This window comes from Lissotriton vulgaris, chromosome 8 (genome assembly GCF_964263255.1).
Source record: "Lissotriton vulgaris chromosome 8, aLisVul1.2, whole genome shotgun sequence".
Lineage (NCBI taxonomy): Eukaryota > Metazoa > Chordata > Amphibia > Caudata > Salamandridae > Lissotriton > Lissotriton vulgaris.
In genome coordinates, this window is record NC_141696.1 from 1,487,592,719 (window position 1) to 1,487,812,819 (window position 220,101).

The 220,101-nt window shown below is 47.3% G+C and overlaps 1 protein-coding gene across 1 annotated transcript; it reads right to left on the reverse strand.

The window, feature by feature from the left end:
• Window positions 1-18,221: 18,221 nt before the first annotated feature.
• Window positions 18,222-210,273, reverse strand: CREG1 (cellular repressor of E1A stimulated genes 1). The gene is made up of 4 exons (XM_086935570.1): window positions 209,795-210,273; window positions 139,883-140,002; window positions 67,982-68,172; window positions 18,222-18,754 (listed from the first exon to the last, which is right to left on the reverse strand). The coding sequence occupies exons 1-3, from the start codon at window positions 210,080-210,082 to the stop codon at window positions 67,987-67,989; spliced, it is 594 nt and encodes a 197-aa protein (XP_086791696.1). The 5' UTR covers window positions 210,083-210,273; the 3' UTR covers window positions 18,222-18,754; window positions 67,982-67,986.
• Window positions 210,274-220,101: the final 9,828 nt, after the last annotated feature.

The following is a 220,101-nucleotide window of genomic DNA, read 5'->3' on the forward strand; positions in this document are numbered from 1 at the left end:
ATTTACATTGCCAATAGCTTAATCGTTAAATAAATGGCATTGTCATTTACAATGCCAATAGCTTAATCGCTCGCAAATGCATGACCTATTGCAATCACACCCACACAGAGCCACACACACAAAGTCACCCACACACATATACAGAGCCACCCACACAGAGTCATTCACATAGAGCCACCCACACATAGAGCCACCTACAAAAAAACCAATCCACACACAGCCACACACACACACAGCCACACACACAGAGCCACCCACACAAAGAGCCCCCCCACACACACAGAGCCCCCCACACACAGAGCCCTCCCCCCCACACACAGAGCCCTCCCCTCACACACACAGAGGCCCCACACATACAGAGAGCCCCCCACACACACACAGAGCCCCCCACACACACAGAGCCCCACACACACACACAGAGCCCCACACACACACACACAGAGCCCCACACACACGCACACAGAGCCCCACACACACACACACACACAGCCCCACACACACACAAGCTTGACAAGAAGTACCACCTAAATGACAACACAATAAGCAATAACAATGTTCCCATGTGTCACAATTCACCCACACTATGAACCACAAATGCGCAGATCCAATTAGCAACTAGGGTGCAATTACAATGGTCCATTAGTGTGGCGATACACAGAGTCCGGAAAAAGGCGACGCATTCAGCAGTGAACAATCATATACAAGACAATAATAAGCAGTTCATTATTTTTTTTAGAGGGCAGGCCATGCCAAATACGTATCAAAAGTAAGATCCAAGAATGTCCCGGTATATTTAAAGGGGCCATTACAGCTCAGTTATGCCGATAGGGTAGAGTATTGCCCCGGTTTAAGCCATACATTTTAATTTACGAGGCACCCTACATGCACTTTTTCTAAGCGCCAAGAACGATCTTACACGGGAAGTGTATGAATTACACAAAAACCCATTATCCAGCGAGCGAGGTGCTTGGGCTCCCCTGCAAGATGGGCAGGAAATGCCATAGCGGCCGCTGTCTCTGCATCGGAAGAATACGTCACTTATATCCAGAACTTCAATAGGATAACTGACTACGCAACTGTACAGGGTGGAAGGGAATGCTGCTTCCCATAAAGCCTGGAGTACAAAACAAACTCCACATCCTGCGAACATCAGCATTGGCCCAGTGCACTGCCGTCTTTAGCAGAAACTCGGGTCGCTCCAGGTTCCAGAGGCTTTGACTTTAAGAATTTCAGTGCTTATTCTCCAAACAAAGAGGCAATAGACCGGTGCAGATGGCTTACCTTTTACCGGCGGCGGCGTGCTAGCTAGGCCTGCAGCGGGCCTCCTCCTGATTTCCTACGCCTCCTGCTTCCTCCTCCTCACCTTTGGGAATGACTAGTGGTTGGTCAAGAGGCTTGCGAGACGGTCAAAATCCACGCAATAGTTGATCACGCACGGGTCACGTAAAGTTCAAGCATAGACAGGGTAGATTTTTTTGCTGTCAGTGAAGTTCCATCAGCGGCAACACAGGCTCTTATTGGCCCTGTATATGTTTGTTCTAGTTTGCTTGTTCCCGTCCGAAACCTAGTTCAATAAAGATGTTTTTGATTTATAAAAAAAAACCAAGCACTCACTGGAAGACTCGGCGGCGGACGGGCAACAATGGCGGCCGCAAACATCCGAAAATTTTGGATTCGGGGGCGTGTTTTTGGCGTTCTGAGCGACGGATGACGCCACAGTCGAAAGAACGCAAATAAACACGCCCCCGAATCCGAAAGAGAGTGATGCCCCTGTCATCTAATGGCTGGCCCCCGTTTAGGGAGCCAGCCAATGGAAGAGAGAGGCGGGTTCAAGCCCCATACTCCAAATCAATAAATCTCCCACCGGAGACTGCGCAAGCGCAGCCTTCGGTCCTCGACCTAAAAAGCTGTTCACTGTCCACTCAGCCATCCACAGACACTCAGGTTGGGGCCTGTTGAAAAAGATACTTACCTTAGATAACACCTTATCTGGTAGAGACTCCATCTAGCGGCAGATTCCTTAACTTCGAATTAAACCCAGGTGTCGGACTTGATTTGGACATTTTTTTGAGCAGTCCTGTTGTACGCCAGTACGTGGCGTCTTTCAGCTCTGCACGGCGGCCTCCAAATCCTAAGTGATGTGTGCAGCGCCTATATTGGTGCCACTTCTGCCTGCTGATCTGAGTTTTGAAACTATTTTTTCATGCCAGAAGCAAGGAGCCATACTGAGGTACTGACAAGAAGTTTGCCAGAGTGAGGTCCTCTTCAGATGCACTTGTCAGACTGCAGAGCAGGGACATTGATAAAGAATCAGCGGCTAGAGCCAAGGCATTACCAAAAGTAACTTGTTCAGCCCTCCCATGAAAATAAAATCACAGCTGAAACCCAAGAACACAGCAATCCAATAACCAGTCCTATCATGCAGCTGGAATCAGTTCAAAGCACAGTTTAAAGTGTATCCCATGAGAGAAGTTGGCCTGGTATATGGTGTTCACTATTCTAGTGATCACCTTGCACCAGTCCAAACAACCCTTATGGTGATGGTTGTAAAGCCAACCTTATAGACCAGCTATCCTAGAGGTATCGTGGACAGAACAGTTTTAGGCTAAAAGACTCTTGAGGGCGTGTAAAGCCAGCTGTTTTACCATATGTAACCCCTTGAATACCAAATGAGAGGACACCACACAGGATATATATAAAATATATATGTATTTATTCACTAACACACTCCTCTGAACTCTTTGTGAGGTCAGAGGCAAAAGCACATAACAAGTTACACTCAGAAATACTTTAAATAGCACAATTTACAGTCAGGCCCAAGGGGCGCGTAAACCCATATACTAAGTAAGTGGTATAAGAACCACGACTCGGGAAAGGAGAAGGCCTAGGGAATCGCTGGGGCTACACTATCTGACCCTTAGGTTAGGAGTAGGAGGTCCACAGGCGGCGTGTGCAGAGTCAGTACTCTCACGCGAGAGTCAATAGGAACGTAAAAGGTAAGTAAATGGAGATTTAGGACACTTCCGATCTAACTAGAAGGAAACAACTAAACACCTAGACACTTGGATAGTCAATACCCTCGAGAGCACCGGAGTACTCGCGTTACCTCACCCACAGGAAGCGGGTGCATAGGTGTGAAGATGTGTCGGGTTTCGCTGTTGAAGTCTATTCAATTCAATTCAATTAATTTATTTAGCGCGCTACATACCCAGAGGGTCTCAAGGCGCTTGGAGAAGGGGGGGGGAAATTACTTGTCGAATATCCAGGTTTTAAGTTGCTTTCTGAATGCTAGGTGGTTCTGAGTGAGGCGAAGGTGAATGGGAAGTGAGTTCCAGGTTTTAGCCGCCAGGTAGGAGAAGGATCTTCCTCCCATGGTGGTTTTGTTGATGCGAGGTACAGCAGCAAGGGCTTGGTGGGAGGAGCGTAGCTGGCGGGAGGGGGTGTAGAAGGAAAGTCGTGTGTTGAGGCATTCGGGCCCAAGTTCGTAAAGTGCTTTGTGTGCGTGAGTTAGGAGGCGGAATGTTATCCTCTTATTGACGGGGAGCCAGTGGAGGTTTTTCAGGTGACCAGAAATGTGGTCTTTACGCGGAATGTTTAGTATGAGTCTGGCTGATGCGTTCTGGATGTGTTGGAGTTTTTTCTGAAGTTTTGCGGTGGTACCGGCGTATAGGATGTTTCCGTAGTCCAGGCGGCTTGTAATCAGTGCGTGGGTGACCGTTTTTCTAGTTTCAGTGGGGATCCAGCAAAATGTTCTTTTGAGCATGCGAAGAATGTTGAAGCAAGATGATGAAACGGTGTTGACTTGTCTGGTCATCGAGAGTGAGGAGTCCAGAATGACGCCCAGGTTCCGTGCGTGGTCTGTCGGGATGGGTGCTTTTCCAAGGGACTCTGGCCACCACGAGTCGTCCCAGGCGGAGGGGGAGGTACCTAAGATAAGGACTTCTGTTTTGTCGGAATTCAGTTTCAGACGGCTGTGCTTCATCCACTCGGCTACTTCTCTCATTCCTTTATGTAGGTTGGTTTTGGCGGTGTTAGGGTCTTTGGTGAGAGAGAGGATCAGTTGAGTGTCATCAGCGTAGGAGATGATGTTGAGGTTGTGTTGGCGTGCGATGGCCGCGAGGGGGCTCATGTATACGTTGAAGAGGGTGGGACTGAGTGAGGATCCTTGTGGCACGCCGCAAATGACTTCAGTGGCCTCTGATTTGAATGGTGGGAGGCGGACTCTCTGGGTTCTTCCGGCAAGGAACAAGGTGATCCACTCCAGTGCTTTTCCTTGGATTCCGATGTTTCTGAGGCGTTGTAACAGGGTGCTATGACAGACTGTGTCGAAGGCTGCAGAGAGGTCGAGGAGGATGAGGGCGACTGTGTCTCCATTGTCCAGTAGAGTACGAATGTCGTCTGTTGCTGCGATGAGTGCGGTCTCAGTGCTGTGTTTGGCACGGAAGCAGGACTGTGAGGAGTCGAGGGATTTGTTGGTTTCGAGGAAGGCGGGGAGCTGGTTGTTGACAGCTTTCTCGATGACTTTGGCCGGGAATGGAAGGAGCGATATGGGGCGGTAGTTTTTGAGTTCGGTGGGGTCGGCTGTGGGTTTTTTCAGAAGGGCGCTGAGTTCGGCGTGTTTCCAGCTTTCTGGGAAGGTGGCGGAGTTGAGGGAGCAGTTGATGACGTTTCGGAGGTGTGGTGCAATGATGGAATCTGCTTTGTTGAAGATGTGGTGAGGGCATGCGTCTGTGGGGGATCCTGAGTGGATGGAGTTCATCAGGCATATGGTGTCCTCAGTAGAGATTGGGTTCCAGTTATTAAGGATGTTCAAGGGGGGTGAAGGTACGGCAGAAGGTTGGGTGGGTTGGTCTCCGTGTTGGTTGTCAAAGCTGTTGTGGATGTCTGCGATTTTGTTGTGGAAGAATGAAGCTAGGGAGTCGCAAAGGGCTTGAGAGGGAGTGATGTCGTTGGAGTTGGCAGTGGGGTTGGTGAACTCTTTGACGATGTTGAATAATTCCTTGCTGTTGTGGGCGTTGTTGTCAAGTCGGTCTTTGAAAGCGGCTTTCTTGGCAGTCCGGATCAATTGGTGGTGTATGCGGGTGGCGTTTTTGAAGGCGTCCCTGATGCTGGTGTTGGGGTCTTTTTTCCATGCCTTCTCAAGGGAGCGGCAGAGTTTCTTGGATTTCTTAAGCTCATCATTGAACCAGGGGGCGTTTTTGCTACCTAGTTTTATTTGACGTTTTTTCAGGGGAGCTAGGTTGTCGGCGCTGTTGGTTAGCCATTGAGTGAGGTTAATGGCTGCTTGGTTGGGGTTCGAAGAGTGGGCAGGGGGGTTTTGAAGAAGCGATGAGATCTGGTCGGTGGTGATTTTGTTCCAGTTTATTCGCAGAGCAGGTTGAGGATGGTTGTGGGTTGTGGTCTTTTTGTAGATAAAGTGAACGCAGCTGTGGTCCGTCCAATGGAGAGCTGTTGTGTGGCTGAAGGAGATATGTTTGCTGGAGGTGAAGATAGGGTCGAGTGTGTGACCTGCGTAGTGTGTGGGGGAATTAACAAGTTGTTTGAGTCCGAGGTTGGCGAGATTGTCCATAAGGGTGGAGGTGTTGCTGTTGTTGCTTTTTTCCAGGTGAAAATTGATGTCTCCCAATAGAATGTAGTCCTCGGAGGGGAGGGCGTGTGGGGTGATAAAGTCAGTGATGTCTTCACTGAATTGTGCACGGGGTCCAGGTGGTCTGTAGAGGAGGGTGCCTCTGAGTGTGGTCTTGGGGTTGGTGTGGATCTGGAAGTGAAGGTGCTCGGCGCTAGCGAGGTTGACGTCTGAGCTGGTTGATATGCGGATGGAGTTCTTATGAACGATAGCGATGCCTCCACCTGTTTGTTTGGTGCGGTCTTTCCGGATGTTCTTGTAGCCTTCGGGGATGGCAATGGTGATGTCTGGGGCTGAGGAGGCGTTCATCCATGTTTCTGTTAGGAAGGCGACGTCCGGAGAGATGGTGTCTAGTAGATTCCAAAGGTCGATGGCGTGTCTATGGACTGAGCGGGTGTTGAGCAGGATGCATTTAAGGTGGTTGGTGTCAGGTCTCTGTTTGTTGTTAGTGGATGAGGAGTTGGTCTTGGTGCCGTCATACTTGCAGGAGTTGCATGTGAAGGGTCCATGGGTGTGTCCAGGAGCGGCTTGGGCGCAGTAGGGGAGTCGACCGGGGTTTAGGGCTAAGAGGGTGGAGGCGGCGTATGTAATGCGGGTGGGGTGGGTGGTACGGGGGCCAGGGGGTCTGGCGCTGGGCGCGGGCTTGGCGCGGACGGGCGTAGACGGGCTTACCTTTGGAGCACCTTCGGCGCGCATAGGGCGCGATCGCTGCTCGTAACCGCTGCGCGTAAATGCATCTGTCATATGTGGATAGTGGAAGGGGAGGGGCGAGGGAGGGTCAGCTGGGAAGGCGGGAGCGGGGCGGAGACTCGGGCAGGGCGAGACAACAACAAAATCAACAACAAAATGGCCGGTAGCGCGGGACGGAGCAAGCAGCCAAAGTAATGCAAAGTGTGCAGAAAACACTAAAAGAAATGTCAGTCAAGGCAACACAGCGATGGCACAATAATATCAGCAGCTACTTAGCAGGCGAGGTGGTTCAGCGCTGTAAGGCACACTAATTAAACAAGTAAAAAGAAAACGATCCTGCAATGTGAGTAGACTAAATGAATAACAGCGATCTTTGCAATTAAAGCGGTCGTGCAGTGCGAGATGATTACATAAATTGCAGTGATGTATGCAGTAAAAGCGGTCCTGCAATGCGGGATAATTAAATTGCTAGCAGCGGTGTATACAAATAAAGCGCTCCTACAATGCGAGATGATTACATAAATAGCAGCGATGTATGCAAATTAAGCGGTCCTGCAAAGCGAGATGAGTTAATTATAGTGATGAGTACAAGCAGCTGGGGAGAGCAACGATACCAGGCTGTTAGGGGAGGCAGGTCGGGGAGCAGCGTGGAGGAGCGGCCGTGTCTGTGGTAAGCAGGACGGTCACAGTGCGATCTTCACAACGCGAGCCTGATAGTCTCAGTGGGATGGAGGGTCAGCTGGGAAGGCGAGAGCGGGGCGGAGACTCGGGCAGGGCGAGACAACAACAATATCAACAACAAAATGGCCGGCAGCGCGGGACGGAGCAAGCAGCCAAAGTAATGCAAAGTGTGCAGAAAACACTAAAAGAAATGTCTGTCAAGGCAACACAGCGATGGCACAATAATATCAGCAGCTACTTAGCAGGCGAGGTGGTTCAGCGCTGTAAGGCACACTAATTAAACAAGTAAAAAGAAAACTATCCTGCAATGTGAGTAGACTAAATGAATAACAGCGATCTTTGCAATTAAAGCGGTCGTGCAGTGCGAGATGATTACATAAATTGCAGTGATGTATGCAGTAAAAGCGGTCCTGCAATGCGGGATAATTAAATTGCTAGCAGCGGTGTATACAAATAAAGCGCTCCTAAAATGCGAGATGATTACATAAATAGCAGCAATGTATGCAAATTAAGCGGTCCTGCAAAGCGAGATGAGTTAATTATAGCGATGAGTACAAGCAGCTGGGGAGAGCAACGATACCAGGCTGTTAGGGGAGGCAGGTCGGGGAGCAGCGTGGAGGAGCGGCCGTGTCTGTGGTAAGCAGGACGGAGCCTGTGAAGAAAGATGCTGCAGGCGACCAGGAGAAAGGTGTCCGGGTGGATCCAAGGGTGGTTCGGAGTTGAAAAAGACCTGAAAGCAGAGGAGAGAGACTCTAGGTCACTAGCCATTGACCGGGTGGAACCAGGAAGAAACCAGACGTCGTCGAGGAGCAATCAGGTGCAGGGGTGAAGCTTGTCGTTGCAGCCACGCGGACCAGGAGGAGTCGAGGATGACCAGGTGCTGGGGAGGAGCTGTCCCACGAAGGTTCTCGCAGATGGAGGGGTGGGCTTCAAGATGAGAGCCAACAAGCCTAAGCAAAGGCAACCCACGCAGGATACACAAAGAGCTTCTGGTGCAGACCAGGAGGGTCTGAGGTACTTCACCTTTTCAGGGAAGCAAGTGCCAGTCTGGAGCAACCAGACCAGCAGTGGATTTTCAAAAGGATCATCGTCAGAGGGCTACTAGCCAACGGGCCAGCAACCGGACAATGCGCAGAGCAGAACACAAGCAGAAGGGCCCCACGCAGATCTCATGGAGTGTGGAGGGCTGGTCTTCGGTGCAGGTGGAGCTCGGTGTCGGGGTGTCTCAGTCCCCAGTGCACAGCGCCGAGGAGGCCGCAGGAGCTGCGCTGTAAGCAAGTTGAAGACTTTCCAAGTTACCTGCTTCCACGGGTCCTGAAGCCGTCCACGGGGCTCAGCTGTGCTGGAGTCGTGCAGTGGGGTCAGAGGGATCCAGGAGTCGAGGTGTTGTCAGGCTCTGTGCTCGGGTTCCGGCGGGAACGGGGACAAAGCAAGCCGTAGAGTTGCTGGATGGTGCCTGGTTGCCTAGGGTGGTCACTCCTTGGCCACAAGGGAGATTCTTCAGTCTTCAGCTTGGTTGAATGTCGAAGGGTCAAGAGTTTAGTTTTCAGTTCGATTCCAGGATTAATCTAAAGTCTCCTGGGTCAGCTCCTACCTTTATACAACTAAAGGGGGCTACTTTGCTCACTAGGTCCCTCCTATGGGTGGGACCAGGAAGGGGGGTGGATACTCCCCCTTTCCTTTGTCCAGTTTCTCGCCAGAGCTGAGGCTGGAGTGCCCCAGCAACCGGTTTGAACTGGGGTATGCATGAAGCATCTAGTGTGCCTCAGGCAGTGTCTCAATCTATTCAACCCTCCCTGTCCCAATACACATCCGCCTGTCTGGGGCGGTGCTCGCACCTCCCCAAGCAGCAAACCTATTATCCAAACCTCCATGACTGGAAGGACTTCCAGCAGCAGGAGGTCAGACTTTTGTCTGTGGCAGCAGCATCCATTTTGTGATGTTGGGGCTCTGGTTAACTTTAACCGGGATTGTTGGACTTAACATGTCTTCTCCCTCTAGAAGGGTGGAATGCTACCCCCGTCGCCAGAATTGGCGAGGGGGTAGTATTCCAAAATGTATGACACCTTACACGAAATGTTTTGATAAAGCCAAATTAAAGTTAGCATCTAACCGCGAGGTGCACTTGAGTATATGGTATGGCAATATCATAGAACAGCTATAAAGACATGGTTCTGAAAGCTGCAGACAGGCTCAGCTCAGGCTAGAGCACCATCTCACACATAACCACACACTCTGCCTTCAGGATTGTTAAGGCCTGCCATAGGAGTGACTTATAGGTTACTGTGTGTCTATATGTAAGTAGTTATAGGAATACTACACCTAAGCAAGGGTGATTACACGACCTTGCCCCAGCTGAGTGATCAGCCAGTTGTGTCTATTTGAGTGGCCAGCCAGGGGTGGCATAATACATGCTGCAGCCCCTGGTAGGCCTTGGTTACACCTATGCCCTGAGTACCTAGGGTACACTTCTACAGGGGCTGATAAGGTGAACCAATTCCCAATTGGATGTACCTAGAGTACATGGTGTGAATTTAGAGAGAGTGCCTCTGGGCTGTGGGTCTGATTAGCAGGCCCACAGCCACATCTAAGTCGAAAACCAGTAAAGCAAAAGCAAAAAGTGGGGTTGACCATAGGAAGCAGACCCTAATCTCCTACATCCCACACGTTACCTCCTGGATCGAAGAGAAGCCATCTGTAGCTGATGAAATGGAATTCACAAAAAATGGGGTCATCAGACTGCCAGTTCCATAGATGCAAAAGCGTTTTCAAAGAACCAAAGGGACAGTCTAAAGTCGTTCAGTTCTGATACAAATGAATGAAACTAACAATCCATTACCTGGACATTAGTGTAGGAAAAATTATTTTCTGGTGGTTGGATTACTTTTTAACTTGACACAAGTAGTTCCAGTTCGTTTGCTCTATATATTCCTTTTCTTAGTGCCTAATCAACGTATTTTATAGATAGAGAAGCTATTTTTAGGCTAGCATATTAATCACTCAATGACAATATTGCACTTGCTCTGCTTTGAGAATGTAAGGGTTGGTAAAAGGAAAGTAACATGCCTAATTGATAATCTGTATTTGATTTTGTGCTAGATGATCACACTGCATTTTGACAAAAGCCTCACATTTATTTAGGAGGTGGCGCTGGCAAGCCACATTTTAGGGGCGCTAAATGCACCATCTCACCTTTTCAGTGCCTCCTGTTCGACGACTGCATTGTAAACATAACACGTTCAGCTTTTTGTTTTTCTTTCAAGTGTTTTTTTTTTCTCGATCCATTTGTTTAAGCAATTTCACGCTTGTTCAAAGGAGTTCTGGATGTATTGAACTTGGCGTTATCCTCTTCCATGCTGTCCTCTAGTGGTTAAAGTGTAAAATGCAGGAAACGGAACTGAAGAAGACATTAAGTATTCTTGAAGTTTAAGCACATCTGTAGGATTGTAGACTGCCACATTTCCAGTGCACTACACTGGAATGAATGTGAGCCTGGCTTTTCGACAAAGCCCTGGCACCATTAGCGCCCAGATACCCATAGGGGTGACAGCCCTGCGCTATACAAATACTGATTCATCTCATTAGAGAGGTTTAACACCCATTGTCACAAACACGCACAAGGTGAGGAACACTTGCAGGCAGGCTAAATCAATGGAAATAGCTTTTGGTAGCATCCAAACTAATCGTTCCACTCCAGCCAGAGGCTCACTTAATGCAAATCAGTACTGACCCTGCTCCTTATGGGAACAGCCCATCCCGAACTGCCCGGATTGGTCCCCTCCAGAAGGGAACACAAGCAACCACAGGCTGGTTTTGCCCTCGTTAGGCCTGATCAGCGAGGTAACCATTGGATCCTACGGCACAGAAAGCAAGGAACATACGTCTAAGAATTGCCTTGGCAATTTAGGGTGTGAAATCACAAACAACGTGATAGGAGGAATTGCAGGAAATAGTATACACCACTGGCAATTGCCCCAGTTAGCTCCCAGCCCTTCGTTTTTCACACACTGTGCTACTGTAGACACAACCCACCCCCTCATGCAAATCAGTGCTCATGGGAAGTCCATTTCGATCTGCCAGGCACAGCAACCTCCAGAAGGGAACAGGTTTCAGCTTTGTTAAGCCTTGTCACTGAGCTTGGATCCTAAACGCAGGGGATGAACGTCTGGGCAAACACTTGTTTAGAGGGGACCTGCCCTGGCAGTTCAAGCTGGACCTTTCCTATTGGAGCAGGGCCAATATAGATTTGAATATGGCTGGTTCCGGGCGGAGGTAATGTGGTGGGTAAAAGAATGATGAACAGGAATGCAACCCACAGTAATTACCAGTGGCTGGAATTAATTCAAACATTAAATTTATACTTGTATAGCGCACTACTCACCCGCAAGGGTCTCAAGGCGCTTGTACGAATACCGCTGTGGAACCCACTCCTGGGCACCCCCAAGGTGGAGGCCAGGCATCCTTAGCGTTGTGGGGGCCGTTGTGGAGATTAAGCAAGCTATTGCCCAGTTGCCGAGTGGGACTCCATGATTGGAATAGGCACAGAGGCGAGAATGATCAGGTCCGTGGAATTTTGAGCCCAAGACCCACCGAGGCAGGGAATTGAACCCTGGTCCCAGGCTAGACCTCTGCATCAGGGTCTGCCGCTCTAATCATTGAGCCACACTTCTCCAACATTCCACCCATCGCATTTTCTATTCCTCAGTGTGGCACCCTAAGTGTGCCCGGTGGGTGTGGGTCCCAGGCTCACTGCCATTGGAACCAACCTACACTGTACGGATGAGCCCCAAATAGGGTGAAAACAGTTTGGGGCTGCCTCTGTTTCTGCTCAGAGGAACCTAGGCAGGTATTTGGTCTGAATGATTCCTAGTGGATCAGGGTCAGGACTGAGTTGCATGTGGCTGGTTCCTGTCGGAGGTGGCATGGTTGGTGTGAGAAGTTGGCCCGATATGCAGTGTTCACTATTCTAGTGACCACTATGTATCGTTCCAAACGACCCTTATGGTGATTGGTTGTAAGTCAACCTTAGACCAGCTATCCTAGTAGCGTGGATACGAGCAGTCTTCGGGCTAAACTCTAGAGGGCGTGTTAAGCCAGCTGTTATACCATCACATACCCCTTGAACACCAAGTGAAAGGACACCACACAAGTGTTATGAAACTAAACAGGATATTTATTAGAATCACAACAGCCCTGTACTCTTTATGAGGACAGGGTACTAAGCACAGAACAAAACTCTTAGGAAAATACTTCAAGTGCACAATCAATACAAGTGCCCGAGGGCACGGAAAGTTTAGTGGTCTCGGGCGGACCCGATAAGGCAAGTCGGAAGCGAGGGACTCAGGACCCTTAAGTAAGGAGGCTATGCGGGCACCGAAATGCCGGAGTTACCTAGCCACAAGGGCTGCGGCCGCACAAGTCTTACAGGCGTCGGGGGTCTTCGCTGACGAGCCAGGAGCCGGAAGGAAGGAGTTGCTGGCCGGCGACCAGTGAAGAATAGTTCGTAGAGATCCAAGCCTGGATCAGAGATCGATGACACCTGAACGCAGAGGGGACCAAGTTCGTACTACTAGCCAGTAGTCAGAGGGTACCAGGAAGGCACCGGATGGCCGTCACCTCGACTAGGTGAGTGGGCGACGCTAGGCTCTGCAGTCTCACGGACCAGGAGGTATTGTCGGCGACCAGGATGGAGGTGCGAGCTGTCCCACGAAGGTTGATGCTGTCGGCGTCGCTGGGCCCAGGATTGGGGCAACAAGCCTTGGCAGATTTCAGGGCCACGTGGTGGGCCTAAAATGGCGTCTTGGGTGGACCAGGAGGGTCCGGGGTGCTCCTCTCGGAAAAGGGGAGCAAAGGCCGGTCTGGAGCAACCAGACCAGCAGCGTTGGTTGTCGGATGTCGTCAAGGAGATCACAAGCCAGCGGCTAGTGATCGGACAACGTGCTGAGCGGCGAGCAGAAGGGCCCCACGCAGATTGTGGAGATGCTGGGAGGCTGCACTTCGGTGCTGGAGCTGCTCAGGATCGGGGCTTCTCGGACCCCGGAGCACTCACCAGAGGATTCCTTCGGTGGTCGTGCTGGATTAAGAAAGCGTGCAGGTTTTGATGATGGCCGGTCCCTCGAGGTCTCGTCGCACCCACAGATCTCAGCTGAGCTGACGATGTGGGTAGAGGTCAGAGGTGCCAGGGAAGCCGGTTCTCGTCGAGCTGGGTCGTCGGATTCCTGAGGAAGGACTTGCAGCAAACCGCAGAGTTCTTAGATGGTGCCTGCAGATGCAGGGTGACTACTCCTTAGCCACAAGGGAGAAATCTTGAGAAGAGTCTCGAATGTCCTTTTGAAGAAAGTAGTTCTTGATTCAAAGATGATCTAATTTGGAAGGGTCCCCGCTCCGGCCTTTATCCTAAAGAAAGGGGTGGGTACATGACTAGGTCCTGCCCTAGGGGTGGGACCAGGAAGGGGGGTAGTTACACCCCTCTCCCCGTGCTGGACTTTCCCCAGGTCAGGGGCTGCGCGCCCCTGGAACTGGTTCTAGCCGGCAGATGCGTAGTGAGCACCGGGGTGCCACTCCGCAGTCACCTTCTTGCAAAGCCCTACTTACCCAGAATACACAAACCCTGTCTGGGACGGTGCGAACACCGCCCCTGACAGGAAACCCTTTGTCCAAGCTCTCCTCGCTGGAAGGACTCCCAGCAGCAGGAGGTCAGACTCGTGTCTGTGGTGGCAGCGTCCATTTTGTGGAGCTGAGGCTTCAGTTACCTTTAACCGGGATTCACAGTTACGTACATGTCGTGTCCCTCTAGAAGGGCGGAATGCTAACCTCGTCGCCAGAGTTGGTGAGGGGGCAGCATCCCGATTCGTATGACACCTTACTCGACATGTCTTGATAACGCAATACCGAAGTTACCGATGTGATACGCGTTATCATGGAACAGCCATTGGGTCTTGGTTCCGCAAGCTGCAACCGGGCTCGGCTCGTGCCAGAGCCCAATTCACACGGTTCCATGCACTCTGCCTTCAGGATTGTCAAGGCCTGCCATAGGAGTGACTGATAGGAACTCGGGTGTCCATTTTAAGGTTAGGTATAGGGATACTATACCTACAGCAACGGGCGGGTACGCCACGTTGCCCCAGCTGTCGTGCAGCCAGTTGTGTCAGATTTAGATGGCCATCCAGGGGTGGCATAATACATGCTTCAGCCCCTGGTAGGCCCTGGGTACACCGATGCCCTGAGTTACAGGGTCTGACAGGGTGGCCCAGTTCCAATTGGGTAATGCACCTAGGGTACACACAGCAATTTAGCGAGAGAACAGCTAGGCTGTGGGTCTGATTAGCAGGCCCACAGCCCGAGAAAGTCGTAAACCAGTGAAACAAAAGCAAAAAGTCCGGGTGATCATAGGATTGCAGACCCTACTCTCCTACAGTTGGCAAAAGAAGGATGGACTGGAATGCGGACCAGAATAGTTACCATTGGTCGAAATTAAGTCAAGTATTCAAACAACCTTTATTTGTATCCCTGAGCACCCACTATAAGGTACCTCCTTCTTGCATATTAATGTTGGGGAAAATACTGAGGCAGGAAGCAAAAAGCATAACAAAAAACAGACATTTGATGCTGAACATTACTCCTATGTTTGGAGGACATTTAAGGGAGTTGTAACAATTGCAGGAGAAACCCTAGACACTTTTGTTTGATCACAAGTTAAATACTTTTCCTGTGAAGGAATCCCTTTCCTTACCTCGAGGGTTCCTATATGACTTCATGTCACCAGGACACACGTTTTCCAGTTCAAGTGCGTTCGTTGAATTTGTTCAATTGAGCTGAACTTAGAATACCACCCAGTTAATGCACCAAGGGAAGCCTCACAAGCCACAATTTCCTTTGCGCTCGTCAGGTCAAACTGGGTACCTTTAATAGGTCCTGTAATGGGTTATCATGAACTAAAAGGAGCTAGCACATAGCAATTCCCTTAAACTGGCTAAATAGTTATTAAATGATCTCTATGAATCCTGGTCTCTGGAAGAGAAACTTGAGTCTTGTTCTTCTTTGGGGCACTGTGTTCCTTCGACAGTTGCTTGGCCTTCCGGTCATACGCTTTGCAATTCTCTTATCATTCTAGCTACATTAAATTTCTCGACACTCAAGGACCAATTCAAAACAGTCTGTCCTTTTATTAACGGTACTTGTAAATATCTGATCCAGTGCTGGAAAACTGGAAGATACAGGGATGTGTGAGTGCATCCGAGGATAGGGAACCATTTATTTGAAGGCGCCATTCATACACACCATGCTTGGACAAATGCTTTTCTGTCAAAGATGGAGTCTCCTTCTTCTTTCACGAGAGAGGATCCAAAAGGATGAGTCAGGGCTTCAGGAGGAGCCTTAAATTAGCAGAAGGATCAACACAAATACCACATGCAACCCTCAGCCGCTCTGGATCTCAACTGCCTACAAACCTTAGACAGGGGTACACAATGGGTCGAACGACGAGTGGGTTTGAACTAGGTCAGGGTTCTCCAAAGTCGGTATTGGAGGACGGGATCCATGCCAGAGTTTTAGCATATACCCATTTAGATAAATGTAGTTATCTTCAAAATCTGGCATGGATCTGGCCCTCCAGGACCGACCTTGGAGAACCTGAACTGGGTAACTGCAGTCGGCGTGACTGCAAGAACTATGCAGCTTTTAAACAAAGACACACACGGCCACGATTCATGAGACCAAGTCAGTGATAAAGCAACATGGGTAGATGCAATTGAGAAATGCTAAACTAGGTCGTCTTTTGCAGGCAAAGAAACCAAACACCGGACCACTAAAATAATTTAAACTGCATAGGAGAACAGGCAAGATTTTGGAGCCTTAGCATTTCTTCCGAGGGCCTTGAGAATCATGATTTGGCACAACATAGTGAGGAGGGAGTGACTACATGCGCTACTAAAGTTGCACTACTATAGCACGACAGAAAAACGTATGGAATGCAACTGTTTTGCCACCATCAACGAACCGCTGACTTCATCCCATGCCAGACTTTGTGCGCATGCGTCACTCCTGTTCATGCTACCAAGATGCCAACACTCATATTTCCGGAAGAGGGGGGCACATCCATCAAAAAATAGATAAAATGAGTGGCACATGTATAGCTGGGTGCTGCCATAACAAATTTTACAAAATACGAGCGGGGTCACAATGGAGGTAGCAGAAGTCCAACACAGCTCCATTTCCAGGTGGCTGCCCACCTTCCCTCTACACCACTACACTCTGCCACGATTGCCGACCACTCATCCTCGAGGAAACGAGAATGATAAGTAATGGTGGCAGGCATGCCCAAAAAAGAGGAGTGATGCCTCTTACATTTTCTTTAAAACCTCTTAAAGTGGCAATTCACCACACGGAACACACAGCTGTGTGTGTCTGCGAGTTCCCAACTGCGAAAACTCCAGGAACCTAAATGTATGTGTAGATCTATAGAGAAACCTTATAGAAGGCTAAAGCAACTCACAGGGTGGCATGCGCAGATACATTTGAAACTACTGCAGAGAGTAAGACATTTGGGGCACATGTAAACAGCTAATTGGGGGTGGAGGGTATCTTCCCTCAGTCTCAATACAGAGTTCTCAGAAAGTAGTGAACTTTAGGATTAGATAACGCAAGAAGAACAGATTGCAAGTTAAACCTATAAAACAAGCATAAAAACACACAAATTTGATATAAATTAAAAGGTGTTCGAATAATTCTATGCTGGTTTTATTTACAGATATCAAACAGCAATCAAACTACAACTGTGAGCAAAAGCAACAAAGCTGGTTCATGAAAGAAATAAAATCCACGAATGCACTTTTATAAGTACTTTATCTCTTTAAGGTGATGTTACCTGAATGCTGAAGGTGGGTGTTTCTATGAGAAGACATACTCTAAAATGTAGAGAAGAGTGCTTTTGACAAAACCAAAACAATTTTGGCATTAAGGACTGCAAAATCATAGTTGGGAGGGATAAATAAAAACTAGAAGACGTGTTTTGTTCACTTTTTTAAAACTACTTTATTGCACATCCCATATTTGCTTTAATTGTATAAAATATATATATCTTAATACATATAGATACATATATATCTATATGATATATATATATATGTATATATATATATATATATTATATATATATGTACTCTTTATGTAAAGTTAAACTGCAGCTGAATATTTAGTTCAGAAATCCGATATTTGAGTAATCGCTTGACAGCGTCTGAACTATCTAGCTACGAGATTAAGGATACACATCGACATAGGTATGGACTTCTTTTTTTGGACTAAAAATATTAATGTCTGGTTTGTATAAAATCGCAATTTATATTTTTTGTTAAACAGTGGCTTATTTCTTTTAATCAACAACAAACTGTTGGAAGTCACCCATGAATGTGTGAGACTAAGCTGTACCGTGGCATGTTTGTACAAGTGGGAGAAGAGGGTAATGACAATTTGTAGACTTACAAGTCTGATGTGAAGATCAACATTTGCATAGGCAATTAAAAAAACAATTGTAGCTATCATTCCTGCTTTCAAAAAAAGTCCACAGTTGTTAATGTTGTTCTGCATGATGCTACTTTAATAGCAAACGAAAAGCAGACTAGAATGTATCCCAAATGAAAAACAAGACTTTCCGGCACATTTATCAGATCTCCTTATGGCTACATCTGAAGTCTAGTCCTAAGGTAGTTCTTCTGACATGCCAGGGTTCAGATTTCTTTAAATCATACTCCCTGACTTCTGTGCACAATTTATTCATCCATTAATTTTCCCAACATGAAGACACTAGAAGAATTCAGTAACTTGTTGACAAGTATTGTGAACACTGCATTGCACAGCTATCCTCTAACCAAGTGGTTTCAAGATGTTTGCATTAAGATGCAACTCTACTGTGAAGAGTTTTGAACTCAAAAAAATGCTTATATCACTAGATCGTCTGAACTATTTACACATTCAGCTTTGTAATGCACTGGTCATGTCACATTGCATATAACATCTTCACAGGGGTTCTTTTAGTACCACGCAAACACCTAGGAAAATCATTTGTCGAAGCCTAACAGCATATTTCTTATCACCTGGATGCTGCACCTTCACCTTCACCTTCACCTCCACCTCCACCTCCACCTCAGACAGCCCACAGAAAAAAACACAGTACACACCAGATAAAAGAGAGTCTCACAATACAAAGACACAAAAAAGGGCATTTATAAAAGGAGCTTCAGCGTAAGGTTTATGTATATTCCAGCAAGTATTAGGCCTTAGCCTACATTGTATCACAGTGAAACATGTCTCTGGGTAATCTCCCTATATTTCACATTCTCTTATTTTGGCTGCATATATGATCTCTGAAAAACAGATATATTGATCAGTGCTCAGTTCAGGTGCCATGAATTCATATCAGCTGCCAATAAATGGCAACGTGCGGAATCCACAATGTGGATAAGAAACGCACAATTCCAAAACAAAAGTGTACACCAGAGAGAACAAAGCAGGATACATGTCTATCCTCGCAACAGGCGGATTCATTTTTGAAGCTTCTGCAGGTGCTACAAGATGGTCACCAAAAGCCACACATTATTATTTTCTTAAGAAACATTTGAACATGTTGAAGTAGATAGTGCTCATTGAAAAAGGAATCTAATTCCATATAAGGCACATAGGTTCACTAATTGGTTTTAAAATCAACAGAAATACAATCATCCATTCGTAGTATCTTGCAGCCTCTTCAAGCATATATCGCACCTGAAAAATAAAGAAATGGTCTTGTTAAAAAGGTTTCATAGATTTAAAAATATTTTTAACAATCTAAAACTTAGTTCCAAATGCTTTAGGAGTAATACATCATTGAACTAGTAAGTTAAAAATCAGATTCCTTAGAGTCAATTGACTGATGAGAGCAGTTGTTGTGTAGTTCCCACTAATTCATAGGACCTGAGCGGTTGTGGACAACATAAAATGTGGGCAAGGTGCCTAGACTGATTCTAAGCACCCCTGCAGGCTATAGTGGCCTAGAGACCAGCTAGCTCACATTGTCATCACAAGACCCCCCTAGCCTGAACAGGGAGCAAATGGTTTCTGGCAAACACCGAACATGACAACCGGGACCCCTCAGGGATTGTGGTAACAGCTCAGTCACTTGTGCACTCCTGTTCTGAGAGAAACATGAAGAGAATACACAATGGCACATTTTCAATATATTTATGAATAACTAGCAACCCGTCCCATCGTTGTCTGGGTATGAATTGCTGCCGGCCAGTAGTATATTGTTTTGTAGGATTTTGTTTTGATAACATTTCTTATCTGTGACAGGCCTGTGAAACGCTCCGATTCACAGTGCACTGCTGATGCACTTAAGAGTGCGCGTTCAGTAGTGTGTGAACTCGAGTTTCCCTACTTTCTTTTTCCTTGCAATATTATATAGCGCGAACTCGACAACATGGCATGAGCACAATTTACATTACAGAAGAACACATTCATTTGTGGTAGGCACGGGGAGACAACCCGATTTGCCTGGAATCACAGGATGTTGAGCTGATGCCGAGATTCGAACGTAGCTCCCCAGCTCTAAAGTTCGCAATTCTAGAACTTGTGGCGGGAGGTGTGTCTAAAAGTTTATGTCGGTGATGGCCATCAATGAGAGAGACCTGTGCATTTTTCAAATGGGTGGTGAAAAAATATGAGTATGTTGCTGGAGATGTGGGCCGCCATGACACCAATGTACTTACCGGGGGAGGGTAAACGCCCATTATTATGCAACTTTCTTTCGGCATACCATCACTCCGCATTCGTTCATCACGAAAGTACCATGACTCCGCAATGCCATTATAACCCATGGCATTACATTTTATATGCTTTTACCACGCATACATTTACAACAAAATTTGTTGTAAATGCATGAATGGTAAAAGCAGGTTTTTTAAAAAAATGTTTGGATATGGTAAATAAGGGTATAGGGGTATATGTTTTGGGGTACTGAGGTATATGTTTTGGGGTGTTTGGGTATTTTAAAGGTTCAGATATAGTTTTGGGTTATGGGGTACAGGGGTAGTTTTAGGGTTTAGGGATAGGTATGGGTTTTGGGGTACAGGGTATTTTTAGGGTTCAGGGCTAGGATTGGGTTTTGGGGTACAGGGGTATTATTAGGGTTCAGGGCTAGTTTTGGGGTACAGGGGTATTTTAGGGTTCAGGGGTAGGTTTGGGTTTTGGGGTACAGGGTTATTTTTAGGGTTCAGGGCTAGGTTTGGGTTTTGGGGTACAGGGGTATTTTAAGGGTTCAGGGCAAGGTTTGGGTTTTGTGGTACAGGGGTATTTTAGGGTTCAGGGGTAGGTTTGGGGTACAGTGGTATTTTAAGGGTTCAGGGCTAGTTTTGGGGTACAGGGTTATTTTTAGGGTTCAGGGGTAGGTTTGGGTTTTGGGGTACAGGGGTATTTTAAGGGTTTAGAGATAGGTTTTGGGGTACAGGGTATATTCATAGGATTAAGATGGGTTAGTGTTTAATGGTGGTGGGGTATTTTAAGGAGTAAGGGTGGGTTATGATTATGGGGTGCAGGGGTATTTAAAGGGAGCAGGGTGGGATTAGCACACAATATGAGACATGGCATGAAGGGCGGAACGTACCACACGCCCCCAGCGTTTGTCACGCCCCCAGCACCCGCCCACAGCACAACGCAGACACGCCCACAAGGGACTACTTTGCTGGCACGGTTCTTTTACCTTTTAAATGTATATGGTGGGCGTCTGCATAGCCTATGTCCTTCTGCTGCAACTGCCCATTCCAACGCTGTATTGGGTGTTGTGATTGGTGCTGTGGTTCCTGGGATTACCCGCCTCAAAGGTTTGGGCTCTCTCTTTATTATATTAGTATGGATCAGTAGACAGAAGCAGGTGAAAATGATCACAAACGCCAACAGAGTGAATAGCAGACATAATTCCATGATGGTGTGAAGACTGTGTATACATGCAGGCATATATTACAAGGTAGTGATCAGGTGTACTTCTACTACGCAATTCCTACTCTGTGTATGTCTGAGCCAAGAATTCTCCCCATTGGGATGATCCAACCCCATTACCTGGCAGGAAAGAGTGTAGGAACCCGTCTTGGTCCCAAATAGGACACCCCTCGCAGAGATGTAAAATAGCTGCTTGGCAAAGCCTCCGCATGCAGAGACCCTCGGTCTCAGATGAAGTGTCTTATCTGCTAACACCGGAAATGCCTCTTTATAATAAAAAGTACCCTTGCGATGTACATTCAGATTAGCATTGTTGTGGCTACGTAGATAGCCCTGTCGCCCCAAGGATGAAGATAGAATGACATTTTTACATCACACGTAGAGGCCTTGGACTCAGCGTTCGAGTCATCATGATAATGTTGCGCGGAGTCTAATGTGTAGGCAAAGCAGTTTCAGAGAAACAAATCCACTATTGTTTCATATGTGAAAAAGTTACAGCAACTAGGTTATTGTGCAGAAAAGAGGACAATGTAAGAAAATGTGCAGCGTGGCTAGATGGGCCTAACTCATGCACACAACACAGTGGATAATAAAATTACAAGCCAACATGAACCTTGGAATCAATAATCATGCTGGCTTTATTTTCAGGAGTTGCTTTTAACATAGAGTACCAAACAAGAAACCTCATGGTCAGGAGTGCCCACGCAGATGTTGAGGTTCAGAGATAGCATTCTACTTTGTATTGATGATCTAAAGTAAGCTTATTTATTTATTTTTTAATCAGGCTCAACTTTTAGGCTTTGTTTAGGTCAGGGGTTCCCAAACTTTTGACTCCTGAGGACCCCCATTGACTCACCACTGGAAGCCGGGGACCCCCAGCAATTTGTATGATTTAAATTTCAAACTCAATTTGTATGATTTAAATTTCAAACATTAAAAGAGTAATTCGAAAAAAATAGACATGTGCACACAAAACAAACATTCAAATTACTAAGGATTTTAGTATTTTATATTGAAAGAGTTTGCAAAAAACGGAAAAATGTAATAGGAAGGTTGGTGCTGCATCTCAGTGATTAACTTTAAAATGGTTAGTTTTATTTCACAGTACAAGGCTCCTGCTCTTGCCAAGGCCAGAGTGGAAACCCAAAGCAGTCCTGGCAAATGTTTTCAGACCAGTTCCCATACATTGCACACAAAGTGCAGTGAGTGAGCCTGACCACTACCAAAGGGGGCTTTGGGAGGTTCTCCCCTCAAGAAAATTTAGGATACAATGGTGCATTCTAAAACACCTTTATCATTATATATTAAATTGTATTAGCGTTTAAAGAATAGTAAATGATGACCTTACTATGCACCATGTTACAACAATCTTTGTTGGGGTTCTTCAATGATTCCCTTATTATCACCCTTCAGCAGTGCCTCTCATTTCTCCATAGCACATGTCACGTGTATTTCATTTGTTTTATAGCATCTCTCATACAATTGTAGGATATCAGAGCACTTTACATCACACACATATAGAGACAATGAATCATACGTGTTAATCAGTGTAGAGAAAATGTTACATAAAGCAAAGGGGACTACAAGGTGTAGGATTCACATGTCATTCAAACTGGTAGGAATTTTTAAAGAGTGCTTGGTCTGGAAAAGCACAAACTCAGGATTCAGAACATAACACAGTGGTTAGCATTGACTTTAACAATAAAAATATTTTTCCACCCAAATAAACCCCTTTAGCAGCATTACGATAATGAAAGACTAGGAAAAAACATGTTACTAACTTGTACCATGCAGTGTGTAAGCAGCTCTTTGATGACAGTTTATAGGTCACTGTGCTAGATTATGGTTGCCTCTTATGAGCTTCAGAGTAGCACAAGAATATCCGTGACAAAAGCACTAACCCACTGACCTATGCACATAAAATACTGTTTTTTAAAATGCATGGTACACGTTCTTTGCAGCAGGCATATTAACCCCCTGCGCTACCTCAGATAAGTCAAACCTGCCACTGGACAACACTCATCTCTCTCCAGCAGGAACATTAATCACTGGTGTTATCTTGACACTTTTATTGTTGCCCGAAAACTGCTAATTCTACAAGGAACTTTGCAGTGCTTTTAAAACTGCTGCCGGAGGACCCCCTGGGAATGTATCACGGACCCCTGGGGGTCCACGGACCCCAGTTTGGGCAACACTAGTTTAGGTTAAAGAAGAATTAATTCTGTGCTCTTTTAAATCGGTCCTAGAAAAAATACACACTCTCTTGCCAGCCTACTGAAATCTAATGCACCATATTTTTGTAAAAATACATACATTTATTAGCATGTCAATCAGTTATTGCTTAAACTCACAGGACAGCACACATACGGTGGTCAACTGGTTAGGTCCTTTTAGCCAGTGGCTCTATAGCCACCATCATTCTTTTTTTGAGCCAACATAGAGGATAGCCATTGGACAGCATTCCACATTTGGAAAGGTAATCGTCTAGATTCGTGCCTTTCTCTGCCCACCAGCACAACACTAGTGGTGGGACGGCAGCAGCATTGTTTTATTACATTAGGCATTCTTTAATGGAGCTTTACGTTATGAGCAGTAAATGACAACATAACTTCAATGTAGAGGAACAACAAAGTGCCCAATCCAAGATGGCTGCCTTAGATTCACAAGTTGTTAGCAAGACTATGGCATCCCAGCATCAGGAAAAATGCTGCAAACACTTCTCTCTCCACACTTTGTGTCTCCTTTGGGCAGTAGGACTCCAACTCCTGCTGCTTTTAACTTGCACTTTCCCACTGGTTTTTAGCAGCATTCAGACATGAATGGCTGAGGTGCCTGCCGCTTCTCTGCTTACTGCAACAGCTGAAGGGGCTGGCACACCCAACATCCAATTAAAGTACCTGGGCTCTGATCAAAAGACATCAATAGTAATGATTATACAGTGTAGGCGAAACCTACTGATCATTCTGGCTCACACTCCAGCCAATGCATTACCAGGCTTTGGTCTAACTACTATATCTACGACTACTATGCACCTTAAAAAATTCATGAAAGCCATGCACTCTAGGCAGTTTGTCTTCCTCACAGTTGCAACGGTAAACAATTATATCTATTGCTTTTTTTATAATTTGAGTAACAATATGTACATTTTAAAAAATTGACTACTCTTTTAGAAATATGTTTTAAAATACTGTTAATATACTCTTATACTGTTTATATTTTTTTATTGTGCATTAAAGTAAGGCTATTTAAAATGCTCTTTCACACATCCCTCCAACTGCTGTCAAATTCAAAGTCACACAAACACACACACACAAAAAAATTCAATGAAGCACTTTCGCTTAAAAAATGTCCAATCCTATTGGCTTTGCTAAGGCTCACTGCTTCATATGTGAGGTACTGGAAATGGATAAAAGAATAAGTAACTATGAACTGGTCGAATTTACAATACCAATCTGAATTCAAACATCATTTGAGGGCCTGAACTCATGAACGTTATAAAGAACGTCGCCAGGTGATGTCAACCTGGAAATTATTCCACAAATTCTTTGTCATCCTTGTTCTTGTATATCGCATTCAAAACATGGAACGACCTCCCACAACACATCAGAGCCCCCTTCTCACTTTTTGAGTTCTGAAAGAGGCTGAAGACCTGGCTCTTTTAATAACTCTGTGAGGACCACACTCCTACACAACTGCGCAAGCACAAGGATACCCTTGCAGTTAAGTAATACGCTCTATAAATCTACATAACATTAACAGTAGGGGGTGCCAGAGTGCCCATGAGAAAGATGGCCGTACCGAGGTGAGACTCCTGCAGATGAGGGGCACAATCAGTCAGCATCTGTATTAATACGCCACTGTAAAACGTCACACTAGTCAGAACTCTACACTATATGAGGCACCAAGCGGGGCTGTGGGCAGATCTGGCAACAGGGAGGCTAAAAAAACAAAACTGAGAGCAGGGCCATTGTCAGATAATCAAGGTGGTGTTGAGGAAGGCGGAGTCGAAGCCTTGCAGGTTAGAAGAGAACCGTCTGCTCGCTGGGACCCACACCAGAGGCCTGCAGTGGAATGCCCCGGATGCTGCCGCTGGACTGAGCGGAGAGCTGGCCAGAGTACGAGGCACTGTTGGGGTGCGCGGTCGATGATGCACTGCACCACTGGCTGTCGACGCATCTCAGGACTGGCTGGGGAGCAACTGAAATCAGACTGTGCAGGGCCATGAGCATTACCTAAAGAACAGCGGGGGAAAAGAGGAGGCCGCATGTGCCGGCCTGTGACCCAGTGAGCTGCACAGCAGGGTGAGTTACAGCCCCCCCCCCACCAAAAAAAGTCTCTACTCTAGGTCTGCTCAAGCCAACCTTCTGACACATGTACATCAAGTGAGGGTGACGGCGGGATTTCTGGAGAGCTCGTCTGGGGTTGCCTTGACATCTGAGATCTGCTTTGTGTCCCACCCGCTACACATACCTTAAGTGGGGGTGAAGGCAGCATCTCTGGAGCATACGCCTGGGGTTTCCCAAGCATCTGACACTCCCTAGTGAGCAAAATCAGGCAGGCCATCTGGAATTACAGAACACCACACACCCACGCTGAGCAACCCTACCCGACGTGCACAAAATACCAAGGTTGCCTTCCTCCAAAATGCCCTGAATATCGCTCAGTCAACAGCGGTGGGCCCAACTCATGCCCGGGACTAGTGCATCGATAGCGGAAGGGGGTTGGAGATTGTGGCACCGAGGAGTCTAATGGTGGGAAAAACAGACAACAGGCAAACAAAGCTGCCATTTGAATCGAGATGAGAGGCCAGGATGTCGATACAGGAGCCACAGCCCACCACTGAAGGGGAACCGTTCCCTGTAACGGAGACAACAGGGTTGACATTAATTCATTATTAAAAGCCATGCAAGAGAGATCCACCTTCTTTGACTCCAAGATGGACATTCTGAAATCACACATGGATTCTATGGCAGGCAACTTAGATAAACATGAAGATGTCTTACAGAGGCCAAACATGGAACATCCACAACAGTGGACACCCTTACGTCAAAGAGCAAAACACTACAGAACATGGAAAAAATCCTCTGAGTGATCGCCGCCAAGAAAGATCTGGAGGTATGATCACATCAGAATAATATCTGCATGCTGGGAGTTCAAGAAGCAACCAAAATTGGGTTGGGCGAATGGAACAATATGTGGAAAGACTCCTCGTGGGACTTCTTGAGACTTACAGTTGAGAGAGACATATATCCCTGCCCGCACAACCTACGTAAAACACCCTGGCGCAACCCATTATAGCACGCCTGTTCAATTTCTATAACAGGTACAGGATGCTCCGGCTCGCAAGGGAAAAAGGAAATCTAACCTTTGAGGACAACAACATTTCCATATATCCAGACATCACCCTTGCAGGTCAGCTGTTTGTCAAACACCAATTGATTAAGGCTACATACAGTACACAATGCTCTACCACACCTGCCTGAAAATAATGCATGAAGGCCAAAAGCATATCTTCCCAACACCTCAACATGCAGTGGACTTCATAAAAACTCTCATGAGAAGGACAAGGAGAGGAAGATCCAGTCAAGAGCGAGATGATTCAGTGCTACAGCAGACAGACTGAGACTAATCCAATTGTTCTGAAGGACAGCTGACAGGTATACTGTAGTCACCAGTGCCCCCTTCTCACTTTTTAGAACGACAGCGAGAGTCCCATCCAAGAATCGCATCAGTGCTGGTATTAGTGAATTAGCGGTCATATAAGCGTTGAGCATCTGCTATGCGCGAGACATTGATATAGACAATATCAACCCTTGGCACCTGTATGGTTCAATACACGGAGGACATCCGCAGACAACCATGGAGACCAGTGGCGTAACAAAAGTCGTAGGGGCCCCGCTGCAAGGTACACAGAGGGGCCCGCTCTGGATTTAATCCAGAGCTCTCTGGCGTGGGTACAGTGCTGAGGGGGGCCCCTGTAGCACCTGGGCCCCCCCGCACTGCGGGGGATGCGGGGGCCTGTGTTACGCCCCTGATGGAGACACCGAACAGGTACTACCCACTCACACAAGCTGGAGCTATTGTTTGTATATTTAGGTAGAGGTCTATTACTTTATTTAACCATGTATGAGTTTGAACGTATGGGGCAGGAGATGGAGACTGTCCTGATGGGTTAGGGCCATCAGGGTTAGGGTGGATGTGGGAATTGTTTGATACACTTGTCATATACTAGGTATACTATGTGCAGGCTCCGCAACACGTGCTAACATTACAACACTGATAACACCCGATCCTATATGGCCTCACCACCAACAACTTGCTCCCCTGACAGGACTACTGTAGAACCCATTCATAATCAGATGGTGGTGTGCATGACGTGGAATGTGTGCGGATTGGGAAATACTTTTTAAAACGGCATTTACTAGCAGTCTTAGAAAGGCACAAGGTTTCGATAGTCCTATTTCAGGAAACCCATTTTTACCCACAGACTGTGCCAGTATTCACAAAGAAATGGGCATTACATGTCTACCGGTCCTCCTATGCTAGGAGCGTGGCCATTTTTATAAGGAAGGGAACGGCCTTTAGGGTGGATGCTTCACACTCGGACAGCCAGAGGTGTTATGCCATGATAAGGGGTAGATGGAAGAAAACGCCACTTAAGATCGCTAACTGCTATGGCCCCTACATGGATGACCCTGGCTTCTCTGATGCATTATGGAATGTGGTGGTGGCCACAGACCCTGAATCGCTATTTTGGGCCAGGGACTTAAATTGTGTCCTCTTCGACTCCCAGGATATGTCCTGGATTCCTACTTAGGGTGGTGCACTGGTGCCAGCACGATTATGGGACATCATGTTGGATCACATGCCGGTGGATATCTGGTGACAAGAGAAACCTGGAGAGACTAGAGGGTACCTTTTACTCCACTGTCCACAGTGTGGTTGAGGTTGGATTGCTGGCTGACTTCCAGGGATGTGAGCCCCTGAGTTAGGCATTTAAACACCTCGTTCGCACACTATCTGACCACCCACTGGTGGTGCTGCATCTGAGGCATGGTTAGGGTAAGGGGGGGGGGGGAGATATTTGGAGACTGTACGCAGAGGCCCTTCCGGATGACGTGTTGCCGTTGTAAACTACTGTGACCTCAATACATGATCGGTGGATGGATTTATGACCACCATTTGAGGGGTTTGTATTGCTAAGCATAATGGAATCCAAAATACTTTGCAGGCCCATCTTTCATGACTGGAATTGAGGGAACTGGAGAGGGAACCTGACATGGTGGCCACAATTCAAGCTAGACTTAAGAGGTAAACTCACAGAATATGCAGAAATATTTGATAGGGAAGCTAACTAACATTCAAACATGTACAAACAAGGAAGTATGGCGAGGGGGGGGGGGATCTCCAGTAGATCTCTGGTGGACCAGATTGAACACCCCTGGGCAGCAAACTATCACTTAAATCATAGATGAGTAGGACAACACACAACACAATCCTACACACCTTTCACATGCACTATAATACCCTTGATTCATCTAGAGGACCGTCCCGATACTTGCAGACTGAAGAACATTTTATTGACACAGCACTAGGCTGGCTTACCCCAGGGTAGAGGCGACAATTCCTGGCCAAGCTGTTCACAATGGATAAGACTATTGAATCTGTCTCGGGCCATAAAACCCTGGGATTCGATGCCTTTCCCACCGAATTTATAAGCGCTACCGAGACATACTGGTTCACCAAATCTTAAAGCTATTTGAGGAGTCGCAGGAGACCTTCAAACTCCCCAGTCACTACGCAAAGTTATCCTAGTAGCCCTCCCAAAAATGAGGAAGTCACCACACTATTGTGATTCATACAATCCCCTATCCTTACTAAACTGTGATAATAGATTTCTTGCTAAACTTATAGTGAAGCTCCTAAACCTCCTGTTACTGGACCTCACCCGTCCTGATCAATCTGGATTTGTGCCCGGGCGATCCACAGCTTACAACTGCAAGACCTTGTTTGCCCTCAAACAGACTTAGACCTGGATGGGGTCCAGTCTTCTTATTCACCACTAAGTCTTTTGACTCCCTGGAATGGGACTATTTATTTACCATTCTAGAAAGGATGGGACTACTGAATACCTTCCTGGCACGGGCAAAGTTGCTCTACTCCACGCCAACAATCGGGATACGCATCAACAAAAGTCTCTTGGCCCCCCTCATTATGTATAGGGGCACCTGATCGGGTGCTCTCTCTCTCCAAGTGTGTCCACCCATGCCCATGACCCCTTAGCAGCTAAACTATGACAACACTACAAGAAATATGCTATTAGATACGCCCAAAGAAATATTCTCATTTTTCTTTATGTGAATGACAGGACGCTGTACTTAAGAAATCCTGGAGACGGCCTAAATGAGAAACTTCTGGAGTACTTACGCTTTGGGATGCTCTCTGAAATTAACATCAACTGGAGCAAGTCACAGATGTTTCCACTGACGCACAGCATGCTCCTTTTCACCAGACTTCCCCTTGGAATGGAGTGAGGGCTCCGTGAAGTATTTAGGGATCGGAGTGAGCAAAGACATAGGCACCGCATAGAGGGAGAATTATGGCCAAACACTTAGTGAAATAACAGAGCAGGTAACGCGCTCGACCTTCCTTCCTTTATCAGTGGCTGGAAGAATCGGCCTCATCAATATTGTAGTACTCTCTAATCTCCTCAACCTGTTCATCAATATCCCCTTGCCACTCACCCAATGCCTTCTAAGATGCTTGTGCACCCAATTTATAAAACTAGCTTGAACTAACAAACAACCTTGCATCAAGTAGGAAGTCCTCAAGTTGCTATTTCACTTTGGGGGCTTTGTGGCCCCAGACCCAGAATTATACTACCTCTGCGCAAGCACACTTCGCTCACCACTGGTTCCATTTAGACACTGTTCTCCCACATGTTGTGGTTAAAACCGACACAGTAGTACCACTTGGGGCCCTCTCCCTCCTTATTCAGTGTATGAGCATTGCGAGGTGCACCTTCAGAGCCTGGAACATACTTGGCGAGTGACTTTGCTCAGCACCGATCTACACGCCCTCGCTTCCACTGAAGCACCAAACACAGAATCCAACCACCCATGAACCAAAAACTCTCACACAATGAACACTTGAAAGGCTCTCTCAATCGGGTGACCTTCATACTGAATAATGATTCAAACTGCTAGAAGAGTTCCTGGGCAATGCTGTGTACACCCCCCTGGTATTTTCTTTACTATTGAATAGGAAGCACGCAAAATAAAGCACACCCCAAGCTTCTGGCGGGAACCAGAGGCCTGCCGGTCGCTGGAGTCGCTCCTCGTATTCACATCCATGCAGGGCTTTAAGTGGGATGAAAAAACTAGGGGGTCTCTATAAGGGGCGTGGCCAATGTAATTAAGGTTGAGAGTAGGGGGTCCCAGTGAGCAAGAACATACAATTATACATATAATAGAAAAACTAGTAAACAAAGAATCATTACCACTACAATGTTTTAATCACATTATAGGGAAGTTACGTGACTGTATATTCAACAAAGCGTATACAATTATCAATGTATTGGTGCCCCTAAGGGTTAAGGGGGGGGGGGGGGGAAGGAACGTGATGTCGTGGAGGTAAAGTGAAGGGAAGGATAAGTGACAATAAAAACGAGATATTGATCAGATGATAAAACCGGAAAATCAAATGTTCAGTAATAAACAAACTAGACCATAAATCATCATTGTAATTCCAACATAGCACATGCCCCAATGTCCATTTAATGCGAAATTGGTGGGTTGATTGGGGCTGTTGGGGGGTAGGGGTGGGTGTCGACGTTTCGACCCTGGAAAGCAGGATAAGTTACACTCCTTGCACTCGGGTCTTCTTCAGGACGGGCAGTACATAGGGGCAGCCAACCTAATATTTAAAAGGGGATTTATTTAGTTACTTTGTAAATTGGAAATTTATCCAGATATCACTGTGTGGGTAGGGTATGCAGATATACCTGAGTATGTCCAGTAGGGTGAAGGAGTTGATCCAAAGGAAGGTCCTTAATATTATTTCAAAGGCCTAGGACAAATTAAACATAGGCTTATTAAAATTAATTGTATATTTCATTATGCCAAAAACAATTAAGGAAAAAGCCAGTAGACTTACTAAAGTAAAAGGTAGGAGTTCAAGTTCCTTTGCAGGTCAAAAAATTGCTGGATGGAGGACCACTCGAACCATCTATCAATAGGAGAAATACCACATGGGATTGGACACTCGATATTTGAATTATCGAAAAGGGGGGGTAAAAACATGAGTTAGAATTGCAGCGGAGCTTACCAATTGGCATGTCAATCCGCTTGTCTTGGGTAAAGGCACAATTGCTGAGTAGATCCAATCGCGGTGTCTAAAAGATATAAAGTACCGCAATCGATTGTCAAAGTCTTAAAGGATAGAGCGGGAGAATCGAACTAAGTGATGCGAGCAACCAGAAGGTTTTGTGAGCTTACCGGTCGGCTTCACGCTCGGCGTCTGACTCCGGTTTCTCGTGTAGGGAGAACTTCCTGATAGTCAGGTTGTTATGGTGACCTGATCACATGGGATAGGCAGGGAAGAAAGACTACGAGGAAAGCCCGTTACCATAGTAGCGTGATCGGGTTTCGTAGTTGTATGTTACATACGATAATAAGTAAGTCACCTGGAAGGATCGACATTATGCGCAATGACAGCCTAAACGAGGGTAATTATGGAATTATTTTCAGTATAGTATTGGCGAGTCACTCAATAATTAGTGTGGTGACCATTCACATGCTTGCAATATGTATTCGATAAGACTCATCAGTATTAGCCACTAACTGCGTACCTATACCATGATGGTAAAGCAGTATTGTATACATTTCAACCGATATTGGTGTCAAAACAACAACAATTATTAACCACTAACTGCGTACCTATGCCATGATGGTAAAGCAGTATTGTATACATTTCAACCAATATTAGTGTCAAAAAACAGCCATACTTCATAATCTGGCACTGTAGCGTACTTCATAAGTTATGAGATGCATTGTATTGTGGGCAAAACAGTATTGGATTGAGGTGGGTATCAGTTGACATAAAGAACCTAATTGAGGATGGTCTCATCATTCTTAACCCCTAACTGCGTACCTGTCACATGATGGTAAAGTAGTGTTAATCACTAGAGGAGTAAACATTGTGTCAGTCTCAAACAAGATAATATCAGCCCGTAGGCAGCAGATAGCCCATACTCATGTTCTGCGTACCTGTCACATGACGGTATAGGCAGTGGTGATAGAACACATTGGACAGTTATATTAGAGTAGTACTGTATTTTCATATAGAAATCAGTAGCATATTTTACGCTAAGGTAGCAAGTTGCGAAAAGGAGCTATCATGTTCATTGAGACCAGTATTTATAGAGTCAAAAAAGAACATCCATTTCAGTTCCCTTATGTTAAGTATGTTAGATATGTTGCCACCCCTGGGGCCAAGGTTGATTTTCTCAATTACAAGCCATTTAAGACTGTCAGGTGGGTGTTGTGCTGATCTGAAATGGTCTACTAAAGGAGCACCGGGTACCTCGCATCTGATGCGGCTCATATGTTGCAAGACTCTTTGTTTGATTTTCTGTTGGGTTTGTCCAATATAGATGAGTTTGCAAGGGCATACAATGGCATAAATCACTGTCGAAGTATTACAATTGCTGAGGGATTTCAGTTGGACTTTCTTTTGATTGTGTATGAATTCTTTGGTTTGTATGCAGTTGTCACAGGCTTTACATTGGCCACATTTGAAATGGCCAATCGTAGGTTGGAGATTCCACAAAGATCTGATGGTAGGATCAGTCTTGGAGGGAAGAAGCGAGCGTACTACATAGTCTTTGACACTTCTAGATTTTTTGAAAGCGTGTAGTGGGGTGTCGGGATGTTGTATGTCGTCAGCAACCAGTTGCCAATGGTGATTTACAATCTTCTTGATTGCGTTGCTCTTGGTAGAAAAGGTCGTCACACAGACAATTCTATCCTGTTGGTTCTCCATAGGGTCTTTAGTCTTTAAAAGTTCATCTCGAGGGTAGAACCACGCACGTTTCTTGGCTCTAGTTACCAGCCGTTTTGGGTAGCCCCGGGTTATCAAACGTTCTACTAGTTCCTCCGACTGTTGGAAGTAATGTTCTTTGGAGGAACAGTTTCTTCGGACCCGTAAAAATTGACCAAATGGGAGGTTGTCTCGGAGGGCACGTGGGTGGTGGCTACTGTATTGAAGTAGAGAGTTTCTCTCCGCCGGTTTCCTGTATAAGGTGGTTTGCAGTTGGCCCTGATGGTGATATATGGTGATGTCCAAAAAGTCAATATTTTGATTACTGGATTGTATGGTAAATTTAAGATAAGGTGACTGCTGATTAAGCCATACATAAAACTCATTCAGGGTGGTCAAATCGCCATTCCAAAGTATTAAAATATCGTCTATATAACGAACCCAGATACTGAGATGGTTGTTGAAAGGATTATGGGCATCAAGTATGTTGTTTACTTCGAAAGCTGCCATATACAAAATGGCTACATCCGGGGCAAATGGAGCCCCCATAGCCACACCCTGTATTTGAAGAAAGAATTCGTTTTTAAAGGTGAAAAAGTTCTTAGTCATTGCGATCCGAAGTAAGGAAATGATGAATTCAGAAGGAACCTGCTTGGGTGCAGGTCTGGATTCAAGGTACCTCATGATGACTGTTAATGCTTCCTCTTGGGGGATGGAAGTATACAGAGATACCACGTCACAAGTAACTAGTAACTGCTGGGTAGGATCAAAGGGTAACCCTTCAATTAGGTTGATGGTTTGGGGAGTATCTCTAAGGTACGTCTGGGTCGCCTCCGCCAACGGTTTTAAGAAAAAGTCAATGTACCTTCCCAATGGTTCTAGAATAGTAATGTAATTAAGGGCATGGCTTAAAAACAGGTAAGCTAAAGATCTGCACTTAGCATAGTGTGGTGCAAGACTTGTATTTTGCTGTTTCTTTCATTGCATCAAGAGATATAATACATCAAGTAACATTTAACCTACAACAAGTCAGGACTTTCCACTTTGTCAATGGTTGTTAGTTGCATAGGATAAATAAGCAGCAAACTTGACTTGTATATAATATTGAAAAAGCTTTCACTTAAAGCCCTGGTGACACCACAACAATGTTGCTGCTCCTGAATTAAAAAAAAAAAAAAGGGAAATCCCACCACAACTATGTTGCTTATAAAGGATTTCCCTTCCCCTACAACGTTCACCTGGCAGGACGTTATGCCGTAACTTTTCCAGTAGTGAGAAGCAGTGCTTAATTTGTGCAAGTGCTTTCAGGTGCTCAGCACCAGCACTTCTTTCACAGGGCCGGGGCTACGAGTTCTGGTCCTGCAGGTGGTGGTCTCAATATAAATTGCCCAACTTAAAATAAAAAGAACCACATACCTTGCATGGTGACGGGCTGGTATGTTGTCATAGGCAGGCATACATCAGTTCAGGCAGGCATAATTGTGTATCATCACTTTAGTAATGATGTTGTCACGCCTGTCATGAATCCAAGAAGTCATTAATAACGAATGGCTTGCATTCTATTCCCAGAGTCTGCTGCACCCTGCCACTGCAGAGCCTAACCCTCCCATTGGATAATTGTAGTGGGGTCCTGCAGCCCCGCATTGCTACTATCCTCAACGTGCTTGATGTGGCTGGGGCCCACCGCAACTTTTCTGCGCTATGGAGTTACCCGCAGTTTCTGTGCGCTGCCTCCAAGCATGCTAATTGCTGAGTGTGCTTGAGCCCAGTAGGTGCAACAGCTATACTCACGTCTCACAGGCATTGAAGCATTGCGGCTGGGGTCAGTGCTGGGGTCAGTGCTTGTGCTGTAGCAGGCAGGGTCAAAGCAAGCTGAGCAGTGGATGCTGATGCCATCGTCATAAGTTGTGCTAAGACGATGTTAAGGCACCAAGAAGGAGGAGAGCGCCAAACTGGTGAGAATTCGCGGAACAATCCTTTGAAAAATTGACGTATTATCCTAGAAGAACAAAGTGAAGTGGAACCATCCTGGCGGAAACGGGAAATTGCCGCCAGAAAAACTTTCAAAGTTGAATGAGACAGTCCGGATTGAGCCAGTTGCAGAAAGAACGGGAGGAGTTGCACAGGCGTGGAACGAATGGGATGGACACCAGCCGCTGCGCACCAATGGCAGAACCTTCTTCATTTAAGCTTGTAGGTTTTAACAGTTGACGGAGCTCTGGCCTGAGCGAGAATGTCTCTGCAGTCTGGCGGAATGGTTAAATGGGCAAATTCAAGGTGCTCAGGTTCCAGGCTGACAAACTCAGAGAGGAGGGGTCCGGATAGCAAATCTGACCCTTGTCCAGAAGAATAGGGACATGGAAGTAGGCATCTTGGAGATAGATAGTTGCCATGAAATCTCCCATTAAGATCAAGCATAAGATCTCTGACAACGTTAGCATGCGGAAGGACTGGCATTTGAGATACTTGTGGTTGGCTCGCAAGTCCAATATTGGTCGCCAATCTCTGTTTTTCTTGATGATAAGGAAAAAACGGGAATAAAATCCCTTCCCCCTTTGAGACTTGGGCACCACCTCGACTGCCCCCTTCTATATCATAAGGCGAACTTGATGGAGTAGTTCTAGGATGTGGGCTGGAGGTGGGCTGGAAAGTGGAGTAGGAGGAGGATGTTTGATGAACTCTAGAGCGTGGCCTTTCTCTACAATGTCCAGAACCCAACGGTCCGAAGTGATGGAGGACCATTGAGAACAAAACAGGGAGATTCGACCTCCAACTCTTTGGAGCAATGGCAAGTCATTGTCTCTTGGGAGCATATCCTCTGTAGGAAGATTTTCCCCTATAGGTTTTAGAAGAGTGCTGACGGGAAGACTGTTGTTGGTTATTGGAATAGCGTTGGTTGCCTTGGTTGTAGGAACGATATTGGTTGCTTCCTCCTCGAAAATTTGAAGAGGTGCCACGTCCACGTGCACCACGAAAAGGCTGCTTCCGATATTGTAAATTTCCCAAAGAGCGGGCAGTGTCGGTATCTTTTTTGATAGATTGTAATGCCTCATCAACATGTGCCCCAAAAAGTGACTCGCCATCATACGGCCTATCCAGTATTTTCACCTGCACTTTCTGCCGAAAGGATGTGGAGAGTAACCAACCTTGTCTGCGTAGAACAGCCGCTCCAGCGAGCTGTCGGAAACCTGTACAGGCAATATCGACGGCACAGTCAATAATCTCCTCCGACGTTCTCTCACCTTCTTGGAGAAGTTACAAAGATTCCGCCTTTGAAGCGTCTGGAACTAAAGCCACGAAAGCCGTCATGTCTGCCCACATTTGGCGGTCGTACCGCCCCAAAATAGCCAAAGCATTGGCCGCTGTCACTGTGACGGAGGCCATCGTTGAAAATTTTCGGCCTAAAGCATCCAGACGACGACCATCGCGATCTGGTGGAGCAGTCACAGTAGACGCAGGATTCCGAGAACGGCGCTGAGCTGCCTGCGTAACCACCGAATCTGGTTTCGGCTGTCCAATAAGGCACGCTGGACTACCAACAGGCGCCAAATATTTCTTCTACAACCGGGGCATCTGTGCCGGCAGCGAATTTGGGGTTCGCATCAACTTCACCCCCTCAGCCCAGATAAAGTCAATAATAGGCACAGTATGGACTTGCTTAAACAGTTGGTTCTTGAAATCATAGAGGAAGCAATCCTCTTCCCTCTGTACTCTTGGCAATTTAAAACGTTGAGCCGCCCTATCCATCAGCTGATGGAAACTTGAAATATCCACCGGGGGAGAATCACATGGCGTTACCGGAGAGGGAGATGGTGTCTGAACTTGATAATTATCCCACTCCGCCATATCCTCATCATCATCATCTCGAACCTCACCATCTTCTCGGTCCGGAGTAACGTCACCTTCATCGTCATCATACACAGTCGTGTGTATCCGAACTGACGTTTGTATCGGAGGAGCAGAGGTTGGTTGGGGTGGCAGAGGAGCCGCAGCAGGCATTGCAACAGGCGTTAAAACAGAAGGAACCGTAGGTACCTGTGGAGAAGGCGGGAAACGCCTATTATAATCGTCCAACATATGCTGGAGATTAGAGATAAGCGACAAAGGTACTGTCGCAGTAGGAACTTGAACTGTTGTTTCCTCTTGTTGGTAATATTGGTCCTCATCATCATTGCTATAGTCCTGGCACTTGATGACCAAATCAGGTGGACTACGTGCTGCCCTAAAAGATTTGTGCACATCTTCCTCAGAATCCTGATCCGAATCCGTGGCAAACAAAGGTGAGGGAGGTTGTGGATCACTGGAGATGGAAATTTGGTCAATAGGCACTTTGCGGCGTTGGTGAAGCGTGTTGATGGTGGCAGATCCCGTGGACGAGAGTGGCAGCAAAGGCAGAGAGGCAAACGCAGAAGAAGTTGTCGGTGGAGGCTTCTTAGACGACGAAGCAATAGGAATAACAGATGGTACAGTCTTGCAACTGAGAGTTACCTTCGTCGACGACGATGACGTCGACAAAACAGTCGTCGACGATCCTGATGCAGACGTCGTTGTCGACGAGCCGGAGACGGCAGATTTCGTCGTCGGGACGACCGTCGACGATGAAGAATGTTTTTTAACAGAAACATGAGTGAAAGATGCAGCAGATGCCTGAGAGCCAGGTCTTGTGGACGTAGCAGGTTCAAGTTCAAGTTTAAAATTTGTATAGCGCACTACTCACCCAGAGGGTCTCAAGGCGCTTGAGGAAGGGGGGGTACTTTACTTATCGAATATCCAAGTTTTTAGTTGTTTTCTGAAGGAGAGGTGGTTCTGTGTAAGGCGGAGGTAGTTGGGGAGGGAATTCCAGGTCTTGGCCGCTAAGTAGGAGAAGGATCTTCCTCCCATGGTGGATCTTTGGATGCGTGGAATTGCGGTGAGGGCTTGATTGGACGATCGTAGTTGGCGGGTGGGGGTGTAAAAGGACAGGCGCGTGTTGAGGTATTCGGGTCCTAGGTCGTAGAGGTAAATACACTTACTGTGAGGATATTATGAATAAAGGTGCAGCTTTCCACAAGAAGAGCAAGGTCTAAAGAGAGACTTCTTACTAGAAGACATGCTGAGAACACAAGAAAACCTGAAGTAGAAGAGAAACTGAGCAGAGCTCAGGGAGACTCCCTTTCACACGACTTGCGGTAGAAAATCTGAGGTACTGAGCCCTGAGGAGAAGGTTCTGGAGGGCTGCTGGCGTCTGATTGGCTACAGTTTGGACCAACATAATGACAGGAATAGACTACAAGTGTCTTTTCTCTCTTCATGTATTCCTATGTGGAATTATGTCTAGGCTTTTCTGCCTTTTTTCTTATGTGTATTTCATGTGTTATGTTTTTACATACACATATTATGAGTATATTATTGCTATTTTATTTACTGTGGGACTCCCACTTCGACGACGAGGAATATTCAAGCATGCGAATCTATGAAAGACACCCTAATACTGGAGAACTTGCAGTGCCTGGTAGCAGGGTTGTCTTCCTTATTGTTCAAAAAGTCGGGACTCAGAATTATATGAACAGAATTAATTATGGAGGTCGAGAGAGGTTAACATACAATAATATTTTGGAGTATATTCCCAGTATTGCTGCTTTAATCGTATTGGAATTAAATAAGATAATTCCACTAAACCTAAAATTTTCAGTTTTCAAATTGCCCCTGTGCTACATCAGAACACATTTAAAGAAACAAAGAAAATATATTTTTTTAAAGTTAGATTGATGCAGGTTTGGAGTTTTCTGAAAAGGATGAAAACAAGTTACTTACCTGTAACTTTGGTTCCTCAGTATTGGTAACTTTCATAGATTCCCATGATTTGTATCATTCCCCGTCGCCGGAATGGGAGCCTCAGTAGTACAAAAACCATAGAAACAAAAGAGAAAAACAGGCCTAGGCCTCATCTCATTTTGTATCCTATCACTCTCTTTGTGTAAAAGAGACCAAACTTTTGCCAGGACCAATCAGAGCAGCCTCACCCGCTAGAACAGAGGTCTTCAAACTTTTTGATGCCGAGCCCCCCTTGTAAAACCTTTTTAGGCGTAAGGACCCCCTTCCGAGAAAAGTTTCTAGAAACTGGTACTCCTCATCATCAACTTTTGACAACCATAAATGCGCCTGTTAGACCTCATCACATCCCTCCATCATTCATCCACCCAAACTTTCACACATCCATCCATCCACCCTTTCATCCTTCCATCCATACATCCATCCTTCATCCATCCACCCTTCCATCCATACATCCATCCTTTACTCATCCACCCTTCCTTCCATCCACCCATCATTCATCCACCCACCTTTTCACACATCCATCCATCATTCATCCACGCAACCTTTTATCCATTCATACATCCATCCACCCTTTCATCTTCCCATCCATACATCCATCCTTCATCCATCCACTCTTTCATTCTCCCATCCATCATCCATCCACCCTTTCATCCATACATCCACCCACCCGCCCTTTCATCCATCCATCTACCCATCATTCATCCCCCCACCTTTTTACACATCCATCCATACATCCTTCATCCATCCACCCTTTCATCCTTCCATCCATACATCTATCCTTCACCAATCTATCCTTCATCCATCCACCCTTTCATCCTTCCATCCATCCATCATTCATCCATCCACCCTTTCATCCATCCATTCACCTATCATTCATCCACCCATCTTTTTACACATCCATCCATCCTTCATCCATCCACCCTTTCATCCATCCATCCTTCATCGGTCCACCCTTTCATTCTTCCATCCATACATCTATCCTTCACCAATCTATTCTTCATCCATCCACCCTTTCATCCTTCCATCCATCATTCATCCATCCACCCTTCATTCATCCATTCACTCATCATTCATCCACCCACCTTTTCACTCATCATTCATCCACCCACCTTTTCACACATCCATCCATCCATACATCCATCATTCATCCATCCACCCTTTCATCCATCCATTCACCCATCCTTTATCCATCCACCCTTCCTTCCATCCACCATTCATCCACCCACCTTTTCACACATCCATCCATCATTAATCCATGCAACCTTTTATCCATTCATACATTCATCCACCCTTCCATCCTCCGATCCATACATCCATCATTTATCCATCCACCCTTTCATCCATCCATCCATCCATCCTTCATCCGTCCACCCATTCATTCTTCCATCCATACATCTATCCTTCACCAATCTATCCTTCATCCATCCACCCTTTCATCCTTCCATCCATACATCCATACATCCATCAATGCACCCTTTCATCCATCCATTCACCCTTCATTCATCCACCCATCTTTTTACACATCTATTCATCCATCCATCATTCATCCATCCATCCACCCTTCCATCCATCCACCCTTTCATCCATCCATCCTTCATCCGTCCACCCTTTCATTCTTCCATCCATACATCTATCCTTCACCAATCTATCCTTCATCCATCCACCCTTTCATCCTCCCATCCATGCATCCATCATTCATCCACCCACCCTTTCATTCATCCATCCACTCATCATTCATCCACCCACCTTTTCACACATCCATCCATCCTTCAGCCTTACATCCATCCATCCACCCACCCAGCATTCATCCACCCACCTTTTCACAGATCCATCCATCCTTCAGCCTTTCATCCATCCACATCCATCCATCCTTCAGCCTTACATCCATCCACATCCATCCATCCTTCAGCCTTACATCCATCCATTCATCCACCCATCATGCATCCACCCACCTTTTCTGTGCCTCTCTCATGGGGGGGGGGGGGCAGTATCCCTCTGTGTCGTCGTCCTTCTTCTTTCCCGTTCACAGGAGGGCATCTCTGTGCCTCCTTGCTGGGGGCGGGGGACGTGTCATGGGACCCACAGCTCCAGGTGCGCAACATCCATTGAACTCAAAGGGCTAAACTACAGCCACTCCCCCAGCCAGCCTCCCCCACCCCCCCAGCTCCCCCCAGCTCCCCCCAGCTCGTGTATGTGAGCCAGGCTGAAACAGCTTCAGGGACACACACACAGTCACACCCAAGTACTTGAAAGGTCTTTAAAAGACCTTTTACTTGTTAATGAGGCGTTGATGTTTTTCACACCTCGGTGTGAATTAGGCCTCCGCCATGAGCACCCTCAGCCCAATGCCAGGAACTGCACTCTGCAGAATCTGCAACCCCCTTCCCAGGACTCCGCGACCCCCCTGGGGGTCGCGCCCCACAGATTGAAGACTGCTGCCCTAGAACCTTCTTGAGAGAGCTCAGAGCCTCAGATTTTCGTAGCCGTTGTGCAAACCGCCATTATCTCATGTGAAAAGACTGAGCTTTCCCAGGGGAGGCGGGTGGGCGCATGGGAATCTATGAAAGTTACCAATACTGGGGGAACCAAAGTTACAGGTAAGTAACTTTTCTTGCCCCAGTATTTTTCATAGATTCCCATGCTTTGTATCAGAGTAGCTAGCAGTAAATCACCAAGACACATTTTGCAAAAACTTGGCATCACATAACCATATAGTAATACTTATAGTAAAGTAAGAAAAATAAGCAAAATGTGCTCACCAGGATGGAGGGATTGTAGGGAAAGCTCACCTCTCAATGAAAAAGATTCCGCAGAACTGCTTGACCAACAGCCGCGTCGTCTCGTCCTGCAGACTCTATGCAGTAATGTTTCGTGAAGGTATGAGTACTGCTCCACGTTGCTGCCCTGCATATATCTTTAATGGCGACTCCAGAGAAAAGAGCCACAGACTATGCCACAGACCTTGTAGAATGGGCACGAACTGTACTGTTCAATGGCTTGCCCGCCTCCTGATGGCAAAATTGAATCGCACTGGAGATCCAGCGGGAAATGCCACTCTTTGCCAAAGGAAATCCCTTCCGTGGTGCGCAGTAGGACACAAACAACTGGGATGATTTCCGAAAGGGTCGTGTTCGCTCTAAGTAGAATTTCAAGCATCTCTGAACGTCCAAAGAATGTAAAGTGCGTTCCGCAGGTGTAGAAGGGCGCGGAAAGAAAGACTTTAAAATCAAAGGTTCATTCAAGTGGAACTCAGACGGCACCTTCGGAATGAACTTCGGATTGGTGCGAAGAACAAGAACATCCTTTTTGAATTGAAGGAATGGATGCACTATGGAGAGGGCTTGAAGCTCACTAACTCTTCTCACTGAAGTAAGAGCTAAGAGGAGGGCAAGTTTCCAAGAGAGGAACTTCAAGTACGCCTTGTGCTCAGGCTCAAACGGAGGTTTCATGAGTTGAGCCAGGACAAGATTGAGCTGCCAAACTGGTGGAGGAGGTCGAACTGGAGGGTATATCCGGAACAAACCCTTCAAGAACTGCTTAGCGATCCGAGAGGAACATAAGGAAGGGCCTGAAGAAGTACGCTGAAACCTTGAAATGGCTGCAAGATGGACCTTCACAGACGAATGTGCCAACCCAGACCTAGCCAATGATAGTATATATGGCAAGAGTTGGTGAGGCAGAGATTTGTAAGGATGGAGACCTTGTCTTTGACACCGTAGGCAGAACCTTCTCCATTTTGCCTTGTAAGTTTTATTTGTGCTCGGTGCTCGAGCCTGTGACAAAACATCTCGACATTCCTGGGAAAGATTCAGATGACGGAACTCTCTGTGTTCAGGAGCCCCGCTGTCAAGTGGAGCGATTTCGGACCCGGATGGTAAACCTGCCCCTGATTCCTGGACAACAGGGACGGAACTGATTGTAAACGAATTGGAGGAGCCTGGGAGCGCCGCAGGAGCTCCGTGTACCAAAATTGCCAGGGCCACGCTGGTGCAATGAGAATTATCTTGCACGGTTCCGCCTTCATTTTCTTGAGTACTCGAGGAATGAGGGGAATTGGAGGAAAAGCGTAAAAGAATGCGCTGTACCAAGCCATCGAAAGGGCGTTCCCCAGGGACCCCTGATGGTGAACCTTGCTTGCGTAAAACCGGCATTTGGCGTTCACTGGAGAGGCAAAAAGGTCGATGGTAGGTGTCCCCCAAATCGAGAACACTCTCTCCAGAATGGAATGATTCAATTCCCATTCATGCGTCACCTCCGTCTGTCGACTCAGGGCGTCCGCCTTCACATTGAGCGAGCCTGCCAGGTGTTCGGCTCTCAGACTGATGTTGTGAAGGATTGCATAATCCCAGATTCTCTGAGCTTCTGTGGACAGAGTTTGCGACCTCGTTCCCCCTTGCTTGTTGACGTAGTGCATGGCCGTCGTATTGTCCGTCCGGACCAGCACTGAATGATTGCGAACTCTGGGAAGGAAAGCCTGCAAAGCCAACCGAATGGCAGTCGGCTCCAAAAGATTGATATGGCACTGGCGCTGATCCGGGCTCCAGTGTCCGCTGACTTGAAGTTCGCGGAGCACCGCTCCCCAGCCTTCCAAAGAGGCATCCGTGGTTATGATGAGGGGGGGATGGTGAAATTCTGAACGTCAGACCTTGTGCGATATTTTCTTGTACCAGCCACCATTCGCATGCCTTTCTCATTGCTGAAGTCACCAACACCTTGTCGTTGAATGATCCGTCTGCTTGGCGCCATTGTTTGTCTAGTTCTTCCTGCAGAGGGCGCATTCGCAGCCTGCAATGCGGTAATAATGGTATGCAGGATGACATCGACCCTAGAAGGGACTTGTATTGACGGACTGACAGGCATGTCTTGTGTAACAGTTGGCGAGCTGATACGATCAACTTCCGTTGACGGTCCTCCGAAGGACGAGCCGTGCACTGTGTGGTGTCCAAAATGGCCCCCAGAAATCGTGTGGTTTTGGAGGGTTGCAGAACTGACTTGCGTTTGTTTAATTGAAGGCCTAGATGTCTGAACAACTGAATGCAAGTCAAAACAGCCTGAGAGGTTTCCTCGAAAGATGAAGCCTTGACTAGCCAGTCGTCCAAGTAAGGGAACACCTCCAGGGAATGTGTTCTTAGAAAAGCTGCCACTGGTGCCAACACCTTGGTGAACACCCGAGGTGCAGACCGAAGGCCAAACGGAAGCACCTTGAATTGGAAATGGCTCTTGCCCACTGTGAACCGCAGATATTGTCTGTGAGCTGGGTGTATCGGAATGTGGAAATACGCATCTTCTAAATCCAGGGAAGCCAAGTAGTCGCCTGGGTTCAAAAGAGGAAGAATTTCCTGGAGAGTGACCATCCTGAACGAGAGTTTAATGAGATAAGTGTTGAGCTCTCGTAGGTCTAGAATGGGGCGCCAAAACTCTGTTGTCTTCCGCACCAGGAAGAACCTGGAATAAAAACCTCTGCCCCTCTGAGAGAGAGGTACCGGTTCTATTGCCCCCTTGAGGAACAATTGATGGGCTTCTAGATGGAGCAGTCCCAGATGTTTTGTGCGGATGGCGCCCGGAGCTCTTGTTGGAGGAAATTCTTGGAATTCCAACGTATGGCCACTCTGTACAATATTCAGGACCCACTGGTCCGATGTTATACCCCTCCAGCTGTTCAGACAAAAAGATATCCTGCCCCCCACCGATGTGACTGGGAGGGAAGGAACAGCAGGTAGAGCCAGGAGGCCGCTATTGCCGCTTGGCGCTGGCACGTCCTTGACGGTTCTGATGCCCTTGCGGTGTTTGGCGAGAGTAAGACGCCGATTGTCCCTGCTGTTGATTGGAGTACTGGGTCTTAAAAGACTGGGACGATTGTGAAGAATATCTCTGTTGGGCGTTGCCTCTATACGAAGAGAAACCTCTGCCACGAACGCCCTTAAACGGGACCTTACGGTAGTTGAGAGATCCCAGTGACTTCGCCGTGTTGGTATCTTTCTTAATATTCTGCAGGGCATCATCAACATGCTTACCGAGAAGCATTTCTGCATCAAATGGGAGGTCCAGGATCTTATTTTGGACCTCTTGACGAAACCAGGTGGCTCTCAACCAGCCCTGGCGACGCAGCACTGCTGACACCGCTAAGGCCCGAAAAGCAGTGGAAGCAATATCCATTGCGCAGTCGATAATGTCGGAGGAGGATTTTTCTCCCTCCATCAGCACTCTCTTGGCCTCATCCCTTGACGCTTCTGGCAATTGTTCCACAAACCGTGCCATGTCACACCACATCTGGCGATCGTATCTGCCTAGAATGTCGAGAGAATTCGCTGCTCTAACCAGCAAGCTGGCCATGGAAGAAAACCTCTTCCCCACGTTATCCAGACGTCTACCGTCCTTGTCCGGAGGCGTAGTCAAAGGTGTCGTTGGATATTTTGACTTGCTTTGGGCGGCCTGAGAGATCACCGAATCAGGATTCGGCTGTCCAAGACGACAAGCTGGACTGCCTTCCGGAGCCTTATACTTTTTTTCCAGTCTGGGAAGCACCGGAATAACAGTGGCTGGATTCTGCATGATCTTCATGCCTTCCTCCCACACATGTTCGATTATCGGAATGAACTTGACAGATCTCCTGTATTGCTCCTTGAAGTCATAGAGGAAGCACTCAGACTCCTCTCTCATAACCGGCAGTCCAAACCTCTGTGAAGCCCTCTCCATCAGGTTATGGAACCCCCCTATGTCCACAGGAGGGGATATAGAAGTATCAGGACCAGTGGCGTCTGGGTCTTGTAGCCCACTGTCACCCTGATCCAGATCTGGGTCCTGCAATGGATCAGTCAAGGGATCCACTTGAACAGCATCATCGTCCGAAGAGGTATCCTGCTGGACAGGACTGGTTGGTTCTGGATCCGGTGTCTGAGATTGGACCAGAGGTATAACCTGAGGTGGGAAGTGGGGCACCACCTGCGAAGGAGGCGGACCAGGAACTGACTGTGCTTGTGGCTGTAGGAGAGTAGGGTCTGCAATCCTATGATCATCCCAGATTTTTGCTTTTTGCTTCACTGGTTTACGACTTCCCTGGCTGTGGGCCTGCTAATCAGACCCACAGCCTAGCTGTTCTCTCACTAAATTGACACGTGTACCTTAGGTGCATTTACCAATTGGTACTGGGCCACCTTATCAGTCCCTGTACCGAGGGCATAGGTGTACCCAGGGCCTACCAGGGGCTGCAGCATGTATTATGCCACCCCTGGCTGGCCACCTAAATCTGACACAACTGGCTGCACGACAGCCGGGGCAAGGTGGTGTAATCACCCTTTGCTTTAGATATAGTATACCTATATCTAACCCTAAAATGGACACATGGATTCCTATCAGTCACTCCTATGGCAGGCCTTAACAATCCTGAAGGCAGAGTGCTTGGAATCATGTGAGATGGTGGTCTGGCATGAGCTGAGCCCGTTTGCAGCTTGCGGAACCAAGTCCTTATAGCTGTTCCATGATAACGCGTACCATATACTCTTAAGTGCATTATAATCCTCGCGGTTATTTGCCAACTCTGGCATCGCTTTATCAAAACATGTCGAGTAAGGTGTCATACGAATTGTAATACTAACCCCTCGCCAATTCTCGCGACGGGGTTAGCATTCCACCCTTCTAGAGGGACACGACATGTGTGTAACTGTGAACCCCGGTTAAAGTTAACTCGAGCCTCAGCATCACAAAATGGATGCTGCCACCACAGACACAAGTCTGACCTCCTGCTGCTGGGAGTCCTTCCAGCGAGGAGAGCTTGGACAAAGGGTTTCCTGTCAGGGGCGGTGCTAGCACCATCCCAGACAGGGTTTTGTGTATCCTAGGTAGGCAGGGCTGAATAGGAAGGTGACTGCAAGTGGCACCCCGGTGCTCACTGTGCATATGCCGGCTTGAACCAGTTCCAGGGGCACACCAGCCCCTGAGCTGGGGAAAGTCCGGACAGGGGAGAGGGGTGTAACCACTCCCCTTCCTGGTCCCACCCATGGGCAGGACCTAGTCGTGTACCAGCCCCTTTCTTTAGAATAAAGGTAGGAGCGGGGACCCTTCCAAATTAGATAATCTTTGAATCCTGAAACTAATTTCTACGAAAGGAACTCTCGACTTCTTCTCAAGATTTCTCCCTTGTGACTAAGGAGTAGTCACCCTGCATCAGCAGGCACCAACTAAGTAACTTGCGGTTCGCTGCACGTCCTTCCTCCGGAACCAGACCGACCAGCACGACGAGACCCGGCTTCCCTGGCACCTCTGACCTCTACCTGCATCATCAGCCACGCTGAGATTCGTGGGTGTGAAGAGACCTCGAGGGACCGGCCATCTTCAGAACTGCATGATGCTTATCCAGCACGACCGCCGAGGGATCCTCGAGTGAGTGCTTTGGGGTTTGAGAAGCCCTAACCCTGAGCAGCTCCAGCACCGAAGTCCAGCCCCCCAGCATCCACGAGATCTGCGTGGGGCCCTTCTGCTCTTTGCTGCTCACCACGTTGTCCGGCCACTTGCCTGCTGGCTTGTAGCCCTCCTGACGACGAACTACGACACTTCCATCGCTGGTCTGGTTGCTCCAGACTGGCCTTTGCTCCCCTCCAACAGAGGAGCACCCCGGACCCTCCTGGTCCACTCCAGACGCCATCTTGAGTCCACCGCGTGGGCTTGCATTTGCCAAGAGTTGTTGCCCCAATCCTGGGTCCAGCATCGCCGACAGCAGATACCTCCGTGGGACAGCTGGCACCTCCATCCTGGTCGCCGACAACGCCTCCTGGTCCGAGAGACTGCAGAGTCCAGCGTCGCCCACTCACCTGGTCGAGGTGACTTCATCCGGTGCCATCCTGGTGCCCATCTGATCACTGGCTAGTGATTAAGAACTGAGTCCCCTCTGCTTTCAGGTCGTCTCCATCTTCTGTCCAGGCTTGGATCACTCCGGAACATCTTCACTGGTCGCCTGCCAGCAACTTCTTCTTTCAGGCTCCTGGTTCGTCAACGAGGATTCCCGACGACACTTGAACCCTATGCAGCCGCAGCCCCATGGCTAGGTAAACCGAGTACCACGGTGCTCCAGCGTAGAACCACTCTCTAAGTGTCTAGATCCACTTTCGTTTTTGACCTACCTAGTCGGGTTCGCCCGAGAACACTAACTTTGCATTTACTAGCCTCCATAGACTTTGTCCCGCATTACGCGTGAGAGTTTCCACTCTGCACACGGCGCCACTAGGCCTCCTGCTTCTAATCTAAGGATTCAGCATTGTAGGCCTAGCGATTCTAAAGTCTCTGAGAATAGTTACTTACCTGCTAGTAATTCGCATTCCACTTCCATAGTATATGGTTTTTCGTGCCCCTCGGGCATTTGTGTAAATTGTGCGACTTTCAGTATTTCTTTAAGAGTTTTGTATTGTGCTTAGCTCCCTGTCCTCATAAAGAGTCCAGGGTTGTTGTGTTATAAATAAATATCCTTTTTTTTCATAACAACTTGTGTGGTGTCCTTTCACTTGGTGTTCAAGGGGTATATGTGATGGTATAACAGCTGGCTTAACACGCCCTCTAGAGTTTAGCCTAAAGACTGCTCTTGTCCATGCTACTGGGATAGCTGGTCTATAAGGTTGACTTACAACCAATCATCAATAAGGGTCGTTTGGAATGATACATAGTGATCACTAGAATAGTGAGCACTGCATATCAGGCCAACTTCTCACAGTGGCAACACCTGAGGCGGAGGTTGCGCAGACTGCGTTGAAGGTTCCGAAGGAAACCTGTTCCTATAGTCCTGCAACATCAGCTGAAGATCAGAGAGCAGAGAGGCGGGCATGGCCACCATGTCCTGTCCTAAACCAGTGGGACGTCGCTCTTGTGAAACATAGTGCAACTGTTGCTCTCCTGCATGCTCGAAATATTCCTCCGTGTCAGTGTCCTGCAGTTTTACATGCAAGTCTGAGGGACTGTAGGCGTCTCCATAATGGCCAAACTCATTCTCCTCTTCCTCCGACTCATCATCCAGGAGCATATTCGGTGGATGCGACGACACTCGTCGTGGACACGTCATATCCAGCGTAATTTTCATCCTCTTCAGTGGAAAATGCATCTTTTGACCCGTCGACGGACTCGTCGTCGGAGCCGTCGTCGACGGAGCAGCAGTCGTCGACGGTATAGCCGTCTTTGTCGACGAAGTCTTGGTCGTCGACGGGACAATCGTCGATGGTACAGCCGCTGTTGTCGACGAAGTCTTGGTCGTCGACGAGATGATCGTCGACGGCTTCGTAGACTAACCCGTCGTCAGAATCATCAGCGTCAACGTCGAAGTTGTCATGGTCGTCGACGTAGTTTTCATCGTCGACGAGCCCTTCGACAGCACCTTACCGGAGCTCATCATCGTCGACGTGGAAGAAGCAATCGTCAACGAACCTGGAATCTTGAATGACGATGAAGACGTCGACGTGGAGATCGCTACCGACGACGAGCCCGTCGACGGAGCCAAGAAAACAGCGGGAACTTTCCCAGAAGTAATCGTCGTCGACGTACCTGATGACTTTGTCGTCGACGGACGCTGTTTTTTCTCCGGACAGGTTCCAGGAGCGACAGAAGAGTGTTTGTCACCGGTCTTTTCTTTTTTTGGACGGAGGAGAAGTAATGGAAACCTCCTTTCTGTCCTTTGAGGCTGTAGCCAATCCAGTAGCCTGTCCCTGCCTCTCCTTTTCACTTCCGTGAGGCGATTGAAGGGGACCAGCCCTCTCAGACCTATCAGAGATCTTGTGAGGGGCATTAAGAGGGGGCTCAACTGAAGAAGAAGAACCAGGGGGAGACCTACCCCTCTTCCTGGACTTGTGAGAGGACGCTAGAGATGTAGAATCCTCTTCATCTGAAGAAAGCAGCTCCTTACGAGTCTTCATCTTTGGAAGCCAGGTCAAAAGGCGACCCTCTCTGTCACGGAGAGTCTTGGTAGAGAAGGTTCTACAAATTTTGCAGTCGGTGGCCTTGTGGTCCGGGTATAAGCAATAAATACAGTTGTCATGCTTATCTTCCACAAAAAGTCGTTTTTTCCCACAAGAGGCACAGGACCTGAATAGGACCTTCTTCTCCTTGTCAGACATCTTGATAGCAGTTGAAAAAAATTGAAGTAATCCAAAATCCAAAGATTGTAGAAAACAAACTGAGCAGAGCTCAGTGGAGACTCCCTAGCACAACGTGCGGTAGAAAAATCTGAGGCTCTGAGCTCTCTCAGGAAGGTTCTAGGGGGTGAGGCTGCTCTGATTGGTCCTGGCAAAAGTTTGGTCTCTTTTACACAGTGAGAGTGATAGGATACAAAATGAGATGAGGCCTAGGCCTTTTTTTCTCTTTTGTTTCTATGGTTTTTGTACTACCGAGGCTCCCATTCCGACGACGGGGAATGATACAAAGCATGGGAATCTATGAAAGTTCCAATACTGGGGCAACTACCTGACTACATAAATGTAAATAAATATGGAAAAAAAGTAAACAAATCAAGGATATTGCTGAGTTCACAAGTGTGACTTTGACTTGACTCTTCGCCATCACGAGAGATACAGGGCAAAATGGAGTCCCACAGAAATTTCCTTTGAAAACCTGTGCTGGTACCCCTACCTCACTGCCTTTCCAGAATGTTGTAACTCTACAGCTTTACTGTTCACCTGCTGAACTCTTGAGAAACATCTAGAAGTGCATAATGAAAAAGGAACAATGCAAGAAGTTGTGGGCTATTTGGATCTATATAAAAGATATATTTGCTAACCTGTTGGCTCGGTAGCTGGAGGACATATTGTCTCAGATCGTTTCAGATGAATAATAGTGTTTATAGTAGCGCATGACCTATTCAGACTCACCTGGAAGCAACTTTAGTTGATGAGCTGCTAGCAAGGGGCTCTCAATTAACCGGATTATTATGGATTTAAAAAAAGCCTTCCACAGGTGAGAGTGCGTCTTTCTATGGGCAAGACTGAATTCTGTACGAGTTTCACTAATGTCAACAAGGACTTTTTAACAGCCCTGCCAAGCATCACTCATGAGGGGTTAGAGTAACACATGCTGGCACAGTTATCCCGCATTACCGCACACAATGTCAAAGATCCTGTGAGTGCAGCCTGCTGTGCAGTGTGATGCTCCAGCCCAAGCAACTGGCCAGATCCAGGAACGCAGATCCAATGCTGCTGCCTCTGTAGCTTGTTTGGGGTCCAAGAGAGGTGTTATCTGGTGTTATTACCCCTGTGCAAGTGCCACCTTCCACCGTGTCTTGAAGCAGCCCACCAGCTGCAGTCAGTATGAGCGGTCACCCCCTCAATGCTGGGGAGCGGCTAGAGGCACCATACATACATACATTTTGCGGTGACAGCCGAGATGGAGAGTATAAGGAAAGAAAGTAACCTGCCCTACACTCCTGGCCTGCTCAATCTGGGGAATTAGGTTTTAGTTTGCAGAAGGTGAGATGAAGCTAGGTGTCCTTGAGTCAATATTTGAGATATGAGAACTGCTTTATTTTTTAATACTCACTTTATTCTCCAGGATGCCTTCTCCTAACGTTCAGAAACATATCGAAATACTCCTGTGAGTTTTTCTAGCAGGTACTGATACATTTCTTAAATTATTGATAGGATATTAGTCCTCACGGATCTCGGACCTGCGGCTGACCGGTGCCCTGCACAGAGACCCGCCAGGCAGCGTCTGTGCTCTGTTGGTGCAAGTTGGAGGACAAACAGAGCTCACCATAGCACATGGTTGCCAGTAGTTAGAGAAAGATCAGGCCCTCTTGTGTGTCTCTTCTTTTGTTCACAAGTAGGAAAACAGACTGTATAGCAAACCAATTATTGTTATACCGCCCTAATAATAAATATACTCACAGTATTGTGCGACCTTAAATGATTATTGGCTGAAACAAAATGATATATAAAAATTCAGAGACCATTTTATTTATATTTGTTTCTCTTCTATTTGTTATACATATTATTTATCATTTTTAAGTGTTTTTTTCAGTTAATTACACAAATTACATTCAAATACATACATTACATATAATCACATAACAACACAAGAAAAAAGGAGAGGGACGGTGCTATACGATATATTCGGTCGGTGGAGAATTTGAAGGAGGCAATGCGGTGAAATAGAACTACAAGCGTTTCGGCCAGTAGCCTTCGTCAGGTGACCGTCACTCGCAAGTTAAAGACATGATAATGTGCAACATAGATAGACGTGGTATCTAGTGGTGCTTCACTTTAGTATTCCCAATAGTTATTATTCCTGGAGACAGCGTTTCATTTGTACTTGTGGGGATCTTTTACAGGTCCCTGTAGTTAGTGGACATCTGCGTACTGGACAGGATTTTTTATCCTTCGAGAAGAAATACCAAGGATGTTTCCTAATTTAAGTACTGTGTATCGACCTTTCACAGTGTCTTGATTTAGCTGCAGAGGACTCGCTCGTTTATGTCAACATTCTTATTTCGAATTCTAAGCCAAAGACATCCGTCTAATTGTTTCTCATTCTGATATGGGTCTGATAATAGAGTAATCTTTGTCTGTAATCTGTCGGTCGGATTGTCTTTACTTTTATGTGGCTTTACGGAACACGGGCGTTCTCGTCTGGCATCTGCTTGTCTTTACAGCCAAATGTCTTTTGTTCACTCAACCAATGTCCCATCTTTCCTGAGCATTTCCCAAGCTCTTGAGGAAACTCCCTCTGATGATTCTGGACTCAAAGACTAAAGTCATTCTTTGTAAACTCGTCACACTGTCCACATAATCTGGCAAATGTGCAGTTGCACAATAATCTCAGCAGCAGCTGCTTCACCCCTCTGATCTAGAGTACCATCCTATTACACGGTCTTCAAACAAAGATGGAAAACTTATATCCAGGATGTGGAAGCAAGCTCTGTTTTAAGTTCATTTCTAGACCCTAATATTGCACATGAGATGGTAATTTCTAAATTTTCCATTATTTGCATTGCCACTTTCTTTTACCCACAATAAAAGGCTACAACACTTCTCATTAAAGGAACTGAAATGCCACACACAAGCATAGTGAAAACGTGGAAACGTCATATATAGCCAAATTGGAAACTTGGAACCTATAGTTTAAATACAGACAGTTTCCCTTTCAGATTCAATCCGGTCTGGTGGAAAAAAGGGCTCTTGTTCGAAGCACTTACAGTAGATTTCTCAAAGCATATCACGAACAGTGGTTAACATTGAAAGGGCAGTGTAAAATACTGGAACAAACAGGTGGGTTTACATCCTGTTATACAAAAAAATGTTAGTCAAAGTAGAGATTTATTTGACGTATTAATGGCATCTTATAAAATGACTTTAGTGAAGAATTCTTCATATGAGTTCAAGTTCAAGTTCAAGAATTTGTATAGCGCACTACTCACCCATAGGGTCTCAAGGCGCTTGTGGGAGGGGGTGCATCATTTATCGAATAGCCAGGTTTTAAGTTCCTTTCTGAAGGAAATGTGGTTCTGTGTGAGGCGGAGGTGGGTGGGGAGAGAGTTCCAGGTCTTGGCCGCCAGGTAGGAGAAGGATCTTCCTCCCATGGTGGATCTGTGGATGCGCGGAACTGTGGCAAGCGCTTGGTTGGAGGATCTTAGTTGGCGGGAGGGTGTGTAGAAGGATAGTCGTGTGTTGAGGCATTCGGGTCCTAGTTTGTAGAGGGCCTTGTGAGCGTGGGAGAGGAGGCGGAACGTTATTCTCTTGATGACGGGAAGCCAGTGTAGGTCTTTTAAGTGGCCGGTAACGTGAGCTTGGCGAGGGATGTCCAATATGAGTCTGGCAGATGCATTTTGGATGCGTTGGAGTTTTTCTGTAATTTGGCTGTGGTTCCGGCGTAGAGGGTGTTTCCATAGTCCAGTCGGCTAGTGACTAGTGCGTGGGAGACAGTCTTTCTTGTTTCGGTGGGGATCCAACGGAAGATTTTTTTGAGCATACCTAGTACGTTGAAGCAGGAGGATGAGACGGCGTTAACTTGTCTGGTCATCGAGAGGGAGGAGTCTAGGATGAAGCCCAGGTTGCGTGCGTGGTCTATGGGTACTGGTGCTGTACCCAGGGCCGGAGGCCACCATGAGTCGTCCTAGGCAGAGGGGGATGATCCTAGGATGAGGACTTCCGTTTTGTCGGAGTTAAGTTTTAGGCGGCTGTTTTTCATCCATTCGGCTACTTCTGTCATGCCTTCATGAAGATTGGTTTTGGCGGTGTTAGGGTCCTTGGTGAGGGAAAGGATCAGCTGGGTGTCGTCCGCGTAGGAGATGATGTTGAGGTTGTGTTGTCGCGCGATGGATGCAAGGGGACTCATGTAAACATTGAAGAGGGTGGGACTAAGTGATGATCCTTGTGGGACTCCACAGATGACTTCGGTGGCCTCTGATTTGAATGGGGGGAGTCGGACTCTCTGGGTTCTGCCGGCGAGGAACGAGATGATCCAGTCCAAGGCTTTTCCTTGTATTCCGACGTTGCTGAGTCGTTGTATGAGGGTGCTATGACAGACTGTGTCGAAGGCGGCGGAGAGGTCGAGTAGGATTAGGGCAACTGTTTCTCCGTTGTCTAGCAGCGTTCGGATGTCGTCTGTTGCTGCAATGAGGGCGGTCTCGGTGCTGTGTTTGGCTCGAAAGCCGGACTGTGAAGAGTCGAGGGAGTTATTGGATTCAAGGAAGGCGGCGAGCTGGCTATTGACGGCTTTCTCGATGACCTTGGCAGGGAATGGGAGGAGGGAAATGGGGGTTTCTTCAGGAGGGCACTGAGTTCGGCGTGTTTCCAGCTCTCCGGGAAGGTAGCGGAGTTGAAGGAGCAGTTGATGACATCACGGAGATGGGGTGCGATGATGGAGTCTGCTTTGTTGAAGATGTGGTGGGGACAGGGGTCCGTTGGCGAACCTGAATGGATGGAGTTCATTAGGCGGGTGGTGTCTTCAGTGGTGATTGGGTTCCAGGCGCTAAGGTTGTTAGAGAGCGTTTCGGTTTTGGGAGTGGGTGGGGTGGGGTGGGCTGTTCTTTCGAACTGTTGTTAAAGCTGTTATGTATGTCGGCGATTTTGTTGTAGAAGAAAGAGGATAACGAGTTGCAGAGGTCTTGGGAGGGAGTAATGTCGTTTGAGGCTGCGGTGGGGTTGGTAAATTCTTTGACGATGTTGAATAGTTCCTTGCTGTTGTGGGCGTTGTTGTCGAGTCGATCCTTGAATGCTGATTTCTTGGTGGATCGGATCAATTGGTGGTGTTTGCGGGTGGCTTCCTTGAAGGTGGTCAGGTTGTCAGTGGTTGGGTTTTTTCTCCATGTTTTTTCGAGAGTGCGGAATAGTTTCTTTGAATTCTTAAGGTCATCGTTGAACCAGGGTGCCTTTTTGCTGCTTTGTTTGATCTGGTGTTTTTTTAGGGGCGCTAATTCGTCAACGCTGTGAGTGATCCATTGTTTGAGTTTGGTGGCAGCTACGTTTGGATCCGATGAGAGGGCTGGAGGATTTTGGTTGAGCGATGTGAGGAGTTGGTCAGTGGTGATTTTGTTCCATTTTCTTCGAGGACTGGGTTGTGGGGGGTTGTGAGTTGTGGTTGTTTTGTAGCTGAAGTGAACACAGCTGTGGTCCGTCCAATGGAGAGTTGTGGTGTGATTGAAGGAGATGTGTTTGCTGGAGGTGAAGATAGGGTCAAGCGTGTGTCCGGCTAAGTGGGTGGGGGTGTCAACAAGTTGTTTGAGTCCGAGATTGGCCAGGTTGTCCATGAGGGTGGTGGTGTTGCTGTCGTTTTTCTTTTCTAGGTGGAAGTTGAAATCTCCCAATAGAATGTAGTTCTCGGAGGGGAGGGCATGTGGGCTGATGAAGTCAGTGATGTCTTCGCTGAATTGTTTACGGGTTCCTGGTGGTCTGTAGATGAGGGTGCCTCTAAGTGTGGTCCTGGGGTCGTGTGGATCTGGAAGTGGAGGTGTTCGGCGGTTGCCAGGTTATCGTCGGAGCAGGTCGTGATTCTATTGGTGTTCTTATGGACGATGGCGATGCCGCCTCCTGTTTGGTTGGTGCGGTCTTTTCGGATGATCTTGTAAGCGTCCGGGATGGCTATGGCGATGTCGGGTGCTGATGATGTGTTCATCCAGGTTTCTGTAAGGAAGGCGATGTCCGGTGACACAGTGTCGAGTAGATCCCAGAGTTCGGTGGCGTGTTTGTGGATCGAGCGGGTGTTTAGTAGGATGCATTTTAGGTGGTTGGAGTCGGAGCTGTGTTTGGAGGTCGTGGATTTGGTGTGGGTCTTGATGCAGGCGAATTTGCAGGAGTGGCAGGCGAAGGGACCGTGGGTACTTCCTGGGGCAGCTTCGTAGCATTGTGGCGTGCGTCCGGGGTTAAGGGCTAAGAGGGTGGGTGCATCATATGATATGCGAGAGGAATGCGGTTTGCGGGGGCCAGTGGGTCTGGCGCTGGGCGCGGTCCAGGCTCGGACGGGCGTAGACGGGCTTACCTTTGGCGCACCTTCGGCGCGACTGGGGCGCGACCGCTGCGTGCAAAAGCATCTGTCATATATGGATGGTGGAGGGGAGGGGCGAGGGAGGGTCAGCTGGGAGGCGGGGCGGGCTTTGGGGGACGGGCTCTGAGGCACCACAACAATAAGTAAAATGGCGGCAGCGAAATAAAACGAAACTGGAGGTAGGCTGGGGCACAGACAATCAATAAGAAAACAAGTTACTTACCTGTAACTTCAGTTATCCAGTATTGGTATCTTTCATAGATTCACATGCCTGAATCATTCCCCGTCGTCGAGGCGGGAGTCCCACGGTAAATAAAAAAGCAGTGCCAAAAGCACTTTGTAGTAGTAGGCCCTAGAAAAGGCCTGAGGCCTATATTATAGTAGCCTATCTACATCATTATGCTAAAAGGACCAAAGTCTTTGCTCCAACCAATCAGCTCACAGCACCCTCTAGAACCTTCCCTGCAGAGCCAGCTCTCCTCAGATTTTCGTAGCACAAGTGGGAACAAGTATCCCAAACTTAGAGAACTGACTCGCCGGGGAGGAGGGTGGGTGCATGTGAATCTATGGAAGATACCAATACTGGATAACTTAAGTTAGAGGTAAGTAACTTGTTTTCTTATCCAGTATTGGGGTATCTTTCATAGATTCACATGCCTGAATCAGAATAGCAAGCAGTAAGCCAGGCAAAGTCGGTTGCGGATGGTGGGAGACTTATTGCAGTGCACCCCCATGAATGTATCGTCAACAACCAACAAACGCCTAGAGATTGATCTATTAATAAATCATGTTCAAGTTCAACATTGAAATTATGCATTTTCTTTCTGGAAAGAAATCTTAAGCATCATACAAAAATACACAACATGTTTGCATATGTCTGCATATTCAAAACAATCTAATGAATTGCATGTACTTTATATAAAATAAGTGAACATCAGTACCTGAACATACTCCTTATGGAAACAGGTGACGTAAAACAGCTTGGCCCACTGCTGCATCATCCTGATTTGCTGATTGCAGGCAGTAATGTCTTGTAAACGCGTGGACATTCTTCCATGTCGCAGCACGGCAAATGTTCTCAAGCGTCACTCCTGCAAACAAAGCCGCAGACGCTGCCACAGCTCTTGTGGAGTGAGATCGAACAGATCTTGTCAATGGTCGATTAGCCTTGACGTGGCAGAATTGAATAGCGGATGCGATCCATCTTGAAATCGTGGCTTTAGTAACCGCTTTTCCCAATGTAGTCTGGCCATAAGCTACAAACAGTTGATCTGACTTTCTCAAAGCCTTGGTTCTCTGAAGATAGAATTTTAAGCATCGTTTGATGTCCAAAGAATGCAATGTTTTTTCAGCCGGGGTTGACGGGTTTGGAAAGAAAACTTTCAGCTTGACAGGTTCATTTAGATGAAACTGGGAAGGCACTTTCGGTATGAACGTTGGATTCGTTCGCAAAGTGACATAGTCCTGGGAGAAATGTAAAAAGGGCTCCTTTATGGAGAAAGCTTGAATTTCTCCCACTCTTCTTGCGGAAGTTAGCGCCAGTAATAAAGCAACCTTCCACGTCAAGAACTTTAGGTCGGCTCTATGGATAGGCTCGAACGGATGCTTCATCAGCTGTGATAGAACCGTGTTGAGCTCCCATTCCGGTGGTGAGGGCTTCACTGGGGGATAAGCCCGGAACAGACCCCTCATAAATTGCTTGATTAGCGATGAAGAGCAGAATGATTGAGTGTTAGTCATCTTTCTGTACCTGGATAAGGCCGCTAAGTGGACCTTTATTGACGAAAAAGAAAGACAAGATTGCGCTAAATGCAATAAATAGGGTAATATCTTTTCTGCCGGCGTCTCTATAGGGTGTAAAGCACTAGAGATGCACCATGTGCAAAAACGCTTCCACTTGAGACAATAAGTTTTTAATGTACTCTGGGCTCTTGTTTTCTCTAAAATGTCTCGGCAGTCCTGAGGAATTTGGAGATGTTCGAATTCTAGGAAATTAGGAGCCATGCGTGCAATTTCAGCGATTGAGGATCTGGGTGAAGTACCTGACCCTCGTTGCGTGACAGTAACTTCTGAGTTACACGCAGTTTGATCGGTGGTTCCTGTGAAAGTAGCATGAGTTCCTGAAACCAATACTGGCGAGGCCACTTGGGAGCAATGAGGAGAAGGCGACAACTCTCCATTTTCATTTTGCGCACCACTCTTGGAATCAGAGGGATCGGAGGAAAAGCGTATGCATAGGTCCCTGACCATCGCATCGAAAGGGCATTCCCCCTTGACCCCTGTTGAGGATATCTGCTGGCGTAGTACCGGCATTTCTTGTTCTGTTGGGTTGCAAATAGGTCCAACTTGGGTTTGCCCCATCTCTGAAACACATAGTTCAACTGGTCGTTGTCCAGTTCCCACTCGTGGCAATCTGACAATGTTCTGCTCAGTTTGTCTGCCAAGGTGTTGTAGAGGCCTCTGACGTGCTCCACCTTGAGAGTTATGTTGTGAACTGTTAACCATTTCCATAACTCTTGGGCTTGTTTGGATAACGTTGCTGATCTCGTTCCTCCCTGCTTGTTGATATAAAACATGCTTGTGGTGTTGTCCGTTCTGACCAGAACCGAGGATCCTACTATCCTGGGGAGGAACGCTTGAAGAGACAGGCAAATGGCTTTCAACTCTAGACTGTTGATGTGGCATTTCTTGTGTTGCTGAGACCATTTTCCTTGCACTTGCAGGTCCTGGAGATGACCACCCCATCCCTCCATGGATGCATCCGTCGTCAGAATAAAATCCGGAGGATTCTGCAAGAATGAGAGCCCCTGTTCCAGATTGCTGATCTGAGACCACCATTGGAGTGCATGCACCATCCTGTTGGTGATTGTGATGGTGTCCTCGAATGAACCTGTCGCTTGATGCCATTGACAGTTTAGCTCCTCTTGCAGTGGCCGCATCTTTAGACGCGCCAATGGAATGAGGTTGATGTCTGAAGAACACATCCCCAGAAGTGATGCAAATAGGCGAACTGAAAGTGACCTTCTTCTTGCCAGTTTTTTGGCCAACGCCTGCAGTCGGAGCTGTCTCTCTCGAGATAAGAATGCCTTGCATTCCACTGTGTCCAGGCAAGCTCCTAGGAACAACAGGTTTTGTTTTGGATCCATTTGAGATTTGGTTTTGTTGATTGTGAGGCCTAGCGATGCGAAGAGATTGCGGCATATTGTAATGTCGGATCTTACTTTGGCCTCTGATGGACCTTTGACTAGCCAGTCGTCTAAATACGGGAAGACCTGCACTTTTGCTGCCCGAAGAGCTGCTGCCACAGGGGCCAGGCACTTCGTGAAAATCCTTGGGGTCGACTTGAGGCCAAATGGGAGAACTTTGAATTGATAATGGGCGCCGGCCACCGTGAAACGGAGGTACTTCCGATGGTTTGGGTGGATTGGGATGTGGAAGTATGCATCTTCCATGTCCAAGGAAGCCATGTAATCTCCCTCGTTGAGGCAACTGAGAATGTCCGAGAGGGTGACCATTCGAAATCCCTGCTTCTTGAGATATTTGTTCAGATTGCGTAGGTCTAGGATCGGTCGCCATTCCCCTGTTTTCTTTTTTATGAGGAAAAAACGGGAATAAAAACCTGCCCCTCTCTGATGATTTGGAACTTTCTCGATTGCGTTTTTGAGAAGCATAGCTTGCACTTCCTTGAACAATAAGTGAAGACGAGGGGGAGGGGGACCCCTGGGCGGAGTTGTTGGAGGTTTGGTGATGAACTCTAGGGTGTGACCATGTCGGATCAAGTCTAACACCCACCGATCCGTTGTTATATTCTGCCATTGCTGTTGGAATGCAGATATCTTCGCGCCCACGGGAAGGTAAGGGATTGGAGGTGGCGCCCAATTGCTCTCACTGTTTCTTGTGACTGTCTCGTCCTTGGTTGTTTGCGCGCCTTCTTCCTCCTTGGCGAGAGAAACCAGCCGATCCAGATTGTCTATAAGAGGACTGATAGTTTTGGCGGTATTGTTGTTGATATTGCCTGCCTTGCTGGTAATAACTTCCTCTGGACGAATAACCTTGTCCTCTAGCTCCTCTGAACGATCCTCTTTTATATTGCAATGATCCTAGTGACTTTGCAGTATCTGTGTCAGTTTTAATCTTTTGGAGAGCCTCATCGACATGCTTCCCAAAGAGGGACTCTCCGTCATATGCCATGTCCAGTATTTTCAATTGAACTTCCGGACGAAATGTAGTGGCTTTTAACCACCCTTGACGTCTCAGGACAGCTGCCCCAGCCAACTGTCTGATATTCGTATTTGCCATATCTAGAGCGCAGTCGATGGATTCTTCCGCTGCCCGCTCTCCTTCCATTAGAACTTTCCTGGCTTCTTGTCTTTTGTCCTCTGGCAACAGCTCTATGAAGCTAGCCATCTCTGACCACATTTGGCGATCGTAGCGCCCAATAATCGCCATTGAATTTGCTATCGTGATGGATGCTGCAGCCATAGTGGAAAACTTCTTCCCAATAAGGTCTAATCGTCGCCCCTCTTTATCTGGTGGAGTAGAAATAGGGGTAGCTGGGTTCTTTGACCTTTGTTGCGCCGCCTGAGAGATTACCGAATCCGGGCGTGGATGACCAATAAGGCACGCCGGACTAGAGAGCGGAGCACGATATTTCTTTTCTATTCTGGGCAACACAGCAGGCACAGATGCAGGGTTTTTCATTATTTTTATGCCTTCCTTCCAAATATACTCAATAATGGGAATGGCTCTAGATATCTTTCTTGTTTCCTCTTTAAAGTCATGGAGAAAACACTCCGTTTGCTCCACTATAACCAGGAGCTTAAACCTGGTTGATGCCCTCTGCATCAGGTTGTGAAAACCACCTACATCTTCAGGTGGTGAATCTGAAGGTTGTGGAGTTGGAGTGGATGGCATGGGTATAACGTATTCATCCCATGGGTCTGATGAAGGTATGTTAGGCAACTCTCCATCTTCTACCTCCTCTTCCGATGACGTATCCGGAGTTTGTGGAGGCAAGACCGGTTGCAGAGTTTCCACAATTGGAGAAACCGGTGGATGTTGCTGAGGAGGAACTGCAGTATCGGATTGAGGTACTTGCGGTGGAAAACGCTGCTTGTAATCCGCCAGCATAGCCTGTAAGTCTTGTATCAAATTAGGCGGCAACTGAGTGACTTCCGGGACCCTAGGCCATCTCTGATGTTCCAATGTATGAGGCACTATGATATCCTCCTGGTAGTAGTGTTCAGCGTAGGAATCGTCTTCATCATCATCTTGGCACTTGATGACAAGCTCGGATGGGTGACGTGCCACACCAAAAGCACCCTCATCATCATCGTCTTCAAAGTCATCTTCTTCATCATCAGCATAAGTTTCTAGAAGATGAGAAGGCATAAGTGGTGATATATATGAACCTTGTTGTCTCTTATAAGACACGAGTTGAAAGTTTTTTGTCGCTATTGGCGTACAAAAGGCCTGATTCCCAGTGGTAGGTCTTAGTAAAGCTGATCCCATCGATCTTGATGGCCCCGGTGACCAAGGTGCATCCACCTGCTGAAAAGATGCCGTTGTCGACGGGTTTATCGTCGACGAGATAGACGATGAGGGCATCGTCGACGATAGACTTGCCGTCTACGGGACCGTCGTCGATGGGCTCGACGTCGACGGGACAGTCGTCGATGGACTCGACGTCGATGGAGCCACCGTCGACGGGACGGTCGTCGACGGGGCAACCGAAGACGGGCTCGTCGTCGACGGGATAGACGTCGATGCTTTCTTCGTCGACGAGACAGTCGTCGACGGCGGCGTCGACGACTTAGTCGACGGGCTCTTCTTGGATGACGAATTTTTCGATGATGATGGCGTCTTCGTCGACGAGTCGTCCACGAGAGTTCTTTTTGTCACAATACAAATCCTTGTAGACACAATCGGAGTAGTAACAGATGTAGTGGATATCATATCCATAGAAGAAGAGGTTGAAGTAGAGACAGTGGTCACTGGAGAAGAGACAGTAGAAGTCTTACTCACAGTTTTCTTTGCCGGATCGTTGGTGGCTGAGGCTCCAGAGACAGAATGTTTGGATCTCTGTGAAGAGCCTGAAGTAGAGTGGGAGGTCTTAGCATGCTTTCTCCCCTCACATGTCTTATCCTCTTGAGACCTCGCCCTCTTGCTAGAGGTAGAGGCTCTGTCGTCATCATCCGTGGAAGAGGATTTAAGCCACAAAAGGACTCTGGCCTCCCTATCCCTTAAGGTCTTGGAAGGGAAGGTAAGGCAGATCTTACAGCTTTTTGCCTCATGCTTGGGATACAGGCAATAAATGCAGTCCTTATGCTGGTCACCCACATGGACCCTCTTCTTCTCACATGTTCTGCAAGGTCTAAACAAGGCCTTCTTGTCAGACATCTTGAAGCTCTGAAGAAAAAACTGAGTCAAGACTCAGGGAGACTCCCTTCCACACGACGTGCAGTGAAAATCTGAGGAGAGCTGGCTCTGCAGGGAAGGTTCTATAGGGTGCTGTGAGCTGATTGGTTGGAGCAAAGACTTTGGTCCTTTTAGCATAATGATGTAGATAGGCTACTATAATATAGGCCTCAGGCCTTTTCTAGGGCCTACTACTACAAAGTGCTTTTGGCACTGCTTTTTTATTTACCGTGGGACTCCCGCCTCGACGACGGGGAATGATTCAGGCATGTGAATCTATGAAAGATACCCCAATACTGGATAATGGCTGCTCCAATGTGTCTTGCTAGCGTGGAATTAATCTAGTTTAAAGCAGGCAATGCACAGTCAACCTAGCGGTACAAATCCCGCTACAGCTATGAAAGCGCGACTTAAAGCGCCGTCTAAAATTACCCCAAAAGCGCTACAAATGTCTTAGATGTTTTATAAAGGCACTCGCACTACAGCGCTATGCTGTGTAGGAGGCAGCAGAAATGCGATTACAAATTGTGCAAGGGCGCAGTTAACAATACCAATCAGGAGCTGGGGTGAAGGGAGCGACCGCCTTCAGCAAGCGTCAGGACGCTTGCTGAAGGCGTTTAAGAATTATTGACAGAATAAACTGAATTTAAGAATTATTGACAGAATAAACTGCTAAGCAAGACATTTTAAAAAGGTACAGAATTGTCAAACTATTTTCATTTAAAGGAGGTATTTCACTGCTGTGATTTCAAAATTGGAACTGAATATGCATTTAGACCATCTCGTCTCTGAATACAAAAACAGTGCTTTTCTTACCAAGACTTTATTTGAAAGACTTTTATATAAACCAGCATTTTAATAAATGAGAACACATCTTAAATGTTAATTTCAAGCACTACTGACAAGACCCCCAGCTACTTGTTTGGTAAGATTCAATATTGTTCATTTAGTTTATTTGGCATCAGAAAACTCCAGTACTACAAAACAGGAAGACAGTCTCCAAATCTGAAGGGATGAAGATGGTTTCCATATGTAGATTTATAGTTCTGGGCAACAGTCTGCAAAAGATTTAGATGACTTTTAGGGCCAGTGTTTGTTATATTCTTTTATTTGACTTTTAGAGCATACAATCATCTTCATCTCCAGAGGTGACTTCTAGTAATAAACGGAAGTGGCAAACATCAGTTACTGTAATTCCATGGGCACTTTGGCTAGACATGGCCAGATGGGACGTTTAGTTTTGGAATAAGAACATTTTCAAATCTTTATTGAAAACTAGCTGATCTTTGACTGCCGTAATCTCTACTGGGAAAGAATTCCGCTCCATTACTGATCTGCATCAGGAATGCTCTTCCTCCCACTTTGACAGGGAATTTTTACATTAAAAAAATATATTGCAAGCTTTTAATGAACAATATATAGAACATACATGAAGATGTTTTCAGTCATTTGGGTATGAGTTCACATGTTGCAATTCGGATAAGCTATCTTCTACAATGACTTCAAAGAGTTATCAGCAGGATAATCAAGTCATCAAATTGTGTCCGTGTTAATTTGCACATTATTATCAACCTTGATGGTAACAATGCAGAGAAAATAGAAAGTTCAAAAACTAAAGGACGGGTATGATGAGTCAGGTGAATAATTTTGTTGAGGGCGACATCGAGAAAGTGCGTGTAAATTCAAATGGGGGCATCTGTCTGATGAACCTCTAGCTCCTGATCTCAATGTAATGTTAGGGCTCCTTATGGTCTACCTGGACCGGTGTGGAGCACCAGGAGGGTGGAGGAGGGAGTGAGAAGTCTAGCGGGCGGAGTCCTGTATACCCCAATGCATAGAACGAGGAAGAGAACCAATCTATTTAATTATGTGGCATCCCGGTCGTTTAAGAGAGTCTACTGTCATCTAGTGTGTTCTTGGAAGGCAAGGCTCACTTCATCCCACTGTGCTGCGATGGGGAGTTTCCAGAGTCCTCTGGCCTCCTCCGTGTGGAGAGCCTCAGCCTCCGTCTTAGCACTCTGGAGTACTAGTGCGAGTCAGTGAGAAACATGCATGAGAGAAGGAGATTGCCATTTCATGGTAATAGGGCACAGAGCTAATGAAGGTGTGAGGTCTAGGAACCCGCTAGTCACCCCTTCTGTCTTAGGGCACATGACTAGGCCGAAAAAGGCAACTCTACAGGGAAAAAAGGTCTGGTCGGTCTGGCTCTGAAGTCAATGTGGTACAGACTTCTCTCCAGCAGGAGGATATAACAGGGCAGGCCCAGAATGTGTGCCATGTTTGCAGTGGGAGCAAAGCAGCAGAGGCAGTCGGAATTAGCCATATCGTATATTGTTTGGCGACGTGCAGGTGTCAAGTATGCTCCATTGTGTATGTTGAACTGCATGCATTGGAACCTAGCATTCCGTGAAACTTTGTGTGGGAGAGAGATGGCTATGGCCCATTCTTTCAGGGTGAGAGACCACCCAAGGTATTTGTCCCATGTGGATTGGAGGTTTGATAACAGATTTGGGTTTTTTTCGATTTGGAATCGCTCCAACAGCCAGGAGAATAGCTTACTGCTTGCCTATAGTGAAACGTGCTTGTGGTAGTGGGAGGGAGGGTGGTAAGGTGTCAGTGATGTCCCATCTGGAGGTCAGTGCCACCAGGATGCACCGATGTGTTAAGAATTGGCCTACAGGCAAGTCATACTGATCAGTTAATGTGTCTCAGGGATTCAGGCTCCATCTTGAAAGAGGACAGGGAATTTTCCCGTTTGTACAGGATTTTCAGCGGAATATTACTCTTTGTGGGATATTACTGCGCTTTTTCCTGTGAAAAAAGTCGAGCACCTCAAAAGTAATTCTCGGTCTAATAAGCAACTACAAAGTTGTTCTACATGCAGGGGTTTAAGGAACCATTTGTCCATTCTTACAGCAGTAAGTAAGCTGCAGTCATGTGTGAGTACAGAGAGACTCGTGGCTTCATAGGTTGGCTCCATTTGAATAACCAGTTTGAAGAGCACCATGTTGGAAACTCCAAAGCAGAAAATGATCCCGAATCAATCTTGGAGAAAAACATGCTGCTTTCATCCCACTGAATTTGTGGGTCCAAGGAAGATTCAGTCCCTGTGTCACTATTTTATATGGTTCCCAACTCCCTCCCTGAATGACTCTTCATATGTCCATGTCAGCCAGCGCTTCCGACTTCATTCTCTTGCCGAATCTTGCATGTAAAGTATTTCAAGAAATAAAAAGTTTAGACCCTTGATATGATGTACAGCTCTATTTCTGAAGAGTCAGACTCTGTTAGGAGGTAATCTATTCTGAAACAAGACCCACATCCAAAACTTCCCCTTACCATGACTTCGAAACATAAATACATGTTCCAATCTCCAGTTTCCATTGTTGAAATGAAACGAAATAAGTATTTGTAAAGCGCACAATGATCCGAGAGTGTCAAGACGCTGGGGGCAGTCGGGAACATTAAGCAAGCTATTGCCCACAGTCACGTGATGTTGGGCTAACCCGCCGCCAGTGCCGGGGATCAAACTGTGAACCCTGTGGTCCGGAGTCAGGCACCCTGGCCGCTGTGCCACACCTCTTCTTCTATTCTCGTGTTCCATTTAGCAACCGGGAAGCCAGTGATCATGGCCTAAATATTTAGAACAATCTACGTAAGTTTTGTCGATGATGTTGTTCAAATTCCCACCCTAGATAATCTGTTAACCTGGAGATCATGGCGCCTCCTAATTTTAGGGATATAGATTGGTCTTCAGTTTTACAATTATACTAAGATAATGAACCTGTTATTCAACTTGCTTCTCGCTCATACAAACCTCTCCACATCTTCTGTTCCGACTTTTCCAAAGCTACAAAGACCTCCTGCCATTCGCCACACTGTCAACCCACTTGCCTGCCTCTCCACCACTTGCACAATATGCTATATTATTGCTCTGACGTGCATCGCTTGTAGACACACAATCTGCACCGTAATTTTGCATCAAATGTCTTTTGGCTGGATTGTTTGGTATCCTTATATCTATGATCAAATCGATTCTCTTTGGTTCCCTAAATTAATTGTGGGTTTGCACTTATCTGGCTTTAAATTACACTTAACTCTTCCCTACTGCATTCCCTATCCTTCATAATCTTCCCAAGATACAAGACAGTTCGAATAAAGATATGCTCCCCCAACTCATGTTCTGCTTGTGACACCCTTGCAGGAAAAGTATCATAGCTGGCTTACTCACGACTGTTTAACTGTGTGACTTGTATGATCCACTTGACGCTTCATCACATGCCAGAGTTTAAAGCCAAAGAGCCCGCACCTTAGATGAATAGTGAGTTTTAAATGCAACTCTCACTGGTGTTTGCTTCCTGAGTCACTGTCCTACCACCAGCACCCTAAAAACCGTCAATAGTGGGCAGCAACACGTTCTCGGGATCAGTTGGGGATATTTGCCATAAGAGGTGTTATGGAGGCCTCCCAGTTTATCAATACATGTGCGACGGGGCCCACTGACTCTTCGAGTTACCTTATTTGCTTCTGCATTTATGGCGGTCACTCTGCCCTCGAATTTCTGCCACAGACCCCACTCTGATCCTATTTCTTTCTTTCCCAATGGCTTCAGCTAGTTGTGCCCATATACTATGCATCCATCGGTACCCTAGAAAATATGATTAGGTCTGCTCCTCTCCCTCCCAGACAGGAGGTTGAGGTGTTTTGAGATGGTTTGGCTAAACTACTTTCCTTGTGGCTGCTTGTCTTTCACCACTGCAGGTGCCAGAGGTCCCCAAACTTGATTCCACTGCTTTCGGCAGAGGCAAACAGAGTCTTCAGATTGGCTCTTGTCAGGACCTACTCTGGCTATATGATGGACTCCGTTTCCATGGCACTTCCTACCACCATCTAACAGTCACCAAGTTACCCGAGCACATATGGCTACGTTGAGGAGAACAGAGACCCTGCTTCAGGCATTACATTTGAGGTCGTTTAGGTGGAAATACTCCGGTTTGGTGGGAAAGGTGTTTGCCAAATCACTTGAATCACAGCCCTGTTTTAGAAGTGGATGGGAATTTTGTATAGAGTGAACAGCGTCTCCCCTCACATCCTACCTAAGATTGCTAGACCCTCCATCATCTCCTGAAGGAGGCACCTGAATGTGAAACTTACAAGAAATACAAAATGGCAGGCTACAACATGACAAAATGAGAAATCAAAGTGGAAGTATCAAAAGAGAATCAAACTGATCTCCAATAAGTGCAGTGAGGCTAGTCCCAATAACACAAAATGAATTAAAAAGAAAAGAAAAGAAATACTTGCATTCATTAAGGCTTCACATTGAAGTAGTCGTCTATCGTGACGTTTTTCATGCCGCCAAAGTAGTCCAAGACCCAGATGTTGGTTATATTCAGCTTGGCAAAGAACCACTCGTGGTCTTTAGGCCAGCTGGCCATCTCCGGATGTCGACTGAACAACGCCTCCTTTGCAGTGTCCACTTCTGTTTCCTCCACCTATCAAATGTTAGCAAACATTAAAATGAGTAAGTGAAACCAAAACAAACATGACGAGCCTAATCTGACTCGATATGAGTAGGGAACGTCCTGTGACCCTCCCGACTGTGCTACATTACAGGGTCTAGCCAAACAGGGTTCAATAGTGGATTATTTCGAGTTGTATCTCCATACACTTGCACCTTTAGCCCAAGTTCGAGAATGGAAGCATTCTTGTGACACTACAGAAATCAATGAAGTCTGGCGTGCTTTCAAACGCCATAGAGGCAAATAAAATGCGAAAAATTGCTAGGCTGCCTTTTACGTGCAAAAATAGACCCAGGGCAGAAAAAGAAACACCATTAAAAGGCCATCATGCCTGGCTTTTTTCCTTTTAGTGAACATGCTTCCTCATAGGCTGGGTAATTTGTGTGTATGTTTGTGAGGCTGGGCTAAATTAATGCAATTCAGTGGAATGAACTATGATTGTGTAGTGTAGTTCCTATTTTCCCTATAGGCCCTGCGCATTGGAATAGCATAAACAGCAGTGTAGACGTAGGACTGCGGTCTTCTAGGTCTCTACTGACTATGTTAGACTTAATTTAGGTTTGCGCCAGCTAGCTCAGAGGTCACTGGAAACTTTCTTGACTGAATAGGAAGTGATCAGCTTCCTTGGCTCAGACAAGAAGTGATTCAGCTTCCGACAACCGCATTAACATGACAACTTTGCTCCTCAGAATAAGAGTCAATCTCTAGAGTCGTGTGAAACAATAGACAGCTATTTCACTCAGTCAGTTGTGCAGATTTACTTTCACCAGGATGCAGAGAATAGAGAGACGGGCGTTTTCAATAAAAGATATTATTTATTGAGCAGTCTTCCTTCTCATGCAAGAGAAATGAATTGCCACAATTGCAAGACTTGATATTAAGAAAAGTGCGTACAGTAAAAGGAGTATTACGAAATAATACTGTAAAAGCATTGATATGATTTCTTAGCCATAAGATAGTTAAAATGAATAAAATATATACATTTATATATATGTTAGCTAACAACCTCAACTGGTGCTTCTAACTACTCCTACCCCGGTGTACCTGACCTAAGCCTAATACAAGGGAGGGAGTAAGTGGCAGTTTAAGTTAAGTTGTTTTTGCCAAGAGTTTGTTTCAAGAATTCTCTCTAAGGGTTTAGTCAGCACCGTACCTCTGGAATAGAATGCAGGAGGTCTGGTATCTCCTCTCAGGACCCGATATCCCAGTTACCCGCAAGGGTAGGCTGGAAACGCCGGAGCTGGATTTTCTCGGCAGGAGAAAAGACAGCGTCTTTCTCAGCGCGTCAAGGAGGAGGGGCAGCGTCCGTGGGCTTCTCACATCTGCTGGGCTCTGCAAGGGGACAGCTGATCTGTTCCAGTATACACCACCACAGTGTGCTTGCTTAAGGCAACGTTGGTATATTTATACCTGAAAGGTGGCGAGTTTGACGTACGTTTTTGGACATAAGACGTCAATAAAGATGTCACTAAGAACTGGTCGTTCTTACAGTGCTCGCAGGAGTTCTATTACTAATCAAAACAAAGCAAGCGGGGCTTTCTCAGGTTGCTGGGGGTTTGAGATGTCGAAAGAACTCGGTGTGCTATCTAGGAATCTAAGGAAGTGGCTTCTGCAGTGTCATGGACTGTCATGAGCTGCAGAGACGAGTTACTGAAATATGGCTCTGATCGTTATGCCATTACAGGGGATATGTATTGATTATAGCCGTATAGGGGCATGAGGTCACAATATTGATCGGGGTCCTAGATAAAACACAACACCCACTCCACGAATTTATGTCCATCAAATTACAAAAAACTAAAGCAATAAGAAGCACGTGTATTCATACCCACCCCAAAATACATTTTGCATTTGAAATGGTGTACTTGAAATACATGGAAATGAATTGGTACTGTACGTTATCAAGCATATCAATAATTCAAAAAAATATTGCATATGTATTCAGTTGAACGACTTTGCGATTAATTACACATGAAAAAGACTCTAAATACAGTATAGAAGGGCGAGACTATTTCATCACAGATAAATGCAATTGCTGTAAAATGTGCTAGAGGCTAAGGTAACATTTTGTCTCTAGATCTACTAAAAATAGAAGCTCTGTTCTTTATGAATAGTTCTACTTTAAGCAAAGGACGTGTGCCAGAAAAAAAAAACAGTAAATATTTTGGAAAAATTAATTTCATGGTGAGCGGGGAAAAGTAGTTCAAAAACGCTTTTCAGTAGCTTTTGTTTATCAAAGCTGAAGGCCGAATTCAGAGTTCATGGGAACGCTGTGTGCCGGATTATTTTCCAAAAAGTTATTGTTTCTGTTCAGGAGAGAACATCATTTCAGACAGGCTCGCAAAGAATTGGTCTATGTATTCAGGTGATAGTGTGACCAAGTTCGATAATGCTGTAACTTGGCAGTTGTGAGAGTGATTCCTATCATCGATTTCAGGATCAGCAATGCTCACAGAAGGTCGTACCTGGGTGATGCTGCTTTCATTTCTCGCTTCACTGCCACCACCTAGTCGTAGTGCAGGAGTCTCAACGAATGCCGTCATCAGGATTGGTAACCGCTGGGGACAACACGATGCGTGAGCCGTTGCTGGACTTTAGCAAAGTATCGACGTCCATTGGTATGGCTGATGGTAGTACAAGACAGGTGTCTAACACGCATTCCTCTCCGCATAGCATACATCGAAGCACAGGTAAGATGCAGGTGTGCCATATAGGTCTGGATGAAAGAAACCAGGTCATATTCAGATCTCGTAGCCGAGCTATCCCAAGGACTTTAGTTATGCGGTCCCGGTAGCGTATTGCTAGGATCGTTTCTTCCATCCGTGCCGGAGTCATGTCTGCGTTTTGGTTTGCCATATCGGAGCAGGAGAGTCAAAAATAGAATACCTGCTACGATGCATAAAAATAGTGGTACGCCGCCAAAAATCGAATGTACAAAATTTGGAAAGATACCCAGGACCGCTTCAAATGGTATTAACAGTCCCGAAAAAACTGTCTTAAATACATTTGAGATACCACTGGCATTCGACATATTTAGTATTTGGCTGAGCATTTCTTTGAAATGCACCGGGCAATTTGTTGATGAAAGTGCATGTATCTCTGCCGCCGTCCTTGCAACTTGGAGATCATACGTCTCTTTTGATGACGTGATGGGCACTGTTGTCTGTAAAAGTACAGACTTCATTCTGCTTAAAGTATCAATTCGTATAGAAGAGACTTTCAAATTAGGCCAAATCGGAGTCACTGAGTCTCCAGGGCCGTTTGGATACAATGCTTGCATACAGCAAGTGACCATGGAACTCACGCTTAAGAGATATGCTTTCCCTGGCACCAAGCCACAACAGCTGTGATCCGTTATTAGAACGTAACTCCCGTTAGAAAGTTGCCTAAAGAATGGCTCTCTCTGTGTTGCAGGTGTGCCATGCTGGTGGCATGAAAGGTTATTCGAAGTACCCTCACAGGCCCCATGCAAGTTAATACCTTCGCACAAAAGTATACCGCTTAGTGATTGTTTACACTTATCACCACTAAGAAATACATTTCTGTTGTTTTCACTATAACATGTATGTGTATAAGGTAATTTCCATGATGACTTAATATATCCTTTACCCAACTTTTCATACTGGCCTGCCGGTATATACTCAAGGCAATTTTTAAATTGGAAAGTTGTTATCGGAATTTTGATAATCCTGTGTATTATCCATTCAATGACAGGTCTTTCTGACATTGTCAATGGCAATCTCTCAAGTTTTTCGATGCTCAGGATTGTATAGTCTGCTCCTTTCTGTGCCAAACTGATTTGTTTATCAGTAAGGTTAAAGATGGAAAACAATGACGTTGTGTTGATTAGACGCCATGGCACATAGCCCGAACGGAGATTTTGCAACGTCCATCCTAGCTGTACAATAGAACGTAATTGGGACTGGCCATGTTGTAACATTAGCAAGTCTTTGTCTATTATATCTATGGCAGGTGATACAATACTGTCCAGTGAATATATTCTGGAGGACAGAGTCATTAACCCATTGTCCATAACAGAAAGTGATTTTTCCAAATTAATACGATCAATTTCTCGTATTTTCTCGGCTGTTTCAATTTGAGTTTCTTTCCAAGCCTCGTTGTATGCAGCATATATGCTGGCCACTATGAAATGTTTTTGACGCTGTTTGAGTGGTCCCATAATGAAATCGCGCAAGTCAGCACCATCTTTAAGTAACGACAAGTGTTGCTTAATTTGTGCCAGTGTGGATGTTTGTAGCCATTCAAGGCAGAGTTTCCCTACACTGTATGTAGTTACTATCCCTGGATGTTGTCTCTGGGAGTATCTAGGGTCTGGTCTGGGCATTTTTAACCCCTGTAATTTGTTCAGGAATCTATCTTGACAGTTATTTGTGTCTGTAGGCCAGATTAACCACTTTTTCCAATCAGGATGTGTTCTGTTTTCATTTAAAATTTGGGATACGTCTATTTCAATATCTGTGGTTGCATTATCAGGTATTGGCTTTGGAATAGACGGTTTGTTAAGGTCTTTAATCTTAGCTAGGCCAAGACAGGTTGTTTGTTGAATTGTGTCATTCAGGAACATTATTTGTTCTGGGATCATGCAGGCTGGAAATAATGCTTCTTGGCCTTGCACCTGCCAATCTTTTGTACCCCAGATGGTTTTTGTTTCAATGTTATTTTTCCAGAAATCAAAACCAAATGTAATCATTTTTTCATAAAATGCTTCGGAATATATCAATTTAGTATTTGTCAGCATGGTTTTCGTCCCTGTTTTATCCAACAGTTTATAGTAAAATGTTTCTGCATTACTCGTGTTAAACCCTGAGAAGTATTGGAATTTCTCATAGAATGTTTTTGAACTGCTTTTAGGTGGAGTAGCACAATGTTCCCATTGGTTATATTTAAAAACATTTCTAGGTTGGGCAGATTTATGTAAATAGTGGTCTGCGTAATGTGAAAAACAGTACATCTGTTCATAATTAGATGAACCTTGTAAATAATCATGTTCTGTGAATTTTGCTGACAACACCAAATCTGACATCATATAATTTATACTTTTAAAGTCCCAATCATCAGAGAATGTACTTGGTTTTACAAAATCACTTACTGAAACCTTAAACTGGTGAGGATATTTCAAGATCTCGACCGGGCCATATATTTCATAGTCCGTTTTGTCCCAAACTACTCCTGCGGGTATTGGAATGGCTGTGACATTTACTGATGCTAGTTCTCTTTTCTCCACGTGAGATTATCTGTGTGGTTTCAGAACTAAGTTGATGTTCTGACTTGCCGTGTCCATTGAACTGTTATACATTTTCCTAAAATTAAAACTAAAATCAGGCATAGTAGGAGTATACGTACCCCTGATACAATCCAATGCTCAATCAATGGTGCATTCAAATATGCTTCCTTGATTTGATGAAAGAGTTCTGTTGCTTTTTCTTTAAAAGTCTTTGTTTCTGGCGTCACTTCTGGTTCACTTTGATCTTCAGAAAAGTTGTCGAAGTTGATAAAGTAGCCAGATGCAGTTCTGTCGATTGTTGGAATTGTTTTTTCAATTTGCCTTTCATTAGCTCATTCTGATGCTACATCATTGTAGACTGGTGTTTCATGACAAACTGTTTCAATTTGTGTTTCAAGAGGCACAAGTTCCATTGCATTTCTGCGTAGTCCTTTTTTATTCACTGCAGGTTTATCAAATGTGATTAGTCTTTCAGTTTGAACCTCTTGGATACTTGCAAATTTGGGTATTCTGTTACTTCTTGGGAGTCCACTTGGCCTGCTATTGATTATAGGCCACATGATTGTGGTTTTACCAGGTCGATTGATACAACTCGGTTCTCCTTTTTACCAGCAAGGGGCGGTAGTACTACTGATCTTGTTCCGTTGATTGCTAAGACAGGTACTGCTTTTCTGCAAGAAGGCCCAAATTCCTTCTTCACCGCTATTTTCTCTCTGACCAGATCCCCAATCTTTGGAATCCAGACAGGTCTTGCTGGGACAGGTGGTGTGTCTTCAGTGGTCGTTGGCTGCTGTTTTAACTTTATGTTGCTCAGGGCTTTTCTTGTTTCATTTAAGTCCTGTAAAACAGCCAAACGATCTTTGATATCAAAGTCTTTATTCTTATCTTCTACCACTGAAGAAAGACTATCTAAGTCCTGAACATGCATTCTAGTTCCGAACAATAGTTTGTACGGGCTGAAACCTTTTAGAGAATTTCTTGGCAGGTTGTTAAGACTACGTTGGACACTTATTAAATGTTTGACCCACCCATCACCCGAACCGAATACCCTAGCCGTTGTAGATTGCTTTATGTCTTGGTTTTTTCTTTCCACTACGCTATTTCCCTCAGGATGAAATGGACAAGAGAATCGCAATCCAATGCCCATGCTGGTCATGGCCTCCTTATAAGCTTGAGAGCTAAAAGCAGGACCCTGGTCAGAATGAAGCATGGCAATAGCGTATGTGCCGATAAAGACTCGCAGATCTTTTATAACAGTTTTGGCGTCAGCTGAGCCCTGGGGCCACATCCATAAGAATCTCGTACAGGAATCCACTGCGACCATGATATATTTATAGTTGCCATCCCTTTGTAGGGGACCACAGTGGTCCAGGTAAACACATGCTAATGGTTTATCTGAGATGAGAAGGGGTGTCTGCGCTGGTCGTTTCACTGTTGATACTTTAATTTTTTGGCATATTTCGCATTCTAATACATATTTCTTAGTTTGTATTCTCATACGAGGCCACCAATATCTTTGTTTTAATAATGATATTGTTGCGGAAACGCCAGCGTGTGCAGAAGCAAGCCCTTTGTGTGCCGCTGTAATTAGTCCTAACCTGTGTTCCATGTTTGGAATTACCCTATCCCCCACTCCAGGGATTCGAGCAAAAGGAACATTATTCGTATCCGTTAAATATAAATATTTTTCTGGAAAGCCTTTTGAGAGTGTTGTTGTATCATTTTTTACTGACGCACTGACAGCTTGTAGTATATCGCTGTCTATTTTTGTTTTTGACCGAGTGATAGCAGCTACGGAAGCCGTTTGAACAGCTGCCTTCGCGGCTTCATCAGCCAATGAATTCCCTGCAACGTGAACGCCATCACGTTGATGACTCAGAGTGTGTATCACGTGAGTCTTTTGTAGTTCCTTCTGTAAAAGAACTACTTGTTTCCAAAGCATCTTATGCTTGATTGTGGCACCTGTGTCATCTTTGTAATCATTTTGAACCCAGTTCTGCAAATCATTATTGTAGGAGTTGACGCAAAAATGTGAATCGCACACGATTAGTGTCGGGAATTCACGTTCGGCATTTTCAAGCGCCATCTTTAAAGATCGGCTCAGCGAGCTGAAATCAGAACATTTTCTCAGTGATTCAGTTTTTGTTATTTTCGGTCTGAATTTACCGCAGAGCCAGCGACCTTTACCAATCGCGCAGGCTGCATCGTAGGATTTATCTTCTACGTTGTAATGCTGTACAAATCTGTCTGTATAGATTATACAGGAGTACTGTTCAAGAGGAAGAATTTCGATTGGCAGAGGATATTCTTTTTCATATTTTAAATCATTCAGTTTTTTCATGTGCAGGGTGAAATAGTATTTCACGTCTTCTGCAGCAAGAGAATTTTCCCACTGTATCCATTTCGGATCCAGTGATACTGTAGGCAGGTTTACTGGGCTGAATAGTGCCTCGAAGGCGGATTCTGCTGTGAGAACAGTGATCCTTTTGCCTTGTGCTAGTGCTCGTTCTTTCGCTATAGCTGTTTGCACTGCCTTCACAGTATTTTCTGTGAGACTGAATGTTTTTTCTGCTTGTGTGTACAAATGTGATTTGTAAGCTATTGGTACCGTTTCTCCCTCATTAGAGGTCAGGTACGTGAATCCGCATCTTCCTGGGATGACTTGGATTACAAGGTTGCGTGTATTGTCACGTGTTTCTAATTTTGTTTTTGCTAACATGTCTGTTTGCAGTGATCTCAAAATTTCCGTGTGTTTTTGAGTCCAGTTGATTGGTTTAAAATCAAGTTTTATTAATTCGTAGAGAGGTTTAATTCTCTCTGCATAGTTTAGAATGTAAGTTCTTCCGAAATTCAGGAAGCCTAGAATCGACTGTAAGTTCTTCAGCGTTTTCGGTGCTTGGAGTACAGCGCACTTCTATAAGAAGTTGTCCGCTAGGCTTTTTCCTTCACTTGATAATTCGTATCCTAAAAATAATACTGTCAGATGGGCAATTCTTTACTTTTTAAAGTTGAATTTGTAACCCTCTGCTGTGAACCCAAGTATTATGGTGTTCACCCTTTTCAAGTGAGTATCCAAGTCGTCGTCTGTGAGATAGATGTCATCGACATAAGATAATGCCTCATCATCATACATTTGTAGTAACTCTGTTACTCTGGCTGAGAATAGTCCTGGGCTGTCCTTGAATCCCTGTGGGAGCCTACAGAAATTTTTCTGTGACCCCATTATTGAGAAAGCGGTCAAGTATCTGCTTTCTGGTGCAATATTTTGGCAAAAGAACCCATTAGATATGTCTAATGTCGTTTTGTAGTTTTTGCGAACTATGTTATTCATTAGTGCAGCACTATGCGAATTTTGTACTGCAAATGTTTTACAACATGAGTTAAGGTGTCTGTAGTCCAAGACTAGACGATACGAATCGTCCGGTTTGGACACAGGAAACAAAGGATTGTTCATTTGAGAGGTGCATGTTTCAATTACCCCTTGGTATTCAAGTTGATCTAAAATCTCCCTGACCTGTTTCTTAGCTTCTTGCTTAATTGGGTACTGCCTTTGTGCAGTTGGTTGACTTTTTAACTGGATTTTGTGAGGAGGAGAGTCCTCATCCCATCCTACATGATTCTTATATAATGCTGGTGCCTGGGCTACTGCCCATTTCCTTGCATATATATATTTAGTGTGAATTGGAATGTGATTTGAGAAGGCAGGCATAATCATTACTTCGCCATGAGGGCACTCCCTGACAAACTCTGGGGGCCAATCTTTCTCTGCTAACAGGATGTCATAGCCTTTTGAGAGGTTATCCCAAAATAGACCCCTTATTTTTCTAGTCTTATCTCCCTCTATACGCAGTGTTATTTTGTATATCTTATGAGGTTCGCTAACTCTGGTGTTTGCAGTTTCTACCTGAATGTATTCATTTGTGTCCACTGTCTCCAGATGACTCATCAGGATCTTGCGAGCTATGGTGATTTCTGCTGCACTGTCTAGCATTGTCTGTGCCCATTCTCCCTTTTTCAGCTGTGTCCTCAGTATTGTCGGCATGTTCGATTACTCTAATACTGGCTACCTTCTTCCTCAGGAATTGTATTTTTTTACTTTGAGCAGGTTCCTTGTCTTTGGACTTGGTGTGCTCTTCCCTTGGGTCTGACCGTCCTCTTCTTTCCGATTTCTGCGAAAAAGATCGAGAGGGACGTGTATCAATACTTTGATATCTATCAGGCTTTTTCAAGTTATCCCTATTTCTAAGGTTATATCTTTTCTCAGAGGGCTCCCTCTGGGGAGACTGGTGTTCTCGAGTCGGAGTTCTTTCCCTCCGTCGAGGAGACCTTCCTCTGGACTGGTAAACTTTTTCTTTGGGAGTGGACTGTTTGTTTCCATCCCAACTCTTTTTAGGAGTGTTTAGATTATTTTTAATAAATAATTTTTCAGGATTTTCGAGTAGTTGGGGTTTCACAGGTTTCCCACCCAAACTATCTCTACCTAATTCTTCATAGCATTTTTCTATAATTCTGGCAAGCTCAATTGGTTGATCTGTTATATCTGTTTCTTTCAATTGGGGTACAAGGGTATTTTAAGGGTTCAGGGCAAGGTTTGGGTTTTGTGGTACAGGGGTATTTTAGGGTTATGGGGTAGGTTTGGGGTACAGTGATATTTTTAGGTTTCAGGGCTAGGTTTGGGTTTTGGGGCACAGGGGTATTTTTAGGGTTTAGTTTGGGTTTTGGGGTACAGGGTTTATTCATAGGGTTAAGATGGGTTAGTGTTTAAGGGTGTTGGGGTATTTTAAGGAGTAAGGGTGGTTTATGATTATGGGGTGCAGGGGTATTTAAAGGGAGCAGGGTAGGATTAGCACACAATATGAGACATGGCATGAAGGGCGGAACGTACTGTGAGAAGTTGGCCTGATATGCAGTGCTCACTATTCTAGTGATCACTATGCATCAGTCCAAACGACCCTTATGGTGATTGGTTGTAAGTCAACCTTAGACCAGCTATCCTGGTAGCGTGGATACAAGCAGTCTTCGGGCTAAACTCTAGAGGGCGTGTTAAGCCAGCTGTTATATCATCACATACCCCTTGAACACCAAGTGAAAGGACACCACACAAGTGTTATGAAAATAAACAGTGTATTTATTAGAATCACAACAGCCCTGTACTCTTTATGAGGACAGGGTACTAAGCACACAACAAAACTCTTAGGAAAATACTTCAAGTGCACAATCTACACAAATGCCCGAGGGCACGGAAAGTTTTAGTGTTCTCGGGCGAACCCGATAAGGTAAGTCGGAAGCGACTGTGACCCTGGACCCTTAGATAATGAGGCTATGCAGGCACCGAAATGCCGAAGTTACCTAGCCCAGGGGCTGCGGCTGCACAAGTCTTTACAAGCCTTGGCAAATTCAGGGCCACGTGGTGGGCCTAAAATGGCGTCTTGAGTGGACCAGGAGGGTCCGGGGTGCTCCTCTCTCAGAAGGGAGCACAGGCCAGTCTGGAGCAACCAGACCAGCAGCGTTGGTTGTCGGGCGTCGTCGAGAAGGCCACAAGCCAGCGGCTAGTAACCAGACAACGTGTTGAGCAGTAAAGCGCAGAAGGGCCCCACGCAGATCAAGGAGATGCAGGGAGGCTGAACTTCGATGCTGGAGCTGCTCAGGGTCGGGGCTTCTCGGACCCCAAAGCACTCACCAGTGGATCCCTCGGCGGTCGTGCTGGTTGAAGAAATCGTGCAGGTTTTGATGATGGCCGGTCCCTCGAGGTCTCGTCGCACCCACAGATCTCAGCTGAGCTGACGATGTGGGTAGAGGTCAGAGGTGCCAGGGAAGCAGGTTCTCGTCGAGCTGGGCAGTCAGATTCCTGAGGAAGGACTTGCAGCAAACCGCAGAGTTCTTAGATGGGGCCTGCGGATGCAGGGTGACTACTCCTTAGCCACAAGGGAGAAATCTTGAGAAGAAGTCGAGAGTTCCTTTCGTAGAAAGTATTCTTGATTCAAAGATGATCTAATTTGGAAGGGTCCCCGCTCCTGCCTTTATCCTAAAGAAAGGGGTGGGTACGCGACTAGGTCCTGCCCTAGGGGTGGGACCAGGAAGGGGGGTAGTTACACCCCTCTCCCATGCCGGACTTTCCCCAGGTCAGGGGCTGGTGTGCCCCTGGAACTGGTTCTAGCCGGCAGATGCGTAGTGAGCACCGGGGTGCCACTCCGCAGTCACCTTCCTGTAAAGCCCTGCCTACCCAGGATACACAAAACCCTGTCTGGGATGGTGCGAGCACCGCCCCGGACAGGAAACCCTTTGTCCAAGCTCTCCTCGCTGAAAGGACTCCCAGCAGCAGGAGGTCAGACTCGTGTCTGTGGTGTCAGCATCCATTTTGTGGAGCTGAGGCTTCAGTTAACTTTAACCGGGGTTCACAGTTACATACATGTCGTGTCCCTCTAGAAGGGTGGAATGCCAACCCCGTCGCCAGCAGTGGTGAGGGGTCAGTATCCCGATTCGTATGACACCTTACTCGACATGTCTTGATAACGCGATACCGGAGTTAGCGATATATGGTACGCGTTATCATGGAACAGCCATTGGGTCTTGGTTCCGCAAGCTGCAACCGGGCTCGGCTCATGCCAGAGCCCAATTCACACGATTCCACGCACTCTGCCTTCAGGATTGTCAAGGCCTGCCATAGGGTGACTGATAGGAATTCGGGTGTCCATTTGAGGGTTAGATATAGGTATACTATATCTAAAGCAAAGGGCGAGTACGCCACCTTGCCCCAGCTGCCGTGCAGCCAGTTGTGTCAGATTTAGATGGCCATCCAGGGGTGGCATAATACATGCTTCAGCCCCTGGTAGGCCCTGGGTACACCGATGCCCTGAGTTACAGGGTCTGACAAGGTGGCCCAGTTCCAATTGGTAATGCACCTAAGGTACACATGTCAATTTAGCGAGAGAACAGCCAGGCTGTGGGTCTGATTGGCAGGCCCACAGCCAGAGAAAGTCGTAAACCAGTGAAACAAAAGCAAAAAATCTGGGTGATCATAGGATTGCAGACCCTACTCTCCTACATGACCCCCCCCCCCCCCCCCCAAACGTTGGGACAATAAACTAACCTTGACCAGGTGAGTCTTCTTGTTCTAAGTGGAAATACCTGGAGAGCCCATCTGCATTGCCATGATCAGTGCCAGGTCTATGCTCCACTGTGAAGTCCATCCCCTGTAGGGAAATGGACCACCTAAGCAGTTTGGGGTTTTCACCCTTCATCTGATTTAGCCATAGGAGGGGCTTATGGTCGGTCTGAATCTTGAAATGAGTGCCAAACAAGTATGGCCTCAGTTTCTTCAGGGCCCAAACCACAGCAAAGGCCTCCCTCTCAATAGCTGACCAATTTTTCTCTCTGGGGGTCAGCCTTCTGCTTATAAAAGCAATTGGCTGATCATTACCATCAAAATTCAGTTGAGATAGAACAGCTCCCACACCCAACTCAGAAGCATCTGTTTGGACAATGAATGGTTTGGAGTAGTCTGGACTCTTGAGGATAGGTGCTGTGCACATGGCCTGTTTTAGGTCATCGAATGCTTTTTGACAGCCTGCTGTCCACTGAACCTTTTTTGCCATTTTCTTACTTGTCAGTTCATTAAGTGGAGTCACAATCGATCCATAATTTCTGACAAACTTTCGGTAGTAACCAGTCCGGCCCAAGAAAGCTCGAACCTGAGTCTGGGTGGTTGGAGGAGCCCAGTCCCTGATTGACTGTATTTTGCTCTCCAGTGGTTGAACTTGGCCTCCACCTACAAGGTGGCCCAAGTATACAACCTGTGTCTGCCCTATCTGGCACTTTGTGGCCTTGATAGTGAGACCTGCTGCTTGCAGAGCCTCTAACACTTTCCTCAGGTGGACCAGGTGATCCTCCCAGGTGGAGCTAAAGACAGCAATATCGTCAAGATACGCTGCACAGAAGTCATCCAGCCCAGTGAGAACGTGATTCACCAGCCTTTGGAAGGTGGCAGGTGCATTTTTCAAACCAAAGGGCATTACCACAAATTGATAATGCCCACCAGGGGTAGAAAATGCTGTCTTAGGCTTGGCGTCCTCAGCTAACCTGATTTGCCAATACCCAGCTGTCAGGTCAAACGTGCTTAAGTAGTTGGCAGAAGCCAATCTATCTATAAGCTCATCTGCCCTTGGTATTGGGTGGGCATCAGTCTTAGTGACTGCATTGAGACCCCTGTAGTCTACGCAGAGCCTCATCTCTTTCTTACCACCCGGGGTGTGAGGTTTCGGCACTAGAACTACGGGACTAGCCCAAGGGCTATCCGAGGGTTCAATGACTCCCAACTCCAACATTTTCTGCACTTCAGTTTTGATGCAGTCTCTAACGTGATCGGGCTGCCTGTAGATTTTACTCTTGACGGGCAAGCTGTCACCAGTGTCAACCTCATGGGTACACCAATTGGTCTGACTGGGTGTTAGAGAGAACATATGCCGGAAGGATTGAAGAACCTGTTTCCAATCCTTCTGTTGATGTTCAGAGAGGCTGCCACAAAAGACAACACCGTCCACTGATCCATCATCAGGATTCTGAGTGAGCAGGTCTGGGAGAGGGTCACTCTCTTCCTCCTGTCCCTCATCTATCGCCATGAGCAAGCTCATGTCCTTCCTGTCGACATATGCTTTGAGCCTGTTAACATGGAGCACCCTGTGGGGGCTCCGGAGAGTTCCAAGGTCCATCAGGTAGGTGACCTCTCCCTTTTGCTCAAGAATCGTGTGGGGCCCAGACCATTTGTCTTTGAGTGCTGCTGGGGCCACTGGCTCCAACACCCACACCTTCTGTCCAGGCTGGTAAACAGTCAGGACAGCCTTTTGGTCATGCCAAGCTTTTTGGAGTTCTTGGCTGGCCTTAAGGTTTTCAGATGCCTTTTCCATGTACTCAGCCATCCGAGAGCGGAGACCAAGTACATAGTCCACTATGCTGGTTGCAGGCTTTTTGAGAGGTCTCTCCCATCCTTCCCTTACCAAACACAGGGGTCCTCTTACAGGATGCCCGTACAAAAGTTCAAAAGGGCTGTAGCCAACCCCCTTCTGCGGGACTTCTCTATAAGCGAATAAAAGGCAGGGAATCAGGACATCCCATCTACGCCGGAGCTTTTCAGGTAGTCCATGAATCATCCCTTTTAGGGTCCTGTTGAACCTTTCAACAAGCCCATTGCATTGTGGATGATAGGGTGTAGTGAACTTGTAGTTGACACCACATTCCTTCCACATAGCAGTCCAGTAGCTCGACATGAAGTTTGCACCTCTGTCAGAGACAACCTCCTTAGGGAAGCCCACTCTGGAGAACACTCCAACTAGGGCTCTTTCCACAACAGGTGCTGTAGTGGTCCTAAGGGGAATAGCTTCAGGATACCTGGTGGCATGATCCACTACCACCAGTATAAACTTGTGCCCTGATACTGTCTGGGGTTCCATTGGACCGACAATGTCAATCCCCACTCTTTCAAAGGGCACCCCCACCACAGGCATTGGTATAAGGGGGGCCTTTGTTGTGCCACCTGACTTACCACTGGCTTGGCAAGTGACACAGGAGCGACAAAACTCCTTGGTATCCTCGTTCATGTGAGGCCAGTGAAAGTGTGAGACAAGCCAGTCCCACGTCTTCATCTGGCCTAAGTGTCCTGCTAAGGGAATCTCGTGGGCCAAGGTAAGAAGGAAACCACGCTGAGACAAGGGGATAACCAGCCTCCTGGTCATGCCAGGCTTGGGGTCTCTTGCCTCAGTGTACAGGAGTCCACCCTCCCAGTATACCTTGTGGGTACCTGTGGCGTTCCCAGCAGCCTCAGCAGCAGCCTGCTGTCTGAGGGGTTCAAGGGAAGGGCAGTCTAACTGGTCCTTCCCCAGGTCTTCTCGTGAGGGTCCCCCTGAGCCCAGAAACTCAACTTGATCAAGATCGAGTTCTTTAGGTTCAGTTTCCCGCAATTCCTGGAGGTCAGCCTCCTCTGAGACTTGATCCTCGACCTGGGGCAAGGGGGACGGCGATGCCTTAACCCGACTGCTCTTCTTCTTGGGAGGTGTCTGGTCCATTGTTCCAGGATCCAGCACCGGTTCAGTGGGGCATCTTCTGACCTGTGACCTAGTCACAGCAAGCACATGTGCTGGCAAGCCTAACATCTCCATGTGAGTCCTGTGCTCCACTTCTGACCATTGTGATGACTCCAAATCATTGCCCAACAAACAATCCACTGGGAGGTCTGAACTAACAACAACCTTTTTCTGGCCATTTACCCCTCCCCAGGAGAAAGCATCAATCGCCATACTATGACTGGTAGTGACGTTGCTGGCATTGGTCACCAGGAAATCTGTACCTGACATGATCTGTCCAGGGTCCACAAAGTTAGGTGTCACCATGGTGACACTGGCACAAGTGTCCCTATAGGCCTGAGCCATTCTTCCATTGACTAAAGACGTCTGTCGGTATTTGCCCAAGGTATTGGGACTGACATCAGGGGACATATCCACATCCCCTGTACAGACAAGGACAGCCTGAGTGAGTGTGCCAACTAAGTTGTCACACCCCTCAGAACCCAAGGTTAACCCAACTAGTCCCTTGGGAGGTGCACTACTACTGCTGGCTGTACTAGGGGGCACAGGTGCCTTAGGGGCTGCAGTAGCAGGAGTCTGCCCTCCTTTCTTGGTGCACTCACTAAACCAGTGAGTTTTACTTTTACAGTATTGGCACCACCTTTTCGATTGGCCTTCTTGATTCTTCTTTTTCTGGGAAGCCTGACCCCCCCCTCTTTGGGTTGTTTGGGACCTGTCGAAGACTTCTGGTCATTTTGTTCCCCTTTTGAATCTTTACCCTTCTGGTCGGCTTTCTTCTGACCACCCTGGTTCTGGCCCTGGTTTTGCTTAACCCTTGTTCTGACCCATCTGTCTGCCTTCTTTCCCAATTTTTGGGGAGAGGTCAAATCCGAGTCGACAAGGTGCTGATGCAACAACTGGTTCTGACAATTGTTTAAAATCTGTTCTCGCATGATCAAATTATACAATCCTGTGTAATCAGTAACCTTACTGCCCAGCAACCAGCCCTCCAAAGCCTTAGTGGCACAATCGACAAAATCAGACCAGTCCTGAGACTGAGTTTTCTGGGTATCCCTGAACAGCAACCTGTACTGCTCAGTGGTTAGGCCGAACCCATCAATCAGTGTGTTCTTCAGGACCTGGTAATCGTTAGCGTCCTCAGCTCTAGTAGTGAGGAGCTTATCTCTACCTTTACCTTCAAAGGAGAGCAACAAGATAGCCGCCCACTGACTTTGGGGGACGCACTGTACAGTGCAGGCCCTCTCCAAAGCAGTAATCCATTTGTGGATATCATCCCCTTGCTTAAAGGGGGGCACTATCTTACTCAGGTGTCTAGTGTCTAAACTCCTGTTTTCCCTTGGGGGAATGCTGCCACCAGTGGGATATGTCCCACTCAATTCTTGCTCTCTAGCAAAGGCGAGTCTCTCTTTGGCTAGGGCAAGTTCTTCCCTTTCGATCCTCAGATTGACTTCCCGCACTTTAGCTTCGTACACTCTCCTCTGAGGGGATGTCATCCCTCTTTGAGAAGAGCCTCGAGAGCCATTGGTTCGAACGGATCTATTAGAGCCTCTCGACAGAGACCTAACTCGTCCATTCCCAATGTTAAGCTGGCCTGAGAGGGGCCCCAGGGGTCTCCTAGTACCATTCTCGTGCCGGCTTAAGTTGTCCCTGGTTAGCTGGCTAACTACCACTGGACCTTTGTCTGCCTCGTCCTCAGATGGCTCTAGATCCTCATCCTCCTCTTCACCTTCTGTGGAGAGATGGATAAGGTCAGGGTCACCTAAGGTTCCCTCGAGGGGGGGCATATTCCCTTCTGGATGAGAAGGGTCTGTGTTACCAGCCCTCCTAGCATCATAAGTCTCCAAGAGACCAATCAGAAACGGTATGGTAGGGTTTGCACCCTGTTTTAGCTTCCGAGATGTACAGATTTGTCGCATCTCTTGGAAGCTAAGTGCAGCATATCTGGAAGTGACCTGTGGAAGGTCGACTGACACAAGGGGAGACTCAGTGTTGCCTCCTTTGTCTGACATGCTGCTTCTAGTGTGGTGTAAGTGATGCACCTACCTACACTATATGTTTACCTACTGATCCTTTGCTAAGAGTTGCAGCCAAGGTGTGCTAAGCCTTGAGGAGCTACAACAGCTGGTTCAGTAGAACTCAGAGTATTCTAAGCTAAGTTATATGTACCTGGAGTACTTATGCGATCTTTAACAAGATATTCTTAGGATACGCGTGGTAAAACAACAGCAAGCTCAAATCCCAACCGCTGCTCACCAATGTGAGAAGTTGGCCTGATATGCAGTGCTCACTATTCTAGTGATCACTATGCATCAGTCCAAACGACCCTTATGGTGATTGGTTGTAAGTCAACCTTAGACCAGCTATCCTAGTAGCGTGGATACGAGCAGTCTTCGGGCTAAACTCTAGAGGGCGTGTTAAGCCAGCTGTTATACCATCACATACCCCTTGAACACCAAGTGAAAGGACACCACACAAGTGTTATGAAAATAAACAGTGTATTTATTAGAATCACAACAGCCCTGTACTCTTTATGAGGACAGGGTACTAAGCACACAACAAAACTCTTAGGAAAATACTTCAAGTGCACCATCTACACAAATGCCCGAGGGCACGGAAAGTTTTAGTGTTCTCAAGCGAACCCGATAAGGTAAGTCGGAAGCGACTGTGACTCTGGACCCTTAGATAATGAGGCTATGCGGGCACCGAAATGCCGAAGTTACCTAGCCTAGGGGCTGCGGCTGCACAAGTCTTTACAGACGTCGGGAGTCCTCGCTGACGAACCAGGAGCCGGAAGGAAGGAGTTGCTGGCCGGCAACCAGTGGAGATAGTTCGTAGAGATCCAAGCCTGGATCAGAGATGGATGACACCTGAAAGCAGAGGGGACCAAGTTCGTAACTACTAGCCAGTAGTCTGAGGGTACCAGGAGGGCACCGGATGATCGTCACCTCGACTAGGTGAGTGGGCGACGCTAGGCTCTGCAGTCTCACGGACCAGGAGGCGTTGTCGGCGACCAGGATGGAGGTGCGAGCTGTCCCACGAAGGTTGAAGCTGTCGGCGTCGCTGGGCCCAGGATTGGGGCAACAAGCCTTGGCAAATTCAGGGCCACGTGGTGGGCCTAAAATGGCGTCTTGAGTGGACCAGGAGGGCCCGGGGTGCTCCTCTCTCAGAAGGGAGCACAGGCCAGTCTGGAGCAACCAGACCAGCAGCGTTGGTTGTCGGGCGTCGTCGAGAAGGCCACAAGCCAGCGGCTAGTAACCAGACAACGTGTTGAGCAGTAAAGCGCAGAAGGGCCCCACGCAGATCGTGGAGATGCAGGGAGGCTGAACTTTGATGCTGGAGCTGCTCAGGGTCGGGGCTTCTCGGACCCCAAAGCACTCACCAGAGGATCCCTCGGCGGTCGTGCTGGTTTAAGAAATCGTGCAGGTTTTGATGATGGCCGGTCCCTCGAGGTCTCGTCGCACCCACAGATCTCAGCTGAGCTGACGATGTGGGTAGAGGTCAGAGGTGCCAGGGAAGCCGGTTCTCGTCGAGCTGGGCAGTCGGATTCCTAAGGAAGGACTTGCAGCAAACCGCAGAGTTCTTAGATGGTGCCTGCGGATGCAGGGTGACTACTCCTTAGCCACAAGGGAGAAATCTTGAGAAGAAGTCGAGAGTTCCTTTCGTAGAAAGTATTCTTGATTCAAAGATGATCTAATTTGGAAGGGTCCCCGCTCCTGCCTTTATCCTAAAGAAAGGGGTGGGTACGCGACTAGGTCCTGCCCTAGGGGTGGGACCAGGAAGGGGGGTGGTTACACCCCTCTCCCATGCCGGACTTTACCCAGGTCAGGGGCTGGTGTGCCCCTGGAACTGGTTCTAGCCGGCAGATGCGTAGTGAGCACCGGGGTGCCACTCCGCAGTCACCTTCCTGTAAAGCCCTGCCTACCCAGGATACACAAAACCCTGTCTGGGATGGTGCGAGCACCGCCCCGGACAGGAAACCCTTTGTCCAAGCTCTCCTCGCTGGAAGGACTCCCAGCAGCAGGAGGTCAGACTCGTGTCTGTGGTGGCAGCATCCATTTTGTGGAGCCGAGGCTTCAGTTAACTTTAACCGGGGTTCACAGTTACATACATGTCGTGTCCCTCTAGAAGGGTGGAATGCTAACCCCGTCGCCAGCAGTGGTGAGGGGTCAGGATCCCGATTCGTATGACACCTTACTCGACATGTCTTGATAACGCGATACCGGAGTTAGCGATATATGGTACGCGTTATCATGGAACAGCCATTGGGTCTTGGTTCAGCAAGCTGCAACCGGGCTCGGCTCATGACAGAGCCCAATTCACACGATTCCACGCACTCTGCCTTCAGGATTGTCAAGGCCTGCCATAGGAGTGACTGATAGGAATTCGGGTGTCCATTTGAGGGTTAGATATAGGTATACTATATCTAAAGCAAAGGGCGAGTACGCCACCTTGCCCCAGCTGTCGTGCAGCCAGTTGTGTCCGATTTAGATGGCCATCCAGGGGTGGCATAATACATGCTTCAGCCCCTGGTAGGCCCTGGGTACACCGATGCCCTGAGTTACAGGGTCTGACAAGATGGCCCAGTTCCAATTGGTAATGCACCTAAGGTACACATGTCAATTTAGCGAGAGAACAGCCAGGCTGTGGGTCTGATTGGCAGGCCCATAGCCAGAGAAAGTCGTAAACCAGTGAAACAAAAGCAAAAAATCTGGGTGATCATAGGATTGCAGACCCTACTCTCCTACACGTACCACACGCCCCCAGCGTTTGTCACGTCCCCAGCACCCGCCCACAGCACAACGCAGACACACCCACAAGGGACTACTTTGCTGGCACAGTTCTTTTACCTTTTAAATGTATATGGTGGGCGTCTGCATAGCCTATGTCCTTCTGCTGCAACTGCCCTTTCCAACGCTGTATTGGCTGTTGTGATTGGTGCTGTGGTTCCTGAGATTACCCGCCTCAAAGGTTTGGGCTCTCTCTTTATTATATTAGTATGGATATGGATATGGATATGCCCATTTTTTTCTCCTATTGGTTAACATTGCAGCTTCTAAAAAATGAAGTGTCAACTTTTTAAAACCTCAAGTATTTCTCTTGCAAAACGTACTTACCTGAATGTACTGATTCTGGTGCCTAAACATATTTAAAGATACGTGTTATTTTTATAAATTGGTGTGGAACTCCTTATAAGTTGTGTGCATCACTTATTGACTAATGTGTGTATTTGCAGATGTCTAACACCCCTCTCTGATAAGCCTAAGTCTGCTTGACCATACTAACCCCTAGAAGAGCACCTTGGGATTGCTAGAGCAAGCCCCTGTCTGCTTATAAGGGTATACCTGGAATCCTTGTGCAGTATATCTTTTGTTGATACACTATACAACGAGTCAGCTTCCTACAGTACCTCTGTAAGGATGTTGGTTTTGACCTCTGCTGCCCTCCTAATCACCACTGCAAATGAGGCAGACTCTTCTGTATCTGGACCTGGAAAAGGGGAGTGTAGGCTGTTGGCAGGTGAGGTGCTGAGCCCACTGGATTTTTGTAGGCCAGGCAAGGGTTTTTATTATCATAAACATGACTGTGAGTAGCTTTGTAGGCATGAGGTTTGCAACTTCGCTAAAGGTCTTGGTGGATTTACTTCAGAATCGGAAAGGACTATTGGAACACCCTCCGGCATCAGGGGCATCAACGCATGGGATACCAGCATCGGTCTTGACCCCGTAAGCCATATTAGGCATAGCGTCCATACTTGAGTCGGGGCTAAACACCAGAGCAGGGGTCGAGAGGCACAGTCAGCATCAGATCCAATGGCTGTCATCTGACTGCAGTCCCCCTAGTACCCTTAGGCACTTTAGATGGATCTGGTAGCTTAAGTGAATTGCTGCAACATGACACCACTGAATTCCTTGAAAAGATGCAACATCGCCGATAGAACCAGAGAATGCAGGTTGCATCAGAATGAGGGCCAGATCCAATGATGGAGACCTGGTTCGCAGCCTAGATGTACCCCCGGCATCGCAAGACTACATTTCGTGGGAATGACAGGACAAAGGGGAGCCATGCTTGGATTTCTAGTGCTTCTTTTTCTTCACCTTACCTTATAACTTGGATCTCGAAGAGGATTGGTCCCGAGTTTGGTCATGGGAACAAGAGCAATCCTTACACACAGTTGTTTTAGGATGGGGTATGTCCCTTGAAAAGTAGAAAGAAAAAAATAGAAACAAGTCTATCATGCCTGACTAAAGTCAAGGGAACAACCTCATGTTCCACACTGGATGGGGCAGAAAGAAAGGAACTGATATCAGCGAGCTGATGTGGTGGCTACGTAGAGGCCCTGACGTCACATCTGTGGCAGGATGGATCCAACGCAGAGTTGCATGACGCCACTTAACCATTCACAATGGAGTTGCTAAAGAAAATTCTCTGATTCAATCTAGTGCCTGGCGGTATTAACAAGGTGAGGAATCTGCAGTTAGAAGTATCCATCAAAAGTGTGATTTTTTAATGACTAACCCGTTGTGCAAAAGTCCCAGAAACATTGGGTGAAAATTTAGTTGAAATAGCTGTTATTCTGTAATGTTATTCTCTACAGTTATTCCGTAATGCTGAACATCTGATAATAAAACAGACACCCATTTGTTGTTTTCCTTCTATCCTCTCCATTTTCAGTGTTTCTCTGAAGGATAAGAAATCTCCAAAATCATGCTTTAATTCCAAAATTGTTCACCGATTTTAATTTAAAAGCATTATTTCCACCATTTTAGTTGTACTTTTACATGAGCCATGAGCCCCATGGGTTGTTTATAGGACTGATGATGTTTTCAGGATTGTCAACTAGAAGTCTAAGTCCAGATTCCAATAAACTCATCCCCACACCAGCTTAACATTCACAAAGAGGGAGAAGACAAAAAGTTAACAAACCTTTGGGAGGGGGTCGAAATCGGACATTAGTATTCTCATCTACCTTTTGTACTGTGATTCTATTTACTGGGGGTCTGAGGCAGAAAGCACCAGATTGGGGTACCCTTTGAAAGGTACCTAAAAGCACATGCCTATTTAAAGAACTGTTTGAGAGGCACTTTTAAGTTTCATTATGAGCGAGCCCCGAAATTTCCCTACTGGTAAACAGGTAGTGAGGACCCTATAATGATGGATTTGGTAATATTATTATAGGTACCAACAGGTGTAGCAAACTTGCTGAACATGCCTAGGAATGAATCTCTTACTATGATGTGATATTCTTCCTACTACTGAGTCTGGGGTCGCATTTTATACACGTCCTTCCCTGACATTTGCCGTAGACTGTTTCCAAGCAGTCCGATTTTCAGTGCATAGGGACTCAGCAGACATACTTTCCGTATACTATCCATTGCCTTAATGCCACTCATAAACGGCCAGCATGCCAGACTAATTAAAGGAATTTTTTACTTACCTTCGGTAAGACCTTATCTGGTAGAGCCACACATTCTGTACTTTTGAATTTCCACAGGCGTTAGACTTGATCCAGAAGATTTTTTGTGAGGAGTACCCCTGCATGGCAGCCGGTGGCGTCGGTCGGCTCCGCTTGGAATCATTGGGTCATCCGTGCCGGAAGTGACATCCGTGTTACTTATAAAGGCGCCAACTTAGCGCACTGACGTTACTCACTTTTCACGACTTTCCATGCAAGAAGCACGGAGCCATGAAGTGTCCAAACTTGGGCCTTACAGGAATCAGCCCTGACTCAAGAAATCGGTACACACAGCAGTGAGGATGGATGGGTCGGTAAGGAATCTGCGGCTAGATATTGTCTCTACCAGAAAAGGCATTACCGAAGGTAAGTAACTTGTTCATCTGATAGAGACATCTAGATGCGGATTCCTCATTTTTTTTTGTTTTGTTTCAATTGGTTTATTTGATTTTGATAGTTTAGATACAGAGAAGCATAGGTTCATACATGGAATACATGTTGAAATGGACTAACATTAATATGACTGTAGATTGTGCATTAGTGGTGATCTTCACATGTAATAGGCTATCAGTTGTATTGTCCTGTGGGTACATGCATGTTAGGACTCTCCACATAGTCGAGGTGTGTTAGATATGATGTTGGTGTCATTAGGAGCTGTGGTTTTCTGTCCCATGCAGATTCCTTTCTTTTGGACAGATACCTAAGCTATACCATTCCCGGTGGTGAGTCTGTGGACAAATTTAGACTAAGAAGTTCTGTAGAACCAAATGGGCGAAGTGCTTGTCTCTGCAAACCGGACTGCCCAGGCAGTAATGCTTGGTAAAAAAACACGTGCAGAGACGCCCACGTTGTTGCCTGACAGATATCCAGAACTGGAACTCCACAGGCTAGCGCAGTGGTCGCAGCCTAAGCTCTGGTGGAATGAGCTCTTAAGCCTTCAGTAGGCTGTTTCTTTGCCAATGCGCAGCAGATTTTGATGCACAAAACGACCCATGAGAAATGGTCAGTTTTTGCACTGCCTGACCTTTCTTTACACCAACATATCTCACAAAGAGTTGGTCGTCCACCCAGAACACTCGTGTGCGGTCAAGGTAGACAATGCTTTTTTGGGATCCAGATGATGGAGTCGCTCCACTTTCTTAGAGAGATGTGGAGGAGCAAAGAATGGGGGCAAGGTGACTGATTGGCCCACATGAAAAGGTGTTACTACTTTCGGCAAGAAAGAGGCCATGGTGCGCAGCAGCAGTTTGTAAGGAAAAACTGATGGGAAGGTAGGCTTGGATGATAAAGCCAGAAGCTCACTCACCCTTCTGGCCGATGTAAATCGTCACAAGAAAGTCTGTTTTAATGGTGAGCAGTGTGAAGGGACAATAGAGCAACTAGAAAGAAGTACAATTCAGAAAAGTGAGAACCAAATTAAGGTCCCACTGAGGCATAATGAAAGGGGAAGGTGGGAAGATATTTAAAAGACCTTTGAGGAATCTATTTACAATGGAAGTTGGTCTGGCAGCCGAAAGAAGGCAGACAGGGCAGAAAGGAACCCTTTCAGAGTGCCCAGTGTAGAGCCCTGCTGGACAAGGATCAAAATAAAAACTAAATTATCAGAAAGAGAAGCAGAAAGAGGGCCAATAGAATTAAGGTATAATATGTTACAAACTTCTCCCCTCTGCAGGTGTATATCATCTTGGCGGAGGGAACCCTGGCGGCCAGAATAACATTACACACTACAGGAGGAATGGCGAAAGCTATCAACTGCCACCGCTTAATCTCCACGCAAGTAGGTGCAGAGTTGATAGGTTCAGGTGGAGGACCTTCCCCTGCTGCTGTGACAGAAGATCCTCTTAAAGGGGTAGCCTGATCGGAGGATCGATGCTCATGTGCAGAAACTCGGGATACCAGACTCTCCATGCCCTGTCCGAAGCCACAAGAATGACTTGGGCTTGGTTGTTCCTGATTCTCTTGAGAACTCTGAGCAGAAGTGGTATGGGCGGTAAGGCATACAGGAGGTCTGAGCTCCACTCAGAACGATAACCATCTCCAAGCCAGAGCAGTCTTGGAAACTCTGGCGCTCAAAACTGCTGACATTGCACGTTCTTGCCAGAGGCGAACAGATCTAATAAAGGTTGTGTCCACTGCTGAAAGAGACCTTGTTCCACCTCTAGTTGGAGACGCCATATGTGATTTGCAGGTATCTATGGCTGAGTTTGTCTGCCCTAGCATTTAGGCAACATGCCAGGTGTTGACCCACCAGGGAAATGACTCGCTGTTCCAGCCATGTACATAAACGCAGGGCCTCCTGACAAAGGATCCATGACTCTACTCCGCTATGTTTCTTGCAGCACCACATGGTGGTGGTGTTGTCCATGAACACTTGTACCTGCCTTCCCTTGATGGAGGGTAGGAAGGCTTTCAATGCCAATCGGATCGCCCACAGCTCCAGCATGCTGATGTGGAGTCCTGATTCGGCAAGAGACCAGAGTTCTCTGATCTCCACCTCTCCCAGAAGGCAGACCCATACCAGGAGTGATGCATCTGTCACTGCTGTGTTATCTGGTTGGAGAAGGAAGAGGGGTCTGCCTCTGATATAATCACAGTTCGTTAGCAACAACTGCAGGTCTTTTGCAGTTCTCTCTGAGATCTGCACTATATCACTATATTCCCCCTGGAACTTCAGGTCCCACTGCAGGTCCCACATATGCGAACTGGCATGTATCACTAGCAGGATGCAGCAGGCCATGAGGTCCAGCAGCCTCAGAGTCAGTCTCACTAAAAACCAGGACAGAGGCTGAAACATCGGTATCATAGACTGAATATTCTAGGCTTTCCGCTTGGGAGGATAAGCCTGAAACTTCACTGTGTCCAGAGCAGCTCCAATGAAAGGGAGCATCTGAGATGGAGTCAGGTTTTACTTCAGCAAGTTGATAGTGACCCCCAGCCAATGCAGGAGGCTCGTCATAGTCTGGAGAAGGCAGCCTGGGGCAAGCACGCATCAACTTGAGGGGGACAGCTAAAGGCAAAAAGAGAGCATGGTGAACTGTGAACTGAAAGCGCTTGTGGCCTACCATAAACTACAGGGAATGCCGATGGGCAGGTAGGACTGGGATGTGAGAATAGGCGTCCTGCAAGTCTAATGCTACCATGCAGTCTCCTGGGCCCAGGGCAGACAAGACCTGAGCTAAAGTGAGCATCTTGAATTTTTCCTTTTTGAGGAAGTAGTTGTGGGGCACCAGTGGCGTAACGAAACATGAGGGGGCCCCCCTGCAAACTACATGGAGGGGGCCCCCCTCCCATTCTCCGTGCCAGTCTGGAGCTCTCAGGGCAGCGACCCGCCATACTGCAGGGGATGCGGGGCTATTGTTATGCCACTGTCACCAATACAGCCGTTATAAGTAACACTGGATGGTGGAGTCAAAGGTTGGGCTTAGTCTGCCCGCAGGCTATCATAGGTGGTGGTCCATTCATTACAGGGTCCCTGCCATGAGTAGGCCGGGAAAGTTTGCCCAGTTTTAGGTGGGTTTCCTGATGCAGACTCCTGTCATGATATACAACATCGGGCCCACTCATCGTTTAGTTTTGATAAAAGTGCATCCACTGCTCCTTCTCGTTTCCGTTCTAAGACATTGGACAAAGCTTCAATGCAGTATTTCAAAAGCAGATGTAACCACAAAGAGCACATTTTGATAATACATTTTTATTTTTATTAGACAATAGCAATCTTAAGAGGCATTGCATAGCTTCATACACACTTTGACCCCAATTCCATCATAGTCTCTCTCTCTGTCAGTCAGTATCTCTCTTTCAGTCAGTCAGTCTATCTCTCTCTGTCATTCAGTCTCTCTTAGTCAGTCACTCTCTCTGTCAGTCAGTCAGTCAGTCAGTCTCTCTCTCTCTCTCTCTCTCTCTCTCTCTCTCTGTCAGTCTGTCAGCCAGTCAGTCTCTCTCTATCAGTCAGTCTCTCTGCCACTCAGTCTATCACTCGCTGTCATTCAGTCTCTCTCAGTCAGTCAGTCTCTCGCTCTCTCTCTGTCAGTCAGTCTCTCTCTGTCAGTCTCTCTTAGTCAGTCTCTCTCTCTGTCAGTCAGTCTCTCTCTCTGTCAGAGTCTCAGTCTCTCTCTCGGTCAGTCAGTCTCTCTGTGAGTCTCTCTATCAGTCAGTCTCTGTCAGTCAGTCTCTCTCTCAGTCAGTCAGTCAGTCTCTCTCTCAGTCAGTCAGTCAGTCTCTCTCTCAGTCAGTCAATCAGTCTCTCTCTCTCCCAGTCAGTCTCTCTCTCTCCCAGTCAGTCAGTCTCTCTCTCAGTCAGTCAGTCGCTCTCTCAGTCAGTCAATCAGTCTCTCTCTCTCCCAGTCAGTCTCTCTCTCTGTCAGTCTCTCTCTGTCAGTCTCTCTCTGTCAGTCTCACCCAGTCAGTCTCTCTCTCTGTCAGTCTCTCACCCAGTCAGTCTCTCACCCAGTCAGTCTCTCACCCAGTCAGTCTCTCATCCAGTCAGTCTCTCACCCAGTCAGTCTCTCACCCAGTCAGTCTCTCACGCAGTCAGTCTCTCACCCAGTCAGTCTCTCTCTCTGTCAGTCTCTCTCTCTGTCAGTCTCTCTCTCTGTCAGTCTCTCTCTCTGTCAGTCTCTCTCTCTGTCAGTCAGTCTGTCAGTCAGTCTCTCACTCAGTCAGTCTCTCACCCAGTCAGTCTCTCACCCAGTCAGTCTCTCACCCAGTCAGTCTCTCTCTCTGTCAGTCTCTCTCTCTGTCAGTCTCTCTCTCTGTCAGTCTCTCTCTCTGTCAGTCAGTCTCTCTCTCTGTCAGTCTCTCTCTCTGGCAGTCTCTCTCTCAGTCAGTCTCTCTCTCAGTCAGTCTCTCTCTCAGTCAGTCTCTCTCTCAGTCAGTCAGTCTCTCTTAGGCAGTCTCTCTCAGGCAGTCTCTCTCTGTCAGTCTCTCTCTGTCAGTCAGTCTCTCTCAGAGTCAATCAGTCTATTACTCTGTCAGTCAGTCTCTCTGCCTCTCTCTCTCAGTCTCTCTCTCAGTCAGTTTCTCTCTACCTCAGCCAGTCTCTGTCAGTCAGGCTCACTCTCAATCAGTCTCTCTCTCTCTCTGTCAGTCAGTCACTCTCTCTCTCAGTTAGTTTCTCAGTCAGTCAGTCTCTCGGTCAGTCAGTATTCAGTCTCTGAGTCAGTCAGTCAGTTTCTACTCTCTCTCCACTCCATTCGCTCTCTCAACTCTGTCCACTCTATCTCTACTGTCTCTCTCTCCACGGTCTCTCCTCTGTCTCTCTCTCCACTGTCTCCCTCCACTGTCTCCCTCCACTCACTCTCTCTCCACCCTCTCTCCCTCTCTCTACTCTCGCTCCACTCTCTCGCTCCACTCTCTCGCTCCACTCTCTCGCTCCACTCTCTCGCTCCACTCTCTCGCTCCACTCACTCTCTCTCCACTCACTCTCTCTCCACTCACTCTCTCTCCACTGTCTCCCTCCACTCTCTCTCTCTCCACCCTCTCTCCCTTCTCTCTCTCCACTCTCTCTCTCCACTCTCTCTCGCTCCACTCTCTCTCGCTCCACTCTCTCTCGCTCCACTCTCTCTCGCTCCACTCTCTCTCGCTCCACTCTCTCGCTCCACTCTCTCGCTCCACTCTCTCTCTCCACTCTCTCTCTCCACTCACTCACTCTCCACTCACTCACTCTCCACTCACTCACTCTCCACTGTCTCTCTCTCCACTGTCTCTCTCTCCACTGTCTCTCTCTCCACTGTCTCCCTCCACTCACTCTCTCTCCACTCACTCTCTCTCCACCCTCTCTCCCTTCTCTCTCTCTCTACTCTCTCCACTCTCTCTCTCTCCACTCTCTCTCTCCACTCTCTCTCGCTCCACTCTCTCTCGCTCCACTCTCTCGCTCCACTCTCTCGCTCCACTCTCTCGCTCCACTCTCTCGCTCCACTCTCTCGCTCCACTCTCTCGCTCCACTCTCTCTCTCCACTCACTCTCTCTCCACTCACTCTCTCTCCACTCACTCTCTCTCCACTCACTCTCTCTCCACTGTCTCTCTCCACTGTCTCTCGCTCTCCACTGTCTCTCTCTCCACTGTCTCTCTCTCCACTGTCTCTCTCTCCACTGTCTCTCTCTCCACTGTCTCTCTCTACTCTCCATTCTCTTTCCACTCTCTCTCTCTCCACTCTTTCTCTCTCTTTCCACTCTCTCTCTCTCTCCACTCTCTCTCTCTACTCGCTCTCTCTACTCTAACTCTCTCTCCACTCTAACCCTCTCTCCACTCTATCTCTCTCTCCACTCTCTCTCCACTCTCTCTCCACTCTCTCTCCACTCTCTCTCCACTCTCTCTCCACTCTCTCTCCACTCTCTCTCCACTCTCTCTCCACTCTCTCTCTCTCTCCACTCTCTCTCCACTCTCTCTCTCTCCACTTTCTCTCCACTCTCTCTCTCTCTCCACTCTCTCTCTCTCCACTGTCTCACCATGCTCTCTCCACTCTCTCTCCACTCTCGGTCTCTCCACTGTCTATCTCCACTCTCTCTCCACTCTCTCTCTCTCTCTACTCTCTCTCCACTCTCTCTCTCTCCATTCTTTCTCTCTCCACTCTCGGTCTCTCCACTCTCTCCAGTGTCTCTCCATGCTCTCTCCACTCTCGGTCTCTCCACTGTCTATCTCCACTCTCTCTCCACTGTCTCTCTCCACTCTCTCTCTCTCTCTAGCCACTCTCTCTCTCCACTGTTTCTCTCCACTGTTTCTCTCCACTCTCTCTCTCTCCACCCTCTCCCACTCTCCCTCACAAAGTAGTGTGCGTCCCATGGGTGTCCGCAGAAATGTTTCCAGGGGGGCACATTTTTAACTTCATCACCATCCCCCTTGCACCCTTCTCCCCTCTGCCTTGCACCCTTCTTGCCCTCCCTCTTGCACCCTTCTCCCCTTCCCCTTGTACCCTAGTCCACCTCCGCCTTGCACCCTTTTCTACCTTGCACCATTCTCCCCTCTGCCTTGCACCCTTCTCCCCTCTGCCTTGCACCCTTCTCCTCTCTGTCTTGCACCCTATTCCACCCCCGCCTTGCACCCTTCTCTAACTTTCATCCTTCTCCTCTCTGCCTTGCACCCCTTCCCCCCTCTGCCTTGCACCCTTCTCTACCTTGCACCCTTCTCTCTTCCTTGCACCATTCTCCCCTCTGCCCTGCACCCTTCTCCCCTCTGCCCTGCACCCTTCTCCCCTCTGCCTTGCACCCTTCTCCCCTCTGCCTTGCACCCTTCTCCCCCACCGCCTTGCACCCTTCTCCCCTCTGCCTTGCACCCTTCTCCCCTCTGCCTTGCACCCTTCTCCCCTCTGCCTTGCACCCTTCTCCCCTCTGCCTTGCACCCTTCTCCCCCTCCGCCTTGCACCCTTCTCCCCCTCCGCCTTGCACCCTTCTCCTCTCTGCCTTGCACCCTTCTCTACCTTGATTCCTTCCCCTCTCTGCCTTGCACCCTTCTCCCCCTCCGCCTTGCACCCTTCTCCCCCGCCGCCTTGCACCCTTCTCTACCCTGCATCCTTCTCCCCTCTGCCTTGCACCCTTTTCCCCTCTGCCTTGCACCCATCTCCCCTTTGCCTTGCACCCTTCTCCACTTTGCCTTGCACCCTTCTCCTCTCTGCCTTGCACCCTTCTCACGTTTGCCTTGCACCCTTCTCACCTCTGCCTTGCACCCTTCTCCCCCTCCGCCTTGCACCCTTCTCTACCTTGCACCCTTCTCCTCTCTTCCTTGCACCCTTCTCCCCCTCTGCCTTTCACCCGTCTCCCATCTGCCATGCACCCTTCTCCCCCCTCCGCCTTGCACCCTTCTCTACCTTGCACCCTTCTCCCCTCTGCCTTGCACCCTTCTCCCCTCTGCCTTGCACCCTTCTCCCCTCTGCCTTGCACCCTTCTCCCCTCTGCCTTGCACCCTTCTCCCCTCTGCCTTGTACCCTTCTCCCCTCTGCCTTGTACCCTTCTCCTCTCTGCCTTGCACCCTTCTCCTCTCTGCCTTGCACCCTTCTCCTCTCTGCCTTGCACCCTTCTCCTCTCTGCCTTGCACCCTTCTCCCCTCTGCCTTGCACCCTTCTCCCCTCCGCCTTGCACCCTTCGCCTCTCTACCTTGCACCCTTCTCCCCCTCTGCCTTGCACCCTTCTCTACCTTGCACCCTTCTCCTCTCTCCCTTGCACACTTCTCCCCTCTGCCTTGCACACTTCTCCCCTCTGCCTTGCACCCTTCTCCCCTCTGCCTTGCACCCTTCTCCCCTCTACCTTGCACCCTTCTCCCCTCTACCTTGCACCCTTCTCCCCTCTGCCTTTCACCCTTCTCCCATCTGCCATGCACCCTTCTCCCCCTCTGCCTTGCACCCTTCTCCACCTTGCACCCTTCTCCCCTCCGCCTTGCACCCTTCTCCTATCTGCCTTGCACCCTTCTCCCCTCCGCCTTGCACCTTCTCCCCTCCGCCTTGCACCTTCTCCCCTCCGCCTTGCACCCTTCTCCTCTCTACGTTGCACCCTTCTCCCCCTCCGCCTTGCACCCTTCTCTACCTTGCACCCTTCTCCTCTCTTCCTTGCACCCGTCTCCTCTTTGCCTTGCACCCTTCTCTTCTCTGCCTTGCACCCTTCTCCTCTCTGCCTTGCACCCTTCTCTACCTTGCACCCTTCTCCTCTCTTCCTTGCACCCTTCTCCTCTTTGCCTTGCACCCTTCTCCTCTTTGCCTTGCACCCTTCTCTGCCTTGCACCCTTCTCTTCTCTGCCTTGCACCCTTCTCCTCTTTGCCTTGCACCCTTCTCTTCTCTGCCTTGCACCCTTCTCCTCTTTGCCTTGCACCCTTCTCCTATCTGCCTTGCACCCTTCTCTCCTCCGCCTTGCACCCCTCTCCTATCTGCCTTGCACCCTTCTCCCCTCCGCCTTGCACCTTCTCCCCTCCGCCTTGCACCCTTCTCCACTCTACCTTGCACCCTTCTCCCCCTCCGCCTTGCACCCTTCTCTACCTTGCACCCTTCTCCTCTCTTCCTTGCACCCGTCTCCTCTTTGCCTTGCACCCTTCTCTTCTCTGCCTTGCACCCTTCTCCTCTCTGCCTTGCACCCTTCTCCCCTCTGCCTTGCACCCTTCGCCCCTCTGCCTTGCACCCTTCTCCTCTCTGCCTTGCACCCTTCTCCCCTCTGCCTTGCACCCTTCTCCCCTCTGCCTTGCACCCTTCTCTACCATGCATTCTTCTCCCCCTCTGCCTTGCACCTTTCTTGGCCCCCCTTTCCCTCTCCCTGCAGACGCCCATGGTGTGTTCTAACAAGGTGCTTACCTGAGGGCACCATTTTGCTGCCTTGTCCTTTCTCATGTGAGCTTTGCCCTGGAGAATACTCTGTCTGGGGGCCCCCACTCCCACCCTTGTCAGGGTCCCGAGCACTGCTCTGTGCTGTCTCCTGCTCTTGCTCTCTGAGGCCCCCACCCCATCCTTGTCCCTGTCTCTTCTCTTCTCTTGTGGGGTAGGCCCCCCACCCCATCCTTGTCCCTGTCTCTTCTTGTCCCTGTCTCTTCTCTTCTCTTGTGGGGTGGGCCCCCCACCCCATCCTTGTCTCTGTCTCTTCTCTTCTCTTGTGGGTGGGCCCCCCATCCCATCCTTGTCCCTGTCTCTTCCTGTCCCTGTCTCTTCTCTTCTCTTGTGGGGCCCCCACCCCATCCTTGTCCCTGTCTCTTCTCGGATGGGGGCCTGTCCCTTCTCTTCTCTTCTCTTGTGGGGTGGGGCCCCCACCCCACCCCATCCTTGTCCCTGTCTCTTCTCTTCTCTTGTGGGGTGGGCCCCCCACCCCATCCTTGTCCCTGTCTCTTCTCTTCTCTTGTGGGGTGAAGCCTCCACCCCATCCTTGTCCCTGTCTCTTCTCTTCTCCTGTGGGGTGAAGCCTCCACCCCATCCTTGTCCCCGTCTCTTCTCTTCTCCTGTGGGGTGGGCCCCCCACCCCATCCTTGTCCCTGTCTCTTCTCCTGTGGGGTGAAGCCTCCACCCCATCCTTGTCCCTGTCTCTTCTCTTCTCCTGTGGGGTGAAGCCTCCACCCCATCCTTGTCCCTGTCTCTTCTCTTCTCCTGTGGGGTGAAGCCTCCACCCCATATTTGTCCCTGTCTCTTCTCGGATGGGGGCCTGTCCCTTCTCTTCTCTTCTCTTGTGGGGTGGGGCCCCCACCCCACCCCATCCTTGTCCCTGTCTCTTCTCTTCTCTTGTGGGGTGGGCCCCCCACCCCATCCTTGTCCCTGTCTCTTCTCTTCTCTTGTGGGGTGAAGCCTCCACCCCATCCTTGTCCCTGTCTCTTCTCTTCTCCTGTGGGGTGGGCCCCCCACCCCATCCTTGTCCCTGTCTCTTCTCTTTTCTTGTGGGGTGGGCCCCCCACCCTCTCTTCTCTTCTCTTGTGGGGCCCCCACCCCATCCTTGTCCCTGTCTCTTCTCTTCTCTTGTGGGGTGGGCTTTGTTTATCAAGAGGAGAGAGTGGGGGGGGGAGGGGGCTCTGTGCTGCCTCAGAGGAGCAGTGGAGACTGCCGTCTCTGGGGCCCCCCTCCTCTTTCCGGGACTGCCTCTGGCTCTGACTGAAGTGAAACAATGTATATTGATACTTTGTTTCTCTTCATTCAGAGGGAGGGGGCGAGGGGCTCCGAGCAGGCTGCACCTGCTTCAGACGCAGAGGGAGAGAGGCTTGCTTCAGCGCAGGCCTCTCTCACAGCCCTCAGAAGAGCTGAGGGGGCCGAGGCCCCCTGGGGGCCCCTTCATTAACTGTAGAGAGTGAGGCCCCCCAGCACTGCGGGGTCTGCGGGGGCGTTTGTTACGCCCCTGTGGGGCACGAAGATCCAGGATAGAATACAGGACATTTTCCTTTTTTGGAACTACAAAATAGCGGGACTAGCAATCATAGCCTACTTCAGGCACCGGAACCCATTCTATGGTCCCCTAGCCAAGAGAGCCATGACTTTCTCCCATAGCAGAGACAGATGTTCCTCAATTATCCAGTCGTAAGATGGAGCATGGAGGGGTAGCCTTGAAGGGGAGGGAGTAGCCCTTTTAGAGGTTTTTCAGAACCCACCTGTCTGATTTCGGGGACTGCTAGTGATGTATGTGATGGCAGATCCTGCCACCAGCTGGATACCTTTGGCATACAAGGGCAAGACTAGGAGCGCTTCGAGGTTGCAGCTGCCGTGGGGGGGGGGGAGAAGGGTGAGGGTTTGGGAATTAGTGGTGTCCAGCTGATTCATGAGGTGAGAATAGTGCCCCGTCCACGCAGAGGCTGGAAAGCATGCACGGCTCGGTGGCTGGGATAGGGTTGGTGCGGCTGAAAGGACTTGGCCTTAGCCCACAAGTGCTTAAAGTGCTCCAGCATCATGCCTGCCTGATCTACGAAGAGAGGGGTGCCATCGAAGGGCATGTCTATGAGAGAACTCTGGACATCCCGGTCCCCAAAAAAGACAGATGTTCTCAGCCAGGCATGGAGTCTGAGTGCCAATGTCGACGGAACCGCTCATGTCCAAACCATAACGAATTGTGAACTATGCTGCATCTCTCCAGTCTGTAAATGACTGGGAGAGGATAGGCCGGGCCTCCTCCGGAACCTGTGGCAGCACTTGTGTAACCAAGTCCCACAGCGTGTGGAAATTGTGGCTCAATAAGCATGCGGTGTTCATGGACTGCAATGAAAGGCTGAAAAATGTTCTTTCCCAGGTTTTCCAGCCTTTTAGATTCCCTGTCCAGTGGAGCGAGCCATGGGAAGTGGATGCTTGGACTACTAAACTCACCGGGGTAGGGTATTGGGTGAGGAAGGTTGGGGCCCCGGAAGTTGGCGGCAGCGGCGGGCAAGCATCCTGTTCACAGGAGCCCCTGTGCTGGGTTTGGACCAGGTCCACAGAAAGACGTTGGTGAGGTCATCATTGAACGGAGTAAGGGTTCAGAGGAGAAGACTCCCGGATGCAGCATCCCTATCAAGATGTTAGTCTTGACCGCCACTGAGTGTAACTGAAGGTCGATGACCTCAGCCTCTCTCCGCACCACCACTGCATTTCAAACTCCCTCCTCCATAGCCACGTTAGGGGGAGAAAGAAGCCTGGTATCTGGAGATGTGTTTAGACCGTCATTTGATTCCTCGCCCTAAGTGCACCGGGTATGCCCAGACGTGGGTCCCGGGCTCACTGTGCTACTGGATTTAAGCTATCCTGGCTGATGAGGGGTGAAACCCCGAAACCTGTCCCAGGATGCTCATTTCCCGTTGCAGTTCGGCCTGGACTGTTCCCACGAGGCACAGGGTCAAGACTGATTTGAATTTGGCCAGGTCTAAACTGGGGTGGTATGGTGAGCAAAAGAATGATGGATTTAACCCAGGTCTCTTGACTGGGGGAAATGTTTTGATTTGTTCTGCTATCTGTCCATCAATTGTGTGTCTTTTGTGTTTAGATAGCGGCATCACCCAGTTCAACACACATGTCCAAATTTTAGTCATATTGATATTCTAAAGGGTCCAGTGACCTCCTCCCAGTCCCCCCCAGACCTAGCCCTCCAGAATAAGGCTCAGGATCCGGCCTAGGACACAAGGGCCCGCCGGCATGAGAACCGATGTCGGTTGACACAGCTCCGGATCATGTCATTTGGGATGAGAATGGGGCTGGTGCTACAGGTAGACACTGCTGATGGCGTCAGGAGCATCTGCGTTGGGCTAGCGCTTGGGAAGGTCATGGCACGACCAGCGCTGGTCCAGATTCATTATCGGTTCCATTGGAGCCTATTGGAGCTGAAGCCACCAGTGTGGAACCAGATGGGCCCTCTTCTGACCCTGCGGGGCCCGACGGCACACTAGAGGTGTCGGCCATTCAAAAAGTAGGTACATTTCCCCATAAAATTCCTTACGTTGAGCAGGGGTTGCTTCCGGAAAGCTTGGAAGGCTTGGAGTCGGCCTAGGCGCAGGTTCTGAAGAACCAGCCTCAAAAGCAGATACTCCTTCGTTGCATCAGGCGACGAACGAGGAGAAGTCCTTTGACTTCTTGTGCTTTTTGGACTCTTAGCCAAAAGTCTCGAGGACTTGGAGTGGGACAAAGAGGACTTTGTAGTCCTGGTACGATCCTGTTACCTTCCTCTTGAACGAGATTGCGACTTCTTCTGAGTCGCATGCCAGGCCGCCAGCAACTTCAGGGACCACTTCCTGAAAGCCTTCGGTGCCATGACCCGACAATCAGATCACGACTTGGGAGTCACCATTGCACTCCACGCACCACTTCAGGTCCGTCACCGACAGGGCGCAGTGACAGGTGCCGCAGGGTTTGAAACCTGCCTTACGGGATGGCATCCTCAACACTAGGAGTCATAAGACTCAAAAAAAGCTTCAAAAGAACATCAAAAAAAGCCTGTCAAAAACTCACAGAGGGGTAGCTCTTCTCAACGATCTGCGCTGGTTTGCGCGGAAAATAAAGAACTAATTTCAGCGCCAAGGAGGCGTCGATCTAGGTGACTTAGACGTTTCTTCGGGCCCGGACGATGCCAGCAACGCCAAGTGGTGCCGACTGACGCCACCTACCGGCACGCAGGGGCACTGCCCACAAAACATTTTCTGGATTCAGCCTGACGCCTCGGGAAATTCAAATGTAAGGAATTTGAGGCTAGGTGGCTCTAAAGATAATAACTACAGAACCCCACCCCACCTGGATCATTCCCCAAAAAGAGGAAAATGGAAAAGTAAAAAAATGCATTTAATCCAGCAAAAATTAAAACAGGAATTAAAGGGAGGTGGTTGTAAACACAAGAGTGAGAAACAGGAATCACTTGTGTAGATGGAATCCAAACACTTCCAAGTGACTACATTGGAGCTTTAAGGAGGATGAAAACAGTGTGTGGGCTTTGGGGGAGCAGGGTCCTCTAAAAGGGGCGTGGACTATGTAATTAAGGGAGTGGCTTAAACATGTGAACTACATTCCTGTGAATCCCATAGTGTGCCACCTGGCCTGCATTTTGGTCCCTTTCTGAGTTGCTATTATTACATCCAGATATGTAACTATACAATGGGCATATACCAAAACCTAGCAAGGACTGTTGACTTTGTCAGAGGTAGTTAGCTGTTTAACATAAATGAGTAACAACAATGATTTTTCCATTAAATAATTAACATTGAAAATGATTCAATTCTGAAGTTCTGAGACTGTGAATTTAACATTGCTGAGGCCCGTGGAGGGGTAGTGGTCTTCACATTGTCTCAATCACTCCTGTTATGTTCACTTTATGTTACACATTTACACCTGTTTCCACACCGCATCTCTTCTATCTCTGTATCGTACACCTCATCTCTTTCCTGTTCAGTACCACTTTTCACTCTCTCCTGAATGCACTTTCTTGCATCTGCCTCACTCTACCACCACCAAGCACACAACGCAATGACTCGCCTTTAAGCAAAGCATTTTCTTTTATTTTCGCCTTGTCAGTATTTTGACAACTGTGTACCTCTGTCACACACATTTACAAATAATTACAACTGCAATTGGAATACTTGACCACTGATGTGTTCTCCCTGCAAGATGGCCAAGGATTGGATGACCATGTATTCTGAATACTTTTTTTGACTCATTAACAGGCACTGTGAGGAACACTGCCTTCAGCCTCACGTTCAGAGTTGTCAATCGTGGCCCGTTACAAACACCTAGAGGCTATTTACTTTAAAGTGTGCATTATACAAGAGTAATATACTTCACAATAAAATAAATTAAAAATACAGAAAGACAGTATTCTGGAAGTAGCTAACAGTATTAGGGAATTCAAGATTAAGTAAAACGTGTGAACTATGAAAAAGGTACCTAAATCGTGGACATGGAATACTTTAACATTTTTTACAATCATTGTTCAAAAATTGATTAATGATTTTGTGCATAAAATTATGGACATGAATATAGGGCCTGATAGGGACCAGTTTCAACCTTCTTTTCCAATTACTACCAGGTCTGAGACCCGGAGGAACCTGGTCCACTTGAACCCTGCACCACACTCATTTCAAATTAACTTTTTCAATTTCTGCCCTCTGGTGCAGACTCTTTCCAACTATTGGGAAAAAGGGAGGGCGGACATTACCACTCTTTTCCATCTGATTGGAGAACTGTTTGTTAGTATGCTTTGAGTAGCGTGAAATGCTATATCAAAGATTTATACGCCAACCGTTCAAAAGGAATCGGCCTAAAATTTCAGCCTCTTCTGCATTTGGAGAAAGACAAAATTATCTGCGTAGGACCCTTCCTCGCATTGGCAGAAAAAGTTAAAATGGCGCACATTACCTCAATATTGCCATTGCCACATTCATTTGTTTTATACAACACTCGACGTGCATGCTTAATAGCCATTTAAGGGTGTTTTTATGCACACAACTAAAATAACAGTTTAATAAGGGGTGTGCGAATCTCGAACAATTTGCTGTAGCAAAATTATGCAAATTACTTACTGCAAAATTATGCATAATTTTGCAAAATACATCTTGCATTAAAAAAATTACTTGAACTGTCCATTTGCGTAAAAATTCAACTCGAAAATGTAATTCCGAGTTTACATTAAAAACACTGCCGCTTGCATGCGGTGTTAAAGTTTTGTGCCAAAAAATTACCCAAACAGTCCACACAGGTAAAAAGTCTACCTGAATTGTTTGATAGTCCACGTAGGGAACAGTTGCCTGCATTCAAAACACTGCTATTGGGGTTCAGAGTTTAGTTTCACACTCAAAAACTACCTGAACGTTCCCGTCTAGGTTAAAAAAATCCATCTGAAGTGCCGCTCACAATAACAAATTACCTAAACTGTATATCTGGATTAAAATTTCTCACAAAACTATGTTATTTGGCGTAATAGCGTAATCTTAGTAATTTTGCGTAAATTTCATGATACGAAATTACCAAAAGTATGCCAACTATGCCTGCGTGATTAAAATGTTCACCCAAACCTTGTTAGCATATAAAGGAGGCGAAGAAATATGATATGAGGGAGCACTAGGATTAAAGTAGAAGAGGTGAGCATGACTTTGATAACGAAAAAAAAGACAGTCTTGTATGCAGTTGGTAGCTGCACTTTGAACAAGACTTTGCCTACCTCCACCAGCTAGATTTTTAGGTGTTTCTGAAGGGCTGTGGTTTTGCTCTGCACTTCAGAACTGGTTAAAACATCAAAAGCCTTGGGCCTTGTAGTATGAGGGAACTGCTTTTGTTTTTAAGTCTTGAGTGTCAATGAACTGTTGAAGATCATTATCTGGTCAATTGTGAGTCACAGATTTCTGCTGGTGTCCTGGACCTTGGATTTAGAGGACCATCTTTTGCACAATTCAGAGGACTTTGAAATTAATCCTAAACGCCATAGAATGAGAATCAAGTGTTATATGGGTGAATTTCTGTGCTCTTTTTAGTGGTCAAGCTGAGACTGACAGGCTGGCTATGAACTTGTAGATCAACAGTTTTGGAGAACCCATGTTGACCATTCTTTAGATTAGGAAATCACTGATCTCCAATGGGTGTCTGGCTCATAGAAAAGAAGAACTTTCACAATATAGTTAGTTACTGGATTCCTTGACCAACACACTTAGACAACTATGGTGTACATTGGATCTATGACAAAGATTACCCTCCTGTTGTGCTAGAAAGTGGTGCTGGTCTTGCAAGTTTAATGATCAATTACCAGCTAATTCAAAGGAACAGCTGGAGTGCCTTGTTAGCTAGAAAGAATTCAAGTTCACTGCACATCTTATAACAAATACCTGTTGCGCCTAGGGACTCCAGCTTCAAATTGTTCAAGGCTCTAGTCCAATTACTTTCTTATGCCAGTAGTGTTACATCTTGCTTTTCCACCGACAGGCCCAAAGATATTAGAGAGAGCATAAGCTTTCGTGAACTTAAGCAGTGAATCTGGATATGGTTTCTAGTGTTTAATGTATAATCTAAAGTCAAGTCGCTGTATGTTTTTAGGTCTCGCCTGAGTCAGCGCATGTGCTACTCTGCGAGACATTTAGGAGTGGAGTTTTAAAAGTCTGACCACAGCTCTGTGTGGCATACAGTTTGCGGTTACGCGCACAGGCACGAGCAGAGGCACCATATGGCTTTCCTCTCGCTCGGCCAAGCACGCGCACCTCGCTTCAATGCCCTTCACCACCACAGAGCGCGTCTCGCAGCTTGTTTTTTATTTACTTTGAGTGCGAGGCACGAGCGCTTGTTATTTGCAGGACTTCCTGCAGACAAATGCATCCAGTGGCAGCTGGCGTCCATGGAAAGTCTTACCCAGGTACGTTGTGTGCATCTGACGCAATATTTACAATAGCAACAATATGTAAAGTCACTTGCTCGACTGAATGTCCGATTAGAAATGGATGGTGATTTGTTAATAGCAAGTTTTTGCGACCGATGAGGAATCGCAACAGGTCAGCAGTACCAAAGTTTGGACTAGTCCCCTCCACCCTCTAACTACAACAGATGTTTTATCACAATGACTTATCAGTAAAATGTGGCTCTCTAGAATTCATGTTTTGCACACATTTTTACACTAGGCGACTCATAAACTTTGCACACATCTCTGCATGAGGTGTATTAGTTTACTGAGCTATTTCGTTGGGCTTGAAATGCGTGATCTGCAGGCTACTCAGATCTCTGCAGCAGATGCACGATTCCATTGAACTATCCAACTCAGAATATATGCCGTGCCGAGTGCACACAGGCCTTTGCAGTTGGTCCTCAAACTACTAATTTTTTTTGTGAAATTAAAACATGGTGCAGCGGTTTCTACACTGCCATCTCTATCACGTGTTGTAATTATGTTATGCCCAGGGTCAAACTGCAGGTTGCACGCATCTGAGAACCTATGGCCTGCACGTTGTAGTAAGATATCTGCCGCCAGCTCTCAACCCCCTTAGCTATTCCACTTCCTGATAACTAGAACGTTCGGCAAGCTCGTACCTGAAGTCAAACTTTTGAGAATTTAGCTCTGCCAGCAGTGCTGCAGATAGTATACGGGCATTGGGAACATAAGGGACTCCCCAATAACATATCCTTTCGTCTGGAAAGACCGCGTTGTATAAAACCCCTGAGTAGTATTTCTTTTAATCTGCACTAAAAGGTGCTGGCTGCCTTTTTATTGTCTATTGATTTCAGCCTTCATTATTAATAATTATGATTTACAGGTGTTTTTTGGTTGCATGTGTTTTAGATTGGCTCCTTTATTAGCAAACCTGTCAGCAGGCCGAGGGGAGGTACATCCAAGGGTCGGTCACCTGTAGACCAGAAGTGAGCGAGAGGTGTGGGGAATGCGGGGCTGGGGGCTTGTTTCCGATGTTAAGTGCTCTCACGAACAGAAATAACATTTAATCCGAAACTATGCTGTGAGTAAGATTTGATCCAGTCAGGGTGGGGGCGGCAGAGCATCACTCAGGGACACAACAATATCACTGAGCGCAACCACAGCATCAATCGGCACCACCACATTGTCACTCAACACCACCACAACATCACTCAGGGCCAGCACAGCATCAATCAGCACCACCACAGCATCATTCAGCACCACCACAGCATCACTCAAGGCCACCACAGCATCACTCTCCTTCACCACAACATCAGCCAGCATCACTTAGAAACACCACAGCATCACTCAGTACCACCAAAGCATCACTCAGTACCACCACAGCATCATCACTCAGTACCACCACAGCATCACTCTGCAACGCCACAGCATCAATAAGCATCACCACAGCATCAGTCAGCACCACAACACCATCACTCAGGGCCAGCACAGCACCAGACGGCCCAACCACATCGTCACTCAGCACCACCGCCGCATCAATCAGGGCCACCCCAGCTTCACTTGGCACCACCACAGCATCAGTCAGCACCACCACATCATCACTCAACACCACCACAGCATCACTCAAGGCTACCACAGCATCACTCACTTTCACCACAGCATCACTCAGCAACACAACAGCATCACTCAGGTACACAACAGCATCACTCGGGAACACAACAGCATCACTCGGGAACACAACAGCATCACTCGGGAACACCTGCTCAGGAACACCACAGCATCACTATACGCTACAACAGCATCACTCTGCAGCACCACAGCATCACAACAGCATCAGTCAGCACCACTACAACATCACTCAGGGCCACCGCAGCATCACTCACGGCCAGCACAGCATCACTCAACGCCACCACAGCATAACTCAGGGCCAACACAGCATCACTCAATAACACCACAGCAACACTCAGTGCTTCTTACACTTTTTAATTACAACTTCTCAGCATGCTGCACAGCAGCCACACTTCTCTACAGCACAGCTTAGAAACATTGGCAAACTCAATAGCTCTATCGAAACACTTATAAGTGCCCCCCAATGCATAGCCAATAAGTGTCGCCTTTGGGATATTTTAAGTGTTTAGTTATGCAGCACAATATCCTTGATTAAACAACATCAAGTGTTGAATGGCTAAACACTTATAAGGTCCCAAAAGCTAGACCTATTGGCCATGCCAATGCTTGTTTCTTTAGCCTCCGAGCGCAAGTCTTAGCGGAGGAGTCAGAAAAACACCCTTAACATTAACATTTGCATTGGACCTCAGGAGTTTAATTATATCTGACTGGGAAACTACGAAACCCAATTGCTAGATTTTCAGACTCAGGAAAGGCTTCATGACTTAGTTTGGGCTCAGACTTTTCCTCCTGTAAAAATTATTTAAAACATCAATACCCCTTGAGGGTATTACAGAGGAAAAAAGATGTCAAGTAACAAAGAGCATCTTTACTCTAGGGATCAAGGTCAAGTGATGTCTTGAAATCAAAGCTGCAAGAAAAAATATAGTGGATTTATTACAATACGAGGTGTGTAGGGTGGCTTTTGTCTTTTTCAACCCTTTTAATGCTTGACGTGAAGGCTGAGCTCCAAATAGGGTTACTTTCCATCAGTGGGAATTAAAGTTTTTGAAGAAAGAAACATCAAGAGTTGAACAGCAAATGTCTCTCCCAAGAAAGCAGTGTAGAAGCTGAATTGTCATAGTTTGTGGTTTTCTAACCATGAGTGGGTTACCATTTTGACCGACACTGAATGGACTATGATTCTATCTCTTTAGAAGAAAGTGTTCTCAGACTAATATTCTGTTTCATCCTGAAGGAAGAATGAGAGAGAGGCATATTGGCAGACTCAAACTCATATTCTTTATGTTCAGCTTAGAACCAATCAAAAGTAGCAGAACAATGACTTGAAATTTTAAGTCCAAGAAAGAAGGGGTTACTTTAATTGATCAGCCTTGTTCAGTTACACGGTTCATAAAAATCAGAATTCTGGGGAAGCTCTTCAATAAAAAAAAAATAAAAAAAAATGTATGTAACATCTTCTGTTTGTCATTCATTTACTTTTTATGTAACATCTTCTGTTTGCCATTAATTTACTTTTATTGACAAACTACTTGGTAATATGATAGAGGACAAACTGTGTTAGTGACCTCCATTTTGTGAGCTGTAGTTTCCTTGTGCCCCAGATTGCATTTAACCAAGGACCAGGAGTGGCGCAAAGGAATGTTAGAGAGCAGAGGGCGGAGTGAGTCAAGGAGCGGAGTGGACGACCGCCTTGAGCTCCTCTGCTCCTGCCCGATCTGCCCGTAGGCTACAACCTGAGCCCCGTGTAGTGGGCACGACCTGCTGCGGGTCCATGAGGCTGCTCTATTACCTCCCACACCCACAGCATTATTCTGCGGGGACTAACCCACGGACGAGTCAGTAGTTAGAAGGTGGCTGCAGAGAGAGGGCCACAGGCAGACCGGTGGAGGTGTCCAGACCAAGTTCAGTGTGCCTGCAGCTTTGCCCGGGGACACCTCCACTCGTCCAGGCAACTGTAATACTGGTGAAGAGCTGAAGCCATTGCGTTTTCAGTGCACAGCAGGATAAGCAACGGTGTTAACCAGTGCTGAGACTACTGAGCAAGTTCAGCAGAAGTGGGGAACAGCAGGCGAGGACTGCCGGACTACGACAGCAGCGGAGGTTGGGGCGAGCAATCAAGCAAAGCAAAGTGAGGGTGCATGGCGGCAGCGCCACTAAGTGCAGCAGCCGTAGCGGGCTGCTGCTGAGAGTGAGCCCAAGTCCCTGCAGAGAGGGCACAGCCAAGACTGGGTGCTGCTTTAAGGATAGCCTGGTGAGCTCCCGCTTGGTTTGTCGCTCCTGCCAAGCCCACAGACTTTTTTGTATTTGATTAACTGCCCTGCTTTGCACTGCCTTCACTTTGCGCGGCTGCTGTCAACTGTCACCCCCTATCACTGTCTCATTACCGTCTCACCAATGCCTCTACCTGCGGTGACTCAGCTACCAACACTGGAAGTGGGCCGCCCATAAGCACTGCTGTCTACTACTTATTCTATCTCCTGGACCCGTCCAACAACTCCAGGTGCATGCCACTAGTCATCGGTCTCCAACCATCAGCTCCAGGTAAGTGCCTCTGTGGAGAGGTCGTGAGACAATTCTTAACACTCTCCTCTCAGCTACCATTATCCAGCTCTCATTACCCACAGTAAACAAATATACAAAAAAAAAAAGCTTAAAGCACATACAACAAGTGGCGTAAAATGAACCACTGAACATCAACAGCGCTAAAAACAGTGGACCAACCAACCAGACCAGGCTGACTCAACTGACTCAGCACATCAATAGTGGCGCAGTAGAGGTGCAGCCCAGCACAGCCCCAAACAAGCAATAATTAATATAAGTCACATAAGTATTCAAGGAGGTACAAACCTCAGGAGAGTAACAATTTGAGATCTGGGAGGGAGAGACAGACGGCCACCTCGATAATCAACAAAAGGAAAAGAAAGAGCAACGGACTTAATGAAATTGTCAACAAGAAAAATCTAACAATGGAAGAGAATGGCACACGCCATCGCTTGACTCTGGTAGATGTAGTTCCTATCTCACCCACTAAAGCAAAAATAATGGCTTTCAGTCAAAGATCTGCACAAACTTCTCATTTGTGAGGGATGAGGGGGCTGAAATATGCTCAAGTAACAAAAGCCTCAATAACCTCCCCTTCCCCCTGTTTCCAGTGGTTGTAGACCAACCAATCTTTGCAGCTGACAAGTCAGTCAGTAACTGAAGAGAACACAAACATGGCAAAAGACCTACTAGGCACAAGTGGTTACCAAGGAGCGATAGGCCAAAAAACGGGGAGATTCTGATTTAACAAAGAAAAATCCTAATGCACTTTGCTGTGCACATTCTACAACAGAAGCATCTACTGTAAACCTGAAAATATCAAGTGACAAATGCAAAGGAAACGTACTCTTTGCTTTGACAGAGGTCGGCAGGGGTTTAGGTGTTCCGCTCGAACCAATAATCATAATCTCGTCAATGACTACCTCTTCGATTTCTTCATCTAAAACTAAGGAGGCACCCACCAATGCCCCCAGTAAGCCGTGCACATGGCTCGGTTCTGAAATACAACAGATTCTCTGACAAAGGGAAACAAGAAAGAACCACCAACGAGGCTCCCCAGCCACAGGAGACAAAGGATTCACTACACAGTTGCCTGGCGACAGATCAGAAAGAACTGTACACCTAAATCTGTCCCGGTCGGCCCAAAGCAACAACAACATGGAACCACAGCGCGACAAGCCAGGCACAGTCAATTGCTCTAGTTCAAGTGACTTGAACATAGCATCTCATCAATTTACAAATCACCCTGCAATTACCAACAACGACCAAGGAATGAAAAGTATAGGACTCAAATGGCGAAGCAATTAATATTTTATTCCACACAACGCAAGAATGGGACCGGGTGGACACCTTATACACCCCCACTCCGGCCCCCTGCAGGTGGTCCTCAACAACACTTATCAAAACTGCAGCAATGAAGAGAAGCAAATGGGCCTAGAAAAATGATGGTCATCTTTATCAAATACTATGCAATATTAATACAAGATGGATATGCAAGTATCTATCCTTAACTCCCTGGCTACTCATGTTTCAAACATTGACAAAAGATGATCGGACATGAATAGCTTGGTTTAAAGCGCCCAGACAGAAACATAATCAATACAATCACACTGCACCTGTGTCGCTATAGTGGATACGTTCTCAACCCTTCCAGCTGCAATGAGGGAATCTCTTAGCAGAAATAAAGAAAGTAATGAATACAGCAAGGAGAGTATATCAAGATAACCAAGGATAAGTAATACAAGGAATTAAAATAAAGCTCTATTAAAAACCAGGATATCCAGATCCCCGGTTACCAACCAGACACGAGCAGGCAACCCATGCATTTCATATTCTGATAGGCAGACTCAATCCGTACTGAAAGGGGCCCAGAGCACGGATGCATTGCACACAGATTTAAAAGACTGACATCCAGCCCCTAGAACTGGTGATTGGACCTGGCTAGCTAGGACAATAAATTCATATGGTAAAAATACTTGACTCAGAACAAAACAATATCCAGTAGATAACCATCAGCTACAACTCTGCTCCTAGAATATAAATGGCCTGGGAAACAAAACAACGGACAGACTGCGCCTGGTTTTTAGGTCTCGCCTCCCAATGCGCATGCGCATTGAGCGGAGCGAGACTATAGGGGCTTAAACAGACTATAACTAGACTGGCGATTTGATGAAGTGCATGTGCGCTTTTAGCTCAATGCGCAAGCGCAATGAGTTAAAATGCGCGTGCACAGCATCAAATTGCCAGTCTTCGCCATCTGTTCCCCCTCCCCAGCCGCCAGCACCTCCCCTCACTCTCACGGCCGCCAGGCCGTGTTATTTTGCTCGCATTTCACAAAGCCTTGCTCGCATTTCTCCTCCTCCTCCCCGGCCGCCAGCACCTCCCCTCTCTCTCACGGCCGCCAGGCCGTGTTATTATTTCAGCCTCCCCCTTTTTTTTTCATTTCATTTCTCTCCTAGTTTCGCCCATTTTTTATTTCTCTCTCTATATCTCCACACAACCCCTCTCGTGCTGTTTCTCCGTCTGTGAGCATTTGTTTTCTCCCTCGTCTCTCTTTTATTTCTCTCGATTTCTTTTCCCCTCTCTCCATCTCTCATCTTTCTATCCTTCCTCCTCCTCTCGCCCCTTCTCTCTTTCTTTGTTTCGTCCCCCCACTTCTTCCACTATGCCCACTCGTCGCTCGCTCTCTCCCGCACTTACCGTTCCCAGACAAACCTGACTGTCCGCCCCCGGGGGCCCAGGAGCCCCCGGGCTCTGGAGAGCTTAGGAGCCAGCTGTAGTCATTTTATGCAAAGGCTCTGCTGAGAATATGATAGCAGCTTATGGCCCCCGCTAAGCTCCCTCGGGCGCTGGCCATTATTTCCTTAACTTGCATGTTTATCTATATGTAAAAAGAACTTTCTAAATCAAATACAGTATTCCATTTTCTTATGAATCCAGCGATGTTGGTGTTTTTGTCGACTTTTTATAAAAGATGAGTCTTTTTTCATTCGAAGTAGGGACACGTTTATGGAGACGGTGCAAAAAGCAGCAAATAAGCAAATTAGACATAATGTGGCCAAAGTCAGGTTTAAGTTGCTGGGCTCAGTGCAAACTGAGTGGAGCAGCAACTGTGGAATTGTTGGATTCCGTTGTACATAGCAAAAAGGGTGTGTGATCCTAGCAGACGTGTTTTGGGAAGTACAGTACAGGCTTGTGGCATGTGGACAAGCGCGCGCGAGAGCAGATGCATCTCTATAGCTGTAACATAAAAACACATTTTATCAGCACAAAGTCGCAGCTGATCAGGAGCCCGTCACGAGATATCTTCCATTCTCTAGCCTCCCCACTTGACCCCCCCCCCACCACTCTCCCACTTCGTCCGTCCACCACTTCTTACAGGTGCCAAAATATGTAAATATGTATCCGGGTAACCCTGCACATTTCACCCGGGGGTCTCCAACTTGTAGGCCACCGGTGAACCCCGTGAGGCGGGAGGTGGTTATATACCTATGCTCAGCTCTAAATGTAAACAGGGACCCTCCCACACACACACACACACACCACCGCCACAGTGCCCGAACCTCCAATGCTCGCAGCCTCCATGGTCCAAACACACCAAGCAAATCTAGAGGAGGGAGGTTTTAGTTTGAATGACTAAGTGCTGTGGCAGCACCCTCTCTTCAGTGTTGCATTCCAAATGCTATAGGTGTCACATTCGCGAAAGTTATAACAATTGGCATTGTAAATGACAAAGCTATCAATTTGGCGGTTTTAAAAACCAACAAATAAATAAAATATTTGTCATTTACAAGACCAATAGCTCCAACTTTTCTAATGTGAGACCTATTGCATTTCCAATGCTTGTTTCCAAAGCTTCTACCTTATTCTACTACAAGACACCTGGCTAGACCAACCTTTCCATTTACATGGCTTCAAAACTCACCATTTACCAGCAGTAAAAGGTGCCAAATGTGGGGGCCTGAAGGGTGGACTAACAATCTACTTGTCAATCAAGAGCATTAAGGTGACTATGGATGTGGAGGCCAAAACAACTCCAATAAGTGCAAAAAAAGCACTCAGAGTGGATATAGGTGGTGGGCACTAAAAACAACAATTAACTGTATTTACCCCTTTAAGTGCTGCCGTCGGCCAACGGTCGTCGCGAGCACTACCTTGCCAGTGCTGCGCACGATCGTTGGCCGACGGGCCAGCACCCGTTACTCGAACGTTCAGTACTGGGCGCTGAACGTTCAACGCTCTTAAGGAGTTAATATATGCCTCAACCCACGTAAAAAAATCAACAAAGTCAAACTCTTGGGATCAGAAATAACAAGACTACTTTCAGATGAATCAACATCTAGCTTTCTGGTAACAGGCAACTTCCTTATGCACCTACTGGGGCCCCGAGAAAGGGACGAACTACTGTATGCACTTAATGGGCGTTTTCCGGGAGACCAACCCCCGGCGGCAACATTTCATAATGCAACAGTCTGCACGTTAATAGATTACACCTTTGTAACCCTATCCCTGATCAGCAAAACTGCAGAATTTCAGATAGGTAAACAAGATCAAAGTGACCGTCTACCACAAGAAATCACTATGAACATATTGAGCTCAATACCAGCCAGTGGAGGACCCTAGCTCTATTTATACAGTGACCTATAGGAAGATAAAATGCAAAATGAACCAACCAGAAAAATTGCTGGCTTCGGCCAAGTCACTTTGGTACGATTTGAGGGATGCAGATACAAATGTGTTAACATACTGGGAATTTTTCACTTAAAAAGTAAGGGGAAATACATTCAGCAAGGGAAGGGCCTCGTTCATCATCAAGGGAAACTCTTCAAAAATGGATCTCCCCTCAACCACTAGACAGAGCAGACTGCTGAGCAGCGTGACCCAGGAGAGTGAGCTGCAGCGCGAGGCGTGGTGAAAGGTCGCAGTGCCGATTCCGCTATCCCGCCGTCCCGTATCAAGCGGGAGACAGCGGGAGATCTGCGGGGGGGGGCATCGAACCAGCGGGCAGCTGAACTCCTCCCCCCCCACTCTCACACCGACATCCGCACTCGAGCCGCAGTGGACGGGCGGCAGATTTTCGGCGGAATTCGGCAGATCGCCCTTCACCCTTCACTGGCTTGCCGACAGGTGAGGGGGTTCTTTCTCCCGGTGACTCCCGGTGACTCTTTACACCCTTAAGCCCATTTGATCAGGCTCACCATCATACAGCCAAGGGGGCAGGGGTTAGAAACTTCTGCTCGCTTGCCCGTGACCCTTTACGCCCTTAAGCCCATAAGCCCATTTGATCGGGTATACCATCGTACAGCCAAGGGGGAAGGGTTAGAAACTTCTGCTCGCTTGCCCCTAATTCCACCTGCTCAATATCTGCTCAATATCCTGCGGCATTGCTGGCGTTCTTGGCATTCTTGGCGCTGCAGGCGCTGCCGGCTGTGATTACCCCAGGAGAGGAGCAGGAGTGGGAGCAGGTGCCAAACGGCGACACACAGTGCCACAAGAGGGTCATTGGTCACTGTGCACTCGCGAGCGCGGCTGCCGATAGAGGCAGCCGCTGAGTAAGAGCCTGGGGGGTGGCCGGAAGGCAGCCCGACTAAGTCGTACTGACCTGTGTTCCTCCCCACGTGCACCGCTCGCTACCGTAGCACCTTCCCTGTGACCCCGTGACCCTGTGACCCTTCGGCGCCCCAATATGCCTTACATCTTTCAGCCAGTCTGAAGACAGCTATCAGTCTTCAGCTATCAGCCATCCAGCAAGTCACTAGCTACCAGTCACAGCTAGCTTCCAGTCACAACCAGCCATAACTGTGGTTAACCCAGGATATCACCTCCAACAGCATCAATTGGATTTCTCAAGGAGAAGGGAAGGAGGAATCCCAATTCTCCTACAACAGTCCCCCTCAGGGCTTTAACAGAGGACGGAACTACTCCACTGGTGCACAATCATAACTGGGACTACAACAAGGAAAAAACAGAGAGGTGTCAAAACAAGTAGAGCAATGAGATCAGGTAGAGTTAGGCTACAACTAAAGCCTAAATCCATCGCCAAGCCCAAAACACGGAAACGGAAACTGGGAAACCCAGAGCCAATATCTCCACTAAACCCTAACAACTCCCAGGACACTGGTCCACACACATACAATAAAATTATCAAAGGAGACTCAACTTTGACAGCTATGGAAACTCTGCCTTCAAATCAAATTTCAATCCTAAATGATCAGGCAAATAAAAATGATCTGGCAAACATCCCCCCGGCACCGCTTTGTCCAACAATTGCCCTCCAACATTCTCAATGGTCTGTACAAACTCTACCATCTCCAGCATCAAAGTCCCCACCAATAGTCCCGGACAATCTTGTAACCATCGACGGACTCCCAGCAAAGAAAAGGATATGCTCATATCAACCTAAGATTTACACAAAGTTTTTCTTCCTCAAAGACCTAGGGACAGTCATTTACTCCAAGACAGGGAACATTAGAGGCCTCCAAACTCCGCTTCTACAAGGTGAACCCGACTGGTGCCACATGACTAAGAGCCAAGTAGGCTCATCCCAACCAGACAGGGAACATTAGAGGCCTCCAAACTCCGCTTCTACAAGGCGAACTCGGCTGGTGCCACATGACTAAGAGCCAAGTAGGCCCATCCCAACCAGCCAATGTTTTCTTTCCATCTAGCAACGGGGCCGCCGCCGCTATATCAACATCGGCACCACCTGATCTAAGAAAAACAGGAGATTACACCTTCATAGCTGGCCAGGATTCTACTATCCTCAATTTCCCAGATAAGGGGTCTGATAGATCAATTTCCCCAAGAGATCGGACCCTACCAACCAAAGCCGTACCCCCCGAGCCAGCAACCGACCGACAATCAGTCAATCAGTGTGAGCCTCAACCCAGAAACCTCAGCCCATTACCCCTAGGAAGTCAAGTCGGGTTAACGGCCACTAAGGCCATGATCCATAGAGAGGAGGCAAGAGAAGATCTGCCTAATCTCCAACCAGTCAGCAGTTCCCCAATCTTATTGAAGGAAATCCAAGACGTATGCACGGAACCGCCATCGGACCTTAAAGGCCAAGGTAACGGGATCCTATCACCTCATCTGCCAGGCTCACCACTGACTCCAACTAAAACATCCCAACCGAACCTGAGCAGCATTAGTAAACAAACCACTCAAAACACTAGGCCAGCAGTGCCAACGGCATCCCAACGCTGCACCTTACTGCCGTTCAACGACTCCCAACCTATAAATAACTTTATAAACGATGACATGTCCTCCATAGCAGCACAGGAGTGGGAGGAATTAGTTGCCACTTATAACCTTAACCCATCTGAAGGGAAACCAACCACTAACGCCTCTACGAGATTAGAGGGGAGCAGCAATTTAAACAAACTAGCCCCCAAAACTGGACAACAATCCTAAATACCCTGCAATACTCACCTACTGCTCTGGACTTCCAGTCACAAATAATGGACTTACAGCTTTCTGTTTTGCAGTCAATGGCCAATTCTATTTCAGGGATCGATTGGAAAACATCGAAAATAAATGGTCTTATAAGGAGGGGCCAAGACGCCGTACTCGCAGCCCACCACCCCCATCACATTTTCTACCTTGTGACCCACTCTTAGACAAACTATCATCTTTACCATCGATGATAGGGGACTTGCTAAGCGACTTAAAATCAACAGCCCTTCAATCTTTGAAGCCAAAAACCTCCGACCCATTTCCTGTTCCTCCACCGATACCAACAGGCCCAGCGACTATCCAGCCGGGCGGCCAGAGCCCAGCAATTATTTTACCCTCAGCTCAAGCACCATCTCCCGGACTACCAGAAGCTGAGCCAACGACTAGCACTGCGATCACAGCTGAACATCCCCTCTCAATCCACTGCAAAGTCCCGTAGAAAGAACAAAAGGAAAGGAAGGAATCGGACGCTAATAGGCGCCAGACATAATACAGAAGTTCAACCGATCTCCTCCCCTTTACCAGCTACTCATGTCCGGAGTCTAACAATAAATGACCAACTATCTCCCCCGCACAAGGCTCCAGCCAGCACTCCATCAGTGTCCCCTCCACAGAGTGAAAAATCGACGGACAAGTCTATAAAGAAACTGACACCAAAAAAATTCAAACAGAAACTTTTACAATTTAAACCAATACAGACAGGCCAAAACTCTGCAAATATAAAAACTAAATCACCTAAAGACGCCTTAACAACAGGAAGACATGACACCCTCACGGTCATTGCCACAGGTATATTGCAACAGTCTGAATTGAAACCAATTAGCACACCCCGAAATACGAGGTTAGTCAATGCCCAAAGTGGGCATTTTCTCGACCCAGACTCAGCCTCCCCAAGTCACTCTCCTGAACAATTCCAACAGGACAACAAGAGTCCACCATCTGTTTCGACAAGAAAGCAGCATTTGAGTACCCAAACATCAATATTTTTTAACTCCCGAATATACATCTAGTCAAGTCACGTCAAGAAGATTTATATAGCGCGCTACATACCCATAGGGTCTCAAGGCGCTTGAGGAAGGGTGGGGAGTTACTTGTCGAATAACCACGTTTTGAGTTGTTTTCTGAATGCTAGGTGGTTCTGAGTAAGGCGAAGGTGAGTGGGAAGTGAGTTCCAGGTTTTAGCTGCCAGGTAGGAGAAGGATCTACCTCCCATGGTGGTTTTGTTGATGCGAGGTACAGTGGCAAGGGCTTGGTTGGAGGATCGTAGCTGGCGGGAGGGGGTGTTGAAGGAAAGTAGTGTGTTGAGGCATTCGGGTCCGATTTCGTAGAGTGCTTTGTGTGCGTGGGTTAGGAGCCGGAAAGTAATTCTCTTATTGATGGGGAGCCAGTGGAGGTTTTTCAGGTGACCAGAGATGTGTTCTTTACGCGGGATGTCTAATATGAGCCAGGCTGAGGCGTTCTGGATGCGTTGGAGTTTATTCTGGAGTTTTGCGGTGGTACCGGCGTAGAGGGTGTTTCCGTAGTCCAGTCGGCTCGTGACCAGAGTGTGGGTGACTGTTTTTCTAGTTTCGGTGGGGATCCAGCGAATTGTTTTTTTGAGCATGCGAAGGATGTTGAAGCAAGATGAAGAAACGGCGTTGACTTGTCTGTTCATCGAGAGTGAGGAATCCAGGATGACGCCCAGGTTCCGTGCGTGGTCCGTCGGAATGGGTGCTTTTCCGAGGGCCTCTGGCCACCAAGAGTCATCCCAGGCGGAGGGGGAGGTGCCTAGGATGAGGACTTCTGTTTTGTCTGAGTTCAGTTTCAGACGGCTGTGCTTCAGCCATTCGGCTACTTCTTTCATTCCTTCATGCAGGTTGGTTTTGGCGGTATTAGGGTCTCTGGTGAGTGATAGGATCAGTTGAGTGTCGTCGGCGTAGGAGATGATGTTGAGGTTGTGTTGGCGTGCGATGACCGCGAGGGGGCTCATGTATACGTTGAAGAGGGTGGGGCTGAGGGAAGATCCTTGTGGTACGCCGCAGATGACTTCAGTGGCTTCTGACTTGAATGGTGGAAGGCGGACTCTCTGGGTTCTTCCGGTGAGGAACGAGGTGACCCATTCCAGTGCTTTTCCTTGGATTCCGACGTTTCTGAGGCGTTGTAAAAGGGTGCTATGACAGACCGTGTCGAAGGCTGCGGAGAGGTCGAGGAGGATGAGGGCGACTGTGTCTCCATTGTCCAGTAGGGTTCGAATGTCGTCTGTTGCTGCGATGAGGGCGGTTTCAGTGCTGTGCTTGGCTCGGAAGCCGGATTGTGAGGAGTCGAGGGATTTGTTGGTTTCGAGGAATGCGGCGAGCTGGTTGTTGATCGCTTTCTCGATGACTTTGGCCGGGAATGGAAGGAGTGAGATAGGGCGGTAGTTTTTGAGTTCGGTGGGGTCAGCTGTGGGTTTCTTCAGGAGGCCGCTGAGTTCGGCATGTTTCCAGCTTTCCGGGATGGTTGCGGAGTTGAGGGAGCAGTTGATGACGTCTCGGAGGTGCGGTGCAATAATGGAGTCTGCTTTGTTAAAGATGTGGTGAGGGCATGGGTCTGTGGGGGATCCTGAGTGGATAGAGTTCATCAGACGGATGGTGTCCTCAGTGGAGATTGGCTTCCAGTCATTGAGGATGTTCAGGGGGGGTGGGGGTCCTGCGGGGGGTTGGGAGGGTTGGTCTTCGGGTCGGTTGTCGAAGCTGTTGTGGATGTCTGCAATTTTGTTGTGGAAGAATGAGGCTAGGGAGTCGAAGAGGGCTTGAGAGGGGGTGATGTCGTTGGAGTTGGCTGAAGGGTTGGTAAATTCCTTGACGATGTTGAATAATTCCTTGCTGTTGTGGGCGTTGTTATCCAGTCTGTCCTTGAAAGCGGCTTTCTTGGCATTACGAATTAGTTGGTGGTGTATGCAGGTGGCGTTTTTGAAGGCGTCCTTGGTGCTGGTGGTTGGGTCTTTTTTCCAGGCCTTCTCAAGGGAGCGACAGAGTTTCTTGGATTTCTTAAGATCATCGTTGAACCAGGAGGCCTTCTTGCTGCTTACTTTGATTTGTCGTTTTTTCAGTGGTGCTAGGATGTCGGCGCTGTTGGATAGCCATTGGGTGAAGTTGGTTGCTGCTTGGTCTGGGTTTGAGGAGTGGGCTGGGGCGTTTTGAAGAAGCGATGAGGAGATCTGGTCGATGGTGATTTTGTTCCAGTTTCTTTGCAGAGTAGGTTGAGGATGGTTGTTGGATGTGGGCTTGTTGTAGGTAAAGTGAACACAGCTGTGGTCAGTCCAAAGGAGAGCTGTGGTGTGGCTGAAGGAGATATGTTTGCTGGAGGTGAAGATGGGGTCGAGTGTGTGACCTGCGATGGGGGTGGGGGTAGTGACAAGCTGTTTAAGTCCGAGGTTGGCGAGGTTGTCCAAAAGGGTGGTGGTGTTACGGTCGTTGTTCTTTTCAAGGTGAAAGTTGAGGTCTCCCAAAAGGATGTAGTCCTTGGAGGGGAGCGCGTGTGGAGTGATGAAGTCTGTGATGTCTTCACTAAATTGTGGGCGGGGTCCTGGTGGCCTGTAGAGGAGGGTGCCTCTGAGTGTGGTCTTGGGGTCGATGTGGATTTGGAAGTGAAGGTGTTCAGAATTGGCGAGATTGATGTCTGAGCTGGTTGAGATACGGAGGGATTTCTTATGGACGATAGCGATGCCTCCTCCTGTGTGGCCTGTACGGTCCTTGCGAATGATTTTATATCCTTCCGGGATGGCAATGGTGATGGCTGGGGCTGATGCGGCGTTCATCCATGTTTCTGTTAGGAAGGCGACGTCCGGAGAGATGGTGTCTAGTAGATTCCAGAGGTCAATGGCGTGCCTGTGGACCGAACGGGTGTTGAGCAGGATGCATTGTAGGTTGTTGGGGTCGGCTATCTGTTGTGTGATCGTAGAAGAGGAGTTGTTCTTGGTGCCGTCGAACTTGCAGGAGTTACAGGAAAAGGGTCCATGGGTGTGTCCAGGGGCGGCTTGGAAGCAGGTGGAGGAACGGCTGGGGTTTAGGGCTAGGAGGGTGGTGGCATCGTAAGTAAACTAGAGGCAGGGACAATATACTGAACAGGGGAAACATACTAAGACTACTGCATTCATTACCAAATCTTACAAATATCAGCTCTACTGACCTCTTGCAAGTAGGGTTTCAGTCAAACACCGAGCCTCATCGCCCAGACATAACAAAAGCAACTTGGAACTCACTAGAGACAGCGCACAAAATCATGAATGAAGACGCAATGTTCCAGCAATGGGGGATTGACTTGAAACTCGAAAAGCAACCCTGTTATCTGACTCCTCTTTTACCCTCCATCAGACTTCAGCCTCAAAAAAACTCAAACTCAATATTAAAGGGAGCCAGGAGCAGCTCACCTGGGATGTTTCCGCGAAATTTAAAAATTCCTCGATCTGAACAACGCCAAAATCAAAGTAGTCATCTCTTGCTAACAACCGACCACAACTGGAAGTCAATTCAGCGTACAATCGTTACAACGACTGCTGACAACTGACAAAAAGGGCAAGTCCTTTCCAACCTCCCAGCGAGATGCAGGGATATAAGAATTTTCTCCTGGAACATCAATGGTCTAGCAAGCAAAAGGAATGACCCTGAATTTCTGCAATACCTAACCTCATTTGACCTTTTATTATTACAAGAAACCTGTGAAGACAAAGCTTTCGATCTCTAGGGGTTCACGTCTTGCTGTATTCCGGCAAACAAAAATTCAATCTTTGGACGTAGATCAGGAGGGCTGATGTTTCTCGCCTCTATACTGACAATAGGCGACATCGAGTCAATGGATTTCCACATACCTCCTCCAAGCGCCATCCAGGTGGTAAAGCTCTCACTCAGGCTAAAAAACCAGCCCCGGGAAGCAATTATAATTAAAACATACATCCACCCTAAACGGAAACAAAAATCGATGGACGAGTTGGCGAAAGTTCTAGAAAAAATAAGGGAAGCTTGGGTGTCTGACTTACTCATCCTGGCTAGTGACTTCAACACTCTCCTCATCAGCAAAGATCAAGATAGCGACCTCATCCAAGAACTGAATGCAGTATGGGGCGTGCTGCCACAAGGCCCAACAAAAAATAATAACTTAACGAAGCACTCCAAAAATGTACTTCGTCATCTGGAACAACTTAACCTTAGGGCACACGGCCGCTACGCCGAAGACGACCCTCCAGCAGCCACCTTTCACTCTAACACACACTCCTCGCATCTTGACTACATGTTCATGTCTCTGGATATGTTACGTTGGGTAACATCATTCAAAATAGATGCGAGTGACCTTAGTGATCATCTTCCCCTAGTGGCCGAAATAAGATCCAACTCGAAACTGGAAATTGAACCCCTTATTGGCCTAGACACAGAAGTCAGTTCAAACTTAAGGCGGCTACGATGCAACCCAGACAACATTGACTCTATTAGCTCCACTGCGAAAATCCTATTCTCCCAAGCCTCCGGCTCCTCAACCAAGCTGTCGGTCGTCTGGTAAAATTTAATCAACGCCATTAGGGAGAAAATGAGTAGTGCGGTGCATAACAACTCTCGCCAAGGGAAGGGGTCCTCAACTTGGAGACATTCATGCCCAGACATGAAAACACAAAAACGATTAATAAAACAAACCCTGAGACGTATGCGAAAGGACCAGGTAAACCACAGCCTCCAAGTGGTTCTGCGGGAAGCGAAAAAACAGCTCAAAAGGATGAAATGGGAAAGCCAGAAAGAAAGAAATGAAGATCTTTGGGTAAAACTTCTCTACGAAGGGAAGCAGAAAAACAGCTCTAGGTTCTGGCAAATGGTAAAAAGGATACAGAACCCTGACCACTTAGGACAAAATTCACATATATCAGAGGAAGTATGGACCAAATATTTATTGTCGCACTTCAATAATAATGACATCGCAGGAGACACTGCATTAATGTCTTACCCCAGCAGACATCAGACGGCAAATAACAAAGGGGAGACCCAACGGAGCACCAGGGCCGAATGGAATACCACTGCAGAACGGACGCTGCATTTGGGACCTTGCTGATTACCTTTCTTGCGGATCACCTTTCTCCTCCACCCCTCGCGGTACCCGCTCCGCGGGTCCCGCATCGCAAGGGGAGTTTGACCATCACCGGGGGCCACTGCAGAGGGACGTGCAAGGCGGAGTGGACTGAGCGAGGCGGGGCTGCGAGCGCGGGTGCTGGGACTCTGTTTCCCAGGAGCACCCGCCTGCCTGATTGTGACCACCTGGGCTGCTCTCCCCGACCCCTCCCCCCCCTAGTCAGTGATTACCATATCTGGAGGCCAGTTCTCCCGCGGCGCGGGAGGGCGCCGGGAGAAGCCCGGGACAAGCCCGGGACAAGGGCGGGACCGTCCTAGGCCGTCAGTGGCCGAAGGAGGCCGGGCTGGGCCCTCTCTCTTGATTCCTTCCCGCGCCATAACCAAGGAAATGCCCTCGCCTACACACCGGGAAACCCCCTCAAGGGATGGAGCCTCCAGCTCCGGGACTCTGGATAACTATTTCAAACCCAATAAAGGCGAGGCGGACATGGACGGTTCACTTGAGAAACGCAGGGCGGACCGCAGGCGCTCAATTGAATCTATAAAAAACAGGCCCTTGATCGACATCAGCCCCTTCCCCACCACCCAAGAGGGAGGCGTGCTACCCAGCAGTTTAAATATTTCGACACTAGAGGATTTCCCTGTCCTATTAAGGGAAATCCCCCCCACCCCAGGGATAGCGCTTGTACAAAACATAGAGCCTGTCCCCCCAGAGACCTCTCATTCTCCCGTCAACCTGGTAACCCAAATTCCACCTATCCAATTGGCCAATAAGAGCAAGCCCAAAATAAATGTAGTGGTGGAGTTACATAGGCCCCCACCCAGTAAACGTGCTCGGAAAACAACGGGGGGCGGGGGAAACCCAAAATATCCCATCTGGATTTTGGCAAGAAACGGCCAAATATTGCTCTATCGGGGAAGCATACGGAGATAGTGCCCCCTTCTAAGCTCTCAAACAACGGAACTACTGCCACCACCAAAGAACAAGAGGGTACTACGCCAAATCCAAATAATCCACTCTCTGCTAAGGGGAACATTGAATTCCTACTCCGCTCCCTTCTACAGCCCATCACCGACAGCTTAAAAAAGGTCGAGATTAGGCTTACCTTACTAGAAACTTCTCTTACCACCCTGAGCACTCTAGTAAGTAAGCAGACAAAGTTAGTGGAAATCCCTCCCCCGGCTGAGGAACCTTCCAAAGAAGATGCCGCAATTAATGCCAATAGAGCCCCCCCCCAGAAGCATGCCATCTGCTCCCCCTTTGCAACCCCTTATGGCCATTCAAATCCAGGCACGGCACAACAACCATAGCCCCAGACCTACTCATCATGCGGCTTTAACCCCACATAGCTCACAAATAGAGTCCTCTGGAACGCATCAAGGCCAGGTCAATGTTCCCCCACTCACGCCCGTTTGTCCAACTCTCAGACCCCGGAGGCCAGACCTTCCACCTGAGGCCAACAGATTAATGGTGGTTCTAGCGGGTGCCCCTCACTTAAGATCAGGGGAAAACGAGGATTACCAGTCACTCAAGAAAAAGGTAATCAAATGGCTCAATTGGAACCGACCTTTGCCTCCCCAGTATAATAACGAAATCATCATGGTGAGAAGGGTTCCATGGCTAGGGAAGACCAGGAAAACTATAGTGGGGGACTGTATCATGGTAACCTTTAAGGATCCAGGCACGGTTCGACATATTTGCAGAGGAATGAACCGTTCCCTGGATTCTACCATACAGACCCTCCCAGTATCTTTTTTCTTTCCCCCGATTCCTAAGCGTCAGGCCCCAATATACGATGACTGGACAAGGGTGGAACATAGACGTAATCGCAAAGGCTCTGTACAACCCCTGTATTTTCAACCACCGGATACACCTTTTTGCGATTTCAATCGCTTCAACTGTCTGGACGGCTTGGATGGGGTCGACTGACTTACTGCCTGTAAGACACCGTCAGGGGTTTTGGGTTCTCGTGGGTCGTTGGAGCATTTCACTTTGTCCTCCGGCCCAAGTTTTGGCCTATTGAATGACCCACCTGCCATAGATCACGGCGGATCCGAATTCTCTCACCTAGCCACTGATGGAGTAGTTGCTGCCGAGGGGATAACTCTGGTTCCCCTCCCTGTTGGCGAGGGGGAGAGGGGAGCCATGGTGCCATATGTAACTTATGCTGCTCTCGCTCCAGGCCTTGCAACACAAGAGGAGCCAGGACCTACCTCTTCCAACCCTTGTGTTTCGACACCTCCCACTTCTGAACATCTGAGGATAATATCCTGGAACATCGCGGGATTAGCAAACAAATTGGAAGAGCCGACCTGGGAAAAGTATATAGAAACTGGCGACATATGCATGTTCCAGGAAACCTGGGCTAGAGAGGACCATGGACACCAAGGCTACACATCATTCTTTATTCCAGCTAGGTGGGAAGGTAAAGGCCGCCCTTCAGGGGGCCTTGTGACATGGGTTGCTGTTCATCTGGGCTGTGTGGCATCACGGCTCCCATGTAACTCTGATGACATCCTGGTGGTCTCATTAACATGGCCAAACAAAGCAAACCTCTTGTTGGTTAACATCTATTCCAGGCCGATGGGAAAGGCAAAAGAATCACCGACTTTTAATGAACTCTCGAACTTTTTATCTGAACTGTCGACTGATTCATACTATGTGGTGGGTGGGGATTTTAATTCTCACTTTGAGCCACTCCCCGGCCTTCAGGAAGGGTTTTTATCAGATGAAGAAGCTAGGTGGGCAGTACCAGGGGTTGATGTTCCATCTCCGAAAGCTTGGACCCCATTAGCGTTGCAAATCATTGCCCTTACCTTAAGGTATGGAATTAGAGCGTGTAATGGGAGAGTTAAATCGGACATACCAGGTAAAAATACCTACAACCGCAGGGGAAGAGAGTCACACTTGGACTACATTCTGGTCCAACTAGCGAGGTGGTCAACTATACAGGATTTTAGGGTAATAGATAGGTTGGATAGTGACCACAATGCCCTTGAGTTAGATCTTGTTCATCCAGCACCTCAGGGCTTAGTGACCCAGGAAGAAGGGAACCACCCCACGCTCCTTATAGACAACAGTAGGAGAAGAATTAGGTGGGAGCATCTGGTCACAAAAAAGGACAAACTCCCACTGCTCTATGCAGAGATTACCCCTATCCTGGAAACTGTTGGGGACCTGGATAGTGTAGCAGGAAAAATAGATATAAGGAGCAAATTGTCTGATGCCCACAAGGAACTAATAAAAGTTGCGGCACCCCACTTCACATGTAAGGTACGAAAGCCAAGAGAGATGTGCCAAGGCAAAACACAATGGTACAATGTGGCCTGTAGACGGGCCAAAACAGAACTCCTCGGAGTAATAAAGGAGGGCAAAGGAGGGGAACGCCTTAAGCAATATAGGCAAGCCTATAAGAAACTTCTCGCCCAGGCTAAAATAGAATGGGAGGAAAACCAGTGGGAAGAACTCACTAAGGCCCTAGCAGTGCAAGATCAACGCCTGTTCTGGAGAATGGTGAACGGGGGATCAGGGAGTTTACATTCGGCAGTGGAGCCTAACATAGCTCCTGGAGTGTGGCAGGCCCACTTCCAGTCCTTATACAGCGCTGAGTCCGGAGAACTTCCTGTGTCAATTGAACCAGAAAGGCAGGGCTCTCAGGTGGACCAAATAACACTGAGTGAGGTCACTGCTGCCATTTCAGGCCTGGCTTCGGGGAAGGCCCCTGGGCTGGACGGGCTACCGGGAGACCTGTACAAGCAGGAGCCCACCGTCTGGGCGCCCTACCTCGCTGCTCTTTTTAATGGTATCCTCGGTGGGATGGAAATCCCTAGTACTTGGCTGGGGGCTGAGGTGGTCCCGATTTTCAAAAAGGGATCCCCCCTCCTCCCAGCCAACTACAGACCGATCAGCCTGATAGATGTAGCGCAGAAGTTGTTCGGCAGGGTTCTCCTGAATAGGCTTCAGGAATGGATCGAGGAGGCAGGCGCCCTCAGTCCATACCAGGCAGGCTTTAGGAAAGGGGTATCGACTGTGGACCAGGTCTTTAGATTGAACCTGGTGTTCTGGAAGACAGTGAGGTTCGAGGGTGGCAGTTTGTACACGATTTTCGTGGACCTACGAGCCGCCTTCGACCTCGTGCCCAGGGGAAAACTCTGGGTCATTCTGGCAGGGATGGGCGTACCACCAGACATCTTATTGACCTTGCAGAGGCTGCACCATAACAATTATGCCCAGGTGAGGTGTGGGAGGTCGGGGGAGCTGACTGACAGATTCCCCGTGGGCAGAGGGGTAAGACAGGGCTGTGTGCTGGCGACGACCCTGTTTTGCCTCTTTGTCAACGGGGTAATCGCTCATCTGAACGCCACCGACTACACAGATGCCCCCAAATTAAATGGCAACAGTGTGCCCGCAATAATGTTTGCGGACGACACACTGTTGGTATCTAAAACTCCCATGGGCATCCAAAGGATACTTGATGCCTTTGTGGCCTTCTGTCAGGACAGAGGACTGGAAATCAATGCCACAAAAACCAAATATATGGTATTGAATCCAAGCCCCAAACAGCGCCCGAATCCCCTGCTGGGAGCAGCACGGCTGGAAAGAGTAGCCACGTTTGAATATCTCGGCGTGACACTCAACGAAAATATGACCTGGGGGACCCATCAAACCAGGGCTAACCTTAAACTAGTACAAATTACCGGGGGTATCTCCCGGATGATGACCGGTTCGACCTATCGCCCATTGGGGGCCCTAATTCAGATATATAAAGCACAGGCCAGGGGGGCGATCCTGTATGGGGCTGAACTGTGGGGCCATACCCCATGTCAGAATCTGTCATCCACGGAAAACAGATTCATAAGACAAATTACCGCACTTCCTTCTAGCACCCCACTTCTCCCTTTGAGGCTTGATCTAGGGCTACGGCCTCTCGCCGACGAGATAAGTCTAAGACCCATTGCCTTCTGGCGCAGGCTTTGGAGCAGCGACGATCTCGCCGACTATAGGGCGGAACTGGTCGAACTATTAAAACACCCCAAGGCGCTCAGTATCCCCTGGGTCCAAAATATCCAGTCAACCTGCACAGATCTGGGGCTCCCCGAACTGTGGACTAAACCAGCAGATACAGCACCTAGAATCTCTAAGAGATTTCTGGCGAATCTGTATCATGAACACAAAAGGGTAAGGGCTTTAGCTACCCAGACAGAGGGATCCCTTTCTTCTAAATTCCTGCAAAATAAGGATCTCTATGCACTTGAAAAGGCTTTTGATCCCATATATCCCGTTCTCACTAGAAAGTTATTTCTCCAGTGGAGATATGGTACATTGCCTTTGCGCTCCTTTTCTAGCACCTGGTCGCAAGTCCCTTCCACTAAGTATTGCCCCCTTTGCGCTGACAAAGAGGAAAATGACTTACATGTGATCTTTTTCTGCCCAGCATATAAGGCAGCCAGAAAGTACTGGCTGCTGCCTTTGATTAAGAACTTGGGTGGCAGGGAATATATACCTATGTACAGGATTTTAAAATGTGATGTTTCCGGCCCAATCGTTTTTGCGCTTGCCAAATTTTTTACAAATGTATGGCATACGCGTAATCGTCTTTTAAAAAATGCTGGGTAGTCTGTAGATTGCTTTATTTTTAACATTGTTAATAATGGTTGAAGTGGATTTTTAAATCAGGCACTGATGTTTTATCAAATGTAACAGAATTTTTGCGATTTTAATGTATGTGCATCTTTTATGACCAAATGGTCGAAATAAAGATTGAAAAATGAAATGAATACCACCTATGCTGTATAAATCAGATGTAGACTTCTGGAGTGCATCTCTGGCATTAGTATTCAACAACACAAGGCTGGCCTTGTCTCTTCCTGACTCGTGGCACGGGTCAATCATCAGCCCGATCTATAACTATAGGAGAAAGAGTCATCCGAACAGTTATCGTCTCATTGCCTTGCTAGACGTAGAAGCAAAATACTTTGCAGGACTTATCCTGGAGGAATTATCGTTATAGGGCCTCTGAAAACGCCATCATCCCACTTAACCAAACGGGTTTCTGCAAAGGTCAAGGGACCACAACTAACATCATGGCACTGTCCCTCCAGATGGGTGCAGCAAAAGCAACCAAGTCATCTTTATTCCTCACGTTCATTGATTATACTGCTGCCTTCGACCATGTGGACCGCAACAGACTTTAGCAGAAACTATACCATTGGGGTATTCCGAAACGTCTCCTAGACGTCCTAATACTGCTCCACTCCAATACTTGGATTAAAATTAAACTTGGGTCAGGTACACATCTTTCGAAGCAGATAAGGACGACAAAAGGACTAAAGCAGGGGTGCTTATTAGCACCCATCCTATTCAACCTTTTTTAGCGGATTTACCCACAGAACTAGATAAATGCCGCAACCATGCACCCAAGCTAGGGAAAATCACCCTCTCAACCCTGTTATACGCTGACGACCTGGTGCTGATAAGTCGCTCGCCAACAGGTCTTCAGCACCTCTTGAAAGCAGCCTACGCCTTTTCAGCAAAGAATGCCCATCAAATAAATTTCAACAAGTCAAAAGGTCATGACGGTGAATTACAGCAAACAAAAGGAATCCCATCTGGCACGTGAAAGGGGAAAAGCTTGACCGCGTAGCCACATACAAGTATCTGGGTGTTCTCCAGGACTTAGATAATACGCTTAGGGCACAACTTCATTCCATCCGAGGGAAGGCCACAATGACTTATCTGGCATTAAAATCATTAAAGGCCAAACTCCCCGATCTCACTCTCAAACCCTTCCTTGAAGTCCTGCATGCGAAATTACAACCAAGGCTCACATACAGGAGTGAATCTCTTCACGGGAAGGACGCTGCACTGCTGGACACAGCCAACTCCTATAGGGCTATTTTTAATCTTCCTAAATATGTCTCTCCTGGCCAGATCCGTTTAGAATTTGGCCTCTTCAAATAAACACTAGAAAGACGGAGTGCGTACGTAGCCAGTTGGCGCAAGATTCGCAATGCAGAAGCAGACTCCCTAAATGCCAACATTTGGGACGAGTTACCCTGGCATTGTAATTTGTTGCATAGACTACTTATTCGAATCAATTAAAGTTCTAGGTTTGACTGACACATGGGAAACGGCTATAGACCTCCTGTCCTTCAAAAAAATTGGCAAAAAAAATCAGCACGTATTATCTCAGTGATTGAAGACAAGAAGGACTTAGCAAACAGAGCACATGGATGGACAACCCTGGGCGACTATGGTAAAATACAGCCACAAGCATACCTCAATACCGGGATGAAAATAACAGCCAAAGAAAAGTTCTTAAAACTACGCCTGGGGGTAATCCCGATACTGCCACACCTCCCCCCGTGGGAGAGAACACACTCTTCCCAACAGTGTCGTCTGTGAAAGTCCGGTAAGGAGGACATTGTTCTTGTGATTTGTATATGCCCCAGACTAAGGGATTTGAGGTCTAACCTTTTGCTACCATCTTTTAAATCACAAGCTGTTCGGACCTGCATGCAGGCAGTCAAACTATGCTTTAACGCCAGTAACATCAAACTGAACTGCCAGGTTGTGAAGTTCTTTGACTTAATAAGAAAAAGACTTAATAGTGTTTGAAGTCCTTAGGACAACATTGAATTGACCCCAGTAAATCTTGTACTTTTTAAGTTTAATTACATATTGTTTTTAATGTTCCTACTGGAGTTTTATATTTTTGTAAAGATTTTAGTTAATCATGTACAAAATAAAACATTACTTACTACTTACTATTACACTAGACATGCTTCCCGATCAACTTTCCAGCCTGCAAAACTCTAACTTAATGTAGCTCAAGAAAGCAATATATAGAACACTACGGAGGCTCTGGAGAACAGGCACAGACTCCCACCATCCAGAAGGAGGTAACAACTAAAAACAAACAAGAAAAAGGTAACCTGGCAGGCAAAAAGGGAAGTGGAGGACAAGTTGTGGGCCAAGCTACTAGATGACTCAAAGAAAAAGAACAGCGCGATATTCTGGCGTATAATAAATAGCTTACAGAATCCAAATGTACTTAGAGTTAATTCACATTTAACAGAAGCAGCCTGGGAAAATCACCTTTGGCAACACTTTAATACAGAGCCTGAAGGATTTACGATTGGGAATCCTAGACCCAGGTATATTTCCGGGGATACATTGCCTGATCAAACCAAATCACTAGCAACTGATTCTTTCACATTTTCAACCAAGAAGATTAAGAACAGGATAACAAAAGGCAGACAGCCGCTACAGACCCCAACGGGATTCCAACAAACCTGTTTAAAAAAGACCTGTACTGTTGGGTGGCTGCATTATTACAACTGTTTGAACAGATCTCCGGGGGAGAAAGCATACTGACTTATTGGAGGGCGTCCATCATACCCCCAAATATACAAGAGAGGCAGTAGGAACAAAGCAAAAAGCTACAAGCTGGTAGCATTAATAGATAATAATTATAAATACTACGCCAGATGATCTCAAAGATAGGGTAATTGAAAAATCAGCCATCCCATCAACCAGACGGGTTTCTGTAAGGGCATGGGAACTACCACGAACGTATTTGCACTCTCCCTTTTAACAGACGCTGTTAAAGCTGCAAATGTACCACTTTACATGTGTTTCATCGACTACTCAGAGACTTTCGATAATATAGACCGGAAGAAACTTTGGGTTAAACTCAATAAAAGAAATATACCACCTGGTCTCTTAAACCACCTGATCCTCTTACATATTGAGACCTAGGTCCAAGGGAAGCTTGGAGTTGGTGACTGCCTGTCCAGAAAAATACCAACCACAAAGAGCCTGAAACAAGGGTGCGTGCTGGCCCGACTCTCTTCAATCTTTTTATGGCAGATTTATCCACAGAGCTGGATAAAAGCAAATCACACTCCCAAGGATGGACAGGCTTTTACTTTCCAACTTATTTCAACATCTATTAAATGTTACCGAAAGTTTCTCTGCTAACAATGGTCTAAGTGCAAAAAAACGATGGATTTAGGCCCAGATCTCTGTACTGGGGTGAATGTATGACATTGTTCTGCATTCTGTCCATCAACTGTTGTTTTGCATTTGTCATCCCAAGTGGGATGGGTATGCTCAGACGTGAGTCCCATGCTCTCCAAACCACTGGAGTCAAGCTATCCTGGCTGAAGACGGCTGATAGCCAGAAACCGGTCCTAGGATGCTTGATTCCGGTCCAGGAAAGTCATGGCTTGGCAGTTCGGGCTGGACTGTTCCCATGAGGCACAGGGTCAAGGCTGATCTGCATATGGCCATGTCTGACCTGGGGTGGTGTGGAGTGCAAAAAAACGATGGATTTAGGCCCAGATCTCTGTACTGGGGTGATTGTATGACATGGTTCTGCATTCTGTCCATCAATTGTCGTTTAGGTTTCGCCTATTATCATTCGCTTGCGAATGTAATAGGCGAAAATTCAAGGGCTCGATCGACTCGTCAAACCACTGCAGTTTCTTCACAGTGCATGTGAGTCACGTGACCACAAAAGCGGGTCACGTGACCACACAAGCATGAGCATCTCCCTAATCCGCAAACAGCACACAGAAAACCCCGCCCCCATCCGGCTTCCCTCTGCGCATCTGCCTGCCACACTACTCCTCCCCTCGCTGGCATTCCCACCCCCCCCACCAGGCTCTCCCGCCCCCATCCGGCTTCCCTCCATGCATCTCCCTAACCAGTGCTTGTTTTTAAAGGCAGGTTAAATGATCTGCCCAGGACCACAGGGTGTGGAACTGACGCCAAGACGCTTGCCAATTGCCGTTGGCATGCACAGCTGGCAGCGTCCGATTGCTGTGGCATGACATGTCTGCACTCACCCCCTTACTGGCCGTGCGTGAATCATGCTTCTACACAGTTCCAGCTATGATCACTGCACATATGTGGACCATTTCAATTTTTCAATGCCCTTGGTTCTGTCTCTTAAGCATGGCAGCGTCCGATTGCTGTGGCATGAATGCCTGCACTCACCCCCTTACTGGCCGTGCCTGAATCATGCTTCTACACAGTTCCAGCTATGATCACTGCACATACGTGTACCTTTTCAATTCTTCAATGCCCTGGGTTCTGTCTCTTAAGCCCTGGCCTCTTATACGTCCCTCTGCCCTCACATGTGGCCCTGGACTGACTGTCTCTGAATTCCCTGACTCCAGACTTCACACGCTGACTGCTCTTCAGTTTCACGTTGCAATGTTGAAATTCGCGGCTTCCTGCGACGGCTCCGGGCTGCATATGGAAAGCCCCTGATTGATTTTTACGCATGTGTTTTGTTTGCCCCCTCACCTCGCCCGCCGCAGCAACCCCCCCCCCCCCCTCAAGACACACGAGAGGGGCAGAAGTGCCCAGGAATACACATCTGAGCGCTCCAGTGTTTGAGGAGTAAATACGGCGTCCCCAGGTAGAGGCAGATATGCCAGGGCTATCTGTTAGCACAGGGTCATAACGTTTCAATTTACTGCATGGTTGCGGGACTCAAGTGTGCAAACACCACACCGGTTACACTTCCGGTTACATTCTACCGTGGGCGCACATAGTGCTGGGATGTAAAGCCAGCTGCATGCCAGCGTGACTCCGCACACAAGGCAGGAACGCTCAGGTGGGCTGCAGTTTATGGGGCGCGAGACCGCATCGAGGCGCTATCTTATTTCCATAATGCAAGATGCGGTTGGATGCAGTGAATGCATTCCTAGAAATTAGTTTGGTACCTTCTAAGAGCCACTCTGCAGCTAAGGGTTACCAAGCCATGACACAAAATGGCGCAATTCCAGCACTGTGTGAGCAGCATTATTGGTCAGGGATTTTCTGACACACCTCTAACAGTTTCACTTCAATGTGAATGGTTTGTAGTGATATTGGAGGACGGGCAATTTAATTGACTGGAGATTGCACTATTACTTTACGGAACGCGAGGAAGGATTTCGGGACGGGTGACCCCCACTGAAGTGAATGGGAGACATTTCTATTTTGTTGGAGGGTAACAATGAGTCGAAGCACGCCAACACCCTCGGGTGAGTGGAGAGTTACGGTTGCCACCTCCTGCCATGCCAGACGGGCACAATGATCGCAGACATTAGATAACATTTGACAGTCTAATGTCTTCTCGGAGTTTGAGTTTGGTTTGCTGCGACTGGAAACAAATAATGTACACACCTTAAAATGGTGATTTGTAACATAACAGGACAGGAGTCTAGAAATGGTTCCTCGTCAAATGAACTAGGTGGCAAATCTTCTGGGCAGCTTCATAATATGTATTTCTCTTCTAGATAGCGCTATATGTCTGCTTAGCCATGCGATAAACCATGTAGGCACAGGCGAAAGAAAAATACAATGCATGTATATGCCTGCTTTCTCGAATCTAGGCATCCAAGCATGGATCTATGCTAGGCAGGCCTAGAAGAACATTTAACACTCTTTTTAAAATCTTTTTATCTGTCCTTGTACTCGCATTCAGGGGTGCAAACTCAAAATGAAACCTTGTGAGTATCGAACAGCTTGCCTAAGAGGACCTTCCATTGGGGGACCGGCAGGTATGCATGAAGGACACGCTGAGCGTCCAACTGCTCCTGGCGGTGAGGGGCAGACCCTCAATTCGGGCTCCAACAGCGTTTATCGGAGGCCCTCCCTTTTCAATTGTCTTGCAAAAAGACTTCATTTGCCCATTGCATTCAAAATGGAGGCTAATGACTCCAGGCGACTTCAACACCAGCGGGTACACACTAGACTATTTGCTTTGAATGAAGACACTCTCTCGTTCTGCCTCTTTCTATCAAAGAGGCATGGTTTGCTTTTGTTAAAAACAAATGCGTCGAAGGGTCATCTCCCTGTGTGCTCTTCAAGGCCCCTCCACAAATTATAGGTCGAAGGAGATGCTCCTGGCTGCCTCCTTTCTAGCATTCTCATTTCCCTGGACCTACAAGTTCCTGTTATTGGATCCCATCCCCTGGTTTGGAAGAAAACACAGCTGCTCTTAGAGTGGAGTAGCCCCCCCCCCCACTCCGCACTTCCTGAGCTGTTGATAGCTGAGCCCCATGTCCCGGGTCAGAATGAGTGCTGCGTCCAGTCATCATAGGTACCATTAAATGTGGGCAATATAACACATTAGTTGGGGTGTACTTTGAGAAGCTGCCCAGAAGTGGCTCGTCCACATAGATGATCACTCAGGGCATCAAGATAAGCAGTGCAGACATTTTGAGATTTTTTAAAACTTTTTTAGGTGAATTAAAAATGTAAAAAAATGTATAAAAGAAACGGTGGAGGCATTGATAACTTGGTTCTCCCAGGGTGCCAGTTACTAGCAGCTAGTGTACAGCCACCCAGGAGGGGCTCGGTATTATCAGACACAACCTTTCTATATTGAAATGAGCTCAGGGGCATGATGCAAACCCCTGCAGACCCTATGGAACCACGGATGCTGACTCTTATGTGGCGGTAGGGTGGGGAGGGATGTGTAGCAAAAAAAAAAAAAACAAGCACTGGCGTTGCCAATAGGTTTCGCATTTGGAAAGTTGGAGCTATTGGTTTTGTAAATGACATAAAAATATTTATATATTGTTATTGACAATGCCAATAACGATATATAAATATAAAATGTAATTTACAAAACCAATAGCTCCAACTTTCCAACTTGCTTGTTTTGCATTTGTCACCCCGAGTGGGATGGGTATGCTCAGACGTGAGTCCCGTGCTCTCCACACCACTAGAGTCAAGCTATCCTGGCTGAAGACGGCTGATAGCCAGAAACCGGTCCTAGGATGCTTGATTCCGGTCCAGGAAAGATATTGCTTGGCAGTTCGGGCTGGACTGTTCCCATGAGGCACAGGGTCACGGCTGATTTGCATATGGCCATGTCTGACCTGGGGTGGTGTGGAGTGCAAAAGAACAAAGGATTTAGGCCCAGATCTCTGTACTGGGGTGAATGTATGACATTGTCCTGCATTCTGTCCATCAATTGTTGTTTTTGCAGGTGCAGAAAGCGTACCATGGTTGAAGGTGGTTAAAAAAACTCCTGCAAAAGCAATGGGGTGGGAAGAAGTAATTACTTTTGGGACCAAACCTTTTACCAAATTGTCAGATCCAACCAAAGGTCAATAGCCTTCCTCAACAGGCTGAATCCTAGGAAGGTCCCCACTGGTCACCTCCGATGGACAAGTTACGTCATTGAATGTGTGCCTCTATTAACACGTCTCTACAGAGCAATACAAATACATGTATGTATAGAAGGCCCTTTATTAGGGTCAACAAAAAATATAATTAAAGAGTTTTTATATGGTAGAAAAACGTAGATTGTGATGACCTAGAGATGAGGCAGTTCATGTATGCCACTTAACGGAATCTTAAATGAATCTCACTAATGTTCCTAAACTCTCTTTACACGAAGGAGAGTTGTGCCTGCCAAAGTGGCATGGGGATGACATTGTGTAAAAAGCTAAACAATGCCACAATTCCTGATCACCTGAAAGTAATATATATATTTTTTTTACATTATGTTAACACATTCTGCTAGCCCAGTTACTTGAATCACAGTTTTCACAAAAAAAAGTGACTTACAGGTTCGGCTTTCCCTGAATGTTGCCGGCTCTGACTGATGCATCATAACTTGAATGAAGCAATGTTTTAATGGACCACTGCTATATAGACTGGAGGGAAATGGCACGGTTTATGCTGTGAAAGACAACGTTTCTGCCTGTTTTAAAAAAAGGTTTCTCATAGAAAGAACTCTGAGTCTTCTTAGAGGCAGACAGGCTTGCTTGCTTCACTCGCTGCATTTCAGATCAGGTATTACACCAAGCTATGGGTGGTGTCCATGCAGACAATGGGAGGAGCCAGTGGTGGAAGAATGGCCATGTAAGTGGTGGAAATGGGAGGCACCTTCCTAAAGACAATTTAGGGTCTATGCAAATGCATTAAAACATGTTTTTTCATAAATGAAGCATTGTACATACCGGGTTAATGGTTCCAGAGAGGATTATGCGGGTGCACAGAGGACTCTGAGGGTCGTACTTCTCTTTCTTGCAGTAATTGGTCTGTGCCAAGGACATAGTCAAGGAGGCAGCTGGGTTCGCCTGGAAGAAGTAAGAGCAACGATATTGGATAGGATTTTTACAAAGCCATTTTGCACTTGAAAACTCCATAGGGAGCAATAACCTGCTTTAGGAGTGCAAAACAAGATTTATAACTCTGAACTCTGCAACATTATGGCTCTGCATCGCAAGCAGGAAAGACATCTCTTCTTCGCGCATTGTAATGACGTGTTAATGCTTTCCGCCCTCTGCTGTGGTCACAAGCCATTGCATACCAATACCTCACAGGAAGTGATATCCCTTCACATAGAAGGAGGTGTCCATGAGAGACAGCTTTCATTTTGTTTAGGGCATCAGGGGAGCAGACAGCGGTCGTGGGAATCAGTCCATGCTACGCCCAAGGTCCACTGCGTCATGCTGTTTTACTTTTCAATTGCAGACCCATGTCCCAGTGACTGACAAGTGCTACAATGTCGGTATTTTTAGGTCGAGCCTAACAGCGCACATGCGCTGCCTGCAAGACCTGCTGTAATCAATAAAACCACTCAATTCCCCCTCCTACTTACCATTGGTGCACTCCAGCATCCTTCTTTTTTGCTGCCTCCAGTCTCGTTCCCGCTTCCCTTCGAGGCGGCAGCACACCAGTAAAGTACAGTGTACATACTCTTATTTAGTATGTTCCTTACTGTTCACTCTTTGTTTGCTTTCCCTCACTTCATTTATTAGCACGCACCTGCTTCTCCGACATCACGCTTCATGTTTAGTGCAGTACGGTTTTAACAGTGGTACTCCATTTGTTGAAGCGCACACCGCCCCTGAAGTAGTCCGCCTCACTCCTGCGGCACCCTGCTTCTCCGGCACTGCACTTTAAGCTTTGTACAGCAGGGTGATAGTAATTAATACATGTTTGTTTTAGAAAAACTGCGCTTAAATAAACATATATTGTTAGCACCGAGTGGTCCAAAACATGAAGTGCGGTAAACTCCAACACCAGGCTGCATGTTTTGGACACACGGTGCTAACGATGCTTGTTTTTTAGTGGATGCGGTGTCAACTTCATGTAGTTTTCAGTTTTTTTCCCTCTCCATACTGGGCCAACCCTCGCCCTCCCTTACTCCATCCGCTGTGCCTCTGCGGCACACGTGGCGCTCCCTCTCGTCCAGTTGTAGTTAGTGCTCCTGAAGCTGCCCAACATCAGCCTTGACCACTTTCAGGCCCACAGCCTGGCCATGAATGAGAGGGGAGGAGGAAGAGCAAGGATCCGTGAACCTCCTCAAGGCGCGGGTCAGGACCAGATTAAACAAAAATTTAGACAAATGGAAGAGTAAATTACCCGCATGGAAGAGTTTTGTGGCTATATCAGGTGTTGTTTTTATTTATATTGAATACATTAACATTTTAAAGAATTTTTTTGATTATTTGAGGCCATTTCATATGGTAAATACCCCACCTCCCCCCCCCACTGCTTGAACCCAGACTGAAGCGGGAACTGTGTTAATTAAACAAATGTGTGGATGCTTATTCCATTGTTCCACCTCACGCCCCCATCCATGCCATTTGTGTGGTTTATTTTTTTAAGCTGGGTCTCTGAACAAGCCGACGGTAGTTAAAACAGGTGAAGCAGCTCGTTCTGTGTGGATCCCTGAATTTTTTATAATTGTGTCACACTATTTTTCAATCTCATAACGCTTCAACTTCCACTAAGGTACACTCGTCCACCAACTCTTGCCTCAACCCCACAGCACTCCCTCCATGACTCGGAAGACAGAAGACCTCCAGTCATTAACTAGGAGGCGGCACACATCGGTCATCTAAAGTCCACATCACCAAAGGCCTCAAGCAAGGGTGTGTGCTTTCCCCAATATTGTTTAATTTGTATATGGCGGATCTACCAGGCATATTAAACACTTGCAATTCCCATTCCCCGAGGCTGGGAGGGAAACCCCTGAGCAACCTTTTGTACGCAGATGATGTTGTGCTACTGAGCCATACCTACATCGGCCTCAAGCAATTATGAATTCAAATGCATAGTTATGCCACGGAAAACAAACTAAAAATAAATTTGAGCAAAACTCGCACTATGTCAATAAACATACACAAAAAGCCTCAGAAGATTTGGACACTGGGCGGCCAAAACATTGAGTCAGCTTCGGAATACAAATACTTGGGAGTCATCTTCGACCAAGACGGTTCATTCTCACAGCAAAAGCTGGAAGCAAAAAGGAGAGCGTCTTGTATTGCCACCACATTAAAAAGCAAAGCTAACCAATTAATGGGACCAATTCTGACTCCTTATCTGAAAATCATCCAAACTAAGCTACTACCTTCCATCTGCTATGGCAGTGAGGCTCTACGTGGGAGAGATGCCAAGAATCTGGAATTAGCCTACCAAACAATGTTTTCGCTCCCGTCCCATACATCGCCCGCCCAACTCAGGCTGGAATTTGGATTACAAAAACAAGCTCTTGCAAGACAGGGAGCTTATATTATCTGCTGCCACAAACTTCGTTCTGCTACTACTAACACTTTAAATGTGCTGCTATGGCAAGACATACAAAGCAGGGACATACCTCAGGCAAGATCTTATCTGAAGACCGCCTTGGGGGCTACTAAACTAACCGCGATCTGGGATATGCAACTCGGCCACAAAGCGTTCAAAAAACTGGTTTGGAAAACTGTCAAAACTCTTTCACTACTAGAGAATAAAGAGTCATTTACTAAAAGAAATCATGCATGGATGACCATAAACTCATATAAATCCCTGACACCACAACCATACTTCAGCCAGGGTTATTCCAAGACAATAAAACTGAAGTTTTTGAAATACAGACTAGGGGTCTTGCCTACTAGAGAGCATTTTCCACCATGGCTCAGGAGCAATGGCCACACAGCCTGCACCTTCTGCAATACAGAGAAGGGCGATATACTTCATATGACTTGCCTCTGCCAAGAGTTTAGGCCAGCACGCCAACAGTTCTTAAAGGACCAGCTTAAACAGGTAGGAACTCGCACCAGAAGGCAAGCAGTGCTGGCTTGTCTAAACCCTGCAAACACAAAACTGAACTGCAGGTATGTAAAGTTCCTTGCGCTAATTGAGCAGAAACCGCCAAAAAACATTACACAGTAAACATATAGACGCTAATCAGAACTCAATGATACCTGCTCCTACCTAAAAGTAATGCATCTGGACATTAGATTGGGCTTTTACTGTTTGCTCTTTTAATGACGTTTTAAAGAAACAACTTTTCTTATGATATTTTAATCTGTTTTGTAAAATGTTTGCACTGGTTTTAATTAACTATGCACAATAAAAATTACCTTACCTTACATTACCAGTCATTAACTGAGGATTCAAACGTTATGTACCCTGTTGGCGATTAAATTATGTTCCCTTCTGGCACATCCACTTTCCCTTCTGCTTAGTGGCTTTGTCTACACAATCCTTGTAAGTATGCAACCCCCAATTCTCAATTGTGGCATTGTCCCTATCAGGAGTTCAACAAGCCAGGTTTTGTTGATCCAGTGCGCATTTGATATTGGGACTGAGAAAAGGAAAAACTTCAGTGCTGGATGGAGCCTCAATTAAACAGGTCAACCGGAGCAGAGACAGAGTCCAAAGGTGCCACTGTCTGCTCTGGATTCGGTAAAACTTTGTGCTCCTACTCTCTGTGGCTTCCCTTTTAACTTCTCCCTTTGTCTGCATAGCCCAGGATTGTTTACATTTTTGATTCTATGATTCATGGTCGTTCAGTAAGTCCATATCCTATATGCTCCACTTTCAGTTTAACAGTTTTAAGTATATCCGGTATACACTCTGATATCACATTTACTTTTCTCTCAAAGGCAATACTTTCTGTATGCAATAAAATCATGGATAAGCACACTAAGCATTGTAAATGGCAATGCCTTTTATTTATGTGTTTTCAAAACCTACAAGTGGTGTTTACGCACTGCTTGCAGGTTTTCGAAACACATAAATAAAAGGCATTGCCACTTACAACACCAATAGCTCAAACTCTTGCAAATGCGAGTCTTATTGCATTGCAAACACACGTTTGAAAAGCAGGAATGGAGGTATGCTAGCAAGCATTCGAAGGGATTTAAAAACTGAATCTTTGCCTCATTAATATTAATGGTCCAGAGATCTTGCCGAGTGTTACTAATATCAATTTTTACGCAGTGACGGTTTAGTCAGGACAAAAAAACGCTTCATGATACATCATACATGCAGTGCAAAAACTACAACTACAATGACACTCGAGAATGGTACACCAATCTCCTAAATACTATGACCTCCACCAACACATCAGATGGATATAGAAACAAGCATTAGACGAGAGAATAGGTTTGGCTTAAAAGCACTGCTATTTTATGAACACACACAGACCTGCACACTCACAGAATGCAACTCTCACAAATACGCCTGTATGCATGCACCCACCACAATCAAACGTCCTTAACCAAATACCAATTGTATGACAAGATTGTTTTTTTCTGAATTTAAATAAATACTACCTATAAAGAAAAAAGGAAAAAAAGCATTGGAGAAAAAAACTCGAGATTATAGGTACCTGGCAAAGGATCAGAGCAGAGGCAGTGATTAAGGTAAGTGCTGCATGTGGAAAGTAACTAGCAAAATTTCCAGAAATTATCAAAGTTGTTTATTAAGAAGCAACATTCACAGACCGGCCAGCTACCAAGTGGAACGATGTTAAATGACCCTAAGCAGATCTCTCATTTCCAGAGCTTCCAAGGTTTCAGATTGATATGTGTGACATTTTAAAAATGTCAGTGTAATTATGAGTGACATGTCTACGACAATGAGTGACACGGTCTTGTGAGCAAAACCAGCCTAGCTCTACCCAGTACACTAGAACCTTGTTCCCAATATGAACCAACCTGCCCCACCCAGTGCATTCAAACACCACATCGCCATTAGAACTAACTCCATTCATATCCACCAGAACCAACGTCCCCCTTTCCAGTTCATCTTAACTCTAGTCACATCTGTGGTGTTCCGCTCACCTGAGTGAGCCAAGGAAGACTCAGGCCCGGGCTAGAGGCCAGCGGTGCTGCTTTGCCGATTATTGCAGGAGAGGCCGGGCCTGGCCTGGCATTTCAGGACTGGCCTCAGATGGTGCTGTGGTACTCCGTTATGTCTGTTGCATGCAGCCTTTGGGTCTGTGGCAGCAGAGAGGTCCTGCTGTTGCCTGTGTGTCCTAGGGGCTGCACTGCTCCGACTCCTTAGGCAAGTTGCACTGGGTAGTGCTTTGGGTATCAGCTTGCTGTGTCCCCTGGGCCGTCATGGTGCCAGTCCAGTGTAACTGTGTCACGTGACTGAAAGAGGACATGTGGTGAAAGGTTTATCAGTCAACAACTGAACAACATTCTGCTAATAACCTGTTTGGGAGGCTGCAGGGGACTGGGAAAATGAGCAGTTCAGGTTTTAGTTAAAATATCTCATATCGCCACTTGATGGTCACTTGATGGGCTGGGGGGACGGAGGGGCGGTGGCAGGAGAAATTAAAGGATATTTTCCTAGGCTGTTCCTAGAAGGTACTACACTCCAGGCTGTGTACCACAGACAGCACCAGGTGCAACCTTTACTGGCCTGAAAAGAGGGTTGCGCTGCAGAACCTCTTAACAACTCCATGTGCAGAATGTCGAACCAGTGACAGATGCCATCATCCGATCCTGTATTTAAAAACTATTTTACCAACTTTTGCAAAGTTTAATCAAATGTTAACATATTCACTATACTTTAACATGGGGAGCTCTCGGCGATCAGGGTTTTATTCTAAGCCCCATACCCATTGTTTTCTATGGGAGGGTGCTGAGGTACCAGTGGTTAGTCATGTGTGGAGCTGGTCATACTTTAGCCCTGAATTGGAGACACTTACTACTGGTTTGGGTCCTTTTTTGGCTGCAGTAAATTTACAAGTATGTTTGAAGCAAGAACAGGGTACTTAGCTGAAGGGAAAGATTGCGCACCACAGGATATTGGTTTGGTTTTCAGGAATGGTTATGTGAAGTGGTGCTATACGGAAAGGGGTGACCCTCACAACCCCTTGACAATGTAATACTTAAGCATACATTTACAAATTGTAGGACAAAATACCTATGCACACACAACCTAGATACAGATATTTGATAATTTTTTTGGTCTTATTTCAAAACAACAACGAGGGGCAGTTGGTGTATGTAGCAATTGCATTTATTGTGCCAGCCGACACGTGTTTCATTGGAGTGGGGTACACTCCAAATCTTCAGGGCTAGATCCTAATGGAAAAGAAGGGTAATCCCCCACGACTGGTGATCATTCCAACCCAGTCCGGGTATCGGATATTCCGGTGAGACACGCCAAAGGGGTCTAGGCGCACTTAGTCAGAAGTCGAAAGAAATGGTCTTGCGCTGATAATGGGCCAGGACAGGTAAGAATTAAAAGTTCTTTGTGAGCCAATGTTCAAATATTCCACAATTAATACTGTAACAGTGTCCCAAGATAATGTTCAAAACCGGTGATCCAGGCGGAAAGATGCTGCCACAATGGGCGCTCAGTTCCAGCAACAACCCTCTAGCGATGTCCCGCAACTCCTCTCAGCGTCCTCCGCGTGCTGATCGGTGCATCAACGATCAATATCCACAGATACCCGGACTGGGTTGGAATTATCACCAGTCGTGGGGGATTATCCTTCTTTTCAACTAGCCCTGAAGATTTGGAGTGTACCCCACTCCAATGAAACACGTGTCGGCTGGCGCAATAAATGCAATTGCTACATACACCAACTGCCCCTCGTTGTTGTTTTGAAATAAGACCAAAAAAATTATCAAATATCTGTCTCTAGGTTGTGTGTGCATAGGTATTTTGTCCTAAAATTTACAAGTATGGTTTGTGAATAGCAAAGGGCTCACTCTTTTGTGGGTGGGTGCACGTCAACCTATTTGTTTTAGTAAGTATGCCCCATTTTTCAGCCACTCCCCTTGGTCTCTCCCACATTTATTATGAAGGGTCTGATTATGGGTCGCTCATAATAATCCGACCCATGTGTAAACTTCTGTTTACGCATGGGTCGGAATTAGTTTGAAGGTATTGAACGCATCCGAATATTATTGGATGAGTTAAATAGCTCATAATTCATTCAATTTCAGCAAGTTATACTTGTCAATATTCAACAGGGGGAAGTATACAGTATTTACCGTATCATGCAGATTTTAGTGCATTAAAAACCAAATTCTGCAGTTATTCCCTATGTATTCGTAATATATATTAGAACATTGGAACGTTGGAAGCTCTATTGAAAAAAATGGAGTGCTCCGGGGTTATAATGGCTGGTATATGCCCGGAGCTCCAACATTCCAATGCTTCTTTGTGGCTGTGAACAAAGGCTTCAGGGAGTCTGAGGGGATTTCATTCCCTTCGCGCTCCCTGAAGCCTTTGTTTAATTTGTTAGAACATTCTGCCCTCTAGTGGTAGAATGTTTGAATAGCCTTCGGCTCAGGCCTTTAACGCTGCAGCTGGCCTTTAATAGCCGGTATAGCCCGCTAGGGCGGGCTAGAAGGCTATATTATTTTTCGCATCCAAAAACAAATGTTACCACTGAAAAGATAGTCAACCTACCATACTATCAATGACTACTGTTTCTGATGAGCACTCGTCCTTCTGCTCAGTCATGACCAATTGCATCTAAAACAGAGCCTCAGAACTTGTGTCTCAGTGACAAGATCACACTCAAAACACATTATGTATATAATATAGGACTTTTTGGAAGAGATGATGGTTACGTTTGGCATAATCCTCTATTCTTTTGTGAGACTGGTGGCCCTAGGCTTGAGAACTTTCACCAAAGAGACATTTCACTCACAGACCTAGCAGCTTCCCATTGGGCTTATTTTTATTTTTAACTCTGTCTATACGGAATCTCTCCTGTACTTATCCAAAAAGATCCCTCTCAGACAGCTTCTCTGCCAAGCGACATTTGAGTCAGTGCAATGGTCGGCATAACGTGTTGGTCTCAAAATCTACACTAACATAGGTTGTATTGACCATGTCCTTATCAGTTAGTTCTGTACCACAAAGAAGATACCCAACTCTACATTCCATCTTCATTCTTAGTAAATGCTACTGTCAGAACCCCTTTTTCGAGGGCCACGTGGCAAGCGGGATTTACTGGGCTCAACCGTGGAGGTTGAGGTCTTTTACTCCCGATGTCCTGGGGCCTGACCTACTATGGGTCCTGAGTAACTGGTCCAAGTACTGCCCTTTTCAGCACTTGACTCTCAGTGGTAGCATGGGTCAAGCATTCAAAGGCTCTGCGAGTGGGACATGAGAAATGTACTTGCAGTAAAAGCAATAATCTTTAATATTTGAATGTGGTCGCACAGTGCTTGCATGGCAGTTCACTCCACACACCGCGCGGCTCCCCCCCATGAGTGCCCAGGACCCCTGACCCCTCCGCTGCTGCCGTGAGCCCTCAGCCGCTGTCTCGCTCCAGAGCGGCGCTGATCGCCCCTGTGCTCGTGTCTCCCGCACTCTCGCCAGCTGAGTGCCTGTTTGCCAGTATCTGCTGTTGTTTGCTTTGTGACCAGTAATTTAGTGCCAGTATCTTTGTTTTTGTTGACCCCTGTAATTTTGCCGTTCCGTGTTGCCCGTGACTGTTCCAGCCGCATCTCACTCCCCGCCGCGGCTCCCCTGCGGCCCACCCCTTTTTTCTTCTGTACCCCTCCCTCGTCCGCCCATTGACCACCCTGCTCCCGCCTCCCAGCTGCTCCTCCCTCCCACTTCACCATTTATGGAGGTCGCCACATGGAAGCGCAGCGGACGTGCGCAGCGGGCGCGCCTATTATGCGCTGAAGGTGCGCCAAAGGCAAGCCCGTCTACGCCCGTCCACCCCTGGACCGCGCCCAGCGCCAGAACCCCCGGACCCCGCCGGAGCCAGCCCACCCGACAGTGCTATGATGCCACCACCCTCCTCGCACTCAACACCGGCCGACAGGCAGCCTGCTACCGAGCCACCCCGAAACGCACCCACGGAGCATTCACCTGCCGCACCTGCAAGTTCACCTGCCTCCGGACCAGCACCGCACCCACCAGGCCAGGCACCAGCAATAATCACCTCAAGTGCATCCTGCTCAACACCCGCTCCGTCCACAAACACGCCACCGAACTCTGGGACCTCCTTTACTCCGCAGCGCCGGACGTCGCCTTCCTCACGGAAACCTGGATGAATGCCTCCTCAGCCCCCGACATCGCCATAGCCATCCCGGACGGCTACAAGATCATCCGGAAGGACCGCGCCAACTAAACCGGAGGGGGCATCGCCATTGTCCACAGGAACACCATCTGCATCACGACCGACAACAACGACACCATCACCACAGCCGAGCACCTTCACTTCAAGATACACACCGACCCCAAGACCACCCTCAGAGGTACCCTCATCTACAGACCCCCGAGACCACGCACCCACTTCAGCGAAGCCATCGCAGACTTCATCAGCCCGCTCGCTCTCGCCTCCACCGACTACATCCTCCTAGGGGACCTCAACTTCCACCTGGAGAACAACAAGGACAACAACACCATCTCCCTGCTAGACAACCACGCCAACCTCGGGCTCAAGCAACTGGTCAACACCCCCACCGACCGAGCCAACCACACGCTCGACCCAGTCTTCTCCTCCAGCAACCACGTATCCTTCAACCCCGCCACCAAACTCCACTGGACCGATCACAGCTGCGTCCATTTCACCTTCAGGAAAACAACCACCCACCACCGACCGCTACAAGCCCCCCGAAGATGCTGGAGCAAGATCACCACAGACCAGCTCACCACCTCCCTGAGCCGAAACCCACCCACCAACACCACGGACCCCAACGAAGCCGGCCGCTACCTCACACAGTGGATCACTGACTGTGCCAATGTCCTCGCACCACTGAAGAACCCCCCCAGCAACCCCAACAGCAAAAAAGCCTCCTGGTTCACCAACGACCTCAAAGACTCCAAGAAATCCTGCAGTGCCCTCGAGAAAGCCTGGCGCCACAACCAATCAGCGGAAAACATGACATCCCTCAAGAACACCATCCGCCAACACCACCAGCTGATCCGCTCCACCAAAAGGTCATCCTTTAAAGAACGGCTGGACAACAACGCCCACAACAGCAAAGAACTCTTCAACATCGTGAAAGAGCTCTCCAACCCCAACGCCAGCAACAACGACATCACGCCATCACAAGACCTCTGCAACTCCCTCGCCACGTTCCTCCACCACAAGATCGCCAATATACACGACAGCTTCAGCCCTCAGACCACAGACCCTACCACCGAACCAGCACCCCCACCACCACCCTCCGCACCTGGACCCCCGTCAGCACGGAAGACACCACCCACACGATGAACACCATCCACTCCGGCTCCCCAACCGACCCCTGCCCGCACCACATCTTCAACAAAGCGGACTCCATCATCGCACCCCAACTCTGGGACATCATCAACAACTCCTTCGCATCCGCCACCTTTCCGGTGAGCTGGAAGCACGCGGAGATCAACACCCTCCTGAAGAAACCCACCGCAGACCCCACCGACCTCAAGAACTTCCGACCCATCTCGCTCCTCCCCTTCCCCGCAAAAGTCATCGAGAAAACCGTCAACAAGCAGCTGACCGCCTTCCTCGAGACAAACGGCTCCCTTGACCCATCACAGTCCGGATTCCGAGCGTACCACAGCACCGGGACCGCCCTCATCGCAGCCACAGATGACATCAGGACCCTGCTGGACAACGGGGAAACTGCCGCCCTCATCCTCCTCGACCTATCGGCTGCTTTCAACATGGTCTTTCACCGCATCCTGACAACCCGCCTCCACCACGCCGGAATTCAAGGAAAGGCCCTGGAATGGATCACCTCCTTCCTCTCCGGCAGAACCCAAAGAGTCAGTCTCCCGCCCTTCCGCGCAGCAGCCACCGAGATCATCTGCAGCGTACCCCAAGGCTCCTCGCTCAGCCCCACCCTCTTCCATGTCTACATGAGCCCCCTCGCAGCCATCGCACGCAAGCACAACCTCAACATCATCTCCTAAGCCGACGATACCCAACTGACCCTCTCCCTCACCAACGACCCCGCCACTGCCAAGGCCAGCTTCCAGGAAGGAATGAAAGACGTCGCAGAATGGATGAAGCTCAGCCGGCTGAAACTAAACTCATACAAGACGGAAGTCCTCATCCTCGGCCCATCCATCTCTGCCTGGGACGACTCCTGGTGGCCCCCGGCTCTGGGCACCCCCCCCAGCCCCCCACCAAGCCCACAGACCACGCACGCAACCTGGGCTTCATCCTCGACTCCTCCCTCACGATGACCACGCAAGTCAACGTCGTCACCTCCTCATGCTTCAACACCCTCCACATGCTCCGAAAGATCTTCCGGTGGATCCCCACTGGAACCAGGAAGACTGTCACCCAGGCCCTCGTCACCACCCGGCTGGACTACGGGAACGCTCTCTACGCAGGTACCACTGCCAAACTTTAGAAAAAACTCCAGCGCACACAGAACACATCCGCACGACTCATCCTGGACATCCCCTGACACCGCCACATCTCCGCCCACCTGAGTGACCTGCACTGGCTCCCCGTCAACAAGAGGATCACATTCAGACTCCTCACCCACGCACACAAAACTCTCCACAACATGGGTCCCGAATAACTCAACAACCGCCTCACGTTCTACACACCGACCCGCCAGCTCCGCTCCGCCAGCCTCGCCCTCGCCGCCGTTCCACGTTTCCGCAGAACCACCACCGGAGGAAGATCCTTCACCTACCTAGCGGCCAAGACGTGGAACACCCTGCCCACCCACCTACGACAGACCCAGGACCATCTCGCCTTCAGGAGACACCTCAAGACCTGGCTCTTCGAGCAGTAGCGCCCCCCCCACCCCCTCCCAGTGCCTTGAGACCCTCCTGGGTGAGTAGTGCGCTCTACAAATTTCGTGATTGATTGATTTAAGTGTACAATAAATGCACTAGATAATCCCCGCAGCCTCTTAAGGTCAGTGAGCTAAGCCATCCTCTGTAGAATCCTAGAGTCCCTCTGTTCAGTCTAGTGATGTAGGTTATTTCCTATTCTATAGTGGGGAGACTCCCAGATGCATCCCATGCTAACAGATTTTTGGTGCCAAGTGTATGTAAGTGCCCAGCAGGCGTGCTGGTCTGAAACACTTACCTCACCCGATGGCTGCCGGCAATCACAGAAGGACAAGGGCGCTCATATGCAAGTTCTAGTCTCCCAAGACATCTGGAGGTCTTTCCCCGATGATGCGTTGGCCTCCTCAGTCCTCGGAAGGACAGTGTTGCTTTCAGATACGCTCAACCTGCTCCTACGGCAATTAATAATTGTTCCTCCTGGCATCTCGAGCACAACAACCAAAGGTAACAGCCCTGACTCATAGTGGCCCTCTTTCTTGATGACACAGGGGTCACCGACCACAGAACTCAGACAGGCAATGCCTACAGTTCACAGTGGCCTCATCCCCTCCTGGTCACTCGGAGGTCACCAGCGCTGGCAACATTGGGTGAGCAGCAGTGCTGAGTGTACCGGGCATCTCACACTTCGCTTATTGGCATCTACTCACCAGGATTGCCGCTAGGCTTCCCTCCCGCCATGCCTTCTCCTCCTTACAGGGTCCACTGGTCTTGATGGGCATGTAAAAGGCTGGTGCTTCAGGCTCAGGGCCAGCGGTCTTGACTTCCAGGTGATGCCCCTCACACAGCAGGGAGACTAGCAGGCCTTTGTCCCTGGTCCTACTTCTTGCAATTAGAAGTCTTAGCAATCTTCTTTCTCCTGATGAACACTGCTGTTGAGCAACCTGTGGGTCTTATAGTCCCACCTTTATAGTCCAGCTCAGACACAAATGTGATTTTGTGAATGAACCTTAAAAATTCAGGCAGAAAGTGTCAGCTCCATTGAAGTGCTCTCACCTTTGCATTGCACTTTGTCAAAGGGACAGCTTGCCACTGCAGGAGCGGCTCTAATTCGGACTGAGTGACAACACAAGGGAGTCACCAGGAGAACACCTGGCTGTCAGTCTCTACTGACATATGCCTCACTTTAAATTCAAAGGCCTAACCCTTCCTTTCTATCAAAATTCACTTTTCCATAGTGCCACCCTTTATCAGCCCCACCATCACCCCGACAATGAGTTCAGGCCCCACTGACCAGTTATTCTTTTAGGAATTAAAGAGGAATTTGCTGTGCTACAGAGGAGGCTCTTAGCCCCTTTTTACCCATATGTTCCCACTAAGGAATACTGGCAATGCACATAATCGGTTTGGGGGTTGCAATTCTCACCTGTCCTAGTTTCTCCAGGTCCTATGCTTCTAAAATGGAACCTATAGACCTGCATGTTATGCACCATACACAGGCACATACATACACCACCTATCATGCCCTGTCCTCTGCAGCACACAATCTAATCAGGAAAAGGGTAAGTCAAGTGCACGGCCAGGGAAATTTACATGAGCGGGCCAGTAGTCACCACTCCAATGATACCGGTATAAAGGGTCATCACCCCATTGTGCTCGTATCACTTAACTCCTGGTAAGGGTTGTAGCCCTCTACTATTATGAGTGTAGTGCTTGGTGTGCCCCTCCCGGGCCAACAAGACTGCATTATTATTAGACAGGCCTAGGTTGTAGTGCACAAGCATGATCTGATTCCGCCCACGATCAAAAAGTATCTGGTGTCCAGATATCTATGCAGCTGGGGCACTCTGGGCAGGAGTGCACATCCGTAATAAGAAGGTTACATTTTCATCCCAATTCAGGCCAAATCCGAATAACTCATATTTTATGTTATTATCAATTTCTGGACATTTTTGCAATATTCTCAGTTAGTCAAAAGTTCCATTCCCGTTTGGGATTCTGGTTTAAAAGTTCAAAAAAGATGCACACTGAAAAGGTGAAAAGGACTTCCTGCCTCAAGTTAAGTCACTGAAAACAATATGTTGCTTGCAGAGACAGAAAGCAAATATAACCCTTTGTTTTAAGCTTTTGCCAAAATGGTTAATTTAAGAAAGAATACACAGCTCCGCATGTAAGGGCCTTTTAATAATTGCCAACTAGCCCACTGGATAACTGATCTCATTCAGTCTTGGTTTTACTGTAACCTGTACCAGGCAGTGTGGAACGTGGTGTTCTATGCTTGCATATACTTAGCAATCTTAACATGGGAAAAGATCTTGGTTTAATATCCGGAACTGTCTGAATCAGTCTAATATATATACATAGGCCACTTATGTTAGTTACCCTTTAATTTTAGAGGAAATGAGTCGGTGAAAAGTCACTGTCCTGTAGAGTTTGCACTCTCTGTGGCACACTGAGAATGAGTCTCGGCGGCGGTCTGTGCGGGGAGCTGCAGGTTTCAAAGGCAGTTACTTTACCTTGACAAATGTTTGACTACAGGAGGGAGCCTACTACCAGATGCACAGGGCTCCTGAACCATCCCTAATCAAGGTGAGAGCCATAGGCCTCATTTCTATGGAGGGTATGATTGCTTAGACAGGCAGAGACGCTAACAGCCCTGATGAAGGGCTTAGACCCATTTGGACTTTAAATGTGGGCCAAAACATATTGGCTTCTAAAGGGCTAATTGAGACATTGATACTCAAATAGACCCACAATCTATTTGTATTCATGTCTAGGGTGCCCAATTATTAAAGGCAATTTCCTGGGGTACACTCCAAAATATTTTTTTTCTTGTGTCTTATGGATCCCTGCTAAAAAATCCAGTCACGATTGATTTGTGGTGCCACCCTACTAGGATTAGCTGAGGCGCAGACGAAGTATGCCACTATTTAGTGGGTGAGGATTCTATTCCAAAATCTTTTGATTCTCTCCAGGACCTCTTTTGGAACATTTAGCCTAATTGCCTATATGTGGATTACATTGAGAATGAGCCCTTTATGTAGGCGCTGCTGTCCAACCGGAGCTCTTGCTGATGCCTTCTCCACCATGGCATCTTTTAAATCTATTTATCTTCAAGTCAGGGCAAGCATCTGAAAAGTAGAGCAAGTGTCTGGAAGTCCCGTCGGGCTTCGCTACAGTCAGTTTTAGCATTTTGACTGAAGTTATGGGATAGGGAAAAAAGGAACAAAGTGCATTCACTGTTGATTTGAGAAGTTAGACATTTTGAATTGTGCATTTGCATTTATGGAGGGTATAAATGAAAAAAAAGTGGTCCCTTTCCATGATCACACTACTGAACTTCCCCAGCACAAATGCTGGTCATGTTTCTCCAACAAAGCTTATTGCACATCTTACAGCAGTAATCACACCTACAACAACAGCAAGGACCATAGAAGCAACAACTGTCACTACAGAAGCAACCATCACTACAGTGATCACAGCAGCGACCAAGGCTGCCCCCACGGCTGGGACCATAAAGAGACAGGGAACGCAGGAATCCATTTTTTCATCTTTAATGAGTGCTAATATGTGTCCCATAATAGTTTTATTATTTTTACTATAGGTACTGCAACTGCATATACATTAAAAACATTCGATCTGAAAATTGCCATAGCATAATCAACAAGAATTTTAGTCACATATAATACTGTAGCATATCCTAGCGATTTGTGTGCCTTGTTCTCCTATTAACTCGGTCTGCCTCCCCTACTCTTCTACAATATCTTGTGGTTTAGATTGATTTGCCCCCTGTGTTCACTCCCCCGGGAGTCCGTAGTGCAGTATCCAGTGGTTCGAAATGTTCTTAAACTTTTTTGGACATCCACGGGCCTTATACGTAATTTTTTTCAACAGACATGTATAAGTCCATGCCACCTCTACTCGTGCAGCACAGGCGGCATTGCCTTTCCCCAGTTACGTGCCAAATCTCGTTTTGCAACCACTAGGCCTAAATTCGCAAATTTTTAGCTTCGTTCTAGGGAGATCAACTTCCATAGATTTGCCCAGTAACGCAAACCTGGGGTCCATGGGTGTCATTTTGCCTAGTATTTCCCCCAAGCTCTTCCGTTATGATTTCCCAGGATCCGTGCATCACTGAACATTCCCAAATTGTGTGTATATATGTGCCTTCCTTTTGACTGCATCTGTGGCAGCCGGAGCATCAGCACTTTCCATTTTGCAGTCGGAATCTGTCATAATAGGTCCTATCTAATATCTTAAATTGGATAAGGCGGAGACGGGATTTAATAGCGACCTCACGTGGGTGCATCAACGCGGTCTCCCAGACAAGGTCTTCCATGGTTCTCAATTCTAATCCCCACTTTGCCCTCAGTTTTATGAGATTATCTGGTTTATTGTTTATTAAGGTTTTACAGGGCCATGAGACCGCTTTCTCACTAATTTCTCCCATGAGAAGGCTTCCTTCTAGCGGGGCGTAGTCGGGGATGTTCTCCATGTCTACTCTTTGAGCTCTCCAGTCGTGCACCATTTTCATATATTTATAATGTTGTTTCTGGTGCAACTCGTATTTGTTTTGCAGATATGGAAAGGTGTATAGTTTCTTTTTTGTTTTGTTTTTTGTTTATTGGTTTTACAAATAAAATAAACAACGAGGACTAGCCCACTGAGTTGAAGAGATGGAATCTGGTTAGTATCCAGCCGGGCCACGGAGGGATACGTAATAGGATTCCAGCGGAGCATTCTTAAGACACAAATAGTGACAGGAGTGACTCCCCCCTGTGCCCCGATTCTCCGGATCTTCGTATATAGCGATGATTTTTTCGCTCCAACGAAGGCACCTGTAACTGGCTGACACGCCTTCCACCACCTTTTTCCACACACCTTAGCGCGTGTGTTGGAGATTAAAACACGTGGCCCTCTTTTTTGCCACTCACTTATTCTGGTCCTGAAGAAAGTCCCGTCCAGATTCTACGGGGACTGAAACACGTAGACCGCGACCTAAAGTCAACTGAGTAATCATAATTTTTTTACTACTAGTTGCAACACATAGTTTTTAAATCGACACCCTGGGCCGCCACGAATAAATAATAAGGCAAGGATCCCCAGAGGTGTATTTTACCATTCACCTTCATCCACTTCACACTATTGCACGACACCCGTTCCGCTGTAGCCAGGTGTTGAAGCACAACCAGGCGGCACTCTGCTGCCTGGTTGGACCCCGATGATGAAGCATGACACCAACTAGGTTGGTGTGTGAGGGGTTTTTAAACAAAGACTGTTTGTGCCCAGCTGATATAGCTACATTTACAGGTGACATGGGCACTAACCAGATTCCATCTCTTCAACTCAGTGGGCTAGTCCTCGTTGTTTATTTGATTATACCTCAGGGGTAAGGACTCGCCCCTTCAAACCCTTGCTCTCCATTTTTGGTTACTCTACTATTGGTTTTACAGACATGAGAAAACCCACATATCAATGAAAAAAAAGAAGACATACAAAGGGAAAAAGAAAGAAGAAGCAGTCAGTGTCCATGTACATAAATTCAGAAGCTGTACTGGATACTGGATATGTACTGGATACAGTACATAAAGGACAATACCCTAGGGATCGACATTGTCACATTATAAACATCATATTGCAATGTATGAGTTGTCATAAAGTGCGATTGTCATATTATCAGATAAGATCCATGCAAAGATGTTAACCTCGATACAGTTTGAAGACAAATTCTATTAGATGGTTACCCATTTTAGCACCTCGAGAGACCCATCTACAGCAGTAATATAAACCCCTGCAACCAATCAACCAATATCAGAAAGAAATAGGACCCGGTTAATTCACGCTGAACCAGCTAGAAAGGTGTGATATAGGCTCCAGAAATCTTTAGGTTGGCTCCAGGGAGGGAGCGGTTCCCTATGCAATTCAGACTGCGTGTTGTAGAACATCATAACTTTTGACATTTGAGCCATAATGGGGGGAGGGGGGCGGGAGGAGGTTGGGGGGGACCCCACGCCCACGCATTGCCACTCCCCGCTTTGCTATCAGTAGTCCCATATCAACCAGTCTCCTTACATCTTTTCGCAGCCGCTTAGAGAACCCAAGTAGAGTCAATAAGGGGTCTGGCGTCAAGGGCTCTGCGATTATGGTGCTAAGTTTTTGAAAGATTAATGACCAAAAATTAGCTAAAGGCGGGTACAGCCATGCCAAATGTAGAAAACCTGCTGGTTCCTCCCCACATTTCTCGCATCTCGCTGTATCCCGTAGTGTCTGTGTAATCTTGATGGTGCGTAGTACACTCTGTTAAGAAATTTAAATTGAATGAGTCGGTGCCTTCCATTGACAAGGCAACCCATTGCTGCGTGTAATCTGCTCTGCTGAAAGCGCTGTGATTTTTAAATTTCCCGTTTTCTATTTGATTTATCATAATTTAATTGTAACCTCGTTTTTAAACTGCCTCTCCACACACTTGCACCTTAAATTGTGCCCTCACCGCGGTTTAGCGGGTCTCCTGCGCGCTCCTCGTTACCCTCCACGCCATCTTAGGGGTCAGAAAGGGACGCTGGAGGCCATTGCAGATTAGCGCTCCAGCAGTCAGGTTGACTGGTCTGAGGCAAGCGCGAAGTGCATTTAAGGGCTGAACAAAGGGAAGGTCAGCCTTGACAAGGCAACCCATCGCTGCGTGTAATCTGCTCTGCTGAAAGCGCTGTGATTTTTAAATTTCCCGTTTTCTATTTGATTTATTTTAATTTAATTGTAACCTCGTTTTTAAACTGCCTCTCCACACACTTGCACCTTAAATTGTGCCCTCACTGCGGTTTAGCGGGTCTCCTGCGCGCTCCTCGTTACCCTCCATGCCATCTTAGGGGCAGAAAGGGACGCTGGAGGCCATTGCAGGTTAGCGCTCCAGCAGTCAGGTTGACTGGTCTGAGCCCTACTTCAACACGAGGATGCTAGCGCATGGCGCATGCGCACGGCGTATGTGCCGCAGTAACGCCAGAGTCACGCCAGAGTCCAGCCAGTCTGCGCCCGTCCGCGCTAAGGACGAGCTGGACGAGGGGACGCTAAATGGTAACGAGAGCGGTCTCAGACGATTTAGGTATTCCTATCAGGTCTTGCTAGATTTGAAACCTGCCCGACTATCCTGCCACCACACGCTCACCCCTGAGGCTCTGCATCCGTCTCCCACCTGTAGATGCTTTAGGTCCCATGGCCCTGCTGCTCTGCTTTCTCCACGGTCTTCTAACGTAATTCCTTTAGTAAATCCCTCACAACACACAAGTAGAGAGCATGGCTATCTGATAAATGCCAGATCTTTAATTAAGAATAATGTTTCCGGGGGCGTGGCCAAGATGGCGGCGGAGTAGGACGCCTTTCCGTGCCTCTCCGGCGCTGATCCAGCAAAGCATCTAAAAGCACGAACTTGGGGGCGCTCACACGCCCCAAAAGCGGCGGGGAAGACCGCCTGACGGAGCGGCAGGCTTTGGTGGGGTCGCCGAGGCGGTGTGACCCCGGGAGCGCCTCTGAGATCGAACGCACCCCGCGGCCTATGAGACCCCGGGCTCTCCGGACATCGAGGCCCGGCACGGTCGGAGGGCGGGGCCCTGGATCTGTCCTGCAGGCGTTGGGGTAGACGGAAGGCTGGAAGGAGCTGCAATTGGGCGACGGGTGTCCCGACGGCGGGACCCAGATAGTACCCCACTGCCCCTGGGGGGGGGTGAGGCGCCGGTCCCTGGCACTGCTGTGGCACTCGGACGAGCAGCAATATTCTACTATCTGCACCGCCCGTCACTACCCTCACGGGGCCAGGCTCGGCTGGCGTCTGCAGCCTGGTCGGAATCTCGAGGCTCGCCATTACGCCTATCCACGAGGCGCGGGGCCTGGGCGCTGTGCAAGGCCGTGACTGCTACGAGGCAAAGGAGTGGTTCCCCCGCTGGCTGGTGGCGCAACACGTGTTGGGTGGAGGCCCGGAGGGTAAAGGCATACATACACCGGCTCTGGGCTTTCCCGTCTTGGGCACCGGAGAATCCCACGGATCGAGTAGCTGTGTGTGGGGGGCTGGACATACTTGGTGACACCCGTGAGCGCCCTCCCGAGCACTTGGCCCCGCTACTTTCCACAGCCACGTGGCGCCGGCTCAGGGCGCTGTGAGCCGCCATGTCTACTATGCCGCGCAAACGGGGCCAGGGGAAGGACAATGCCCCGAAATCCTCTCAACAACCGGCCTCCCCTGGAGCGAGTGGGTCGTCGAAGCACTCGGATGAAGACGCCCCAGCGACGAAGGCTTTCATGTCGGAGTTGTTTGCCTCAATCAAGGAGGACATATCCGAGCTCAGGGCGCAACTCGCCTCTGACTTGAGGGAGGTGCGGAGGGACGTAGACGGCATAGGCGAAAGGGTGGCAACCCTGGAAGACAGAGATCTGAGTGTGGCTACCGACGTCCATATGCTTCAACAAGACATCATCCGCCTCACCGAGCAAAATTTGGACCTACAGCTACATACGGAAGACCTTGAAAACCGCTCGCGTAGAAACAACATCCGAATACGGGCGGTGCCGTGGGACGGTGAGGCTGGGGACCTGCGGGGGTACGTCCAGGAGCTGTTCCTCCAGGTCCTCGATGAGGCAGACACGAAGGAGATACAGATGGACAGGGTACACCGGGTGGGATTGCCACGGCGCGGGGGGGGGACCCCCCCCTGACATTCTGGTGTGTGTCCACGATTTCCAGCTTAAGGAAAGGATTCTCCGAAAGGCCCGGACCATCGAGTTGCTGCAATTCCGGGGTCATCGACCACAGCTGTATCAGGACTTGGCTGCATCTACCTTGCAGAAGCGGAGGGAATTCCGACCGGTTACATCGTTTCTGAGAGAAAGGGGCATCGCTTACTCCTGGGGACACCCTTTCAGGATCATCTTCAGGTGGCAGAATCGCCTAGCTCAAATCCGCACGCTTGAGGCGGCAAAAGAGCTTTTGGGAATGGAGGATGTGCCGTCTTCGCAGGCCGCAGCGGCCTCCCCGTCTCGGCGGCGCCGCCGTTCGAACTCATGGCACAGGGTTGGGGGTTCCGCCATCGGTTCCCCTGCCAGACAACGCCCAGACCTTTCTGCCAGCCTGCAAGAACGGGGAGCAGCAGTCGCCTCGGTGGCAACGGCCACGTTGGCCGACTCACAGCAAAGCTCTGGGGCGGCGTGATCCCCGAGGAGTGGCGGATCGGCGCCGGAGAGGCTCGGGCCTTCTGGTCGAGGGCTCTGAAAGTACTCTTGTAGGAGACGACCTCGATTGTGGCCAATGGGAATAGTGTCTTCATTCCCCCGGCCTGTCTCTTGAGTGGGGGCCTCCTACGGACTTCAGCCTACTGATCTCGATGAGTATGGTTACTGCACTTTTTTTTCTGATTTTGCACAATGTTGAGTTTACATATCGTTTAGGGGGGGTTTGGTTGGGGGTTCTTGGGGTTGGGGGGGGGGGACCCGTGACGGGAGGCCATTGGGGGTGACTGTGGGGTGTATGTGGATGAGTGCGTACTTTGCTACAGAGGGTGTGGTTCAGCGACTATTCTGGAAACGCTGGGGTGTGTTCTGCCGGGGGGAGGGGAGGAAGGCGGGATGGGGGCCAATTGCATTACTGACAGCGGGGTCTGTGGTTTGTGTTTGCCATGCCAATTAGTATAGGGACATGGAATGTCAAGGGCATGAACTCTCCTCAGAAGCGACAGAAGGTCCTGAAATATGTGGTAGACCATCACCTTGATGTGGTAGGGTTGCAAGAAACTCACTTGGCGCGAAAGGATGAGATGCGGCTCCGCCATAGGGCGTACCCCATTGTATACAGGTCCTCAGCTATCACGAAGCATCGGGGGGTGGCATTACTGTTCAGGGTGGCGTTGCACTTTCAACCGGTGGGGGTCCGCAGCGACAAGGAGGGACGGTGGCTGATGGTCAAGGGGCACATTCAGGGTAGGTTGTGTACATTTGTTGTGCTCTACTTGCCCAATACAGGTCAGAACAAGTTCCTGCAGGACTTACTGCGTAAGGTGGGGGACTTTGCAGAAGGTCTCGTGTCCCTGCTGGGCGATTATAATTTGATTTGGGACAGAGATATGGACAGCTCGGGGGGGCGGCGGGCGGACACAGGGGTCTTTTCTGATGCTACGCAGCGTGGGGTGGAGGAGCTGGGTCTAATTGATGGATGGCGGTTTTTTCACCCTAATGTGAAGGACTATACGTTCTTTTCCCATGTGCACCACTCCTACTCCCGTTTGGATCACATCTTCCTTAGTCAATCCCTTAGAGGGGACATTCTAGATGCCGCCATTCTCCCGATATCTGTGTCGGACCACAGCCTCATGGTGCTCACGCTCCGTTGGTCGCCACCTGACACCGCAAACCGGAAGTGGTACTTCCCTGCATCGGTGGTCAGGGACGAAGTATCCAATCAAGCCTTACGTTTGGCTATACGGGAATTTTTCGATTGCAATCCCCCATCGGACACTTCTCTGATGACCACGTGGGACGCCTTCAAGGCGACGATCAGGGGGACATCCCTAGGCCTCAATTCGCAATTGAACGCTCTACGTAGGAAGGAGAGGGAGGCGCTAGAGGCCGAGGTGCTCACGCTTGAGAGGGCACACAAAGCTAACCCCTCGAGGATCACCCTGCGTCCCCTGACAGCAGTTAGGGGCAAGCTGAAGGCACACTATACAAATAGGGCCGAGCTCACCCTTCTACGGCTGGGACGGCACTCCTACTCCAGTAGTAACAAGATTGGCAAACACTTGGCCCGCCAATTGAGGGACAAGAGGGAGCGTGAGTACATAGGTGGGATTAGAGACTCCACGGGAGCGCTCCACCATTGTGACGGGGCGAAGACGGACGTCTTTGGCCGCTTCTATGCCGCTTTATACAGGGGAGAGGAGCTGGATATTGCTAAGCAGCGGGAGTTCCTGCAGTGCTTATCGCTTCCGCAGGTCTCCGGGGCCTGGAATGACTTACTCGACGCTCCGATCACGAGAGAGGAGGTCCTCTCCGCCATCAAAAACTTGAAATTGCACAAAGCCCCCGGGCCCGATGGCTTCACTGCAGTCTTCTACCAGACCTATGCGACTGAGGTGTGTGACTTCCTGGTCGCCCTCATTAATGACATGGTTGGACCTGGGGTGAATTCCGGGACCCTCGCGGAGGCAGTGATTACAGTCCTGCCGAAGCCGGGGAAGGATCCGGAGCAGTGTGCCTCGTACCGCCCCATAGCCTTACTCAATATCGACGCGAAGCTATACTCGGCGATTTTGGCGAGCCGCCTCCAGGATCTGCTACCGACGATAATCCATGCAGATCAGTCCGGCTTCATCAAAGGCCGCCAGACGCACGACAATACTCGGAGGGTGATCCACCTTATTGAGAAAGCGGACAAGTTCCGCATCCCGGCGGTCTTGGTGGGTCTGGACGCGGAGAAGGCTTTCGACCGAGTGGACTGGGGCTTTCTATTCCACACATTACAGGCGTTTGGTTTCTCCGACAGATTCATCGCTATGGTGAGAGCCAACTTCTGCAGCCCACGCTCGAGGGTGGCAGTGAACGGCCACCTGTCGGCCTTCTTCCGGCACTCGCGGGGCACCAGACAGGGGTGCCCCCTCTCACCCTTGTTGTTTGCGCTCAGCATTGAGCCTCTGGCGATGGCGGTCCGGGAGCATGAGGGGGTAAAGGGCATTCCATTCACGGGGGAACAGCACAAGATTTCCCTCTTTGCAGATGATGTTTTGCTTTCAGTGGCCGACCCTGCTAACTCTCTTCCGTGTGTTAGAGATATCTTGCTGGAATTTGAAGCAGTGGCCAGCTTCAAAGTTAATTACGGCAAGTCTTATGTCCTGAACCTGACTCTGTCTCAGGCCGAGGTGGCACAGGTGAGAGCGACGACGCCTCTGGCCTGGGCCTCGGGCTCCATTCTATACTTGGGAGTTCACCTCACCCCTACGGTGGGCGGTTTATTCGCGGCCAACTTCCCGCCCCTCTTGGCCAAGTCGCGGGCAGAACTGGAGAAATGGAAACCAAAATTCCTATCCTGGTTGGGTCGGGTGCACGCTATCAAAATGGTCCTTCTCCCCAAGTATCTGTACCTGTTCCAGGCCCTGCCGATCCCACTGAGCTCTTCCTTTTTTAGCCACCTTAAATCGATGATTTTGAAATTTGTCTGGCAGGGTGGTCGGGCGCGACTTTCATTTGCACTCCTGCGACGGCTGCGGACTGACGGGGGGGATCGGCCTTCCGGATTTCCACCTCTATTACAAAGCGGCCCAACTTAGAGTCATGGTGGAATGGTCACAGCAATTCTCCGACAAACACTGGCTGCACATGGACCGGAGTGTGGCGGGCCGGTCCATCTGGGATCTGGCTTGGAAGCCGAAGCGGGACCGCCCAGCGAACGCGTATATTAGTAACCCCACGGGGACTACGCTGAAAGTCTGGGATACCCTGGCGGGTGATGAGAGATGGACGACCTTTCCGTCCCCGTTCACTCCATTGCATTTCAATCCGGAGTTTCCGCCGGCGCTCACCGAGGGCCCCTTTGACGCCTGGAGGGAGGGGGGGTGCCGGGCGCTACTCCACCTGTTCCACGGCCCTGACCCCCTGACGTTCGGGAACTGCATGCGGGACTACCAAGTGCAGCCGGTGGAACAATACAGGCATTTACAACTGCTCCACTGGGCCACGTCGCCGGGCGTGCGGGAGGCTGCGACGAGACCTCCGTCCGCCTTTGAGGCCTTCCTCCTGTGGAAAATAAATACAAACTTGGTGAACATTATCGGCGCCATCTTGCCCCTTTCCAAACCCATTCGTGCGCGTAAGCGGCAGCCATTTTGAGCACTATGGCCTCCCTGCCCCTCGCTGATAGCCAGCGCGTCTCTCTCTCTCTCTCTTAACCTCGCAAGCATTCCCCCGCACGCCGACAACCCCCGCTCTCTCATGCCTTGGGTCATAAACCCCTCTTCAGCGCAGCTTCACCACGGAATCCCATCCTGTTCCCAGCGCGACACCTCCCCTCATTCCTTTCATGGCCTCAGATCCTTTTGATGCAAACCCCTTTTGCCTGTGTCCCCGTTTGTCTTCCTTGTTCCCAGGCCGCCACCTGGCTCTGCGGATACTGTTTATTACCCCGTACAGTAGGAAGCTTCCCCTCCCCATCAAAAGACCCCCGAACCGATCAAAGCCCCCACCCCATGAGATCCGATCAAACCCCATGCATTCCGTGAATCGGCGGAATGCCCTGCTGTGCGACAACCATCACCTGTTGTGACCGGGGTGGGGAATCCAACTGTAAATGTATGTGGGAACGGGCCTAAAGGGGAGATTCCGAGGATGTTCTTTCAACTATTAACGTATTGCGAGAATGTGTTATGTGCAATAAAGGTCATAAACCCTAGTATAAGAGGCCAGGCCTCAGTGATGTGGTTAGAGCACCTCGTGACGATACTTGCTGTCTGAATTGATGTGTTCTCCTCCGGAGAGAATAAAATCCTCGTTTCCTGCCTTCCAGTCTCCAGCGCCTGCTTCTTCATTGATTAACATTGGTGGGTCACAGAGGCGATACCGCCGGGCAACATAAAAGGGTCTTTGGTTACTGGTTGTCTTTGGAACCCTTTTTAACAATTGGCGTCCCAAACGTGGGGCCCATCAGCGACTCGTGGATCCAGTGGGAGAGGTCCTGACGACAGAGTGAACGACTGCAACGATCGGAAGGTACCCTGTCCGATAGACCCTCGTCTGACAGCCGATCATCCGAACTTCACTGGTTCCGAACAGACCTCTCTCGAGTGATCTGCGGTCCTGACTGGGAACCATCAGGAGTGCCACGAGAAGTACGAAGAGAAGAGGACGATCGGGCGCTGGATTCGGAAGACAAGAAACTGTCCATGCGGTCCGGGTAAGGTCGTGTAAACACGACGAATTGCGAAAGTGATAGATAATTGAAAGTGATTGATAATTGTTGAGAAAATACTAGTATTACTTTTCGTTAATTTATTGGAGATTCGCTGTATGCAAACGGAGAAACAACAGGCTCTCCCTTTATAAACAGCGAAGGATAGGTACGCATCCGTCGGACCTATCTTTCTCCCCCATTGAACAATTGCCCCCTCCCCCTACATTGATTAACTGTTATAGATTGTTTTCTGGAGATTCTCTGTCTGCAAACAGGGAAGAATAGGTCCCCTCTTTGCAGATAGTGAAAGGGTAGGTGACGCGAACCTTTGCGAGCCTACTTATTCTTCCCATTGACCATATTGATTTTTTATTTTTGACCTAACATTGATTGCTCGAAATTGGTTCATGAGGTATTCACTACGTGCAAATAACGTAGAATAGAAATATTCTGTCTAGTCTTTGCACGCAGCGATAAGATAGGTAGTGCTGACTATTATCCCATTGTGATCCGTCATGCCTGTCTTCTCCCCACTGGTTAGTAGCCTGTTTAGCCCGGACCGCTTATTAGAGATGAACCATCCGGCTCCACTGGAAGGCACCCCTAATAAGGACATGTTCATGAAGCATGGATTGATCGCTATAGCCTATAGTGAGCTGTGGCATAAATATACGAAAAAGGATCAAGAAAGACAGTGGCCACTGAGAGGATCCTTTGATCTCGACAAAATAGAAACGGTAGAAATAGCCCTTCGTAGGAATGAAACAACACCTATTATGCTCGATAGTCTCGGTATGTGGCGCAAAGAAGCCACACGACGAAGGGAAGGCGACGAATTTAGAAAAGGTGAAGGGACACGACGGACAAACCTCCAAACGTCTAGTAGGCAAAGGGAAGGGCCAGCGATGGCACAGTCCCGAGGAGTAGACATGAAAAGAGAACGGTGTAAAGGGATGTGCCAACAAGTCAACCCCGGGACACAACGACCCGAAGGTAATCCCCCGACACTGCGCACAGGACGAATAGATTTAAAACAGGACCAATGTGCTTTCTGTAAATGTCTCGGGCACTGGAAAGCCCAATGCCCGACTCTGCAAAGCATAGGTAAGAACGGAGGGTTGACAGAACGGAGGGTTGACAGAAAGGACAGGCCGACAGAAAGGAAAAAGGCGCGAGATAAAAGCCAATCAGACTAGTGCAGACAGAACAGACAGGACCACCCCGTTTGATTATGCTCGATGGCACAGATTTCGTCAGACCAATTTTAACGACATGTTAGAGTTCTGGGACTGATTGCTCTCTGTTGCTCCCCCACTCTGAAAAACAAACACAACTACAGGCCAGTGTAAACAACCCCCCGTTAGAGAAAAGACTCAAGGAAACCAAGCGCCTATTATATAACTTAGGATTTAATTACGGTAAGGAAAACACACAACCAACGGTAAATAGAATAACTAGTAGAACTCTCTCTCAAACAAACTTTACTAATAGGAAAAATACAAAACATATTATGCTCACTCCGGAAGTCCTCCAAATGTAACAGTTCGATGGTCCCGCCCATCCGAAACACATAGCACGTGTGGGGCGGGGCCTGCCAGCAGCCATGGGCCAAGAGAGATCGCCGGCGAGAAGGCACTGGAGACTCCACACAGCAGGCAATGAAATGGTCTTCCCATACTACCCTTCCAGGGATGGCGTCCCCCGGGCCGCGAGTAGGGAGGGGGCGGATGCAAATGACCCCCTCCCTCGTATCTCCTGGTCCGGCCATCACGAATTCCTCCATCGAACGGATGCAGGGTGGGCAGGGAGGAAGAGGCGACGCGGACGAGCCTCTTCCACCTCCACAGGTAGGAGGCTTCCCTGCCCTGGTCCAGCGCCGATGTCCTCCAGCCGGGCGACGGCCATATACCTACGCTGCACAGGACACATAATGCCCGACTGGTATATTTCCTTAGCACAGGACATACAATGCCCGGCTGGTATACTTGCGTAGTACAGGACATACAATGTCCGACGGGCATATTTACGGAGCACCGGATGTACAGTGGTCCCCCAAGAGTCGGAATCAGGGGTGTAGGGTGGTCATCATGTGCGCCCCTGATTCAAAGGGACGGTGTAGGCTGCGCCGGGAGAGGGAGACGGCACGAGTGAGCCTCCCTCACCTCCCCAGATGAAGGCTCCTCTGCTGCACCCTGGCGCCCCGAACCAAAATGTCCTGCTCCAGCAGCATGATGCTCTGTCCTTCGCCATCACAAGAAGTTTCTTCCACTCCTGTTGGATACGACAAAGGTGGCTGCCGCAGGGTCTCAAAATGGCGTCTGGGCCCTCGAAAGGCGGGTCTAGGCCGCTGGAGTAACTTTGTCCGAAATTGCAACTCGGGCACTTGCCCACCTGGGCGCAAGCCCCCACCATCGACAAACATCCCCTCGACTTTGAAGATTCTACCAAAGTCCCAAGAGCCCTCGGCCCCTTCAGGCTTCCGGTGAGGAACAGCTGCATTGATCTCAACTGAAATAACCACGGCACAGCAACAAGATGGCGGTGCTCTCGTGTCTGCATCAGCTTCCGTCTGAACCACCCAGGAACATTATGGGCTAACGAACTTGAGTAAGTTCCGGCTGAGCATCAACATGACCCGGTAAGAAAGACTCTATCCCCCTCCCTCTCTTGATTGACGGTCCACACCACCAGCCCCTCTGCTAGCACAGTTTTTTGAACTGCCGAAAGGGACTCTGGTCCAACCGCCAATCGTCGGGGACATTTTTCCCTCTGATGCTACTTCCGGACTAAACCGGCCTCGCCCAAAAATGGCGCCGGTGTCAATAGGAACTAACGGATGCCTCGTGGTGTTCCTTAGCTAATGAAACTTGGTGTACTAAGATATATATATATATACGAACCATTGCGCACTCGATGTTAAAGGGAGGAGGGTTCACTTGGCGAACATTTGAGAAGGGTTCCGTAAAATGTTGATTTCAATGAACAATTTATTTCTGATATTTGTTGTAACTGATACATAACGTCGCTTATGATGCACACCCGCGGTTTACATCTAGGAAATGTGATTACGATGAACTTGACTGGGTTTCCATTTATGAACTGAAATGCCCCTGATTCCTTCGTCACGCAATGAAATGTTTTTAGTTACTTGCAAATAATTAATTAGGCCTTTTTTTTTACATGTTCTTGTGCTACAAAATAACCCCCTACTGTATGTGCTTCCATCGACGACATGTCAGGCCAAAATATGAATTGCGCTCTCACATTCTACGTACTGAATAATCCTACAAATAAAGGTCTTAAAAAGCTATGGATAGGCATCGCCTACTTTTGTAAATACGGGTATCGGTGGGAGGGTTTTTCTGTGCGCAACTGTTCTGCTCTTTCTTTAAGGTTATCTAAAAAAAAAATGGTTGTTCGGCCTTGGGTTGATGATCGAATCAAAGGTATGATACGCTGCCTCCAAGACATGCGACTAAGCTCAGGAACTAACGTATGAAGAAGGACCTCGACTTCTGAGAATGGGTAAAGTAAAGCGGTGTGATTGATAAAATGTTATAAGGATATGGTGGTCGAAGGTACTAAGGTACAGGGTTGAACGAAGAACTGATATGCCTTAGAACATCACAGCTTTGGGAATGATTTAGGGATCCCGATGGCCGGATACATCTACAAAACCGGGTACCTCACGCTAGGCACCTCTGATTCCTCTTTTTAGCGTTTTCCCTACACACGATCCTTAATGCCATCCTTGAACCTCCCCATGATCCACCTATCACGTTGCCCGCCCCCATGACTTTAGGAAACCAAAACCCTAAGGGATTATATCCCGAAGAGATAAGTACGAGTATGTGGTAAGTAAAGGACTTTCGTGCCCATACATTTGATGTGTTCGAATGTTGTCCCCCCACCTTCCCCTTTTTCCTCCTTTTTCCCTCTGCAGGTTACATCAGAATCCCGATTAGAGTATCGTAAGGGATCTGGAACCACGTCACGCCCGATACATGAAAACGGACTAGCGCTGCAAAACGGCACAACAAGGACGCTCTACCCAATGCACGACCTTTTTACCTGATCTAATGCTCTTCTGTCCCAAAACTGCATGCTTTCTACATCCTAACACAAACCCGAAACGTCTAACGTTGGGCAACGCACTGAATAGCCCGAACAATACACGGTCATTCTCCATGTCCCACGTGTACTGTTTGGCCTATTCTCTCTCTCTCTCTCTCTCTCTCTCTCTCTCTCTCTCTCTCTCTCTCTCTCACTCACTCTTTCACCCCTCCACGCTTTCCCTTTTCCTAACGACTGGCACCTAATTGACGAACCTGGTGCACCTCCTGATTGGCCCCAAATACCACAAGTATTTGCACTAAATTTGTCCTACATAAAATTGTATCGGTACCACGTTACTACCTCTCCTTTTCTGCTAAATATGGATGAAATTTAAATTGGCCAAAAGGAAAGGGACAGGTAAGACGACTAAGGTTCCCTAAAATTTGACCCACGGTCAGGGAACCATTTGTCAGTGGCTTCTATGGGAAAATATGTCTGTGGTAATGCGACCATCCCCATTCCAAATTGTCTCCATACCCCAAGCTGTAAGAAATGATCGAGACACCCCCATCTTCCCAAAATGCTCCCAGTTTGGTATCAGCTGCCCTGAACGAGAACTTGAAAAACGCCCCTTGCTCCGATTCGCTGTGTTCCTAATCGTTTTCCATAAGATCCCACCTTCCCCGAGGATAAGTTTAATAATTATCGCAAATCTCCCCCCCCCCCCGAGTTTTTATAGCAACCAGGTTGCGAGGATTTATATAGAAAGTTAGAAGGATGTGTGCAAAGTTAAAAATTAGATCGAAAATCGAAAGAACCCGTTACAGTAAGCCTTGCTGAAAATAAGATGTTTTGATGTAATGAAGACTTGTTTAGCCTATGTTCATCCCTCAGAAGGATGCCTATCAGACTATGGTGAATAGCACGTTGCACTTTTTGTAAAATACAAGGCCCTGAAGACCAGCCTAGCCTTGCAAGACACGTACTAGGGAAATGGGTCTCAGCCAGAAGAACTGACATCTACTATAATAGACATATGCAATGAATGAGTAGCAGACCTCGTACCTATTACAAATGAACGTAATAACTAGCCAACAAAAGGAGGTTGTAAGGAATCCAGCAAACCCATCATCAATTGTTTATACGTTAGCCGCAAAAATCTCAAATGTAGCGAGTGCTTACCCCAGTTGCTTGGTGTTGGGAGAGAAAATAGATTTATGTAATTACCTTCTTCTGCAAAATCTCTAAAGACTGTCTTTTCAACACTCATTTAAGGGTATCACTGTCGGAGGAGAAAGAGACCGGATGTGGGAGCACGCGGCCTGACTGCGGATTGTGGAACATCAGCGACGGAGGCCGAGGCGAGACCACAGCAGTAAGGAGACACAGGACGGGGCACTGTTTCAGACGAAGCTAAGGAAAAGGGCTGACCTGAAGCCCCTGCTCTATGTTCAACGTGTGCCAAAAAGTCCCCGCTCTCTGAACATGGTTACGGACTCGCCTGTCGAAAACTCTCCGCCCCCCCCCGATCTGTTCCCGACTTGGCCTTGCTCCATCCCCTCCTCCTCCGACCTACCATAAGGACTGTTCACACCCGCACCTTTCCACCCGAACTCCCAAGTTCCACCAAATCCTACTGAGCTACCCAGAGAAGAGTACTCCCTGCGTCAGAAGGGAGGGAGCTCCGACTAAGTAGACCACGAACTATGTTAATCTTAGAACGGTGACCTAGAACTCCACCAAGGGTCGCCTCTAAAGAGAAGATGAACGAAGTATGTGGTTCTGCCCACTGCTGAACGCCTTGAAGATGATGGAAGCGACTGGAAATGTTCACCACACAGACTCAAGAAACAAACAGATCCCACAATTCTGGAACAATTGCATTTTCCATTGCAAATCTATGCTCTGCATTACGGAAGAAGAGGCACCTGCTCCAAAACCGCAACGCATTGCTCCTATGAGGTCTGGCGAGACAAGACAAAATGTACCCCTGCCTGCAGACCTCCAACAACTCAATCCACATGAACATCTCTGTTGATAGGTAATCCAGGTGCTCGACAGTGCCCACAGAAGATGGCATAGACACTGAGAACTCTGATTTTTATTTTTTATTATATCTCATTTCTCTCCCAACCACCATTGGACTGACTATGCTCACCAGTTCTTATTCCAAATGACTATAAGCATCTATGATCTGTACCCAACGCCCTCGCTACGTAATTCTAGTCTGATATTGCATTACGATGACTTTTTCTGCAACCAACTTAACGATGAACCCGCCTACTAAATGATGAGATTTTTCAATATGATGTTTATAATGTGATGTTTATGTACAGTTCTTTCGCCTAAGCCCCCTCTCCCTTACTTATGATCGCTGCATATAGGTGTAGATAGGAAATAGGCCGGCAAGATGTCTTGGAAATGTTAAAGGGAGGACTGTGGAAAATAAATACAAACTTGGTGAACATTATCGGCGCCATCTTGCCCCTTTCCAAACCCATTCGTGCGCGTAAGCGGCAGCCATTTTGAGCACTATGGCCTCCCTGCCCCTCGCTGATAGCCAGCGCGTCTCTCTCTCTCTCTCTTAACCTCGCAAGCATTCCCCCGCACGCCGACAACCCCCGCTCTCTCATGCCTTGGGTCATAAACCCCTCTTCAGCGCAGCTTCACCACGGAATCCCATCCTGTTCCCAGCGCGACACCTCCCCTCATTCCTTTCATGGCCTCAGATCCTTTTGATGCAAACCCCTTTTGCCTGTGTCCCCGTTTGTCTTCCTTGTTCCCAGGCCGCCACCTGGCTCTGCGGATACTGTTTATTACCCCGTACAGTAGGAAGCTTCCCCTCCCCATCAAAAGACCCCCGAACCGATCAAAGCCCCCACCCCATGAGATCCGATCAAACCCCATGCATTCCGTGAATCGGCGGAATGCCCTGCTGTGCGACAACCATCACCTGTTGTGACCGGGGTGGGGAATCCAACTGTAAATGTATGTGGGAACGGGCCTAAAGGGGAGATTCCGAGGATGTTCTTTCAACTATTAACGTATTGCGAGAATGTGTTATGTGCAATAAAGGTCATAAACCCTAGTATAAGAGGCCAGGCCTCAGTGATGTGGTTAGAGCACCTCGTGACGATACTTGCTGTCTGAATTGATGTGTTCTCCTCCGGAGAGAATAAAATCCTCGTTTCCTGCCTTCCAGTCTCCAGCGCCTGCTTCTTCATTGATTAACATTGGTGGGTCACAGAGGCGATACCGCCGGGCAACATAAAAGGGTCTTTGGTTACTGGTTGTCTTTGGAACCCTTTTTAACACTCCTGAAGACATCCACCATGAAGGGGGCCATCTCCTTTCTCTACCAACTGCTGCTTCGTTCTGCCCTTTCCCCTAGACCGCGCTACATGGAGCAATGGGAGGAGATGGTGGGGAGGGATATCACCGACGGCGAATGGTCGGCGCTTTGGAAGGACATGACGCAATTTAATCACTCCATACTCCTGAGGGAGGCGCATTTAAAAACCCTTACGCAATGGTACATGGTCCCGGCTCGACTTCATCGCATTTACCCGGCTGTCACGGATAGATGCTGGAGGGGCTGCGGCCTCCTGGGGGACTTCCGCCACATTTGGTGGGACTGCCCGATCATCAAACCCTTCTGGGTCGAGATCTTATCCCATATTAAAGACATCCTGAAGTACCCTGTCGACGACTCCCTAGAGTTCGTGTTACTGGGTTTGAGAGACCCTGGCCTTGAGCACCAGACACGAGCTGACAAAAAGATCCTTTGGCTGTGTCTCGGCGCGGCCAAACTCATGTTGGCATCAGCCTGGAAGCGGAAAGAGGCCCCGGCGATCTCCCTTTGGCACGCTAGACTGTGGAGGCTCCTGAGTCTCGAGAGAATGGCGGACATATTCCTAGGCAAATACAAAAACTTCAAACACGTGTGGGGCCCCTTGGTGTCCTTTCTCTCTACTGGTCTGCCCTCAGCAGTTTGCCCGGCGTCATTGAGGAATCTACATTTATTTCAGCTCTAAAGTATGCCTGTCGGTTGTATGGGGGATGAGTGCGGCACCGTCACGGGAGGGGGGGGGGGGGGGGGGGGGGAGTTGTGGGGGGTTATGGTTGGGTGCTACTTTGGGACAGTTATGTCGATAAGACGAGGCTCACCTCGAGGGCATGGCGATTCTGGACTCCCTATCGGCTGCACCAACTGAGCAACCCCATATTGGGGGATACGAGCAGGACTGCCGATGCTTACGGCTGGCGAAGCCTCTTGTTCACTGACTTTCTTGTATTGCAGCATTGCCTCGTCTTACACTAACGCTTTCCCACTGTGTGGGATCATCTGTGCGCCCTGTGTGGCACCTTTTGTTTGATGTGTTATTCTTTCTGTCTGCAAAATAAAAAAATTTACAAAAAAAAAAAGAATAATGTTTCCTTTAAGGACTTTGTTGTGGTAAACAAACCCTCCTGGGTCTTCATAACGGAAACATGGGCCAAAGATTCTTCTGGGCCAGATCTTGTGGAGGCAGTCCCAGATGGTTATACTTTAGTCAGGCTAGATAGAGTGGGTCGTACTGGTGGAGGGCTTGGTATTTTGTACAGGGACTCTCACTCGTGTCATACAACACCTCTATCAGCTCCACATGAAGCCATCCAGGCCCTGCATTTCTCTATTAATGCATCCTATACCGTCCCGTTCACGGGCGTGCTTATATACAGACCTCCAGGACCCAGAGTGGATTTTAGTCAGCACCTGCTTAGCATTTTAGAACCCTTTTTTGGCCTGGAGTCCGTTACAGTTCTGGGAGACATGAACTTTCATTTAGAAAACTCAGAGGCAAAAGACACTCTCTGTCTCTTAGACACCCTATCTGCATGCGGCTTGCAGCAATTAGTTAAAGGTGTTACCCATCAGGCGGGCCATAAACTAGATGGGGTCTTTACGAACAATAGGCGTCTGTCAGTTGATGCCCCCGTGCCGCTCTCCTGGTCAGATCACTTTGCTATCCCGCTGCAATTGGACACCACTCCCAGTAAAATGGAACTCAGGCGGAATCTGAGGAAGGTTACCAATGATCTACTGGCTTCATTAATTTCCACCTTGGCAATCTCGATGGATGAGGACGTAGATTCGGCGGTACGGAGGTTTGAAGATGTCACCTCTGCCGCCGTGGATGAGCTTGCACCTCCTTCTTTGTGTTACACTGCTAGAAAAAGGCCGTCGGCCCCCTGGTATGCCGAGTCCTTAAGGCTATTAAGACAAGCCTGTAGAAAGCAGGAACGTCGCTGGAGATCTAGTGGGAACACTCAGGACAGGATAACTCATAAATCCCTCTTGAGGGAATATAGGGCGGAGGTTAAAAGAACTAAGCAGGAATACTTCTCAAACCTCACCGGGGCTCTCACTTTGCCGAAAGAGCTCTTTAACATCCTCGACTCTCTGATTACCCTGAAGACCCCTGATCCTGTCATCTGTTCGCAACAGCTATGCGATAACATAGCCAAATTCTTCCATGACAAAATTGCTGGAATTGTCTCTGGCCTTGAGCTCCAAAGGCTTCCTGCATCTTCCCCTACCTCTCCTAGCTCTCAGATCCCTTCCCTCATAGGGTCTGTTAGACCTGCTAATTCGACCATGCTGTCTAGCTTTCCCCCGCTCTCCTTACAGGAACTGGAAGTCCTTTTAGCCAAGACCAAGTCTGGTTCACATCTTGATCCCTGTCCTCTCCATCTCCTCAAACAATGTAAGGAAACTCTTTTGTCCCCGCTACTTCAGATCATGAATAGGGCCCTGAGGGACGGCATTTTTCCTTCCCAATGGAAGAAAGCAGTGGTGAAGCCGCTCTTGAAGAAGCCGTCGTCGGACCCGGAGGTGCTTAAAAATTTCCGCCCCATTTCTCTGCTCCCAGGTATTGAGTGAGTAACACACGGGGCGGATGTAACCAAAGCACCACTTGTAGCAACAGTACAACAGACCCGTAACTGTGCCATCAGGGCATATATAGTACATCCATACAGACATTATAGCACAACGTTTACCTTGATGGCAGCTAGACCCTTATAGCCCATGTATTAACAAATATAACCCTTATAGTAATCTGCTGAACTCTATCACACAGGACAACCCTCACCACAATAATGTCAGAGTAGTATTAACAATATTTGCCAGCAGTAGACTGCCCCATTTCTCATTGGTGAAGTAGTGTATGCGGAGAACCGCAAGTACATCCCCAAGGAGGCACACCCATTTCTCATTGGGGCAGCCATCGTAGTTCAGCCTGAGTACCATATCTAGCGATACCCAATGGCTAGAAAACAATCTGAGCAAGAGACACTTCAGTGACACAAGTTTGGTGGTCCTGATGACACCAGGTGAAGCCCACCTCAATCCTGCTCATCCAGACCAGCACCAGCTACTTTGTCGTGATCCTCCGCCTCTTTATTCCGCTCTCCCGTCTCGGTGCAGTCTTTTAAAGCTTTTTGCAGGGATTTCGGGTCCAAGAAAATCCTTGACTTGCCGTTCATGACAACTCTGAGACAAGCAGGATAGAGCATGGCGTACTCCATTTTTGTGCACAAAGTTGGAGATTCAATGGGGCAAAACGACGTCTGGCTTCCTGAACATTCATGGTAAAGTCCAGGAACAAAGATATTGTAGAGCCTTCATATTCCAGGGCTCTTTTTTCCCTAGCTTGTTTTAGGGGTGCATCCCCATCCCTGTAGTTCAACAGTTTAGCTATCACAGGACGCGGGGGGACCCGGGGGAGGTTTAGGGCCAAGCGAGCAGTGGGTGCGTTCCACTATAAACCTATCTGAGAAGGTCTCATGCCCTAGGAGCGCGATGAGGAGGCTCTCAATGAATACTTCCATGTTGCCCATCACAGTGGATTCTAGCAGGCCTGTAATACGCATGTTGCTCCTCCTAGATCTAGCCTCTAAGTCTTCAGTCTTGTCTTGCAATGCAGTGAGAGCTTTCGCAAGCTGTTTTTGTGCGGCGGCGGTCTCTGATTGCGCCTCCTCCACTTCCGACACATGCCTTTCGGTCATGTCAATTCGCTCAGTGTTTTTGTCAAGCCGTGCTGACATTCTGTCCATGCGATACGCTAGTGTGTCTATGTTCCCATCTTTTGTTGAGAGGCTCTTTTGCATTGCTGATAGGATTTGCTTGATATCCACAGTCTCCTCTGTCACTTCAGTTTGCTCCTCGGAGGAGCGGGCCCCCTCCGTCACTCTGCTCCTTGATTTTCTTTGGTCAAAAAGCAACTCGGTTTGGGTCTTATCTACTTTGCCCATATTTGAAGCATGGAAATCCACGAACGCCTCGCATCACAGGCCACCGGCTACAACTGGCAGCAAATGTAGGATCAGGAAGGTTTTAGCTTCTCACACTATGTCAGGTTGGGACCGGTGTCAAAGCTCCAAATTTCGCGTGAACAGAACAGACTATAGTTCACTGCCCTGTAATTAGAAGAAGAGCCGCCGTAGAACACAGGAAGTATGCTAAACTCTGCTAGCTCTCACAAAGCACTATGACCTCTCACTGCAATGCAGGTCTTGAGTGTTCCATGCAACGCCAATCGAATGTCTCTTCGAGAGGTCATGTGAGTCTCCGCCCTCGCTTTCTCAACAATGGAGGGCTTAAATCCCCAAGTGCTTTACCAAGCAGTAAATATAGCAGACGCACTATGTCATGGAGCCAACAATGTCTATGAGTCTCTGCAGGAGTGATCACTGTGTCTTTATCCGGCCCAGATACCCCCGTCTTCACTAATGGCCACAGAGGGGAGGCCCACCGAGTGCGAGGCTGAAGTGTAAGGAGCAGCCCCACTGCAGTTACATCAACGACCACTCAGCTGGACAAAGGCCTACATTACTAGGAGGCACTCCGATTGAGTGCAGTAGAGGCCGCAGGTCAAATAGTTAGCAAGGGACCCCGCCGCTATTACTGCTGGAGCTCGTGTCCTCACCTCTATGCATCAGCTGATATCCGCACGGGGGACAGAGTATTCTGCATCGGGCTGTTTTGGCAGGCTGCAAATGTCCGCCCCGGCAGCCGCCTTCATCCAAGTTCTTGGCGGGAGATCAACCATGCAGGCTCATTCTTCCAGGCCCGGGTACTCCGCGCTCATCTGCCCTCACTATCTATGCTTCGTACACCCAGTCCGGCGCCGCCGGGAGCCAGCCTTCACAACGAGCCCCCTCTGAGAAGACGAGACAAACATGTCCCGGTGTCATCCTCAGACACCGGGACATGTTCAGCACGTTAAGTCATGAGGCCATTAGCATATTGTCAGTCCCCCCACTTATTTTTATAGGACTTGTGCCCTGGTACACAGGCCACTGATTATTCATACAAGATAGCTATCCAGTGTCTGAACTTGGAACCAAATCTGAATTTCTCGAGGGTCGCCATAAGAAATGGCCAATGGAACTGTGTTGAAGGCTTTCTCAGCATCCAACAATAATAAATGTGGATCGGTCCTGTCACTTGTGACCTCTAGCCAGTAATGTAGTCGGCGCAGGTTCAGTCTAGTTGCCCTTTTGGGCATAAAACCAGATTGGTCAAGGTGAATAAGGTTGGGTATGATAGCAGTTAATCTAAGAGTTAATGAGGACTAACATTTTGATTTCCGTACTCAGTAGTGAAATAGGCCTATATGAACCGCACCTCTCATGAGCTTTAACTGTTTTATGTATTACCGCGATTATAGCGTTTTGGAGGTCTCATGGAAGGATGCCCACCTGTTGCGCGTCTAGAAACATGTTAAGGAGGTGGGGGCTCAATAGGTCTGCCTTCTGCTTATATAATTTCGGTAGTATTCCATTGGGGTCTGGAGCTTTCCTGGGTTTCAGAGAGCCATTGGCTTCTCTAATTTCTGTAAGCGTTATTTCTTTCTCTAGTGTTTGGGCCTCTTCTTGATCTCACGTTGGGAGGTCAATTTCAGCGAGGCTTCTTTCTATTGGTGGTGTCTCTGCTAGGGGGCATTTAGCATAAAAGGCCTCATAGTATTGGGCAAAGGCGTTTGCTATGTCTATGGATGTATTATATATTTGACCTTGGTCCGAGTCTATCTAGGTTACCCATCTTGCCTCCAACTCTTTTTTGCTAAGCCATGCCAGTAGCCATCCTGCTTTATCTCCGGCGTCATATAGGCGTCAGTGCATGGCTTGGATTGCTGCTTGCGTGTCTCTCTGAGTTAGGACAAAGTACTCCTTGCAGGGAACTGGAGTAGTTCGCAGTAGAGAAGTGTCATTACTGGTAGGGGTTTGTTTTTCAATTTGAAGGAGTTTCGCTTCGATTTCTTCCATTTCCTCCCTCTCTTTTTTGTGTGCAATTATGTTCTGGGCTCTGTACGCCTCCCAGAGTGTCATGGCAGACTTTACGGATCCTTAATGAAGTATAATTCTGTGTCCGTTCTTATTTCCTGGGCTACTTTGGAGTCTTTGAGTACCCAGGCATTACGTTTCCAGCCATTCATGACAGGGTTGTTTTCCTTACCTACTGTAAGCCATAAAGGCAAGTGGTCAGAGAGGCCTCTAGCCACATATTCTGCTTTATGAATCTCAGTTACTTCTCCGGCCGGGGCAAAAATATAGTCAATACATATATATACAACTACGCAGATGATTTACAACTTATTTTTTCCCTGAGCTCTCCTGATGCAGTTGTAGAATTCCAAGCCACTTTGACCCACATCCAAAGCTGGATGACTTTGAACCATCTTAAGCTCAACCCGGGCAAGACAGAACTTGTCTTGCCCGGGAAAAGTGAAATCAGCTGGGGCCCCCATTTTTGGCCCTTAGACTTGGGAAATCCCCCCAGCAAATCTCACTCCGTCAAGAGTCTGGGGGTAACCATCAGCAAGGATCTCTCACTGAAAAGCCAGATAGGAACAGTAGTCTCTTCTGGATTTTTCCAGTTGAGAAAGATAAGGAAAATCGCCCATCTTTTAACCCACTCGGCTCTGATTCAGGCAGTCATCGCCTTGGTCTTATCCCGCCTTGATTTTTCGAACAGTCTTTATCTGGGTCTTCCAGTTGGTCAGCTTAAAAGACTGCAGTATCTGCAGAATCAGGCAGCCAGGCTTATTTATAAACAACCTAAGTGGCAGTCCATCAGGCCAGGCTTAGAAGAACTACACTGGCTGCCTGTGGCGCAGAGAGCCGCATTCAAGGCTGGATGTATTATTTTTAAAGCTTTGCAAAATAAGGGTGCGAAATTTATAAGGCAGCTGATATGTAAATATATCCCTTCACGCACCCTTCGTTCAGCCCATAAAGATTTACTTTTGGTACCCCAGTATAAGAAAAAATGTCAGGGAGGCAGCAGCTTTCACCATCTTGCAGCCTCCCTTTGGAACTCCTTGCCACAATCCGTGCGACAAACTGAAGACCTTCTTTCTTTTAGACATGCTTTCAAGACCTGGCTTTTTAAACAGGCATACTCTAAATAGATGACTGCCGAAAATGCCTTGCTGTGTTATGTCTTCAAACCCACTGTTCAATAGCGCCATGAAGCCCATGGGCGTACGTGCGCTGAATAAATAAACAATTAACATAACATAACATACTGGAAAAGACTATGTGCCCCTGAATAGAATGAGAACGCCTTGGTGTGAGGGTGTTTTCTGCGCCAGAAGTCTGTTAGTCCTAGTGTTTCAGTGAACTGTTTGAGTTGCGTATCCTTAGGATTACCGACGATTAACGTGGTGCAATCCATCTGAGGCTCTATGACATCATTAAAGTCTCCCCCTATTAAGTGAACATTTGAACCCATCTGTAGGAGTAGGTCTGTGAGCTTTCTAGCTTTTGTTTCTGTAATTGTGGGGGATCATACACACTGATTAGCGTTATGTCTTTCTTGTCCTAGATCCCTTTTCCCGCCACGTCTGTTCCATTGGGGTCTAGCCATGTACATTCCACTCTGAATGGTGGGGATTTCCCAATAAGAATTGTGACCCCTCTTGCGCCTATAGAGAAGCCCGCGTGTGCTAGGAATTTATATGCTCCATACCCAGGAATCCACTCTGTGTACCTTTCATATGTGTTTCTTGGAGGAATATGACCTCTGGCTTTAATATTTTGACGTATGCTGCTACGAGGCCCCTTTCAACCGTACTTCCCAACCCATTCACGTTCCAGGACAAGACAGAGTAAGTGTTGTTACGGTGTGTCGCAAGGTTGCTCTTGTGTAGGTCGACCGGCATTTGTTGTAATTTTCCTTGTGTGTCCTACGTTCTTGCTGCCAGGAATGCTCTTTTAATCAGAAGCTACGGCTGGTTATCCTGGGGCACATCGTACCAACTATAGCACGTTTGAAGAAAAAAAAAAGAAAAAAAAATGAGAAGCTCATTTAAAAGTGGAAAAAGCGAAGCGTTAAAAAGCCTTCTGTTTGGAGCACTCAACCCCTGTTGCATCATGGGAACAGGTCAGCCTGTTATTTCATTGGAGGAGCTGACAGAAGACAAACTTTCTAAATCTTTATGTTGGGGAAGCTCAAAATGGGATTCAATTTAAATCTTTCCCTAGCTACCTTTTTAATAAATGGTTACGACAGGCAAGAAATGACCATGCAATATGTATACAGACGATCCTTTCTACCTCCTGTTATTCAGTGGGAGCGGTCATGTTAGATGATGGGTCCCAGGAGCGCAAGCGCGATGGCATGCCACCACAAATAGTCGCCATCTTGGGAGGGGAGAATTTTAGAGACATAAGGAACATTAAAAAGAAGTTCCACCTTTATGCACATAAATGTCTCAGCCATCTTACACATATAGATTTATTGAATCCAATACACATGAAGAAACAAGCCCTCTAATGAACCATTTATTTTTGACAAAACATGTTTTCCTGTTGTTTAGTATACTTTTTACATGAGAATTGAATACGTAGATTTGAATTAAAAAAATTAAATTACTCCTTTAGATATCAAGCACCAATTGACAACACCACATTTAAAAAAAAATTGTATTTGTGCTAGTTAGCATCCTTGGTTTTCAGGCACACCTTTCTTTCAGGTGAAAGGAAAATCTTTCCAGTCAGAGATAGTCACTAGGTTCAGTAAGAAGTATTACCTTGGAAAATATGCGCAGCAAAATAAGTTGATGAAAACAGATTAAATGTTTCACAGCGTTCTAGGTCTATTAAGTCCAGGGTACACCTTCTCTCTAAGGATGGCTTTTAGGCATGTGCTTCTGAGCTGTGCTATTTTATTAGTAACACCTTCTATCCGTCTTTACTAGTGTCACTCAAGTTCTTGTAAAGCGTGAACCTGTTAGGTTCTCAAAGCACTGAGTGGAAGGGGGGGGGGGTGCTGTGTGAAATCTGCAGTTCAGTCGAAGAGCCGGGTCTTGAGGTCCTTTCTGAATTGCGGCAGCGATGGTGATTGCCTGAGGTGTGGTGCCAAAGTAGTTTACAACTTCTGAAGACGCCAAGGTATTGAACACTGGCCGTATAACAATATATGAGAAAATGACTAATTCGCCTTGACCACTACAGGCTCCTGTTATAGGTTCCTTCTGGATTCCATCTTCAACATGGGGTAGAGACTACTTATCTGAGGTATGTCATTGTAGGGTAAAATGTATATGCTGATCTTCTGCGACCCTGAAGACCGCACAATTCCAAACTGTCATTTATTTAAAGGCTTGAATGTATGTTGGTCACCTTTGAGATGATGTTAATTGTTTCTGCAAGACACAGCTGATGCTTCACTGGAGTTTTGAATCTTGTTCTAAATGAACTGCATATTCGCCAATCCTGAGCAACAGTAATATTGTCTCTGTGCTCTAGAAAGGGAGACTGTTTTTTTGTTTTGTTTTTGTCTTTGTAGTACTATTAGGAAGAAACAATTGTACATGTCTTAAAAGGAAATGTCATATTCTTATAACATGCCTTTGTGGCAAGCGCTATATTGGTAGGACTAAAATAAAAGTAGAACTAAGAATCTTTGAGCACCAGAAGACGCAAGGCTAGTAGAAAACCTCACAGAACATGGCCATGATGGGAGACACCAACATTGTATCTCAAATAAAAGTGCTCAGGTGAACAGAGACTTGGGTAACCCATACCAAAGTCCAACAAATGTGGGACCAAAGGTGTATTTAGAGGTTTTGAAATGCTGGTGAGACCTCAAAGATGGTATTGCTTGGCAGCAGATATATCTTAGTGGGCCTTCGTCAGTATCAAGATACGGGCACAGCGCTTTGCATCAGAAGCAGTCGATATCCTTGGAATATCCCCTGTCCCACCTATAAATTATCTTTGTTTGGTGCAGACACACTGTGAATGAGATCATACTCCAGTCCATCTTTTATGTTGGAATGACACAAGAGCAAACCAAGTCCACATACTAGGAAATATAATGCTCTTTTAATTCATTCAGCAGGTGGTGGCATTTTTAACATAGAAAAGTGTATGGACTGCGCAGAGAAGAAAACGCTCTTACCATTGACAGGTGCTGAGGACCCCAGAGGGATCCACATATAATATCAGAATGGGGCCCATGTAAGAGTTTATTCAATAGGGCTAAGACACCCGATTCACAACATGAAAAATAGAATAAATAGCTGATGTAATGAGCTGTACTTTTAGAAGGGGTCCCTCACACTGAGCTATTAAGAACATAGAAATTGAGCATACATGGGAAAGAAAAAGATGCCAACCCCATGCTGGATATAATATCCTATCGGACTACGTCCTCTGTATCTTGTTGCTTTTGAAAACAGTAGCCTTTGCAGCGCCTGGTTGGAAAAGTGAGCAATGACCTAAGGAAGTTAATGATAGTTCATCCAATTATCTTAATCTGAAATGAACAAGAAATTCTAGAGAGTTATTGTGGTTTGGATAAAACATGAACAACTGTGGTTCAGACAAAAAGTATACCAAATTATACTAAATATGCACTTTAAACTAGGGTTCTCATTGGGGTTTTCCAGTTAGTGTCAAAACACGGGGTGTCTTCTGCAGTGCATCAAGAGGTCTAAAGAATTGAAATAACGAGCGGCCGCCAACGTGATGCGGTGAGGTGCTGTGTGCTTCAGACAGTTGTGGATAAGGCATATGACGACAAATTAATGTTTTGAGATGCTGAAACTTGTTGACAGCCCTTTCCCCTGACTGTACACCAGCCAGTACTGAGCCATTCTCTGTGTAAACAACAGATGGCACATTGAATCCTTTTGATTCCTAGAAATCCTATATCGGACAAGTACACACTCCCAAATGATGTTATTCTGCAGACTGTGACTGTTGGTTGTAGTTAATGACACACTCTAAAAAATCCTTTGCAGAAACAAATAACAGAAAATATCCAATTTCACAGTCATTTTCTCCAATTTGGAAAATTTAATGCTCAGCAGGCGTGTTAGATATCAAAGCTGTGCTGCTATGGGTGGAGAAATTATTCCATCCACTGCGCTTCCTTATTGACTGGTACAGCTTTCATTCAAGACAGTGACTTATTTTTCCATACTGAAAGAGAGCCATCTGGGTGTTTTGCTCTTTTACTGTAAACAAATGGGAGAGAAAGGGTAGTAAGACCTTTAGAGGTCTAGTGGGAACTCCTGGTCCCCTTGGAATTACTAGTTTAAACAAAAGAAGGAGTAACCACTGAGGGTATATAATACCTGCACATTTACTGCGGTATTGAGGTGCATGCCCTGCAACCCAATTTGGGACAATCCTTTGTCCTTAGAAGACCCCTCACTCACCAACCTGGTTGGTGACATGCTTCATCATCGGGGTCCCACCCGGATAGCCGAATGCCATCCAGGTGTGCTTCGACACCTGATTACAGTGGAGCTGGTTATTTTCTTTATGTGTGATATTAAAAAAGGTAGGGTGGTCTACACACCTTAGCGTGTGTAGACCACCCTTCCTGTTACACACTGGTCCTGACGAAAACCTCTACAATCATACGAAGGTTGAAACATGTAGACCTACCTCTTTTAATTACACCCAAGTCTTATTTCCGACACCACAGCCTACCTAATTAGGCAATGGTGCCACATATAACTACTATTGTATATATTCTTTTTATTGTTGTCCAACCACTCCAGAATAAAGTCTTTGAGTGGGTAGTGTTGAGACAACTTTTAAACACACCCCCATTTTTTAATATCACACATAAAGAAAATAACCAGCTCCACTGTAATCAGGTGTCGAAAAACATCTGGATGGCATTCGGCTATCCGGGTGGGACCCCGATGATGAAGCATGTCACCAACCAGGTTGGTGAGCAAGGGGTCTTCTAAGGACAAAGGATTGTCCCAAATTGGGTTGCAGGGCATGCACCTCAATACCGCAGTAAATGTGCAGGTATTAAATACCCTCAGTGTTTTGCTCTTTTGCCACAGAAACAAAACAGCCACATGCAAACCCTTTAAATCCCATAAAGCTGACCGGCACACAGAAAGCTTTTACGCAATCTCTTTAATGCTAACAGATAAAGAACATGCCACCAAGCCTTGCTGTTCTGCTTGCAAGGTCGGAGCCGCCAAGTAATAGCAGTCGCGTCCGGCATGACTCGCGAGTAGGTACGGGTTAGCGGGTGGGGTCCCACAGACCACTGCCTGCTCTTTAAAAATGAAAAGAAAAAGTTTCTTTTTTTTTGTATTATACGCATCCCGTTTTCCTTTAAGGAAAAGGGGCTGCATAAAGAAAAAAAGGAGATAATTGCTGTATTTAAAAGCAATCACAGACATGGTGGTCTGATAAGTCCAGCAGGTCAGAATCCCTGTGATTTTTGCGATTCCTAGGGGGTCGCAAATAATGACCTACCTCATTAATATTCATGAGGTAGGTCATTTGCGATCCCCTATTATTTGCTAAAAGTGTTAAACAGACTTTCATGCATCCGGTTTTGCGATTTTCTAATTGTAAATCACAAGGGTTCGTAATTAGGAAATCACAAAACAAGGCCTTCATTCATCTTGCCCCTTATGTTTTCCTATGTGATAATTCTTTTAACTGATTGTGTACCCTTTAATACTGTGTAATGGCTTTAATTAACTAAATCATGATTAATAAACTAGATTTACGCCAGAAAGCTGTGTGCTGCTTTATAGTAGCAAAACTTGTTCCCCGATGGAGAAATACCGACAGAGCCTCAAAACACACACCTATTTATTCGCAGCATCCTTGGCTTGACTGATCGGAAACCAGGGTCGGATTGGGATCACAATTCGGCCCGGGCACTGACGAAAAAAGTGGCCCACATTCAAGGGGCGTGGCCCATATTTAAGGGGCGTGACCCACATTCAAGGGGCGTGCCCTTTCATGAAACACCATTTGCACAGACAAGGAATGAAAGTGGGAGGATACTGTTCTTGCACACGACACAGGGCCAAGGTGACAAACAATGGCCTACATGCTGAGCAACTAAAAAAAATAGCAAGGCCCCTTTTTGTCACAAAATTATTCCAGCCCTCCAGCACAGGAGCACCTGAAAAGCAGGGAGGCCCCTGCTATTACTAACCTACTCAGCCCACCCCAGACCTTTAGCTCAGGAACACATGAACAGAGGTAAGGCCCCTGCAATTAGTAAATTAATCAACCCTCCAGGCCTTGGGAAAATGTCCTGGCAGGGGAGCACAAAACACAGCTTTCTGGGTCACCCAAGGTAGCCAGGTAGCCAGGGGGGAGGCTGAGGTGAAGCTGGTGCATGGGAAGTGCCTTCCCAGTGTGTTCTGGCAGTTTGAGTATTTACCATTTACTGTAGTATTACCCGTGTACCTGTGTATGGTACCCTTTTGTAACTTGCACAAGTCACTTTTCTCTTGTAACACACTGTTTGCTACCTCTCACTTTTGTTTGCTTTAGATACTTGCACAAGTGCCACCATTGAGTACGTAACGTTTGTTCTTGTGCTGGAGTTTCTGCCATTAATTGCAGTATTAAACCTCTACTTGTATTTTGTACGCTTTTGTAACCTGCACACATATCTCTTTTTCCTCCTGTAATGTATCGTTTGCTCCTCTTGTATTTTGGTTGCTCACTATTGTCACTTTTGATTCATGTAACTTAACGTTTGCTTTTGTAATTTGTCCACTTATAATTTTCTCCTCATGTATTATTACTGTTCCTAGTGTGAAGCGCTCTGACACCTTCGGGTAAAGTCTGCGCTATATAAAATCGCATAAATAAATAAATAAAACAAAAAAAATCCAAACATCACCAGGTCCCCACAGCAAGACCCATTCTTCCTCGTCCACTATGTCCTGAATGTGAAGGGCTGTGGGCGAGGTGTTAAGACTAACACCGTTTCTGGGCTGCATGGGCGCCAGGGGGCCGAGGTGCAAATGGCTCAAAGGCCCGAGAAGCACCTGGCCCCCAGGGAGGCCGATTATTGCAAACAATCACCCTTCCCCAGCCCAGCCTCAGCTTGATTGCTTGGCAGGGCAGGGGTGAGGAGAGGCCACAGCTGACAATCGCTGTCCTGCCGCACAGCGAGGCTGCTTTCATTTTCTCAGTCTCTGTCTCTGTGCACTCTGTGGGCCGTTTTTTTTTTCTCCCCTTTCCTAGTCCACTCTCTGTGGACTGGGACAGGGGAGAAAAAAACGGCCCACAGAGGGCACTGAGGCACCGGCCCTTCGGCCCATTCCCGAATGCCCGCCTTGCCAATCCGCCCCTGTCGGAAACCCCAGAGCACGATCCAGGCACGGAGACAATTAATGTTCCAACTTTCCCTCTCAAAACGGAGGCAAATACATGGCCAATTCACACTGACGTTAACACTCACTTAAACAAGATTAAATAATCACCTGCGAACTTGTAATGAACATTCAGCAGCATTGCATGCATCATTTACATACAGCGACTGGGTTTATTAAAATTACAGCCTTGGGGTTAGTTCCTCTTGCATTCTGCCTCGAACAGCACATCAACAGCACTTCCTTAAACCTCAAGATTCATTTACAGAAGGGAGTCGAATAAAAAGCTTAGTTCAGCATGGGAAAACAAACAAGTTGTGAAACAGCTGTCAGCAGTAGCATGGCTCGTTTTGCTGAGTCACTCTGCAATAACATCAGCTCTGCACAAAAAGAGCAACCTCATCGTGCGCTCGAGTTATCACACGGCAGCAGGCCGACGTGTGACCTGTCCAAGCCTCCTGCCCAGAGTGGCACGATGGTGGATCTACTGCAGGTCACCCAGCGAGCAGTCGAAGCCTCGTGCCCAGGAGTGGAGCGAGGGGCGAAGAAGACAATACATTTCAAGATGGAGTGGGGAATTATGCGATTGTGCGGTTGCAGCAATTTTCGCATAGGTATAGACTTGCGACATAATACACCATCTGCCACGTAATCTGCAAATTTTATCCGAATACAATTTGTTTCTAGCTGAAGTGGTTCAAAAGTGAGTAAAAATGCAGTCCACGTGCTGCCGCGCAGTGGAACGCCCATTGCAAAGCTGGATTGAACACCTTTCTGTTGCTTAGTGCTATATTTGGGTATTAAACTGGTACTAAAAAGGTGCAACCAATGTCCAGATAAGGTTACCAAGTTTAACAAGCATTTGCAATGCAAATTGGTGCATTTGTGAGAGTTAGGGCTACTGGTGTTATAAAATCAATAAAAGAATGTACATTGAGGTACACAAGTTGTTCACATACCCTAAACCCAATGTTATGGTAGGCAAGAGGAAGGGAGCTGGGTGAGATGTTGACAGTCTCTTTTGGAAATGTGCGCTTCATATTTTGAAGGAACACACATACAATCTGTGGTGCCTATGTGTTTTAACCTTTTAGTAAAGTTATACGTATTGCTTTTGGGTTTTTTCTTTAAGAGGGATGGTTTGGCTGATTAGGCAAATCCTGGTTTAGTCCGTGGTAAAAGTTGAGTCTCACCAGGGTTGCCTTTGTCGTTAATGCTTCTGAAGATGATACAAGTGCAATCGAGATGAGAAAATGCAGCTTAGCAGGTCTAAATCGGCAAAATCAGTTGCAGTTAGAGGTTAGGGTCATTGCCTGCACACAACAATACGGACACAGAAAACACGTTAGGCAGACACAGTCTACACACCGGACAATGACAAAGGTTAGGTTGGAAGGTTCACCCTCTCCCTTTACAAAAGACCTATGTGAAGGAAATACATTGTGCGAGAATCTTGGATTGCAACTGTAGGAGGACGTCTGCACAAATAGCCAAAAGGCTAAGTAATTAGTGCATTCTATACCACAGAGTCAGAGAGTCAGAGATTTATTTATATAGCGCGCTACATACCCGGAGGGTCTCAAGGCGCTTGAAGAGGGGTGGGGAGTTACTTGTCGAATATCCAAGTTTTAAGTTGTTTTCTGAATGCTAGATGGTTCTGAGTGAGACGAAGGTGAGTGGGGAGTGAGTTCCAGGTTTTAGCTGCGAGGTAGGGGAAGGATCTACCTCCCATGGTGGTTTTATTGATGCGAGGTACGGTAGCAAGGGCTTGGTTGGAGGATCGTAGCTGGCGGGAGGGGGTGTAGAAGGAAAGTCGTGTGTTGAGGCATTCGGGTCCAAGTTCGTAAAGTGCTTTGTGTGCGTGGGTTAGGAGGCGGAAAGTAATCCTCTTATTGACGGGGAGACAGTGGAGGTTTTTCAGGTGACTAGAGATGTGGTCTTTACGCGGGATGTCTAGTATGAGTCTGGCTGATGCGTTCTGGATGCGTTGGAGTTTTTTCTGGAGTTTTGCGGTGATACCGGCGTATAGGGTGTTTCCGTAGTCCAGGCGGCTTGTAACTAGAGCATGGGTGACCGTTTTTCTGGTGTCGGTGGGGATCCAGCGAAATGTTTTTTTGAGCATGCGAAGAATGTTGAAGCAGGATGATGAAACGGCGTTGACTTGTCTGTTCATAGAGAGTGAGGAGTCCAGGATGACGCCCAGGTTCCGTGCGTGGTCCGTCGAGATGGGTGCTTTTCCGAGGGCCTCTGGCCACCAAGAGTCATCCCAGGCGGAGGGGGAGGTACCTAAGATAAGGACTTCTGTTTTGTCTGAGTTCAGTTTCAGACGGCTGTGCTTCATCCACTCGGCTACTTCTTTTATTCCTTCATGTAGGTTGGTTTTGGCGGTGTTAGGGTCTTTGGTGAGTGATAGGATCAGTTGAGTGTCATCCGCGTAGGAGAGGATGTTGAGGTTGTGTTGGCGTGCGATGGCCGCGAGGGGGCTCATGTATAAGTTGAAGAGGGTGGGACTGAGTGAGGACCCTTGGGATACGCCGCAGATGACTTCAGTGGCCTCTGAGTTGAATGGTGGGAGGCGGACTCTCTGGGTTCTTCCGGTGAGGAACAAGGTGATCCATTCCAGTGCTTTTCCTTGGATTCCGATGTTGCTTAGGCGTTGTATGAGGGTGCTATGGCAGACTGTGTCGAAGGCTGCGGAGAGGTCGAGGAGGATGAGGGCGACTGTGTCTCCATTGTCCAATAGAGTTCGAATGTCGTCTGTTGCTGCGATGAGGGCGGTCTCCGTGCTGTGTTTGGCTCGGAAGCCGGACTGAGAGGAGTCGAGGGATTTGTTGGTTTCGAGGAAGGTGGCGAGCTGGTTGTTGACGGCTTTCTCGATGACTTTGTCCGGGAATGGAAGGAGCGAGATGGGGCGGTAGTTTTTGAGTTCGGTGGGGTCCGCTGTGGGTTTTTTCAGAAGGGCGCTAAGTTCTGCATGTTTCCAGCTTTTTGGGAAGGTGGGGGAGTTGAGGGAGCAGTTGATGACGTCTCGGAGGTGTGGTGCTATGATGGAGTCTGCTTTGTTGAAGATGTGGTGGGGGCAGGGGTCTTTGGGGGATCCTGAGTGGATGGAGTGGCTAGAAGCTGTTCAATGGCGAATATCCAGATTATTTCAATAAAATTTTGTGACTTTTAAGAAGTAGGGACAAGTTAAACAAAGTACCCATATAAAAGGGACAATTCTATGGGGTGAATGATATTACACATTGTAGAAGTGTGGCTCACTGGTTAGAGCAGGCAGACCCTGAAGCAGAGGTCAGACCTGGGACCAGGGTTCAATTCCCGACGCGGCAGGGTCTTGAGCTCAAATGTCCACGGACTCGATAATTCTCGCTTCGGTGCCTGACCTAATCATGGGTTCACACTCTGCAACACTGGGCATTAAGCTTGCTTAATCTTCACAACCGCCCCCGCGGCGGGATGCCTGGCTTTCACCTTGGGGATGCCCTGTAGGGGCTATCTCACAGGGAAAAGCCAGGACGGGTTCCCAAGGCAAGCGCTTAGAGACCCCTGGGTGATAAGCGCTATATAAATCCAATATACAATACAATACAATACAATACAATACAATACAATACACCCAAGAAGAGAGAAGGCCACACCGTACCTACAGTGCTCAGTCTCAGATGCCTGCTCAGGGTAGAGATGCCATGTCTTTTGTTTAAGCCAAACATACATACACTGTGTGTTCCATCAAAGATGGTACAATATCAGCATTTGCGAAAAGTCTGTCTTTGTCAGAACATATGCAAAAGAAACAAGTGATGGACGGAATGCTGGAAAATGCAAACATTCACCCCAGTCACAAAGTTCTGGGTTTAATACATCGTTCATTTGCTCACCACCCCACCCAAGTTTTGACCCAGCCAATTGCAAACCAGTCTTGACTCTGTTCCTTATAGTAACAGTCCTGCCCGAACTACCAAGCCAGGTCCTCCCTGGACTGGAAACAAGCATCCTGGGACCGGTTTCAGGGCATCACCCTTCATCAGCCAGGCTAGCTTGAATCCAGTGGTGTGGTGAGCATGGGACCTACGTCTGGGCATTTTAATAACATTCAACAATTACTATTTTCTCTTCCGCTGGTATTACGTTTTTCAATTCTGAGGCAATGTTTGGATTCATATCATTTGTCAGTTTCTCTGTTCATCCCCTTGTGACACCAGATCTAGAGCGCTTTGGTTTCTTTCTGATCGGGAGCTTCTTAAAAGCTTTTTTGTGTACACACCTGAACTCTTCAGAAACCGCAGTAAACAAAAAAAGTGTAGCGCATGCACAAAAAAAGCATACTAGAAGCAATGCATGCAGCTGTAAATAGGGCTTGGTTTACCAGACAGCAAGGGTTTTAGAGAAAGAGAAGCACAGGTCTGGTAGAAAACACAAAATGGGCGTACAGGGAGGGCACGGGGTGGGGGGTAAGGGGAGTACAATTCATGGCTGTGGGTCCGTCTCCAGCTGGCTCCACATTACCCACTGCAGTGTCAGGAATTTGGGGGGGTAGGGAAGTGATGCAGTAGCTTTTAGCGGGGTGGCGAAAAGAAGTCTCCATTCTGGGCAGTAGTGTTAGGGCCTCCCGGGCTTTGCCGTCAACTTGGTGCATGTGTGCAGTATGTACCCACCTTCCTTTGTTCTCAATATTTACAGTTACGTCAAACCATGTAACTGAGAAGCAACTATAAAATTGAAGAAACCTACTTCTATCTGGATTAACGTGACATGTCTGCCAGGGAATGGTCGATGTGCCTCTCAGGCTACACCGTCATCCTGGAGCGGTCCCAGCTGGTTTCAACTGCTTTTGAGAATAAGGCTTAGGGCTAGGGATAGTTTTTGATGACATGGATGACACCCAATTTTGAGAGTGAGTATGTTCTGAGATGTGGACTTCCAGGAAATCCCTATCATGCTACAGAGCTCCTGAATCTGCAAAGATCTGATGTAAAACAGCGAGACTTTAAACATAAAGCATTTAAAATAGCATTAGTTCTTGACATTCGTACCGTTAAACACTGCTGGGGAAAGTTAATTATATTTGGAGCCTTAAGAGAGTTAGCACATAGAAAGAGAAAAAGGAACATAAGCTGGGATATAACACTCCACGTCACCTTCAACGCATGCATGCGCCCGCAGCAGGAGGAATAACCGTAACTGCTGCAGAGAGTAGGCTGCGATGTCACCTCAGTTGTGGAGTTTGTTTGAGGCACTGATGGACGTGCTTCATGGCGAAGAGGCAGGGAGTGGGTGCCACCCACCAGGAACCAAGTAGTGCGCGATGCTAACCTATATGGCTCATCGTGCACTAATGAATGTAACCGGGCCAGTCTCCAAGGCGTGACTAAACCAGCAGAAGGAGGGACAAATGTAAGCTGTAAATCAATGAAAATAAAGGACTTTTAAAAAGCACACGAAGAAGCCAATCAAAAGCGATGGGTGTGCTGAATCTCCATACACTGGATACACCATGCCTTACAGAGGGACCACCGGATGTGCGCTGCTCTAGGCACGACCTGAAAATTGTGAAAATAATAAAGTAATGCTATTAAAAAAATGTGTTGTATTTTGCTGCATATTTCGCTTTTTCTTGCAAAATAATTTACTCAACCCCAACGCATACGGTGGCCCTTTCCTGCCGCATACTTCCAGTGGCTCTGCTTATAAACCCGCGCATAGCTGGGTGAACCCGCACACCGATCTTCCATGCTCCATTTCCCTGCTCTGTCTCCAAGGAGATTCTGAATAGAGGAGTATCTCCCAGCACCCTGCTCAGCGGCCTGTGCTTGAGGTCACACGCCCCTTATATAAGATACCATGGAATGTTCCATTAGTGCACTGATTGGTGGCTGTGTCTGTTGTTTCTATTAGATGTAGGGCTTAGGGTGTGGTTCTGATTGGTGGGTTGGTTTAGGGCTTCCAATTGGTTCCTGTGGTTAGGGGTTTTTTTGCACATAGTGTTTAGGATTAAATGCCTGACTGGCTGCTGGGACTGAGGCTGGGATTAGGGTACATCAGCACCTCCTTTCACAACTCCTCAAAAATAAAACATAACACACACACACACACATCAGCACAACACAATCTCTCACACACACTTCATAATATTTTCCATCAAAAACTACCCACTCCTACCTTTCTGAATTCACAAACGATACACATCATGAACAAACACCAATACCAAGCTTTCTCTCTTCTCCCACACCTAACACATACACAGCAACTATTTTAACTGCCTTGCATCCATTGGACAACTCACTCAAATCAGGTTATTTGCCTACCCAGATGAAAGAAGCCAGGGTCTCCCCACTCTTAAAGAAAGCAGGAACGGACACGACGGCCTAAAAAAATTATAGGCCCATTTCGCAGTTGCCTTTTCTCAGTAAGATCTTAGAAAAGCACGTTCTCAGCACTCTAGCCGGCCACCTGGAAGAATATCATCTTCTCCACACCAGGCAGGCTGGGTTCCGGCCCCAACACAGCACAGAACTGGTCATGGCCTCGGTCGCCGATGAGCTGCGAGTCAGGGCAGATAACAAGCAGCCGTGCGCCCTGATTCTATTAGACCTATCGGCGGCCTTCGACACGGTCTGCCATACTATTCTGCTGGACCGTGTCGCGAAGTTGGGGATCACAGGCCAGGTGCTAAATGTGAGAAGTTGGCCCGATATGCAGTGCTCACTATTCTAGTGATCACTATGCATCGGTCCAAACGACCCTTATGGTGATTGGTTGTAAGTCAACCTTAGACCAGCTATCCTAGTAGCGTGGATACGAGCAGTCTTCGGGCTAAACTCTAGAGGGAATGTTAAGCCAGCTGTTATACCATCACATACCCCTTGAACACCAAGTGAAAGGACACCACACAAGTGTTATGAAAATAAACAGTGTATTTATTAGAATCACAACAGCCCTGTACTCTTTATGAGGACAGGGTACTAAGCACACAACGAAACTCTTAGGAAAATACTTCAAGTGCACAATCAATACAAGTGCCCGAGGGCACGGAAACTTTAGTGGTCTCGGGCGGACCCGATAAGGCAAGTCGGAAGCGATAGGGACTAAATCATTCCCCAGTAGGCAATCTACAGGCAAGTTTGGTGACACTGCCACCCTCTTGTGACCAGTGACACCTCCCCAGCTGAGATTTACCACTGCTATGGGATGATCTCTCTGCACTCCATCAATGTTCACTACCTGGTATGTGGCACCAGGCATAAGTTGCCTTGAGGGGACTAGGCTCTCAGCCACCATGGTGATGCTAGCCCCTGTGTCTCTGTAGGCCTCAACTTTTGAACCATTGATGAGGGGCGCCTGTCTGTACCTGCCCAAAGTGTTGGGACAGGCTGTGAAGTTGGCAAACCCCATGCCAGTCTCACAGACAAGAGTATCTAAGTCAGGGGACCTGGTTAGGCCAGAGTCCCCAGGCACTCCCAAAGAAAATGCACCCAGATTCTTGGGGGCACTCCCACCACCTGGGGGATTACTACTAGTAGTAACAGGAGGCTGGGAAGCTTTATTTGGGGGTATGTTCTCCTTATTGTTGTTGGCCTTGGGACAACTGTTGTCACTTTTGTAATGGCCTACCTGTTTGCAGGTATGACAATAAGATTTCTTTTGGGTTTTGGGAGAAGTTGGGGACCCACCCTTTTCAGAGGAATTTTGGGGCCCTGTGGTTTGATCAGAAGATTTATTCCCACCCTTCTCTTGAGGCTTGGTTGATTCCTTCTTTTGGTCACCACCCTGGTTCTTCGGCCTGACCCTGGTTCTTACCCATTTGTCTGCCCTCTTACCCAATTCTTGTGGAGAGGTCAGATCAAAGTCTACCAGGTGTTGGTGTAATAACTGGTTCTGACAATTACTTAAGATTTGCTCTCTCATAATTAGATTGTACAATCCTTTAAAATCAGTAACCTTACTTACCAGTAGCCAGCCTTCAAAAGCCTTAGTGGCACAATCGAAAAAATCAGACCAGTCCTGAGACTGAGTTTTCTGGGTATCCCTGAACAGCAACCTGTACTGCTCAGTGGTTAGGCCGAACCCATCAATCAGTGTGTTCTTCAGGACCTGGTAATCGTTAGCGTCCTCAGCTCTAGTAGTGAGGAGCTTATCTCTACCTTTACCTTCAAAGGAGAGCCACAAGATAGCTGCCCACTGACTCTGGGGGACACACTGTACAGTGCAGGCCCTCTCCAAAGCAGTAATCCATTTGTGGATGTCGTCCCTTTGCTTAAAGGGGGGCACTATCTTACTCAGGTGTCTAGTGTCTAAACTCCTGTTTTCCCGTGGGGGAATGCTGCCACCAGTGGGATTTGTCCCACTCAATTCTTGCTCTCTAGCAAAGGCGAGTCTCTCTTTGGCTAGGGCAAGTTCTTCCCTTTCGATCCTCAGATTGACTTCCCGCACTTTAGCTTCGTACACTCTCCTCTGAGGGGATGTCATCCCTCTTTGAGAAGATCCTCGAGAGCCATTGGTTCGAACAGATCTATTAGAGCCTCTCGACAGAGACCTAACTCGTCCATTCCCAATGTTAAGCTGGCCTGAGAGGGGCCCCAGGGGTCTCCTAGTACCATTCTCGTGCCGGCTTAAGTTGTCCCTAGTTAGCTGGCTAACTACTACTGGACCTTTGTCTGCCTCGTCCTCAGATGGCTCCAGATCCTCATCCTCCTCTTCACCTTCTGCGGAGAGATGGATAAGGTCGGGGTCACGTAAGGTTTCCTCGAGGGGGGGCATATTCCCTTCTGGATGAGAAGGTCTGTGTTACCAGCCCTCCTAGCATCATAAGTCTCCAAGAGACCAATCAGAAACGGAATGGTAGGGTTTGCACCCTGTTTTAGCTTCCGAGATGTACAGATTTGTCGCATCTCTTGGAAGCTAAGTGCAGCATATCTGGAAGTGACCTGTGGAAGGTCGACTGACACAAGGGGAGACTCAGTGTTTCCTCCTTTGTCTGACATGCTGCTTCTAGTGTGGTGTAAGTGATGCACCTACCTACACTATATGTTTACCTACTGATCCCTTGCTAAGAGTTGCAGCCAAGGTGTGCTAAGCCTTGAGGAGCTACAACAGCTGGTTCAGTAGAACTCAGAGTATTCTAAGCTAAGTTATATGTACCTGGAGTACTTATGCGATCTTTCACAAGATATTCTTAGGATACGCGTGGTAAAACAACAGCAAGCTCAAATCCCAACCGCTGCTCACCAATGTGAGAAGTTGGCCCGATATGCAGTGCTCACTATTCTAGTGATCACTATGCATCGGTCCAAATGACCCTTATGGTGATTGGTTGTAAGTCAACCTTAGACCAGCTATCCTAGTAGCGGGATACGAGCAGTCTTCGGGCTAAACTCTAGAGGGCGTGTTAAGCCAGCTGTTATACCATCACATACCCCTTGAACACCAAGTGAAAGGACACCACACAAGTGTTATGAAAATAAACAGTGTATTTATTAGAATCACAACAGCCCTGTACTCTTTATGAGGACAGGGTACTAAGCACACAACGAAACTCTTAGGAAAATACTTCAAGTGCACAATCAATACAAGTGCCCGAGGGCACGGAAACTTTAGTGGTCTCGGGCGGACCCGATAAGGCAAGTCGGAAGCGATAGGGACTCGGGACCCTTAAATAAGGAGGCTATGCGGGCACCGAAATGCCGAAGTTACCTAGCCCAAGGGCTGCGGCTGCACAAGTCTTTACAGACGTCGGGAGTCCCCGCTGACGAGCCAGGAGCCGGAAGGAAGGAGTTGCTGGCCGGCGACCAGTGGAGATAGTTTGTAGAGATCCAAGCCTGGATCAGAGATGGATGACACCTGAAAGCAGAGGGGACCAAGTTCGTAACTACTAGCCAGTAGTCAGAGGGTACCAGGAGGGCACCGGATGATCGTCACCTCGACTAGGTGAGTGGGCGACGCTAGGCTTTGCAGTCTCACGGACCAGGAGGCGTTGTCGGCGACCAGGATGGAGGTGCGAGCTGTCCCACGAAGGTTGATGCTGTCGGCGTCGCTGGGCCCGGGATTGGGGCAACAAGCCTTGGCAAATTTCAGGGCCACGTGGTGGGCCTAAAATGGCGTCTTGAGTGGACCAGGAGGGTCCGGGGTGCTCCTCTCTCAGAAGGGAGCAAAGGCCAGTCTGGAGCAACCAGACCAGCAGCGTTGGTTGTCGGGCGTCGTCAAGAAGGCCACAAGCCAGCGGCTAGTAACCAGACGTGTTGAACAGCAAAGAGCAGAAGGGCCACACGCAGATCGTGGAGATGCTGGGAGGCTGCACTTCGGTGCTGGAGCTGCTCAGGGTCGGGGCTTCTCGGACCCAAGAGCACTCACCAGAGGATCCCTCGGTGGTCGTGCTGGTTAAGTAATCGTGCAGGTCTGGTGATGGCCGGTCCCTCGAGGTCTCGTCGCACCCACAGATCTCAGCTGAGCTGACGATGTGGGTAGAGGTCAGAGGTGCCAGGGAAGCCGGTTCTCGTCGAGCTGGGCAGTCGGATTCCTGAGGAAGGACTTGCAGCAAACCGCAGAGTTCTTAGATGGTGCCTGCGGATGCAGGGTGACTACTCCTTAGCCACAAGGGAGAAATCTTGAGAAGAGTCGAGAGTTCCTTTCGTAGATAGTATTCTTGATTCAAAGATTATCTAAATTTGGAAGGGTCCCCGCTCCTGCCTTTATCCTAAAGAAAGGGGTGGCACGCGACTAGGTCCTGCCCTAGGGGTGGGACCAGGAAGGGGGGTGATTACACCCCTCTCCCATGCCGGACTTTCCCCAGGTCAGGGGCTGGGGTGCCCCTGGAACTGGTTCTAGCCGGCAGATGCGTAGTGAGCACCGGGGTGCCACTCCGCAGTCACCTTCCTGTAAAGCCCTGCCTACCCAGGATACACAAAACCCTGTCTGGGATGGTGCTAGCACCGCCCCTGACAGGAAACCCTTTGTCCAAGCTCTCCTCGCTGGAAGGACTCCCAGCAGCGGGAGGTCAGACTCGTGTCTGTGGTGGCAGCATCCATTTTGTGGAGCTGAGGCTTCGTTTAACTTTAACCGGGGTTCACAGTTACATACATGCCGTGTCCCTCTAGAAGGGTGGAATGCTAACCCCGTCGCCAGAATTGGCGAGGGGTTAGTATTCCAATTCGTATGACACCTTACTCGACATGTTTTGATAACACAATACCAAAGATAGCATTTAACCGCGAGGATTATAATGCACTTAAGAGTATATGGTATGCGTTATCATGGAACAGCTATTAGGACTTGGTTCCGCAAGCTGCAAACGGGCTCAGCTCATGCCAGAGCACCATTTCACACGATTCCAAGCACTCTGCCTTCAGGATTGTCAAGGCCTGCCATAGGAGTGACTGATAGGAATCCGGGTGTCCATTTTTAGGGTTAGATATAGGTATACTATATCTAAAGCAAAGGGTGATTACACCACCTTGCCCCAGCTGTCGTGCAGCCAGTTGTGTCAGATTTAGATGGCCATCCAGGGGTGGCATAATACATGCTGCAGCCCCTGGTAGGCCCTGGGTACACCTATGCCCTGAGTTACAGGGTCTGATAAGGTGGCCCAGTACCAATTGGAAATGTACCTAAGGTACATGGAATCCATTTTACAGAGAGAGCAGTAGGCCTGGGGTCCTGATTGGCAGGGCCCCAGGCCAACTAAGTTGGAGGTAACCATAGTCAGGTATCCACCTTCCTACACTAAAGTGGCTAGAATCCTTCCTGTCAGGCCGTACCCAGAGAGTGCAACTAGGACACCAACTGTCTGAGACCTGCGAAGTGACCTGGGGGGTGCCTGAGGGGTCGGCCTTATCCCCCCTGCTTTTCAATATCCATCTACAACCTCTAGTGGAGGAGCTTATGAGTATGAACTGCGAGATTTTTAATTACGCAGATGATACACAGCTCTTAGTCCGGCTAGACAACACCATTGAGGCCCAGGAATCAGTGAGGAACTTGCTCTCATTCACATTCAACTGGATGACTAACAATCTGTTGAAAGTGAATGCTGATAAAACAGAGGTGCTGGTGATCAGCAACAAAGAGGATCCCTGGAGTGACCTGTATTGGCCCCCTGAGCTGGGAACCACCCTGTCTCCTGGCACCGTAGTAAAAAGCTTGGAGCTAAGGATTGATGCAGACCTCTCAATGGCCCCTCAAGTCTCTGCTGTCGTCGGTTCCTGCATTGGTGTGTTGAGGCAATTGTGCAAGCTAGTTCCCATCTTATCTGCCTCCACCCTACAATCGATCGTATCCGCCACAGTCATTTCGAGACTCGATTATGGCAACGCCTTATACCTGGGCTTACCACACAAGCTGTTGAGGAAGCTGCAGGTAATACAGAATGACGCAGCTAGGCTCATCTATTCTGTGCCTAGAAACTCGCACGCATCCCCCCTTCTTCAGAAGCTGCACTGGCTTCCAGTGAAATTCCGAGTCCAGTTCAAATGTCTCTGTGTGGCCCATAAGGCACTTTTTGGGAAAGCCCCAGAGTACATTTAACAACGTCTGAAGAGGTACATTCCTGGGAGACCTTTGCGCTCAGTAACAACCTCCAACCTGATTCAACCTAGGTTCAAATTAAAGACCAAAGGGGGCAGGGCCCTGTCTGTGCTTCTTCCACAGTTGTGGAATGAGCTCCCGCCCACTTTGAAAGAGGAATCACAGCTTCTACCCTTCAGAAAGAAATTAAAAACCTATCTTTTCAGAAGGGCTTTCATGACATTATAGGAGGTGGAACAACTGAGGTTCTAGGAGCATTAGTGTTATGTTTTTTGTTCTGGTAAGCGCTTAGAGACCGGCGGTGATAGGCGCTATAAAAATACTCCCTAAAAAAAATTTAAAAAAATAAAAAATTTGACAATTTTGAGACTTACAACATGACCCACATGCTGCACCACCACCCCTAACTCATACACCTTCCACCCTAAATGGACGCAAACAAAATAAGCAACATGCCACTGCTCACAATTTCGTTTCTACGTGTCTACTGCACAACAAGGCTTCACTACAAAAACACAGCCCACCAACTGACTCTCAACCACCATATACACCTTCTACACCTGCAGACCCATCAAAATGCCTTCTTAGTATTCTGGACGAGGAACACGATATAGAACAGCTACACTATTGCTCTCCTCAAACAGCTAATACCAGCACTAAGGAAACACCTGTTGCAAGCCCACAAAATACTACTCAATCATCTACAAAACAATGCCACACAATGCGATACAGAGCCAGACTGGCAGGCCTGGTGGCCGATTAACATGTTTCCTCCGTCTTGTTCTTCCCAAGTTGCCAAGAATTTGGGGGTCAAGATGGACACGGGGTTAACACTGAAATCCCAGATCCTCGGGGTGTCGGGCACGTGCTTCGGCATCCTTAGGATGCTGCGGAGGTTTCTTCCCCTGCTGTCTGAGGAGCATAGGAAACTTACAGTGCAAGCTCTGATCGGGTCCAGGTTGGATTATGCCAACATTCTTTACCTGGGCCTGCCAGAGTATTTGCTGCAGCGGCTCCAAGTGGTGCAGAACGCTGCCGCGAGAGCAATCTTTGGATTAAACAGACGGGCCGGTGCTTTGGGCCTGTTGAAAACCTTGCACTGGCTTCCCATCCAGAAACGGATCGCCTTTAAGGCTTTGACCCTGGCCTATAAAGCTCTCCACGTGGTGGGAGCAAAGTATCTTCAAAAGAGATTGGTTTTCTACCAACCGACCCGGTCTTTGAGGTCGGAATCACTGTTTTTGGCGGTCGTCCCGCGTGTGAAGAGAGCTCGCCTGGGAGGCCGCTCTTTTGGTCTACTGGCGCCACAGTTGTGGAACTCTCTGCCGCTCACTCTGCGGGGAGCTACTAGCCTACTAGCTTTTAGAAAAGGCCTTAAGACCTGGCTGTTTACCCAGTAGCCAGTTTTTTCTGTATGCATTTGTTGGGCCTTCTGTCCTTTTCTTTTTAAATGGTGTTATGTTATTGTGTTGCAGCCCTCCTTCTCCATAAAGCGCCGGGACACTCTTTTTGAGTAGCCGTGCGCTATACAAAAGAATAAATAACATAACATAACATAACACCTATCACAAAAGCACATTCTCTAAACTGCCTACTAATAAATGCTCGATCGCTCTCTCAAAATAAGTATCACATCTATGACCTTCTCACTGACACAAAACCTGACATACTCTTCATAACTGAATCAAGGTGTGGAGATAATATTTGCTCCAATCTTGCATGAAGACGTTCCTATAGGCTATCAAACTATCACCCAAAATCGTATAGGCAAAAGAGGTAGTGGCCTGGCTGTTGTGCTCAGGCAAACATTACATAGCGCCCTGAGACCTGCAGGTGACTTGGCGCTATATAAACCCGCAATACCAAATAACAAATAACAAATAACATATCAATAAAACTGACTGCATCTTGTGAGGCCCTCTTCACGAAATGCAACGATACACCATCTTCTTCCTGTAACTTCCTGCTCCTTTACATACCTCCACCTAGCAATGCTACATCACCAGACGCACTTCTAGACATGGTTTCAAACCTAATAGCACTGCACTCCAACTTAAGCGTTCTGGGTGACCTCAACATTTGGTTCGACGAACCAAATATGCCCCCATCACAAAACAATCATCCCTGGCCTAAAATCACTTAACCTGCATTAGATCGCCCACAAACCCACACATTGCTGGATACATCATAGATGCAATTTTTGGAAAATACAGAATAAGTTAACTTTTGAACAGTGACTCCACCATTTGCTTGCTTTCTTAACAAACAACAGCACACCTAAAACCACCTTGAGTGCATCCACCTATTGACCATGGAACATACTCAATTTTGAACACTTAGAAACACAATTAACATCCAGTAGAGATCTAGACACAATAAACTCAGTTCAAAAACTATAGGAGTGGCGACATGAAGCTTTGATATCCTCAAACCACTAATAACAACACAACAGAACAAAAGAAAACAGGCACCTTGGAGAAATACAGAGCTAAAAAAGAGATAAAACAGCAAATTAGAAAACAGCAACCTGCATGGCTCAAAACAAACACCAATCAAAACAAACGTCACTTACAAAAACCTTAACAGAATATACAACAAATTTCACAAAATGAATGTATGGACCTTGTCAAAGCATGCAGGCCTGCCGGGCCCTTCTGATCCTCTGTCTAGCAGAAACCTTCAAGAAAATTCTTCAAACAACCTCTGCTGCCGCTCCAGTAAGAAGAATCATCAACAATTCCTTAACCACTGAAATATTTCCAGAAGAACTAAAAAAAAGCCATACATACGCCCAGTTCTGTAGAAAATAAAGATGGACCCGCTGAACCACGACAACTACAGACGGATTACAAATGGACCTTTCCTGGGCAAACTGATAGAAAGAGCAGCATTGTCCAGATGTCAAAATTCAATTAAAATAATGCCATACACTCAGACTTCCAAACGGGACTCCATCCAGGAAGAGACACAGACTCTGCCCTCGTTGGCATCTGGGATGACCTTAAGAACACATTTGACCAGAACGGGGTTGCTGCGCTGCTTCTCTTGGACCTCTCAGCTGCCTTTGACGCAGTTGACCATGACACACTGATACGAAGACTCTACGAAGCCAGCATACAGGAACTGCTATCGACTGCATCACATCCTACCTTCACAACAGAACTAATGTCATTCATTTTCTTCTGAACCGTACTTCACAAAAGCAGGGGTCCCTCGAGGCTCTATTATCTCAACCATGTTTTTCAACATCTACAATAAGTTATTACTGGCACTGATCAATCAATTTCACCTGATGTGCTATAACTATGCAGATGACACCCAAATACTCCTTCAACTGGAATGCCCCAAAGACATTGGAAACTCACCAATTTTCAGTTGTTTCAGAGCCATGGATCAGTGGATGACATGGAGCCATCTCAAATTCAATGCTTCCTAAACAGATATATTCATGTGTGGCAATTGGAAAAATTATGATCCTCTTGTCGCATGGCCTGTTGATCTGGGATCACCGCCTAAAGTATAAAAGGAAGTAAGAAACCTCTAAATGACCATGGACTCAAAGCTATCAATAAATGCCCAAGTGGACAAACTAGCAAGATCAGGCTTTGTTACTATAAAAAATCTGAGACGCATCTTCCCCCACTAGGGATTCCAACACAAGGTCCAGGCTACCATCTCTCTTGTTCAAGCTAAACTCGATTACACCAATAGCCTCTACCACAAATCACCTTTAACAACTGTGAAAAGACTACAAAGGATTCAGAATTCTGCTGCCAGACTACTCTTACATATAAAACCGCAAGCCCACATCTCCCCTGCCTTAAAAGCCCGACATTGGTTACCGGTTCCAGAAGATCTATGTTCAAGTGGCTTTGTATCACCCACAAAGCGATACATGAAACAGCACCGCTTTTCAACAGGAATAAAATCACAAAATACATTCAACATAGGAGCCTCCACTCTAGGGTGCCACCTTGCCTCAAAATCCTACTGTACAAGAAAAAAAAGGCCCAAGCATAAGATCCATGGATAACCACCTTAACTTCAGAAGACTACTCAAGAAGCGTCTCCCCCCCACATAAACACCACTCAAACATAAATATACAGCATATCCCACTGCACACAACATGTATAATAATTATGTTTTTAAAGATATAGATATTCGTAAGTTCTGTCATACAAGTCTTTCTAAACCCTTCCTTGTGACACTTCCCCCTCCACTTACCATTTTCTCATCTCAAACACTCTCCTACTGCTATGAACTAAAAAAAAAAGTATGAAAAAATATATAATTCCTCGACCCTTCCTTCTTCTATCCCTCCACTATTCCTTTTGCAATCTAAATAACAAACAAACATGTCACCCGCTCAAATCAAATTAATTTCATATTTCCTAACACTAATTCATCACTAATCCTGTTTTGGGTTCCAGAGCAGCCTGTTACTTGCCAAAAAGTGCTACAACACCTAATCAGGGAAACAAGAGCTATATAAATGCAAATCCTTCCCTCCTCCATCCCTCACTATCCTTTCGATCCAAATAACAGACTAACATGTCGACCGGTCAAATTAATTTCATATTTGCCTAGACTAATGCACCACTAATCCTTTTCTGGTTCACGAGTAGCGTGCTACTCACCGAAAGTCAGACGTGGCAAGCGAATGTCAGGCTGAATAGGTAATTATTTTCAGTTTCGGAGGGGTGGGGTGGGTGTGCAGAGGGTGCTGGGAATAGGATGTATGAATCCAGGCATTCACTTTTTTAATTTAGGGGAGGAGGAAGGTATCTCAAAAGGTGGAGGGGATGGATTGCAGGAGGACATTTTTTAAACTTTTTTTCCCTTTTAATACATGTGGTATACGGCACCCCCATTAGTCCTCTGCCTTTCATGTTGGAAGTAGGGGCAGGTCATGTTGGGGAAGCGGGTGCATATATGACATAACATTACAGGTGGATAAAATGGGATTATCACTGAATGCCTTTTCCTTGTATAGCCACTGTCCTGCGGTCTGTCTTCAGTCTATATGAAATACTCCAGGGGTATGTCGTGGAGGAAGCATCTGGATGCCTTATGCAATCAACAAGGAGCACTTGGGCAACCAGACGACATGTAGGTGCTCTTGGCCAGTATTGCTATATTTTCAGAGTTGCAGGAAGTGGAAAGCTAATAGGTATAAGACTTCCAGGTTTCACTGTGACATAAACATCTAATAATTTATATCTGCCAAATATTACATACCATGTGACTCTTAAGCAAATTTGTTTTATCCATGTATTAACACAGGGCCGTAAATTGCTTATACATTGCTGATTTCACTACTACCGCTGTGTAAATGAGAGCAAACACAGTGCACTGAACAGGCCAGACTGATGCTCCTCAGCACCAATCCTGGACTATGTCGGTGGAGCAGTCTCTCGATGTAGTGAGCACAGGCGCAAACTGCCATCTCTATGGAGATCCTGATTAGTTAGGTCTGCCAGTGGATATTAAAGTCTATATAAATCCTTCACAGAAAACTCAGTGGGTACCAATGCAAGCAGTAATGTGTCTTTCCACCCAGTCACACAGCAAACCCCAAAAAACTTTAAAACTTAAAGTCGCTCAGTCCATGGCACAAACACGGGGGAAGAGATACAAGCCCTGCTCCGCACAGCAATGAAGCACCACCAGTAATTAACAAGAGGGTAATACATCACATACAGTAGGCAAGATCCTCAAAAGGCAAAACGTATTTCTGGCTACCCAAGGCCTTTGCATCATAAATAATGGGTTATTCCAGGTGTTAATGTTTTACACAAAGTCTCTTGGCGCATGAAAAAGTATTGCTCTATCTTTCACACATAAAGACGCAGAATGCAAGGAACCATTTGGGCCCTGTGCCACCTACTTACCTGCAAAACTTAGATCTTCGTGGGCGTCTGATGCAGGTAGGGCACCGTCTCCCCCCACACCCCACTTTACCTCCTGCTGCTGGACCCTTTAGGTTCCACTCTTTTCCATCTGAACACAGGGTACTCTTAAGGGTTTCCCTCTTGCCCATACAAGCTCACTTTCGACTTTTGCAGGTCTTGCACAGAGATCTCCAAAGCCCGGCGGTACAGGTGGGGCAACCACGCCTCCTGCTCTGTGTAAATGTGAACTCCCTCACACCAAGACCCTGCTGTGGGTTACCTTTTGGTCCCTCACGCATAGATGGTCATGCGACTCCTATGAGGACTAGTGGCTTACTACCATACATGCCTGCAGATTCTGCCCAGAAATCTCCAAGGACATCAGGTAGGGGTTGGCCACCCCCTGCTCGAAGTGATGAGGCAGGGTTTATTAAATTAGTGGTTCTTAACCTGTGGTCCGAGGACACCCTAGGGATCCGCAAACCCTTCTCAGGGAGTCTGACTGCTTGGTCATAATATTAACAGATTGATAAAGGGACAACCAAAAAAGAACCAAAATGTGATCTTGAAAATATTAAAACATTCTATACATTTGAAGGAATTTGAAATTGGATGCTAAAAACGAAGGTAGTATCCTCAGATAAATGCATTAGTACTGCAAGTGCATCAAACCAAATATAGTATGGCGATGAGTGTCCTCAATTAAATTTAGAAAAGCTCCAACCTTCTAGTTTAAACTTCGATTTTTTTTTACATTTATTAATTTCTCAGCTCAAATTATCAGAAATGTTTAGGCTAGGGCTCGGCTTCAAGAAAATTACTCAGTGGGTGTCACCGGATTCCATTGTTGATTCAGTGTGGGTCCTTGTGTTCCAGTAATGATTAAGATTAAAAGGGTCCACAGAAGTCAAAAGGTTTAGAACCGCTGGAGTAAATTAAGCAACAAGAAAAGGCAAAATATGCAGAGCAATACAGCACAATATTTGGTAGTATTACTTCATTATTTTGTAATTTGCAAAAATGGTAATACTGTCTGGGCAGATAGTCACCTCATTAATACCTGCTTAAAAACTAAATACAGATAAGCAACTGAAAGATGACCAGTTAACCTTCACAAAGGGCCTTTCACTCCCACACACACAGCGCAATGCTTTCAGTAACTTTAGATCCAATTGGGTTAAAAACAATTTCTTTTGTTTCAAAAAATGCCGTTTATGCAGCATATGATGGATTATATGTAAAATCCATAATTATGCGAAAAAAAGAAGCAGCATTGCATAATTCCAGTGTCTCTAATAATACTGCAGCCCGATTCTGGGTATCCTCTGTGACCTCTATCGCCACCCTCTGCCCTCATCACCACTGCATTGCAGCGCCTTAACTGCAGGTCCTTCACTGAGATCACTAAAGACCTTTGATACAGGTAGGACACATTCTGCTCTTGACCTCTCTGAGTTCTGAATAAATGCACTTTAATTTGAGAGGGTACCATCACTTTTTAAAACTGGTGCAACACTTAAATTGGAAGAACGCTGACACTTCTCATTAGGAAACAGATAAGCAACAACAAAGGGTCTCCAACCTTTATGTTAAGCGAAAATCATCCCAAATTACTTTTATTAGTTTTGTAACAGTATCCACATCAGTCAAGATTATATTAGGGACCACCACATGCAGGATTACCAGAAGTGATCACCTCAATTCATCAGTCAGTCGTCAGTAATGTAAAAAAGGCTTTGTCAAAGTGGAATGCCTCTACGTGAGTATTATTTATACCAGACACTGCTGTAATGTCCCTGCCACTATATTAGTAATAAGCCATCCCCAATGCTGCGTAATTTATCACCCAATATTGGCTTTGAATATATTTTGGAAATGTAACCCTTTTTCTCCAAACATCAGCTTAGGAGTTTTAAAAGTACATGGATTTCCATCTGAAATTCATGCCATGCAATTTTGGCATACATATATTAATATAACTACATAAAAGCTTCTAATTTAGTAGGCTGGGCGGTATATATGAGAAATGCGTACAGGTAGCTGGAGAGTTACCACAGCTTATGAGCTATTCATTGGAGAAGCTTTAGCTAGGAAATTGTGTACTTGCATATTTCTATTTCAATAACAAATACTACTCATAGGAATTTGTAACCTATAGCTCTGGGCCATTCCTGTGCTTTCTTTATCTCTGTCCTTTCAGTCCCCCAGTCACAGGTGCCAGAAGTCTATGGGTGTCAAGTACAGGTGAATCGGGTCTGCCACCACAATGCAGCCGCTCTCTGGGCACCCATTCGGCTCCGTCTCTAGCCCCTGTCTTTTCACCACCCAACCTCACTCACAATACGGACCCTCACATGCAGGTCCTACACGGAGATCTCTAAGGCCCTTTGATAGAGGCAGGTCCAGTGCTTTAAATGGTAATATAGAAGTGCAGGGCCTCGATATTTAGATAACCAGTTTGCTCCAGAGAATCGCCGTACTTTTCCATTAAACGTATTGCAGCAGTATTGAGAAGTGCAGACACTTTCCCATTAAAAGTATTGCACCAGTGCTTAGAAGTGCATGTAATCTCGAGTTAAAGGTATTGCACCCCTGCTGAGAAGTGCAGGTACTCCCATTAAAAGTACTGCACCAGTGCTTAGAATTGCAGGTACTCTTCCATTAAAAGTTCTGCACCAGTGCTGAGAAGTGCAGGTACTCTCCCATTAAAAGTACTGCACCAGTGCTAGGAAGTGCAGGTACTCTCCCATTAAAAGTACTGCACCAGTACTGAGAAGTGCAGGTACTCTCCCATCAAAAGTATTGCAGCAGTTCTCCTCCTCCAGAGGCACCTCCAAAAGTAATTCACGTCCTCTTGTTATTTGGAGGAAGACTTCCCACTACTGATAAATTCTACTTTCCATGACCATGGAAGTGCCTTCCCAGTGTATTCCTGGGGTTGGAGTGTCTGCCTTTTTGCAGTATTTTCCATGTACTTGTGTTTGGTGCCCTTTTGTAACATGTACACACCACTTTGCCCTTGTAACGCACGGTTTGCTACCTCTCACATGTGTTTACCTTTGATACTTGCACAAGTGCCACCTTTGCCTACGTAACGCTTGTTCTTGTGCCCGAGTTATTATATACTTATTGCAGTATTATACCTCAAATTATACTTTTGTTTTCTCTTGTAACTGCACACTTGTCACTTTTTCCTCTTGTGCACTTTTTACTACCTCATGTATTTTGTTTGCTCACAATTGTCACTATTACCTTTACTACCTCATGTATTTTTGGTTACTCACAATTTTTACTACCTCATGTATTTTGTTTGCTCACAATTGTCACTTTACCTTATGTAACGTAACATATGCTTTTGTAGTCTGTTCTTTTGTAATGTTTCTCATTATGTTTCATTTCTATTCCTTTTGTGAAGCGCTCTGACACCTTCGGGTAAAGTCTGCGCTATATAAAAATGCATAAATAAATAAATAAATAAATAAATAAATAAATAAGTACTGAGGAGTGCAGACACTTTCCCATTAAAAGTATTGTGTCAGTGCTTAGAAGGGCATGTCATTTCTTGTTAAAGGCATTGCACCCCTGCTGAGAAGTGCAGGTACTCTCCCATTAAAAGTACTACACCAGTGCTGAGAAGTGCAGGTACTCTCCCATTAAAAGTACTACACCAGTGCTGAGAAGTGCAGGTACTCTCCGAACTGCAGGCACTTTCCTAATTAAAAATGGAACCTGTGCAGCGAAGTGCAGGTGTTCCTCCTTTCCAATTATAAAAGTGGATGTACTCATGGACACTACGACTAGTCTACCTGCCCATTTAAAGCCCTGGATGCTCTGGGTCACCTCTAGGACACCGCGCCCCTTCCCTCCCGGCCCCTTCGCCCCCTCACCTTCAGGTCCTGCACGGAGACCTCCATGGCCGTCAGGTACAGGTAGGGCACCCCGGTGCCATGCTTCACCGGCCCGTCGCTGATGGAGAACACGTTGGCGAAGGGCTTCCCCTTGACGGCCTTCTGCGTGGACACGGTGGCCACGGCGCCCCAGTCACAGCGGTGCGCCACGGTGCGCGCCACCCGGGCCGTGTCGTTATGCGGCGGCATGGACGAGAAATCGCCTGTCGTGCTCAGGCACAGCCGCAGCCCGGCGAGGAAGGCCAGGGCAGAGTAGAACGAAGGCATGGCTGCGTCAACACCGGGGAAGAGACTTGAACCGGCGGCGGGGACGAGGCTTCTGACAGGCCAGAGGCGCAGCCCCGGCCGGCGAGGGGCAAGGGGCGGAGCTAGAGCCGAACTGTCACTACCAGTGCTTCCCCATTGGTAGGAGGATACGTGAAGGTCACGCCTTATTGTCTTCCATTGGCTGCGAAACGGGCCCAATCCCGCCTCAACCTGGTTGGTACGTAATTGAGAGAGGATTGGCGGTTTCTATTTCACCGATCAGCCAATAGCGGTGGTCTGCGCCAGCATCTACCAATGCAAGGTCGTTCTCAGGTCAAAACAGGCGTGGCCCAGCTGCAGAAGTTTATCAACAACTCTCACGCTGCACGCTCAGGCGCATGTTGCTCTGGATATGGTGTATGCGGCCAAAATGAATAGTGTCAAAGGGAATTTTGGAGGCGGCGGCCCACCTTTATATAACACTCAAAGTGCATATTGGTAACAGTGATAACAGTTTTGGAGGAATGGTCTATGTAAATGTGCTGTGCTGGAAATGAAAAAACAAGTACGTATGATGCAATAGGTCTCGAATTTGTAAAAGTTAGAGCTATTGGCGTTGTAAATGACAAGGACTTTTTAGCTATGTTGTAATGTTCTAGACTTATATGGAATGTTGTTTCATCGTGTTCTGTTATTCTTTCATTAGGGTATTTAAAGTAAAAAACAACGTTTTTAATCTGGACATTTATTTAAGAAGGAAAAATAACTATTTTCATGTCAACTTGAATGGTATTACATGGGAGTTTGTAGTGACAATGTCAGATGTTTAAAACATTTTTTTTTAAATTCTCAGAAAATCTATTGTAATAACAAACATGCAAGCTGTTACTCCTCCTCCCCCTTTCCTTGAAGTGGCAGGTGAACCACCAATTGTTTGGAAAAAATGGTACAATCAGTTCTGCCAAGTATCACGCATCAGACGTGACACTAACGCATTTCAGTGTAGTGGTCCGCATCACCGCACTGAAATGCATTGTCACACATAATCGTTATAGTGCCTCGGTTGCCAAGCCATAAGTGCTGCTTTACTAACTGGAGTGGTTGTTAGCGCTGCTCACGGCACTGTGCTTGGGGTGTCTATGAATGCTACAATGTATAAAAAGAAACGTTAGCTCCCCTCCTCTACGCTGTTTTACATTCTGAATGTCGACGTCATAAGCGCTGCGCGTCATTACGTCCTGCTGCCTGAGTTTAGTTTGGGAGGCATCAGGCATCACAGCCATGGCGGTAAATTAAAACGATTCATGATCGTGCCAGATTTAGAAGCCCACGGAACCGCCAGCGCACATGGAGCCCACTGTCTGTGCAGCAGCACTGCCTGATCATGCTGAGCCTCAGTGAGAGTCCAATTAATACCAAGAGCGGGCCGGCGCACCGTGCACCGCGTTTGCTGAGGAGCAGTGTGACTGTCTGCGGAGACGGGCGGCAGCTGTGTGAGAAAAATCCTAGGACGTCTAGGTATATGAGTGTACAGATAAGACAGGCCAGTTATCAAGAAGGAATAGTTCGTTTTAGGATACACCAAGGTAACCTTAATTAAAAACCATTTGATAACTAGTTAATATAGCCAATACTACACGGATGTGTAGAGTAATATCTCAATATGCTACTAATTTCCGGACGTACAAATATAATACTTACAAATCTGAAATTCGTTTTTTTAGAGCCTGTTAAACTTCCAACGAGACAAGGTGCCATCAACAGCGACCTTGTTTCAAGCGTCAAGTCTACCATCTAATGTAGGCCCTAGCTATAGGTAATTACTATATCTTCCCCTTTGTTTCATGCATTCATTTCGAGACCAGTGCAGTTACCATTGCAGTGACCATGGTCATAATATATGAGGAATGAGTATATTCTGTTTTCCTCTTTTTTTACACATAGTGTTTTTACGGTACCTGTTGTCTGGGACACCTCGAACATGGTTATCAAGTGTTTATTTAATGAATAACTTCGTCAGCAATATGTATCCTTCGTTCATGGAATCATAAGGTACACAGTTGACACTACCATGTCTTTTGCTTTATGGCGCCATTATATTACTTAACAGTGCTATCTAGTCAATACCTGTCCTTTTCTCCTTTACTATCGCTCTTTTTTACCTGGTAATAAATAGATCGCACCTGAAATTTTGTTGTAACCACCGGAGAGGCTATCTCTACTTGTGATACGATTAGGACTATAGGACAGAGGCATCTAGTGGGTTCCATAAGTATGAATAGGTACAATACTTTGTTTCACCGTCATGAGAAAAATAAATCCTGTAGTGCCTTCCACATGCCAAGAGCAATTTCTTATGCCAAATGTGTTTGTTACTAAGAAGAATAAGTTTATACGACCACCTTTTAACAATGTGAATTTCATCACTAGGAATCCCACTACTATTACCCATTCCATATACACATCACGTTTGTATGAAGACCCCCCTTGGGTGTTTTTGCTGCATGGATAGAAGTCCACCTTTGTGAGTATACCCTGTTGTTTGAGCATTGTTGCTTTAGATCAGTAATGTTGTTCCTTTCAACAAACAGTTATTCTGAAACATCAAGTAATGAAATTACCTCATGCTGTGAACTACAAAGATTGATTCCGATATATAAAAAACTAGAAGTGATTCTACTTTACCATCTTAGAATGTGTCCTAAGGCTATGTCCCTTTATTATAAGGGGATGTCTTTATAAACCAAGGTATGGGAGCCTTGAATGAGTCAGATACTGTACAATTGGTAAAATATATTGCCCATTAAAGGCCTTGAGTGTACATAACAATAGTCAAGGTCAGTGCCCAAGTTAGGAATGCAGGTTTTTAAATGTATGTTAATGATACTTGTATATGTTGTCACTACAAACCTTATGGATGTCTAGATAATACAGATATTCTTTTAAATTGTATTTCAGGAATTAAAATTGTGTCTCCTGAAGAAGGCGGTCCCCTGCCGAAACGCGCGTCGAGTTCTTATGCTTGTTTTATTTTTGATGTGATTATTTGTATGCTTTTGTTAAAATATTCCATTATTTTATGTACTATGAATTTTATGTTTATTCATTGTGACTATTGTATGTAATTTTGACAAAGCGATTTTAAAACCCGTCATATTGGTTTGACCCCCTGTCATTTCTAATATGATTTTTAAATATACAAAATAAAAATATACGTTTTATATAACTCCTCTAATTTTTCCCTACTATTCCTTCTTGATAACTGGCCTGTCTTATCTGTACACTCATATACCTAGACGTCCTAGGATTTTTCTCACATATGTTACTACCCTGCCCTAGGAGTCTATAGATTGTTACTACCCAGGGGGTCCTTGCTATTCACAGTTGACGGGCGGCAGCTGGCCTGTAAGTGCTGTGGCAAGTCTAACAAGTCAGTGAGAGTGACTGTGTAACTGTGAGACAGTGCAGCAGAGTGTTAATCCAATTGTCCACAATTTAACTTTTTAGCGCGATAAGCTGCCTGCAGTTCCTCGGTGTCTGGAATGAAGTCTCATTTCTTTTTTACAAGGTTCATGCAAAACAGTAAATGAGACTCCAGTCCAGACACCGACCTGCAAGCAGCCAGCTGATCGCGCTCGCTAAAAAGCTAATTTGCGTTATGTAGGCCAGAAGTCACCCTGAGGCCGGCTCTTCTGTTTCTCACCAGGTCAATATGGCTTTATGCAGATTAGTATTGCCTCTTCCGCAGGTTGGTCTGGGTGTTCTCCGTTGTGGAAGCAAGTTCCCGAGCTGGAAAATTGTCCAACTTCATTTACTCATAGGATGCAAGCATACATACAGGACGTACACTTTACCTCGGGATGATTTCATTTAAGTCCAGCGTGACAGGAAAACAAGGGTCGGTAAATGTTGACACCTAAACAGTCACTCAAATGTTCTGCGCTTTTACTACGCTTAAGATGATAAAACCTTTATGTATTTTTAATATTCTAATAATATTGCTCGTTTTTGTAGGTTAGTTGATCTCTGTTGCACTACTATGAAGGTTACTGACAACCAGTAACACAAATACAGAATCTGCCAAATTTGAAGAGTGGGGAATCACTATCAAAGAAGAAGTAAAACCGGGTTATCCATCCCCCTTCCTCAGGAAGCACAGCAAAAGAGAAGACCATTCACGGGCAATTCGACCAGTATATTCTGTCCTGCAAGGTGCCAAGGGGGCTGAAGTTAATAATAATGAACAACAGAATAGACAGAAACAACGTTTTAATGATGACTGAACCTATAGTCGGGTCGGAAAAACTGAAGGAAAGTCAATAAAACTTCTCTCTTGGAACATTGCAGGTGCAAAATGCATCTTAAATGATAGTAGGAAAACAGACTCTTGGGATATGTACGACATCATAGCGCTACAGGAAACTTGGTTAATGGATCCAATTGATGTACCAGGCAGATTATCATTTCACGTTAGTGCGACCCGCACTCAGCGTCATGGCCTTGCAAAAGGGGGACTGTCGGTCTACATAGCCACTTCATTAAACATTAAGGTCTGCCAATTGGCCACACCGGCGCCAGACATGCAAATCATCAAATTGGAAAGGGTAACAGAGACCAACACTGGAACCATTATTTTAATCAACATATACGCTCATCCGAACACCACAGTTAAAAAAGACCTCTTCAAACTCATCTGCAGCGTCGTATCGAATTTCCGTCTTGAACAACCAGCATGGGAGATCATCCTTACAGGTGATTTCAACACAAATCTTCTACATCGCCCGGAAGAAGAGGACAATATCGTCACAGCTAATGAATTTTGGGGCGTCAAAACCCAAGAGATTCCACCCACAAAGAAAACAGACAAAGTGGGTAGGCAGTTGATGTGGGACCTCGAGCACTTAGGACTACGGGTGATAAATGGAAGAACTAGCCAGGACAAACCCCCTTCTACCACCTACATTGGCCCTAACACAAGCACAATTCTGGATTATACCATAGTCTCATTAGCTCTATTAAGATTAATAAAGAATTTCCGAATATTATGCTCTTTAGACAGTGACCACTCGATGCAGCACGTTGAAATGACACTGGCTCCACAAAGACATCTACAAGCACCAATGACAGCCGGTGAAATTTCATCAATCAACTTGAAGAGATTAAGGTGGACGAGCAATACTCTACCACAAATAGCCCAGGACGCCAAGAAGCTATTCCAAACACTAACCCAAGATAATGATCTGTGCCCAGAAATCTGGTCTGATTTCCTAAGCAAACTACCTAGGACAGGTGTCAACCAAAAAACAAAGATCCATCAAACGAGTGGGACCGATTTTACAAAGACTACACTGTCCCTAAGAAGACGCCTGCGGAAGCTCACTAGGCAAGCACAAGGCCACAATGCAAATTCAAACACTTGGCAAGCAGTCCGATCAACAAGGAAGCACTATAAGACCTTGATTTGGACCGAAAAGAAAAAACAAGTCAGCGACTTTTGGGCCAAAATGCTTCATAATCTAAAAAAATCTGACTCCAGGGCGTTCTGGCTGCAAGTCAATTCTTTGAACAGACCACGACAAACCATAAGCATGACCTGCATCACTGAAAAGGTATGGGTCCCGTACCTGGTTGACACATTCTCGATAATAATACAGTAACCGCCGATAACAACTGCTTCAAGAGCGCCTAGAGCACCAAAAAGTCCGGCTGTGAAGGGCCCTGCCTGTGTTTGGTCAAATGTCCCGGGGAACCAACAGGAGGTTTCAGATCAACCACCGTGGACAGATGATGCACTCCAAATACTACAAATAATAAAGAAAAGTAGACAAGACAGTGCACCAGGACCTAACGGCATCCCCCAGGCAATTTATAAGGAGGATCCCCACTACTGGGCCTGTAACTTCAACCTCCTATTCAGGGCAATAAACAACACTAGTCGGCTCCCTGAAAGCTGGAGAGGGGCGATCATCAATCCAATCTATAAAGGCGGAGATCGTAAGAATCCAGCCAACTACCGCCTTATAGCACTTATCGATGCGGAAGCGAAATATTACGCATCTCTGGTATTAGCTGATCTTGCTCAATGGTCCGAAGACAATAATAAAATTCCAATAAATCAGACAGGATTTCGCCGTGGCATGGGTACCGCAGTAAATACAATGGCGCTAAGCTTATTAGCGGAAAAAAGCCTTCAAAATCATTAGGCACTCTACACCTGCTTCATAGACTTTAAGGCGGCGTTTGGCCGGGTTAGTAGGCAACTACTCTGGTCAAAACTGAAGCAGCAGGGCCTGCCGGATTCAATCCTAACTCCTATAATGGATCTGTACACTAACACCTGGATGCAGATAAAGATTGACAACGGAAAGCAGCTAACTCGGAAGATCAGCACTTATGATGGACTCAAACAAGGCTGCGTTCTGGCCCCACATCTTTTCAACTTATTCATGGCTGACATGTCAAAAAGGCTAGACAAGATCAATGCTCACCCACCGCGGCTAGGAAACCTACGTTTAACACACTTATCCTATGCAGACGATGTGGTCCTACTTAGCCAGACTAAAATAGGTCTACAGCGTCTCCTACATGAACTGACCGGTTACACAAAACAGAACCTGCTAGAAATAAACAATAAAAAAACAAAGCTCATGGTAATAACAAGATGCCGCAAGCCTCCACCTATCCTGGAAATAGATAGCAACAAATTAGAAGTAGTGGAAAGCTATAAGTACTTGGGGATCCCACTGGACAAGCGCCTCAATTTCTCCACACATCTCAATGCCATCGAAAAGAAGGGCACCGCCTTGTTGCACGCCTTTAGTACCCTAGCCATCAAACTTAAAGGCCCTCTATTTAACCCTCTATTAACCGCAATGAAAGCCAAGCTACTTCCAACTATAGCGTACGGAAGCGTGTTACACCACGGAAAGAGCGCACACCTAATAGACAATATTCAAACAAAAGTCTACAAGCGCGTATTTGGTCTACCACACAACGCATCACCTGGGCAAGTGCGACTCGAATTCGGCCTTCAGTCTCAAGTACTGCTGAAAAAATATGAGACTGTTAAATTCTGGTATGGCATCTGGATGAACCTAGACAATGAGATCTACCGTGCAATGTGGGAAGCAATTCATAACAGCCCGAATTCCCAGTATGCCAAATACCTACAACAATCCATTGAAACCACTGAACTAGCAGCACTCTGGGAAACCAAGCTTCCTGTACCAACGTTCAAACAGGCAGTAAAGAAGGCAGCCAACAGGCACTCATTGCTTAATGACAAGCTAGCCCTGAGCCATCGCTCACATGCCTGGATGACCATACAATCATATAAAAAGTCCATGCCAGCAGCCTACCTGGAACTCGCATTCTCATCACATATCAAACATAAATACCTTTGCCTAAGGATGGGGAATCTGCCAACCAATGCCGATCAACCCAATTGGAGAACCCCAGTGATCAAGGAGTGCGACCTATGTGGCGCAGCAAAACAAGATTTCATTCACTTGATCTGCATTTGTCCCGCACTGGACCAGGAACGCAGGAACAGGCTAAAAGCGAAGTTTGTACAATATGGTATTCGCACTTGTCGTTCCGCGATCATACAAGTCCTGTGTTCCAGGGACCCACAGTTGATCTGCAGAGCAGTTAAATTCATCACCATCTTTGAGGAAAAGAGAGGAACTTTGGTAAAGACACAATCCATACCCTGAACATATAATACTTGTGTAACTATTCCCTCTGTAACTGTCTCCTGAACTTCAAACGTCACCTTTTTTTACTTGATTTTAACTTCTAATTCTGTATGTACCTCCAGTTTAGTTTTATTATTCCTTGTTCTTAATATTACGGCATTTTATCTTTTGTAATGGTTTTTACTAACTACACAAATAAAGAAATTCAGTAACACAAATAACTTTTCTCTGTAATTAAATGTGCGGGTTGGCGTTTTGTCACTGTTTTCCCTTCCGGTTTTTTATCATCACATTGGACGACATGTGGCTGTTATACTGCAATTATGTGATTTAATAATTAAAGGTGCTACAGCTCATGTGCCGCCACATCTAGTAAAGTCACATTGGACTTCTTTATGCAAGTAGCTGCTTCACTCTCTTACAGCAGTAGACCATTGCCTCAGGGAAAGCACAGGTTGTTGTGGCCACAAGTGTTGGTGTATTCAGTGATGGTGCCACACACATGCACCTGCACATTGCAGGTATAGATGGAACTTGTACCGTTCTCTCTTGTGCCCCTGCTCACTTGCCGGTTTCCCATTCTATACTTCTATTTTATTCTATACTTCTTGGTGCTACCATCTCCCCCAACCTCTCTCTCCACCCATCTGCCTGTATTTTGTTATGATTTTTCTCCCTTTCTCTCCTGGTGCTTTCTCCTTGTCCTGCTCTTCCTCATTCCATGCCTTTGTCCCAATCTTCTTCCAAAGTGATAAGCTGTCCTAACAGAGCTAGATGCTCTACTGATGTCAGGAGTTACTATAGGTTGCTACAGGTGAGTGAAGCAGGCTAATGAGGGGTATAGTGAAGCATGAGCTACAACATGATGGGAGGTGTTCATTCCAGCTGTATAATGCGTAACATTTTACCGTCTTGTTTAGCAGGTGACATATAAAAACAGAAAGCAGATACACACAGTGCTGAACATCAAATTAAAGGTCCATTACCAATAATTGGCTCCTCTTTACTTCAAGTGCAGCATAAACCCTATGATCACCATTTGCTTACGTGAGGGTTTCTCACAAAAGTGCCTCCTCCAGCCACTGTCACATTGCCTCTGACTCTTCCCACCCCCTCTACTCATCCCAAACCTGCTGCTGTAATCTCCAAATCCCTCCACTAACCTTTTCAATGCAACTAAAAAACTCACATCTCCACCGCTCAAATTAATTTCATATCGCCCTATACTAATTCACTACTAATCCTGTTTGGGTTCCGGAGTAACGTGCTACTCCTCGAAAAGCACTTGGATACGTCATCAGGGATTTTGTATGAAGGCGTTTCTACTTAACCTGCGCTGCGCCATGTTTATTTTGGTGCAGTTTCTATGCCCTGCGGGTGTGCATCTTCAAAGGATGGTGGGGCTTAGAAATGGCCCGTTGTCCTCTGCGGAAGGGAAGGATATACACCCAGCACATAACCATCTACTATACAATGAGAGGCTATATCGTGCCATGACTGAGTGCCCTTTCTTTTCTGGTGCTTTGCAGCTTTGTGCCATTTTTGGTGTTTTAAGATCTAAGATTTTCTTGCCGCTCAATTGGATGTAATTTCTGATGTTTGTATGTTTCAATCGTCTTCATTTTGCTCGCAAGAAAGTGTCACTCATAGTCAATGAAATGTCACTCATAATTACACTGAAATTATAAAAATGTCACACATGGCAATCTGAAACCTTGGCAGCTATGTACGATGCTTTTACTACCTATCTGGGAACAATAGGGGCTTCGCGTTACAGAGCTGAGAGAAAAAAAATCTTTTATTACATGCACTTGGGTTTGAAGGACGTTCTATTTTCAAACGCTTACCACCTTTAGTGTGTGCTCCAGAAGAAGAAGCCATTGATGAGTGCGTTGAAACAGTGAAATAGTTAGAATTGCGTTTTGACATTCAACCGAGCTTGGTTGTAGTTAGGCACAAGTTTTTTAAGCGAGGGCAGAGACATGGGGAAAAAGTTGAAGATTTCATTTCTGCTTTGCGAATGCTGAGTGTGGAGTGTCAGTTTGAGACATTTAGAGATCAAATGATAAGAGATCAATATATTTGTAAATGTACAGACACAAGTATCCAGCAGAAACTCTTATCCTTAGGTAATCCTACGCTTGAGGAAACCGTACGTGTTGCTAAAAGCATTGAGTTTTTTAAATTATCTGTTAAAGAACTAGAAGAAAAGTTACCTTCAACAACAATTAAAGATGATTGTGTGCATGTTGTGAAGGTTAAAGAAGGTAAAAATAACACGATTACACGTACAGAAAATAAAAATTTCAAGCAAACTAATATCTGCTATAAATGTGGCAATTA

Bases quoted from the DNA above. Each gene is read 5' to 3' on its own strand.
- CREG1 (XM_086935570.1), bottom strand. From the start codon at position 210,082: ATGCCTTCGTTCTACTCTGCCCTGGCCTTCCTCGCCGGGCTGCGGCTG. The intron at 140,003-209,794 runs GTGAGGGGGCGA...TACTTCTTCCAG, and splicing joins TCTCCGTGCAGGACCTGAAG to GCGAACCCAGCTGCCTCCTT. The intron at 68,173-139,882 runs GTATGTACAATG...AACATTTGATAG, and splicing joins TCTCTGGAACCATTAACCCG to GTGGAGGAAACAGAAGTGGA.